The sequence below is a fragment of the Bos indicus x Bos taurus genome, chromosome 16, assembly GCF_003369695.1.
Source record: "Bos indicus x Bos taurus breed Angus x Brahman F1 hybrid chromosome 16, Bos_hybrid_MaternalHap_v2.0, whole genome shotgun sequence".
In the NCBI taxonomy this organism is placed as follows: domain Eukaryota; kingdom Metazoa; phylum Chordata; class Mammalia; order Artiodactyla; family Bovidae; genus Bos; species Bos indicus x Bos taurus.
This window is the reverse complement of record NC_040091.1, coordinates 47382345-47670702: the sequence shown is the minus strand read 5'-3', so window position 1 is coordinate 47670702 and position 288358 is coordinate 47382345.

Sequence of the window (288358 nt, the reverse complement as noted above, 5' to 3'; positions counted from 1 at the left end):
AGGAGCTTTTGTTGTTCAGTCATTAAGTCATGTCCAACTCTGCGTGACTTCATGGACTGCAGCACACTGGGCTATTTTATCCTCCACTATCTCCTGGAGTTTGTTCAAATTCATGTCCATTGAGTAGGTGATGCTATGTAACCATCTTATCCTTTGCCATCTCCTTCACATTTTGCCTTCAATCTTTCCCATCATCAGGATCTTTTCCAATGAATTGGTTTTTCAAATCAGGTGGCCAAAGTATTGGAGCTTCAGCTTCAGCATCAGTCCTTCCAGTGAATGTTCAGGGTTGATTTCTTTTAGAATTGACTGGTTTAGTCTCCTTGCAGTAAAAGTGACTCTCAAGAGCCTTCTCCAGCACCACAATCTGAAAACATCACTTCTTCCTTGCCTTCCAATCCCAAAGAAGGGCAATGCCAAAGAATGTTCATTTGCACTCATTTCAAATGCCAGGAAGGTTATGTTCAAAATCCTACAAGCTAGGCTTCAGCAGTACATGAACCAAGAACTTCCAGATGTACAAGCTGGATTTAGAAAAGGCAAAGGAGCCAGAAATCTAATTGCTCACATTGACTGGATCATGGAAGAGGCAAGAGAATTCCAGAAAAACATCTAATTCTGTTTCATTGACTATGCTAAAGCCTTCGATTGCATGGATCACAACAAACTGTGGGAAATTATTAAATAGGTAGGAATACCAGACAAAGGAAATATAATAGTTAACATAATGTTGAAAATGAATAATAAAAAGGAAAGATTGTCTATTCAATGTCAAGACTTATTATATAGCTATAGTTATCTAGAGTAGGTGGTATTGTCAAGGTAGACACATAGAGCAATGGAACAGAACAGAAAACTGGAAGTACGTCCAGAAAAATATTCCAAATTGACTTTTGAAAAGGGTGCAAAAGTGATTCAATGAAGGAAAGACAAACTCTTCATCAAATGGCATTTTCAAGCATTGAATTGCATCTCCCCAGTAAAGGTTTGTGGCAATCTTCAAACTCAGCACCTCTGACTGTGACCTTATCTGGGGAAAAGGTCTGTATATAAGTAATCCAACTAAAATTAGGTTACTAGGGTGATTTCTAATTCAATATGACTGGTGTTATTATAGTAAGGGACATCTGAACACAGAGACAGCCAGACACAGAGAGACAAGGAAGTCAAGAAACAGAGAGAGGCCATTTCTCTGAAGATAAAGGCAGAGGTCAGGATGATGCTTTTATAATCTAAGGAACATAAGATCACCAGCAACCCCCAGAGTCTGGGAGAGAAGCCTGGATAAGAGTCTCTCTCCTTGACTCAGAAGGTGCCAACCTGGCTGCAACCTTACTCTTGGACTTCTGACTTCCAGAGCTGTGAGAGAACAAATGTCCACCGTTTAAGTCACCCAGGGTGGGGTGCTTTGTTAACAACAGACCCCTCACCTCCCAGAAACTAATACAGTAGTGGAACAAGTAGACATCCACAGTAGAAAAAAAAAAACAAAGCTTAACCCAAGTTTCACACCTTATACAAAATTAACTCAAAATGGATCATGGAATCAAATGTAAAACTATAAACCTTTTAGAGAAAAGCACAGGGAAACACTTCAGTGTCTAGGACAGCCAGAGAGTTCTTAGATTTGACACCAAAAGCATGATCCATAAAAGGAAAATTGGATAAATTAGACTTAATCAAAATTAAAATCTTATGCTCTGTGAAATTCCCTGTTAAGAGGATGAAAAGGCAAGTTACAAACTGGTAGAAAATATTTGCAAACCACATATTTGACAAAGAACTAGTATCTAAAATACACAAAGTATTCTCCAAAGTCAATAGTGCTTGGGAAAAAAAAAAGCAATTCAATTAGAAAATGGGCACATGCCATGAAGAAAGATTTCACCAAGGAAGTTACACAGATGTCAAATTACCACATGAGAAGATGTTCAACATCATTAGCCATGAAAGGAATGCAAATTAAAATCTCAAGTTGATAACACTACACACCTTTCAGAATGGCTAAAAGAAAAAAGAAAAAAAAATCCACAACTCCAAATGCTGGCGAGGATGCAGAGAAACTTGATCACTCACATTGTTAGTGAAAACTGAAAATGGGACACTCACTCTGAAAAAGCTTAGAATTTTCTTTACAAGCTAAACATGTAAATAGCATAAAATCTAGCAACTGCACTCTTGGGCATTTATCCCAAAGAAATAAAGACTATGTTCACATAAAAACATGGGCAGAAGTGTCTATTGCAGCTTTAATCCCCTAATAACCCCCAAACTGGAAGCAATCCAATGTCCAATCTCCTTCAATAGGTAAACGGCACAAAATCTGTAGTACAACCACATCAGGTAATACTACAAGCAGCGGAAATGAACAGACTATTGACACACTCAGCTGCCTGCCTGAATCTCCAATGAATTATGCTGAGTGAAGGAAGCCAGTCCCAAAGGTTACATATTTTATGGTTCCATGTATGTAATATTCTTGAAATGTCTGTGGTTGCCAGGGGTTGAGAAGGAGTTGGAGATCTGAGGGAGGTGGATGTGGTCATAAAAGGGCAACAGTGTTAATGTCCCTGTGGAGGTGGAATGTTCTGTATTTTATCAACATCAATATTCTGGTTGTGACACTGTCTGGTAACTTTGCAGGATGTTACCATTGTGGAAAACATGGGGTGTCTGTGTATTTGTTCTTACATTCACAGGTCAATTATAATTATGTCAAGATGAAAAGTTTAATTTTAAAAATGAGGATATTTATGACTCTCCATTGTGTAAAACCCTGTGTGAGCTTCCTACTTGCCTGGGCAAACATACTTGGCTATTATCATGACTCAAGATTCCTGTGATCTTGTCTCTACCCACCTTCACCCTCTCTCAGAATTTCTGGTTGCTGTCCATGCTCTAACCACACTGCCCTTCCTCTCCCTCCATCCTCAAATGTGCCGTGTCTTTCTTGCCTCAGAGTTTGCAATGCCCTCCCCTCTTCCTGAGAGCTTATGATGTGTTACACAGTGGATTATTCACTTTAGAGTGACAATTTTTGAACAGTGAGCATCCAGGAGCACCTGCAATGTACCAGGTCCTGTTCCACGAAAACAGGAAACAGCAGTGAGCAACATAGCTGAAATGCTTGTCACCACATAGCCCATCTTCTGAGTTGTCCATTGGTGTCTCTGAGGAGGGCAGAAGATGCAGGACAGCGCAGGATAAATATATTCCATGCAATATTGGAGATATACTAAAAGTTATTTGTTATTTATCTGAAATTCAAATTCAACTGGGTGTTCTGTACTTTATCTGGCAACTCTAAAAGGTAAGACCTTCTGAGAAACGTCATGAAATGTGTCTTTAACCCAACTGTTCAGGGGCTGAATGGAAGCATTCATCCATCTCTTCCTGTCCCCATTAGTGAAGATTGCCTTGTGGTATGTTAAGTCCTCCATACGTCTAGCTGTCTACAAGGTGCAAAATAATTATACCAAAAAAGTGTTTATTTCTTGTTCTATAACGAAAGTCTCTCATGCTCATCTGCACCTAGCAAGTCCATGGTCAGTACGTGTTCAGTGAACCAATAAATGAATCATTGAGACCTACACCTGCTCTCTATCCTTTCTAGGGATCTGTGTGCTTCAAACGTCTCTTAGATCCTATAACAGGCCCTCTTGGCTTCACTTTTCTTCCAGCTGCTGCAATGGGGACGAGTTTTGCCTTGTCTTGGCTGGCTTTATGAAAGTGCCAGCACCTTGACTGAGGCCCATGGCACACTTGCACTGCCATCCCCAAGGTTCTCTGATGCCCAGTGGGTGTGGGAACCCTGTGTAAACCTGATGCATTCTCTCACTTCAACAATCAGAAGTGTGGAAGAGATACCATGCAATATGGAACACTTGTCTGATGAGGACAGACACCCCTCCACTCAGCCCCTGACTAGGTGGTTCTAAGACCCAACTCATCAGTTCAGCTCAGTCACTCAGTTGTGTCTGACTCTTTGCAACCCCATTGACTGCAGCACAGCAGGCTTCCCTGTTCATCACCAACTCCTGGGGCCTACTCAAACTCATGTCCATTGAGTTGGTGATGCCATCCAACCATCTCATCCTCTGTTGATTCTTAGAAGATCCTATTTGTTGGGGTTGTCAAATAAAGTACAGCATACCTGGGTAAATTTGAATTTCAGTCAAAGAAATGGTGGAAGTGTAGCCTAAATATTGCATGGGATATACTTATGCTAAGAGATGTATCTGTCGTTCATTTGAAATTCAAACTTAGCTGGGCAGCCTGATTTTTTATTTGCTGAATTTCATAACTAGCATGTGTTTTGTGTTGGTTCTTCCTCCTTTCCTGGTCCTCTCTCCCTCTACCTGGAACCACAAATAAATTACTCCCACTGAAGATGGTCAATACCAAAATAAGATTGATTATATTCTTTGCAGACAAAGATGGAGAAGCTCTATACAGTCAGCAAAAATAAGACTGGGAGCTGACTGTAGCTCAGATCATGAACTCCTTATTGCAAAATTCAGACTTAAATTGAAGAAAGTAGGGAAAACCACTAGACCATTCAGGTATGACCTAAATCAAATCCCTTATGATTACACAGTGCTAGTGACAAATAGATTCAAGGCATTATATCTGATAGACAGAGTGCCTGAAGAACTATGGATAGAGGTTCATGACATTGTATAGGAGGCAGTGATCAAGACTATCCCCAAGAAAAAGAAATGCAAAAAGGCAAAATGGTTGACTGAGGAGGCCTTATAAATAGCTGAGAAAAGAAGAGAAGCTAAAGGCAAAGGAGAAAAGAAAATATATACCCATTTGAATGTACAGTTCCAAAGAATAGCAAGGAGAAATAAGAAAGCCTTCCTCCATGATCAGTGCAAATAGAGGTAAACAATAGAATGGGGAAGACTACAGATCACTTCAAGAAAATTAGAGATACCAAGGGAACATTTCATGTAAAGATGGACACACTAAAGGACAGAAATGGTATGAATTTAACAGAAGCAGAAGATATTAAGAAGAGGTGGCAAGAATACACAGAAGAACTGTACAAAAAAAAAAAAAATCTTCATGACCCAGATAACCATGATGGTGTGATCACCCACCTAGAACCATACATCCTGGATGTGAACTCAAGTGGGCCTTAGCAAACATCACTATGAACAAAGCTAGTGGAGGTGATGGAATTCCAGTTGAGCTATTTCAAATCCTAAAAGATAATGCTATTAAAGTGTTGCACTCAATATGCCAGCAAATTTGGAAAACTCAGCAGTGGCTACAGGACTGGAAAAGGCCAGTTTTCATTCCAATTCCAAAGAAAGACAATGCCAAAGAATGTTCAAACTAGTGCACAATTGCACTCATCTCACACTCTAGTAAAGCAGTGCTCAAAATTTTCCAAGCCAGGCTTCAATAGTACGTGAACCGTAAACTTCCAGATGTTCAAGACAGATTTAGAAAAGGCAGAGGAACCAGAGATCATATTGCCAACATCCATTAGATTATTAAAATAAAACAAGAGAGTTTCAAAAAAACATCTGCTTTGTTGACTATGCCAAATCCTTTGACTGTGTGGATTACAACAAACTGGAAAATTCTTCAAGAGATAGGAATAACAGTCCACCTTACCTGCCTTCTGAGAAATCTGTATGCAGGACAAGAAGCGACAATGAGAACTGGAAATGGAACAACAGACTGGCTCCAAATAGGAAAAGGAGTACTTCAAGGCTGTATATTGTCACCCTGCTTATCTAACTTATATGCAGAGTACATCATGAGAAATGCTGGACTGGATGAAGCACAAGCTGGAATCAAGATTGCTTGGAGAAATATCAATAACTTCAGATACTCAGATGACACTACCCGTATGGCAGAAAGAAAAGAAGAACTAAAGAGCCTCTTGATGAAAGTGAAAGAGGAGAGTGAAAAAGTTGGCTTAAAACTCAACATTCAGAAAACTAAGATCACAGTATCTGGTCCCATCACTTCATGGCAAATAAATGGGGAAATAATGGAAACAGTGAGACTTTATTTTCTTGGGCTCCAAAATCACTGCAGATGGTGACTGCAGCCATGAAATTAAAAGATGCTTGCACCTTTTAAAAAAGGTGCAAAAAATTTAGAAAAGCTATGACCAAACTGACCAGCATATTAAAAAGCAGAGAGATTACTTTGCCAACAAAGGTCCATCTAGTCAAAGCTATGGTTTTTCCAGTAGTCGTGTATGGATGTGAGAGCTGGACCATAAAGATAGCTGAGTACTGAAGAACTGATGCTTTTGAACTGTGGTGTTGGAAAAGACTCTTGGGAGTCCCTTGGAGTGCAAGGAGATCAAACCAGTCCATTCTAAAGGAAATAAGTCCTGAATATTCATTGGAAGGACTGATGCTGAAGCTGAAACTCCAATACTTTGGCTACCTGATGCGAAGAGCTGACTCATTGGAGAAGACCCTGATGCTGGGAAAGATTGAAGGCAGGAGGAGAAGGGAATGACAGAGAATGAGATGTTTGGATGGCATCTCGGGCTCGATGGAGATGAGTTTGAGCAAGCTTTGGCAGTTGGTGAAGGACAGGAAAGTCTGGTGTGCTGCAGTCCATGGGGTCACAAAGAGTTGGGCACGACTGAGAGACTGAATTGAACTGAACTAAAGCCTTTGTCTCAGGCTAAGACATTCTTTTTGTGTTTTCAAAGAAAGAATTTTTTTTTTTAAGTCAGCCAATCTAAAAATGAAGAAAACACTCTTTAATGATCTGGGTCACCATGGTCTAAGTTAAGGGAATGCTGCCCACCCCCAGTCCCCCCTGAGCTCCCCAAATTTCCTTCTGAATCTTTATATATATATATACTTTTTGAAGTCTGAGGGATATTAACTAAGAAGACTAGTACTTAAGTATAAGCCTTTAAAAAGTCATTTGACCTGGTTAAGTCACCTGTGCCCTACTTTGGCAAAATGTTTTTGAAGTCTTCAGCTCAATAGTAACAAATCTTCCCTTCAAAAAAAAAAAAAAAAAGCCCCATGAAGAAGGAGAGGGTAGAAAAGCATTATCCCCCTGGTGGGCTAGTTTCAGCTTCAACAACTTCCTTTATTAGTGATAGACTAGCCTGTGCTTACATAATACAGCAATTACTCAAAGGGCTTCATTCAGAGACAAATTCAGCTACAGACAATCTCCCAGGTGAGAGGCTAGTCTTCAAACATCTGCTTTCAGATAAGTGATCTGCAAAGCCTGTGTGTGTGTGTGTGTGTGTGTGTGTGTGTGTGTGTGTGTGTGTGTGTATGTGAAATCGAGTTTGCTGCAGGGGAGGGGGAACAGTAGTTATCAGGAGCGATTTCCTGAATTACAAGGTAAGTCAAGGACAGAGGAGTCAGATGTCTTAATAAGAAGCAGGATGGTTGAGGATGGTCAGTCTTTCCTGTGTGTGTATTTTTGTTACTGTCTATGTTAGTGCAATAAAGAAATAGAAAGCTTCTGTTAGACTCAGAGATAAAGCCTTTTCTACTCATCATCTTGGGTGAGAATGTTTTGTTTTTGACAGATTCATGATGTTGTACCCATTCTGCTGAAGTGCCAGGTGGGACTCACAAAATCATTTCCGTTTAATGGAAAGCCAGTTTTGAAGGGCTTCAGAATAAGGGGGCATCATCACCCACCCATGTAACAGGGACTGGTTCATATCCCAACCCTGCTAAATGTGGTCTATACTCCAAAGGCTTCCATGCATCACCGTGTAGACACAGGAAATAGGGAGGGGGGCAGGCTAGCTGCATGAGTCTCCAGGTGGTGACGAGGATGCACTCCCAGCCCTGAGACCCCTCCAAGCCCCTGGATCAGGCTCTCCCAGGGTGGTCCATGACTCAGCATCTAGATCAGCTCTTCGGAAGGACAGGGTGTGCTGCATAGTTTGCTAATCACCCACTTAAAGGCTAGAGACCTCCTCCTCATTTCTGTCTTTCCTCCCTTTGGAGTCACAGTGGCTAAAATGTCTTCTGTCCACATCTACCTTTATACCTGTTTCTCTTGGCTTCCAGTCTTTGTATGAAGAGGATGGAAACTATTTCAGGTGGCTGACTGCCCTCACAGTTCCATCCTCAAAGACCCTCTACGTCAGCCAAAGCCTCCTCAGTTCTATTAGAGACAAGACTGCTCCTGATTGGGTCCCTTCTGTTTTTGGTCCCTCTGTCTGCGGCTTTCTTGGGTCACCCACCAAGCCTGCCCACCAACCCAGTGCCTGGGGATGAAGCCCATCAGCAAGGTCTCAGTTCTGTGTCTATCTAAAGCCTTGCTATCACTGCAGCTGTTACTTTTTATAGCTTCTTTGCCCAAGTCTTTGGGTACCACTGAGAGAAGAGTCACCAGGTGTGCCTCTAACTAGCAAAATTAGGAATCATTCAGTGCTTTGATGGAGCCAATTAGCTTCCCAGTATGAGCGCCAAGATTTTTTTCTAATTAAGGCAGGAATGTTTCTCAGTCTATAATAATCTCATTTAAAGTGTGTCTAAAACACCTAACGTGCCTTTGTTTAGGAACATCATTCCTAGGCATTCTTTAACTGTGTGAAAAGAGGTGGATCACTGGGATGCTCACTGGTTGTTCTAGAGACATGTCTGCAACATTGATGTGGGGCTGTGGCTTTGTAAGAAAAATGATCTGTTCAAGTTGAGTCTGCATATTTGTACCCTAAAGTCCTGCTCATTCATAGAATGAGACTTGCACCTTTAATGTCAAAGGAACAAAGACATCCTTTGGACAAGTATAGTAGGTCTCTTTTTCTCAGACCTCTACCTCCCACACACTATGGAGGGATAGATTCAAATTTGACAAATTGCAAAATCTAGGCTGAAGGGTCTCCCAAAGCCCAGAAAATGGAAGATCAGTGACTAAATATATTCTTGAATCCCATTTCAGCAGAGCTCCGTGCAATCCAAGACTCTATGGACTGTAGGAGCCAACAGAGTGAGAACTTGGGTATGTTGTGACCGCTGCTGATCATCTCCAGCACCTGGGACAGCAGCCAGTGCTTGCTTGTTGGGGGCTGAATCATGTTGCTGTTTATAATAGATAACCAACAAGGACCTACTGTAGAGCACAGGGAGCTCTGCTCAATGTTATGTGTCAGCCTGGATGGGAAGGGATTTTGGGGGAAAATGGATGCATGTATATGTATGCCTGTATATACCCACTTCAGTATTCTTGGGCTTCCCCTGTGGCTCAGGTGGTAAAGAACCCACCTGCAATGCAGGAGACCTGGGTTCGATCCCTGAGTTGGGAAGATCCTCTGCAGAAGGCTACCCAATACAGTATTCTGGCCTAGAGAATTCCATGGACTGTATAACCCATGGTGTTGCAAAGAGTCAGACATGACTGAGTGACTTTCACTCACATATACATATACATATATATGAAGCTACCTGGAGCTTCCTTGGTAGCTCAGATGGTAAAGAATCTGCCTGTAGTGTGGGAGACCTGGGCTCAATCCCTGGGTAGGGAAGATCCCCTGGAGGAGGAAATGGCAAACCACTCCAGTATTTTTGCCCAGAGAATCCATAGACAGAGGAGCCTGGTAGGTTGCAGTGCACAGGGTTGCAAAGAGTTGGACATGATTGAGCAACTAACACACACACAAATATGTATGCCTGAGTCCCTCTGCTGTTCACCTAAAACTACCACAACATTGTTAATCACCTAAAACTACCCCAATACAAAATAAAGAGTTTAAATAAAAAAGACTTATTTGAATGAAATTTTGATCTTTCCAGCAAAACACAAGACTAGTTCTTGTACTGTATGAGTTACCTCTTCACAAAACCCTGTGACACATGTTTCTGATTTCTTACATGTTGTTCTTTAGTTGCTAAGTTGTGTCTGACTCTTGTGACCCCCTGTCCTTCACTATCTCTTGGCCTTTGCTCAAACTTATGTCCATTGAGTCAATGATGCCATCCAACCATCTCATCCTCTGTTGCCTCCTTCTCCTTCTGCTTTCAATCTTTCCCAACATCAGGGTCTTTTCCAATGAGTTGGCATTTCACATCAGCTGGCCAAAGTATTGGAGCTTAGCTTCAGCATCAGTCCTTCCAGTGAATATGCAGGGTTGATTTCCTTTAGAATTGACTGGTTTGATATCCTTGCAGTCCAAGGGACTCTCAAGAGTCTTCTCCAGCACCACAGTTTGAAAGCATCAATTCTTCAGCATTTGGCCTTCTTTACGGTCCAACTCTTACATCTATAACTACTGCAAAAAAACGTAGCTTTGACTATATGGACCTTTGTCCGCAAAGTGATATCTCTGCTTTTTAATATGCTGTCTAGGTTTGCCATCACTTTTCTTTGAAGGAGCAAGGACTTCTTACATAGAGCTTTCTAGCTCTAGAAAGCTAGAGCCCTTTGGAAGAGATGTAGCTTATCCTGTATGCAATAACCATTTTCAGTCTTTAAAACAATCTAATCTAACTCCTTATTTTTGTTCCCATCAATTCCATAGTTGTGAGAACACTCTTTATGCAAGCTACAAAACCCAGGAAAGTCATCTTCCTTCTGGTAAGGGATATCCTCTCCCCATCGTGAACCCTCTTACATAGTGGAACAATTGTATATTTAGAGACATTTCACATCTGCCTCTTTCCTGACCAAACTATCATTTTAAACAAGTTCTGTGGGCAAGTGGGGAGAGGAGCTGGCCTGACTTACTCATTTCCTGCCCACGTTTACTGAGGGAGGCAGGTGCTGATGAATGGTCAGCAGGAAGTAAACCAAAGGACCGGGGTTTGGCTCCCTGGTGTGAAGTCTCAGGTCGTTCAAGGTGTTGGAAGCAATTCTTTAGAAGATGATGCCATTGTCCATGCAGGGCTCATGTCTCACTTTTCTTTGCATCTCGGGGTCAAGGACTTTTTTGTTTTAGCAAATGTTGGTTGAATGAATGAGAAGGCTCCTCAGATGGTGTGTAATTAGAAAAGTCACCGTCATCTCTCCTGTTGTCTATAAATATTCCATCAGTGAGAAAAGACGTAGCCCCAGGGAACAACAAAATGAGCTGGCATGGAAACCAAGCAGCACTTTTCGGAATTCAGTAGAGAGAAGCCAGAAGCCACTTGCTCGGGCAGTCAACAGGGATACCTGAGAGCTTATGCCCTTTGCAACTTGGAAAACAAAACAGCAAACCTTGGAGATTACAGTAAGAATCCCTCTGCAAATAACCACTGAGAACACTAATGGGAGGGGAGTTTTGGCTCCTGGTCTTGGACAGGAGGAGCAGGATGGGGAAAAGAAAGAGAGAGCAAAACCCTCTTAGATCAGGAGGGTGTGTAGCCCAGAGGGCTGTCATTTATAAGGAAACATTATCTCCTGATCCATATGTTCTGTTTTCTATTTAGAGCTAATTTGCTGCAGTGTGTACCATGCAGCCCTGAGGGATGGGCTGCCTTTTGGGCACCTGCCAGTCAGCCCCTCACCGCCCAGTTTACTGAATTCAGATCCACTGGCACGGATCTGAAGCAGCACAGTTGGGGCTGGTGGAAGTTCTCTGCAGTCTCCCGAGTTGCAGGCTACACCATACACCACTATCAAGTGCTCTCTCCATGCCACAGGGCCGCCTGGCTCCAGAGTCCCTTCTGAAGAAAGGCCACAGGTCCCACTTGGAGGTCATATCTTGACCTCTCTATTTCTCTCTTGTGTTAGTTTTCTATTCCAACATAACACATGACTACAAAGATAGAAGCTTTCTCCAAAACCCAAGTGTTGTCTTGCAGTGTCCATGGGTGGGGAGTCCAGGCACAGCTTGACTGCATTCTCTGCCGGGGGAGACACAAAGTCTTAATGGAGGTGTCATCTTGGGCTGTGGTCCCATCTGAAGCTCAACTAGGGAAGGACCCATAAGCTCATGGTTGTTGCAGCTCCTTGAAGTTCATGTGACTAAGGGCTCTTTTTCTTGCTGGTTGTCAGCACCTCACCAGATGCGTGTATGCTCAGTCGCTCAGTCGTGTCTGACTCTGCAAACCCATGCACTGTAACCTACCAGGCTCTTCTGTCTGTGGGATTTCCCAGGTAAGAATACTGGAGTAGATTGCCATTTCCTCGTCCTGGGGATCTTCCTGACTGAGGGATCAAACCCACATATCCTGTACTGACAGGCAGATTCTTTATCACTGAGCCATTAGGGAAGCCCTCTCACCAAGTGGCTATCTCCAAATAGTAGCTCACTGGTGGTTTGTGTCTTCAAAGCCAGCATGTGGGAGTGTTCTCAAGACAGTGTTACAATGTAACAATTGTAAAAATTGTGGTAATGTAATCGCATGTCTCATCACCTTTGCATATTCTATTGGGTGGAGACAGGCCATAGATTCCACTTACATTCATTGGGGGTGTGGGTATCCCTCACAGACGTGATCATGAAAGGTGGATCATGAAATCCACCTTAGAATTTTCTTGCCGTCTGTCTAAATCCCATTCTTTGATTTTTTAAACCTTTTTTGGGATGTGAACCATTTTTAAGTCTTTATTGAATTTGTTATAATATTGCTTCAGTCTTTTCATGATTTGTTTTCTTTTTGTTTATTTGTTTGGCCCCAAGTACATGAGATCTCTCCCCAACCAGGAATCAAATCCACACCCTCTGCATTGAAAGGTGAAGTCTGAACCACTAGACTGCCAGGGAAGTCCCCATCCCTTGATTTTAAATTCTCCCAAAACCCCCACATTTAAACTCCAAAATTTCAGACTTGGATATTAGATGCCTGTTCCATATCTTCTTTAGCAATATAAAAGCAAGATTGAATTTAACACATTCATGACACAGTCCTGATTACTAAACCCTCAAAAACTGGTCCTCCTATGAATTCCCTCATCTCCGTTGATGGCAGCGCCATCTTTCTGGATTTTCAGGCAAAAACTAACTTTCATTCTTCTCCCTTACACCCCACAGTCCATCTGTTGGCAATCCCTGATGTATCTACCTTGAAATTGTGTCCAGACTCTGAACACATCTCATCCTCTGCCCTGTTGCTGTGCCAGGCCCTAATCAGTATCCCTAGGTTTCACCTAGACCAAGAACCTCCCAATTGGATTGTGTTTCTGTGTTTGACTGTCTTGTAAGTAGTTTAGTCAGAGCGATTCTTCTAAGGGATTATCCTCTACTCACCACCCCAATGGTTTGCATCTCAATTAGAGTTAAGCCCAAAGCTCCTACTATGATCCACAAGGCCCCAGATGATGGGCTCCTGGCTATGTCTGTGAATTTAATCAACACAACCTTTCCATTGTTTACTCCTCTCAAATCTCATTCACCTTCTGCTGTTCCTCAGACACATAAAGCATCCTTTAGCCTCAGGGCTTTGCACTGGCTCTCCCTCCACTGCAAAGTGTGTTTTTCACGTATTCCAAGAAATTCCCCAAGATAGTCCACATATCTCCTTTCTTCCTCAAACCTCTGCTCATCCCTGACATTCTGAGCAGCACCTCCCTGACTCTATCAGACACAGGAGCCACTCCCACGCCAGCCTGGTACCTCCTACCCCTCTTTCTCTTCTCAGTGATTCTCCATAGAAATGATGGAATACATGTTTATGCATTAATTTGTTGTCTGCTTCCCGCATTAGCATGTAAGTTCCACGTCTCTTTGAGCTCTCTCTTCAGTAGGCATAGCTCCCTCCCTACTCAATAAATGCTGATTGTATGAAAGAATGAATGAATGAATGGGTCCTCACTGTCACTAACTTTGCCATTGTGCCTTGGGACACAGGGAAATCCTTTTACCTACCCTCTCTGTGTGTATGGGGTCTCCACCTCAATTATTTCTGCCTTCAATGAGCCCTCATTTAGGCCTTTCCAAGACTGGGGTCCATGCTGTCTCTTTGAATTAACAGAGCTTTTCCTTTGGCTCTTGTTTTCCCCTCTACTTGTTTGGAAAGTTTCAGAGCACACAGCAACGTCAGGCCATTATGCTGGTATGACTAATATTTCATCCTGGCAAAGGCGTAATTTGCAGGAAGTGATGCTCCCTCCCCACGTTAGCCTCTAAGCAAAACAACAAAATGACAATGGTGAAGCCTGTGACAATGGTTATGGAGATGAGGAAGAGCCTGCCAGGAAACAGAGCCTTTCTGTAGATGCAAATTCCTGCTCCATTGCCTGCCAGCCATCTGACCTTGGCCGAGCTGCCTGCCCTCTCCAAATCTCATTGTCTTCATACACAAAACAGGAGAATCACACCACCCCTGCCAGACTATTATGAGCAGAACATAATTTAATGGATTCTTAAATGTCTACCACCGTGCCCAGCATGTAGTAGGAACTCAACAAATAGCTAAAATTAGCCTTCGTAGGAGGCTGACAAAGGCTTCCACGTTGCAACATGGTACAAAGGAACGGAATAACAACCACCCTTTTCCTTTTAAGAGCATTTTCGCTTTTAAAATCACTTTGGGCCACCGGGGCAACTCGTTAGTTGTAGTCTACTCTGTCACCAGGGAGCCAAGCATTGAGGTAATCTGATGGCCATCTTGGAATCTCAGAGAGTTTTCTCTGGAACATTCCGCCTCAACCAGGAGAGGGTACACTGTGCTGTTGCCTTTCAGGTGCTCGGTTGTGTCCAGCTCTTTGAGACTCCATGGACTGCACCGGGCCAGGCGTCCCTGTCCATCACCAACTCCTGGAGCTTGCTCAAAGTCATGTCCATTGAGTCAGTGATGCTATCCAACCTTCTAGTCCTCTGTCACCCCCTTCTTCTCCTGCCTTCAGTCTTTCCAATCATCAGGTCTTTTCCAATGAGTCAGCTCTTCACATTAGGTGGCCAAAGTATTAGAGCTTCAGCTTCAGCATCGGTCCTTCCAGTGAGTATTCAGGGTATGCTTTGTTAGGGTGTATTCAAGTTGGACTTTCAATTTAACTTATTTATTTTTCCAATGTGGACCATTTTCTAAAAATGAATTTGTTACAATATTACTTTTGTTTTATGTTTTGGTTTTTTGACTGTGAACCATATGGGATCTAGCTCCTGGAGCAGGGGTTGAACTTGTACCCCCTGCATTGAAAGGTGAATCTCCAACCACTGGACCACCAGGAAAGTCCCTCAAGTTGGACTTTTTATTTCTTCTAAATATTTACTGCGCTTTGAATAGCATGATTGAATTTAAGAACAAAGACAGGGAGTGAAGGGATTTTTTTCAACAAATCCTTTTTGCCTCAGCAAACTTAGCAGAGACATTTCTGAATCCTGACAACTCTCAAAATCTTAATTTGGGAGGCAAGCTTTCCAGCAAGGTTGATGTGGCCTCTTGTAGAAACAGTCAGAACGAGAAAAATCAGATACAAAACCTCCCTTTCCATCAACTCCCTCCTGTCCCCAACTCAAGGTCCCTGACAACCATTGTTCTAATTTATGAAAATATCACTTCCTGACAGAAAGAAGACTTTCAAAAGATTCAAGGAATTCATGATCTTCACTGGACCTTATATAACAACATTTTAATATTTGTTACCTCTACTATAGCAGCTTAAAGGGGTTAAACTCTATCAAAACTGTGTGAGGATTCAAAACTCTAAGCACAAGATGCCAGTGGGAGAATGTTGCTTCCTATAGAACCCAGAGTAGTTTATAGCTTTGTGGAGCTGAGGCACTGGGGTCCCCCTCTTTCTTAACCCAGAAGGATGCTTCGTTGTAACCACCCACTCCATTTTTCTTCATTTTCTCAAACCTGGCATAGGTCCACCTTAAATTAATGTTAAACAGCTTTATTAAGGCAAATTGACTTCAATTTCAAGGCTCTCCAGGAGCTGGCATGCATTAGTAGGCTCCAGTGGTTTCCAATAGGTTCCAAAAGCATTTTTTGTTGTTTTAAACATTGGGGAACATTGAGGCTAGGGATATTAATACACAGGATGATTAAGCTACTGTTTCCTTTGTCAGTGGTTTAATTGTTCACAGTAGGACTGCTGCTAACAGGTGTGTTTCAAGTCCCATCTCTTCCCTCACCACACTTTGCTGCTAGCTCATTCTGAGATGTAAAAATCATATCAGCACAGAACTTCTTGTTCTGCTCAAGAAGAAAGGAGTCTGTACTGCAGCAGGACGGTGGACCCCACAGCGTTCTAACAACTGCACATCCTCATTTTCTCTCCATGAACAGACGCAGGCCAAATTCTCTTTCCTTATTGAGTGATTAAGCCACACACAGGATGGCAGGATTGCAGAGGACCAGTGAGCAAGAATTTCAGGATCTCATGCTGCATTAGGAACAAAGCATCAAATCCAGCAGAGAGGCCTCATGGTCTAATCGAAGTCACTTTCCCAATCAGCTCAGAGTCCTGCTGGCCAACCACCATGCTGCATTAAGAGTTCATCAGTCTAGCTAGATGTCTTCAGTGAAAAGGGTGTGTGTGTGCATGAGTGTATGTGTGTGTGAATGTGTGTGTTTACATGGATGAATGGATGTATGTGAGTATGTGTAACTGTGCCTAGGTGGATAAATGGATGATGGATGGGTGGATGGATAGATGGTTCTATGTGTGTGTATGTGTCTTGATGACTAGATGGATGGATGAATATGTTAGTGTGTGTGTGTGTATCTATATACATGGAAGATGTATCTATGTAGATGGAAGACGGACTATATCTGTATAGACGGAAGATGGAAGATGGAAGGGTGAATGTGAGTGTGTGTATGTATATATGTGTACAAGAATGGATGAATGGATGGGTGAACATGATGGACATGTGTATGTGTGTGTCCATGTGTGTCTGTCTATCTGTCTGGGTGAATGGATGGATATGTGCACATGTGTTTGTGTCTAGATGGATGGACGGGCGGGTGTGTGTGTGTGTGTCTGTTGTGCGCATATAGAGGGGTGGATAGAGAGTTGCACATGTGTGCATGTGTGCTCAGTTGTATCCAAGTCTTTGTGACTCCATGGACTGTAGCCTCTCAGGCTTCTCTGTCCATGGGATTCTCCAGGCAAGAATACTGAAGTGGGTTGTCATTTCCTCCTCCAGGGGGTCTCACTGACCCAGGGATGAAATCTGTCTCCTGCATCTCCTACATTGGCAGGTGGATTCTTTACCGCTGAGCCACCTGGGAAGCCGAGATAGACAATCAAATACACACGAATGAATATGTATGTACCCCAAACACACACTAGCTTTCAACTTTATTAAAAAACCCATCACGTATGGGCCCCCACAACAAGATTTGCACACTAACAGTCCTCACAGAACTGAGAAAACTATCTGAGGACTGTGACACTCAAGGAAGCTACTGAGGTTGCCCCTTGCCTATGTACAGCCCCCTGGGTACCCGTTTCTAAGTAATACGCTTTCCAGAAGCTCACATCATGCTGGGGTCAACACAAGGCCCAACTTCCTTTCTTAATTAGCAAGTTGAATGTGTTCTGTGGTCATTCCCAAATTTCCCTAACTTGTTATCCTAATGAGATTTGGGCTATGAGATTATTGGAAGAGCTGGAAAAGCTTCAGAGGCACACCTCCCAACAGCAACAAGGGTTGCAGGTCTTCTGTCACTTGCTGCTGTGTCTTTGGCTGTAACCTGGTTCCCTCTGTATTCAGCCAACCAGTAGCTCAGGGTGATTGCTGGGCTCCAGCCACACATAAGCATCCCATCCACCTCACCCCCAAGGGACGGCACCACCATGAGGGCTCACACTTTCTCTGACAATGACCTGAGAGGGGAATCAACAAGCCTGGGCTGGCAGGGCTGGGGACTGCCCTCTGGCCAATCCCAGGGGCACTCCTGAAGGACACCCCCACTGAACTCTCTATCACACCTCAGGTAAGAGTCTAGAGGCATGGTCTGGATCAACTGTGGAACAGGTTCTTTCTGGAACCCAGCAAAATTGGAGGATCTACCATATACGCACTGGGTGAGCATCCTTAGAGCTCAGAGAAGTGTTACAAAACATGGTGAAGCAGCTTCTGGACCCAACATGCTTACAGTCCAAATGGAGGTGGAGGCACCATGTAACCACTCATGAAAACATTGCCTGAGGGTACAATCCTGAGGGTGCACTGTAACTTCAGTAAAGGAGGCAGAGGAGGCACAAAGAAGGCGGGGTCCTGCAGCAAGGGTTCATGGAGGATCTGGCATAAAGGAATTGGACACCTTTTGAGCAGGTGAACAGGTGATAGGAAGGCACTCAAGAGCAGGTGTAGGGAAGCCATCCCCACGACATCTTAGGGTAGCACCGAGGCTGTTTGCCTGAGCTCAGGGAACTGGAAAGGGAGGAGGAGGGAGAGGAAGAGGGAGAGGAGGGGAGGGGGAGGGAGAGGGAGAAGTGAGGGGGAGGAAGGGGAGGAGGGGATAGGTGGAGGCTGCAGAATGAATGGGAAATGAAGAAATAGAAAATGAGACTTTTCCATCAGCCTCATTTCAGACCTTTCTGCACATCAGCATGGCAGCACTGAAGATGGGAATCATTCACCATTCCTGGATGAGTCCAGCTTTCGCTCAAACATATTTCAGTCACCCTCACAGGTGAGCAGCAATAGACATAGGACTCTGAATTATTCTTTCATCATGCAAAGCTGCTTCCCTAAGGAGCCAAAGCTACACCCACAGATGCTTACAAGTGCCCTCTGTGTCTCCAAGGGCACAGCTTTGGGGGAAAAGACTTGGAAACAAATGAGCCCCAAGCAGACCACCCCCTGCTCCAGACCACTGGGCCCTCCTGCCAGCCTCCTGCCAGCTGTCCCCACCCTTGCCCACCATCAGTCCTCTCCCAACCCCTGTGTGTTTCTCTGCCCCTGCAGGTGTCTCTTTATAAGGAAACCAACCTGCTGACATTTCCCAGCTCACATTCACAGCTTCTGCTTCATCATGCATCCCCTCCTCAGGATCTGGGGGCCTGCAACTGTAGCTTTCCCACCCAGATTCCTCTCTCTCCTCCTTTCCCTGGCTGGCTTAGCAAGTTTTTGCACCTCTCCCCACCCATCATCCCTCCATCAACTTGGTTCACTGTCAACAACCCGGAAACTTCAGTCAGGAACTATAATCTGAACACACAGAGTGCAGAATGTTATCTTGCTCTCTGCTTTGAGGATGGATGACTGATGGAAGCCAAGGGCTGTTTCTTCCAGAATGCTCTGCACACAATCATAAAAATAGCCCAGCCCACTTTGAAACAGTATCAGCTCCCTTTCTTACAGATTTCAGGCACCACCTGGAAAGATGTGATGTTTCTCCTCAGAAAGCTGATAGGCATCTAGAACTGAGACCCATGATTGCCTGAGATGAAATCTGAGGGTGAGAAGGGGACAGGACAGGGCAGCAAGCTTTGGACAAGCTCCTCAAATGAGCCTTGCGCACCAGCTGTCAGATGTGGACTTTGGAAACAGCAACTCAGGGAAGTTCCCTGGATGTTCTGTCTTAATCCATCAGACAGTGGGTAGCTGGTGAAGGATTTGTACCATATAAATTAATTTCCATTTCCTTCTCCAGGGGATCTTCTCCAACCAGGGATCGAACCAGTGTCTCCTGTGTCTTGTGCATTGGCAGGCGGATTCTTTACCACTGAGCCACCTGAGAAACCCTATTTCTATTAAAAGGTTTGCTCAAAATCTCTAGTTAGGGGACTTCCCTGGTGGTTCAATGGCCAAGACTCTGCATTTCCAATACAAGGGTCCCAAGTTTGATCCTGGGTCAGGGAACTAGATCCCACATGCTGCAGCTAAAGATCTTGCAAGCCACAACAAAGATCAAAGATCCATCATGCCACAGCTAAGACCCAGAAGAGACAAATACATAAATAAATAGATATTTTTTTAAAAAACCACTATTTGTGCTGTATTTTTAAAGACTCATACCACACTTAGAACTGCAATGATTTTACTTCTTGAGTCTCTTTTATTTCTCAGAGAAACACACTCATCTTACAATGAAAATACACTCAAAGGTACAAAGTTGTACAAATAGAGTCAACTGCATGCTAAGTTGCTTCAGTCATGTCCACCTCCGTGCCACCCCATGGACTGTAGCCCGCAAGGCTCCTCTGTCCATTGGATTCTCCAGGCAAGACTACTGGAGTGGGTTGTCATGCCCTCCTCCAGGGGGAATCTTTCCAACCCAGGGATTGGACCCCTGTCTCTTGGGTCTTCTGTATTGGCAGGTGGGTTCTTTACCTGGGAAAAGAAAAGTGTCACTTGGGAAGCCCACGAACAATGTCGATGTGGAGGTCAATTTCTCAGATGTTTCTTCCACCTGCAGAGACGAGTCTACTTATTTACAGAACAAGGAGCCCAAAGGAAGGGACCATCACCTGATCTGTCCCTGGTGTCATCTTTTCTCCTGTACTCCAGCCTTCTTGTCTCCCAGCAGTTAAGACTGACAATTACCATTTAAGAATTTAACTAGTTCAGTGACTCCCTTGGTACTTAGCAACCTTCTCCTTCCCACTTTAGGCTTCACTTTCTCAAGACAAATACTCTGAGTTTATAAAATGGATTCTCAGGGGCTAGATTTTAATCTACATACTTGTGCTTTAAATCAATAGCCTATACCCAATTTAAGCTCATTGCTTTATTAGCTGCCATGTAATATTGGTCTGCAGCCCAGTGTCAGAGCTGACAGCTGATGTTAAAGAATGCTCAGAGGTTTTAGCTTTCTTTTTATTTTTTTAAAAGTTCTACAGCTGTCTGTCATGTGACTGGAGAGCTAATAACTTTGAGCCGCAGTATCATCCTCTCTAAGTTCATTTCAATACCGAAAACCAAAATGCACTATTAAAACTCATTACCATTTCTATCTCTAATGGTGCAGATTCCATTTCCTATGATTTTATTCTCATCTAAAAGCAAATCGTATTTGCATAAGGAAAAGGAAAACTCAGATTTTTTCTTTCTTTTAATTAAGAAAAAATATACATAATGGATTCTAGGGGGGAAAAAAGTGCCACCCAAACACATCCGTTGAGCAAATCAAAATCCCCCAAACCTGATGTTATGGACTGAATTATGTCTCCACCAAAATCATATGTTGGAGCCCTAAATACCTGTACTTTCAAATGTAACCATATTTGGAGATCAGCTCTTTATAGAGATAATCAAGTTAAAATGAAGTCATTAGGGTGGGTTCCAATTCAGTGCGACTGGTGTCCTTATGAGGAGATCAGGACACAGACACTCACAGAAGGATGGCCACGTGAGGATACAGGGAGAAGAAGGCGATCTGCCCACCGAGGAGAGAGGCCTCGGGAGGAACCAGCCCTGCCGACACCTGGATCCTGGACTTCCAGCCTCCAAGACTCTAGACAACACATTTCTGTTGTCTAAGCCACTCTGTGTTACTTGGTTACAGCAGAGGTTACTGAAATATCTGAGATTTCCTGATTGTGATAGTAAGAGTGAAAAGTGAAGTGAAAGTGTTAGTCACACAATTGTGTCCAACTCTTTGAGACCCCCATGGGCTGTAGCCCTCCAGGCTTCTCTGTTCATGGGATTCAAGAATACTGGAGTGGGTTGCCATTCCCTTCTTCATGGGATCTTCCCAACCCAGGAATTGAACTAGGGTCTCATGCATTGCAGGCAGATTCTTCACTGTTTGAGCCACCAGGGAAGCCCAATGGCAGCAGTAGGTAACATTCATTTATGAGAGTTGGACTGTGAAGAAGGCTGAGCACCGAAGAATTGATGCTTTTGAACTGTGGTGTTGGAGAAGACTCTTGAGAGTCCCTTGGACTGCAAGGAGATCCAACCAGTCCATTCTGAAGGAGATCAGCCCTGGGATTTCTTTGGAAGGAATGATGCTAAAGCTGAAACTCCAGTACTTTGGCCACCTCATGCGAAGAGTTGACTCATTGGAAAAGACTCTGATGCTGGGAGGGATTGGGGGTAGGAGGAGAAGGGGATGACAGAGGATGAGATGGCTGGATGGCATCACTGACTCGATGGACGTGAGTCTGAGTGAACTCTGGGAGTCAGTGATGGACAGGGAGGCCTGGCGTGCTGCGATACATGGGGTCACAAAGAGTCGGACACGACTGAGCGACTGATCTGATCTGATCTGATCTGATCTGCCAGAAAATATCCTAAGTGTTTTCATGTGTCATCTCATTTAATCCTAACCCCATGAAGTAAGTGTCACTATTTTCCTCAGTCTTGCAGATGAGGAAACTCATCCCAGGGATGCTGAGTCATTGGCCATCCCATTACTGGACAGAACCAGGTGGCTGATCCAGAACCCTTAACCAGGAAGCACTAGCAGGTCACTCTGGAATCTTGAATCTTGCTGGATATGAAATAAAATCATGAAGCCAAGAGCCTGGTTCCATTAAAGCTCCATATCTGAGCACAGTGCTTTTGTTAATGACTAGCCACCCCAATACATACACACACACGCGCGTGCACGCATGCACACACACATTTCCTCCAGAACAGAGATGAGCTGATAGATAAGCTGGCAGAAGAGGGAGGGGCACCTTGCATTGCCATCAGCTGCCCCAGGGCTGGCCTGCCTATTTTTCAGAAGAGCAGGAGAGCAAGGGGCTTGGACAGAGAGGTAAGGACCCAAGAGGAGTCAGGGCCTCCAGGAACCTCAGAGATGTGGCAAGGAGCAGATCACAAGACCTCAGATCACAACCTCAGAGATGCTGGCAAGGGCAGGATGCCCAAGGCAGCAAAAGATAGACAGAAACCTGGAGAGGGGCAAGTTCCAACTTCCTTGAAACTGAGTTTGGGGAGCCCTGTTGTTGTTGTTCAGTCCCTAAGTCATGTCTGACTCTTTATGATCCCATGGACTGCAGCATGTCAGGCTCCTCTGTCCTTCAGTATCTCTCAGAGTGTGCTCAAATTCATGCCCATTGACTCAGTGATGCTATCTAACCATCTCATCCTCTGCCACCACCCCCTTCTTTTGCCCTCAATATTTCCCAGTATCAAAGTGTTTTCCAGTGAATCAGCTCTTCGCATCAGGTGGCCAAAATATTGGAGCTTCAGCTTCAGTATCAGTCATTCTAATGAATATTCAGAGTTGATTTCTTTTAGAATTGACTGGTTTTATCTTCTTGCTGCCCAAATGAATATTCCTAAGAAAATTAAGAAGATAGAACAATAGAGAAACCCATTCAAAAAACAGACCACTTCTATGATGGAGAGTCAGTTGTTCCATTTAACGGATGAAGCAACTAAGGAGTCAAGGTTGGACCATCTGCCCAAAGCCTGTGTCTGGGAAGCAGCAGATCTTGGAAGTGAGACTATGTGTCTCCTCCTAGAGTCCACAGACAACAGGTCTGCTGTCTCCTTAACCAGACAGGGGACAAGCACAGAACCTGGATGGGTAGGAGATAAGGAACCCTTGAGTTCTCTGTCATGGCAGGTCTGCACTCCTCTCCCCTCATCCAGAATAATAGTGTGCACCCTGGAACATGGCCCCCTGGCTGGTTAGCTCTCCAGTCTCCTGTGCCTTTAGAAGCAGCCATGTATAGTATGATACATCCTGATTCCAAGTTGTGCCTTCAAGGAAGCTACCGCTCCTTGCTTCTCTCCCTGCCACCAATTGAGGACCAGAGGATCACAGTGACATTGGATGGATGCCCGGTAACAGAAGAGAGGTTTGAGTCCTGCACTTTGTGGGAAGGAAATGTATGAATTCTTATTTTGGCCAGTATTATTTGGCATCTCTTGTTTACAGCAGTCAAGTCAAGATCCAAATGCATCTATAAAGACGTCGGGGACACCCTCCATCACTTTTCCTTTTCCACTTTTGAAAGTTGTGAGGCTCTCCTGTGCACTTATAAAACAGCATGTCGCTTTCCAAAGCTAAAATGATTTGGAGCAGAAAATGCTTCCCCAGTTTGTCTCTCCAGCCAGTTAACAAATCTGGCAGATGTCCCTGAATTACAGTAAAAATGCTGGATCTACAGAGTAAAACCATCTTGGCATCATTCCTCGGAAGGAATGCATGTGTCTCCTGGAAACCCAGGACTCAAAGGATTTCTCTGCAGGTTCTCCATCACATGTCAGCTTCACTCTTTCTGCCATAAACTGCCGTGATAAGGCTGTAAAAGGAGAAGGTAAGAGGCGTTTTCTGAGAGCAAACAAGGATGAAGAGAACTTGACTGGAAAGAGGGAATGGCTCCCCAAAGAGGCAAACTCAGGGAGCGGAATTGATGGAGACAATTGAAGATGCCAGGGGGCAAGATAATTGCAAAATGCATTGTGGTTCTGATAACAAACAATTTTTAGCAGGGAGGGTTCAGGAGTCCTGAGCGGCTTGGGGAAATCAAACTTAAGAAAACCAAAGCCTTGGAAACCATCATCATGATGAACCCTGGAGTCTGCCCTCCTCTGAAGTTCGAAAAGCGGCTGAAGGACAATCGGGCCCAGGCAGCCCCAGGCCATGACTCTTGGCTTTTAAGGCTGGACTGGACTTTTTCAGAACAAAAAGATGCTCAGCAAGGTCAAGGGACAGCACCTAGAATTAATACCACAGCCCAGGCAAAAGTAAGGAAGATGAAGTCACCCAATACCTGCCAGACAATGAAGCTCAGCAGAAGCATGGATTAAAATAGACTCAGGGAGCAATGTCCTGGAGACTCTTGCATGTGTTCACTGGGAGAAACATACAAAACCATATTGGGCTATAATATACAACTATATTGGGAATATATATATTCTTGCTGCTGCTGCTGCTGCTAAGTCGCTTCAGTCGTGTCCAACTCTGTGCGACCCCAGAGACGGCAGCCCACCAGGCTCCCCCGTCCCTGGGATTCTCCAGGCAAGAACACTGGAGTGGGTTGCCATTTCCTTCCCCAATGCAGGAAAGTGAAAAGGAAAGTGAAATCGCTCAGTCGTGTCCGACCCTCAGCGACCCCATGGACTGCAGCCTTCCAGGCTCCTCTATCCATGATATTTTCCAGGCAAGAGTACTGGAGTGGGGTGCCATTGCCTTCTCCGATCCTGAAAGCTGGTGGAAATAAATACATACCACCATGTTCTGGACAAAATAAATACATACATGATTAAATATGTAGTTGTTAGATGGAGATGGTGCCATGAAGGCAGGAGGCAGGAAAGCAGACAGGGAAGGCCATCTCTTGAAGTTCAAGTTGAAAAGCCTCATGGAGAAGGCAAGATTGAACCAAGAAGATGCCAGCTTGGGTCCCATGATGTGGAGGAAAGATATGAAACAGCATGAGGAAAAGCCCTGAGATGGAGGTGTGCTGGGAACATTGGAGGAACAGCAAGAGGCCAGCAGGTGGGAGCAGAGTGAGCAATTTAGAAAGTAGCAGATGCCAAGGTCTATGGATGGAAACCCGGGAGCTTGGAAGGCAGAGGAAGCAGGTGGTGTTTGGAGAGCTACCACCTCAAGGAACTTGGCTTTAACTCTGTTGTAAAAGGATCTTTGGGCTTCCTAGGTGACTCAGGGGTAAAGAATCTGCCTGCCAATTCACGAGACACAGGTTTGATCCCTGATCACCTGGAGAAGAAAATGGTAACCCACTCCAGTATTGTTGTCTGGAGAATCCCATGGACCAAGAAGCTTGGCAGGCTACATACAGTCTAAGGGGTCGCAAAGAGTTGGAGATGACTTGGTGACTAAGCAACAGCAACAACAAACAAGGGTCTTCAGCAGAGAGAATGCATGAACAGAAGGAGAGAAACATAGGTGTTTATCATGAAGACCCAAGGGAGAAGTAATGCAGGAGCACCATATTGCAGAGGAAGGGTAACTGGCTCAAAATATTAAAACTGGACTTCCCTGGTGGTCAAGTGGTTAAGACTCTGAGCTTCCACTGCAGGGAGCACAGGTTCGATTCCTGGTCTGGGAACTAAGATCCCACATGCCATACAGCTTAGTCAAAGAAATAGATCCTTAAAAAATATGCAATACTAAGTGTATTATTTATGGACACGTGTATATTTAGTAATTCTCTAAAGAAAAGCAAGGGGCCAATAAACGTCATGGAAGAAATTCATCTGGGAGGTAAGGCTGGGGTAAAGGAAGGATCACCCATGCAGTGGGGGACTATTCATCCTGCTTTCGGGAAATTTCTTTCACTATTCTTAACATGTCAGGTATATTGCATACGGTACAGCATGTATGAGACAGTGTCATTGGTTGAAATCTCCAGGTACCTAATGTTTCTTTTAATGTAAGAACATAAAACTCAAAAAAGGAAACTAGAAAGTATATGAATTCATGCATACCTATGGACATAAAATCAGGGAGTCAGAAAATATAAAAATCATTCAGTTTGACTATATGAGCATTAAAAGCACATGCAAAGTCAAATGATGAGAATGAAACAAAAAAGACTGGAACTCCTGGGAGTGATGAACCCCTTTCTGTGGCAGACGAGTAGCCCCTCTTCACATCTCAGGAGCAGCTCACACGGCCGCCTTGTTTGCCCCTGTGCCGTGCTCAGCTGTTGAGTTGTGTCCAACTCTTTGAAACCCCGTAGACTGTAGTCCTCCAGGCTCCTCTGTCCACAGGACTGTTAGGGCAAAAATACTGGCATGGGTAGCCATTTCCTCCTCCAGGGGATCTTCCTGACTCAGGGGTCAAATCCACGCCTCCTTAATCTCTTGCCCTGCAGTCATCCTCAGGCATCTTTACCCACTGAGCCTCTGGGGAAGCCCTGTTTGCCCCCGGTATCTTGGCAAATCCTGGGATGAAATGTAGTCATTGCTACTCAGGTTTTTGAAGGCATAGGAAGATGGGCTTGTCAAGAGATAGATCTTGCAAGGGACACTTAAAAATTACCAAGAATCAGCATTCAGCAAAATTCAAGTTCCATAGAATTCACTCTGGATTCAGCTCACCTTTTTATAACTATTTCAATGCCTTTTTGGAGACTAATATGAAGGACTGGAAGATGAGAAAATACATTAAGCTGATAGATACTGTCAACGCTTTATTGATACACAATGTTCACTTTAGAATGAAGCCTCTCCAGAGTAAAAATCTTTATTTCAGAGAACGTATATTTGGAATATTAGGACAGAGCGCCAGAGTGGAGTGGACATTCACAGGGTTTGAAATTCTTCCAGCTCATGTTGTTCCAAGATATGGGTATACTCCTGGCTCTTCTGTAACTTAAGCCAATAAGAGATGATTTCTCCCAAGTCCAGACTCCTCTTTAACTGGAGAAGGGGGTTGCTATAAATATTATTTGATAAATGATGTCAAGTTTTAATAAAAACAGATGTCACAAACTTTTAAGTGCTTTCATGTCTGGGTCCCTGGGATTTGCTCCAGTTTCATATTGCCAACTCCAGAATGCAATTACCTTATATGATAAAGTGAGGTCCCAGCTGAAGAAAGGTCCTGATTGGGGATTGTACCCCACAGCAGAGAACTGCCTGCTCAGGGAAATTTTGCAAGATGTGGTTGTGGTCCACAAAATCTTTTCAGAAAAAAAAAAAAGATTCAATTCAGGAGCATCTTTGCCTTTGTTCTGGGTTTCCCTGTTGCCTCAGATGGTAAAGAACCTGCCTACAATGCGGGAGACCTGAGGTTGATCCCTGGATCAGGAAGATCTCCTGAAGAATGGAATGGCTACCCACTGTAGTACTCTTGCCTGGAGAATTCCATGGGCAGAGGAGCCTGGCAGGCTATAGTCCATGGGGTCGCAAAGAGGGGCACAACTGAGCAATTAACACCTGCCTTTGTTTTGCAATATTAGCAAAGCTTTTCTGGCCAAACACTCCTGAAATATTTATTCATAAAACATCATGAGTTTCATAAATAACTTTGTTTTCACTGGTTCTATTTTGTAAGATGCTAAAGATAATCTTGGTAAGTAAATAAAACACAGTTTGGAAATTTTTGCCTCTTTCAAACCAGATGGATTAAGCCTATTCAAGAGGCTGAAGAGAGAAACATTTGGTGTGCATCTTGGCTTATATTCATGTGGTTTCACACTCACAGCGTAAGCTCCACATCCGGTCATGGTGGCCTCGGGCCAGCTACGTAACCTGTCTGAGCCTTCATTTCCTCATCTATAAGTAGCTGTGTAATAGTGGTGCCTCCCTATAAGATGATGGAAATGCCAGATGATCCGAGGGGGCTTATGAAGTGCCTGCCATGGGGTCTGTTGACGATAGCACTTGACTCAGTGAGCAAGTACTGGGTCTGAGGACTATTTAGGTTGGCTGCCAGGTGAGCACTGCCAGCCTCATCAGACAGGCTTAGTGGGGCTGGGAACAAAGCAGAACTTGCAAAACCACAAGCTTATGTGACATTTTGTTACTAAACAGCTCCCCTCCCTTCTCCTCCACATGTTTAGTTATTGTTTTCATAAGAGGGAGATGTTTGTCAATCTTTCTTTCACTCAAGAAAATGCAATCAACAGGCCTTCTGGCATCCTGCCTTGGATATTCTCAATCTACTGGCAGTTATTGTTCCTATTTTTCCTTTAAAAAAAATTGAATGAAAGAGACTCCTCTACATGATCTCTTTGCATTATTTCATTTTACAGAATTGTCTTGAGGTTCCCAGTTTTTAATATGCGTGATGACAATTCTTTGTGCATTTCTACACACACATACACACACATATATGTTTCAACATAACTGCAAGCTTAACTTTCACTTTTTTATCTAGAGTCTTTTCATTTTTCAATTTTTCTGCATATCAACCTCACTTCCCCATAGGTAACTTGGTGTACATCCATTCACACTTTTTTTGTGTGTTAAGGTGACCATATCTGTGTTTATGTTTATACTAATACATGCAAAACAATAGTGAACTCTCACAGCGTATGTACTATGCTCTTGACACTACTTTCTCTCCACTCCCACTTAATCCTCAGAGCTCTTAGAAGTAGCTGCCACATTATTCCCATTTTTACATGTGGGGAATCAGAGGTACAGAGAGGTTAAGAAAGTGACCAACTTCACAGAAGATTTAAATACAGGCTGGCAATGTGACTACAGGTCCTTGATCTAGAGGAGTTCTAGGTAATTGCTTGTTTTGCAAGTTGAGGTGATGCTATGTAAACTCTTCGGAATCTTGCTCTTAACATGCCACAAAACATTGCAAAAATCTGTCTAATTGAACTCATTATTTTTGATGGCTGCATGATATTCCACATTATTCTCATTTCATAATAAAGCCTCTGAGCATTTCCTTTGTTTAAAGCTTTTTTGCCCCTGTATACAACACTGCAAGTGAAAAGTGAAAGTGAAAATCACTCAGTTGTATCTGACTCTTTGCAACCCCATGGACTATACAGTCCATGGAATTCTCCAGGCCAGAATACTGGAGTGGTTAGCCTTTCACTTCTCCAGAGGATCTTCCAAACCCAGGGATCAAACCCAGGTCTCCTGCATTGCAGGTGGATTATTTACCAGCTGAGCCACAAGGGAAGCCCATATACAACACTGCTGAAAAATAAATATCTGGAACATTGCCTTAGGTAATGGTGCTTCTGTTTCTCTGAGACAATTTTTTAAGAAATATGAATGACACCAAAACTGACCCCAGAAGAAATAGAAAAGCTGAATTGTCTAATTGACAAAGAAAAGATTGTAAAGGCAATTGAAAATGTACTGTTTGTAAAGAAATGAGTTCACAGTATAAGTCTAACTAATATGTAAAGAACAGATAATTTTGGTATAATTTACACTTTTAAATGTATATGGAAACAAGAGAAATGATCAATTATAACATCCTGGTTACCTCCAGCCTCTGTGGTGCCTTCATGCAAATTAGAAACGTCTACCCAACCTGCTCCTCGCCAGGCACCTTTGTGTACTTCATAAAGCACACAGCTCCTCCAGATAGTGCAAAATGCAATGCAAAGAAAGACAATTACAGGCCAGCTCCATTTATCAGTGTAAATTGACTGCTCCAAATGGTGTTTTGAGAAATTCATATAGCTGGTGATATATCAAAAGAATAAAACTCAAATTTGTGTGGCAAAAAAAATACATGCATAATGACTAGGAAAAAAAAGAATAGAACTCTATAATCAAGCAGGGTATGTTCTTAAAATGGAAACATGCTTTATATTTTGAAATTTGCTACCATGATTTTTTTTAACTTATTAAGGGAAAAAAAAAATGTGAAAAGATCCTAAGAAGACATTTGATGAAATTTTAGTGATCACTAGCAATAAAAATCCCAAGTAAAATATAAATAAAAGAAACAATATGACAAAGTTTATTTGTTCAAGACAAGCATCAGAAATCATTTTGAATGGTGAATAACTGAAATGGTATGTATTAAAATCAGGAAAAAGACAAGATAGTTGTTATCATCTTTGTTATTGATCATTCTTCAAAGTTTCAGAGAATGTGAAGATAAAAGAAAAAGGTAAAAATCAGGATAAAGAAGAAATTGCACTCTCCTTCCCTATGTTATAATTGCATATCTATAAAACACAAGAGATTTGGGGGGAAAAAAGTTAGTGTTAGTAAGGAGTTTTTATTAGATGCACAAATAAAAGACAAATAAAGGAAAAAATTAGTTTTTCCTGGTCTTATAAATAATTTTAGCAATAGAAAATTACTGTTGTTGTTCAGTGGCTAAGATGTGTCCAGCTCTTTGCAACCTCATGGACTTTGGCACGCCAGGCCTCCCTGTCCCTTGCCATCTCCCGGAGTTCACCCAAGTTCACGTCCATTGAGTCGGTGATGCCATCCAACCATCTCATCCTCTGCTGCCCTCTTCTCCTCCTGCCCTCAATGTTTCCCAGCATCAGGGTCTTTTCCAGTGAGTCAGCTTATCACTTCAAGTGGCCAAAGTATTGGAGCTTCAGCTTCAGCATCAGTCCTTCCAATAAGTATTCAGGGTTGATTTCCCTTACGACTGAAAACAGAAAATAGAACTTGCTATATACTAGGCATGCTCTGAGTGCTTAAATGAGTTGATTCTCACCACAAAGCTAAGTGGACACAATTATTATTCCCATTTTCAAGATAAGGAAAGAAAGCACAGGGAGGTGAAACAGTGTGGTCCAAACCAGACAGTCATGGAGGAGTCAGATAGGAATCTAAACAGTTTAACTCCAAATGTGCCTTTAGCCAAATCCTTTTGCTGCTTCTCACAGCAGAACAGAAATGGGTTAATTCAATTCAAACAGAAAGAATCTGCATGCACATTGCTAAAAAGTTTTGTGGTCATATTTATCTTCATTATAAACATACACACACATATTCTTTAACATAAATCATAAATGAATAACAGAATCATGTTATGCATGCTGAAGTTTTAAAATTCTCTGTCTTTCTCTCGATCCCTGTCTCTTCCCATCTCCTTTCTCTCTTTCCCTGTCACTCTCTCTCTCTCTCTCTCCCTGCCTGCCCTCCCACCATGCTACTGCCTCTACTTCCATTCTCCTTCTCCATCTACCATAATTACACCACTTCCAAATTATGTTAACCTATGTTTGTAGATTAACGTCCATTCATAGTTCACCACTGACATACAGTTACAAAAAAGCACACATATTTTCATACATACTAAAATTTTGTATGTTTTCTAAAATGATGACTTTATAACTAGTTTATTCTTTTAACCTCTGAATAACATTTCTTATTTTGTTAATGTAATGGTTACCATTTTTCATCCATTCATTCCTTTCTTTGGAGGCATTAAACTGTTTATTTTTTTCCTGGTTTTTAACCACAGGAATAAATCTACAGAATCTGCCTATTTTCTGTCTACATATACATATCTATTTGTATCTATCATCTATAATAATTACATATTATATAATTATGAATATATAACTTTAGGTACCAGCTTTTGTAGTTTTAGGTGATAGGATGGAATCTATATGCTTAATTTTAATTAGTTTTGTCAAATGCTTTCCAAATAGCTGTTAAAATGTACATGTCTATTAGAAACTGTTAGGAATATGTTCTCTGAAGTATCTTGCCAACAGTAAGTGTTTAAGTTCTCATTAATTTTTACAGTCAGATTGTTGTAAAGATATACCTCCTTTTGACTTTAAATTGTCCAACTGCTGATGAGTAAGAGAGTCTTTCCCTATTTATTAATTATTTGCATTTGCTCATCATTGCATTGCCTACTAATATACTTGGCCCATTTTTGGTTGTCTTCCTGTTATTTGTCAGATATTAGAGACTTTTATATTATACTTATTAACACTTTGTCTGTCATAGACACAGTTAGTATTTTAGAAATCTGTTTTTATTTTTAATTTCTTGCCAGCAGAAGCTTTTTAAAATTTTAATAAAATCTATATTTTATCTTATAGCTGCTGGGTTTCTGGTTCTGCTTAATAAATTCTTTCTTTCCTCTAGAAGTTTTACAGATTTGCAGTGGTCATTAGTGCGTTCGTAGTTCATATATTTTTGTGGTATAAAGAAGGAGCTGAGCTTTATTTTCTTCCAGAAAGATGGCAAGTTGCACTAGCACCATTTATTAATCCATCCTCTTCCCAGGAAAGCAAAATGTTCCCTACACTGAGATTTGCTTTTGGATTTTCTATGCAATCTCTCCACCAGAGTAAACTGTGTGCAGTCTGTTTTGGTATTTGAAAAGGAGAGGTAAGCGCTGTTGGTTTTTCTCAGTACCAGTTCCTTCACATGAATTTGAAGGATATTTTTCTTCTAACTTCCAAAAAAGCTCCCACGACCAACCAACCAAACAACACAGAGCACAGTCTGTCTCTCTGTTTCCCCACCGGCCTCTCTCTCTCCCTCCCTCCCTACTCCTCCTCCTCCCCCTCCTCCTCCTCCATTTTCTTTCCCTCTTTTTCTTTCTCTCTCTGTCTCTTCTCTATAAAAGTCCTGTCTTTTTTTTATTGTTTATTTCCTTCAGGTGTTTTCACTATAATAAAGAAAAATTATTGTTTTCTATAATTCTCTTTTAGCAACCCATTTTATCAAATTTCTTTCTTAATTCAAGTACTTTGTTTACTTAACTATTAGTATCTTCAATATTTTTTTTACTATGCAGCCACATCTGCAAAATAAACAAAAAGGGATAGGTTTATCTCTTTTCTAATGTGTGTGCTGATTTTTTTCATTTTCTTATATCATCACTGCCTTTCCTACAATGACAAAGCAATGTCGAATAATAACCGTGCTAGTGAAAATTTCTTAGTTACCAATTTTAAGATAAACAGATGTAGTGTATGTCCATTAAGGGCAATATTTGTTGTTGGGTTTGAGCTTCCCTGGTGGCTCAGATGGTGAAGAGACTGCCTACAGTGTGGGAGACCTGGGTTTGATCCCTGGGTTGGGAAGATCCCCCTGAAGGAGGGCATGGAAGCTCAGTCAAGTATTCTTGCCTGAAAAATCCCATGGACTGAGCAGCCTGGCAGGCTACAGTGACAAAGAGTCAGACACGACTGAGCAGGTACACTTTCTTTTTTTGGTAAATACTTTTGTCATATTTAAATAGTATTTGTTTAGTTCTTCTACTAAGAGATTTTCATTATCAATGGTATCTAAATTTTAATAATTGCCTTTTTAGTATCATTGATTTGATTATAATTCTTTCCCTCCTTTATTTTCTAATAGAATTGATTTTGTTGAATTGAGTTTGTAACATCCCGTCAGACTTTCATTGCTGGAACAAATCTCATCTAAATTATTTAAAGTAAAGTAAAATAAAATACTTATCTACTTGTTGATTTATTTTTATAGTATCTAATTGTTTATAATTTATATTTCTGTAACTTCTAATGGTGAATAAAATTGGACTAGATTCTTCTCTTTAGAGCTTATCTTCATCATATTCAGCATAATAAGTGCATAATAAGGTCACTTGGCTTTACTCTGTCCATCTTGCTTTATTTCTTTTACTTTATTTCCTTCTTACATTTACATTTTATGGTGTTATCAAATCACTGTTGACTTCTCTTTCCCCTCGTTCACTTGGGAGTTGTATTTGTTTTTTCTAATTTAATTTTTTTGAAGTATGATTGATGTACAATGTTATATCAATCTCTGCCTTACAGCAAAGTGACTCAGTTATATGTGGAATCTAAAATATCACACAAATGAATTTATCTACAAAACAGAAATAGACTCACAGACACAGACAACAGACTTGTGGTTGCTAATGGAAGCTGTATTTGGATATCATATTTGGTCCTTTTAATATTAATAAAAGCCCACTTATTAATAAAAGTGAATAAAATCTCACTTCCCTGTAGCCATATCCAATAGCACTTCCATTAAGAAATGTGTAACACAGCAGGGTCCTATGGGGCCTTTATGGGACAGACCCCTCCCCCATGTCCTCTGCCTGCCTATAAAAAACCTTTAGCCAAATAATAAATTTAATCAGAGAAATGAGAATATGTATAAATGAAGGAAAACAGTCAAATAAAACAAATTAATAATAATTTAGCCATTAAACAAAGTCAAGAACATTTAATTCCTCCTCAAGGGCTTTAGATTGTATTCTGAGCCATATCCTTCAAGATGCTTTACAGATACTAAAACTCTAACTAGGTGCAAGAAGTTAATTATGTGATGACCAACTTGTGGGTATGTCGTAAATTGCTACAGTTCTGAGAACTGGCCCCAGAGAAATGGGAAAAAACTGACTCTGGAACTGAAGGTGAACTGCACTTAAAACAATCAAGATGACACTGATCAGACCACCATATGACTAATTTCAATATGACCATCAGAGCTAACTTTGGTATTCTACATTTAAACCCCAACCCCTGCCTGTGCACTCTTGAAATTTCCCTTTAAAAACTCTTCCTCCTGGTGGTCAAGAGGGAGTTGGTTCTTTGGGACATGAGTCCACCTTCTCCCCAGGATTGCTGGCTTCCTCAATAAAGGTATCTTTCCTCTTACCCAACACTTGTCTCTTGGTATTGGGTTCTTGAGCAATGAAGAGCTGAACCTGAGTTCAGTAACAGATGGAGTCAGTGTTCACATCCTCTTCCATCTGAATTGGACTCATGACTTCATTCAACCAAGACAGTAGGGCAGCCGATGTGCCAATTATAGAGTTGAGGACTTAATAATCTTCGGGGCTTCTGCCCCTGCAATTTTGTCCCTGCCTCTGTGTGTAGAAGCTTCAGCAATGCTCTTTAAGAATGAGACACCCTGTGAGAACCTTCATGCACACGGAAAGGGAGAGATACAGGGATCCCCGGTTCCTATGTAGCCACACCAGTGACCCCAGTCAACCTAAACAAGTCATGAGAAATGATCATTGTTTTAAGCCATTACATTTGGGGCTGCTTGCAGCAAGAGGTAACCAGTTCCACAGTATTTTTCCATCTGCTATATTCATAATCAAACAAGCATTTCCTCATTATTGTATGAAAACAAGGTACCAGCTATTTTCTTCCACCAAAGTAGTATTACCCCATCTGACGAGGCAGATGTGAAATTCAAACACATTGATTTCCACCTTCTCCCTTCCCCTCGGATCTGCCGAGAGAGCTCCGTGGCAGTCTGTAAGTATGTTCACTCCAGTCAGCAAGCATGTCTTTTCTATTTCAGGATTCATATTTGGCAGTTATTTTACTTGCTTTACACATTTCCAGTCGCTTATCATTGTAGATTTACATTTAACTCTGTGTGTGTGTGTGTGTGTGTGTGTGTGTGTGTACTTTCAAGGTTTTTGTCAGATTTAATATTAAAAACCTCAGATAGAGTCTCTGAGTCCCAGCATGCTGGAGCTCTCTCTCACCTGTCAGATGAAGGGTTTCAGGTTTCCTTGGGGCAGTCCTTCTTCCTCCATATTTCATCCATGTTATTCTACCCTTTAGTTTCCTCAGAAGCAAAAGAAGAGCCTGATACTAACCATCTGTCTTCCTCTTTATTTTGTGAGTGTTTAATTGGAGTACTTCTACTCTACCTAGGCAGGTAACAAATGCAGAACTATATAATCTCAAGGGCTTGATTAAATGCAGAAAAGGACATCTCAGACTGTCTTGGGGCTACCCGAGAAGGGACTGTCATGGCTAGCTTCTTCAGGCAGATTTCAAAGAATGAGCTGACTATGTTAACATTGCAGGTTGACTTTGTGACAGAATGAATTATAATATGGCTCAGAGGTCATCCTCATGCTACTGAGCCATGCATAAGTACATTTTTGTTGTTCAGTCACTAAGTCGTGTCAAACTCTTTGTGACCCCATGGGTTGCAGCACACCAGGCTCCTCTGTCCTCCACTATCTCCCAGAGTTTGCTCAAATTCATTTTCATTGAGTTGGTGATGCTATCTAACCATCCTAGGTAATTTATAATATACAAACAGAGAAGTGCAAAAATATCATTCTTTTAGAAGATGGTATAGAATATTCTCACACATAGAATGAGTCAAAGCTTCTGTAATTTCTAGAAGGTTTATTGATGTACCTTTGGTATCAAGCTCTTTGATTACCTGGAATTGATTTGGGGGTATGGTGTGAAGTGAAAGGGAGTCAGTTCAGTTCAGTCATTCTGTCGTGTCCAACTCCTTCTGACCCCATATACTGCAGCATGCCTTGTTTCCCTGTCCATCACCAACTCCCAGACATTGCTCAAACACATGTCCATCAAGTAGATGATGCCATTCAACCATCTGATCCTCTGTCATCCCCCTCTCCTTCTGCTCTCAATATTTCCCAGCTTCAGGGTCTTTTCCAATGAGTCAGTTCTTTGCATCAGGTGGCCAATGCATTGCAATTTCAGTTTCAGCATCAGTCCTTCCAAAGACTATTCAGGACTGATTTCCTTTAGGATGGACTGGCTGGATCTCTGCAGTCCAAGGGATTCTCAAGAGTCTTCTTCCACACCACAGTGCAAAAGTATCAATTATTTAGTACTCAGCTTTCTTTATGGTCCAACTCTCACATCCACACATGACTACTGGACAAACGACAGCTTTGGCTAGATGGACTTTGTGGACAAAGTAATGTATCTGCTTTTTAATACGCTGTATAAGTTTGTCATAGATTTTCTTTCAAGGAGCAAGCAACATTTAGTTTCATGGCTGAAGTCACCATCTGCAGTGATTTTGGAGCCCAACAAAATAAAATCTCTCACTTTTTCCATTGTTTCCCCATCTATTTGCCATGAAGTGATGGGACCAGATGCCATGACCTTAGTTTTTTTCCATGTTAAGCTTTAAGCCAGCTTTTTCATTCTCCTCTTTCACTTTCATCAAGAGGCTGTTAGTTCCTCTTCTCTTTTTCTGTAAAAGTGGTATTATCAGATATCTGAGGTTATTGATATTTCTAACAGCAATCTTGATTCCAGCTTGTGCTTCATCCATCCTGGCATTTTGCATGATGTACTCTGCATATAAGTGAAATAAGCAAGGTGACAATATACAGTCTTGACAGACTCCTTTTCCAATTTGGAACCAGCCCGTTGTTTCATGTCTGGTTCTAACCTTGCACAGGTTAGAAAAAAAAATGCAAAAAACAAAGTGATTGTCTACGGAGGCCTTACAAATAGCTGAGAAAAAAAAAGAGAAAAATGTGAAAGGCAAAGGAGAAGTATACAGTTTCTTGACCTGCATACAGATTTCTCAGGAGGCAGGTGAGATGGGCTGATATTCCCATCTTTTTAAGAGTTTTCCACAGTTTGTTGTGATCCACACAATCAAAAGCCTTAGCGTGATCAATGAAGCAGAAGTAGATGTTTTTCTGGAACTCCCTTGCTTTTTCGATGATCCAACAGATGTTGACAATTTGATCTCTGGTTCCTCTGCCCTTTCTAAATTCAGCTTGAACATCTGAAAGTTCTCAGTTCATATGTTGCTGAACCCTAGCTTGGAGAATTTTGAGCATTACTTTGCTGGTATGTGAGATGAGTGCAATAGCACAATAGTTTGAGCATTCTTTGGCACTTCCTTTCTTTGGGATTGGAATGAAAACTGACTTTTTCTAGTCCTGTGGCCACTGCTGAGTTTTCTAAATTTGCTGGCATATTTAGTGCAGCACTCTCACGGCATCATCTTTCAGGATTTGAAATAGCTCAACCGGAATTCCACCACCTCCACTAGCTTTGTTCATAGTGATGCTTCCTAAGACCCACTTGACTTTGCATTCCAGGATGTCTAGATCTAGGTGAGTGATCACACCACCGTGGCTATCTGGGTCATGAAGGCCTTTTTTGTATAGTTCTGTGTATTCTTGCCACCTCTTCTTAATCTTTTGCTTCTGTTAGGTTCGTACCATTTCTGTCCTTTATTGTGCCCATCTTTGCATGAAATATTCCCTTGGTATCTCTAGTTTTCTTGAAGAGATCTCTGAATCGATCACTGAGGAGGGCTTTCTTATCTCTCCTTGCTATTCTTAGGAACTCTGCATTCATCTGGATGTATCTTTCTTTTTCTCCTTTGCCTTTCACATCTCTTCTCTTCTTTTCTCAGCTATTTGTAAGGCCTCCTTAGACAACCATTTCGCTTTTTGCATTTCTTTTTCTTGGGGATGGTTTTGATCACGGCCTTCATTGTTTTCCTTCACACACGGTTATTCAGTTTATCAGTCCAATTGTTTATTTAATGGATCCAGGCCACTAATTGATAACCTAATTTTTCCAGTCCATTAATTGAAGGGCTGTGATTCTGGACTCTTTTCTGTTCTATTACTGTATACTTGTCCAGGAATACTATACAGATTTAATTACTATAACTGTTAATAAGAATCATTGAGTTTATTCTTCAAGGTAGTTTTGGCTATCATTAGGCCTTTGTGTTTTCATATAAAATTTAGAATCTGATTATTCATTTTCCCTTTCTCCTTGATATGTTTGGTTTTAAATCAGCCATGTTGCTACTTATTTCCTATCTGTCCTATTCTTTGTTTTATTTTCTTTCAGATTATTTGAGTATTTTTGTGTTCTCATTGTATCTCCTCTATTAACTTGTTTCTATACTTCATTTTATTAATTTTTGTTGCTTTTGTTGTGGGATTTGCATATTTAAGTCTTCATAGTGAATCTTCAAACAATAGTATGCCACGTCACATGCACTGTAAAATCTTTACAAGAATATATTTCTCTTTCTCTTTATACTTTGTGTTGTTGTATATTTAAATATATGTATGTTATAAATACATTTTTTATTATTCTTAAACAACTTTTCTTTAATGATATTTAAAAATGAGGAAAATGTCTTATATTTACTCACATATTTACCATTTCTGGTACTCTACTGAATTTCTTTGTGCAGAGCTAAATTTCCTTCTGGTACCATTTCATTTTCTCCAAAGAACTTCCTATAACATTTCTTGTATAGTGATGAATTCTCGCAGCTTTTGTTTGTCTAAAAATGTCTTTATTCCTGCCTAGACATTTGAAAGACACTTTCATTAGGCATAGAGTTCTAGGTTGACAGACTTTTTTTTCTTTTAGTATTTCAAACAAGTGGCCTTGTCTTCTAGCTTGCACAACTTCTGACAGAAGTTTGCTTACATACTTATTTTTATTCCTCTTTACCTAACATATTTTACATAACATTACATATTTACCTCTTTACATAACATTACATATTCCTCTTTACGTAACACCAGCCTTCCCTGGTGGCTTAGCTGGAAAAAAAACCTGCCTTCAGTGTGGGAGACCTGGGTTTGATCCCTGGGTTGGGAAGGTCCCCTGGAGAAGGGAAAGGCTACCCACTCCAGTATTCTGGCCTGGAGAATTCCATGAACTGTATACTCTGTAGGGTTACAAAGAGTCAGCCATGACTGAGAGACTTTCACTTATGTAACATATATCTTTACTCCAACTGCTTTTAAAATTTTCTCTTCATGGCTGTTCTTCAACAATTTGATTATAATGTACTTTAGTATGGTTTTTCCCTGGGGTTCATTGGGACTCAGAATTGTGGAATTTTGGTTTTATCATATTTGGAAAACTTTCACTATTTTGTTTTCAGATATATTCTCTCCTTCTTTATCATATATCTACAATTATATTAGATAATTTGGTATTGTCCATAGCACGGTTGCTTTGTTAATTTTTACCTTTTTCCCCCCTTTCCTTTACTTGTGCTAGTTTCTATTGCTATGTCTGATTTTTTAAATCTAATTTGCTATTTATCCAACCTAGTATATCTTTCATGGAAGTTATTGTGTTTTTCATCTCTATAGCTTAAATTAGATTTCTTTAAAAACTTTCATGCTTCCCCTCATTGTAACTCCTTCATTCTTGAGCATCTGTAGCATACTTAAGTAGTCATTTTTAGTCATTTTAATGTCTTTATCTCCTAATTTCAACATCTCTGTCACTTCTGCCTTTGGACTCTGTCAGGGTGTCTAGAACAGAATGCAGTCGAACTTTATTTCATTTGTGTTCTGAAACAATCATGTCTGAGAACGCTACCTAATGCTGTATATGTGACAGTGTCTCTTCACTCTGGTTGGAAGAAACACAAACTATTTCCAGCCTTGTGTGTGTTGCAAGAAGGTTTTAGCTTATTACTTTTTAGTTTCATTTTTTTCTTTCCCTCTTTCTCTCAGCCTTATGGGGTTCCATTCCACACGTATGCCAGTCTGCACTCAGATGCATATCTATGGGACCTTCTGCAGATCTCTGGGTCTCTCTATCTCTCTCTCTGCAGCTACCTCCTCTCTGTTGTCCTGCCTTACTATTTCTAGCTGTCTCAGCTTCTGTTAACTCCAATTTCTTTATCCTCAATTCAATGAGCATGTTGTGTTCTATTTGGATTGACCCTTCCTGTACTATTGACTGGAAAATGCCTCAGACTGTGCTGAGACCATGCTGGCACAATCCCATGGCTTACTTTGTTTCCATTCTCTCAGGGATCTCAGCCATGTGCTTCCTGTGTCCAATATCTAAAAATTGTTCTTTCATTTATTTTGTCTTTTATGACAAGAGGGAAAATTCTTGTAGTAGTTAATTAATCACTGTCAGCAATGGAAAACCCATCTTATAATTTTCCTGTCTTGTAAAGTTCCTCTATGGTTTTGGCATCAAAGTTATGCAGATCTGATAACCAATTTTGATGGTGTTCTGTTTTCTCGGTAAAAGTTTGCACAATATTGCAGTATTGGAGCTATTTCTTTCTTAAATATTTGGAAGCATTTACTGTTATAGCCATCTGGTCCTGGACTTTTCTTTGCAAGAAAGTTTGAATTACTGATTGAATTTTTTTCTCAGTTATACATCTATTAATATTTTATTTTTATCCTTGTGCTATGCTATGCTATGCTATGCTAAGTCACTTCAGTCGTGTCTGACTGTGTGTGACCCCATAGATGGTAGCCTACCAGGCTCCCCCGTCCCTGGGATTCTCCAGGCAAGAACACTGGAGCGGGTTGCCATTTCCTTCTCCAATGCATAAAAGTGAAAAGTGAAAGTGAAGTCGCTCAGTCATGTCCGACTCTTAGCGACCCCATGGACTGCAGCCTACCAGGCTCCTCCGTCCATGGGATTTTCCAGGCAAGAGTACTGGAGTGGGGTGCCATTGCCTTCTCTTATGATTTTCTTGTCTTGTAAATTTCCTCTATGGTTTTGGCATAAAGGTTTCTCCTTTGGCACAAGATTTCTCCTTGTAAATATAGTAAATTTTGCTTCTAAAGAAATTCTTCCATTTAATCTACATTTTCTTATTTATTGGCATAAAGTGGCTCAAAATATTTTATTTTTATTTTTTGTAAGATGATCTTTTCTTTCAATCTGATAATGGTGATTTGTGCTTTCTTTATTCTTCTCAATTAATCTTGCTAGAGATTTATTCATTTTATTAGTCTTTTCCAGTAACTAATTTTTGTCATTGTTGATTTTCTTTCTCTATATGTATACATGCACATGATGCATGTATTTTTATTTTTATAATTTTTTCTATTTCCTTCCATTTTCTAACTTCTTGATATTGATACTTAAATCACTGATTTTCAATATTTATGGTCCATCTAGTCAAGGCTATGGTTTTTCCAGTGGTCATGTTTGGATGTGAGAGTTGGACTATAAAGAAAGCCGAGCACAGGAGAATTGATGCTTTTGAAACTGTGGTGTTGGATAAGACTATTGAGAGTCCCTTGGACTGCAAGGAGATCCAATCAGTCCATTCTAAAGGAGATCAGTCCTGGGTGTTCATTGGAAGGACTGACATAGAAGCTGAAACTCCAATACTTTGGCCACCTCATGCGAAGAGCTGACTCATTTGAAAAGACCCTGATGCTGGGAGAGATTGAAGGTGGGAGGAGAAGGGGACGACAGAGGATGAGATGGTTGGATGGCATCACCGACTGGATGGACATGAGTTTGAGTAAGCTCTGGGAGCTGGTGATGGACAGGGAAGCCTGGTGTGCTGCAGTCTATGGGGTTGCAAAGAGTCGGACACGACTGAGCGACTGAACTGAACTGAACACCTTAAACCAACTGGTGGCCATGCTTATTCTGAACTGGGGTCAGTTTGATAAATGCTGGTCAATTTCTGTTTTATTCTTAGTTTTATTGACTAGATTGCAGAAGTCCTAGTGAAAATTTGGTATGCTTACTACAAACACCCTGTCAAGTCTTGAAATTTACCTTTATCTCCTCACCAACAAGAGAATGTCAAAAGATCTGATCAGTTGCTTATCCTCTGGCTATTTTCTGTTAGATTCTCATCTTCTGGGCCACTGCTTACAAGTTGGTAAAGATCTCAAGGTGAAAAGTAAAAGCAAATACTCAGCCCCTTCCCACTACGTTTCCCTCTTTGCCATTATTTTTGCTCCTCAAGTCCTGGTTCCCTTGGTAGCTCTGCAAGAACTTCCCTAAATATATTTATTAATTTTATTAATTCAGCTTTTGTAGTTCTCTGTGGGAGCTTTGTCTAATTCAAGCTTGTGCATTAGAGCCAGAAGGCAAATCTCTTTTTTCTTTTTTGTCTATTTTATTTTTCCTCATTGAAAACATGTGATTTTTTTTTTCTTATCCTTGGAACTAGGAATTTTACAAAGAGTATTTTCTTTCCATTAATCCTACTTAGAACTTATTAACTTTTAAAATTTGATCTCCTTAAATCTTTCTTTAGCACATTCATTCATTTAATAAATAGATCAAAAATGTCCAGCAATCTTACTTCTGGGAATATGCCCCAAAGAATTGGAAGTAAGGACCCAGATATTTGTATACCCACGTTCATAGCAGCATTATTTATAATAGCCAAAAGATAGAAACAATGAGATATTATTCGGCTTTAAAAAGAAAGGAAATTCTGACACATGATACAACATAGGTGAACCTTGAAGACATTATGTTAAGTGAAATAAGAGACACACAACAGAACAAATGTGTGATGATTCCCCTACATTAGTACCTATGGTAGTCAAAATTCAGACTGAGAGAAGAATGCAGGCTGCCAAGGACTGGGAGAGGTGGGACGAGGAGTTCATGTTTAAAGCAGACTGTTGCAGCTTGGCAACCCACTCCAGTGTTCTTGCCTGGAGAATCCCAGGGATGGGGGAGCCTGGTGGGCTGCCGTCTATGGGGTCGCACAGAGTCGGACACGACTGAAGCGACTTAGCAGCAGCAGCAGCAGCAGTTTCAGCTTGGGAAGGTGAAAAAGATCTGGAGATGGATCTTTTTGGTGAAGATTGTACAACACCATGAATGTACCTAATGCTGCTGAATTGTATACTTGAAATGGCTGGTATAATCAATCTTATGCTATGGATATTTCACCACAATAAACAATTGTGTATGTCAGGATCTCACCAGTAAATAGATGTCAAACTTGAGCTGGGGGTCAGGGAGATTAAGGGAGCATGTACAAAGGTGAGGCAAGATAACAGGAACATGGGTTGTGGAGTATGGGGATTTTGTTAGCACCACACAGCTGGAGAGGTGAATTACAGGAACCTGAAAAGAGCTGTATGGAGAAGACGCCCTGGCAGTAGCTACTGTCTCTTTGGCCAACTTCCCTCTGACCTGCTGCTGCCCTCCCCACTCCTTGGCAGAATCTAACAGGAATAAGAGAAGCAAAAAAAAGAGAGAGAGAGAGAGAGAGAAAGAAGGATAGAAAAGATCTAAGGATCATGTATTCGTTTCCTCCAGGTCAGTTTCCTGGAAAAGAGAAAAGTTGGGCAAAGGTGGAGGGCATATTGGGGAAAGAATGAGAAGAAATCCCGCAGAATAGATAGTTTCTGGACACCATTGCCTCAGGCACTTAGGTCAGAGCTATGAATGAAGCAAAGATTCCTCATGATAAACACCTTCCACCTGTCACCTGGAAACTGACTTCTATGACTTACATAAGAATTATTTTATTATCTTCTTTTGCCTGATTTTGTTCTTTTTCTGGAACTCTCAGTATTCTTATATTACTGTTTTGGATGGATATTCCACATCTCCTGCTGTTTTTGTTAGTATTTCCATTTCTGGCTTTTTGTTGGGTCTTGAGAAATTCCTTTCATCTTATAGCCCAAGGGTCGGGAAACTTTCCTGAAAAAAGTCAGGTGGTAAATATTCTAGGCTTTGTGGGCCATGCAGTCTGTCCCAACCACTCAAATTTGCTGTTACAATGCAAAGGCAGACACAAACGCATGTCCATAAGTTGATGGACATGATGATGTTCCCATAAAACTTTATTTACAAAAACAGATAATGGGCCATATTTGGCCTGTGACCCCTACTATGTGACCTCTCCTTTAGGCCACTAAGTTGGGTTCTAAATTTCATCTACAGAGTCATCTAATTAAAGAAACATATTATGTTAATTTGTTGTTTTCCAGAAGGTCTGCTTATGGTGTAATTTAATCTTATTGCCCTTTGTTGTTTTATGCAGCTTGCTCTCCTGTGTCTCAGCTCCCTAGACGCCACCAATCTGGGGTGCTCTGTTTCTTCCTCACACTGGGTGCAGATCTTTCGGATGCATTATTATTTTTCTTTAACAGCTCATGGCTGCAACTGCTGGGCAGCAGGTGGCAAGGCATCAGCTCCCTATCTGGGAACTAAGCACAAAGGCAGGGCTCTTTCATCCCAGCCTACTTGGGCTCCAAGGTTGGAGTTTCTGGGGCTGCAGTCCCTCTGCCCTTCGTTTACCTGTTCCCCAGCCCTTTGTGGATCTGGGTGCCAGCACACCCAAGGGATGACACACCAGGCTGTAGCTCCTCCTTCCTCTAAGGAAAATGTGCTGATCAGTCCTCATCCCAGGGTCCCTCTGATGGGCTCTTGTCAGCCTAGAAAGCACCATATTCTGCACAACTTATCACAACCAAGAGCCCCAAGGCATCCACCTTGGTTTCCCACTCCAGGCTCCACATACCTGCCAGTTGGGAGGCTTCAGAAGTGGCCTTCTGCAGCTGGATATCAGCTGGGATGGAGAAATGGCAGCAGGAGAGATTCCTACATGGCAGATGTAGAAATTATGTAGATGGCCATCATTTAATGCCAACATTAACACCAAGGTGTTCAATCCGTCTAAACATTGTGACTTTTCAACTGGCAGAGGCCAAAGTTATTCAGAGCCAGAGTTTTTGGTCATCAGCATGAAGAAACAAGGACACTGAGTGAATGTGGTAATGAGGTTCACACAGAAGAAGCCAGGTCCAGACAGTGAATGTGTATCCTCTCCAGTCAGCCTGAGGGATGTACAGAGAATGATCCTGGAGAAAGAACATTCCTGAGCAGAGCTGCATCTCAGATAGGTAGTTTGCCCACCATGCCACTGATGGATATCAGGCCATGTGGCTGTCATGCTCTTTCCGTGACATGAGCATGACCCTGGCTATGGTAGTATTAGGGCTAAAAGTGACCTTGGAGATCATCAGCCACATCTCTCCCAGTCCTCTGGTACTTTTCTCTTCCATCTTCTTCTCCCTCTACACACACAATTCTCTAGAGCTTCTCAACACCGTGGGGTGGCCAGTATGGACTCTTAGCTTCTACCCATTTAGAAATAAGTCATGCACACAGGAGCAATGCTGCTGCTGAAATAACAAAGGACATGGCAGCAAAATGATTTCTGGTTCACATTATCTTTAGAGAGTGACAGATGCCCAGGTTTCTGACGTGGGTGTTTATCCAAGAAGACATTAAAAGACTAAATATGACTTTATTTTTGACAACAGACTCAATTCCCCATTCAATATCAATATGCTGGCATTATTATTATTTTATGAAAACAATAATTCACAGTTTGCTGAGAGAGAATAACAGTATTGATCTTCTGAACAGTGCATTTTATTTTCCATAAAATTTTTATGGAGCATGACAAGTCGTGTGCTGGCTCTGATCTCTTCTGCACATTAGCGTACAAAGCTTTTGCAGATGAGGGCTGTGTTAATAAAACCAGCTATGATGGTTTAAGAACAAAAAGTAAACATTTCCCCACTGGAGTTTTGCTCCAAGCTTATTAGTTTTTTGAGGTTTGTGAACTGACCTACAAAGAAAACCGTAATCTCTCCTTAGTGAGCAGAGAGAAAGCAGTGTGTTAGCAATCACCAGTAACTCTTTCTCAGAGGCTTCTTAATAGTATTACAGATAAACATTTCAGAAGCAGTTGAGCAGAGCAAAGATGTGGGGTGATTCAGACACACCACAGCATGTCTCCCTACTCTGAGATAATATCTGTATTCATATAAGAGTATTTCTAACACTGCTCAGAGAGTGATGTACTTAGAAATACTTCTCCAAAGATCTTAAAATCATTGCAATTCTCTCATTTCATTAATTTCAGCTTAGAAATTGTTATTCTGACTGGTCCATTGGCCATCAGAGGATGGGGCTTTTTGGACGATCTTTCTTAAGTCTCCATGCTCTATATTGTAAACTTCAAGGATTCACTGCTGTCATTAGACATGATGTGTTTTCATAGCTCTCTTTCTCAAGAACAAAACAACAACAACAAAAGGGTTACCATGTCAAAGTCTTTGTCTGACTGTATATAGATATGTCCCCAAACAAAAGCATTTATGACTAACATCTGGAGAAGGATCATGAGTTTAATGGCCTCTTTAGCTGGTCTCCTGCACCCTGTCACAAATATAAATGGCGTGTGTGTGTTTTCCAAAAACAGTCAATTCTCTGACACCAGCTGTGTTTCCAATAATTCAATTCACTTCTGTAACTAACTACCTGGAATTACTCAGACCCTACAGGTTTGTTGTTGTTCAGTTGCTCAGCCGTGTCTGACTCTTTGCGACTTCACGGACTGCAGCATGCCAGGCTTCCCTGTCCTTCACCACCTCCTGGAGCTTGCTCAAACTCATGTCCACTGAGTCAGTGATGCCATCCAACCATCTCATCTTGTCATTCCCTTTTCCTCCTGCCTTCAGTCTTTTTCAGAATCAGGGCCTTTTCCAATGAGCTGGCTCTTCACATCACGTCAACAAAGTATTGTCTTAGGGACATACCGTACAGGTTAAGGACTTAATTCCACAAGACCTCCCCTCACTTCAGATCTCAACTGCAAATGGAGTCCTCAGGTGACATGAACTTCTCCTGAGCAGAATACAAATTTGGGGATTACTACAATGCCCTCTCAAACTCAACAACTTGCTAGAACGACTCCAGAACCCAGAAAAGCACTATACTTGCTCCTACAGCTTTATTATAAAGGATACAACTCACGAACAGTTCAATGGGAGAGATATAAGATATAAGAGCAGGTGGCCATGGAGCTTCCATGCCCTCTCTGGGCAAGTCACCAACACTTTAATGTGTTCATTGATCAGAAGGTCTCTGAACTTCACTTCCAATTTTTAAATTGAGGTTTCATTAGATAAACATGATTGATTAAGTTATTGGCCATTGGTCACTGAACTCAATCTCTAGCCCTCTACCCATGGGGTTGGACTGAAAATTGTAACCACTAATAACTTGGCTGATTTTCCTGGTGACCAGTCCTCATCTATGCTGTCTAGGGGCTCATCATGAGCCATCTCTTTAGCAAACAAAAGATACTCTTATTAATCAAGAGTTTTAAGATCTCTGTATCAGAAACTGGATAAAAAGGCCAAATATATATATATTTTCTATACCACAGTCTTCCAACATGTCAGGAGGAGGAACAGGAAAAGGCAGTATCCATCTCAGCCTCAGAAGCATGTTATCTCCCTGAGTATAGTATTATAAAACATACACACACACCCAGGCATTAGCACTCTGCTGGACACAGAAACTGTCTTCATGTCATCAGATGAAATCAGGGTAAGAGAGATCCTTATGGGTTCTTGAGCTGAGCCTACTTCTGTCAAGGAAGCCATCAGTCTTCCAGTATCTTTCATTCTCTCTCCCCTATAGGAGTTGTAATTAATACAAAATGAACTCTAACCTGACTCCATTTTTTTCCCACAAAACTCCCAGAATAACAAATTCACTCATCTTTTTCTGATTATTAAATTATGTCATTCAAGAGATTAGCCTCAAGCATCTGTAGAGCAAGTTATTCTGGACTGTGTGGAAAAATCCACAAGTCACTTCCAAAGCTGTAACCTACTCATAGTGAGACATGGAAAGGCTTTTATGAGATGGACAAAAGGTTCTCACCAGGTTGCTGTTATTATTCAGTTAGTCATGTATGACTCTGTGATCCTGGGACTGCAGCGTGCCAGGCCTCCCTGTCCCTTATTATCCTTGGAGTTCACTCAAGTTCATTTCCATTGAATTTGTGATGCCATACAACCATTTCATCCTCTGTCACCCTCTTCTTCTACCATCAATCTTTCCCAGTATCAGAGTCTTTTCCAGTGAATTGGCTCTTCACATCAGTGGTCCAAGTATTAGAGCTTCAACATCAGTCCTTCCAATGAGTATTCAGGGTTGATTTCCTTTGGGATTGACTGGTTTGATCTCCTTGTTGTCCAGGGGATTCTCAAGAATAGGCAGAAAGTGAAAAATCCCATAGCACCTTGAATTTTTAGTCTCAATCCTCCAGAGACTTGACACAACCCAAGTTGGCAATCAGGAGACCTCCCCAACTGGAAGTCAACTGCTATGCACACTCTAAAATCCACTTCCAAGGACTCCTCCACTGTGAAGCTTGTCCTGAATCCCCTGGCTGAAGCTGGATGTCTACCCTCCCCTTTGTCCTTCTCACTGTCTTCCTCTTTATAATGGCCAGATATGTGTAGGTACTCACATATCTGGCCATTATAAAGTACTCACATTACAGATATGTGAGTACATTACATAGTACTCACATATCTGGCCATTATTTACATTATTTACTCACTCTCTCTGGACTGTGAGCTGCTTAGGCACAGGACTTATCACATTTGCTCTGCCCCTTGAATGCTGGTAGTGAAACTGAGGATCTGGAAGAACAGAGGGACATGTGGAAACAGGTGAAACCCTTTTCATCACCATTCTTGACCATCTCTTGTGATTGCTGGCACTGATGAGTCTGCTCTGCAATACAGATTGACTCATGAAACAGGTTGAGGATATTAACATTCTGTTGGAAATTTGCAAGTGTGTACAAAATACTGAAAATAATCAGTTTGGGGAAAACATGGGTTTGAAAAACAAAGCTAATCTAAACATCAAAACAATGTTGACTCAGAAGAATGAATTTATTCTGGAAGCCAGCTATTTCAGATTTAATTGTGTTGATTTGTCACTTTTCACCCTCATTTCCTTTTCCATGGTGCTTTGCTGAAAAAAAAAAAAAAAAAGGCTCAGTGATGCCTAGGTTTTGATTTATCTTGTATGGCAGAAGACCCCCATGCTTCCAAACAAGAGACTCACAGATAACTCTTACTTCAAGTGCAATTAGAAGGACCTGAACATCCCGTTGAAATTTCATCCTCATACTTCAAAGAAATTAGTTTGATGAATGATAGCGATGGAGTGAAGCTAATAACAAAAATAATTAATGCTGGAAAATACTTCATAGGCACAGAAATTGCTCATGTGCCTTCTTTATATTGAAAGAAAGTCAGAAAGGGAATAAACCAGGAAGCCAAATTGTACATCTCAGCTCCCAGCAGTTTTCCCACAGCAGCATAATTAAGAGATGCCTCCTGACACCTCTCTGCTTGGACCAGCATTTGTAAACAGTGAGGCCATTTAACTAATTCACATAATTGCTACAGAAAACATGGCCCAGACTTCTAAATATCACCAGCACTCAGGAGGGAATAACAATCAAGAATGATGAAGGTTGGGTGACGTATGTGGGGAGAAAGAGGTTCTTCATCTCCATATGTCATTCTTAAACTTACTCCACCAAACTCGGCAAGGTTTTCAAGGGGGAATTTCAGATCATGTTGACGAGGAAGATGTGAATTACTTCTGTTCTACCAACTTAAGCTGCATGGCTCCAATAGAGTGGGGGCAGCTGAGCACATAAGCACTTGCAACACAAATTCCCACTGTATTCTCAGAACAATCTGAGGGGCAATTTACTCTCATGCCCTAAAGAAGTCTCAGGACCTCTTCTTCAGCCTTCATTACAGACTTCAGGTATCTCCAATCTCTTGTAAAATGTTCTAGTTTCCTGAATCCCTGATACTTTGTTAAACTGTTCTCCACCTTCAAAGCCCTAGTCACTCACTCTGATTGACCCAAGTCTTCGTCTCCTGGCCCACTTTTTGTATTTATCCTTCATCACAAATCCCATCCAATCCACTTACCTCTGTATCCCTTGCCTTCTGTTACGGACAGCATTGTGTCCCCAGCACCCTCTAACTCTTAGGATGAAGCTCTTACCCTCCCCTCATCCCCTGCAATGGTTCTGTATGTTGAGAGAAGACCTTTAGGGAGGTTAAATGAGGACATAAAGGTAGGGCCCTAATCTGAAAGAATGTGTGAAAGTGTTAGTCACTAAATCATGTCAAACTTTTCTGCCACCACATGGACTGTAGCCTGCCAAGTTCCTCTGTGTATGGAATTCTCCATGTAAGAACAGTGGAGTAGGTAGCCATTTCCTTCTCCAGGGGATATCTTCACTACTCAGGGACCAAACTGGGTCTCCTGCATTGCAGGAAGGTTCTTTACCATCTTAGCCACAAGGGAAGCCCATCCTGAAAGAATGGATGTTCTTATAAAAAGAGAGAGAGAGAGAGAGAAAATACTCCAGTGTTCTCTCTTTTACCTCTCACGCACAGAGAAGAGGCCACGTGAGGACACACCAAATAGGTGGCCATCTGCAAGCCAGGAAGAGAGTCTTCACAGGAAACCAGCCCTAACAGCACTTGATCTGGACTCTGACCACCAGAGTTCTGAGAAAACAAATGTCTGCTTTTAGAATCCTCATCCTGTGATCTTGCCATAGCAGCCAAGCTGATCAGGTCTCTTTACTTATATTCTCCAACCATTCTTGGCTTGTACCTGATTTTATCCTTTAGGCATTGTCATCATTGGATTTATTTGGACCCAATCACTCCTCAAAACTCTCTCTATAGTCAAAGCCTTTTCTATCTTCCACCTCCTGTATTCAATGTGCCTCAAGTTCTCAACAGAACCTCTGGTCTACTTACCATTCCCAATTCCTCTCAACTCACTTTCCTCTCCCTTCTTACTTTTCTCTCTCTTTACAGATTCCTCAGCACACTATTTTATTAACAATCTTACCAATGCCCTGAACTGTCTCATCGTTGGCCAGAGAGCCCCTTCTTTTGATGCCTATGTCCTTTTGGAATGAACCATGGGTCTTTGAAATCTTTCTTGCTTTCAAGAATAAGGTGTCCCAGACATGTACAAATGTTTTCTACTTCATACCTGGAAATAGTCATTTCTGTAAGACTATCTGGTTCCTTTTAGGGGGAAACGTTAGCTAGCAACCACAATCTGTGTGGCAGAATGTTTCTTACTTTTGGGTCATCATTGCTCCAAAGCTCTTTCAGTGGACAAGGTCAGAAAATGCATGTTTTTGGAAAGAAGAAAAAAAAAAGAAAAAACATACTTTACACTGATCCGTTCAGTTCAGTCACTCAGTCATGTCCAACACTTTGTGACCCCATGGACTGCAGTACACCAGGCTTCACTGTCCATCACTAACTCCCAGAGCTTGCTCAAGCTCATGTCCATCCAGTCAGTGATGCCATTCAACCACCTTATCCTCTGTTGTCCCCTTCTCCTCCTGCCCTCAATCTTTCCCAGAGTCAGAGTCTTTTCCAATGAGTCAGTTCTTTGCAAGAGATGGCCAAAGTATTGGAGTTTCAGCTTCAACATCAATCCTTCCAATGAATATTCAGACTGATTTCCTTTAGAATGAACTGGTTGGACCTCCCTGAAGTCCAAGGGACTCTCAAGAGTCTTCAACACCACAATTCAAAAGCATCAATTCTTCAGTGCTCAGCTTTCTTTATAGTCCAAGTCTCACATCCATACATGACTATAGGAAAAACCATAGCTTTGACTAGACAGACTTTTGTTGGCAAAGTAATGTCTCTGCTTTTTAATATGCTGTCCAGTTTGGTCATAGCTTATCTTCCAAGGAGTGTCTTTTAATTTCATGGCTACAGTCACCAACTGCAGTGATTTTGGAGCTCCCCTCCCCCAAATAGAGTCTCTCACTGTTTCCAGTGTTTCCCCATCTATTTGCCATGAAGTGATGGGACTGGATGCCATTATCTTCATTTTCTGAATGTTGAGTTTTAAGCCAACTTTTTCACTCTCCTCTTTCACTTTCATCAAGAGGCTCTTTAGTTCTTCTTTGATTTCTGCCATGAGGGTGGTATCATCTGCATATCTGAGGTTATTGATATTTCTCCCAGCAATCTTGATTGCAGCTTGTGCTTCATCCAGCCTGGCGTTTGTCATGATGTACTCTGCATGTAAGTTAAATAAGTATAGTGACAATATACAGCCTTGACGTACTCTTTTCCCGATTTGGAACCAGCCAGTTGTTCCATGTCCAGTTCTAACTGTTGTTTTTTGACCTACATACAGATTTCTCAGGAAGTAAGTGAGGTGGTCTGGTATTCCCATCTCTTTCAGAATTTTCCACAGTTTGCTGTGATACACAGAGTCAAAGGCGTTGGCATAGTCAATAAAGCAGAAATAGATGTTTTTCTGGTACTCTCTTGCTTTTTTGATGATCCAATGAATGTTGGCAACTTGAGGTTCTTACACCTTTAAAAAATCCTTCTTGAACATCAGGAAGTTCATGGTTCACATATTGCTGAAGCCTGGCTTGGAGAATTTTGAGCATTACTTTACTAGCGTGTGAGATGAGTGCTATTGTGCAGTAGTTTGAACATTCTTTCACGTTGCCTTTCTTTGGGATTGGAATGAAAACTGACCTTTTCCAGTCCTGTGGAAACTGCTGAGTTTTCCAAATTTGCTGGCATATTGAGTGCAGCACTTTAACAGCATCATCTTTTAGGATTCAAAATAGCTCAATTGGAATTCTATCACCTCCACTAGCTTTGTTCATAGTTATGCTTCCTAAGGCCCACTTGACTTCACATTCCAGTGTTGGTGATCACACCATCATGGTTACTTGGGTCATGATGATCTTTTTTGTATAGTTCTGTGTATTCTTGCCACATCTTCTTAATATTTTCTGCTTCTGTTAGGTTCATACCATTTCTGTCCTTTACTGTGCGCATCTTTGCATGAAATGTTCCCTTGGTATCCCTAGTTGTCTTGAAGAACTCTCAAGTCTCTTCCATTCTATTATTTCCCTCTATTTCTTTGCACTGACCACTGAGGAAAGCTTTCTTATTTCTCCTCACTATTCTTTGGAACTCTGCATTCAGATGGGTATATCTTTACTTTTCTCCTTTGCATTTTACTTCTCATCTTTTCTCAGCTATTTGCAAGGCCTCCTCAGGCAACCATTTTGCCTTTTTGCATCTTTTTCTTGGGGATGGTCTTGATCACTGCCTCCTGTACAATGTCACGAACCTCCTCTGTAGATTAGATCTGTCTATCAGATGTAATCCCTTGAATCTCTTTCTCACTTCCACTGTAGAATCATAAGGGATTTGATTTAGGTCGTACCTGAATGGTCTAGTGGTTTTTCCTACTTTCTTCAATTTAAGTCTGAATTTTGCGATAAGGAGTTCTTGATATAAGCCACAGTCAGCTCCTGGTCTTGTTTTTGCTGATTGTATGGAGTTTCTCCATCTTTGGCTGCAAAGAATATAATCAATATGATTTCAGTATTGACCATCTGGTGATGTCCATGTGTAGAGTCTTCTATTGTGTTGTTGGAAGAGTGTGTTTGCTATGACCAGTGGGTTCTCTTGGCAAAACTCTGTTGGCCTTTGTCCTGCTTAATTTTGTACTCCAAGGCCAAATTTACCTGTTACTCCAGGTGTTTCTTGACTTTCTACTTTTGCATTCCAGTCCCCTATAATGAAAAGGACATCTTTTTTGGGTGTTAGTTTTAAAAGGTCTTGTAGGTCTTCATAGAACCGTTTCAACTTCAGCTTCTTCAGCATTACTGGTTGGGGCATAGACTTGGATTTCCATGATATTGAATGGTTTGCCCTGGAAATGAACAGAGATCATTCTGTCATTTTTGAGATTGCACCCAAACACTGCATTTCGTATTCTTTTGTTGACTGTGAAGGCTACTCCATTTCTTCTCAGGGATTCTTGTCCACAGTAGTAGATATAATGGTCATCTAAGTTAAATTCACCCATTCCAGTTCATTTTAACTCACTAATTCCTAAAGTGTCATTTTCACTCTTGCCATCTCCCATTTGACCACTTCTAATTTACCTTGATTCATGGACTTAATATTCCATGTTCCTACACAATATTGCTCTTTACAGCATTGGACTTTATTTCCATCATCAGTCACATCCACTACTGGGCATTGTTTTTGCTTTGGCTCCGTTTCTTCACTCTTTCTGGTGTTATTTTTCCATTCCTCTCCAGTAACATATAGGGCACCTACTGACCTGGGAAGTTCATCTTTCAGTGTCATAACTTTTTGCCTTTTCATACTGTTCACATACAGTGTTTTACACTGGTACTTCGTATTCAAATTGAATCCACTGGTTTCTAACATGTTAAATGTTACCCCTTTCCATCTCCACCCAGTTTCATTGGTAAACCCTATTTTGTTTCTGCACACCTTCTGAAAAGTCTGTTTTTACTTACTAAGTCAATTTATTTACACACATGCATATTTACTCCTCCATCCATTTTGATCTAGTTTACCTTCCACCACTCAGAAAGCTAGTTTTTATTATTTTAACCATGCTCCTCAAGCCAATGGACCACTTCTAATTTTCATCTCGTTGGAGTATTTAGTGCTACAGACCCTCCCTTCTTTCTGAAACATCCTCTGTTAATTAGATTTTTCTTTCTTTCTTTTTCTGTCCTTGTAAAATTCTTCTTTTTCTCCTCAATTTGCCATGAAATGTTGGAAGTACCCAAGATTTGTTACCAATTGCCTTGCTCTCTCTCACCAGTTCCTCTCTCCAGAAGAGCTCAGGCATGCCCACAGCTTCAATGCCTCCAAATTTGTTTCCCAGATCTCTTTTTTTTCACTCCATACACATAGATCTTTCTTCTCATGATGCACAAAGACATTTCAAACCTACCATGTCCAAGAGTAGCTTGATTCTCTGCTCTACCACCAAGAGCCAATAGCACTGTTCATTTTCCAAATAAATGGTATCATCTCTCCTGATGCTTAAACTAGCTTCAGCTTGGTGACTTCAAAGGATCCTGGCTTTGGATTCATCTTCATGCTTTTGAATCCGAGCTCTATCACTTATTCACTGTGTCTCATGGTTTTTATTTCTAAAATGTGGGTAACAATTGATCTTACCTCATAGGGATCTTGTGAATATTAAATGATACAACACACTACATGTTACATGCTCACCATAAATCTGGCACATGCTAACCTGTGGCTCAATGGTAAGTAATCCACCTGTGATGCAGGAGATGCAGGTTCAATCCTTAGGTGGGGAAGAGACCCTGGAGAAGAAAATGATAATCTACCCCAGTATTCTTGCCTGGAGAATCCCAGGGATAGAGAAACCTGGCTGGCTATAGTCCATGGTGTTGCAAAGAATCAGACACAACTGAGCAACTAAACAACAACAACAAAACACTCAATACATAACATATGTTGGTACCTTGGCCACCTCTCTCTCCTTTACCCTTTAGCTACCACACCTAACTATCTATCAAAACAAGTATTTCTTACACGATAGACTGGGCATCTCATTTGTGTCTGTGCAGGATTCTTTCCAATATCTCCTCCTACTCTTTCTCATGGGGTACTTATTACAAGAGTCTCCTATACTAAAGACCATGTCAAAGATATGGGAAGATGACCTACGAACTCATCAGAGGCTGCTGAGGAATGTGCTAGAACTATCAGGAAAGAGATGATTTTCATTAGTTTTATTGTGGCTCTGAGTTCAAAAACTGTAAGTCTGATATGGATTCAGATAAGCAGTCAGTTGTCATTGAATGCCATGAAAATGGAATGATTCTAAAAAGAATAAAGCCAACACTGAAGAAAACTGAGAGATAAAAATAGAGAACTGAAAATAAATATTAACTACATTTAATATAAATCAGTTCAGTTCAGTTCAGATGCTCAGTCGTGATCTACTCTTTGAAACCCCATGAATCGCAGCATGCCAGGCATCACTGTCCATCACCAACCCCCGGAGTTCACTCAAACCCATGTACATCAAGGCAGTGGTGCCATCCAGCCATCTCATCCTCTGTCGTCCCCTTCTCCTCCTGCCTCCAATACCTCCCAGCATCAGGGTCTTTTCCAATGAGTCAACTCTTCGCATGAGGTGGCCAAAGTACTGGAGTTTCAGCTTTAGCATCAGTCCTTCCAATGAACACCCAGGACTGATCTCCTTTAGGATAGACTGGTTGGACCTCCTTGCAGTCCAAGGGACTCTCAAGAGTCTTCTCCCACACCACAGTTAAAAAGCATCAATTCTTTGGCGCTCAGCCTTTTTCACAGTCTAACCCTCACATCCATACATGACCACTGGAAAAACCATAGCCTTGACTAGACGGACCTTTGTTGGCAAAGTAATGTCTCTGCTTTGAATATGCTATCCAGGTTGGTCAGAACTTTTTTCCAAGGAGTAAGCATCTTTTAATTTCAGGGCTGCAATCACCATCTGCAGTGATTTTGGAGCCCAAAAAAATAAAATCTGACACTGTTTCCACTGTTTCCCCATCTATTTCCCATGAAGTGATGGGACCAGATGCTATTATCTTTGTTTTCTGAATGTTGAGCTCTAAGCCAACTTTTTCACTCTCCTCTTTCAACTTCATCAAGAGGCTTTTTAGTTCCTCTTCACTTTCTGCCATAAGGGTGGTATCATTTGCATATATGAGGTTATTGAGATTTCTTCCGGCAATCTTGATTCCAGCTTGTGCTTCTTCCAGCCCAGCATTTCTCATGATGTACTCTGCATATAAGTTAAATAAACAGGGTGACAATATACAGCCTTGACGAACTCCTTTTCCTATTTGGAACCAGTCTGTTGTTTCATGTCCAGTTCTAACTGTTGCTTCCTGGCCTGCATACAAATTTCTCAAGAGGCAGATCAGGTGGTCTGGTATTCCCATCTCTTTCAGAATTTTCCACAGTTTATTGTGATCTGCACAGTCAAAGGCTTTGGCATAGTCAATAAAGCAGAAACAGATGCTTTTCTGGAACTCTTTTGCTTTTTCCATGATCCAGCGGATGTTGGCAATTTGATCTCTGGTTCCCCTGCCTTTTCTAAAACCAGCTTGAACATCAGGAAGTTCACAGTTCACATATTGCTGAAGCCTGGCTTGGAAAATTTTGAGCATTACTTTACTAGCATGTGAGATGAGTGCAATTGTGCAGTAGTTTGAGCATTCTTTGGCATTGCCTTTCTTTGGGATTGGAATGAAAACTGACCTTTTCCAGTCCTGTGGCCACTGCTGAGTTTTCCAAATTTGCTGGCCTATTGAGTGCAGCACTTTCACAGCATCATCTTTCCGGATTTGGAATAGCTCAACTGGAATTCCATCATCTCCACTAGCTTTGTTTGTAGTGATGCTTTCTAAGGTCCACTCGACTTCACATTCCAGGATGTCTGGCTCTAGGTGAGTGATCACACCATCGTGATTATCTGGGTCGTGAAGATCTTTTTTGTACAGCTCTTCTGTGTATTCTTGCCATCTCTTCTTAATATCTTCTGCTTCTGTTAGGTCCATACCATTTCTGTCCTTTATCGAGCCCATCTTTGCATGAAATGTTCCCTTGGGATCTCTAATTTTCTTGAAGAGATCCCTAGTCTTTCCCATTCTGTTGTTTTCCTCTATTTCTTTGCATTGATCACTGAAGAAGGCTTTCTTATCTCTTCTTGCTATTTTTTGGAACTCTGCATTCAGATGTTTATATCTTTCCTTTTCTCCTTTGCTTTTCACTTCTCTTCTTTTCACAGCTATTTGTAAGGCCTCCCCAGACAGCCATTTAACTTTTTTGCATTTCTTTTCCATGGGTATGCTCTTGATCCCTGTCTCCTGTACAATGTCACAAACCTCATTCCATAGTTCATCAGGCACTCTATCTATCAGATCTAGCCCCTTAAATCTATTTCTCACTTTCACTGTAGAATCATAAGGGATTTGATTTAGGTCATACCTGAATGGTCTAGTGGTTTTCCCTACTTTCTTCAATTTAAGTCTGAATTTGGCAATAAGGAGTTCATGGTCTGAGCCACAGTCAGCTCCTGGTCTTGTTTTTGTTGACTGTATAGAGCTTCTCCATCTGTGGCTGCAAAGAGTATAATCAATCTGATTTCGGTGTTGACCATCTGGTGATGTCCAGTATAGAGTCTTCTCTTGTGTTGTTGGAAGAGGGTGTTTGCTATGACCAGTGCATTTTCTTGGCAAAACTCTATTAGTCTTTGCCCTGCTTCATTCCGTATTCCAAGGCCAAATTTGCCTGTCACTCCAGATGTTTCTTGACTTCCTACTTTTGCATTCCAGTCTCCTATAATGAAAAGGACATCTTTTTTGGGTGTTAGTTCTAAAAGGTCTCGTAGGTCTTCATAGAACCGTTCAACTTCAGCTTCTTCAGCATTACTGGTTGGGGGCATAGAGTTGGATTACTGTGATATTGAATGGTTTGCCTTGGAAACGAACAGAGATCATTCCGTCGTTTTTGAGATTGCATCCAAGTACTGCATTTCGGACTCTTTTGTTGACCATGATGGCTACTCCATTTCTTCTGGGGATTCCTGCCCACAGTAGTAGATATAATGGTCATCTGAGTTAAATTCACCCATTCCAGTCTATTTCAGTTCGCTGATTCCTAGAATGTCGACATTCACTCTTGCCATCTCTTGTTTGACTACTTCCAATTTGCCTTGATTCATGGACCTGACATTCCAGGTTCCTATGCAATATTGCTCTTTACAGCATCGGACCTTGCTTCTATCACCAGTCACATCCACAGCTAGGTATTCTTTTTGCTTTGGCTCCATCCCTTCATTCTTTCTGGAGTTATTTCTCCACTGATCTCCAGTAGCATATTGGGCACCTACTGACCTGGGGAGTTTCCTTTTCAGTATCCTCTCATTTTGCCTTTTCATACTGTTCATGGGGTTCTCAAGGCAAGAATACTGAAGTGGTTTTCCATTCCCTTCTCCAGTGGACCACATTCTGTCAGATCTCTCCACCACATCCCGCCCATCTTGGGTTGCCCCACGGGCATGGCTTAGTTTCATTGAGTTAGACAAGGCTGTGGTCCTAGTGTGATTAGATTGACTAGTTTTCTGTGAGTATGGTTTCAGTGTGTTTGCCTCTGATGCCCTCTTGCAATACCTACCATCTTACTTGAGTTTCTTTTACCTTGGGAGAAACCAAGGTAAGAGACCCCCCCCTTCCCGCCACACCCCCCTCCAGGGTCTTCTAATTTTGAGACCAAAACAACTTGCCTGGAAGCACATTTTCACAAACAAATCAATCAGTCCAAAGCCCTCCTCTCCATCAACCTCCTTTATCTAACTTTTATATGCCAAGCCCCTACACTAAATCCGTTCAGGGCGTTATCAGATAACCAGAAACCACCTCGATAGCCCAGAACCCTTGAGATAATTCAAACTATCCAATCCTAAAATTGTAGGCCATTCTTCATCCATTTCTTGTGTAAATTGCAATTAGGGCTCTAAACTATGCATTGCCCTTGCCCCTCCTGCCTCCTGACCAACTCTGGTGCCCATGTGGCCCTACATGGCATGGGGTGTGTCAAATACCTGCTGGCATTTGCCAAGAGCAATTGCCAGTGACTGATAAACAGCAACTAAAGCATTTGCTCTCTGCCTCTGCTGAGATTGAACCCTGTGACCTTCAACACCCCCTGAAGGGAACTCAGGGTAGAGAGTGAGGCTCTCTGTCCTCCAGAGAAACTGGTAGAACAGGTCTTTAGACAATTAGATATTTTCAGGAACTGATTTCATAATCCCAATCCTTGCATCTCTTCATATCTAGAAAAACACTGAATCCCTTCACAGTGACATCTGCTCTTTGTGACTAGCAGAATATCTTTTGTAAAGTAAGTGCTTGATTTCACTGAACTTCCTTTCACTGAAGTCTTATATGTTGACCTTCTCCCACTACCTCTTTGAAGCAGTTCATCAGAGCTATCTGAGGTGCTGTCTCTGAGGCTGCAGTCCTTATTTCACCCCAAATAAACTTAACTCGCAACTCTCATGTTGTGCATTTTTTTAGTCGACATGTGGCCCCTCCTCTTGGGAATAGTGAGTAATAAACTCTTCTTTCAAAAACAGCTGTCTCTGTCTGTGTCTGTCATCTCACAATTGATGAAAACAAGTTCTAGGGATTTCCCTAGCAGTCCAGTGGTTAAGACTTCACCTTCCCTAAGATGTGTGAGTTTGATCCCTAGTTGGGGAGCTAAGATCCCACATGCCTCTTGGCTAAAAAACCAAAACATAAAGCAGAAGAATTATTGTAACAAACTCAGTAAAGACATTAATAAAGGTCCACATTAATAAAATAAAGGTCAAGGTACCATCAAAACAGCCGCATCTTCCTGCCTTTCCTTAAACCCAAAGCTCACTGATACCCGTGCCCTCTGCACCCCAGTAAGGCACCAAACATTAGCAAGACATGCAGTGAGTTCATGCTTCTGAGCCTGGGCTTCCTTATTTACAAAGAGTTGTCAAAGGATCTAAGGGAGGACAGGAGAGAATGCCTGGGACAGAGGAGGCCGAGGTTTAGGTGGCCTTGTGGTAGTTATTCTGTTCAGTCACCAAATCGTTGTCAAACTTTGTGACTCCACGGACTGCAGCGCACCAGGCTTCCTGTCCTTCACTATCTCCTGGAGTCTGCTGAAATTCACGTCCATTGAGTCAATAATGCCAGCCAATAGTCTCATCTTCTGTTGCCCCTTCTCCTCCTGTCCTCAATCTTTCCCAGCATCACAGTCTTTTTCAATGAGTCAGCTCTTCATATCAGGTGGCCAAAGTATTAGAGCTTCAGCTTCAGCATCAGTCCTTCCAATGAATATTCCAAGTTGATTTCCTTTAGGATTGACTGGTTTGATCTCCTTGCAGTCCAAGGGACTCTCCAGAGTTTTCTCCAATACCACAGTTCAAAAACATCAATTCTCCAGCGCTCAACCTTCTTTATGGTCCAGCTCTTACATCCATACATGACTACTGTTGGCAAAGTGATGTCTCTGATTTTTAATACACTATCTAGGTTTGTCATAGCTTTTATCGCCAAGGGGAAAGTGTTTTCTTAATTTTGGGTCTGCAGTCACCATCCACAGTGATTTTGGAGCCCAAGAAAATAAAGTTTGTCACTGTTTCCATTGTTTCCCCATCTATTTCCCAGGAAGTGATGGGACAGGGTGCCATGATCTTCATTTTTTGAATGTTGAGATTTAAGCCAACCTTTTCACTCTCCCCTTTCACTTTCATCAAGAGGCTCTTTATTTCCTCATCACTTTCTGCCATAAGAATGGTATCATCTGCATATCTGAGGTTGTTGATATTTCTCCTAGCACCAGGGGAAAGGCCTTGTGGTAGAGTCAAAGAAAATCATGAACTCCATGTGTAAATCAGTAATTTGATGGGTCTTGAATTTATGAATGAATGAATGAGTCTGTTGTTTTCCTGGTTCCTGTGAAAAAATACCTTCCAGTTAAGTTTTTTCTTCTGCTTCAGTTTTTGAATTCTAGTTTCATGCATTCAATTCAAAGGACTAAGATAATAAGTACACCGCCAATTATTCAATTCATCCAACAGCTTATATGGTAATGATTCATTATTTCATTCAGCTGAAATGGTGCAGAAGTATACAAAATTGACCAGCAGGTGAAAGGGTAGAAGGAATTACTAGTAAAGCTTGCCACTTAAGACATACACCACCACCTCTCTCCTGTCTTTCTTTCCTATGGTGTTACTCTTACATAAGTGGTTATTACCACATGAAACACATTGAGATTATTTCAATTAATTGTGTTTGCTATATTGTTTCAAAAGATTATTCTACCACTTGCTAGCAATTAAACAGGCTTTTATGTTAAGTATGCCGCTTGAGGGTATTTTGAATAGGACTGCAGATACAGTAACTGAAATTAAACTTCCACTTGGAAGAAGTCTGTCCTTTGAAAGTCAAGTATCTTTGAGGTGGTGATTTAAAAGAGTTTGAAAAGCATGAATAATAACATGAATTAGTTACTAGGGTGACCAGAGACTTCTAAAGCTTCAAATTCTTCTCCTTCTTAGAATAAAAGAACATTTTCCACCTTGCAAGCATAGTCTTACCAAGGAGAATCAGAGGGGTTAATGATAGGTATTTTCTGCCAACAAAGACTTACTGAGGGCAAACACTGGTTTGTGGTATTGTGTTGGTTCTATAGAAGATACACAGTGGTGTCTCCAGTGAGGAGGAGATATTTTGACACTGGTTCAGTTCAGTTCAGTTGCTCAGTCGTGTCCGACTCTTTGTGACCCCATGAATTGCAGCACGCCAGGCCTCCCTGTCCATCACCAACTCCCGGAGTTCACTGAGACTCATGTCCATCGAGTCAGTGATGCCATGCAGCCATCTCATCCTCTGTCGTCCCCTTCTCCTCCTGCCTCCCATCCCTCCCAGCATCAGAGTCTTTTCCAATGAGTCAACTCTTCTCATGAGGTGGCCAAAGTACTGGAATTTCAGCTTTAGCATCATTCCTCCCAAAGAAATCCCAGGGCTGATCTCCTTCAGAATGGACTGGTTGGATCTCCTTGCAGTCCAAGGGACACTCAAGAGTCTTCTCCAACACCACAGTTCAAAAGCATCAATTCTTCAGCGCTCAGCCTTCTTCACAGTCCAACTCTCACATTCATACATGACCACAGGAAAAACCATAGCCTGACTAGACGGACCTTTGTTGGCAAAGTAATGTCTCTGCTTTTCAATATGCTATCTAGGTTGGTCATAACTTTCCTTCCAAGGAGTAAGCGTTTTTTAATTTCATGGCTGCAGTCACCATCTGCAGTGATTTTGGAGCCCCAAAAAATAAAGTCTGACATTGTTTCCACTGTTTCCCCATATATTTCCCATGAAGTGATGGGACCGGATGCCATGATCTTTGTTTTCTGAATGCTGAGCTTTAAGCCAACTTTTTCACTCTCCTCTTTCAACTTCATCAAGAGGCTTTTTAGTTCCTCTTCACTTTCTGCCATAAGGGTGGTGTCATCTGCATATCTGAGGTTATTGACCTTTCTCCCGGCAATCTTGATTCCAGCTTGTGCTTTTTTCCAGCCCAGCGTTTCTCATGATGTACTCTGCATAGAACTTAAATAAGCAGGGTGACAATATACAGCCTTGACGAACTCCTTTTCCTATTTGGAACCAATCTGTTGTTTCATTTCCAGTTCTAACTGTTGCTTCCTGACCTGCATACAGATTTCTCAAGAGGCAGGTCAGGTGGTCTGGTATTCCCATCTCTTTCAGAATTTTCCACAGTTTATTGTGATCCACACAGTCAAAGGCTTTGGCATAGTCAATAAAGCAGAAATAGATGCTTTTCTGGAACTCTCTTGCTTTTCTATGATCCAGCAAATGTTGGCAATTTGATCTCTGGTTCCTCTGCCTTTTCTAAAACCAGGTTGAACATCTGGAAGTTCACGGTTCACGTATTGCTGAAGCCTGGCTTGGAGAATTTTGAGCATTACTTTACTAGCATGTGAGATGAGTGCAGTTGTGAGGTAGTTTGAGCATTCTTTGGCATTGCCTTTCTTTGGGATCGGAATGAAAACTGACCTTTTCCAGTCCTGTGGCCACTGCTGAGTTTTCCAAATTTGCTGGCATATTGAGTGCAGCACTTTCACAGCATCATCTTTCAGGATTTGGAATAGCTCAACTGGAATTCCATCATCTCCACTAGCTTTGTTCGTAGTGATGCTTTCTAAGGTCCACTTGACTTCACATTCCAGGATGTCTGGCTCTAGGTCAGTGATCACACCATCATGATTATCTGGGTCGTGAAGATCTCTTTTGTACAGTTCTGTGTATTTTTGCCACCTCTTCTTAATATCTTCTACTTCTGTTAGGTCCATACCATTTCTGTCCTTTATCGAGCCCATCTTTGCATGAAATGTTCCTTTGGTATCTCTGATTTTCTTGAAGAGATCCCTAGTCTTTCCCATTCTGTTGTTTTCCTCTATTTCTTTGCATTGATTGCTGAGGAAGGCTTTCTTATCTCTTCTTGCTATTCTTTGGAACTCTGCATTCAGATGCTTATATCTTTCCTTTTCTCCTTTGCTTTTGCTTCTCTTCTTTTCACAGCTATTTGTAAGTCTCCCCAGACAATCATTTTGCTTTTTTGCATTTCTTTTCCATGTGGATGGTCTTGATCCCTGTCTCCTGTACAATGTCACAAACCTCATTCCATAATTCATCAGGCACTCTATCTATCAGATCTAGGCCCTCAAATCTATTTCTCACTCCCACTGTAGAATCATAAGGGATTTGATTTAGGTCATACCTGAATGGTCTAGTGGTTTTCCCTACTTTCTTCAATTTAAGTCTGAATTTGGTAATAAGGAGTTCATGATCTGAGCCACAGTCAGCTCCTGGTCTTGTTTTTGTTGACTGTATAGAGCTTCTCATCTTTGGCTGCAAAGAACATAATCAATCTGATTTCAGTGTTGACCATCTGGTGATGTCCATGTGTAGAGTCTTCTCTTGTGTTGTTGGAAGAGGGTGTTTGCTATGACCAGTGCATTTTCTTGGCAAAACTCTTTTAGTCTTTGCCCTGCTTCATTCCATATTCCAAGGCCAAATTTGCCTGTTATTCGAGGTGTTTCTTGACTTCCTACTTTTGCATTCCAGTCCCCTATAATGAAAAGGACATCTTTTTTGGGTGTTAGTTCTAAAAGCTCTTGTAGGTCTTCATAGAACCATTCAACTTCAGCTTCTTCAGCATTACTGGTTGGGGGCATAGACTTGGATTACTGTGATATTGAATAGTTTGTCTTGGAAACGAACAGAGATCATTCCGTCATTTTTGAGATTGCATCCAAGTACTGCACTACGGCCTCTTTTGTTGACCATGATGGCTACTCCATTTCTTCTGAGAGACTCCTGTCCTCAGTAGTAGATATAATGGTCATCTGAGTTAAATTCACCCATTCCAGTCTATTTCAGTTTGCTGATTCCTATAATGTTGACATTCACTCTTGCCATCTCCTGTTTGACCACTTCCAATTTGCCTTGATTCATGGACCTGACATTCCAGGTTCCTATGCTATATTGCTCTTTACAGCATTGGACCTTGCTTCTATCACCAGTCAAATCCACAGCTGGGTATTCTTTTTGCTTTGGCTCCATCCCTTCATTCTTTCTGGAGTTATTTCTCCACTGATCTCAGTTGCATATTGGGCACCTACTGACCTGGGGAGTTTCTCTTTCAGTATCCTATCATTTTGCCTTTTCATACTGTTCATGGGGTTCTCAAGGCAAGAATACTGAAGTGGTTTGCCATTCCCTTCTCCAGTGGACCACATTGTGTCAGATCTCTCCACCACATCCTGCCCGTCTTGGGTTGCCCCACGGGCATGGCTTAGTTTCATTGAGTTAGACAAGGCTGTGGTCCTAGTGTGATTAGATTGACTAGTTTTCTGTGAGTATGGTTTCAGTGTGTCTGTGCTCTGATGCCCTCTTGCAACACCTACCATCTTACTTGGGTTTCTCTTACCTTGGACGTGCTGTATCTCTTTACAGCTGCTCCAGCAAAGTGCAGCCGCTGCTCCTTACCTTGGAGGAGGGGTATCTCCTCACCGCTGCCCTTCCTGACCTTCAACGTGGGATAGCTCCTCTTGGCCCTCCTGCGCATGTGCAGCCACCGCTCCTTGGACATGGGGTTGATCCTCCTGGCTGCTGCCCCTGGCCTCGGGCATGGGGGCCTGGGGTAGCTCCTCCCGGCCGCTGACCTCGGACTTGGGTAGCTCCTCTCGGTAGTCACCCCTGACCTCGGACGCGGGGTAGCTCCTCTCGGCTGCTCCCTGACTTCGGACTTGGGGTAACTCCTCTTGGCCGCGGCCCTTCGGGCATGTTAGCATGTATCAAAACAGGGACATGGGCCAATCGGAACACACACACAGGCCTTATCACTGAAGCAGGTTTCTAGAGATATACCTCTGGGCAAGGATTAAGTCTGGGTTAGCTGGATGCTGGGGAGACCCACACATGGCATATCTCCGTTATCATTCAATTCAAAATATAATTTTAAGAGTAATTTCCTCTTGACCTATGAATTATTTAGAGATGAGTTGTTTAATTTCTAGGCAGTAGGGGATTTTCTACTGACTCTTAGCTTAATTCCATTGTGGTCAGATAATGTACTCTGAATTATTTTAATAATTTTAATCTTATGAGATTTCCTGAGGCTTCTTTATGGGGCACCATATGGTTAATCTTGGTAAGTGACCCCATGCACTTGAAAAAGAAATGTGAATTCTGTTGTTGGGTTCAATGTTTTCTATATATCCATTGGATCTTGTATTGGTTGTTCCATATAGACATATTTTCTTCCCAGGTTTTATCTTCTCATGTTATTCATTACTGAGTTTGTCAAATTGTCCACATTGGTTATGTGTTGATCTTCTTTCTTCTCGTTCCAGCTATTGTGGATTCATATATTCTGAGATTATTGGGTACCTGTGTATTTAGGTTTCTGATAACTTTAAGTTTGATTAATCCCTTTAACATGATGAAATGTCTTGATTTTTAGTGGTGCTGTTGCCTGAGTTTACTTTGCATAATGTTAGGTGCAGCTCTATCAGCATTCTTTCACTGATATTTTCAAGGGTTAGTCTTTCCCTATTATGTTTACTTCAATCTCCATGAGTCCTCAAGTTTAAAGCATATTGCTCTTGTAAGTAGCATATAAACTTTTTTCTAGTTTGATGATCATTATCTTCACCTTGCTTGAGACATGGAGTCCATTTATATATGGCATAGTGACTAATACAATTGGATTATACCTGCCATCCTACAACTTACAATTGGACTTGTTAATATTCCTTGTTTCTGCTTTCTGTGTTACTCAGAATTAGTCAAATATTTTATTAGTTCTTCCTCTTTCCCCCTAAAATTTTGTTATCTCATAGATAGTGATACAGCAAATAAAGACTCTTGGAATAATACTTAGAGGGAAATTTCTGGCCTTAAATATATATACTGGAAGAAAAGAAAGGTTGAAATGCCAAAGATCTAAATTTCTGTCTGAAAAAGATTTAGAAAAGAAGATTAAGTCAAAGCCAAAAAGAAAGTAGAAGAAAGGAAGTTTTAAAAAATAAGTGCTGAAATCACTAACTGAAATCACTTATTTTTTATCACTAAGGAAAAAACAAAGTAGAAAAAAAATAATGCAGTCAAATCAAAAGATAGTTACAAGACGTCAGAGAAAATAAGAGTGATGCCATAAGTCCATTAGCCAAAACAAAGGAACAAATGCAAAAAAAAAGAAAGAAAAATCTGGAAAGAACTCAAAAAGTTAGAATCAATTTTTTGAAACTCTAAAAATGAAATGAAAGCCTCTGGAAACCATGGTAATGCTTCACTACAAAAAGCAAAACAACCTCTCCAAGAAACAAGCAAACAAAAACAACTGAATCTCAGCAAAAATAGCACACTTTGTGGTGTTTAGTTTACCCTGATGCCATCTCCTGCTCATTCAGTGGTAATTCTAAAGAAAACAGTTCACAATACTGGTACAGGTACCAGTCAGTACCAGAGGGAGTTGGAAAGACCTTATCCTCAAGGAATTGCAATTGTTTGTTTTGATCCCTCCGTTGGCTCCCTGGAAAACTGGCTCAAAGACTTGTCTTTGTTTGGAGCTTCTTCCAGTGCTGAGGTAGAAACTACAGGACTGCTGAAAACTTTTAGAGGCAGATGAATTAATTGCTGATTTCATTGCTGAGGCAATGAAAAGAGCCTACATGGGCACATGTGACAAAGAATACAGACTAGAAAATTGTTTCATTAAGATCACTAAACAAACAGATAATTAAAAGAAAGTACTACAAAAACACCAGTGCAAACCCTGGGGAGGGGACAGAGTCTGAATTAGAGACTTGTCATATTATAATATCCAAAACATCTGGTTTTCAACAACAACAAGTATAAGGGATCAATAGAAATTAAAAGAATAGTTCATACATTGGAAACAGCAATTAATAAACACTTGTCCCTGAGTAAAGACATTGAAACTATTAGAAAAATATTTAAATGAACCATTTAAAATATATTGAAAGAATTCAGGGAAATCATACATAAATAACCAATGAAATATATAAAAATAATGTTTCATCAAATAGAGAATATCAACAAAGAGACAAAAATTATAGAAAAAATCAAATGGAAATTCTGCAATTGAAAAAATAAAGAAGTGAACACAGCCTCAGAAAATGGGGACACCATCATATGTACTATTATTTACACACTAGGAGGTATAGAAAGAAGTAGAAAAAATGTGGGAAGAAGTAATGGCCCAGATTTCCAAAATTTGATGAAAAAAACGTTAATTTACACATATAAGAACCTCTAAGTCTGATAAACTCAAAGAGATTCACACCAAGGCACATTATAATTAAATCATCACATACAAATTATTCTCAATAAGATTACAACTGATTTCTCATCAGAAACCATGGAGGCCACAAGTCATTGGAATGACATATTCATATATTCCATATTCAAACTCAGAATTCTATATCCAGCAAAATTATCTGTGAAAAATGAAAGAGAAATGAAGACATTCCAGATACACAAAAGCTAAGAATTTGTTGCTAGCAGTCCCAACATACAAGAAATACTAAAGTTAGTTTTTCTTAGGCTGAGAACACACAGTGATTCAAATCAGGTAAGAAAAAACCCAACAACAGCAAAGAGCATTAGTAAAGTTATGTATGTAATTACAAAACAAAAACATGAAAGTAAATATTTCATCTCTTCTCATCCTTTAATAGTTTAAAACTGGTTGCTTGGGGCTGGTGCACTGGGATGACCCAGAGGGATGGTACGGGGAGGGAGGAGGGAAGGGGGTTTGGGATGGGGAACACGTGTATACCTGTGGCGGATTCATGTTGATGTATGGCAGAACCAATACAATATTGTAAAGTAATTAGCCTCCAATTAAGATAAATAAATTTATATTTAAAAAATAAAATTAAAATGTAAAACAAAGAAAAAAGCTCAAAAAAAATAAAATTTTAAGCAATTGTAAAAGTCATGTATATGTGTAAGACTATATGTTATATATATAATTGTATTACTAGATCTAAAAAATATATAAAGGTAATTCATTTAACAATAACTATACAAAATGATGTGGGTGAGAACAAAGATTCACTGAAGTAAGAAAATGATACCAGATGATAACTTGAGCTACAGGAAAATGAAAATAATCAGAATGGTAAATATGAAAACTCTATATTTATAGAGTTTTATAATTTAGAGTTATGTAATTTTATTTAGAGTTATATAATTTTATTTTTTAAATATAAATATTATTTTCCTTTTTTTCTCAGTTTCCATAATAGATATAAAATTATATAAAGTAACAACTATACAATGTATTGCTGAGTTTTTAAAATATATAGATGTAACATGTATTATAATGATTGCACAAAAAGGGACAAGTGAGAATATAGTTAAATAAGAATAAAATTTCTAAATATCACTGGAATTGTTAGCATAAATTTGAATCTGATTCTGATAAGTTATCATGAATATAATAAGCCCCAGAGTAACCACTAAAATAATTCTCAGAAACATAGTGAATCAAGCGCTAAATGAAGCAAAATTTTATACTAAAAATTATTCACTTAATACAAAAGAAAGTAGTACATAACGAATGAATGAATGAACTGTTTTAAATCCTAAAAGATAATGCTGTTAAATCACTACACTCAATATGCCAGCAAATTTGGAAAACTCAGTAATGGCCATTGGGTTGGAATAGGTCAGTTTTCATTTCAATCCCAAGGAAAGGTAATACTGAAGAATGTTCAAACTGCTGTACAATTGTGCTTATTTCCCATGCTAGCAAGGTAATGTTCAAAATCCTTCAAGCTAGGCTTCAACAGTAAGTGAACTGAGAACTTCCATATGTACAGGCTGGATTTAGAAAAGGCAGAGGAATCAGAGATTCAAATTGCCAACATTTCTCAGTTCATAGAAAAAGCAAGGGAATTCCAGAAAAACATCTACTTCTACTTCATTGACTATGCTAAAGCCTTTGACTATGTGAATCTCAACACACTGTGAAAAATTCTTAAAGAGATGGGAGTATCACATCCCTCAAATGCACAGTTAAGTATTAACTGTAGGCTTTTAATTTATTGTACCTGTCACTTCCAGAATGTTCCCTCTTCTTTGTTTATTTTGGCTTCCTCTGTTTGCAAGTCTCTTCAGTGTCTAATTTCTGCCCTGACACAGGAGGGCAAAGGTGGCCACTTATTTAGGCTCACTTGTTCAGTTGTGTTGTGTGTAGGGATGGACACTGGGCATACACACCAAGTTCCCAGAATTAAAAGAGACACATGTACCCCAATGTTCATTGCAGCACTGTTTACAATAGCTTGGACATGGAAGCAACCTAGATGTTCATCAGCAGACAAATGGATAAGGAAATGTGATACATATACAAAATGGAATATTACTCAGCTATAAAAAAGAACACATTTGAGTCAGTTCTAATGATATGGATGAAACTGGAGCCTATTATAAAGAGTGAAGTAAGTCAAAAAGAGAAACACCAATATAGTACATTAATGCATATATATGGAAAGAAGGTAATGATGACCCTATATGCAAGACAGCAAAAGAGACACAGATGTAAAGAACAGAGTTTTGGACTCTGGGAGAAGGCGAGGATGGGATGATTTGAGAGAATAGCATCGAAACATGTATATTACCATATGTAAAATAGATGACCAGTGCAAGTGTGACGCATGAAGCAGGGCATTCAAAGCCATTTCTCTGGGAAAACCCAGAGGGACGGAGTGGGGAGGAAGGAAGGAGGCAGATTCAGATTGGGGAGCCACATGTACATCTGTGGCTGATTCACATCAATGCATGGCAAAAACCAACACAGTGTTGTAAAGTATTAGCCTCCCATTAAAATAAATAAGTGAAAAAATAAAGTAAATTTTTTTTTAAAAAAGGAGATGAGAATATCAGACCACTTAAACTACCTCCTGAAAAACCTATATGTGGGTCAAGAAGTAACAGATAGAACCGGATATGAAACAGCAGACTGGTTTAAAATTGGGAAAGGAGTATATTAAGGCTGTATACTGTCACCCTGCTTATTTAAGGTACATGCAGAGTACATCATGAGAAATGGCAGACTGGATGACTCACAATCTGGAATCAAGATTGTCGGGAGAAATATCAACAACCTCAGATATGCAGAGGATACCTCTCTAAAGGCAGAAAGTGAAGTGAAACTGAAGAGTCTCTTGATGAAGGTGAAAGAAGAGAGTGAAAAATCTGGATTAAAACTCAACATTCAAAAAATCAAGATCATTGCATCTGGTCCCATCATTTCATGACAAATAGCTGAGGAAAAAGTGGAAGCAGTAACAGATTTTATTTTCTTGGGCTCCAAAATCACTGTGGATGGTGACCGTAGCCTTGAAATGAAGACACTTGCTCCTTAGAAGAAAAGCTATAACAAAACAGAGTATTAAAAAGCAGCATCACTTTGCCAACAAAGATCCATATAGTCCCAGATATGGTTTTTCCAATAGTCATGTATGGATGTAAAAGTTGGACCATAAAGAAAGCTGAGTGCCAAAGAATTGATGCTTTTGAACTGTGGTGTTGGAGAAGACTCTTGAGAGTCCCTTGCACTGCAAGGAGATCAAATCAGCCAATCCTAAAGGAAATTAAGCCTGAATATTCATTGGAGGGACTGATGCTAAAGCTGAAGCTCCAATACTTTGACCACCTGATGCGAAGAGCTGACTCATTGGCAAAGACTCTGATGCTGGTAGAGATTGAAGCAGGAGGAGAAGGGGACAACAGAATATGAGATTGTTGGGTGGCATCACCGACTCAATGGACATGAGTTTGAGCAAGCTCTGGGAGATGGTGAAGGTCAGGGAAGCCAGATGTGCGGCCGTCCATGGGGTCACAAAGAGTTAGACATGACTGAACAACTGAACTGAGCAACAACAAAAGACAAACATTAGAATCAATGTATAAATAGGTTAAGAGAAAAAGCCTAGAAAATTATATATGTGCAAATAGCAACAATAATAAAACTTGAATGACTATACTAATGTCAGCCAAAGTTGACTTTAAAATATAAAATTTTGCTAGATCTAAAAAGGAACATTTTATAATGATAAAAAGTGAATCTGTAATAATAGATAGAACAATTATAAATATATATGCACCTAAGAGTTGAGCCACAGTATACAAAAAGAAAACAGTGACAATATTGAAAGAAGAAATAGACAAACCAACAAAAATAGTTGAATATTGCTCTTCAAATAATGAATTGAGCCAGTAGTAGGTCAACAAGAAAATAGAAGACTTGAACAAGAATATATGCCCACTAGACCTAATGACATTGTAGAGAACTCCACCTTCAAAAAAACAGAATAAACATTCTTCTCAAGAGCATATAGAACATTCTTCAGAGTAGACCATGTGTTTGGCCATAAAACAAAAATCAATAAGTGGAAGAGGACTGAAATCATAGCAAATATGCCTGCCAATCATAATGGAGTATAATTAGAAATTAATAACAGAAAGAAAATTTGAGATTCACAAATATGTGAAAATTAAAGAGCACAAGAATAAAAAAGTTTAGTTTAATATCTAAGAATTAATTGTCATAATGTACCATATCAATAGACTAAACAATATAAATCACATGATCTCAATAGACACAGAAAGATTTAACAAAATTCAACACTCTTTCATGATAAAAACAAAACAAAATTCTGCACACTAGGAAGAGAAGAGAACTTCCTCAACGTGTTAAAAGTTATCATTAAAAAACTCTACATTAAAAGTATACTTACTGGTGAAAGACTGAATTATTTTCCCTAAGATCGGGAAGAAGACAAATTTTTACTCTTGTTATTTCTAGTCACATTTTTTATGGGGTGTTCTAACTGGGAAAATTAGTCAACAAACAGAAATAAAGGGCAATCAGATTGGAAAGGAAAATACAAAATTATCCCTATTTGCAAATGACATGACCTTGTATATAAAATACTAAGGCATACACTGAAAATTTATTAGAATTAATAAAGGAGTTCAGCAATACTTCAAGATGTAAGAAAATCAATATACAAAAATCAATTGTATTTTATGTGGTATCAATGAAAATACGAAAAAATTAATTAAGGAAACAATTTTATTTACAGTAGCATCAAAAAGAATAAAATTCTTTAGAATACATTTATGCAGTAAAGTGATAGGCTAATACTCTTAAAAGGTCAGTTTTCATTCCAATCCCAAAGAAAGGCAATGCCCAAAAATGCTTATACTACTGCACAATTGCATTCATCTCATATGCTAGCAAAGTACTGCTCAAAATTCTCCAAGCCAGTCTTCAACAGTACGTGAACCATGAACTTCCAGATGTTCAGGCTGGATTTAGAAAAGGCAGAGGAACCAGAGATCAAATTGCCAACATCCATTGGATCATCGAAAAAGCAAGAGAATTTCAGGAAAAAAAACATCTATTTCTGCTTTATTGACTACATCAAAGACTTTGACTGTGTGGGTCACAACAATCTATGGAAAACTCTTCAAGATATAGGAATACCGGACCACCTGACCTGCCTCCAGAAAAATCTGTTTGCAGGTCAATAAGCAATGATTAGAACTGGACGTGGAACAACAGACTGCTTCCAAATTGGGAAAGGAGTACATCAAGGTTATATATTGTCACCTGCTTATTTAACTTACATGCAGAGTACATCATGAGAAATGCTGGACTGGATGAAGCACAAGCTGGAATCAAGATTGCTGGGAGAAATATCAATAATCTCAGATATGCAGATGACCTCACCCTTATGAAAGAAAGTGAAGAGTAACTAAAGAGCCTCTTGATGAAAGTGAAAGAGGAGAGTAAAAAAGTTAAAATTAAAACTCAACATTCAGAAAACTAGGATCATGGCATCTGGTCCTATCACTTTATGGCAAATAGATGGGAAAACAATGGAAACAGTGACAGATTTTATTTAGGGGGACTCCAAAGTAACTGCAGATGGTGACTACAGCCATGAAATAAAAAGACACTTGCTCCTTGGAAGAAAAGTTATGACCAATCTAGACAGCTTATTAAAAAGCAGAGACATTACTTTGCCAACAAAGGTCCATCTAGTCAAAGCTATGGTTTTTCCAGTAGTCACGTATGGATATGAGAGTTGGACTATAAAGAAAGCTGAGCACCGAAGAACTGATGCTTTTGAACTATGGTGTTGGAGAAGACTCTTGAGTCCCTTGGACATCAAGGAGATCCAACCAGTCCATCCTAAAGGAAATGAGTCCTGAATATTCATTGGAAGGACTGAAGCTGAAACTCTAATACTTTGGCCACCTGATGTGAAGAACTGACTCATTGGGGAAGACCCTGATACTGGGGAAGATTGAATGTGGGAGGAGAAGGGGACGACAGAGGATGAGATGGTTGGATGGCATCACTGACTCTATGGACATGAGTTTGAGTAAACACCTGGAGTTGGTGAAGGACAGGGAAGCCTGGTGTGGTGCAGTCCCAGGGGTCACAAAAAGTTGGACATGACTGAGCAACTGAACTGAACTGAATACTCTTAAAACTTCAAAACATTGTTGAAAGAAAATAAAGATCTAAATAAATGGAAAGACATCCATGTCATGACTAAAAAGTCTCAATATTGTTTAGATGGCAATATTTTCCTAATAGATCTACAAATTTAATGTAATCCTCATCTAAATTCCAGCTGACTTCTTTGCAGAAATTGACAAGTTGATTCTAAGATTCATATGAAAATTCAAGGGCCCCAGAATAGCCAAAACATCCTGAAAAGTAGAATTGTGTTACGGGATTCACACTTCCTAAATTCAGAATTTACTACAAAACTATAGTAATTAATGCAATGTGGTACTGGCATAGAATGGGCACTTATTAATAATATAGAATTGTGAAAAACAAAAAGAGCCTTCACATTTTTAGTCAACTGACTTTTAACAGGAATAACAAGATTAAACAATGGGGAAATAATAGTCTTTTCAATAAATTGCACAGAGAAAACTGAATATACATATGTAAAAGAATGAACTTTCACCTCTACCTCACACCATACACAATAGTAAATTCAAATTGAGTCCTAAATATAAGAGCTGAAACTACAGACTCTAAGAATAAATCTTCATGACTGTGAATTGGACAATATTTCTTAGATGCATCACCAGAAGCACAACCAAGCAAAGAAAAACACAGGTAAAATAAACTTCATTAAATTAAGAATCATTTTCTTTTCTTCAAAGAACACCACCAATTAAGTAAAAAGACTACTCATAGGATGGCAAAAAAATTCAATTTAGACTTAAGATGAGGGATGAAAAACTTTGAGTTTACTTGAGACCTTTGAATTTTACCTGCTGCTGCTGCTGCTGCTGCTAAGTCACTTCAGTCGTGAGTTCCTACAAACACAACAATGGTTATGAAATCCCCCCACCGTTTTGTATTTCAGGAAATGGTTAGCTACAAATAACCACTCTTTTCCATATGACTTAGCTAATACTTGAAGAAAACCCTCTTGTTTATTAATGACAAGGCTAGACACAGCCCCTCAAAACTGTCATTTGTTTTCTTATAAATAATTGGTTAAACTGTTTGGCCACACTGATTAATCTGGGTTTAATGCTTGCTAACTTTACTTGATTAAATTTGAATTAGGCTTCTCTCCTCCTGACGACCCTGAGCCTTGACCCATCCGTGAGCTTAGACAAGCACTGGAACATGCACAAATCCTTTTTGAGAATTGACTGACCTCAGACACAAACATTTCAAGCTCAACTGTCCAGTCAAACCATCTGCTCATCTCAGTCTCCACAACTGGCTTTTTCTATCTTTGCCTACTCCTCCCTGTAAAGTAAATCCCTTTCTGCCTGAGATGCTTTAAGATTTATGGTCAGAGAATTTTTCCTATTATAATACCTCATTTGGGCTTCCCTCATAGCTCAGTTGGTAAAGAATTCGCCTGCAATTCAGGAGACCCCGGTTCGATTCCTGGGTCAGGAAGATCCACTGGAGAAGGGAAAGGCTACCCACTCTAGTATTCTGGCCTGGAGAATTCCATGGACTGTATAGTCCATGTGGTCACAGAGTTGGACACAACTGATTGACTTTCACTTTCTCCCATTACAAAATTAATAAAGTCATTCTACACTAATGTCAAATCTTTTATTTTCTTATTGACAAATGTTTATATTTAGAACTCATACAACTCAATAATAAAAAGATAAATAACCTAATCCAGAAAATGGGCAAGAAGCCTAATAAATATTTCTCCAAAGAAGGTATACAACTGGCCGGTAAACACATTTTGGACTTCCTTGGTTGACCAGACGGTAAAGGATTCACCTGCAATGCTGGAGACCTGGCTTCAATCCCTGGGCTGGGAAGATCTCCTGGAGGAGGGTATGGCAACCCACTCAAGTATTCTAGCCTAGAGAATCCCCATGGACAGAGGAAACTGGCGGGCTATAGTCCATGGGGTTACAAAGAGTCAGACATGACAGAGCAACTAAGCATTTATTTACTAAGCACATTAAAAAGATGCATGCCATCATTACTTATATGGGGAATACAAATCAAAATTATGAAAAACTATCATTTATACCCTTGAGATAGCTACAATCAAAAGCTAGATAATAATAAATGTTAGTGGCAATGTGAGGAAATCCAAAACCTTAGACACTGCTTATGGGAGTGTAAAATGGTGTAGCCACTTTAGAAAACAGCCTGATAGTTTCTCCAAAAGTTACACATGAAAATTGCCATATGGCCCAGCACTTGCACTCCTGACTATTAACCAAGAGAAATAAAAATGTGCATCCACACCATAACACAAGTGTGTTTATATCAATATTATCTATAACAGCTAAAATGTGGAGCCCACATAATGTTCATCTACAAATGAACGGAGAAGATTAAATATGCGATGTGCCTATGATGGGATATTGTTCAGCAATAAAAGGAAATGAAGTACTGGTACATGCTACAGTGCAGATCAACCTTGAAAAAATTACATGATATTAAGTAATTTCATGGAGATGGCTGGATGGCATCACCAACTTGATGGACATGAGTTTGGGTAAACTCCGGGAGTTGGTGATGGACAGGGAGGCCTGGTGTGCTGTGATTCATGGGGTTGCAAAGAGTCAGACACGACTGAGCGACTGAACTGAACTGAACTGAAGTGAAAGAAGTCAGTCACAAAGGAAAACACATTGTATAATTACATTTATATGAACAGTCCAAAACAGGTAAATCTATAGAGAAAGATTAGTGGTTGCGTGGCTGCTTAGGGCTCTGTGGTATAGGGGTGGGGTCTGGATGGAGAGTGGGAAAATGGGAAAGTGGAGAGTGACTGCTTGTTTGTACAGGATCTCTTTCCATGATGATGAAAATGTTCTAAAATTGATTATGGTGATGGTGGTACAACTCTGTGAATATAAAAAAATTGAGTTGTATAAACTGAAAGGTGGATTTTATAGCAACTGTATTGTATATCTATAAAGCTTTTATGAAAAGCAGAAAGTAAGGGAGGGAAGGAGGAAGGAACGAAGAAAAATGATAGAAAATGATGTACTATGAAGACAATAATCCAAAGAGAGCTGAAGTGGCTATTTTAATCTCAGACAAAGTAGGCTTCAAAAGAAGAACTAATACCAAATATAAATACAGACATTAAAAATGATTAAAGGGTCAATTTGCTAAGAATATTTGACAATCTTAAATATGCATGTACCTAACAACAAAGCTTGAAAACACCTAAAGAAAACTGGTAGAACTGAAATGAAAGTTAAGTAAATCTATAATTAATTCAGAGACTTCAGTCTTCTTTCCTAGAAACTGTATTGAATTGTTCATTTTTGTCTTATTCCTTCTACAAAGAGAAAGTTTTCACTAATTCACCACTAAGCATAATGTTCATAGTAAGCAGCATTCATCAGATAAAGGAAGTTCCATTCTTTTTATCATCTACTGAGAGTTCTTTACGAATGCGTGAGTATGTCAAGTGCTTTTCTTGTCACTATTGAAGTGAAGGCATAATTTTTCATCCTTTTATGTAAATGTAGCAATTTTTATTTATTGATTTTTTTCAATATTGCATTCATATACTAAAATCCAGTGGTTGGTGATGTATTATCCTTTAAAAAATGCATTTATAAAGTCAATCTGGTATTATTTTGTTTAAAGATTTTTTTTCATCTGTGGTCATGAGGGATAAGCCTATAATTTTTCTTTCTTACATCATTCTTGTCAGGTCTGTTGTCAAAGGCATGCTAGTCTTATAAAACGAAAGTGAAGTGTTCTTCCTTTTTCCATTGTTTGGAAGAGTTTGCATGAAATTAGTGTTATTTTTCCCTTAAATATTTGGACGAATTTACCAGTGAAGTCAGTTGTGGCTGAGACATTCTTTGTGGAAAGATACTGAATAATTAACTCAATTCATTTAATTGACATGGGAATGCAGTAAGAGAAGCATGGTCTTTTCAATAGCTGGGGCTCAGTCAAGTTGACATCATGTGGAACAAAATAGGCTTTCATCTCTAACTCACACCATGCTGAAAAATCAATCCCAGATGCATTAGAGTCCTAAATGTCCAAACACATCTCTGTAAACATGGAATACTCAAAGATCTTCTTACTATGAAATATAAAAAGCACTAAACATGTTGGGGAAATGTGATAAAATTATATAATATTAAGATTAAGGTCATATGTTCAACAATAGCACTGAAAGAATGAAAAAAGCAAACTACAAAATGAGAGAATATATTCTTAATACATATGTCTTTCAAGGGCCTCATGTCTAGAATAGATAACTAACTTCTAAATATCCACTGGACAGACAACCCAATAGAAAAATAGGAAATGCCATGAACAGACACTTCCAGAAGAGAATATCCACGTGGCTGACAAACATGCAAAGATGCTCAACTGTATTTGTTATCAGAAATGAAAACTCATACCACTATGTTATCAACTACACCTACAAGAAGGTCTCTAGGAGGAAGACAGGTAATATATAAAGATATTCAAACTAGTATATCTGAGTGAAGAGAATAGCTACACTTAAGAACATATTGGGGCAGTGCATTCAGGCAGAAGTCAAAGAAGGTGGCAGAGGCTCTGATGCAAAGTAAGCATACGTGTTCAAGGAGCCAACAAGTCCAGTGTGGCTACTGTGGTGAGACACCACCCACAATGAGAGGGGATGAAGTCAGAGGGGCAAGGAGAAACTTGATCACTAAAGGCCTCAACCAGGTTTGGATTTTATTCCAAATGAAATGGGAATTCATTGCAGAGTTTCAGGAAAGAGAGTGACATGGTATTTACATTTTAAAAGAGATCTCTGCTGAGTGAGGAGAATGGATTACTGGGGCGGAAGAGAATATGTGAGACCACTTAGGAGGCTATTGCAGTTTATAAAATTAAAAAAAAAAAAAAAAAGACCAGTGAGAATGTGGTGCAAACAACTCTTTCACCGATTAACAGTCATCAGTTCAGTTCAATCACTCAGTCGTGTCCGACTCTTGGTGACCCCATGGACTGCAGGACGCCAGGCTTCCCTGTCCATCACTATCTCCCGGAACTTGCTCAAGCTCATGTCCATGGAGTCGGTGATGCCATCCAACCATCTCATCCTCTGTCATCTCCTTCTTCTCTTGTCTTCAATATTTCCCAGCATCAGGGTCTTTTCTAATGAGTCAGTTCTTGGCATCAGGTGGCCAAAGTACTGGAGCTCCAGCTTCAGCATCAGTCCTTCCAATGAATATTCAGTACTGATTTCCTTTAAGATTGACTGGTTTGATATCCTTGCAGTTCAAAGGACTCTCAAGAGTATTCTCCAAAATCACAGTTCAAAAACATCAATTCTTTGTCACTCAGCCTTTTTTATGGTCCAACTTTTACATCCATACATGACTACTAGAAAAAGCATAGCTTTAACTCTATGGATCTTTGTTGGCAAAGTGATGTCTTTGCTTTTTAATACGCTGTCTAGGTTTCTCATAGCTTTTCTTCTAAGGAGCAAGTATCTTTTAATTTCATGGCTGCAGTCACCATCCAGTGATTTTGGAGCCAAGAAAATGAAGTCTCTCACTGCTTCCATTGTTTCCCCATTTATTTTCCCATGAAGTGATGGAACCAGATGCCATGATCTTCTTTTTGAGTTTTAAGCTAGCTTCTTTCTGCCTTAAGAGTGGTGCCATCTGCATATCTGAGGTTATTGATATTTCTCCCAGGAATCTTGGTTCCAGCTTGTGCTTCATCCACTCCAGCATTTTGCATGATGTATTCTCCATATAAGTTAAATAAGCAGAGTGACAATATACAGCCTTGATATACTCCTTTACCACTTTGGAACCAGTCTGTTGTTCCATGTCCAGTTCTAACTGTTGCTTCTTGACCTGCATACAGATTTCTCAAGAGATGGGTAAGATACTCTGGTATTCCCATCTCTTTAAGAATTTTTCACGATTTGTTGTGATCCACGTAGTCAAAGGCTTTAGCATAGTCAATGAAGCAGAAGCAAATGTTTTTCTGGAATTCTCTTGCATTCTTATGATCCAATAGATGTTGGCAATCTGTTCCCTGGTTTCTCTGCCCTTTCTAAATTCAGCTTGAACATCTGGAAGTTCTCAGTCCACATACTGTTGAAGCCTAGCTTGGTGAATTCTGAGCATTACTTTGCTGGCCTGTGAGGTGAGTGCAATAGTGCAGTAGTTTGAGCATTCTTTGGCATTGCCTTTCTTTGAGATTGGAATGAAAGCTGACCTTTTCCAGTCCTGTGGCCACTGCTGAGTTTTCCAAATTTGCTGGCATATTTAGTGCAGCACTTTCACTGCATCATATTTTAGGATTTGAAATAGCTCAGCTGGAATTTCATCATTTCCACTAGCTTTGTTCATAGTGATGCTTCCTAAGGCCCACTTGACTTAACAATCCAAGATGTCTGGCTCTAGGTGAGTGATCACACAATCATGGTTATCTGGGTCATGAAGATCTTTTTTTTTTGTATAGTTCTTCTGTGTATTCTTGCCATCTCTTCTTAATATCTTCTGCTTGTGCTAGATTCATATCATTTTTGTCCTTTATTGTGCCCATCTTTGCTTGAAATATTCCCTTGGCATCTCTAATTTTCTTGAAGAGATTTCTAGTCTTTTCTATTCTATTGTTTTCTTCTATTTTTTTGCATTGGTCATGGAGAAAGGCTTTCCTATCTCTCTTTCCTCTCTCTCCTATCTCTCCACTCTTTGGAACTCTGCATTCAGATGGAAATATCTTTCCTTTTCTCCTTTGCCTTTCACATTTCTTCTTTTCTCAGCTATTTGTAAGACAACCATTTTGCCTTTTTGCATTTCTTTTTCTTGGGGATAGTTTTGATCACCGCCATGTGCAACGTTGTGGCTTCCCTAACAGCTCAGTTTGCAAAAGAATCTGCCTGCAATGCAGGAGACCCCAGTTCAATTCCTGGGTTGGGAAGATCCCCTGGAGAAGTGAAAGGCTACCCACTCCAGTATACTGGCTTGAAGATTTCCATAGACTGTATAGTCCAGGGGGTCGCAGAGAGTCGGACACGACTGAGTGACTTTCACTTTCACTCACTTTCGTGTGCAGTGTTATGAATCTCCACCCACAGTTCTTCAGGCATGTTGTCTAGCAGATTTAATCCCTTGAATTAATTTGTCACCTCCACTGTATGATCATAAGGGATTTGATTTTGGTCATACATGAATCATCTAGTAGTTTTCTCTACTTTCTTCAATTTAAGTCTGAATTTTGCAATAAGGAGTTCAGCATCTGAGCCACAGTCAACTGCTTGTCTTATTTTTTCTCACTGTATAGAGCTTTGACTGCAAAGAATATAATCAGTTTGATTTCAGTATTGACCATCTGGTGATGTCCATGTGTAGAATTGTTTCTTGTGTTGTTGGAAGAGGGTGTTTGCTATCTCTTTGCAAAACTCTACTAGCCTTTGCCCTGCTTTATTTTGTACTTCAAGGCCAAACTTACCTATTACTCCAGGTACCTCTTGACTTTCTACTTTTGCACTCCAGTCCCTTATAATGAAAAGGATTTTTTTTTTTTCATGTTAGTTCTAGAAAGTCTAGTAGGTCATCATAGAACTGTTCAGCTTTAATTTCTTCAGCATTAGTGGTTGGGGGCATAGACTTGGATTACTGTGATATTAAATGGTTTGCCTTGGGAACGAATAGAGATCATTCTGTTGTTTTTGAGAATGCACCCAAGTACTGCATTTCAGACTCTTTTCTTGACTATGATGGCTACTCCATTTCTTCTAAGGGATTCTTGCCCACAGTAGTACATACAATAGTCATCTGAATTAAATTTGCCCATCCTGGTCTGTTTTAGTTCACTGATTCCTAAAACGTTGATGTTCACTCTTGCCATCTCCTGTTTGACCACTTCCAGTTTACCTTGATTCATGGACCTAACATTCCAGGTTCCTGTGCAGTATTGTTCTTTACAGCACTGGACTTTACTTCCACCACCAGTCAACCTTGTTTTCACTTTGGCTCCGTCTCTTCATTCTTTATGGAGCTATTTTTCCACTCTTCTCCAGTAGTATATTGGTCACCTACCAACCTTGGGAGTTATTTTTTCAGTGTCATATCTTTTTGCCTTTTCATACTGCTCATGGCTTTCTCAAGGCAAGAATACTGAAGTGGTTTGTCATTCCTTTCTCCAGTGAACCGCATTCTGTCAGAACTCTCCACCATGACCCATTCATCGTGGGTGGACCTACACGGCATGGCTCATAGTTTCATTGACTGACAAGGCTGTCATACTCACCTTTTAAAAAATGAAATTTAAAATGTTAGTTTCACCTACTCATTTCTCAAAAATTTAATTTGTACAGCCACTTTGGAAACACTGTGTCCATATCTACTAAAACTGAATATGCAGTTGATTCTTATTATTTGCAGGTTCTGTATTTGCATATTGATATACTCTCTAAAACTTATTTGTAACCCCAAAATCAATGCTTATGGCCTTCCACTGGCATTCATGGACATACACAGAGCAACTGAGGTAATTAAGACTATGGTCTGCCATCTTGCTTCAGCTCTCGTGCAGTAAACAGCTGTCCTTTTAATGGACTACTTAGTGTCATGTTTTTTCACATTTTGGTGCCCTTTGTTGGTGTTTTTGCTTTAAAAATGCTCCCAAGCATAGTGTTGAGCACTTTCCAGTGTTTCTAAGAAGGTTTGATGTGCCTTATGGAGAAACAGATGTGTTAGATAAGTTTCATTCAGGCACCAGTCATAGTGCAGTTGGCAGTGAGTTCAAGGTTAATGAGTTAGCAGTATAAATTAAATCAGGTGTCTTTAAACAGAAACACACATAAGACAAAGTTATGTGTTGATCAGGTGATGAAAATATTTTAACATGTGGCTCACAGGAACCTAACCCTGTGTCTCCCCTAGGAGCAATGTCTCAGTATTTGATAATTCAGTGTTTGCAGTTACTTTGTAGGACAGGTTCTGTGAATAATGAAAACCAACTGTCTATCCCAACAATTCCACTCTTAGTCTTGTACTCCAAATAGATATAGACATATGTTTTCCCCAAAAGACACACACAAGAATGTTCACAGCAGCATTATTTGCAATAGCCTCAGCCTGAAAATTTCCTCAGAGATCATAGCAATAACATAATTTTGGTTCATTCCCAGAGAATGAATAAACTCCAACATTCATAAGAAGGAAAAATCTTATAGATAAAATGTTTAGTGAAACAAGTCAGATCAAAAGAGTATATAGCATAAGGTTCCATTTATAGAAAGTTCAAAAAATAGGGCAAAGCTAATCAATAATGCTAGAAGTCAAGAGAGTGTTTCCTCATGAGTGGGTGGGTTGATTGTGGGGGTTAGTGACTAAAGGAGAATGAGGAGATTTCACAGACATCAACAAAGTTCTGGTTAATGACTGAATGCTGATTACACAGTATCTCAAATTTTTCACATCTATTAATGAGTAAATCAACAACTGCAATGGGTGTTTTTCTCCTTCCAAGATAAAGAGAATTATGAGCATTGAGCTACTTTCACTGTTTTGCTACCCTAAGCTGTTCACAACATTATTCAGCTCAGTCTGTATGTAGGTGGGCGTTACTATTCATCTCCCTCAAGGAAGGACATTCCTTGACTAGTTCATGCCTTTATAACGGAATACTTTTTGGTTTTCCCAGCTCAGGTGCCTCTTAAAAATGATTCAGTCTACACTGTAGATATTAATTACAACCACACACTTCTAGTGTAGATGGATTTATCACTCAGAAACATGAGCTGGCAGAGTGGAGCAAGTAATGTGTTTAATTTTGCATAGTACCTAACAGCTCTCTATGTTTAATTTCTCTTTGCTACTTCTCAGTAAATTTTATGAAATGATGCATTTGGCATCTTATTATAGAGACATCCCTAGTGTGTGATAAATAATATATTAGCAGGCACCCTTGGCCTCTTTGTAGATTGAATATGGAGGGGTAGAGGTAGCTGGGAGGTGGAAATAATTAGCCCCTTCCAAGTATCAGAGAATAAAAAGTCATAATATGTTCTTTAGTTTTCCCAGACAGTTCTAGAAACATCATGGAGTGTCCAGATGCATGAAGACAGATGTCTTTGTCATGTTGACGTCAGTTTCTTGTTCTTTAGACACTTTCAAGATCTATTTATGAATTTAGGCTCTCTTGGGACAGAAACTTTTCCTGTGTTGCTAATCAGTGTATCTCCAGAGCCTTGAACAGAATCTTGAATGTGGTAAAGGACCCATCAACTGTTACTAATTCTATCTAAAGAAGGGAAACAATAAAATAACCACCTTAACCTGAGAGGAATGCCAACATACTGCCAGGAAGGCAGACATGTAGAATGAAAAATAGGCAACCTGGCCAGTTATCCAATTCATTCCTGTTACTCCAGCTTACAAAACTGGATTTGATGAATCACAAAGGCAGAGTCCTCTTGTTCTTCCCAGGAAAGGGTCACTCATGCTCCATCAAAGTCAGAACCATGCATCTCAATGTTTTTTGTGACTCCTAATGTTTCTTTCTGTTTAGGCAGAGCTCACAAGTCCCTGTAAGTCTACCTATATTTAAGAAAGTCTCATGTGCTACCCAAAACAGAACTAGTGAAGATATCTACCCAGATCCAGAAGTTTGGAATAGAACTGCTAATGTGCATCAAAGTGCACATCAATGGGCTTGTTTATTCACCTGTCCTCCCTGCGACCTCTTCACCATCAAAGACCATCAAAGTTGATATGATGTAAATATAATGCTTGCCAGACTGTCCAATCTGTACTTTGATGAAATAATTGCCCCATCAAGTGAATTACCCTTACCTGGGAAGTGGTGGTTGACAAATACCAGGAGGGATTTTCAAAAAATAGAAAAAAACAAACACTTAAGTGACTCAGAACTGTTCTACACTTTACCATTTCTTCTTCTTCTTCTTCTTTTTTTAATTTCTCCCTGAGAAACCTGCCCTCATCTATTTGCCTACTTTGGCATCACCAACTCAATGGACATGAGTTTGAGCAATCTCCAGGAGCTGGTGATGGACAGGGAAGCCTAGCATGCTGCAGTCCATAGGTTTGCAAAGAGTCGGATACGACTGAGTGACTGAACTGAACTGAACTGAAAAAGAGTTAAATAGGTACTAGGAACATGAATTTCATTAAAAAAATAAAAAGCCTCCTTAAACCAAAATAGTTATATCTATGAAGGTTATATTAAGAAAAAGTAAAACTTGAAAATTGGTTACAAAGGTGGGGGCAGGTGACCCTTTTGTTAGGGGAAGGACTGACTGAAACTGCCCATCTTGGACAGGCAAGACAGCGACCCCTTGCATGAGTTTTCTTTAACAGAAAGTCCTGGTAAGGAATGTGGGAACAACAAGCTACTACCAACCAGAAGAAAGTGGGAAATGTCAAAAGGAAAGAGGAGACTCCAGTCCATGTGTCCTGTCAACCTCCCAGAATTCTTTTTGGAATTTACCTTGGTTGAGTGAGTGATGCACAACCAGGAAGCACCCTGAGTCAGAGCAGTTGACCAGAGACAGTTCAGAAACTAACTTAATTACCATAAAGCCTGAGACTGCGAGCCATGTGGCAGAGCAGTTCTCCTGAGTTTTCTTGTCCTGCTGTTCTCTGCCCTTGCACCCCTTTCCAATAAACTCTCTTACTTTGTCAGCTTATGTGTCTCCTCAGACAATTCATTTGTTAGACAAGAGCCCACTCTCTGGCCTTAGAAGTGAGTCAGGAAATAGATGGGTTCCAGGTCAGACATTTACAACTGGCCTGTTTGCATTTCATGGAGCACAAAGATGTGAGCATTTCTTAGAAGAAGGCAATGGCACCCCACTCCAGTACTCTTGCCTGGAAAATCCCGTGGACGGAGGAGCCTGGTGGGCTGCAGTCCATGGGGTCGCTAAGAGTCAGACACGACTGAGCGACTTCACTTTCACTTTTCACTTTCATGCATTGGAGAAGGAAATGGCAACCCACTCCAGTGGTTTTGCCTGGAGAATCCCAGAGACGGGGGAGCCTGGTGGGCTGCCGTCTATGGGGTCGTATAGAGTCAGACACGACTGAAGCGACATAGCAGTAGCAGCAGCAGCATTTCTTGAGACAAAAAAAAATAGGTGGGGTCCAGTTAAGGCATTTACAATCAGGCTCCTGTTTGCCCTTTGAAATAGAAGTCACAACAGAAACAGGGTAAATAGCTAGTCTTAAAATGGCAACTCACTCCAGTACCCTTGTCTGGAAATCCCATGGACGGAGAAGGGGGTCTGTCAATGGGGTCACAAAGAGTAGGACACGACTGAGTGACTTCACTCACTTGTCCCTTGTAAACACCTTAAGGTAAGAGTCATGGCAATAGTCAAGGTAATAGTCATGGCAAGGACAAAGATGGACAAAATCCTGTTAGAGTAAAAGATTAAGGGATCTCCACTCCCCTTTTTTTGGGATAAGAGAGACACTACACATGTGCAGAAAGGCTCCTTGTGGGTCAAAAGTCAGGGGATAAAGCCAGGCGTTAATGAGTCTTGCTCCTCCCAGAAGACTCCACTTTGAGATGCACACCCAGGGGAGGCTCCCATGGTAGGTCAGATGTGGAAAAAGAAACCAGATAATTGGCCTGAAAGAAGACAAAGACCCAGAAGAATTGACCTAATAAATGACTTGACTGCCCCCTTACTGTGCTCCTCACAAGGGGATGCCCACATCCTTTCTCTTCGGCAGTGAATCTCTGCCTTGTTTCTGTATCATCTAAACAAACTGCTTCTCTGTGTGCTCTCCCTCTTGTTGTGCTATGTTTCTGACAATAAACTTTGTACCTGCATTTACAGCTTCTGCCTCTGTGATAATTGCATTTTTCACTGAGAGCAAAGATCCATGGAAAATAGCTTCCAGCCTCTAGCCCTTGCTGGTCTGGTGGCTAGGAATACTGGCTTCCCAGTTTGAATTCCTGGGCAGGGAATTAAGATGTCCCTTTGCACCACCACTCACTCCTGGCTTGCTAAGATTAGAAGGGGTCCCCTTATCTGCAACACTTGCAGTGTCACTTTGGGGGATTATAGTAGGCTCAGTCAAAGATATTTAATTATAATTTGCCCTCCAGCTGTGGAGCCACCAGACACATGTGGCTATTTAAAATTAAACTTTAATCAAATTAACTTATTAATTTCATAATTGATAAAATTCAGAAAATTAAACTTCAATTTCCAAGTCACACTAGCCATATTTCAAATGCTCCCTAAACTCATGTGACTGTGGCTGGTGTCTTATACAATACATAGGTCTTTTCCAGTATCACAGAGGGTTGTATCAGATGGTATTGATTCTAGGGAAATATTTGTGTTTTAACCTTGCTCAGTTTCTGTGAAGTTACATTGTAATCCAGAGATTTGCATTGTATATTTCAGGCCTCAAAGGTGATGATTTTATTGTTCTATAGAGCATTAACTGCTTTTGTTTTGTAAACAAAGAATGTTGCCTGCACTTTCAGTACTGTAAGGATCAAGTCATTAGCCACTGGAGCTGCCAACTCACAGTGCACCCTGAGGAACATTCAAGATGGAGAAACACAGGAAGCATCCTGTGCTTTGAGTTGTAGTCTTAAGTCTTGTCCCACTCTTTGTGACCCCATGGACCACAGCACACCAGGCTCTCTGTCCTTCACTATGTCCTATCGTTTGCTCAAATTCATGTCCAATAAGTCAGTGATTGTTTCTAACCGTCTCATCCTCTGTCACCCCCATCTCCTTTTGCCCTCAATCTTTCCTAGCATTAAGGTTTTTTCCATGAATTGGCTCTTCGCATCAGGTGGCCAAAGTATTGGAGCTTCAGCTTCAGCATCACTCCTTCTAATGAATATTCAGGACTGATTTCCTTTAGGATTGACTTGTTTGATCTCCTTGCAGTCCAAGAGACTCTCAAGAGTCTTCTCCAGCCCACAGTTCAAAAACATCAATTCTTCAGCACTCAGCCTTCTTCATGGACCAAGTCTCACATCCATATATGACTACTGGAAAAACCATAGCTTTGACTAGACAGATATTTTTCAGCAAAATGATGTTTTTACTTTTTAAAATGCCATCTAGGTTTGTCATAGCTTTTCTTTCAAGGACCAAGTGTCTTTTAATTTCATGGCTGCAGTCACCATCTGCAGTGATTTTGGAGCCCAAGAAAATAAAGTCTGTTACTGTTTCTAGTTGTTTCCCCATCTATTTGCTATGAAGTGATGGGACTAGATGCCACAATCTTAGTTTTTTGAATGCTAAGTTTCAAGTCAACTTTTTCACTCTCCTCTTTCACCCTCATCAAGAGGCTCTTTAGTTCCTCTTCACTTTCTGCCGTTAGAGTGGTATCATCTGTTTACCTGAGGTTGCTGCTTTTTCTCCCATAAGTCTTGATTCCAGCTTGTGATTCATCCAACTGAGCATGTACTCTGCATATGTGGCTCAACTAATAAAGAATCCGCCTGCAATGCAGGATTGAAGCCAGCAATGGATTGCTCTGGGTTGGATCCCTGGGTTGGAAGATCCCCTGGAGAATGGAAAGGCTACCCACTCCAGTATTCTGGCCTAGAGTATTCCATGGACTATATAGTCCATGAGGGTCACAAAGAGTTGGAGACGACTGAGCAACTTCCACTTTCACTCTGCATATAAGTTAAAGAAGCACAATGACAATACACAGCCTTGTCATGTTGCTTTTCCAATTTTCAATCAGTCTGTTGTTCCATGTCTGGTTCTAACTGTTGCTTCTTGACCTACATACCAGGCTTCTCAGGAGACAGGTAAGGTAGTCTGGTATTTTCCATCTCTTCAAGAATTTTCCACAGTTGGTTATGATTCACACAGTCAAAGGCTTTAGCATAGTCAGTGAAGCAAAAATAGACATCTTTCTGGATTCCCCTTGCTTTTTCTATGATCCAGGGAATGTTGACAACTTGATCTCTGGTTCCTCTGCCTTTCCTAAACCCAGTTTGTGCATCTAGAAGTTTTTGGTTCATGTACTGCTGAAACCTAGCTTGAAGGATTTTGAGTATAACCTTACTAGAATGTGAAATGAGTGCAATTGTATGGTAGTTTGAACATGCTTTGAATACCTGTCCTAGATAGTTAAGATCCATATCTAAAGAATAACTTTAGTGAATTCAGATTCTTGCATCTTCCCATACATAGAAAAACACTAAAGTCATTCATTTGAAATGTCTGTTCTTTTTGATTAGCAGTAATCTTTTGATGTTCACTTCTTCACTACATGTTTACCACTCCTGCCCTCCCCAAGGCAAGGGGAAAAAAATCCTCATATACATCTTATCTCTTTAGAACAGTTCCTCAGAACTATGTGAAAGACTGCCATCCCAGGCTATAGTCCTCAGCAAGGTCCCCCCAAATAAAACTAAAATCCTAACTTCAGGTTGTGCACTTTTCTTCAGCAAATAGTCTCTAACTTTTCTTATTGTTTTATAAAATTCATGTGTGTTAAATGTCATATGAATCAGCTTTACCATTGTCTTGACTTCTTCAACAGGAAATGTGTTAAACAGTGGTCCTTTTCAAATTTTTTATTTTTTAATTTGTGGAATCTTGCTTTACAATTTTGTGTTGGTTTCTGCATGCAATAATGTGAATCAGTCATAACTAACAGTGGTCTTTAACATGTGTTCATTTTATGTTACTATAAGGCTCATGTTTTTAATATATTGAAAATTAAATATTGACAGTAGATTAACAACTTCATAGACCAGAGTGAGTGTCAATGCACAAGTGCACGCAATAATTCTAAGGGAGGGTGTTTCCAAATTTTCTGAGTCAAACCCTGGAAGTCAATGCCTTTCACTCACATTTTCCCAGTGAGTGAGGAGAGTGGAAATGCAAGCCTATGTCCTCCCTACCAGGGTCCCATTCATAAAGCAGCTCCACTCTCTGGCAATTCCAGGATTCATGGAACATCAATATTCCGGAAGCAATTTGTGCCTTAATTTACAATGACAGGGCATTAGCCATGCACATTCAAAGCATACGGCCATGTCTCTTTATTTACCAAGATGCCAATTAATTGCGAGCCTTCACCCCAGAGTACCTTGATTTACACTGAAATTCTGTGTGTACAGAAAGGTAATAGGCTTATTGGGGAAGTTGATTGGAGACCAGAAAACGCCACCTACTTTTAAGAATTCATAGACTTACAAGTAAACCTTGTGGGAGAACTCAATAAATGTGATTTGTTGCTGTGCTATTAGTATTTCCAGAATCTCAATTTAGAGCTTTTCCACCCAATTACTACAGAATGGTAAGGATCTTTTAGGTTCCCATGGACTTTGAACTGGCCCCAAAGGTTGTCATGCTCATCCTATAGTTTTCAAGATTTAGTTTATTGCCCAGAACAGACTACAGGGTCATCTAAGCAACAGTCTATAACAGGAACCATTTTGTTTGCCCATATGCCCTGTCTTTGTATCTCCCCATTTTTATTATCTTTAATTTCCATTCTCTGAAGCAAGTCTCAACATCTTCATTTAACAGAACAAGGGAAGGAGACATTTGTGCAAGGTCACGTCAGATGCAGGTCGCCCATGCCTTGTGAGTAAAAAACAAATGCAGACTTAAATTAGGGAGACTATTCTAAAAGGATCAGTGTGAGAAGGAGAAAGGTCTATTGCAGCGGGGGCAATACCCTCACTGTGAGCTCTGCAAGTATCTCAAAGGCCAGGCAGGATAGGTTTTCCTTTCATGAGGAAGTGTCAACAGGACAAGAAAGAAAGGGGTGTGGGAGGGAGGGATTAAAGGGTGGCTGGTGGGACAGTGGATCAGAGACTCTTATACACTGATGCCAGCTTGTTTCCAGGAAGGACTGTGGGCTGCCTCAGGCTGAGTCAGAGGTCAATGTCCACGGGTCCAGAGGAAGGAGACAACTTCAGTTAAAGTTTTACTAACAAGCATTTTATATTTTTTGATCAGTGGACACAGATAAGCAAGTCATTTGTGAGGCAAAGAGTGGGAATTTGGAGGGTCTACGTCAGGCCTCATTTTAGGTAAGCAAGGGGGTCATCAAAGTCACGTGGGAAGAGGGTCTTTGCAGCGAGCCACTTCTAAGAGCACAGAAGGCTCAGGTTGGGGCTTTCTGAAATAGTCACTGTTTACAAGAAACACAGTCTGGGATCAACTCTAAGGCTCTCACAACACAGCTACATTTCATTCTGATTCTCTAAGGCAGTTCTTAACCCTCCCATTTACAGAGAAGGAAGAGGAGCCTCAGACAGTCATGCAAAGATACACACCTGGCTCATATCTCATCTGGAATTCAGACCCTAAAGTCAGCACCCTCTGATGCGGTTCTAAGCTCCACATCCAGAGTTTTAGGAATCAGAGGAAGGGCAGCAGGGGCAGATGTTAGCAGTAGGGTGGGCCTTTGCTCCTTTCCATGCCCCCACCAGCTTTCTCCATCTCTGTCTCTATTTGTTCTCACCAAACCATCTCTCCCTGCAAAGCCATGATGGCACCTTTGAGCTGTCTGGTGTTTGCTCCACTGCACCCAATTTGCTGTATTCAATTGGGACAAAACATCATTATTCGTAAGCTACACCAAGAAAGATCCAGGCAATGTTCTCCAGAAATACATCAGTCACAGTCCATTTAATGCCAGGAAATCAAGTTTGAAGACACTATAATTATAATCATTGCTTTTGGATAGTTCTGTGCTACTATATGCAAAATCTATAATTCCCTTGGCAAGATGGCAGAACATGGTACAGAAACCTGAATCTGAACCTATGGCAGGAAAAGCTACCATGCTGGCCTCATGGGAGACACTGCATTGCTCACCTTCCAGAGCAGTTGTTTGTGGATGGATGAGAGGAGCCTATAGATACACAGGTCAAACCTGGTGGCCATCCACCCAAGAGCATCCATGAAGCACCCTGTTTCCATTTGGTGACTTCATGTAAAATGTGGTCATCCAGGCTTGAATCTTTTCTCTTATAATCTAGAAGAAATTGTTGGTGAGGAAAAATGTTTTTCTCCTCTACCCTTCTAGGCTTGTGGCTGGAGTTTTGTAAATGAGACTGGCCAAAGACAGATAAGCAAGAGAAAAATGGAAGTTTATTAACAAATGCATTGTGTGTGTACATGAAAGCACCTAGTGAGAACTAGCTCAAAAATGTTGTTAAAACTTGTGAAACCCTATTCTTTCTTGGATGGGACTTGAACCCATGGTCCCTGATTTAGGAGGGGACTCAAATCTACTGTCTTTTAATTGAAACTGTTAGATAGGTAGAATAGGGAAAAGGAGTCCAAAATGCCAGTGGCTAAAAGACAAGGAAGGGAAAAGCCCGCGAAAATAGAACAAAGGAAGGTCAAAGGAAGATCCGAGGACCAGAGTGAAGACTTCAGGTAGAACAAACAGCACTCCTGGCTAAGCCCAATGTGCATAGGGCAGGCTCAGGTGGAGGAAAAAAACATATAAAAGGAGGAGCCGAAGAGCTTCCTCCCTCTCTTTCTCTCTCGTGTGCGTGCGCTCTTTCTCTCTCCCTCTCTCACTCTCTCTCTCCCTCCCCCGCGTGCTCCTCCACTCTCTTCTCTTCTTCTTGAGTCTTTGGGTTGGCATGCCCTCATGCTTCGAGGATGGATTCTCCAGCTATCTACTAAATAAAGCCCTCTACGCCGAGGGCTTTAATGTCCATTGCTCCAAATCTTTGTTGTGACGAGACAAAGAACCGAGGAACATACACTCGCGTGACAAACCATTCACTTGATGTCAGGACTTACTGAAGTTCAGACTAAAAAAGATGCACAACAAGAGAGTTGTGAGTAAAGTTTTTTGGGGGGCAAAATGAAGACTGCAGCCTGGGAGAGGGCACCTCAAATAACTCTGAGGAACTGCTCCAAAGAGGCAGTGGGAGAAGGTCAATATATAAGCTTTTGGTGAAGGGGGAGTTCAATGCAAAAAAAAAAAACCAAAACCCACTTACTTTACAAAAGATTTTCTGCTAGTCACAAGGAACTGTGACCGTGAAGGGATTTAGTGCTTTTCTAGACAAGAGATGCAAGGATTGGGATCCTGAAATCAGTTACTGAATTCAGGATCTGTCTAAAGACAAATCTGTCTAAAGACCTGTTCAATCAGTTTCCCTGGAGCACAGAGTGCCTCACTCTCCACCCTGAATTCCCCTCAGGGAGTGTTGAAGGTTGGCAGCTGCAGCCAGGTTCAATTGAACAGGATTCAATCTACACAGAGGCAGATGGCAAATGCCCTTGTTGTATTCAGCCACTGGCAAATTCTCTTGGCAAGTGCCAATTTGTAGTGGACACCAGTATTCTTGCCTGGTAAATCCTATGGACAGCCTATGGATTGCAAAAGAGTCATACCCTGCTTAGCAACTAAACAGCAACAGTAAGCTCTTCCTTTAAGAAGGAGAGGTACACATCTCACAAATGTAAATTTCCTTTACAAATTCAAGTTTCCTTTAACATAGGAAAACTTTCCCCCAGTTTTTTATAGAGTTTTCTGCATGTTCCAGTTCTCAATAAACTTCAGCTCAAAATAATCTACATAGATACACTAAAAATAGATATATTTGTGGATGACACACTTTGGTATCCCTTCAAATTCAAACATTACAGAAATCTAATGCAACCCTATTATGGGTTGAATTTTATCCTCTGAGAAATTAAAATCCTCAGAATTTCAGAAGGTGAGTTTATTTAGATATTAGGTCTTTACAGATTAAATTAAAATGAGGTCATTAGGGTGGCCCTGACTTGTCCTTAAAAAGAGGACATGTGTACAGAGACAGACTCACATAGAGAGGGAGATGATGTAAAGAGATACAGGGAAATGATAACCATGGAAAATGAAAGAAGAGATTGTGAAACCATGGAACTCAGATGAGGACTTGAATTCATGGTCTTTTAACTGAGATCACACACCCCATTTCAGGACTTAATGAAGCTCAGGTTCTTGATGTCTCACTATAGAAAGAATTCAATGAGAGACAAAGTGATAAGTAATAATGGATTTATTTAGAGAGATACACACTCCACAGACAGACTGTGGGCCATCTCAGAAGCCATGAGTAGCCCTGATATATGGGGTGGTTAGTTTTGGGGACTATAATTTCATAGGCTAATGAGTAGGAGGAGTATTCCAGCTATTTTGGTGAAGTGGTGGGGATTTCCAAGAATTGGGCCACCGCTCACTTACTGACCTTTACAGTCAATTGTGGAACAGTCATGGCACCTGTATGTCATTTAGCATGCTGATGTATTAAAATGAGCTTACACTGTGGCCCAAGGCCTAGTGAAAGTCAACTTGGCTGCAGTCTTGGAACCATTTGGTTCTCATCACTTTATGTTGTTGCCTAGAGCTATGTCATTCTTTCAACGACTGTGTCCTGTCCTCTCCCCTCCTGTTTCAATGGGAGTTACCCTGCCATTAGCCAAGAAATGCCAAAGATCACCAGAAAACGACCGGGATCTGGGGGAGAGGCAAAGAAGAGACTCCACCCCCTTACCTCCACAGCTACAGAAGGAACCAAACCTGCTTACACCTCAGTCTGAGACTTCCAGCCTCCAGAACTGTGAGAGAATAGATTCCTGTTGTTTAAGCCATCTACGGTGGTATTTTTTTTATAGTAGCTGAGAAACTGATGAAAACCCCATCACAAAAGGGAGTGTAAAGAAAGAATGTTGGTGAATGTCTACATTATATTTTGATTATTTGAGCAAGTGTCTATGTTTGTCCAGAAAAGCCTTTCCCTGGCAATAGACATCACTGTTAAGAAAAAGATGTGCTAAAAGCCTGGGTGACAGTGTATCCAGGGGCCTCTGGGGCTCTAGTCACGTAGACCAGCTCACACTGGCCAACACAAGTCTTACCAGGATGTGGACAGCATCAATCAAACCTGCTCTCCAATGTTGCCCATAATCACAGCCACCAAAACAATCTCCTGAAATCCTAATTATCTTTCCTCATGTGCGAATTTTCCTTTCCAACAGTGGCTAAATAAATTGAACATGACGGACAATTTGGCTTACTTATTTTTAGAATAACCTGTTCTTTAACCTATCTTATGAGGCTTCATTTATATAATCACTCTGTGCTTCCCCCAATAGAGCACCTTCCGATCCTTAATTACACCCATAATGACAACCCATGGCACAGTGACAATTACTCTAGGGGCTGCTTCAACTGTGTTTCTGTCACAGTCCTTTATCTCTTCTGGATCCTGGGGGCAAAGTCCCTGGAGATACTCCCCAAAGGAGCTTTGAGCTTCCATCTTTGAGGGACAGAGATGTGTCTTGAGGATCACCCATTTATATCCCTGGGAAGTTTCACTAGAACCTTTGCCCATTGCAATTTAATCAGTAATTTCATGTCCCTTCTTACAGCTTCTCTGGATTATATTAATAACAGCATGTTATTAGAAATACAGGATTCCCTGGTGGCTCAAATGGTAAAGAATCTGCCTGTAATGCAGGAGGCCTGGGTTCAGTCCCTGGGTTGGGAAGATTCCCTGGAGAAGGAAATGGCAACCCACTCCAGTATTCTTGCCTGGAGAATCCCATGGACAGAGGACCCTGGTGGGCTACAGTCCATGGGATCTCAAGGGGTTGGACACAATTGAGTGACTAACTTTCACTTTCATTGTAAATACAGGTCCCATCTCAGCAACCTCATACAGGTCCTATAAGCTTTGTCTGTTTTACTGACTCATCAGTCTCCTGAAGGCTTTCCTTGTTCAGAGATTGGCATGCCCCAACTGTCCAACTCTTTTTCTTCTGTCTCTCAGAGGTTTGCAACACATCCTGCCAGTGAGCGCTTTTGTAGCTCTTTATGTGCATAGGGTGATGTCTTCCCAGATGTTTTTGGAATGCCTCCGTGGCTCGTTCTGCATCCACAAGCCCCAGATGGGCTCTGTCTATGCAAAGTCCTCAGTCCTGGGGGAGACCACTGTGTTCCCATTCAAATAGTCAGAATTTTAAGTGCAGTCTGTGCTTTACAGATTGTTTCTCTATCTGCCTTCCCTCACTAGCGTATCTTGTGGCTCCCAAGGATGGATGAATACAGACCAGCAACTGAAAGATTTAGTTCACTTACCAATGAGATGCTCTTCTTATGGCTAATAGGAAATGCTGTGAAAAGATTATTGCTAAAATAAGTGAATTTCTCAGTGAAAATTCAGAGAGACATGGAGGTCTTGAAATTATTCTGAATGGAAGGAAAAAGAAGTCATTATTATCTGGGAGAACTCAGGTGACCTACAGCTTCCCCATGTCAAGTGCCATGGCACAGAGTAGGGACTTTTCCCTCCCTCTGACCATCCTTTCTGCCTCCCATCCCTATGTTTAGCTTGGGAGCATTGTACTCAGCCCATCACAGCTTCTATTCACACACTCCCTTCTGTGCATCATTCCTCCATCTCACATTCTGCTGTGCTCACTGAATCAGCACACACTCACCCATGATCCCTCTGTTCTATATATGTACTCACCCTGAACATCCAACCTGCTTAAATAGCAAAACCTGGTCAATTTCTCCATATTTTTCCCCCCTTGAGATTTAAATTCTGCTTTCAATAAATCAAGTGGAAAAAGCAAATGTACTTTCTCTTCTGATCAATTCTGAAGCTGGTTTGGACTTCAGAGACAAAGTTCTGTTTCCCAGAGGATGAATTTGGTTGTCTCAGAGATTAACAGATACCACTCTAATGGCAGAAAGTGAAGAGGAACTAAAGAACCTTTTGATAAGGGGAAAAAGGAGAGTGAAAAAGCTGCCTTAAAACTCAACATTCAAAAAACTGAGATCATGGCATCTGGTTCCATCGCTTCATGGCAAATAGGTGGGGAAAAACTGGAAGCAGTGACAGATTTTATTTTCTAGGGCTTCAAAATCACTGTGGATGGTGATGGCAGTGATGGAATTAAAAGACACTAGCTCCTTGCAAGAAAAGCTATGACAAACCTAGACAGCATATTAAAAAGCAGAGACATCACTTTGCCAACAAAGGTCTGTATAGTCAGAGCTATGGTTTTCCTAGTAGTCATTTACAGATGTGAGAGTTGGGCCATAAAGAAGGCTGAGCGCCAAAGAATTGATACTTTCAAACTGGTGCTGGAGAAGACTCTTGAGAGTCTCTTGAACAACAAAGAGATCAAACCAGTCAATTCTAAAGGAAATCAACCCTGAATATTCACTGGAAGGACTGATGCTGAAGCTCTAATACATTGGCCACCTGATGCAGAGAACCAATTCACTAGAAAAGACCCTAATGTTGGAAAAGACTGAGGGCAGGAGGAGGAGGGGACGACAGGGAATGAGATGCTTAGATGGAATCACTGACTCAATGGACATGAGTTTGAGCAAACTCTGGGAGATAGTGAGGGACAGGAAAGCCTGGTGTGCTGCAGTCCATGGGGTTGCAAAGAGGTGGACATGACTTAGCAACTGAACACCACCAGAGATTAAGAGACATATCATCAGGTGTTTTTACTTTTGCTTTCTTTCTTCTTGTCTGCTCCTGTGCACCCCACTCCCAAATTCATCCACCTCCATGCCACTGTAATCGATTTCCCAGGGCCCATATCTGGTCCTGTTTCAACACCTGGATAGTTACCTGCTGCTCTCAGGATAAGGGCTCAACTTCCCAGCATGCACCCAAGACCCTTTAAACCTGTTGTCTTGCTCTTGAACCTCAATTGGGTTAATTCCTCAGTAAAATACTAGAATTATTGGAATGACTGTAACTTTCTGAAGAGTAAAGAATCTAATTTTGGTCTTTGTCCAAAGCTACTGTAAGGCATCTTTTATTGTTGTTTAGTCACTAACTTGTATCTGACTCTTTGCTACCCTATGGACTGTAGCCCACATGGTTTCTTTGTCCATGGGATTTCCCAGGCAAGAATACTGGAGTGGGTTGCCATTTCCTTCTCCAGGGGATCTTCCTGACCCAGGGAATGAGCTCATGTCTCTTGCATTGAAGGTGGATTCTTTACTACAGATCCACCAGGGAAGCCCAGAAGACATCTCTAAGTCTTTGAAATGTCCTCCCTAATGGGAGTATTTTTGTTCACCTGTGGGCCTTGGCCACTGGACAGTTAGCAGTATAATTTATGATGGGGGTTTGGATCTTGTAGTGTCCACTCTACTCCCAGAGGACCTGGAGGCTAAATGTCAACCATGTGTGCAGTTGACCATGGGGCCACCATAAAGACTCTGGATTCCGAGACTGAGTGAGCTTTCCAGGTTGGCCATACTCTGTATACTCTATACATGTTGTCATGTGTTGTTCCCATGAGGACCTTGTGTTCTCCATGACTCTACAGTGAAAGGATACATTTAGGACTCTGTTGGACTCTGCTTCGTGTGTCTCTTCTTGTTGATCTAATGGATGTCCTTTCTCTGTAAGAAAGGAAATCAAACCAGTCAATCCTAAAGGAAATCACCCCTGAATATTCAATGGAAAGACTGATGCTGAAGCTGAAGCTCCAATAGTTTGGCCACCTGATGCAAAGAACTGACGCACTGGAAAAGACCCTGATGCTGGGAAAGATTGAAGGCAGGAGGAGAAGGGGATGACAGAAGATGAGACAGTTGGGTGGCATCACTGACTGGATGGACATGAGTTTGAGCAAACTCCAGGAGTTGGTGAGGGACAGAGAAGCCTGGTGTGATGCAGCCCATGTGGTCGCAAAGAGTCAGACATGACTGAGCGACTGAACTGAACTTTCTCTGTAATAAACCATAACCATGTGTATTACAGCTTTCACTGTGTTATGTGAATTCTTCCAGGGAGTTTTGGGACTAAAAGTGGTTCTGAGAAATCCCTGAACTTGAAATTGGTGTCATAAGCGGAGGTGAATGCTGAGGACCCTGAAATCCACTCTATCTTAACATACACAACAGCTGTTTGACTGTCCCATTTCTGCTTTTGCTTTCTCTCCCTTTCTCTCTCTCTCTTTGTCTCTCTCCTTTTTATTCACTGATGGAATCCTTTTTAAATTTAAAGACATACTGCACTGGTGTAGTTATATATTGCTTTCATCTGGAAATGAGGGATAAATGAGGGACAGGTCAAGGCTAACTCATAAATGCTTTATGGCCTTGGTTTTCCCCTTAGTTTAAAAAGAAAGAAAAAAAGAAAGATTGGACCCAAGCAGTGATTCTCAATGGAAGACCCTGTGTCAGGATTCTGGGTGAGAGGAGCAGACAAGAAGTGAGGTGTCAAACTATCTTGTTTGATTCCACTTGGTTCTTTGAAGTTTTGGCCGAACTGGAGGCTGTGGGGAGTAACTATTCCCTCATGAGAGCAGAAAAGTTAATAATTTATCAACTTCCATGCACATTCTCATTAACTCCAGATTAATTTAGATTAAAAATATCTGCCTCATAATATGAGATAATTTAACTTCCTACTATTTCCTGCAAGTCATCTCTTTTGCATTTAAGAAAGTGTTGTTGTTGTTTTCTGAAATTCTACAAAAATACAAAACTGCCATGAAATTTGTCTGTTCTGCTGCCTCCTTTTGGCCAGATCAGACTATCTGTTGCTCATCTGGAAAGATAGTTTTAATAAATGCTTTCCAAAGAATGCTCAGAACAAAGCCAACTCTGAATGCTCACGCGAAGCACTGCTGTGTTTATGCAGAAACCCAGTCCATGGAACTAAACACATCAGCCCCTCCTCCCAAGAGGAGAACCCAACTGTCCATATGTTGGTGCCATCAGAAACGCAGATACCACCATATGTCACCAAAGATGGTACTGATACTGCCCTTGGCCACGTTCCTCATGCTTGCTGCTGATGTATTTCCCGAGCACAGGCATTTTCAAATCAACTACTGAGGAGCCGGATGACAGGCTCTGATGCCATCAGAAGATTCCAGCTCCAGTCAGGTGTTTGGAGCCAAAACTCAGTCCCTGGTAGCCCATGTGGCTGAGTCCACAAATTGGTTCCATCAGCAATTTAAGCTCTGGGAGAACATCTGAACCTACTTTCCTTTCAAAAACTGGTAGTCCTCTGATGCCTTGGCATACAAATGAGTCAGTGCCAAGGTTGGTAGTGAGTGCCAGTCCCCTTTTGACAGGTAAATTAATATTCATTATTCAACAGGGGAGAAAATGCTGAGTTGTTTACCACTGGTTCATTAGTTTTAGCCAAATAAAGGATAAACATAATTACTCTCATAAACTACTATGACAGAGCCTAAAAATTATAGGGGTAAAAATGGATGCCTTCAGGAAAACCTTTGAAAAATGAGTCCCTTGGGTCTTGGCAGGTGAGTAGGAATAATCGTTCTCATCTCTACCAGCACCTGCCAATTGCATCTTGCTTTGTACCCAGACAAAAAAGTTTGCCAAGAAAAGCTCTATTCTTACATTTTCTATGGCCTTTGTCTTCTCTGATGAGTATTGGAGACTTTATATTACTTGTTAACTTTTGCATGGTGTATGTGGAGGAGTTAACCCTGCTGTATGAGCAAGCTTTCTGATTAAGCAGAAGGTGACTCCTGATAGCATCTTCCTTGGAAGACTACATTCCCACCTCTGTGCTTCTGGTAAGGTTTTCTCTTCCAATTGTTTTTCTATCATCCCATTCTGTTCTCTTTCCCTGGCATCTACAATTTCACTAACTAAAGACTTGAGGTTCTGCTTTTGAATGAGTCTAAGTCAGTCTTCTGTGTTACAGACTCAATGTGTTCTCCCGAAATTCATATTTGAAATCCTAAGCTCAAGTATGGGTATAGTTGAAGGGATGCCTCTGAGAAAGTAATTAAGGTTAAATGGGGTTAGAAGGGTTGGGCTCTGATCTACTAGGAAAAATGACCTTGTAAGAAGAGACACCAGAGAGTTTTCCCCAAATCTATGAACTAAGAAAAGGTCATGTGAAGACCCTGAGAGAAGGCAGCTGTCCACGTCAGGAAGAGAGCCCTCACCAGAAACCAAATATGCTAGCCCCTTGATCTGGTACTTCCAGCCTCCAGAATTGTGAGAAAAGACATGTCTATGCAGTCTATGATATTTCATTAATGCAGTCTAAACAGGCTAATAACACACTATAGATCTGGGAATTATAACACACACATACACATACATGCACAAACATGCACATATGTGTGTACATACATCCTCTTTTATCATTTTTACCCCATTGCCCTGAAGTTGTTTTTTTAGGAAGTAGTTGATAAGGATACTAGTGACAATGACTATGTGAAACAAGAAAATGTATTAAGGTCAAGAGCTTTAAAATACTTACACTATTTATTATCTCGTTTAGAGATCCTGGATTCATACAGTCATGGTCTACATGAGAAAGTCAGGTTTTGAAAGATGAACTTCAGTGAGCAAAATATGTATATAATATATATATATTATATAATTCATTTATATTTATATATTTTATTCTTCAATTACCTATTTTCATTCAGCATTCTGTTTAAAAGATTTACCTGTGATTTACATACCAATCTATTTTAATTCATTTTTAATGATGTGAAAAATCTCATTTTTTCTATGCTAAGATTTATTTTGTTTCATCCCCAGTGGACATGAGAGCCTGTCCAGTTTTTACTCTTGCAAGCAAAGCTGCAGTGGACACTTACCCAGCTGTGTTTCTGATCTGAAGTTTTCTCTAGGGGATAGGTGAGATAGCACGCCTTTGTATTTCTGTATCACTAGCGCATTGTCCACATACAGTTAATCAGATCAGATCAGATCAGATCAGTCGCTCAGTCGTGTCCAACTCTTTGCGACCCCATGAATCACAGCAAGCCAGGCCTCCCTGTCCATCACCAACTCCCGGAGTTCACTGAGACTCACATCCATCGAGTCAGTGATGCCATCCAGCCATCTCATCCTCTGTCGTCCCCTTCTCCTCCTGCCCCCAATCCCTCCCAGCATCAGAGTCTTTTCCAATGAGTCAACTCTTCGCATGAGATGGCCAAAGTACTGGAGTTTCAGCTTTAGCATCATTTCTTCCAAAGAAATCTCAGGGCTGATCTTCAGATAATACTCAAGTGTAAAACACCAATGTGCAATTCCCAGAATGATGCTCCCCAAGTGCCTCCTACCCCATGTTCAAATTGCCAGTTCTTGGGAATCAGTACTTAAACATTAGAAAGCAGGTGGATTGCTGCTGTTAGCAGTGCCAAAGCCAGTGTTTCTATTGAACTGGATTGTGTTTGTAAACCTGTCTTCGGTCACAAGTGTTTGCTGTGGGATCTTGTCAAAATGGGGAGATTTCGTGAAGTATGTATGCAAATGTGGTAAACGAAATAAAGAACACATCTTTCAGTCTTTTGTTTTTTAATGTAATCAACATAACAATTGTTACACTAAAAAATGTGGAAGTAAGCAAAACGAAAACAAAGAATCGCCTTCTGAGCCGCGGAAGCAGGTGTTTAGGCAGCAAAAGTCTGTGTTTGCATCACAGGATGCACCTTCCACCCGCATCAGAACACGTTTACTCTCACTGTCTGTGGACAAAGCAGACACACGGGGTGTGTTTGTGTGTGTGTGTGTGTGTGTGTGTCCTCTCACTCAATCATGTCCGACTCTTTGCGACCCCATGGACTGTGTAGCCAGTGGGGCTCCTCTGTTCATGAAATTTTCCAGGCAAGAATACTGGAGTGGGTTGCTATTTCCTCCTCCAGTGGAACTCCCCAACCCGGGGATCGAATCTGCGACTCTTATTTCTCCTGCATTGGTAGGTGAATTCTTTACCACTAGTGACATCTGGGACTGTGTAAGCATGTGTAATTTAGAGATCCAATGATGGATACTCAAAATGAGAGGTGAGAAAATGAAAATTAGTCATTTGAAAAACACAAATGATGGGTTCTTTTGGCCCATTCATGCCAAGTAGTAAGTTTTTTTATGAATCCGCTGCTCTCCTCCCCCAGGTGTGTGACCTGGCGTGCTACCAGATCTTTCTGTACTCTATACCTTTTATCTGAAAATCAGGTGTAAAATTAGCACTTGTTGCATCTGCCCTTTGGGGAATGGAATGAGTAGAAGAAAACCCTTCAGATAATTCCTGGTACATATCAGGTGCTCAATAGTGAGGATGAATAAGCCATGGCAACCTCTGAAAAATTATCATATGAAAATTGTAATAACTAATGCTGATGATCATGACCTTGTTCCATTGAATAAAATACTCAGTATTTTATCTGAAGATAAATGGTGAATAAAATATAACTCAATAATTAGAGATGAAAATATAAATATAGATATATATCATTATTAAAATGTGAATAGCAGTATAAAAATAATTGTGACCTTGATTCATTAAGAGAACAATAAATCATGTTCATAATGCTCAATGATTTCTCTGAAAACATTGGTAAATGTGATATAGTAAATGTAAAATGGTAAATGTGATATTTTGGAATCATTTGTATACAAAAATACCATACAGGATATATACTAATGTGCTGGATTAATTATGTTATCATTTCCAAAATCTGTATTCACCAAGTGTCTTAAATTTTGCATGAAAAATTATGTTTGTGTTAAGTATGTTTGATCAATGTTGGCTTCAGTTCAGTTCAGATCTGTCGCTCAGTCGTATCTGACTCTTTGCGACCCCATAAATCACAGCACACCAGGCCTCCCTGTCCATCACCAACCCCCGGAGTTCACTCAAACTCATGTCCATTGAGTCAGTGATGCTATCCAGCCATCTCATCCTCTGTCGTCCCCTTCTCCTCCTACCACCAATCCCTCCCAGCATCAGGGTCTTTTCCAATAAGTCAACTCTTCACATGAGGTGGCCAAAGTATTGGAGTTTCAGCATCAGTCCTTCCAGTGAACACCCAGGATTGATCTCCTTTAGGATGGACTGGTTGGATCTCCTTGCAGTCCAAGGGACTCTCAAGAGTCTTCTCCAACACCACAGTTCAAAAGCATCAATTCTTCAGTGCTCAGCCTTCTTCACAGTCCAACTCTCACATCCATACATGACCACTGGAAAAACCATAGCCTTGACTAAACGGACCTTTGTTGGCAAAGTAATGTCTCTGCTTTTCAATATGCTATCTAGATTGGTCATAATTTTCCTTCCAAGGAGCAAGTATATTTTAATTTCATGAGTGCAATCACCATCTGCAGTGATTTTGGAGCCCAGAAAAATGAAGTCTGACACTGTTTCCACTGTTTCCCCATCTATTTCCCATGAAGTGATGGGACCAGATGCCATGATCTTAGTTTTCTGAATGTTGAGCTTTAAGCCAATATTTCCACTCTCCTCTTTCACTTTCATCAAGAGGCTTTTTAGTTCCTCTTCACTTTCTGCCATAAGGGTTAAAGAAAGTTAAATAGGGATTTCCTCTTTGTGTAATGAGTTTGGAAACTAGATCTAATTTTTCTTGCTAAAAACAAATAGAATTTCTGAGAAAATATGAACAGAAAATTTTAAGCTAACAATGCAGTAAGGAATTATGGAGCTAAAATCTAGAAGAGGAAAGAAACCCATAAAGGTAACCCTGGAATTTAGAATTCCTTTTCCCCAGGAGATGGCTACTGATTTGGAAAAAATAGCTGAGAAGCTAAGAAGCTGTACAACATTGTTAAGAGGCACAAAGAACTAGAGGGACAAATACTGCAGTTGAGAGTCCGATGTAGGGAGCCCTGGTAAATCCACGTACTTAGTGTTGAGCCTCTATAGAGACACAGAAAGAAAGATAGTGCTAAGTCGTGTCCAACTTGCAATCCCATGAACCGTAGCCTGCCAAGCTCCTCTGTCCGTGGAATTCTCCAGCCAAGAATACTGGAGTGGGTTGCCATTTCCTTCTCCAGTAGAGACACATGCTAGCAGTAAAGGGAGGAGGGGTGGTAAATACATTATTTCTCTCAAGGACCAAACCTTGCTTTCATAGTATCTTAAGTCTCTGAAATTAGACTGAGATAGGTCCTGATGGCCGGTGTCCTGAGCGGCTTATCAGAAGCAGTATGCATCTAGTACACTTGAAACTAACACAACATTGTAAATCAGCTGTCTGCCGATATAAAATAAAAACTAAATTTAAAAAAAGAAGCAATAGACCTCTCTGGAGAAAATGCAGAAAGGAGATCAAACCAGGCAATCCTAAAGGAAATTAATCCTGAATATTCATTGGAAGGACTGATGCTAAAGCTGGAGCTCCAATTCTTTGGCCACCTGATGTGAAAAGTAGACTCATTGGAAAAGACTCTGATGCTAGCAAAGATTGAGGGCAGGAGGAAAAGAGGGCGACAGAGAACAAGATGATTGGTTGGCATCACCGACTCAGTGGACATAAGTCTGAGCAAACTCTGGAAGATAGTGAAAGACAGGGAAGCCTAGCATGTTGCAGTCTATGGGGTCACAAAGAGTGGGACATGACTTAGCTGCTGAACAACAGCAATACATCTCTGTGGGTAAGTTAACATTGTTAAAGCCATAAGTTATGTCTATAATGTTTTTGGACACAACTTCCAACTCTTAGTTAAAAAATAACCAGATAGAGAAGTCCAGACAACACTAATGAAAACCAAGAGACATAACAGATATTAAAAAAATAGACCTATAGAGGGACCAGAAACTGGAAACATCAGATGCTAAGTTTAAAAGGACCATAATTATTATATTTAAAAATATAAAATGGCAAAATTGAAAATTTGGCAATGAAATAAAGATCATGAGAAAGTATAAAATAGAAACTGAAAAATACAATGATTGATAGTCAAAGCTCAATGGACAGATGGGCAGATATAACAATAGGTAAAAAACACTTGGAAAGAGAACTAGAACTTTGGACTATTCATCAGAAGAAAAACATCCTGGATGAAATATAAACAGTGACAATGTGCTTAGTCGCTCAGTTGTGTCCGACTGTCTGGGACCCTATGCATTGTAGCCCACCAGGTTCGTCTATCCACGGGGATTCTCCAGGCAAGAATACTGGAGTGGGTTGCCATGCCCTCCTCCAGGGGATCTTCTGAACCCAGGGATTGAAGCCAGGTTCCCATGTTGCAGGCATTCTTTACCGTCTGAGCCACCAGGAAAGCCCAATGCAAAAGAGACGCTAAGAAACATAAGAAAAGTCCAGAGAATTTATTTGAAATTACAGTCCCAGAAAAAGAAGAAAGAGAGCATACGGTAGAAAAGACAGTCTAGGAATTTTCTAGGACTAATAAAATACATAAAGCTATATTTCCAAGAGGGCTTCACTGGTGACTCAGTGGTAGAGTCCACCGCAGGAGATGTGGGTTTGGTCCCTGGGTTGGGAAGATCCCCTGGAGAAGGACATGGCAACCCACTCCAGTATTCTTGCTTGGGAAATCTCATGGACAGAGGAGCTTGGCGGGCTACAGCCCATGGTGTCACAAAAGAGCTGAACGTGACTTAGAGACTAAACAGCAACATTTATCCAAGAAGCCCATACACCTACAGAAGAATAAATAAAAATGAAACCACACACAGATGCAGCAAGATAAAGACTGCTATCATCTGCAGACAAAGAGTAAAATCTCAAAAACAGTCAGAAATAAGAAGCACATTCCATTCAAAAGAGCAAAATTAGACTTATAACTCATATCACAACAGAAACAATCATAAAGAGAAGACAATGCAATGACATATTCATTCAAAGTGCTGAAAGAAAATAACTGTCAATCTAATTCTATGTGCAACGCGAATATTTTCAAGAATGAAAGTGAACTATTTACAAACAAGTAAATATCAGGTAATCCATGTTTAGCACACTTTAATTAAAGGATAGAAATGTAGACATAAAATTAAAATACACAGAAACAATAGTATAAAAGTTAGGAAAAGGACAAATGTTAAAGTATTCTAAAATCCTTGCATTGTCCAAGAAGAGATTAAATTGCCAAGTGATATTACACTTTGATAAGTTAATAATGAAAAATGTAACCTCTAAGGTATCTATGAGAAGAATAGTAAAAGAGTTTTTGACAACTAAACAGAAAAGGAGAGGTGGAAAGAAATGAGATGAAACTGTTTCATAAGTCCAAAGAAAGACAAAAAGAGAGAACAAGAAACATAGTCAGGACAAGTAGAAAGTAATATTAATATGGTTCATTTAAAACCAAATGTCTAAATTACATTAAATGTAAATGGACTGTATGCTTTTATAAAAATAGCACCACAATGCCTATAAAAGTCATAAAAATAAATAAGAATACAGAAAGCTTGAAATAAAAACATTTAAGAACATATACCATGCAATATTAACAAAATAAATTTTGTGAAACTATATTACTATCAAGCAAAGTAAACTTTAAGGCAAAACACACTGCAAGAGACACACAGAGACATTTCATTAAGAGAAAAACACCAGCTTACAATCGGAGTATAAACACTCACTGATGTATATTTAAATATTTTTAAAGCAAGATGAACAGAATTACAAATAGAAATTCAAAAGTTTATAATCACCTTGACAGATTTTGAAAACTTTTTTAGTGGCAACCCACTCCAGTACTCTTGCCTGGAAAATCCCATGGGTGGAGGAGCCTGGTAGGCTGCAGCCCATGGGGGTCACGAAGGCTCAGACAACTGAGTGACTTCACTTTCACTTTTCACTTTCATGCATTGGAGGAGGAAATGGCAACCCACTCCAGTGTTCTTGCCTGGAGAATCCCAGGGATGGGGGAGCCTGCTGGGCTGCCCTCTTTGGGGTCACACAGAGTTGGACACGACTGAAGTGACTTAGCAGCAGCAATAAAGAATAAAAACAAAAATGAAGATAGTCAAGACATTCTTGAAGAATAAAAAATAGAGAAATTGTTTTACCAACAGTTAAATGACATTACATTTGTATAAATTATATAATTTAATTATGTACCACGACTTATTAAGTTACAGTTCTTAAGACAGTGTGGTACTTTGACTCAATGACGAAAAAATAACCCAGTTAAATAGAGTAGAGTCCAGAAACAGATTATAAATATATGAATACCTGATTTACAGAAAAGATGGTGGTGAAGTATAATGGGAGAAAACAAGTGTTTTCGTAAATGATGTTAGGCCAATTGGATTTATATATGGAAAAAATGCAAAGTCTTATGTCATGCCACACAAAAAAGTAAATTTCAGATGAATGATGGACCTAAATGTAAAAGGCGAAATAGTATAAATTTAGAAAACATTGTTAGGATATGTTAATGAATAGGATAGAGAATTTTTATTAATAAAACACAAATTCATTCAATATAAAAATAATGAATAAAAATGGACTATATCAAAATTAAGCTCTTCTTTTCATCAAAAGATAATGTTGAGACTGAAATAAGTCACAAAAAATACAAATAATGCTGACAAATCATACAAAAATAAAGATAAATAACCCAATAAAAAAGATACAAGTGACTTGACTAGATATTCCATTAAAAAATTCTAAAGATTCAATTTCAACAGTTAGCAGCTAAATGAAAATTAAAACCACAATGTGATATTACTTCTTACCCATCAGAAAAATGAAAATTAAAGTATCCAACAGTATCAACTCAAACTGTCATATAGTGCTGGTGAGAGTGAAAGCTAGTTTAGACACTTTGGAAAGCTCTTGGGATTATTAAGTTAGACATATCTGATAATCTGGTCTTCCCAGGTGGCACAGTGGTGAAGAATCCACCTGCCAATGCAGGAGGCATGGGTTTGAGTCCCGGGTTGGGAAGATGCCTGGAGTAGAAAATGACAACCTGATTCACTCTTCTTGCCTGGAAAATCCCATGGAGAGAGGAGTCTGGCAGGCTACAGTTCACAAAGAGTTGGACATGACTGAGTGATTGAGCACACACAAATCTGATAATCTAGCAATTCCTCTCCTAAGTATATGAACAACAGAAACACATTTGCATGCTTAGGAAGAGACAGCTACAAGAGTGTTCACAATAACATTTGTCACAATAATCCCTAAATGGAAATGATCCGAAAGTTTACTGATTTTAGAATGAACAAATAAATCAACAGTGGAATACTGTATAGCAGAGAACCTGAATAAACCAGGATCCATCCAACAAATGACAGACATGATGTTGAAAAACAGAAGCAAAACACAAAGGACTGCCTCATGCTTTTTATTTATATAAAGTTCAAAACTGAAAAAAATTCTCTATGGTGTTAGCAGTGATGACAGTAGTCATCTTGGGGAAGACTTAAAAGAAATGAGATGGCAATTGAGAGGGAGCATGAGGAAGCCTCTACATTGTCTGCAACATTATGTTTCTTACAACTTGTATGATGATAAATTAGACATTCACTCAGTGATCATTTGTATAGATATAACTCAAATTTTCTGTACTGTTTGATACAAGACTTATATTTAATTTTTCAAAAGTTCTATTTAAGGGAGAAAGTAGAGTTACATAAGATTTTTCAGTTTGGGAATTCTGAGATACTTTAACAGTACACAGCCTTGATTTACTCCTTTCCTAATTTTGAACCGGTCTGTTGTTCCATGGCCAGTTCTAACTGTTGCTTCTTGACCTGCATACAGGTTTTCACAAGGCAGGTAGGTGGTCTGTTATTCCCATCTCTTTAAGAATTTTCAACAGTTTGTTGTGATCCACAAAGTCAAAGGCTTTAGTGTAGTCAGTGAAGCAGAAGTAGATTTTTTTTTCTGGAATTCTCTTGATTTTTCTATGATCCAAGGGATGTTGGCAACTTGATCTCTGGTTCCTCTGCCTTTTCTAAATCCAGCTTGAATATCTGGAAGTTCTTGGATCATGTACTGTTGGAGCCTGGCTTGGAGGATTTTGAGCATTACTTCGCTAGTATATGAGATAAGTACAATTGTGCAGTAGTTTGAACATTCTTTGTCATTGCCCTTCTTTGGGATTGGAATGAAAACTGACCTTTTCCAGTCCTGTGGCCCCCGCTGAGTTTTACATATTTGCTGGCATATTGAGTGCCTCACTTTAATAGCATCATCTTTTAGATTTGAAATAGCTCAGCTGGAATTCCATTGCCTCCACTAGCTTTGTTCACAGTGATGCTTTCTAAAGTGCACTTGACTTCACATTTCCAGGATGTCTGGCTCTAGGTGAGTGATCACACCATCATGGTTATCTGGGTCCTTAAGATCTGTTTTGTATAGTTCTTCTGTGTATTTGTGGCACCTCTTCTTAATATCTCTGCTTCTGTTAGGTCTCTACCACTTCTGTCCTTTATTGTGCCCATCACTGCATGAAATGTTCCCTTGATAGCTCTAATTTTCTTGACGAGATCTCTAGTCTCACCCATTCTTTGTTTACCTCTCTTTCCATTGATCACTTAGGAAGACCTTGCCTCTCCTTGCTATTCTTTAGAATTCTGCATTCAGGTGGGTGCATCTTTCCTCTTTTCCTTTGCTTTCACTTCTCTTGTTTTTTTCAGCTCTTTGTAAGGCCTCCTCAGACAACCATTTCGCCTTTTTGCATTTCTTTCTCTTGGGGATGGTTTTGATCACCACCTACTATACAGTGTCATGAACTTCTGTCCATCATTCTTCAAGCCCTCTGTCTTCAGATCTAATCCCTTGAATTAATTTGTCACTTCCACTGTATAATTGTAAGGGATTTGATTTAGGTCATACATTAATGGCCTAGTGGCTTTCCCTGCTTTCTTCAATTTAAGTCTGAATTTTGCAATAAGGAGTTCATGATCTGAGGCACAGTCAGATCCCACTTTTGGGTTTGCTGACTATATAGAACTTCTTCATCTTCGACTGCAAAGAACATAATCAATCTGATTTCTGTATTGGCTATCTGGTGATGTCCATGTGTAGAGTTATCTCTTGTGTTGTTGGAAGAGGATATTTGCTATGGCCAATGTGTACTCTTGGTGAAATTCTGTTAGCTTTTGCCCTGCTTCATTTTGTATTCCAAGGCCAAACTTGCCTGTTATTCCAGGTATCTCTTGACTTCCTACTTTTGCATTCCAGTCCCCTGTGATGAAAAGGACATCTTTTTTTTGGTCAATTTCTGTTAGTTCATAATTGCCCATAGCAATCCTTATGCTGTTATGGCTATTTCTAGGAATCAACAGGAATAAACATTATTTGACAAATGTATGGAAACCATGCTAAAATGTTGTTCTTGAGGTTGACAACTATAGCATTTAATAGCCAGAATGCAGCCTTTGTTCTTATAACAAAATGACCCAAAATAAGAGTGGTGTGCTTACATAAGATAGTTCACAATTCTCAAAAGTTCTAATGGCAGTTCAAAGCTGATATGGTGGTTTCTCTACTCATCAAAAACAAAGGTTTATTCTGTCATATTGTCCCACCATCCTTTCTATATGAAGCTTCTTACTCACGGACTATGAGGGCTATTGGAGCTCCTCCCATTACACATCCACCTTCTTGTAGTGTGATGAGGAAAATGGGAAAAGACAGGAGTGCATATCCCTCATTTTTAGGGCATAGCCTAGAATTAGCATATATTATTTCCACTTTCTCACCATTAGTTAGAATTCAGTCACAGGGTAACACTTAGCTGCTTATTGTTCCAGGGAGGCTGGAAGCAGCGTCACTGACAAATGAATATAGATTTCTTTTACTAAAGGGAGACAGGATAGGTATTAGGGGAAAGGTCCTTGATCCTTTCCTAACTAAATGCCTCTAGAGGAGGTTTTAAGACACTCCCTTTTACTGATAGATCCTATGAACAGTGTCAGTGATGAAGTACAGAGAAATCAGAACATTTTGTTGCTGTTGTTCTGTCCCCACATCATGTCCGATTCTTTGTGACCCCACAGACTGTTGCATGCCAAGCCTCTCTGTCCTCTGCTATCTCCCGGAATTTGCTCAAATTCATGTCCATTGAGTCAGTGATGCTATCTAATCATCTCATCCTCTACCACTCCCTTTTCCTGTTGCCTTCAATATTTCCCAGCATCAGGGTCTTTTTCAATGAGTCAGCTCTTCACATCAGGTGGCCAACGTATGGACGCTTCAGCTGCAGCATCAGTCCTTCCAATGAATATTCAGAGTTGACTTCATTTAAGATTGACTGGTTTGACCTGCTTATAGTCCAAGGGACTCTCAAGAGTCTTCTCCAACACCACAACTTGAAAGAAATTCTTCAGTGCTCAGCCTTCTTCATGGACCAACTTTAACATCCTTACATGACTACTGGAAAAGTCATAGCCCTGACAATATAACTTTTGTTGGCAAAGTGATATCTCTGCTTTTTAACACACTGCCTCAATTAGTCATAGTCATAGCTTTTCTTGCAAGGAGCAAGCATCTTTTAATTTCATGGCTGCAGTCACAGTCTGCAGTGATTTTGGAGCCCAAGAAAAGAAAACCTGTCACAACTTCCAAATTTTTACCTTCTATTTGCCATGAGGTGATGGGACTGGATGCCATGATCTTAGTTTTTTGAACATTAAGTTTTAAGCCAGCTTTTTCTGCTCGTTAACCTTCATCAAGACATTCTTTAGTTCCCCTTCACATTCATCCATTAGAATGGTATCATCTGCATATCTGAGGTTGTTGATATTTCTCCCGGCAATCTTAACTCCAGTTTGGGATTCATCCAGCTCAGCATTTCACATGATATACTCTGCATATAAGTTAAATAAGCAAGGTGACAGTATGCAGCCTTAATGTACTCCTTTCCCCTATTTTGAACCAGTCTGTTGTTCCATGTCTGGTTCTAACTATTGTTTCTTGACCCTCACACAGGTTTTTCAGGAGATAGGTAAGGTGATCTGGTGTTCCCAACTATTTAAGAATTTTCCCTAGTTTGTTCTGAGTCACACAGGCAAAGGCTTTAGCATAGTCAATGGAGCAGAATTAGATGTTCTTCTGAAACTCCCTTGCTTTCTCTATGATCCAACAAATGTTAGCAATTTGATCTCTGTTTCATCTACCTCTTCAAAACCCAATTTGTACACCTGGAAGTTCTTGATTCACATACTGCTGAAGCCTAACTTGAAGGATTTTTATCATAACCTTGCTAGCATGTGAAATGAATGCAATGGAAGTTAGTTTGAACATTCTTTGGCATTGCCTTCTTTGGGATTGGAATGAAAATTTTTTCCAGTCCTGTGGCCACTGCTAAGTTTTCCAAATCTGCTGACATGCTGCATGCAGCACTTTAACAGCATCATCTTTTAGGATTCCAGCTCTGCTGGAATTCCATCACATCCACTAGCTTTGTTCATAGTAATGCTTCCTAAGTCCCATTTTACTTCACACTCAGGATGTCCAGCTCTGGGTGAGCTAACAGGAACAATCATGGTTATCTGGATCATTAAGACTTGCAGAAATGAATAATGATGGCCAGTTTCACTGGCATTATATCAATAGGACTTTAATTATTTCTTATTTTTAGAAGAAGGAGGGAATCTGGAGAATCTTCCACCTTTGACACAACACCTAAGTAGCTGATTGACCAAGAAAGGGCTGCAGATAATGTTTGACCCCATGGCCAATAGGTGTTGAACATCTGTGTGAAGTCATGTAGCATGTTGCAAAAACAGGAGCTTTGAGATCAAAAAGACCTGGATGCAAACTTTGCTTTGCCACTGCCTGCAACATGACAGGGCATAATCTTTTGAACAAAAGCAAACCAAACTCCACCAATGTCTGAATTTTCATTTTAGTGACCTTTCATTGATACCAGTTGCCTCTTCCTATGAATCTGATATCAATGTGTAAATCTTGCTTCTCAGGAAACTTCACTGCCTGCAAGACACCTAATTAGCAGGTGCACTTTGAAAGACCTCTAACAAAAGCCTGTGTATGTATCTGAGCACAAGTACTCTCATTAGTGAAGCTGGGATGGGTGATTATTTATATCATTTCTATAATTTAAAATTCTGAAAGCTAATTACAATTATCCCTCAGTATTTCAACATGTCGGAACTGAAGATCTTAGCCTTCTTCACAGCACTGTTCTTTCCTCTCTTCCCATTCTGATCTCCTGAAGGACCCCACTGCTTTCCTTTTGAAAACTCTACAGTAGCTCTCTAGTCCCAGAATATAGTTGTTTCTTTTCCATATATTTCCTTGAGTTCCCAGCTGTCAGAAGCCTATTTGTTTGTCATCTCTGAAATGGGAAGGGGAGAGATAACGACTGCTTTATCCCAATACCTTTGTTATCCTAATAGATATTTGAAAGATGGAAGACTTGGGTTGCAACTGGTGTGCTTGTGTCCTGATTCATCCCTCAACTTGTTCTTATCCTTTGCAAGAAGACCTCGTCAGTGCCACCATCAGGGCCTATAGGTGTGTCTTGTAAACTCTGCATGTAATTCATAGCCATTAGTTCCAGCAGTGGATCAAACAGGGAGTAAAACCAAAATATCAGAAGTTCCATTTAATTAAAGTAACCACATTGAGAAGACTCATCAGAGTCTCTCTTGCAAGTAATTACCAAACCCTAGATGAAGCAACAGAGAAAGTTCCATCTGGAAGAGGCTTATTGATTACATCATCATCATCATCATGCCACCGCCATCATTATAATTATCTCAACACATTGGCATTGGAGTCTCAGCACAACACCTCACCCTAGGCATGGGAGTTCATGCTCACATGGAAACCATCCAGGCCTGCTTCAAGCACCGGCCATATGCCATTTCACAGAATGGGAAGCCTTCTGGAAATTGTTCTGTAGATTGAATCTCAAAGGCTCCAAGGAAGCTGACTTTTCCATCCATTGTGCCTGCAGGGGCTCATGGTTTAAAATGACATCTGGTGAGGAGTTTTTCACTAAAAGACTTTGGATAGTGCTAAGAAGGAAAAAAATTAGGCCACTACCAAGAACTCGCTTTGATTATCAAAATTTTTCTAGAATCAGAGAAAAAGTTCTCCACTCTCAAAGCTGAAGATAGTAAATTGGAAACCATCATCTCTGGATGAACTTCATAGGTTCACTAAAATTTAATAAGCTTGGCCAGAATCACTAGCAACATTTGACTATCTGCTTCCTTGCATTATCAACTAGAAAACTGGACAGCCATCTCTTTAACATGGGGGCACCTTTTGTCAGGAAGAGACATGTCCTACTCTCCCGAGCAAGAACTGCAGTTCCCCTAAAGTAAAAGGACAGAACTGGGGAAGATCGAGGTTGCTCTGTCAGTGACATATACTCTGGCAGGTGTTGACCACAGGTAGCAGGCTCAAGAGATAATTTCATCTCAGCTAGCAGAGCTGCTTTACAAGAAAGACACTGAGAATTTGACTATAATCCACATTCATTTTCCTATCTTCCGTCTGTACTTTAGAGGATGCATTCCAAATTGCACTCAAGTAGAGAGAAAATGGGACCCAAGGCAATATAACATGCTTCTATGCAAATACCAGTCCAGTAAACATCTCACCAGGTATTAGCACAGATATGGGAAAAAAAAAAAAAAAAAGATTTTTATTACAGTTTACAAGTGTTCTGTGCCTCCCCTTGATAGCTTACGGTGAACAGATTTGGATTTGTCATCTCCAAAGAAGAAAATTTAGCTTCAAGATCAAGGATCAGGCTTGATCACTCAGGGCTCTTGAGTGGCAGAAGTTTTATTACAGTGAGAAAGGACAGAGAAAGCTTCTGACATACACATTAGAAGGGGGTGGAGAATGCCCCACCTCCTAGTGTTATCAAGGGAGCTATATACTTTCTCAATTGGTTATTGCAGTAAATCAAAAGGATGTCTCAAGATTATAAAGGTCTTACCAGACCCACACAAGAGAAGACTCTACACATGGACATCACCAGATGGTCAACACCAAAATCAGATTGATTAGATTCTTTGCAGCCAAAGATGGAGAAGCTCTATACAGTTAGCAAAAACAACACCAGGAGCTGACTATGGCTCAGACCATGAACTCCTTATTGTCAAATTCAGACTGAAATTGAAGAAAGTAGGGAAAACCACTAGACCATTCAGGTATGACCTAAATCAAATCCCTTATGATTATACAGTGGAAGTGAGACATAGATATAAGGGCCTAGATCTGATAGATAGAGTGTCTGATGAACTATGGACAGAGGTTCGTGACATTGTACAGGAGACAGGGATCAAGAGCATACCCATGGAAAAGAAATGCAAAAAGGCAAAATGGCTTTTGGGGAGGCCTTACAAATAGCTGTGAAAATAAGAGAAGCAAAAAGCAAAGGAGAAAAGGAAAGATATAAGCATCTGAATGCAGAGTTCCAAAGAATAGCAAGAGAGATAAGAAAGCCTTCCTCAGTGACCAATGCAAAGAAATAGAGGAAAACAACAGAATGGGAAAAACTAGAGATCTCAAGAAAATTAGAGATACCAAAGGAACATTTCATGCAAAGATGGGCTCAATAAAGGACAGAAATGGTATGGACCTAACAGAAGCAGAAGATATTAAGAAGAAGTGGCAAGAATACATAAAAGAACTGTACAAAAAAGATCTTCATGACCAAGATAATCACAATGGTGTGATCACTCACCTAGAGTCAGACATCCTGGAATGTGAAGTCAAGTGGGCCTTAGAAAGCATCACTACGAACAGAGCTAGTGGAGGTGATGGAATTCCAGTTGAGCTATTCCAAATCCTGAAAGATGATGCTGTGAAAGTGCTGCACTCAATGTGCCAGCAAATTTGGAAAACTCAGCAGTGGCCACAGGACTGGAAAAGGTCAGTTTTCATTCCAATCCCAAGGAAAGGCAATGCCAAAGAATGCTCAAACTACCGCACAATTGCACTCATCTCACATGCTAGTAAAGTAATGCTCAAAATTTTCCAAGCCAGGCTTCAGCAATATGTGAACCGTGAACTTCCTGATGTTCAAGCTGGTTTTAGAAAAGGCAGAGGAACCAGAGATCAAATTGCCAATATCCACTGGATCATCAAAAAAGCAAGAGAGTTCCAGAAAAACATCTATTTCTGCTTTATTGACTATGCCAAAGCCTTTGACTGTGTGGATCACAAGAAACTGTGGGAAATTCTTCAAGAAATGGGAATACCAGACCACCTGACTTGCCTCTTGAGAAACCTATATGCAGGTCAGGAAGCAACAGTTAGAACTGGACATGAAACAACAGACTGGTTCCAAATAGGAAAAGGAGTACGTCAAGGCTGTATATTGTCACCCTGCTTATTTAACTTATATGCAGAGTACATCATGAGAAACGCTGGGCTGGAAGAAACACAAGCTGGAATCAAGATTGCCGGGAGAAATCTCAATAACCTCAGATATGCAGATGACACCACCCTTATGGCAGAAAGTGAAGAGGAACTCAAAAGCCCTTTGATGAAAGTGAAAGAGGAGAGTGAAAATATTGGCTTAAAGCTCAACATTCAGAAAACTAAGATCATGGCATCTGGTCCCATCACTTCATGGCACATAGACGGGGAAACAGTGGAAACAGTGTCAGACTTTATTTTGGGGGGTTCCAAAATCACTGCAGATGGTGATTGCAGCCCTGAAATTAAAAGACGCCTACTCCTTGGAGGAAACATTATGACCAACCTAGATAGCATATTCAAAAGCAGAGACATTACTTTGCCAACAAAGGTCCGTCTAGTCAAGACTATGGTTTTTCCAATGGTCATGTATGGATGTGAGAGTTGGACTGTGAAGAAAGCTGAGTGCCAAAAAATTGATGCTTTTGAACTGTGGTATTGGAGAAGACTCTTTAGAGTCCCTTGGACTGCAAGGAGATCCAACCAGTCCATCCTAAAGTAAATCAGTCCTGGATATTCATTGGAAGGACTGATGTTGAATCGGTTATAGCATCCAACCACCTCATCCTCTGTCGTCACCTTCTCCTACTGCCTTCAATCTTTCCCAGCTTCAGAGTTTTTTCTAATGACTTGGCTTTTTGCATCAGATAGCCAAAGTATTGGAGCTTCAGCTTCAGCATCAGTCCTGCCAATGAAAATTCAGGATTGATTTCAGGACTGACTTGTTTGGTCTCATACTGGTTGGATGTATGCTATTATAATTTCTGCAATAACCACAATAATGTGACTTCCAAAGCATGAGGGTGGAAGAAAAGAATGAGAAAACAAATCAAGTCAAAATATGCTTTAAAAAAAGAAACTGAAAAGGAAAATAGGAATATGAGAAAAATATGAAGAATAAAATCATATAATGTGAAATTAAAATATATCATCTTTTACAATCCCCATTAAAACTATTGTCATATTTGCTGTTCATGTGACATATCTAAAATATAATATTATAGTAAATTTAAAAGCAAAAGGGTAAAAAAAAAAAAGCATACTTGACAAACACTAACAAATGAAAGCTAATATCTTTTTTTTTTTCTTGGCCACACTGCTCAGTGTGTGGAACTTCCCCATTCAGGGATCCAACCCATGCCCCCTGCCATGGAAGAGTGGAGTCTTAATCACTGGGCCATCAGGGAAGCCCCTAGCATCACTGTTTTAATATCAGACAAACTGGACTTGAAGGCAAAAGCTAATACCTGAGAGTAAGTTACTCATAGTGACATGTGATTTGATTGACCAGGAAAGCATGAAGATTCTAAGTAGATACACAGCATATACACACAGGTCACAATACACAAAGCCAAAAATAGAAAGAAAGAAAAGAAGTAAGGAAGAAAGAGGAAAAGAGAAGCACGTAGATACAAAATCACACTAGGAGACTTTTAACACTTCATTTAGGAATTGATAGAATAATCTGACAAACAAAATATGTGTATAGTAGATTTGAATTGGCTGATATTAAACACCTGACCTAATTGTCATATAAAATACTGCACTTAAAAAAATACATAGTCTTATCAAACACACTAAGTAGTAAACCCAATCCCAACAAATGGCAAAGAATTAACATCATATGAACCACATATGTAAATAAAAATAACAGGAATTGATTCTTAAAGATAGTTATGAGAAATCCTATGTGTCTGGATATTTTAAAACTCCATTCTAAATAACTATTTAGTTATACACTAAGTCATAATAGAAAGTAGAAGAAATGCTGACTAGGAAAATAAAAATGGTACATATTGGTACTAGAGCCAAAATAAGTAGATGTAAGATGATAATAAAGATAAAAGAAAAACTGAAAACTAGAAAATAAAATATGGTGACAACAGTGTTAACAACTGGTTCTTTCATGAATCTAATAAAGTTGATAAATTTTTGACAAGATTTATCTTAAAAAGGGAAAATGCACAGATAAAAGATATTAAGGATGATGTTGCAACATAAAGACTAATAAGAAGACACTGTGAATAAATTCATGTGCACCACATTAATAGATTAAAAGAGAATAATCATAAGATTGTCTCAATAGATGCAGAAGAAAGGTTTTCAATACTTTTAAACATCAATTCATGGCAAAACTTCATTAGAAACTAAGGAAAGGGAACCTCTTTAATTTGGTAGAATATAAGCAGAAGATATTAAGAAGAGGTGGCAAGAAAACACAGAAGAACTATACTAAAAAGATTTTCATGACCCAGAAAATCATGATGGTGTGATCATTCACCTGGAGCCAGACATCCTGGAATGCAAAGTAGAGTAAGCCTTAGGAAGTATCACTATGAACAAAGCTAGTGGAGATGATGTGATGGAATATCAGTTGAACTATTTCAAATCCAAAAAGATGACGCTGTGAAAGTGCTGCACTCAATATGCCAGCAAATTTGGAAAACTCAGCAGTGGCCACAGACTGGAAAAGGTCAGTTTTCATTCCAATCCCAAAGAAAGGCAATTCCAAAGAATGCTCAAACTACCACACAATTGCACTCATCTCACAAGCTAGCAAAGTAATGCTCAAAATTCTCCAAGCCAGGCTTCAACAGTATGTGAACTGAGAACTTCCAGATATTCAAGCTGGATTTAGAAAAGACAGAGGAACCGGAGATCACATTGCCAACATCCATTGGATCATTGAAAAAGTAAGAGAGTTCCAGAAAAACATCTACTTCTGCTTTATTAACTATGCCAAAGTATTTGACTGTGTGGATCACAACAAATTGTGGAAAATTCTTCAAGAAATGGGAATACCCGACCACCTGACCTGCCTCCTGATAAATCTGCATGCAGGTTAAAAAGCAACAATTAGAATTGGACATGGAACAACAGACTGGTTTCAAATCAGGAAAGGAGTACCTCAAGGCCATATATCGTCACTATGCATATTTAACTTATATATGCAGAGTACATCATGAGAAATGCTGGAATGGATGAAGCGTGAGCTGGAATCAAGATTGCTGAGAGAAATATCAATAACCTCAGATATGCAGATGACACCACCCTTATAGCAGAAAGTTAAGAAGAACTAAAGAGCCTCTTGATGAAAGTGAAAGCTGCTGCTGCTGCTAAGTCGATTCAGTCGTGTCCCACTCTGTGCGACCCCATAGACGGCAGCCCACCAGGCTCCCCCGTCCCTGGGATTCTCCAGGCAAAAACACTGGAGTGGGTTGCCATTTCCTTCTCCAAAGCATGAAAGTGAAAAGTGAAAGTGAATTCGCTCAGTCTTGTCCAACTCTTCTCGACAACATGGACTGCAGCCCACCAGGCTTCTCCGCCTGTGGGATTTTCCAGGCAACAGTACTGGAGTGGGTTGCCATTGCCTTCTCTGAAAGAGAAAGAGGAGAGTGGAAAAGTTGGCTTAAACTCAGCATTCAGAAAACTAAGATCATAGCATCTGGTCCCATCACTTCATGGCAAATAGATGGGGAAACAATGGACACAGTGACAGACTTTATTTTTTGGGGCTCCAAAATCACTGCATATGGTGACTGTAGCCATGAAATTAAAAGGCACTTGCTCCTTGGAAGAAAAGTTATGATCAACCTAGACAGCATATTAAAAAGCAGAGATTGCTTTGCCAACAAAGGTCCATCTAGTCAAAGCTTTGGTTTTCCAGTAGTCATGTATGGATATGAGAGTTGGACTATAAAGAAAGCTAAGCACTGAAGATTGATGCTTTTGAACTGTGATGTTGGAGAAGACTCTTGCGAGTCCCTTGGACTGCAAGGAGATCCAACCAGTCCATCCTAAAGGAGATCAGTCCTGGGTGTTCATTGGAAGGACTGATGCTGAAGCTGAAACTCCAATACTTTGCCCACCTGATGAGAAGAACTGACTCACTGGAGAAGACCCCAGTGCTGGGAAAGATTGAAGGCGGGAGGAGAAGGGGACAACAGAGGATGAGATGGTTGGATGGCATCACTGACTCAATGGGCATGAGTTTGAGTGAACTCCAGGAGTTGGTGATAGACAGGGAGGTCTGGCGTGCTGCGGTCCACAGGGTCTCAAAGAGTCAGGCATGACTGAGTGACTGAACTGAACTGACTGACATTTAGAAACATAGTTCATCAAATTTCATTCTTAATAATGAAACATTAAAATCAGTTTCTTGGAAGTACACCAGAAGATTCACTATTGTGTTTAACATTGTCTAAAAGGTTTTAGCCAGTTCAGTAAGGCAAGAAATTACAACATAAAAAGTGGAATGAAAGAAACAAAGCTTATTTTCTACTACAGTTGCCCTGTAGGAATGGAATAAACTCTGGCCAGCTAAAGAACGTCCACTCACCATTCAGCTCTACAAGGGCTGAGTCATTAGCCACTGCAGTTGCTGCCCTTCAACACACCCTGAAAGGAATCTAGGGTAGAGGTCAGGAAGGAGGCTTGCTGTGTTCTGGGAAAACCAGAAGAATAAGCCTTTACATAGTTAGATATTTTTAGGAGAAAGTTTTATGAATCCAATTTCTTTCATTTTCCCATACTTTGAAAAGCACTAAAATCATTTACTAGAACTGATCCATAGCTCAGATGGTAAAGAATCTGCCCACAGTGAGGGAGACCTGAGTTCAATCCCTGGATCAGGAAGATCCCCTGGAAAAGATAATGGCTACCCACTCCAGTATTCTTGCCTGGAGAATCCCATGGACAGAGCAGCCTTGTAAGCTACAGTTCTTGGGGACAACACAACTGAATGACTAACACTTCACTTTCAAGGTATCCTTGGGCTTCTCAGGTGGCACTAATGGTAAAGAACCCTCCTGCAATGCAGGAGATATAATGTGATGTGAGTTCCATCTGTGGGTCAGGAAGATCCCCTGGAAGAGGGCCTGGGAACCCTCTACAGTCTTATTCTTGCCTGCAGAATCCCGTGAATAGAGGAGCCTAGTGGGCTACAGTCTATGGAGTCACAAAGAGTTGTATGCAACTGAAGTAACTTAGCAAGCAAGGTATCTGTACCTTGTGACTAGCATTAATCTCCAGCCAAGATGTGTGCTTGGTTCCATGTACCCCTTCTCAAAAGTCAGATGTATATTGATTTCACTTTTCCCCTCTTCAGAGCAATTTTTCAAAGCTATCTCGAGGCTATAGTCCTCAGCATGTGTGTCCTTGAGTGTTCAGTTGCTCAGTCAGGTCTAATTCTTTGTGACACCATGGACTGTAGCCCACCAGGCTCCTCTGTCCATGGAATTTTCCAGGCAACAATGCTGAAGTGTATTGTCATTTCCTACTCCAGGGGATCCTCCTGACCCAGTGACTGAACCTGATTCTCTTGAGTCTCCTGCACTGGCGGGCAGATTCTTTACTACTAGGAAGGAAGATTCTTTACTAGTACTGGGAAGCCCATAGCCTCAGTAAGTCCCTCAATAAAACTGGAACTCACAGCTCTCATGTTGTGGGTTTGTATTCAAAATTTGTGTTATGGAGACAGATGACACCACACATATGCAAAAAGGGAATGAAAAAGATTATTATTCACATAACAAGACTTGCTGGTGAGAACAGAAAGGAGTTTTGGGGGTTTTCATGGTGTTTAGGTGGTGGGGCCAATCTGAAAGTTTCCATGTGCATGGCCTGGGGCTTGAATGGTTCAAATGTCATGCTTGACCACACAGGCTTTCTCATTAGCTTGCTCAAATGTGGGGCAGAAAGAAAATAGAAGGAGACTACAGAGCTGACGGCAGTCAAACATCAAAAACAAAGACAGACTCTTTATTATGCTATCTAGAGATAATATTACTGAAATGAAAATGAAAACATTGCAGATTAAATGTCAAAATTATCAGAAAAAGAGTAAAATTACTAGGTAGACAATCTATAGACAAATTCAATTGTATTTCTATAAACTAACAGCAACAGGTAGACCTTTAGCTAGAAGATTTACAACAGTATCAAAAACTATCTAGAGATGAATCTAACAAAAATATAGAAATTTTCAGAGAGAAATTTACAGAATATTAATAACACTTATTTTTACAAATTTCAATAACAGAAAACTCTCAATTCTGCCCAAAATTAAATGAAATTCTATTCAAAAGAGTGAAAGCCTATTTTGAAACTTTATTTACAAGAGCAGTGGCTGTTTCATTCTTTGGTTAGCTGACACATGTTCATTTTATAGAACCATTGGTTTCAGTTGAAATTTGTTGCATGGCTCCACCAAACTGTGAAAATGAAAGTCACTCAGTCGTCTCCGACTCTTTGCGACTCCATGCACTATACAGTCCATGGAATTCTCCAGGCCACAATACTGAAGTGGGTAGCCTTTCCCTTCTCCAGGGGATATTCCCAACCCAGGGATCACATCCCGGTCTCCCGCATTGCAGGTGGATTCTTTACCAGTTGAGCCACAAGGGAAGACCAAGAATACTGGAGTGGGTAGCCTATCCCTTCTCCAGGGGATCTTCCCAATACAGGGATCGAACCAGGGTCTCCTGCACTGCAGGTGGATTAAACAGACAGAAGTCCTGATAAGCATCATCAGATCAGATCAGATCAAATCAGTCGCTCAGTCGTGTCCTACTCTTTGCGACCCCATGAATCGCAGCACGCCAGGCCTCCCTGTCCATCACCAACTCCCGGAGTTCACTCAGACTCACGTCCATTGAGTCAGTGATGCTATCCAGCCATCTCATCCTCTGTCGTCCCCTTCTCCTCCTGCCCCCAATCCCTCCCAGCATCAGAGTCTTTTCCAATGAGTCAACTCTTCGCATGAGGTGGCCAAAGTATTGGAGTTTCAGCTTTAGCATCATTCCTTCCAAAGAAATCCCAGGGCTGATCTCCTTCAGAATGGACTGGTTGGATCTCCTTGCAGTCCAAGGGACTCTCAAGAGTCTTCTCCAACACCACAGTTCAAAAGCATCAATTCTTCAGTGCTCAGCCATAGTTCCTACAAAATGTTCAGGAAAACTGAGCATGCACAAATCTTCTGACAAAGTTTAGATCACAAACTCTTGCACATGTGCAACAGAAGATATTGACCTAAAGGAAAATGCACAATAGGAAAATTGTGACTTTAAGTTTATTTCAGGGTCTAACTGAGGACCATAGTCTGGGAAACAGCCTTTCAGATAATTCTGAGGAAATGCTCTGAAGATGCAGGGAAGAAAGCAGTATATATGAAATTCTTGGCTATGAAATACATGCAGTCAAACATACATCTTGGTAAAAGATTACTGCTCATCAAAAAGAACAGATACCTTGAGTTAATGATTTTAGTGCTTTTCTGTGTAATAGAAGATATAAGAATTTGCGGTCATTGAAATTTTTCTTGAGCTATGCATCTTAACCATCTAGGGACTATTTATGCAAAGCACAGACTGCCTCATCATATTTTTCTCATCCTGAACTCCCTTCAGCAAATACTAACAGTGGGCAACTGTAGTGGGCTGCAGTTTTCTTTTTTAATTTTTATTGTGTAGTTGCTTTACAGTGTTGTAGTAGTGTCTGCTATACAGCAAAGTGAATCAGCTATACACACACACACACACATATATATATCCTCTCTCTTTTGGATTTCCTTCCCATTTATGTCACCACAGAGGACTGAGTAGAGTTCCCTGTGCTATAAGTAGGTTCTCATTAGTTATCCATTTTATAATTAACTCTTTGTATAACTGGTTGATGAGTGACATTCTTTGTTCCTTTATTTTTTTTCTTTCCACCAAAGCATATCCAAACCAGTCTTTAACACCATTGTCCATAATAGTGAAAAAGTTGAAATGATCCAAAGTCCATCAACTGTAGAACAGATAATTAAATTGTGTATTCTCATAGTGAAATATTCTTGGTGAGCACTAGAGTCAGCTATGCTGCCTTGTAAGAGATCATTGTACACTTTTCTTCCCCAAATCTGCTTGGAAGAGCTTTACATTACACCGCAGAAATGGGAAAATCATATTAATCTTTGTTCTTTAGAGAGCCTGTTGTTAAACATTCACCAGCACACCACTGACTGTACAGTAAGGGTGACAGAGTGTGCACCAGCATCGTTAAATCTCTGTATTATGTAAAAAAAGAACAGAGTTATAGAACAATGAGCAGTGTTATCCTACTTATCTAGTTACAAAGTTGACGAAAGTAAGTATAAGAATACCAGTAAATTAAGGGGGAAATATCAAGGGAATGATTCATAGTAAATTTTGAATGTGATAATTCAAGGAGGTGGATCCACGGGATTGAGAAGAAAGCACACACAGGGAGGAAGTTTGGTTCGTGATTCTGATCTGTTTCTTGACCTCAGTCATGGGTCAATGAATAGACATTTTATAATAGATCTTTTAATTGTTCATACATATTTTCATCTGTTCTTTGATGGGTAGGTATGGAACTTTTATTCATTCACTTATTTCATAAGTTTTATGTGAAAAAGTAAAGTTAAAATCAGCACAGGGGAGGGACTTTCCTGGTGGTTCAATAGTGAAGACCCTGAGCTCCCAATGCCGGGGGCACTGATTCAATCTCTGGTCGAAGAACTAAGACCCTGCATGCCACAAGGTGCCGCCAAAATAAATAAGCCAAAAGGTATGTCAGAAAATGGAAATAAAATGAAATGGTTAACTTAAAAATAAAATCAGCACTGGGGAGAAAAAAGAGCAAAAATGACACATGGGAAGTCAAGTGAATGAAAAGGAGGGAACACTGGATTTAGTTTCCCAGAATGCAGAGAAAGAAGACAGATGGAATGAGGAAGAATATGATGATGGACACGCCACCCAGATAACAGATGTTGTGGTTGTTCCCTGTGAGTGCAGGGCGGGAGGGGGAGAGAAGACAAGACTCACTGGTGGGAAGAAATATTTAAAATGGAAAATTTCTATGTTAAAACCAACCATCTGATCAAGCAGCTCAAAGGACTGTTTCAGACAAAATTAATGAAAAGTTATTTATATCTAGATGTACCTAGGGAAAAATTATTGTTTTTAAGTGGGTCAAGGATAAAAGAAGAAGAAAAAGTCACATTGGGTGCAATCTCTTCTCTGTTCCGTTTCTTCTGGCACTAGTTCTGCGGTGTCCACAGGGTTTTGAAGGTGAACGTTTGTCCCTCTGATTTGTGTCTAATGGAGCTGTCTTACATGCATTAAAGCAATCGAAAGATACCTCGAGATCGATAAATGCTCAGGAAATATATTATTCTCATATAATGTATTCAATCAGACAACCAGGTAATAATCATACTGCAAAACTCAAGAAAGAGGAAGCACTAGCTTTAAAGAAATCTGTTTTCTTAACAGCAAACTCAGAAGGCAAAGTGAGATTATGCTATCTTATTCTTCATCTTCTTCTACAAGGCATCAAAATATCTAACCTGTAGGATATGCTTTATTCCACAGGACAGATGGATGCTTGTGAAATTTAAAAAGCAAATAAATAAATAAAAACATTTGTTTTTAATGATACAAATGAACTTGTTCATAAAACAGAAACAGACTCACAGATTTAGGAAACAAATTTATGGTTACCAAAGAGAAAGATGGGAGGGGGGATTAGGAGTTTGGGATTAACAGATAAGCATTACTATAAATAAAACAGGCAAACAAGAAAGATCTACTGTATAACACAGGGATTTCTATTCAATATTCTGTAATAACCTATATGGGAAAAAACAATCTGAATATATATAACATAACTGTATATATGTGTGTGTGTGTGTATGTGAATTACTTTGCTGTATACCTGAAACTAACACATTTTAAATCAACTATACTCCAATAGAAAATAAAAAATTTAAAAACCACCTGTTTTGTTCTGTTCTCACATTTACTAAACACTATATAAATTTATTCCCTTGTTTTTATTTTCCAGCTCTGTTCTGTGATTACCAGGGTGGCACACAGACGTCTCAGAGGTGCTGCAGGTTTAAAACTTGATAAAAGCAAATTGTGCATTCAGATGCATTCTGTGCCAAAATTTATCTTAACGGTGACATGCCCAACGCATTACCTTGGATAATGACCTCAGAACAAGCTGAGAATTGATCTGCTCTCCACATCCTCATGCATTTAAACTTCTAAGTGCGTCACTGACCTGGCAGGTTGTACCGTGCAAGCGTCCATTTACAATTTGGGAAATCTCATGTTCACTCTCACAACACCATAGCACATGTGTGTTTTGAGTGATGGAAGACTCATGCTTGACTGGGTCTATTTCTGACTCTGTGTTACCACAGGCCACTTGGGAAATACCAAGTGTAGCTCATTACATCAGAATTATATCATATTATAGATATTTTATCTTTTTAGCACTTACTGTAAATCTTAGGTGCTCCTCTGTTGCTTTTTATATTCTCTTGAAGGAATATAAGAAGAGACAGGATTTGTGGATTCGGCTCTGAAACAAAAACTGTCTGACAACTCCTCTTTTTAAACAGCCAACAGATGTGCTGGGGAAATGCATGTGAATTTGTTATTTGCAGTGCTCCTTGCCTCTGAGGCAGATGAGTCTTCAACAGATTTAATGTTTGCTCAGTGTAAATAGTCATGCTCTGGTGGTAGCCTTTAGTAGTAGATGAGTTTGGGATGCAAAAGCAGAGAATCAGAGTTTTGACGATCCTATGGATGGGTTTGGCTCTGGGGAGATGGTGGAGGTGTCTGCTAGGTGGCGGTGGGGTGGGAAGAAGTGAGAGTAGGGAGGACTTTTTATATTTATAAAGGGCAGAATTATGGATGCCTTTTTTCTTTTTTCTTTTTCATGCTTCTCTGGACTTCCCAAAGTTTCTATAATGAGCATGCACTGCTTTCCTCAATCATCAGATATACTTTGCAAGCAGTATACAAAATTATGTATAGCCTGTGTGACCCCAAGAACAAAGAGTATGGCTTGAATCAGCCATGGAAAACATTGACTCAGAACAAAGTCTGGCTGGCATTGGCTAACCCAGCTTCAGCTCTCAGGAAGTCAGCTCAAAATTGAATGGGGCCCAGTAGGGCTCTCAGGCATGGAGGCCTTTCTGTCCTCCATTTCTTACAGACAGGACTCCAGCCTCCACGATCTTCCTTGAATTCCAAAGGGCAGAACAGTTGCTAATCAAGGGAAGAGCAGCCACAAAACCTCCTGAGGCGAGAAAAAAGTGACCAGAGAAGCTCATCCAGATTGGAAGACACAGCTACCTGAAACCCTGTTGTTGTTTACTCGCTAAGTTGTGTCCGACTCTTGTGGCCCTATGGATGGCAGCCTGCTAGGCTCCTTTGTCCATGGGATTTCTCAGGCAAGAATACTGGAGTGGTATCCATTTCCTTTTCCAGGGGACCATTCTGACCCAGGGATCCAACCTGGGTCTCTGCATGGAAGACAAATTCTTTACCACTGAGCCACCTGGGAAGGGTACCTGATACCCTGCACACACCCTAATCTTGTCAGCAACCCCACCCTTTTGAAACTTTGCAGAAAAAAGATGAATGTAAGAGGGTTAGTGCCTTGATCCTTATCACATACTCCTGCTGTATTATATAATCTCTCCCAACAACAACAAAGCTTACCATGTTCCCTCTTTGACTGGCAAAGACATAAAGCCACTCTTTCTTTACCCTCTACAAGTCTGTTTCCATACTTCTGTCTGGCATCAGCACACAGAGACCCAAGATTTCATCATCAGACTCAGAGGCGTGTGGGCTCCAGAGGTTTGTGAAAGAAGTAGCTGTGTCCTCCTAGTCTTCTGTACCATAGATGGCCAATGCCGTTACCTTCTGAGCAGGCACTGCCTTATTCACCAGTGTACAGGTCTTCCACTACTTATGATGGGATTGTGTGTGCATGTTTAGTCGTGTCTGACTCTTTGTGACCCCATGGACTGTAGCCCTCCAGGCTCCTCTGTCCATGGGTTCTCCAGACAAGAATATTGGAGTGGGTAGCCATGCTCTCCTCCAGGAGATCTTCATTTCATCCCAGTGAACCTCTTGTAAGTTGAAAATATCATAAGGAAAAAAATGTATTGAATACACCTAATCTATTGAACATCATGGCTTATCCTAGACCACCTTACATGTTCTCAGAGCATTTACATTAGCCCTATAAGGGCTTCCCTGGTGGCTCAGACAGTAAAGAGAGACTGAAACGTGGAAGACCCAGGTTCAATCCCTAAGTCAGGAAGATTCCATGGAGAAGAAAATGGCAATCCATTCCAGTATTCTTGCCTGGAGAATCCCATGGATGGAGGAGTCTGGTGGGCTACAGTCCATGGGGTCGAAAAGAGTTGGACACGACTGAGAAACTAACACTTTCACTTTCATAGTTGAGCAACATCACATAACAAAACGCCTATTTCATAATAGAATGTTGACAATGTCCTATAATTGAGTACTCTACTGAAATTGAAAAACAGAATGGTTGTCTGGGGATAGAGTGATTCTAAGTATATCAGATTTTTACCCTCAGGATCTCGAGGCTGACTGGGAGATGAGACTGCCTCTGCCCAGGACCACAAAAGAGCATTGTGTCGTGTATGGCTAGCCTGGGAAAATATCTACATTAGAAGTTTGAAGTACCGTTTCTACTGAATGTGGATTGCTTTCACCTCATCGTAAAGTGAAAAGAAAAAACTAAATCGAACCGTTGTTATGTCAGGAATGGTCTATATTCCTAGGGCCTAGCAGAGTCCTTCCTGCATAGCTGCTCTTCAGTAAACATTTTTTGTAAGTTAAAGGTAATTTTCAGAAAGATAAAATCATGACCCACCTACAGGTATAAAAATGAACGCTTGGTAACAATTCTGCTTTACTCATAATGCAAAACTAGGTGGATGTTATAACCAGTTGAAAGGGAAAGTCAAAACAGCACAAATTTATATCTAACAAGGGAATGTTGAAGTGAGTTGTAAAGAGAGACAAAACTGTTTTTCAAAGAAGGAAGAAGTCATTTTAAACCACTATCAGGAAGAATAGCATTTATATATCTATCACTTTCTCACAACTTACAAATGGTTGCCAGATAGTTCAGAGATAATGGGCAGGGCTAGAATCTGATAACCCAGAAGGGCATGATACAGACCATGCAACTTTCCACTGAAACACATTTTTACCCCTACAAATGAATGAATCACTGATGTCATCTTGACAAGTAGAAAAGATAGAACATTAATCAGTAGAAATATCTTTAAGTCAGTGCCGGGAGCCGGCATATTGCATATTGAGTGCATATTGAGTGCAGCACTTTTCAGGATCTGGAATAGCTCAACTGGAATTCTATCACTGCCGGTAGCCAGCGTGAGGAGCTCCGCCCATGACAAAGGTCATGAGGAAGGAGGCTCGGCACACGCAAAGGCAGGATCGAGCTTCAGGAGTCCCCCTGGAAATTCTCGAGCATATACCCCCAAAACCAGAGTCTGCCTACTTTCTGCTTTGAGCTTTCACCTACACCTCTGACTTTACTGGGGGCTGTCCCCCACTACCTCTCTCTGAAAAAAGAGTTAGCTTACAGTTCCAGTTAATAATTCCTGGGTGTGACAGTGTTTAACCTACAAACTCCTTTGGAAATCCTCTAGCCTCCCTGAATAGGTTTTTCCGGCCACATGTGATTGTTCAGAGCCTCCCAACTGTGAGAGGCAGGAGATGTTCTAAACTGTCTAAACACAGATTCTTTTGAGATTGATTAGAAATTGTATTGGTGAAGGGATTTTCGCTTGTTGGGCCAAGGTTTGCTGCTAAGTTTCCATATCCCTTACCTGCTGTGTCCCTGGCAGTGTATTGATTTATATAATTGGTGTAAGTAGTAGCTTTAATGTTTGTAACGTGGGACCCTTGAGTTAATTCTTTTTCTTGTTATAGCCCACCACATTTTTGCACTGTAGGAATGCAACTTTATCTAATGCTTTGGAGGGTGGCTCCTGACCAATCACCTTTAGAGAAAAATAAGTTTTCTGAAGAAAGGGTCTTAAAATGTTAACAGGCCTCCGGGCCAGAAGATGATGCAAATCACCTAAGCTTTTGCATATGATATGTTTGCAGGAAGAAAGCCTGGCTTGCTGCCTGACTCTACCCCTTCCCCCATTATCCTCTATGCATAACTTAAGGTATAAAAACTACTTTGGAAAATAAAGTGCGGGCCTTGTTCGCACCATGTCGTTCTTTCTCTTACCTTCTGGCTGAATTATTCAGCCTCTTTTCTCCACTGAATTTCCTCACTGAGCTATCCTTATTTCAGCCTCTTTTCTCCACTGAATTTCCTCACTGAGCTATCCTCATTCTATTATTCTTTATATCCTTAATTAACGTTTAATTAAGCAATTGTTTCCTGATCTTCGCCTACGCCATCTCTCCTTCGAATACCCTGGATCAGCCGGGGCTGGTCCCCGGCAAGTCAGGTTCCTGAGTACAGATATCAGTGATCACTTGCATGACAAAGCAATGTGTTCCCAAGTTATGTGTCTGTACATCTGCTTTGTGAAGGCAGAGGCGCTGGGTTCTGCCCTTGTTTGGTATCCCTGTGCCATAGGGAACCATGGCCGGGCAAACTCTGCCCTGAGGATTTTGATTACATGCTGTGAGCGTTTCTGTTTAAAGAGGGCTTATCTGTAGCAACCTGCTACTCCAGAATTGTACCTTATATTTGTTAAATTTCACAGGCAACCATGGCTTCTACTCCCAATGTGCTCACTTTACAAGGTAGAACGGGTCCTGATGCTCTTATTCGTAACTGCTGGAGCAGGAACTGGCAGGGAGCCCGACCCTGACTGTGATATTTTCACCACCTGACTGATTACCTGGCATGCTGTTCCCACATTTAGGCTGCAGTTAGCAACTGTGCATTGTCTGTGTGGCTGATCCGGAAGTGAGAGGAACTCAGCCCCACTCAGCACCTGTGTGTTCTGCTGGGAGTGAAGGCTCTTTGCAGGCAAGGAGGGGAGTGGTTCCAAGCAGAGTTTGTTGGGGAATAATTTGAATGACATCCTTCGTAATGAGTAGAATTCAGTAGCAACTTTATTTAAAATAATAAAACATGAAAAGCTTCTGTTCACTCATTAAATGGTTAAGAAGTACCAAGCAGTGTGCTAATGGTATCATATATTAATACAATATGTCATGTATAACAAAGCTGGGAGTTTTGTATTCACCCATCCATCCATTCATCTAAATATCCACCTGTTCACCCATCCATCCATGCATCCATTATTTATCAAACACCAGTCTATGGACCAAGAGTTGTACTAGCCACACATTAAGGTGAACAAGACAAACAGATTCTGCCCTCAGGGAACTAACTCAATCCATCAGCAAATCTGATTAGCTCCATGTTCAAAATATGTTTAAAATCCTACCACTTCTTGCTATCCCATTGCAGCCCCCTTCCTCGGACATTCACAATCCTTACACAGACCTGCGGGATCTCCCAATTTTACCCTGCCTTGTTCTCCCTCACTTTGTTTGTTAAAGTCTCTCTCTTTCCTCAGTCTGCTCCAGAAATGCTGGACTCCTTGTTGAGTTACTTTCAACATATGAGATATGGACTGCCCTACAGATTTTGCATGGACTCCTTGTCCTCTCTTCTTGGACCATTTTTATCCTAGATAACAACATTGCATACATGATCACCTCCAAAGGCGTGAATCTTTTCTAAATTGTCACTTTTCAATACCTTAACAAGGGCAACCTGAGTCCCATCTTCAGCACTCCTAAACCCCCTTACTCAGCTTGACTTTGCCTTTTATCCATTTGAGACACACATTTATTTAAATTGTGCTTCTCTAGGTCTATTGAGATGCAAACTCCATGAAGACAGTGACATTTGCTTCTTTTGTTTTTGATGTGCCTCAGATGCTCCTAACAATGCAAACATAGGATAAAAATTAACAAGTCTGCTGAATGGATGGATGGATGAGTTAGTGGATTAATGGATGGATGGATGAGTTTGTGGATGGATAGATGGATGGATCGATGAACAGATAACAGGTGGATGGATGAACAGTCTAAGCAAGGAGAGTTAAGCTAGCACAGTAGTTTTCAACCAGGAGCAAATTTTGCCTTGGGGGGAGACGAAGGATATCAAAATACTCTGTCCCAAAATATGCCACTTTGGTATAAAGATTACTCTAAGCTAAATTCATTTGAAATTAAACAAATAAAGAATTCTCCTTGGCCTGTGCTCTTATCTGACTAAAAGCAACTTTGGGGAAATAAGGCTGCTATAAATTCTTCTTAAGGGTGGATTACTCCCAAAGGGAGAACATAAATAAAACTTATCAAAATCTCTTTTACAGGAGATTTTTATGACCCTGAAGAATATGGAAAAACCACTCATACTTGTATAGATAAACATATCTTAAATTTCCTTATTTGCTATTAGTTCTCTTGAAATTCCATCTATTTTCCCCCCAAAAAGTATTTTTTTTCTTGTAAGTGCCATTCACTGCTCCCTTCAATTAGGATAGTATACAAGCCCCAAGTTCAATAACTCCTTTGAGTTTCTCATCACTAAATTCTCAGTGTGTATGCACTTTGCATGTATAAACTTCTTCCCCATATATCTATCTTTTGTCAATTTAATTCAAACACTTCGGTAATGAATCTAAAAGAGTAGTGGAAAGGTTTTTCTCTTCCCTAACAGTGATATTTGACAATTGATGGAGACATTTATTGTCTCTTGTGACAACTACAGGTGGAGTGGGAGCTGGATGGTGAAGTTTAGTGGCTTTGAGCAGGGAAGGCTGCTAAATGTCCCACAATGAGGAAGACTGCTGCTGCTGCTGCTGCTAAGTCGCTTCAGTCTTGTCCGACTCTGTGCAACCCCATAGATGGCAGCCCACCAGGCTCCCCCGTCCCTGGGATTCTCCAGGCAAGAACACTGGAGTGGGTTGCCATTTCCTTCTCCAATGCATGAAAGTGAAAAGTGAAAGTGAAGTCACTCAGTTGTGTCTGACTCCTAGCGACCTCATGGACTGCAGCCCACCAGGCTCCTCCATCCATGGGATTCTCCAGGCAAGAGTACTGGAGTGGGGTGCCATTGCCTTTTCCTATGAGGAAGACAGGCTTGCACAAAACAAAGAATGATGCAGAACAAAATGCCAAGAGCGCCAAGGTTGAGGAACCCTGAGCTAGTTGTTATAAAAGATGCTTTAATATTAACTTTATTGTGGTAATGATTACATAATGTTAATTGCATCCATTTTAAAACTTTCAGTTTGAAGGGTTTTGACCAATGAGTTGTTGCTCAGTTCCTAAGTCGTGTCCAACTCTTTGCAACTTTATGGACTGTAGAACATCAGACTCCTCTGTCCTTCACCATCTCCTGGAGCTTTCTCAAATTCATGTCCATTGAGTCGGTGATGCCATCCAACCATCTCATCCTCTGCTGCCCTCTCTTCCTCTTGTCTTCAATCTTTCCCAGCATTAGGGTCTTTTCCAATGATTTGGTTCTTCCTACCAGGTGGTCAAAGTATTGGAGCTTCAGCTTCAGCATCAGTCCTTCCAATGAATATTCAGGATTGATTTCTTTTAGGATTGACTGATTTGATCTCCTTACAGTCCAGGGGACTCTCAAGAGTCTTCTCCAGAACCACAATTTGAAAGCATCAATTCTTCAGCCCCCAGCCTTCCTTATGATCCAACTATCACATCTGTATATGACTACTGGCAAAATCATAGCTTTGATTATATAGACCTCTGACTCTGCTTTTAATATACTGTCTAGTTTTGTCATAAGTTTCTTCCCAAGGATCAAGTGGCTTTTAATTTCATGGCTACAGAGATTTTGGAGCCCCTCAAAATAAAATGTATCACTGTTTCTGCTTTTTCTCCTTCTATTTGCCATGAAGGTATGGGAATGGGTGCTATGATCTTAGTTTTTTTGGTTATGTTTCAAGCCAGCTTTCTCACTCTCCTCTTTCACCCTCATCAAGAAGCTCTTTAGTTCCTCTTCACTTCTGCCAGTAGAGTGGTATCATTTGCATATCTGAGGGTGTTGATAATTCATCCGGCAATCTTGATTCCAGCTTGTGATTCACCCAGCCTGGTATTTTGCATGATGTACTCTGCATATAAGTTAAATAAGCAGGATGACAATATACAGGCTTGTCATACTCCTTTCCCAATTTTGATCCAGTCTGTTGTTCCATGTCCAGTTCTAACTGTTGCTTCTTGGTTTCTCAGTAGACAGGTAAGGTTTCTGACAGTCTCATCTCTTTAAGAATTTTCCAGTTTGGTGTGATCCACACAGTCAAAGCCTTTAGTGTAATCAATAAATAAACACGGCTCTAGTTCAGATTTAGAATATTTTCATTTCCCTAAATGCAAACTTGTCAATACCTCCCCCTCCCCAGGCAACCCTGATCTGATAACTATCATAGCAGAGTTCTCCTATTCTGAAACTTCTTATAAATGCAATCATCTCTGACATCTCTTGTTCAAAATCATATATTTGAGATTTGTCAATATAGTGACATGTGTCAGTAGTTTTTTAATATTGCTGAGCAGTATTTCACTGTATGAATATATCACATTGCCCCACTCCCTGCTAATGGATTCTGGAATTATTTTCAGTTTTTGGCTATTTGAAAATAAAGCCACTTTGGGCATTTGTAGAAGTCAATATTGTGGAAATTCATTTTTATTCTCCTGAATCAGTAGCTTTAACCACATATGAAACTGCTAATGGTTTTATAGTGTGGTAGTACTACTGTATATTCCCACCAGCAATCCATGAGCATTCTTGAATTGTGTATTGTGTTAATATCAGTCTTTCATTTGAGTAGGTTGTGGTATTAACAGGAGTTGAATTGGGGCATTTACCAAAGTTTTGGTTACATCAAGTGGATTCAGATCTGTCTCCCCAGCAGACCTTCATGACCAAATGCTGAGATGCCCTTACATCTCAGAACTATAACATCTTGGGCCTGCTAGACCTTAAGGCTTCCCTCAGCTCTTCAGTAGTTTTCAAGAAAAGTCTGAAATTGGAAATTTCTTAAAGTCATTTCACTTCCTTCCTTATTTAAATGAAAATGGAATCACAGTTAGAGCAAACTTTAGCACATTTAATGAGAATAGAGGTGCAGAATGTTCCACACACTCAGAGAAAGGCAATTAACCAACTTGGGGGTGGCAGGGGCAGAGAAGTTCCCTCCTTTCTGGAGAAAGATAGGATCAAAATCATTAGTAGAAAGTATTCAAAGAAGGAGAGAGGGAGCAGAGTGCTTCACACCAAGGAATCAAGAGCAGGGGACAGTAAAGAACAATGGGGACAATGAAAGAATGCAGTCTTTTTAGAGAGTATGCTTCAAAGATGGGAATGGCCAAAAATGATGCTGTTTCTACAGTAATGGGTGTCTTCAAGTCATGCATGCAGCTGTCAAGCATTTGAAATGTGACTGGTCCAGAGTGAGATTTGCTGTAGGTATATAGACACACTGAATTTCAAAGTATTACTAGAAGATAAAAGGATACAAAATATCTTATTAATAATTTCTACATTGGTAAATATGTTGAAATGATAATATTTTAGATATATTAGGCTAAACAGAATATATTACTAAAATTAATTTCTCCTCCTTCTATATACTTTTTTTCCATGCAACTATCAGAATATTTTAAATTGTATTTTTGGTTACATTCTATTTTTATTACATCCTGCTGGGCTAGAGAGTGATGCAGTGCTAGATATGATGGGCCCTAAAAGTCATCCTAAGAGGTTTGAATGATGTTCAGCGTAAATGGAATGATATGACCAGATTGATGTGTTGGGATTTCAGAGGATTAATAAATATCTCCTGTTTTCCTGAATTCTGAATCAATTTGAAAGTCAGTGGCAAAAGTCAGACAGAAGGAAATAAATATCTTAGTTTTATTACTAGTAAATAGCTGGACCTGAGAAATAAAACTTTAGATCTATAGCACAATGGATTTGCTAACCATACATCAAAGGATTACATTCTCCAGCTAGAGCCTGACAGTGGCAGGATCCCTCTATATGCTATGAGAATAGTTGTTTTCTGTGAGCAGAAAGATCCCAAAGAGTAGAGAGAGGGGATCAGGCCCTGTTCCTCCTTCTAAACTCACCAGTCGCCTGTGGATGAGGAAGAAAGGGACCAGGAGAAGCCTGGGATTGGGAAGTGCCTGCGCCTGTATGTGTGGTCAGTTGCTTCAGTTGTGTCCGACTCTGTGTGACCTCATGGACTGTATCCTGCCAATCTCTTCTGTCCATGGCATTCTCCAGTTACGAATACTGGAGTGGGTTGCCATACTCTTTTTCAGGGATCTTCTCAACCCAAGGATGGAACCTGTGTCTCTTACATCTCCTGCATTGGCAGGTAGATTCTTTACCACTAGCATCACCTGGGAAGTGCCCAGTGGTCCAATTTTTCTCTAGATCTTGTCCAGTGACATTGTATTAGTTGCATACTGCTGCTTTAAACAAATAGTTACTCACTCAGTGGCTTAGAACAATACACAGCTGTTATCTCATAGCTCTGTAGGCCAGGGCCAGACTTGGATAGACTGCTTTCTCTACTCTGAGTTTCAAAAGGCTGGAATCCAGAAGACTGAGAAGGATCCATGTCCAAGTTGAGTCAGTTGTGGGCATAATCCAGTTCCTTGCTGTTGTAGGACTGAGATGCCTGTTTTCTGGATGCTGTCACTGCCACCACCAGCTTCTAGAAGTCTCTCTAGAGTCTTCGCATGTGGCCCCTCTATCTGGCAGCCAGCCTCAATGCATTAGCCTTTCTCTGCTGGGGAATCCTCTGAGTGAATCCCCTTCTACTGAATTGCTCCTGAATTCCTTTTCTTTCCTCCTTTTGTGGGCTCCAGTGATTAGCTTGATCCCATTCAAATAATCCAAGGTAATCTCCCCCTTATAAGGTCCATAACCACAATCACATCTGCAAGTCCATTCTGCATATCAGTTCAGTTCAGTTCATTCCAGTGCTCAGTCATGTCTGACTCTTTGCGACCCCACGGATTGCAGCATGCCAGGCCTCCCTGTCCATCACCAACTCCCGGAGATTACTCAGACTCATGTCCATTGAGTTGGTGATGCCATCCAACCATCGTTCTGCATGCAAAGTGACATATTAAAGAATTGGGGTATTTGGGGGAGGTGTGGATATCTGCTGGTGTAGAGGGGTTGTTATTACCCTGCTGCTGCAGATATTAAATAAAACATAGAGGTATCCCACTTTTAAACACACAATTCCTCTATTATTAATTTCCAGAGTAGTAATTATAATTCCATAGAGTTGAGTGGAATTATAATTCCTTCAAGTCACTCTGGCCACCTGATGAGAAGAACTGACTCATTGGAAAAGACTCTGATGCTGGGAAAGATTGAAGGCAAAAGGAGAAGGGGACAACAGAGGATGAGATGGCTGGATGGCATCACTGACTCAATGGACGTGAGTTTGAGCAAGCTCCGGTAGTTGGTAATGGACAGGGAAGACTGGCATGATACAGTCCATGGGGTTGCAAAGAGTCAGACATGACTGAGAGACTGAACTGAATTATAATTCAAAGTTATTTTCCTTGCTTCAACATCCTACTATATAAAATGGGAAAAATACTAAAGTTGTTATAATATGTGTCTGGTGGTTGCAGTAATGCCAGGCACATGTTAAGTGCTCAATAAATGTATAAACCATTATATTATAAAGAATGGTAAGTTGCCTAGATGATAGGTTACCAATGTCTGCACCAGCAGGTAACCTTAAAATTCTTCATAGTTCAGACTAACACATAAGACCTCAGAGTCTCAAATCAAGTCCCTACAGGAAATGCCAGTCTCCAACCGCTATCTTGATTCCCAAGTGCCTAACATTGCCTGGCTTTCAAGCTTTCCAGGCAATGTGCCATATTTTGACATTTTTGGGAACCAACTGAATCACACCAGTACCATGTTTGGGGAGAGTATCAGTCTATACATTTGTAGATCAGATCATAGTGAAAAGTTAAAGTGAAAGTCAATCAGTGGCGTCCGACTCTTTGTGACCCCATGGACTATACAGTCCATGGAATTCTCCAGGCCAGAATACTGGAGTGGGTAACTTTTCCCTTTTCCAGGGGATCTTTCCAACCCAGGGATCGAACCCAGATCTCCCATATTGCAGGTAGATTCTTTACCAGCTGAACCATTAGGGAAGCCCAAGAATACTGAAGTGGATAGTCTATCCCTTCTCCAGGGATATCTTCCCAACCGAGGAATTGAATGGGGATCTCCTGCATAGTTGATTGCTAAATAGAGGGATGAAGTTAGAATACTATGTAAAACAGTTTCCTATCACATCAAATTTTCAGCACTATCCAGCAATAACAACAGCTAAATGCACACCTGCCTGCTAAGAAAAGTCCCCATGAGATAATGCTCTGTGGAACATGATGTGTATTTACACTGGCCTGTCCTTTGGTCCAGGTTGGCCATAGGACCTGCCCACTTGGAAGCTCTTCTTGCTAGGTTCTCCCTAATGTGTGTAAAGCAGCATAGGACCAGGAAACCCTCTCAAAGGTGGGACCTTTTTCTGCACCTGCCTCTTCTGAGCTAACGTTCTCAGCAGCTTTGGCCCCATCACCTCCATCTATCAAACTACCTTGATCTTTTTCATTAAAGACTATATTTTCTTGAGCACTTCTTTACTTATTAGGCACTCACATATCATATCAGCTATGCAAGGGGCTTTTAAGGACTTGTATTGTTTTTTACTGATGCTCTGCTTATAAGATAGCATAGGTTTTGGATAGCTTTCCCTGGATCCTAATGTTGCCATTAGTGTGTTCCCACCAACCCACAAGTTTTTAGAACGTTAGTTCCCAGGGAGATATATATATATATATATGGTGTTTTGGTAGATTGAGTTCTTTATTAAAAGTACTTGCTGCCCTCCCTATTGCAGCTGTTGCTTAGGAACACGCTCTCTGATGTCCCTTCCTGTGAGATGAAGCAAGGATATCCCTATTGCTGCTAGACTTGGTCATGTGACTTGTTTTGATCAATAAAATGTGACAAAAAGTGATGTACCCATAAATCAGATCTGGATAAAAACTTTAAGAACTATTTAGGAGTGGTATTGCCATTCCTCCTTTTACTTTGCTCTAAGCCTGAGAAGTGGAATCTAAACCAGGAAAGTTGCCTGAAAACACACAGATGATCTAAAGCCAACCTACAGAAAGCCATGAAGGTGAGTGGGAAGAACTTCTGTATCCATAACCACTGAGATATGGGGACTGTTTGTTACTACAGCAAAACTGATTAAAGCTGATAGATGCACACTTCATCAGGAATACCTGTAATTACTTAGTTCCAGGGTAACTAATGGTAGGCATCCCCATGCATGGGGTGAGACTTCCACCACCTGGCAGGAGCAGACATAGGAACATTCTCTTCAAACAGTGCTAGGAGCTGAATTGTGTGACCCCAAATTTTTATGTTGAAGCCTTAACACCCAATGTGACTACATTTGGACATATGATTTTCAAGAGGTAATTAAAGTTGAATGACATCATCAGGGCAGTGTGTTTTTATAAGAAGAGGGAGAGATAGAGGCCTTCTCTTGTCTTACACCCACAGAGGTAAGACCATGTGAGACACAGGCAGAGTCAGCCATCCACAAGCATCACCAGGAACCAGTTCTGTGACACCTTGAACTTGGACTTCCAGCCTCCACAACTGTGAGAAGACAAATGTCTATTTTTTTAAAACCCCCAACCTCCCTGGCCCTCAGTCTGTTATGCTCTACTGTAGAGCCCAAGCTGACTAATCCAGGCAGATCTCCAAAACAGAAGTGAGGAGAAGATGAGGTGATGGTTCTCGGCACCTTACCCAAACTCACTAATAGGGGAAGCTCCTCACCCCCCACCACTAATACCAAAGAAGCTGAAGTTGAATGGCTCTATGAAGACCTACAAGACCTTCTAGAGTTAACACCAAAAAAAAAGATGTCCTTTTCATCATAGGGGACTGGAATGCAAAAGTAGGAAATCAAGAGATACCTGGAGTAACAGGTAAACTTGGCCTTGGAGTACAAAATGAGGCAGGGCAAAGCCTAACAGAATTTGCCAAGAGAATGCACTGGTCATAACAAACACCCTCTTCCAAAAACACAAGAGATGACTCTACAAATGGATATCACCAGATGGTCAATACCAAAATCAGATAGAGTATTCTTTGCAGCCAAGATGGGAGAAGCTCTATAGAGTCAGCAAAAACAAGACTGGGAGTTGACTGTGGCTCAGATCATGAACTCCTTATTGCCAAATTCAGACTTAAATTGAAAAAGTAGGGGAAATCACTAGGCCATTCAGGTATGACCAAAAATCAAATACCTTATGATTATACAGTGGAAGTGAAAAATAGATTCAAGGGATTATCTGATAGACAGAGTGCCTGAAGAACTATGGATGGAGATTTGCTACATTGTACAGGAGGCAGTGATCAAAAAAATCCCCAGGAAAAAGAAATGCAAAAAAGCAAAATGATTGTCTGAGGAGGCCTTACAAATAGCTGAAAAAAGAAGTGAATAGCATAGGAGAAAAGGAAAGATATACACATCTAAATGCAGAATTCCAAAGAATAGCAAGGAGAGATATGAAAGCCTTCCTAAGTGAACAATGAGAAGAAATAGAGGAAAACAATAGAATGGGAAAGACTAGAGATCACTTCAAGAAAATTAGAGATACCAAGGGAATATTTCATGCAATGATGGGCATAATAAAAGACAGAAATGGTATAGACCTAACAGAAGCAGAAGATATTAAGAAGAGGTGGCAAGAATACACAGAAGAACTATACAAAAAAAGATCTCAATGAACCAAATACCATGCTGGTGTGATCACTCACCTAGAGCCAGACATCCTGCAATGTGAAGTCAAGTGGGCTTAGGAGGCATCACTATGAACAATGCTAGTGGAGGTGATGGAGCTCCAGTTGAGCTATTTCAAATCCTAAAACATGATGCTGTGAAAGTGCTGCACTCAATATGCAGGAAATACGGAAAACTCAGTAGTGGCCACAGGATTGGAAAAAGTCAGTTTTCATTCCAATTCCAAAGAAGGGCAATGACAAAGAATGTTCCAATTAGTGCACAATTACACTCATCTCACATACCAGCAAAATCATGCTCAAAATCTCCAAGTTAGACTTCAACAGTATGTGAATGGAGAACTTCCAGATGTTCAAGCAGGATTCAGAAAAGGTAGAGGAGCCAGAGATCAAATTGCCAGCATCTGTTGGATCATTGAAAAAGCAAAAGAATTCCAGAAAAGAGTCTACTTCTACTTCATTGATTACGCTAAGGCCTTTAATTATGTGGTCACAACAAACTGTGGAAAATTATTAAAGAGATGGGAATACCAGACCACCTTATCTGCCTCCTGTGAAACTTGTATGCAGGTCAAGAAGCAGCAGGTAGAGATAGAACTGTAACAACAGACTGGTTCCAAATTGGGAAAGGAGTACGTCAAGGCTGTATATTGTCACCCTTATTTAACTTATATGCAGAGTCCATCATGAGAAACGCTGGCTGGAAGAAGCACAAGCTGGAATCCAGATTTCTGGAAGAAATATCAATAACCTCAGATATGCAGATGATACCACCCTTATGGCAGAAAGTGAAGAGGAACTAAAAAAGCCTCTTGATGAAAGTGAAAGAGGAGAATGAAAAGTTGGCTTAAAGCTCAACATTCAGAAAACGAAGATCACGCCATCTGGTCTATCACTTCATGGCAAATAGATGGGGAAACATGCAAACAGTGTCAGACTTTATTTTTAGTGGGCTCCAAAATCACTGCAGATGGTGACTACAGCCATAAAATTAAAAGACACTTGCTCCTTGGGAGAAAAGCTATGATGAATCACCTAGACCATGTATTAAAAAGTAGAGACATTACTTTGCCAACAAAGGTCCATCTAGTCAAAGCTATGGTTTTCCAGTAGTCATGTATAGATGTGAGAGTTGGACAATAAAGAAGGCTGAGCACTGAAGAATTGATGCTTTTGAACTGTGGTGTTGGAGAAGACTCTTGCGAGTCCCTTGGACTGTAAGGAGATCAAATCAATCAATCCTAAAAGAAATCAGTCCTGAATATTTTAGAAAGACTGATGCTGAAGCTGAAACTCTAATACTTTGGCCATTTGATGCAAAGAACTGACTCATTAGAAAAGACCCTGATACTGGAAATATTGAAGGCAGGAAGAGAGGGGATGACAGAGGCTGAGATGGTTGGATGACAGCACCAACTCAACGGACATGAGTTTGAGCAAGCTCTGGGAAATGGTGAAACACAGGCAAGCCTGGCGTGCTGCAGTCCATGGGTTCACAAAGAGCCAGACACAACTGAGCAACTGAACAACAATCTTTCCCATCTGGTGAATGTGTAGACATTGAGGGATCTGGGATATTAATTTAAGGAAGTTCCCCATGAAATCATGAGGAATGGGCAACAAATGGGGCCACACCATCAGGGTAAGGCAGGAGGGATGTGACGGCAAATGATAAACATTCAGCAAACATTTATTAAATACCTACTGTGTGCTAGGCTTTGGACTATACCAAACAAAGACATTGGCCCTGCCCTTACAAGCTCGCAGTCTAGCTGAAGCAGATGAACAATCATAAATACAATGGCAAAGCACCAGGGAGGCATTATGGAAGAAAGGACTTTTGTAAGAATCAAAGCACATCTAACTAATCCTTATGTTGATGAATGCCAGTGAAAATGTAGTTCATAGATGGACTGAGAGGTTGAGGGGTGATGCATCACAATGCGGACAGGTTGGACTGGGAAGAAGCAATGCACGGCCCCAGGTGGCAGACAGATGGGTGTGATGGACACCACGAGAGGGACACAAGAGGAGGGATGGGCTCTTGGAAAAAGACATCTTCTCTTGGACTCACAACCCCCAAAACCTGTGGCACTGACCACTAGCAATGCTCTTAGTTTGGCAGGTTTGGTGGCGAAGACAATGCTGTTGTTCTCACCAGCTGATACTTCTTCCTGGCCTCCAGGGAGGAAGTACTCCCGTTGCCTTAGTTGTGGGATGCATCCACATGTCTGAGTTCTGGCCCGAAGCTATGAGTTGCCCTGATGGCAGCCTCTGCAGTCAACTGCTTGAGCTGCCATAACAAAGTAGCATATACTGGGCAGTTTAAACTACAGAATTCAATTCTCTCCTCTTCCTGGAGGCTGGAAGTCCAAGATCAAGGTGTGGCCAAGGTTGGTGCCCTGTGGCCTGTCTCCTTGTCTTGCCAATGGCCTCTCTCCTTGTCTTGCCAAACTTGCCAATGCCCATCTTTATGTCCTCACATGGTCATGCCTCAGCGTGTGTCTGTGTCCTTATCTCCTCTTCTTATTAGGACACCACTGTTTTGAATTAAGGCCTACTTGCACATCTTCAGGCTTCCCTGGTGGCTCAGAAGGTAAAGAATCTGCCTGAAATGCAGCAGACCAGGGTTCGATCCCTGAGTCAAGAAGATCCCCTGGAAAAGGGAATGCCTACCCACTCCAATATTCTTGCCTGGAGAATTTTATGGACAGAGGAGCCTGGTGGGCTACAGTTCATGGGGTCACATAGAGTCAGACACTACTGAGGGACTAAACATATAATGACTTCATTTTAGGTTAATTGCTCTCCCTCTGTCTTTCTACTGTAAGTCCTTGTTGGTTATCTTTTTAAAATATAGCAGTCTATACATGTTATTCTCAAATTCCCAATCTATCCACCCCCTGCCCTTTCTCCCTAGTAACCATAAGTTCATTCTCTAGGTGAGTTAGACAGAAAAGACAACATACCATGATATCACTTATATTCAGTATCTAAATATAACACAAGTGAACTTATTTAAAAAACAGAGTAAAACTAAATGCCTCTTTAAAAGCCCTACTTCCAAATACAGCCATATTCTGAAATAGTGGGGTTAGAACTTCAGCATATTAAAATTTGTCATTTGTGGAAAATACAGTTCAGCACATAACAACCATTTCTGGATTGACTTAAAATATCTTGCTTGATCATCTTAGCCCTGTCATCCACTGCTGTGGTGAATTTGAAGAATAATGTTACAAATGACACATCTAAAGATGAAAAAAGGTTTGTACCAGGCATGCACAGTTTCATATATATCAGTCTTTATTGGGTTAACTGACAGTGATGTTTTTGTCTGTTTTTTTTTTTTTTTTTTTTCTTACTGCAGACTAGCTTAGCCTGCCTGACTTACGGAGATGTACACGTCTATAACTCAGAAGCTGTCTGGGTTGAATTACAGATCTGGGTGTCCTTCAATAAACAAATAAAAATTAAAGCCATTGGAGTAGATGGAATTAGCCATCCAATGATCATTGCAACAGAATAAGGAGAAGAGAGTTATTTTGAAAAGAGAGGGAATGTTCCAGAGTGCCAGGGTTCACGCTTGAGCAAGACTGAGAATTGAAACTGCAGCTTTCACGAAATTCGTATTTTGGCAAGTGCAGCTTCAGCGAGGAGACAAGAGTGGCAGCCAGATTTCTGACCTAAGCTTGGATTGGAAGGTTGAGAGGAAGGCAGAAGAAAGGAAGCAACTCATGGAAAAGAGTGATAGCAGAGGGCATATACTTATGAAATGACGGAGAAAAAATGTGAGAGTCCAGGGGATTTTATTTAAGGTAAACTTTCTCAACTTGTGCTGAAATGTTGATGAGAAGAGGCTTGGGTTAAAAACATAGAAGGGTGGGATTAATTAGAGATTAAAACTCCTTGAGAAGTGGAAGTAGATAGAGAAAATAAAAGCCAGAGGAAGAGCGGAAGGGATATAATTTTGAACCTGTAAACAGCCACTTCTTCAATGACTTAAGAGCAGGAACAAAGGAGAAGAGAGGTGTGGGTGGGGGAACCAGGGCTTGCAGAGTATTGTAATAGGAGAGGGAGTTCCCATCCCCTGATCTATTCACATATTGTCATCAGCATCTATCCAGTCCCAGGGAACTTGGCGTAATGGACGATGAGGTGAGAGAGAGGGAGCTGAAAATGGAGGGGGCAGGCAGGAATGCAGGTCAGGTAATGAGTCTCAAGATGCCAAGATTTGCGTTTATCTCCCTGATGTAGGATTATCTACTCTGGGTCCAGACGAGGAAGTTAAAGAACTGACACACAAACAAGTCGCCAGCTTGTTTGTGGAGTCAGGAGTCAGGAGTCAGGAGTATCCTTGTCTTCCAAACCGGGCTCTGTGTCTCTAAAATCCTATATGGTATTCCAGACACTCAGAGGGCAGGACAGAAGCCCAAGTGTGAGGACCACCCTTAGACAAATGGCTCCTCTTGCTTCTTCAACCATCACTCATCCCAGACTAGGACCTTTCTTGGTTCTCCTGTCCCTCCCTCATCTTTTCCCCATTGACCACCACCTGGTCTTATCCACTAGGCTTCCTGCACTTTAGCACTGCTCTGAGCAAGGATGAGGGAGGTCTCTGCTGGGAGCGGATGAAGGAGGACAGGAATTTTTTTTTTTGTGATCCAGGTGAAAGGGTCAGGTTCGGGTCAGTTCCAGTTTCATCCGCTCAGTTCGTGTCCGACTCTTTGCAACCCCATAGATTGCAACCACGCCAGCCCTTCCCTGTCCATCAGCTTCCATTTAATTGCCCGGAGTTCACTCAGACTCAGTTCCAAGCTGAAGGTCAGTTTGATCGCCAGCCAGCCATCTCATCCTCTGTCGTCCCCTTCTCCCTCTGCCATCCAATCCCTCCCAGCATCAGAGTCTTTTCCAATGAGTCAACTCTCGCATGAGGTAGCCAAAGTACTGGAGTTTCAGCTTTTAGCACTCGGTCTCTCCAAAGAACACCCGGACTGATCTCCTTTAGGATGGACTGGTTGGATCTCCTTGCAGTCCAAGGGACTCTCAGGAGTCTTCTCCAACACTTAACAGTTCAAAAGCATCAATTCTTCGGCACTCAGCCTTTTTCACAGTCCAACTCTTCACATCCATAACATGACCACTGGAAAAACCATAGCCTGAAGACGGACCTTTGTTGTCAAAGTAATGTCTCTAACTTTTGAATATGCTATCTAAGTTGCTCATAACTTTTCTTCCAAGGGAGTAAGTGTCCTTTTAATTTCATGAGTGCAATCACCATCTGCAGTGTAATTTTGGAGCCCAAAAAATAAAGTCTGACACTGTTTCCACTGTTTCCCCATCTATTTGCCACGAAGTGATGGGACCAGATGGCATGATCTTCATTTTCTGAATGTTGAGCTTTAAGCCAAACTTTTTCACTCTCCTCTTTCACTTTCATCAAGGGGCTTTGAGTTCCTCTTCACTTTCTGCCATAAAGGGTGGTGTTATCTGCATATCTGAGGTTATTGATATTTCTCCCGGCAATCTTGATTCCAGCTTGTGATTCTTCCAACCCAGTGTTTCTCATGATGTACTCTGAATATAAGTTAAATAAGCAGGGTGACAATATACAGCCTTGACGTACTCCTTTTCCTATTTGGAACCAGTCTGTTGTTCCCATGTCCAGTTCTAACTGTTGCTTCCTGACCTGCATATAGGTTTCTCAAGAGGCAGGTGGACGGGTACTGGCACTGAAGGTAAAGGGGCTGTGGTGTGCCTGTGGACTCCAAGACTGTCCCCCCAGTCCTGCTCCCTTTTCACTTTCCTCCCAACCCTTCCAGCTTGACAGAGGTGGTCTCAGTATTTATGTGCCACAAATGCACCTTAGAAGCAGATATCTACCTGGCTTTGTTCAAGATGGCTGTTATGGACTGAAATATTTGTGTCACAACAAATTAATATGCTGATGTCCTAACCCCGAGATAGTGGAATTTGCAGAGTGTAATCTTTTAGGAGGTATTGATGCAAAACTAATCAGTCGATCTAAGAAAGAATTGGAAATTTTTATTCGAGACAAATTTAAGGATTATAATCCAGGAACAGCATCTCAGAAAGCTCTCAGGACCATTAGAAAGTCAGGAAACAGTTATACATGTTTTTTGAGACAGAGAGCTGAGCATTAAATCACATATTATTGACAGTTTGCAACAATCTAGATCTAAGACTCATTGTGGCTTTCCTTACAAGATCAAGAAGGAATGTTACATTTAAGGCATTATCCTTTTTTAAATCTTTTATTTTGTATTGTGGTATAACTGATTAACAGTGTTGTGATAGTTTCAGATGAGAGGCAATGGGAGTGTGGGGGAGGAATGGATGCATGCATATGTATAGCTGAGTCCTTTTGTGTTCACCTGAAAATGTATTATCTTTTTGGTGCTGGGAGAAACATTGCTCTTTATGGAAGAGCAGGTATTTTCTGCCAATGTGGGGAGGTTGGTCAAGTCTAATGCAGATACCTGATGCATAGTAGAGAGGAAGGAAAAAAGGGCTGAAGGGCAGAGGAAATGTTTTAGGTTTAAATTTTTTCTTGTTTTGCCATAAAATATGAATTTTTATTTCATAGAAATGATGATGTTTAGATGAGATCATGACCGTGGGGTCCCCGTGATGTGAATAGTGCTCTTATTTTTAAAAAAAAGACACCAGAGACAAGGAGACACAGCTGGAAGGCAGGCCATCTGCAACCAGGAAAAGAAACATCACCAGGACCAGACCAAGTGGACCCTCGTCATGGCCACCCAGCCTCCGGAACTCTGAGAAATAAAGGGCTGATGTTTGGGCCGCCACTCTGTGGTATTTTGTTATTCTGTTATGGAAGTTTGAGATGACTACTACTATAGTTGAAAATTTTAAAATTACAAATCTAAAGCCAGAGAACTCCAAGTGTTTGATTATGTCTTTATTATCTCTCTTATCAGTGGTGGGATTTCAATGCTTGAGGTATTACTTTTTCTTTCACTTTATTCTTTTTTTTTGCACCCTGCAAATAACCTATCACAAGCATGCATTTTAAATACAAAAAAAATCAATATTTTCATATACTGTTTAATAACTTAGCAAACAGGGAAAGATTTACCTATACTGAGCACTGAGAGTGGTATTGCGTCTGAAATTGAGCACTAATTTTAGAGCTAAATATGTTGGTGGTTAAGCTGAAAAATGAAGATTTTTATATATCATAGAATTTGTCTGATAAAGGGATGCATAAGCATGCTGCTGGAGCGAAACTTGACAGCACCTTCCAGAGGAATGACATAAATCCTGATAAGACAGAAGGGTTAACATAACAAGTGATGTCTGACTATTGCTGTGGGGAAGAAATAAAAATATTTTTCAAATGGACATTGCTTCTATTTCCCTTCAGTGAAAGCTGAAGAGGTAGTGTTATATCAGGACATTTCACACAAATTATAAATGTGTTATAAGCTCCAAGTAAAATGTTTTCTAAAGGTCTAACATTACCCATGGACGAGCCATGAGAACCTAGAAGAATGAACACTTAACACTGATGATCTCTCTGAAAACATCAAAAGCCCCAGGTGAGTAATTTTTAGAGAGAGCCTATATATATATCGTAGGAAGAAAGTTCTGGAAATTGGCCAAACAGGAAGCAAGCTTCCTCCTCTAGACTCCACATGAATAAAGCCAGACAATCAGAGCACTCAAGTCCTCTCAATTTATTCCCCAAGGTGTGCTGAAAGAATTCCAGGGCAGAAAGCTGTGATTTGGCTTCATCCCTGGGGGCAGGTACACTGGTCAGGGATACAGGTCTCTGTGCCCAGGCGGAGCTCTTGGGACCTGCTTCCAGAGCAGCATGTTCTTTGTCCTGTATTGATGAGATTGCTCAGAAGAGCACCATCCAGAAAGAAGTGGATGTGTGTGTCTGATCCAACCCAACCGATGCCCCCCTTTTGGGACTGAAAAAAGACATGCCTTCTGGGCTTGAATAAATGCAGTTTTCCAGAAGGACTTGAATATTTGTGGATCCCTGAGGAGAAGCCTCCCTTCTCCCTTGACCAGAGAGAGGAACTCTGGAGCCTGGCGTGCTGCGATTCATGGGGTCGCAAAGAGTCCGACAGGACTGAGCGGACTGAACTGAACTGAGGAGAAGACTCCCTTCTCCCTTGACCAGAGGGAGGAACTCTGTGAAGAAGTGCAGCAAGAGCTTTGGGGCTCGTCAGAACTGAGTCATTGTTCCAACCCTTCTCTGTTAGCTGTGTGGCTTTGGGCAAGCTTCTTCACTGTTCTTTCCTTCAGTTTTCTCAAAAGTGAAATAGGAGGATGGAACGCTCTGAAGCAAAGGAAAAGATGTAAAGTTGCCAGCACAGTGCCTGTGCATAGAGACTCAATTGTTACATGTTTTTACTTTTGCATGAGAAAGTAGAATCCCAGCAGTGGAAACCTGGGGCAGTCATGTTCACCAGCTCAAAATGGCCTCAGTAGAGGGTCTCTTGAAAATGTCCAGAGAAGCAGAAGAAGCTGGAAAAACATAGGTTCAAAAACGGTTTCTAGAAATCAACCACTATTTGGTTTATTAGTGAGAGGTTTGGACTATGGAATGATGAGGCTATCCTTTGAGTCTGTCTGTGTTGGTTGGGCATTAGGGGTCAATCAAGTAGGGTGATGATGGGATTGAAAAGGCTCATAGATAATTATCTGGAGCTGTGAGAAATTTTCTTTTCATCTGGGATTCACAGCAAACAATCTCCTCAGAGGCCAGAGACTCGATACCCACCCTCTCAGATCTGAGGGACACAGGACATCTGGAGACAGATAAAACCCCAGGAAAATCTAGGCTTCCCCTCCAAAACTATAAACCCTGGTTGGAATGGCTGAAGCCAGCAGCTGAACGTTTATTTTTCATTCACTTCTAGCCAAGGAGGTTAGGAGTAGGCGGCAAACTTGAGGAAAATGAAAGGAGAAAGTGAATTCTCTTCTGACAGGATGGAGAAGAAAGATGTGCCCAGGAAAAGATTTATTTCCTCAAGTAAACATAACCCAGAGTATTTTTCTTATAGGTCATATTCATTTACCAGGGCTGAGAAAACCATTCCCTGTCATTGTCCTCACAACATAAGTCACTCTCAGAACTTCTTTATCAAGAGCAGATAAGGATCAGGAAAATGTGCTGGAAAGAATACAAGATCTTTCGCCTCCAAGTCCGGGAAGTTGTCATCTTCATATGAAAGGCGTAAATCGCCTGGCTAATGAGCTTGTTCTTAATTTCCTACAACAATGGCAGTTTCCACCAGATTTTATCAACCCAGAGATGGGACTCATAACAAGATTGTGAATGATCTCTAGTCCATTATTTCTATCAGCACCACTGATTTATTTATTACTCTTGAAGGCATCACTGTTTCTCTAATTTCTCTGGGAGTGGAGAGGATGAGGGTGGGAAAAAATTCCACCAGTGGATTCCATGTCGACCGAGATTTCTTACAGGGTGTCTTTTCTTCATTTCAGCTGATGCCTTCTTAAGCTATAGCAGCAGCGCCAGTCTCCCCATTGACACCCACATCCACAATGGCAAAACTCTGAGCCTCTCCTTGAAACATTCTTGATCAAAAAATGATTTTGACCATCTTTCTTGTTTTTTAAAAGTATCTTTATTTTTAAACTTTCTTTCTTTTTTTTTTGCCACATTGCATGGCATGTGGGATCTTAGCTCCCCAACCAGAAATCAAACCCAAACACCCTGCATTGGAAATATGGAGTCTTAACTAGTGGACCTCCAGGGAAGTCCCTTTCCTTGGGTTTTACATTAAAGTTGTCTTATAAAAGGCTTCCCAGGTAGCTCAGTGGTAAAGAATTTGCCTGCCAATGAAGAAGACTTGGTTCAATCCCTGGAGAAGGAAATGGCAACCCATGGACAGAGGAGTCTGGCAGGCTATAGTCCATGGGGTTGCAAAGAATCAGATATGACTGAGCACGGACACACTACTACTGTTTTATAAAAAATGATGATGATAATAGTAGCTGTAGAGAAAAGATGACACCAGTGGAAATTAACTCTTGAACTTCCTCAAATCTACACACTTTCTCCATCCTTAGTTACAGACTTGAATCAGCTTGGAAAAGGGGTTTGCTGTTCACTAACCTATGATTTCTTAAAATTCCAAATATCAAGGTGGTAAAAGCTGGCCAAAGTGGCATCTAGTATTAGTTGTACTCAGACATTAAAAGTAAAATTCATGGTTTTCACTCTGGATGAGTTCCTACCTGTACAGCTGTTGTTTTTGTTGTTCAGTTGCTAAGTCATGTTCGACCCTTTGAGACTCCATGGACTGCAGCACACCAGGCTCCTCTGTCCTTCACTATCTCCCAGAGTTTGCTTAAATTCATGTCCACTGAGTCAGTGATGATGCTATCTAACCATCTCATCCTCTGCTGCCTCTTTCTCCTTTTACCTTCAATCTTTTCTAGAATCAGGGTCTTTTCCAGTTAGTCGATTCTTTGCATCAGGTGACTAAAGTATTGGAGCTTTAGCATCAGACCTTTCAATGAAAGTTCAGGATTGATTTCCTTTTGCCTATATACTGAGACCCCTATGACCCCTGGAGATTCTTTCTGAGACTTCTCATTCAAAGATGTGGGGACCTGGTCTAGCTAGATATTTGGATGAAAAAGTATACCTTTTGAGTGTACCCTATTCCTTCAAGACTGATCTGACCTCAGCACTCAGGAAGACTCCTTGATTAATCCCACATGGCTTCACCTCTGACCACCCTCGTATACACCCCCACCCCATCCAACATTTAATTTGCTAGCCCAGTATGTTACAATTTGGATACTCCTCAGCATCCAGGCACACAAAGTCTGGGTATGGAGTCACCTGAATCCAAGTCCAGGGATTTGGATTGATGTGGGCATGGATGTGGCCCAGACATCTGCATTTTTAATACTTTTCATGGGATTCCACCATTGAGCAAGGACAAGACCCCCACAGCTGTGTGTGCTGCACACTAGGATCACTACTACCTCCAGAAATTCGGATTCACATCATCTAGGTGGAGCTTGCAGGGGGACTTCTAATATCTTCCCAGCTGATTCTGTTACAGAGGTTGTTGGAGCGTCCCCAACTTGGACTTTACCAGTTTTGCAGTTGGGTGTTCACAGAACATGTTATGTCATGAGCAAGCTTGCTTCCTTCTTCCTAGGAAGAGGAAAGCAAGGACTGAAAACTGCAAGGGAAGAGAAAACTCTTCCTCTCTGCCTTTCTAGGTTCTCCAACTGTAAAACAGACCAACACAAGGCAGAGCAACAAAAGAAAAGCAAGCAGATGTTTAACAACACATCTACACCTGTACTCACAGGGGCACCCAGTGATGAGTAACCCAAATGTGCTTAGAACTTGGGTTTATCTAAAATCTTAGCAGTGAAATAGTGAATTTAGAGAAAAGTGACAAGACAACGGAAAAGGACTCTGAGTTTCTAAGGTGGCAAGTTGTGGGAAACTAAATATATGGGGAATTAATGGAAGTCAAGAGCCAGTGAATAAAGTGTGTTTTGAGGATCCCTCTGGTGCTGTCTCTGCTGCTGATTGGGGTCACGAATTGACTCTAGTGATTAAGGCCTTGTCCTTTCTTGTAGAGAGAGGAGAAGAACACCTTCACAAATCTAAGTCTTGCTTTTAGGAAAATACAAGAAGGACAGAGAGCTTTCCTTATATTTGTTCCCTCTCTATTGGCTCAAAACAATCCTTCTGCCAAATTAGTGCTTGTGGAGCTGGCATATTTTGCTTCCCTTCAATATGTTCAATGGTTCATCCTTCTTTTCCCAAGATCCCAATGCAGTGGAACGTCCATACCTAGGATATTAATCTCCCCTAGGCCAGATCCAGGTTTCAGAGGACCTCATGCTTATTCAAATTGAGGACGGGTCCTCTTTAAGAAAGAATCCCACATTATAGATAGGAATATAGACTTAACGGCTATCATGCAGCTGTGAGATGCTCTCAGGTTCATGGTAAATGAAGATCTGCTGCCCCCCAGACGGGGTGCTGGTATTTCTAACAGTCTTTGGCTACCTCTGCAGATGGACCTTCTTATTTTGATATGTCTACTGTGTGAGGAACAAGGCTGTTTTCTCCATGTTTAGGGGCTGTTCTCAACCCTGGCATTACACAAGGAGATATTTCTTCTCAAGTCACAAGCAGAGGAGAGCTTGGGAGAAAAGGTCATTTGTTCCCCCAGAGCATGAACCCAGCTCAGGGAAAGGCATCAGCATTAATATATGGAATGCATTTTGCCAAGACCGTGACAGTCATTAGAAATGGGCCTTTGGTGTCATTACCCCAGAGTCATCCTGGTGAAGTATGTGTCCTCCAAGTAGACAGAAAACATTAGAGCGCCCTGAGCTGAATTGGTCAGCCGAAAACACTGGAGTGCTTTATCCTTGGAAGGAAATGAAGCCATTTATTGGAGGACAGAAGTTCAGTGTAATAGTTAAAGCAATCTGACTTTCCATAAATTAATAAAATGTGTATGGTTGGCATAATTCAATGTGTAGAAACATCAATCTCTCTCCACTCTGAAGTCCAGAAGGAGAATTCCGGGCAGTGGGAAAAGACAGACCCTCGGGGACAATAACATCAGACCTGTGTCGAGGGCTGGGCAATGAGCTTGCCTAGGTAGGAACCCAACACACGTGCACACACTCACTCACAGTCACTCAAACTCACATAAACATACATACATGCATTTTCAGGACTCAACTCAGATCTGGGCTATCATCCTTGCTTAGCTGTGAGCTCCCAAGAACAGGTACATTTATGTGAATCCTTTAATTCCCAGCACTTCCCTGGTGGCTCAGAGGTTAAAGCGACTGCCTGCAATGTGGGAGACCCAGGTTTGATCCCTGGGTTGGGAAGATCCCCTGGAGAAGAAAATGGCAACCCACTCCAGTATTCTTGCCTAGAGAATCCCATGGAGAGAGGAGCCTAGTAGGCTACAGTCCATGGGGTCGCAAAGAGTCAGATACAACTGAGCTATTTCACTTTACTTCATTTCACTTAACAAAGAGCCTGGGGACAGAATCAGCACTCCAGGTACCCTATGCATGAGTGAATGGACAATAATGGAACCAACTTTATAAGGGTTACATAAAATTATTTATTTATTTATTTTTGTTGTTGTTGTTGAATCACTAAGTCATGTCTGGCTGACTGTCCTTCACCATCTCCTGGAGTTTGCCCAAGTTCATGTTCATGAATTGGTGATGCCATCCAATCACCTCATCTTCTGTCACCCTCTTCTTCTTCTGCCTTCAATCTTTTTAATATTTATTCATTTATTTAGGATTTCCCAGGTAGCACTAGTGGTAAAGAACCTGACTGACAATGCAGGAGACATAAGAGACGTGGGTTCAATCCCTGGGTTGGGAGATACCCTGGAGAAGGAAATGGCAGCCCACCCCAGTACTCTTGCTGAGAGAATCTCATGGACAGAGGAGCTGGTTGGGCCAAGGCCCACAGGATCGCAAAGAGTCAGACACAACTGAAGTGACTTAGCACACATTCATTTATTTGGCTGCATCAGATCTTAGTTGTGGCACGGGGCATTTTGTTGAGGCTTGTAGGATCTTTCGTTACTGTGAGCAGGTTTCTCTAGCTGTGGTGCGGGGGATTCTCTAGAGCTGCAGCACTGGGGCTCCAGAGCACATGGGTTCAGAAATTGTGGTGTGTGGACTTTGATGCCCTGTAGGATGTGGGATCTTAATTCCCTGACCAGGGATTGAAACCTGCCTCTCTTGCACTGAAAGGAGGATACTTAATCACTGGACTGCCAGGGAAATCCTGAAATAATTTCCTTAAAATACTTGGTGTGGTGCCTTCCCACAATAAGCATTCTATAAAGGCCAGTTGTCACTGTTTATGCAATGGTTAGCTCTTATGAAAAAGAAATGAGGTCAAGCTACTCCATTCATTTAAAAGATTTTGCTTTGTCTTCATCCTTGTCCCACATGTTCACAGGCAACATTTTTGCAGTGAAGATATTGGTTTGGGTCAGCGTCATCATACTCTCAACTCCCCTGGAAGAAGTCCAGAGCAACAGGTAAACTTAGGACTCCCCAGGGAGAGGTTAGGATGATGATCAAAGGGAAAATGCTGCATCCAAGCCCAGCCAGAGTGAAATAGATTACAGTGATGTCCTAAACTATCCCACAAGCAAATTATAAGCAGATTCTGCTCCACAGTTTAATTAGGGTAGGGCGGCTAGCACAGCCTAGTACAAACAAACCATTTTAATGAGCAATCACCACGAAATTAATGATGCTGACAGGTAGCAAGTGTCTTCATTTGTTTTTCTCAGGTGTATGCACAATTAGATGTTGAATTAGGTCAGGGGCCTGAGCTGGCAGGGGCAGAAAGCGCCAGGCCAGTTCTGGACACCAACTAGCCTAGGCTTCTCATGTTAGTTGCTCAGTTATGTCCAAGTCTTAGCAACCCCTAGCAAGCCTGCCAGGCTCCTCCGTCCAGGGACTTTTCCAGGCAAGGATACTGGAGTGGCTAGCCATTCTGTTCTCCAAGGGGTCTTCCCCACCCAGGGACACTTCATGTCCTGCATGGTAGGCAGGTTCTTTGCCATCTGAGCCACCAGGGAAGCCGCTTTAAAGCCACAATGATGTTGTCAGCTGCATGTCAGGCCAGGTGGGTGGTTAGAACCTCAGCCTGGCGTGCGTTTACCCAGGATGAGGCTTTTTTCTATTCCGCAACCCCGGATGTTTTCCTGCTGCCAAAAACACTGGAAAGGACCTCAAGCATTCTGCAGATGCTGAAGCAGGTGACTTCTAAGAGAGGATGACCTACAAGAGTGTGTCTTCCATCATGTGGAGAAACCCATTCTCTTGGTAGTGAAAAGAAAGCTTCCCGGTGAGTTGAGGCTGAATAGGATGGGCCAAACGACCCACTAACAATTTGGCTTAATGGACAGAACATGACTCCTGTTTTTTTGTAATATTTATGGTGGCTCATATGGTAAAGAATTCACCTACATTGAAAAGCTATCCTGGTTCAATTCCTGGGTAGGGAAGACCCTCTGGAGAAGGGAATGGCTACCTACTTAGTATTCTTGCCTTGGAAATCCCGAGGAGCCTGGCAGGCTATGGTCTGTGGGGTCACAAAGAGTCAGATACTTCTGAGCGACTAACACTTTCATTTATTTATTTGGCTGTGCCAGGTCCTAGTCGTGGCACTCGGAATCTTTAGTTGCAGCATGCAAACTCTTTAGTTATAGTGTATAGGATCCAGTTCCCTGACCAAGGATTGAACCTGGGCCCCCGCATTGGGAGTTCTGAGTCTTAGCCACTGTACCATCAGGGCAGTCCCAGAAAGTGACTTCTGTTAGCCAGATTGTTCATAGAATGTTAGAAGACCCTGGCTTTTTACTTTATCCTCTGATCTTTCCCCCCAAACCAGCAGTTTTCTCAGTTAGAGTTAAAGTTAGAATTTTGATTCCCAAAACAGGAGGACAATGTTTTGGAAACAGGAGGTGGGTGGGCAGCCAGTGTATATGAGAGCACAGCAGCGTCTCATGAGGGAATTCTCTCCTTTTCCCTCAACCCCACATGACACCAGGTGGGACTGTCCATCTGATGCTGGTTTGGCTTCACCACCTTTACATCCCACATCCCACCTGAACAGAGAGGCCTGGCCTAATGCTTGGCACCTTCAGAAGACAGAAGAACTGAAAACACAATACCTTTTCTCTTTTCATTTTGTATTGACTTTCAGAGTTCACTTTGCTTAATTCCATTTAAGCTTGAAATATTACTTGGTGTTCAAAGGAGTTCATTTAGTTGGAGAATGTGACTTGATCTGAACACAACATAAATGGCCTCATAGCACAAGCAGACTGGGAGTCACAGTCCTGCAGTGGGTTTGGCCCCTGGCTCAGCATGGCTGTGGACAGGGAGAGGGTGAATAGGGCCTAGACCCCGACTCCCGTCTCCCGCACATCAGCTGCTGCTTAAACCTCCTGGGAAGAAAAAGTGTCTGTGCCAGCACAGAGTTTGGATAGCTGTTCTGCTTGTTTGCAGGACAGGATGAGCTATCAAGCCTGGGTCCCCACAGGACGCTGCTCTCTGCACATGAGGATGCCCGTCCACTGAGGGAGCCTGGATCTGAGGAGCTTCTCTGGAAGATGAAGGGCTCAGCCCTAATGATGCCTGAAAGCTAGGCAGACACCTCCTGGGAGCTGGGTGGCATGGATGTTCCAAGGGGAACAATGTGAGGGAACTGGAATCAGAATATCCTGGGCTCTGATGTTCAAGGCCAATCACCATGTAATCTTGGACTCAGGGACAGTCACCACTTTGGCATAACTTTCGTTGTCTGCAAAACAGAATGAAAACTGCTCAACAGCAATCTCACTTAAGGAATAGGAGTTAATGCCAATGGACATCAGTTCCACTGGGGAGTCCAATAACAGGTATAGGCATTTCTACAGACTGCAGAAGGCATCCATCTCTTTGGTCCTACTCTTTCTCAACGGATATCAGTGTCAAGGGCATCCATTGCTGGGCACGATTTCCAACAGGGAGATGAGACCTGTACTCTTCCAATAGAAGTGAAGCCAAGGAGCAAATGCAGCAGCTCTTCAGAGTCTCATTCTTAGATTCCATTGTAAATCCCTGTCACAGCATTTTCTCTCATTGTGTGCATTAAGCAGAATCTGTGTTCATTAAGCATGTTGTCATCACCTGCCATCTGAAGCTGATTCAGCCATTAGCAGCTTCTCTGCATTTCTATAAATATTTAAACCACGGATACCTGGTAATCACCTTATTGTAAAATTAGGAAAGATCAGAGGACATTGATTCACTCTGGTTATTAAAAAACCAGCTTGATCTTTAGTGCTGAAGTGCTTCTTGCTACCAGGAGATGAAATGCAAGTAAGCAGATTCGAAAGAGCATGGGAGTTTTTTTCTTTCGTTTTATCTTAAGCCAAATAAATCATTTGAATGCTTGCAACTCTCACATGGACTGTCCTGTGTCTTCCTGGCTGTGCTTGTAGTTGTTGTTGTTCTTCCGTCACTAAGTCATATCTGACTCTTTGAGACCCTTTGGAATACAGCACTCCCTTCTGTCCTCCACTATCTTCTGAAGTTTGTTCAAATTCATATCCAGTGAGTTGGTGATACTATCTAACCATTTCATCCTCTGCTGCCCTCTTCTCCTTTTGCCTTCAATCTTTCGCAGTATCAGGGTCTTTTCTAATAAGTGCTATTCCTGGCCAAACTTGGGGACAATTCCAAGTTGCCTCCTTGGATATATCTCAACTCTCGAACTCAGCTATGAAGCCTCCGAGGAGGGAACACCCCACTGGATCATGCTGACCACAGTCTCGTATCCTTAGATTTGCTGATTGAGCCTTCTGGGAGATAACAGCCTTCTTGGAAAAGATAGTGATCTTTTGCTAGGCAGACTAAGTATGTTTCTGGCTAAGCAAAAATACAGAGGATTTTTTTTTTTTACAAGAATCCAGCTGAGACCAATGGGTTGGATGTGGCCAATCACCATCAACATCTTCCCATGAAAAACATCAACAACTGATTCCACCTCTGTTTCTGGGATCAAGAATTAGCCTCATGATTGTTCCCGGCACCACATCCCTGGGAGTCACCACCAGGTAATGGGATGCATGATGAAGTCTGTTTGTGATCCTGGATCTTAACTATGCTTCTTTTAATTAGAAGGGGATATCTTTTTCCTGTACAGAAATCCTTCTACATCTGATTGGGGGATTCTCATACATTTGTAATCCCTGTTTTCATGAACTCAGCAAATGCTTTGCTACCTTCTGAAATCCCCCTGGTGATCATGGCTGGTATTTGGACTGACATCTCCCTGAGCCTGCTTGCCCATGACCAAGCTTCCACGTGAAGGTGAGGACTTGATCCAGGTCACGCGGACGTAGAGACAAGCTGGGTGAGAACCACACCTTCTATATCTGGACCTGCTGCTCCATCAGCCTCAGGCCCTTCACACATCCAAATACACACACACCATCCTTACTGGTCTGAGACACCCCCTTCCAGCTCAGAGAAGATAGTGGGCAGGAGGTGTTTATGAGAGTCCAGGATCACCTGTGCATCTCCCCTCCCTGAATTTTACACCCAATGCAGCACCTTGCACGTGGCAGTCTGGCTATGAGTCATGAGTGTTTATTGTCTCTGCCCTTACAAAAGGATTTGTCTTTAACCTCATTTCCCCAAAGTAGGATTTACACAAATAGCACTGGTCCTTCTGGTCTGATGCACAAACCATGGAGGTCTTGTGGGGTGCCTCGCTCTGCCTGTCCTGCTGGCTTCTGCCTTCTGACTCTGGCAGGGATGGAAGCCTCAGGAGGCATCTGAGATGCTCTATCCATCTACACCTGGGCTCTGGACACACTGCCAGGCTCTGAGGGGCACAATCCATTCTCGGAGTGAGGGGTGACAATGCTATGGATGTGAAAGAACATTCCAAGACACAACCAGCTTTTTCAGAAGGATTTGTACACAGAATCCTTCATTGTGGGCTTGTCTTAGTCACTTCAGGCACAAAGACACAGATTGGGTGGCTTAAATCTCAGACATGTATTTCTTACAGCTGTGGAAGCTGGAAGTCCCAGGTCAAGGGGCTGGCAGGCAGGTTTGGTTCCTGGTGAGGACTCCTCCTGCCTTGTTGATGCTGCCTTCTCATCGTGCACTTGTAGCCTGGAGACAGAGCCAGCTCTGGTCCCTTCCTCTTGTAAGGACACGGTCCCACCACGAGAGCCTCATTCTCATGACCTGCTCTAAACCTTGCTGTTGTTGTTTAATCGCTAAGTCATGTTCACCTCTTTTGCAACCCCATGGGCTGCAGCCGGCCAGGCTTCTCTGTCCATGGGATTTCCCAGGCAAGAATACCAGAGTGGGTTACCATTTCCTTCTCCAGGGGATCTTCCCAACCCAGCGATTGAACCTGTATCTCTTGTACTGGGAGGTGGGTTCTTTACCACTGAGCTGCCTGGGAAACCCCTGCTCTAAACTCAGTCACTTCTTAAAGGCCCTTTTCCAAAGACCATTTTCCTGGGGCTTAGGGCTTCACTATATAGATTTGGAAAGGACCCATTCAGTCTATTAATGGTCCCTCAACACCCTCTAGGAATTACTAGGCTTTATGCAGCAGAGGTGAGAAAGACTGTTTTCATTAAATCAATCCTTCTGAATTGGGGCAGCTCAGAGGAAATTCTGATTTAATTGAGTGTGGTCCAGGCATGGCCCAGGAGTTAGGAGTTTAAAAACCATTCTAGGTGTTTCCAAAGTGCAGCAAAAGTTGCTAGACTCATGGTAACGCACCTGTCCCACATCTGACTCATCACCCCCGCTCGGCCCAGGGATGGCTCCAGGTATGTCTGACATTTTGGGGCAGCCTCTGCACAAGGTGCAGCACCCACCACTTCCATGGGGTGACAATGTCTATCCAGGGATGATGCTGCACAGGAGGCGTCCATGTTCCTGATTCTCAAGAGGAGGCGAGCAGGTTGGGGTGCTCCCTCTGACCCCCAACCTCACTTCATTCCTGAGGTCATGTATTTAGCTCACACCACACTCTGCTTCTTTCAGGACTTTTGAACAAGTGCAGAATCACAAACACTTCACCTTGAGCAAAAAGGAGAGGACAAAGAGCTTCCCTAAGGGACCCCAGAAGTTCAGGGAGCTGGTTAGTGCTCTGCTATTTGGAGAGTGGCACCATTCTGGGCAGCCTCCCAGGTGGCTTAGTGGTAAAGAATCTGCCTGTCCATGCAGGACATGCGGTTTTCATCCATGGCTCAGGAAGCTCCCCTGGAGAAGAAAATGGCAACCCAGTCTAGTATTCTTGCCTGGAAAATCCCATGGACAGAGGAGCCTGGAGGGCTACAGTCCCTGGGTCACAAAAGAGTTGGACACGACTGAGAGACCAAACTGACAACACATTCTAGGGACTTTCAGCACAGCCTCTGGGGAGCAGCGATAGGTGAGGGGTGGTGTTGAGTGGCTCACACGGTGCTAGCACCAGCTTCCCTCCTGGGCCTGAGCTGCGGGTGGGGGCAGTAGGGATGGGTCTGTGTTTCACACCCCAGGGGCTCAGAAGGTGCAACTTTCAGAGACTGTAGACCCACCAACTCCAGCAGTGGCTGTTGGCACCTGCCGGCCTGAGAGTCACTTGGCCCATGATGGGAAGCCACTTCAGGTATGTAGCCGCACCCCCAGCTCTGCGCACCACTTTCTCAGTGAAGCAGAGCATGCGTCCCAGCAAACCCATGGCCAAGCTGGGAGGCAGGGAGTTTCCATCTCATTTCCCTGCATTATCCTGGATCTGTGGATAAACAAAAAACAATAATAGCTCTTGCTCTGTTTTAATTGGCATTGGCTGTGTTTTAATTAGTGAAAGAAAGAGGAGGAGGGAGGTCAGAGAGGACTTTTCTCTAACTGCCACCTTCTCCCAAATGTTTACAAGCCTCTCTGCGAAGGGGTGGCAACTTTCTATTAAACATAATTCCATCACAATCAGTGTCTTTCTGGAACATAAGTCAGGGCACCAGGTTAACCTCTTGGGTCTAGAAAAGTAGCATTTGTTCACTAAATGAACTCCCAGGCTCTGTTGCTTAGCACTGTCTGAGAGTCTAGAGAAAGGTAATTTTCATATTTAAAAGCAGGTTCTAGTGGCAGGCCCAGGGTAGGGGGTGGAAGGGCAGCTTTCCAGAGGGTACAGAGCCTTTGGAATCCCAAACCCACCGCCAAGCAGCTATGGGATCCAGGACAAATAGTCCTCCCTCTGATAAATTTCCTGAGATCATTAGATAGATTCCTGGGAGCATCTCAGGGGTGAGGGTGGGCTCATTCTTGGAATCTGGGGAGACCAGATGTTTATGTTTACCAAACAATCACAGGGGGTTAAAGAAATGCTGAAACCCTGGGTGCTCCCAGCTCTCCGATTCCATGATTTTATTTAACAGAGGAAACTCATTAAGATAAAAACCAAACAGGCGTATAACTTGTAATAACATTTGAATCACTGGCAGAATTTTCAAGCTACATCCATTTATCTCAGTGTTTATCAAGCGCCTTCTCCAGGCAAGCCTGATGCCCAGAATCCTAGCCCACAGATGAACAGGCAGGAATGTGACAAAGCAGACCCACCCCAGCTGTTTTCTCCACTGGAGATGTTGTATCTCCAGCCTGCTGTGGACAGCCCTCCTGTCCAGCTCCTCCACCCACAATCTCCCTCCCTGTCAACTTTCTCACAGCATACATGCTTTTCTATTTATCCAACATAAATCGGGCCACCTCATTCCCCACCTGGAACCCTGTGCTGGCCTCAAACAGCTCAGGTTCCTCACCTAAGCACCCCAGAAACTCCCATCTTCGTCACATCACTCAGGACCCCTGGTTCAATTGTCTGGAGTGGGACCCCACTGTTATGCCAAGAGCTACTCTTCCAAGATTGCAGTGTCCAGGCGGAGGGGCTCCTTCTATCAAGGGGGGAGGAAGTCAGTTGAGTTTGGTTGGAACTGAGGGTGCCTGAGCTTGGGGCTTCCCGTTGGGTTAAAAGTGGACAGCGGGGCTTCCTTGGGGATTCAATGGTAAAGAATCCACCTGCTAATGCAGGAGACACAGTTTTAATCCCTGGTCTGGGAAGATCCCACATGGCATGGAGCAACTAAGCCTGTGCACCACAACTATTGATCCTCGACTACTGAAGTCTGAGCACCCGAGAGTCAGGTTTCACAAGAGAAGCCACGGCAATGAGAAGCCTGCCCGCCACGACTAGAGAGTAGCCCCCAGGCTTCGCAACGAGAGAAAAACCTGTGCAGCAACAAAGACCCTGAACAGCCATGAATAAACAAATGAATAAAATGATACATTAAAAAAAAAGTGGACAACATACAGGGCAGTAGAGCGAGGAAGGGCGACCAGACAGAAAACAGCAGGAACAAAGCGCAGAGGTAGGAGGGAGGCTCTGAGTGTGGGCAGAGCGAGGGGTCTCAGCCAGGGGAGTGGACACAGCCTGGGGGACTGAGGACCCCAGGCCACCACACCGAAGGCCTGAGCTGCCAGTACCCCATGGCCACCACAACGAAGGCCTGAGCTGCCAGTACCACGTGGACACTAAAGATACTGAGAGCGACAGTCACACATGCCATTTCTCCATCACAAGTACCTGGAATAAGCCCCACCATATTATGCAAACACTGTGTGTGTGTGTGTGTTTGTGTGTGTGTAAGGAGGAGGGGAGAGGCAAGCAGGAGATAGAAGGAGAAGACCCTGAACACTTGTGAGGAGACCCTGTGAACCCCCTGACTCATCTGAGATCAAAACACATCTGCTGGTGACTTGGCCCCACCCCACCCATCCTTCTCCCCTTCCGAAAGCTGGCTTCGTTTCTCTTTTGACAGTGCTCCGGTTGGTCAAATTTCCTTTAATGTGGCTCCTGGAACAGGGCCAACCCTGGGCAGGGCAGTGGTGGCCAAGAACTGCTGCTGTGTCTAGATGGTTTGGCATCTTTGCTCTGGGTGCCAGTAAACTGAGTCTTGAGATTGTCACCACATGAGTCACCACTCAGGAGCTGAGGCAGAATTTAATTGACACCAAATGGTTCCTACTTTTAAAATAATTCAATTTTAAGAATGCTCCCTGCCTCCCACCCTCCCTCCCTCCTTCTTTCCCTCCTTTATTCGCTTCTTCTCCCCATTCTCCCTTCCTTCCTTCTGCAGACAGCAGGCAGTGGGGCGTTCTTGCAGCCTGGGAGGACAAAACAGGGAGTTGGAAGGGATGAACTCCTGATGGGGGGTAGGTGTGGATCCAGAGGAGGGGATTTTGGATCTTAATTCTGCCTCTGAACTGATCCGCCCACCCCCTTCCCTAGCAAAGTCTCCTGTCTCCAGGAAATGTGATGGAAAGGGCTCCATTGCCTCACTGAAAGCCATCAAGACAAAGTTAACCAGAACTAGAAAACTGACAGTTTCCTCCAACAAAGTCAGAGAGCTGTCCCACTGGATGGAGCCATCCTGCACCTCACGCCTGTGCTGTCTTTCCTCTCAACTCGCCCCTCCCCGCCCCACGTCTGCTATGCTCTGCAGAGTCCCAGGCTCTTGCTGTTGTTTTTCAGTCACTAAGTCATATCCAACTCTTTGCGAGCCCTTGGACTGTAAAACATCAGGCTCCCCTGTCCTTCACTATCTCCCACAGTTTGCTCAAATATAAGCCCATTGAGTCAATGATGCCATCCAACCATTTCATCCTCTGTTGCCCCCTTCTCCTCCTGTGCTCAGTTTTCCCCAGCATCAGTGTCTTTTCCAATGAGTCAGCTCTTTGCATCAGGGGACCAAGGTATTGGAGCTTCTGCTTTAGCATCAGTCCTTCCAATGAATATTTAGGGTTGGTTTCCTTTAGGATTGACTGGTTTGATCTCCTTACTGTCCAAGGGTCTCTCAAGAGTTTTCTCCAGCACTACAGTTCGAAAGCATCAATTCTTCAGCACTCAGTCTTCCTTATGGTCCAACTCTCATATCTGTACATGACTACTGGAAAAACCATAGCTTTGACTATATGGACCTTTGTCAGGAAAATGATGTCTCTGCTTTTTAATATGCTGTCTAGATTTGTTGTAGCTCTTATCTCATCCTCTTTTTCCTTCTCCCAACAGACTAAGAATAAATAGCAGAAGCTTCTTAGGAAACCCATTTTCACCAGTGAGAAGAATATGGGAGTATCTGAGGTACACTGCCCATCTGTTCCCATTAGTTGAGTGACCAGGGACCAGCGCCATGGGTCTCCACTCCTCAGTGGCTCACTTGGAAAGTCAGAGGAGTCTTCTTCTTGTAATGGTGGTGAAGGTGGTTCCTTGAAATTCAATGCGTGTTTCCTGGAACATTGTTCTAGTGGATGCCCAGCCACTTGATCCAATGATCTCATTATGTAGTACTTGCCTTATAGCCTGTATCCATCTGCTTGGACCATAAAGAAGACTGAAAGCCAAAGAATTGATGCTTTTGAATTGTGGTGCTGGAAAAGACTCTTGAGAGTCCCTTGGACAGCAAGGAGAACAAATTAGTCAATCCTAAAGGAAACAAACCGTGAGTATTCTTCAGAAGCACTGATACTGAAGCTGAAGCTCCAATACTTTGGCCACCTGATGCAAAGAGTTGACTCACTGAAAAAGACCCTGATGCTAGGAAAGATTGAAGGCAAAAGGAGAAGAGGGCAGCAGAAGATGAGATGGTTAGGTAGCATCATTGACTTGATGGACATGAAATTGAGCAAACTGTGGGAGATAATGAAGGACAGTGGAGCCTGGCATGCTGCAGTCCATGAGGTCGCAAAGAGTTGGACATGGCTTAGCAACTGAACAGCAACAATAAATCTGCATTTCCATTGATGCTTCTCTAACTAGACCATTAAGTATAAGAATGCAAGGTCCACATTTGTATCCTGATCACCCAACACAGCATCCAGTGCTTCATGAACACAAAGTAACTGTTGGTGAAGGAATCACAAAATGCATGGCTTCTGTTGCATCCAGGAGGCGACCTATCATGGTAAGTCTCACAAGACTTGGCAGTCATAACACACAATGATGCAAAGACTTGACTGTGTGGCCTGAGCTTTGATACCTTCTTTGAAATGCCTGGAAATAGTTACCTCTAGCGAGTTGGACACATTGTCCACTGTTCAAAACAAGTTTCTATATTCTTCCTCTGTAACCTTGTGGTTGATTGAAAAAGAAAGATCTTTGAGTTTCTGGAAACCTCCATTGACTGCTACTGCAGCCATTTCTACTGCACTATCATCCTCCAAAGTCAAAGTGGGCAGTGAAGAAGGCTGAACTTGGACATGAAGGAATAGCGTCATAAGTGGTACAAATACCACTCATTACATTTCATAGGTCAGGCCTAAAGAAAAAAGAACCTAGTTAAATTTAAGATTGACTCAGAGCATATATCTGCACATCAGACTGTCACAGAAAACTTCCTAAATACCCAGGAAAACTGGTAATGATGATGGATTCCAGAGAGGGGAACAGGTTAGCTAGTGGACAGGGAGGGTAGGGTTTACCTTGTGTGTGTGTGCTCAGTCACGTCCAACTTTCTGACACCCCATGGACTGAAGCCCCCCAGGCTCCTCTGTCCATGGAATTTCCCAGGCAAGAATAATGGTGTTGGTTGCCATTTCCTGCTCCAGGGGATCTTCCCAACCTGGGAATCAAACCTAAGTCCCTGTGTCTCCTGCATTGGCAGGTGGATTCTTTACCACTGCACCTGGGAAGCCCAGTGAGGGAGGTTTACTTTATCCTGCAGATAATCATCTGAATTATGTACCATGTACATGTACTATTGAAAATGAAGCTTTAAAAAAATAAAAAGGAAAAAAAAGAAAGAAATGCATGGCTTCATTAATGGATGTGGCCCATAGATGGTTTGTGTGTTCATTTCTACATAACGTTAGAAAATAAGATTCTGACTCAGAAACGCAAGACAACCGTCAGACTTGGCTCCTGCACAGAGTGGCTCTGCCAGCCTCACAACCCACTGAAAGTGTGAGAGCGACACATCAGGCTGGGCTGAGGCAGCTAGACAGACTCACACTGAGACCGGTGGTGGGACAGCAGCTGAGAAATAACAGTGCGTTCCATGCAGTGTTAGGATTAAATGCACGTGAAACGCACGCCTTGCCTTCTACCTTCAATGAAACTGTGCAGCTGTGGCCAGGAACCGGGAAACTTTCCGACTCCAGGTGTGATAAGAAGGCCATGAGTGATGCTTGTTCAGGGGATTTCAAATCAGTGAGCCCAAGCCCAAGCTTTTCTGATGCCCGCACCCCCACCCGCCTAGTGCGAGAAGAGTTCCAAGAAAATGCTTTCTGTCCTCTGAGTGCCTTTCTTACGGGCGACAGAATGCTTGATTTTCTTCTAATAGATTTGTCATTTTACTTCAAGTATCCAGTCCTATTGACCCAAGGAACCTCAATTTCAAAGCCATTAAAACCTAATTTTCCACACCGTGCCCCCAAGAGATTGACTAACTTTCAAAGAATGATTCATTTTCTTTTCAAAAAAAAAACCCTGCATATCTCTCTATATATTTTATTTTTATTCTTTAAAATAAGTCAGGGGACACCGCTGTCAGCTTCTCCATTATTACTCTCCGCAGCGTCTTTCTTGCAAAGGAACATAAATGCTCTTCTGACAAAGTAAGATTCGGTCACCGTGGAGGGAAGGTTGTATTTATGTGGGGGAACCACCATTTACTGATATATTATAAAAGACTTACTGTCATGTTTTCCATCGGAAAAGCAGGACAGAAGCTCAAGGTTATTTGTTTTTGAAAATAACAGATGTGTCAAAAACTAAGCAGAAAAACGCTTCTGAGGAGAGAGTGTCTTCTTGCAAATTTCAGGGAGTCTGAGAACTCTGCATGTGTGCTAAATAGCTTCAGAAGTGTTCAACTCTTTGGCTCCTCTGTCCATGGGATTCTCCAGGTAAGAATACTGGAGTGGGTTGCCCTTTCCTTCTCCAGGGAATCTTCCCAACCCAGGGACTGAACCCTGGAAACTTATGTGTCCTGCTTTGGCAGGCAGATTCTTTACCACTAGCACCACTTGGGAAGCCCCACGTGTTAGGCTCTCAGTTTTGTCTGACTCTTTGTGACCCCATGGACTGTGGCCAGCTGGGTTCTTCTGTCCATGAAATTTCCCAGACAAGAATACTAGAGTGGGTTGCCTTTCCCTTCTCCGGGGGATCTTCCTGACCCAAGGATTGAACCTGGGTCTCCAGCATTATAGGCAGATTCTTTACCATCTGAGCTACCAGGGAGTCCCCCCAAGAACTCTACAGGCTAACCTTTTTTCCCCAGTGGCAAACTAAACACTCAATTTGAAATTCTGAGATCAGAGCACCTAATGAGAGGTCATGTGGGCAGTTGTCCATAGATGCCTATACAGACGTCTAAGTTGATTGACATGTGAGTGTGTTACTTATATAGCTTCCCTAGTGGCTCAGGTGGTAAAAAGTCTTCCTACAATGCAGGAGACCCGGGTTTGATCCCTGAGTTGGGAAGATCCCCTGGAGAAGGGAATGGCAACCCACTCCAGTATTCTTGCCTGGAAAATCCCATGGATGGAGGAGCACATTAAATTTGCTCCTTCACACCTGAAGGCAATGTGGGATCTTGGAACCATTAAGTGACATTTAAGGACAAACTGGGACACTTTAAATAAGGTCTGGAACTGAGATGCTGTCATCATCTTGAGGTTAATTTCCTGGTTTGGGTAATTAAACCAGCTGGGTGAAGGGTTTTAGCGGATGCTCTGTAATATTGATGCAACTTTTTTTGTAAAGAGAAAATCACTTCAAAATAAACATTCAAAAAGGTGTACTGTGTGTATTCAGAAAGGTTGGCAAGCAAGAGAGCAAAGCACCATTAAGATTAGTGCAAAATAACATTCTACAACTTCTTTATCCTCTCATCTGTTGATGGACACTTAGGTTGCTTCCACATCTTGGCTACTGTAAACAGCACTGCTATGAACACTGGGGTACACATATCTTTTCAAAGTATGGTTTTTCTTGGATATATGCCCAGGAGTGGTATTACTAGATCATATGGTAGCTCTATTTTTAGTTTTTTTAAGAACTAAATAATGCCTTTTGCAACAACATGGATGGACCCAGAGATTATTATACTAAAGAAGTAAGTCAGACAGAAAAAGACAAATATCATATGATATCACTTATTTGTGGAATCTAATTAAAAATGATACAAATGAACATATTTATACAACAGAAACAGATTCACTAATCTCAAAATTAAACATATGGTTACCAAAGTGGAAACGTGGAAGGAAGTGATAGAAGTTTGGGATTAACATTTTATATATACACACTAGTATATATAAAATAAAAGACCTACTGTACAGCACAGGGAGCTCTATTTAGTATTCCTTAAGGTGGCTCAGATGGTAAAGTGTCTGCCTACAATGCGGGAGACCCGGGGTTCAATCCCTGGGTTGGGAAGATCTTCTGGAGAAGGAAATGGCAACCCACTCCAGTATTCTTGTCTGGAAAATCCCATGAATGGAGGAGCCTGTTAGACTACAGTCTATGGGGTCGCAAAGAATTGGACATGACTGAGCAACTTCACTTCAATAACCTATTTGAGTCTGAGAAAGAATGTGCATGCTAAACCATTTCAGTCATGTCCGACTCTGTGACCCTATGGACGATAGCTCATCAGGCTCCTCTGTCCATGGGAGATTCTCCAGGCCAGAACACTGGAGTGGGTTGCATGCCCTCCTCCAGGGGAATCTTCTTGACTCAGGGATGGAACTCTTACTCCTGCACTGGCAGGCAGCTTCTTTACCACTAGCGCCACCTGGGAAGCCCACTGATAAAGAATGAACACATGTATGTGTATAACTGATTCACTTGATGTACATCCGAAACTAATGCAGCATGGTAAATCATCTATATTCCAATAAATTAAAAAAAAAATAGTACAGGATACAAGAGCCAGGGAACACCTTGTTCTAAGGCTACTTTTGTAGGATATTCTCAAGCCAGTGGGGGCAATGCTAGAGTGATGCCAGGAAAACAATGTCAGCTGAAGGCATGGTCTCTGTCTATGACCAGCTGTGGCTCTGGTGTGCACCCTGACTTGGGGGCAAAGTGTGAACCTGCTGTGGAAGTCAGGCAGGAAGACTCGTTCTCCATCAGTGGGGCGGGGGCCGGGGTGCGTGGAAGTCACGGCAGCACATGGAGGCACTGATTGCTCAGTAAGTCCTCATTTGGTTGATGCCTGCAGGTCAAGTCATGGCCAATGAGTCCACTAGCCACATGACTTCCAGAAGCTTAATTCCCAAGGATAAAACTCCAAACTAAGGAGGGGGTTTGTGTTGGTCCTAAAGCACTGATGTCATAGCCAAGGGCAGTTTTCCATGATCACAAAGATGATACGAAGGGAAGCACTGATTCAGAATCTGTGCCTGGGCTCTGCAGGGAGGTGAAGTTAGCAGCAAGAATACTGGAGTGGGTTGCCATGCCCTCCTCCAGGAGATCTTCCCCATCCAGGGGTCAAACCCGAGTCCATAGGGAAGTGAAGTTAGCAGCAAGAATTTGAGATAAGAGCCATCATTTTCAAAGGGCACATTTCACAAAAGCCCAGGTGGGTTTGAAACGGGGATGACCATCAACTTCTCCCATCTCCCAAGAGATGAGTTTTTTCCTCTGCTCCTTCATTTTATGTAAAACTAGATAAGCCTGAATTCTCCCTGAGTTCCGAATGCCAATGCTTTGAGGAGTCCTTAAAGCAGCCCCCAGCTCAGGATAATAGCCACGAGGGGGCCAAGGAGGGGCCACCACACAGTGGGAGGTGGATGCGGAGGGGGTCATCCCCATCCTGCTCTGCCCAGTCCTCACTGTGCAGCTGGGCAAGTGATCCCCCACCTCACCCCCAGTGTGTGTCCCCAGGAGTCATCCTGGATCAGAACAACTCTGCTGTGCTGGGTGATGAAAGCAAACACCCACACACACTTGGGGTGATATGGGGGCCTCTGTAGATGTTGGGGTCCTTATTACTCTTTGTGATCCTGGTACCACTATAGCAGGGGCACAGATTTGCAGCATAGCCAGCTCTGGGGGGGTGGGGGGTGATCCCAGAATAGGAGGAAAACAAACAAAACCAAGATGACCCACCTGTCTTGCTTTTCTGCACCAACAGAGCACAGAGTAGATGAGGATTCTGTAGGACCAAGGCGCCAAGAGGAACCCAAGAGGCTGGGTTTGGGAAGAGAAAACTCTGCAGGAAGGGGCAGAACTTATTTCAGCCATAAGCCAGGGATTCAGGCGAGTTCCATTCAGGGAGGCCACCTGTCCAGGCCCACCAGCGGGATCCTGCTTCTCTTCTGCCCACCCAGTTCCTCTCCTCTGCCCATCTCAGAGCACCCTCGGCATCGATTCTGTAAACACAAGGACAGAGTGTTGTTTGTGATGCATAAACCTCCTTCTCAAAATGATTTTGGTAGGCTAGAACTAATGCAACATAAAAATAAGCCACCTAGGAACAAAGATGTGGAAAAGTCCTTTGAAATTGCTTATGTTGTTGCTGTTCAGTCACTAAATTGTGTCTGACTCTTTGTGACCCCATGGACTGTAGCACGCCAGGCTTCCCTGTCCTCCATTATCTCCCGGAGTTTGCTCAAATTCATGTGCATTGAGTTGGTGATGCTATCTAACCATCTCATCCTCTGCCGCTCCCTTCTCCTGACCTCATTCTTTCCCAGCATCAGGGTCTTTTCCAGTGAGTCAGCTCTTTGCATCAGGAGGCCAAAGTACTGGAGCTTCAGCTTCAGCATCATTCCTTCCAATAAATAATTGCTTATGAATGCTTCTAAAAAGTAATTCCAGAAAATAATAAATGACGTCACCCTGAAAGCATCGTTTTCGTTTTGGGTGTGTGAGCACACTTCTTCAAATCATGTTAGTTGGGTGTTTACTGTGTGTCTGGCATGGGACTGAATGCTTTCCGTACATCACCCAGTGAGTCCTCACAAGAACTCAAGAGACAGATATGTGGTCCCATTTCACAGACGTGAGCATGGAGACTCCATGGGGTTCAGTCACCTGCTCCAGGTCACAGGGCTCAGCAGTGGCAGAAGCGAGTCCAAGACCATGCCCCAGGTTCTGTGCTCTCCCGTGAGTCAAGACAACAGAGTCTTGCTTCTCCAGGGATAGGTCGTCCTTCTCACACTCAGAAGACTTTCAATAAACACTCTTGGACTCAGGGAAGCCAGTTGGACTCTGAGTCAGAAGGTTCTTATTGTTATAAAGATGCCCATATCAATGTCCCAGTTGAGTTCTGCACTGTTTGGGTCTGGTTTGGGACTCAGGAGGGAGGGGAGAGCTGGGCACTGGGCAGCCTCTTCTCACTCTGAATATTAGCAATGTACATCACGCCCATCCCCATGCCTCTAACAAAGTTAGAAATTTAAATTCTCATTAGGCAGAAGCGTCTGTTTCATACTTACTTCATCTGGGTAAGAAGGTCTGGAGTGAGTGCAATCAGACAGAATTTGCTCAAGTGTCTTTGGAGGTGCATGCCAGGGGACACCGCTGCAGCTGGAAGGTTTCCTGGGTTCAACCCTGTTTCCCAAGGCCATCTGTTTCTCCATAAAGACATTTCCCCACATTGTGCTGTTCATACCTTCCCTCTGTCTCACATATGTGCACATACAGTGACATGGCAACCCACTCCCATATTCTTGACTGGAGAATCCCATGGACAGAGAAGCCTGGTGGGCTACAGTCCTTGGGGTCGTACAGAGTCAGACACGACTGAGGGGCTGAGCACACGGTGACACATGCTCACACATACAAACACGGTGCACATAATCAATGTTACCATATGGCCAGGTTCATCTGAATATAATCTGAGCTAAAAATCTGAGCTCGGTCCAAAGAAACCCCAGGTAGAGTAATGAGACAATTCAGGTGTGTGAGCACACACATACACACATCCCCCCACCTCTGCCACAGACCTCAGGGTCCTCAATGGATGCACAGAATACCATCTCACACTCAGACTCATTGATCAAGCCAGACAACCCCTTTCTGCCAAAGCAGAAGGAAGAGCTGCCATATCCCCTTCTACTCAAAGGCAAAAATTCAAGTACACATCCAGTAATCTCAAAAGCAAAAGGGCTTAAATCAAGCCCAAGCCCACCAGCCAGCAGCCTCGTCTCCCACACTCTCAGGTCCCCGCATGCCCCTGGAATCCTGGGTGCCCTCGGGGTCTCTCCTCCTGACTCCTGCCCAGCTAAACCGTGAGCCGCACGCCCAGAGTCTCACACCTACCCTGTTGTGTCTATTCCTGCCCGTCCACCCTGTGGCTCAGGATTCCAGGGCACGGACCACCCCTGCACTGCCATCCTGTACCTGCATCCTGCATTCCGCATCCAGCGTCTCCAGTCGACTCACTTTCTTTGACCACCGCTTTGAAACTGTCTCTCACTCAAAACCTTCAACAACTTCTTACTGCCTCCTCCTACTACCTGTGGGATGAAGTCACTGGAGCCAGGCGACTCTTTGCTGCAGGAGACCTTCTCTAACTTTCACAGCAGAGAGAGGCACGTGGTCCTTTTCCAGCGATGGGAAGCTTTTCCAATAGAGGTACACAGCCCTTTTCCAGTGGTGGGAATCCCCTCACACAGAGGCAGAGTGGATGTGGCTCTAGACCTCTTAAAACCAGAGTTCAGGGACTTCCCTGATGGTCTAGTGGTTAAGACTTTGGTTTCTAATGAGGAGGTGAGGGTTCAGTCCCTATCAGGGAACTAAGATCCCACATGCCTCCTGGCTAAAAAAAAAAACCCACAAAACTTAAAACAGAAGCAATGCTGTATCAAAAACTTAAAAAACAAAACAAAACAAAACAGAGTTCAAGTTCAAGGTTCAGTAGATTGCTGCTGCTGTTGTTCAGTTGCCAAGTTGTATCTGACTCTTTACGACCCCATGGACGGCAGCACACCAGGCCTTCTTGTCCCTCACTGTCTCCTGGAGTCTGCCCAAGTAGGTTGACTCTTCCTTAAACATCTCCTGGTTAATGTGAGGGTTTCCAGCAAGCAGTGCCCACCCAGACGCCCCTCTAGAGGAGACAGTGATAGGGATCAAAGAAAAGTGTGTTTTCATGCCTGAGTTCTGGAAGTGTTTTAAGGGCAATAGTTGATTATATTCAAGCATTAGGGATAAATCAGAGGACACATAAAACAAAGGTGACCTACAACGGCCACCCTCGGAGCTCAAACTGTTCACATGGAGCTCACCTCGCCCTCAGCTGACATAAAGGCAGGCTGGGGCTGAACACTGATAAAGGTGCAAATTCCCTTGAAAGATGCGTGTCTGTTCACCTTAGCTGCCTGAAGTTTGCCATCCCTACACAGAGGCATCCAGAGGCCCTGACACCACTGACCAGCAAGTGCCTTCTACACGACCAGGAAACAGTGCCAGTCTCCTGCACTGGGACCCAAGCTCTTCCCGATGCCTGAGTCCCCATCATAGACATTAGCTGTCACAGGATTCCAGAAAGTGCCCAGGAGATGCCCAAGGACACAGTGCAGGAGTGGCATGAACACCTGGGGGGCAAGGCAGAGCACCCCCATCCCCGGTCCATCCCCTCCTCCTGTGAGCCACCCTCACGCCCAGAGGAGATGCCAGCTGCTCCCCCTCGGGGGTGGTGGGTGATCTATATTCCAGCCAAATTACCCGGTGACTCTGAGTAGATGAAGATTCTGCTTAATATTTTTACCAATGATAATACTTTGCAGGACAAGTGCTTTCTACAACTCAGAGATGGGAGACCTGGAGTGGCATTTAAAAATGGAGCTGTTAGACAAGATTTCACCGAGGCCCTGCTAAATGTCAAACATCTTATTGACTGGGGAAGCGGCATGCAGGCTTGTTTCCCCAAACCTGATTAAAAACAGAAAGTGCTTTTTGAATATTCGTTTCTGTTTTGCATTATGGTAGGCTGGTAGGAGAGAAACAAAGGAAAAGGGGGAGTGGAGAGAGGGAGGGAGCCCCAGTGGACTGGAGCATCAGTTTAGGTGTGTGTGCACGCAGAGGAGGGGAGGAGGGAGAAACAGCCCTGGAAGCCCGGAGGGGACAACGGCTTTTTTGAGCAGAGTAAATACTTCGAAGGACTAAGGCTGGAGAAATCTGCTCTGCTTATCAACCTGAGTCGGGTGTCTGCTGCTGATTGGCAGACGGGTTCTCTCTGGAGTAATTAGGGCCTCATGGGGAAGCATATTTATGTTGGAAGACAAATTCTCTTGCATAGGAAAAGCGTGTGGTCTCCAATGGCATCCAGGTGGCTTTTGCTTCAGTCCAGCAGCTGATTCTCATGCTGAGCTGAGTTCTGAACACCCCAGAAACAAATGAGCACAGAGGCCCTGTGGAAGTCCCAGGTAGGGGTCGTGAGAAGGAGGCAGCAGTGGAGGTCCTGGACCTTTGGGCTCTTGGGAGTCCTCAGACAGTGAGCTGGCATGCTTCTCCAACAGCGAATGGACCAGAAATCAATCCTGCAATCAGATGTGTTTGTCACTTGCTTCGGTACACAGAAAATAAAAGAATGTTGGTGTGCAGCCAGAATTAATTGGGCCTTCAGGATTGCAAGTCCTGGTAGCCTGGTCAAGCTAGCCTGAACAGCCAGAGCCACAGAAACAGAGGGGCAGGGGTGGATGTTTATTAAAAAGCTGCGGGATGTCTCCCAGAGCTGGTGTGCAAGGGAGCTTCTGGGAGAAGCTTTGGGAAACTGGGCATGATGTCCCCATGGCTCTGTTTCTGTTTCTGAGTATACCCCCTGCTCCTCGCTCTAAAGACATCTGGTCCACCTCAGAACCTACATGGGACAGGTCTCCTGATCTGAAAAACAAAGTTATAGTCACCAATTCCAAACCCTCATGGGAGAGGCGTGAGTGGCTCCAGGGGAGCCTGGGTCACCCAGGGTCCTCCCATGGTCCCATCAAGGGTGGTCAGAGAAGGGATGAGGCATGTGAGGGCTATGAATTTACCCTGGGGCAGGCAGGTACAAGGATATCTCCTTTCTGTGTAGGTGGACTAGAAATAAGATCAGCTGCAGCCCATGGCCTCAGGGACCCTGAAATGACACAGAGAGACCTGATGCTCACCCAGGGTCAGGCAGGAGCAGGAGGGTACTCTCCTGGAGATCTTCTATGGGGTCAGAGTCTCTCTGCTTCTTCTGCCCCCATGGCCCTCTCCTGGACAAGTCACAAGTCCATACCCTGGGAAGCTGGGAAGGACTGAAATCTCCATACCATCCCCTCCCCTCTTCCTCACCACTCACCCTGTCCCTCTCGGGTTGTCTTTTCCACCATTGGCCTCACCACCAACGGGGAACTTTGCCTGAGCACTTACTTGGGTCAGTCTGCTCGGGCTATGGTCACCTAGCACCACAGATGGGGCAATGTAAACAGCTCAATAAGGGCCACTGATCTCTCTCAGTCCTAGAGCCTGGGCCTCCAAGATCAAAGTGTCAGAAGGGATGTTTCCACACCTCTCTTGGGTGTGTAGATGGCCGAATTCTCCCCATGCCCTTACGTGTTTCTGTGTTCTGATCTGCTCTTCTATCAGATGAGATCAGATCAGATCAGTCACTCAGTTGCGTCCAACTCTTTGGGACCCCATGAACCACAGCACGCCAGGCCTCCCTGTCCATCACCAACTCCCGGAGTTCACTCAGATTCATGTCCATCGAGTCAGTGATGCCATCCAGCCATCTCATCCTCTGTCGTCCCCTTCTCCTCTTGACCCCAATCCCTCCCAGCATCAGAGTCTTTTCCAATGAGTCAACTCTTCACATGAGGTGGCCAAAGTACTGGAGTTTCAGCTTTAGCATCATTCCTTCCAAAGAAATCCCAGGGCTGATCTCCTTCTGAATGGACTGGTTGGATCTCCTTGCAGTCCAACGGACTCTCAAGAGTCTTCTCCAACACCACAGTTCAAAAGCATCAATTCTTCGGCACTCAGCCTTCTTTACAGTTCAACTCTCACATTCATACATCACCACTGGAAAAACCATAGCCTTGACTAGACAGACCTTTGTTGGCAAAGTAATGTCTCTGCTTTTCAATATGCTATCTAGGTTTGTCATAATTTTCCTTCTGAGGAGTAAGCGTCTTTTAATTTCATGGCTGCAGTCACCATCTGTAGTGATTTTGGAGCCCAGAAAAATAAAGTCTGACACTGTTTCCACTGTTTCCACTGTTTCCCCATCTATTTCCCATGAAGTGATGGGACCGGATGCCATGATCTTCGTTTTCGGAATGTTGAGCTTTAAGCCAACTTTTTCACTCTCCACTTTCACTTTCATCAAGAGGCTTTTTAGATTATATGGGATTAGGGCCTCACCCCATGACCCTCTTACCTTCACGACCTCTGTAAGCACCCGACTCCAAATATAGTCACATTATGAGTCCCTAGAGTGAGGAGGTTGATGTATACCCACGGTTGGGACACAAGTCAGCCCACACAGCTTAGTTAAGAGACACTAAGAACTGAAGCCTCTGTTTTTGTCTCAGACCCACTTGCCATCAAGCTGAAATGCAGGCAGTGCAGTAGGAGCTCACGCACTCAAAGCCCAGCTGTTTACCTGGGGCAGGGGTTCTGCACCTGCTCCCCAAACAGTCTTCTCTCTGATGCTACTCTGGTGCCCTGATCTGACCCCCAGGGGGTTAAATGATGCCAGGACAGTGGGGTGTGTGATCAGATGACCCTTCCTTACAGTGTCTACTATGGTAAATTGTGACTCACACCCACATCAAATTCTAAATCCATGTTGACACCATACACACTTATTACAGACATATTTGAGAATGTCTTCGGTGATGACATTGTGATATTTTGTCAACTCAGATGAACATTATCTGGTCACACAGAGCAGTTACCCCCATAAAGGGCCTTCCAGCAGGGACCCTGTGGACTGACTAAAGGCTTGCTCACTCTGGGAGAATTCCTGGTTGTAGATGAAGCTGATGTGTTTCCACCCACAAAGACCTTGCCCTGCGGTGAAATTGTCCTGGGTCCTGCATCAAACCAGTCAATCCTAAAAGAAATCAACCTGAATATTCACTGGAAGGACTGATGCTGAAGATGAAGCTCTAATACTTTGGCCACCTGATGTGAGGAGCCAGCTCGTTGGAAAAGACCCTGATGCTGGGAAAGAATGAGGGCAGGAGGAGAAGGGGGCAACAGAGGATGAGATGATTGGATGGCATCATTGACTCAGTGGACACGAATTTGAGAAAATTCCAGGAGATGGTGAAGGACAGGGAAGCCTGGCATGCTGCAGTCCATGGCGTTGCAAAGAGTCGGACACAACTGAGCGACTGAACAACAACTGCACATGAGCTCAGACAATTCAATAACACACAGTGCCAGAAAAGCAGCAGTTGTCAATACAATTCTCTTAACTGGCCACACAGAGGGCAAGGGGACAAGGCGCCAGACAGACTTAAGCCATCCGTCCAGAGCCCTGGAGCTCAGCATTGCTGGGTGTCCAGAGCTGTTTGTGACACTGTTAATGCACTACTTGAGCTTCCTCTGGGGAAATTGAGTGTCTTTCTGCTCTGCGGTTTCTGATGTGGAAATTGCCCATGTTCTTAATGTCACATTAAGTGATAAAATGACATGCAGGGTTACAATCGGATGTGATCCAGCTGATGTACGGCAGCTAGTGAGAATTCTTTTCAAATTTGAGAACCGCAGCTCTGGCTTTACAGCACAGAGTGGTATTTTTTAAATGGGCTTTTGAACTTCACTTAAAAACAAGTCTTCTCACAGACAATCTGAATACATTAGGAGAGACTGAACACGAGGCTGCCGCTGTCATATCGTTTTTCTCCTTGCTTCTGACTCAGTCCCTGTGGCAAAGTCATTGGCCGGATTGCTTTTTCCCCCTCTGGCTTTATCAGCCTCTGATTTCTCTTTCAGAGATAATTTGATTTTTTTTTTTGAAGCAATGGCTATTTAAAGAGTTAGGTGAAATATGAATCCCGCTTTTCTTTGACAGCTGTACCAGCCTATCCCAAAGGATGAATGGAGTGATGTTCTAAAGTTTCTTCTTATGGTTTGTATATTTCTTGCCATAATTAATTATTGAGAGTTTAGAAACACATCCACGTTGTTCAATCACAGAGAAAATAAACTTAGACAATATCAAAAGAAGGTGGCACTTAAAGAATGCAGAGCAGTAGGGCCATCCATCTGTAGATAAGAAGAGGAGTTCCCTGCCTCTGGGTGGGGGTACTGATGGAACTTTTGTGGCAGTCATTTTTCCTGCCAGGTATCAGAGCTGTTACAAGGGAGAAGGGGGACTAGACACACCCCTGCCCTTGCAGGGGAGGAGGGGAGCTGAGCCCCAAACCTGCAACACCCAGAGGGAGAAAATGATGAGCATTCTGAAAGGGGCCTCACAAAGAACCTGGAGCTCAGAAAAGGAGTCCAGAGTCTGAGCCATTACTGAAAGGAAAGTGAGGGGAAAAAAACTACATTTAACATTTTTGGATAATTCCTGATATATGTAGAATTGGGTGTCAAACAGATTTTCCAGGGAGCTAGATGCTTCCTGGCTTCTGAAATGTGTGTGTATGTGTTACCTGCAGCCACACCCACTGGGCAGCTCCATTCTGCAATCTTCTGGGGTAACCTGATCACCTGATCATCTATTTGTAGTGATCCAGTCCTGGGAGACATGCCTCCCCTCTGGGTGGTGACCCCTTGGCATGAGGAAGGAGGTAACTTCTGAAACTTGGGCAGCAGTTGGGAGTGGATTTGGGGGGACCAGTTAGGAATAGATAGAAGGTAAATTTCTTTTTTAAACCAGTGACAGGTGTCAGTATCAGTTTCCAAAAGGAAACAGATGGCACATTCAAAATGGGTATTCGAGGAGAATTTAGGAAACAGACTTTTCACAAAGGTGTGGGCAGTGTCCTGGGCTAGTAACAGCTAGGCTTTTACTTCAGCCCTTCTGGGCTGAAGGGAGGGAACACACAGCTCCTGGGACCCAGAGAGACAGAGACAGGTCAGGAGAGGCACCTGGTGGAAGCTGTGTCTTCAACCCAGGTCCCCACCAGCACACAGTGACCATGAGTGGGGGCTAGTGGAGTAAATACTGCAGCCTCCCCTTCTGCCCCATCTCCTACAACTGTTCCCTGATGGCCAAGCTCATCTGGACCGACAAGGGCCCGGGGTTCACACACACAGGGCAGCCTCCCTGGGGAAGAACAGAGGAGGAGGCATCACCAGGGTCAAGGAAAGTGTCTGCCTGCGGTGATACTCGGGCGGTCCTCCCACTCCTTGGATCTCTTCCCCCTGTTTTCTTCTTGCAGCCTTTCTCTTCCCTTCCCTCAAGTGCGATAGTTCTCAGGACCCCAACCTCAGCTCTGTTTTCGCTCTGCGTATTCTCCTGTCATCCTGTGCTTCTAATTGCCACAAACACCAGGTGACTCTGAAGTCTGCACCTCCAACTTTAGCTCCTCTCCTGAGCCAAAGCGCCACATGCCTGATTGCCAATCAGAACACCACCTGGATGTCCCCAGGCCACCACATCCATGAGCAGCATGTCTGAAACCTGCCACGTTCAGCTCTCAGCCAGATGAGAAGCTTAAGTCACCTTTGTTCCTTAATTTTGCTATAATTCACATCTAATGAGCTATTTCCTTCTGTCTCCATGGCTTGTGTACAGTCAGGGACTTGCTCCCCTCCAATCCCACTCCCACAGGCTCGGGTCAGTCTCTGGGCAGTTCATAAGCTGATGAACATGGTCATGGTCACATCTCTCAGATCACATTTCTGCTTAACATGAAATAGTTTTCACAATATATGATAAATTAGGCAACTCCCCCCTCAAAAAATGACTTGTATGAATGGAAGATAAGAATAAAATTCTGCAAGTCATTCATTTTGTGAGGTTTTTTTAGCACAAGCGGACTTTTGGGAAGATGGGCAGGTTGTAACATCTTGATGGTGGTGGTGGATGCCTGGGTAAATATACTTGTCAAAAGTCGAGTACTGTGCCTTTAAAATGTGTTTGTGATACTGCATGCCTCAATACACTTCAATAATGTTGATTTTTTTTTTAAGTTCACTAGATCAGGTTCAAGATCAGACTTGATTCTAACTTTACATTGTTTACTGAGTCCAAGCTCACTCTGCTTGCCAGAAAACAGGCCAATAAATTGGAGATGAGGTACTGAGGAAAAGGATATGACTTTATTTGGAAAGCCAGTTAACTGAGAGGGATGGCAGACTAATGTTTCAAAATAATCATCTTGACAGGGTCTTGATGCTAGCTTTTTTTATAGAACAGAGATGGTGGAAGGTGAGGAGGTAAAGTGAAAATGACACTAATCTTGCAAATAATTCCCGGAATGGCCAGCCTCTGGGAGGGAATGTGTTCATTTCTTCCATCCTGTAGCCATTCACAGATGGACAGGGTCTTGAACAAAGACATTTTGGTTTTTTTGTATTCAGGCAGAGGAGCAGGGTTTCCCAAGACAGGTCATTATGTATGGATGGTATCTATCATTTTAGTGAACAAAAGCAATGGGAGGCAAATGTTAACGTAAATGAAACAGGTCTAGCATGGAGTCAGGTTTTGTTCTTCCCTGTAACACAGTCGCATTCACTTGCATTCTTAACCTCATGGACTAGTTAGAGGGATTACTTCTTGCTTCCATGACAAAAAGTCCCCAGATGTCAGTCGCCTTGCACAAGAGCTTTGCATTTTCCTCATGTCCTTCTTGCTGGGTTCAGACAGCCTTCCAAGTAATAAGTCAGGGAGCCACGCTCCTCTCATCCTTCCTGTGGTTCTTTTTTCTGTGAGACCTCAGAATCATCCCCAAGATTCTTTGCATCTGTCCAACAGCAAGAGAATCCCCAGACATTTTAGAAGGCCACCTTGAAACCGTGGACATCCCTTCCATCCTCATCTCAGTGGACAACATGAGTCAGAGGGTCCCACCCAGATGTTGGGGGCTGCAGGTATCCATGTGTCAGCAGGAAAGGAGATGTGGTGAACTAGTCCTCTGCCTCCACTGCAGCCTTCTGGATGGGGACATAGCAGATGGAGTCAGAAACATGTCCTCTGTCCTGGGAACCATACAGAAGCTACAGAATAATGCATCTAAAACACGCCCCAAAGCTGTACATGCCCTTCAAATACAGGAGTTTGTGACTGATTCGAGGGCTGCTGCAAAGGGGTGCATATGCCCAGGGGCACAGATCATACATGTGAGGAGCATCTGCCACGTGTCACAGAGATGGGCTAAGAGTGTCCAGCTGCAGCTCCAAGCTTCTGCCAGGCCCACTTTCTGCTGAAAATGGGACTAAACAATCTGGCTGTCCCAGAAGTGGGGTCAGAGAAGCCAAGAGCAGAAGCAGATCAGCTTGGGAAGCAGGAGCTGCTGAGTACCACCAGAGTCCATGCTGTAGATGTAATAAAAGCATCTCAAGGATACACCCTGAACACTGGCATTTGATAGGAGAGGGATAAGACCACCAGTATCCAATGGTACCTCCTTTTTCACCAGGCTCCATCACCCACCATGAATTAAACAGCCCCAAAGATAGGAAGTTCTCCTTCAAGGATGACACATGGGGAAGAGGAGTTTCAGGAGGCGGATGTGGGCTCCCTCATTTCCCCTAGCTTAATATCATCAATAGAAGGCTGAGTTAATCCTATTTTTAATTTTCTGTGTCTTATGATGTTTTGACATCTTAAAAATCCTCTTTTGTTATTTTGTAAATAAGTTCATTTATATCACCTAGATTCCACATATAAGTGATATCGTGTGATAGTTGTCTCTCTCTGTCTTACTTCACTCAGTATGACACTCTCAGGTCCATGCATGTTGCTGCAGATGGTATTATTTCATTCTTTTTTATGGCTGAATAGTATTCCCTTGTATATATGTATCACATCTTCTTTGTCTATTCATCAATCCATAGATATTTAGGCTTCTTCTATGTCTTTACTATTGTTAATTTTGTTGCTATGAACACTGGTGTGTGTGTGTGTATGTGTGTGTATCTTTTCAAATTACGGTTTCTCTGGACATGTGCCCAGGAATGGAATTGCAGGATCATATGGTAGCTCTATTTTCAGTTTTTTAAGGAACATCCATACTGTTTTCCATAGTAGCTGCACAAATTTACATTCCTACCAACAGTGTAGGAGGGTTCCCTTTTCTTCACTCTCTCCAGCATTTTTTGTTTGACATCTTTACCATCTTCCTGGCTGGGGAGAGACTGCGCCCAGGACAGCCAAATCTTCGAAGATAGCAAAGGGCTTGGAGCACACCTTTCAGATGCAAACCCACCAAACTCTGATCTATGCTCCCGATCACCCCCCTTTCTCTAACGTTCACCCACAAGCCAGTACTTCCCCTTCCCCAAATCACCCCAGACCAGGTACCAGGCAACGAGAGGACACCCCTCGAGCCCAAAGCTCACTGGAATTATTCAAACTGGACAGTTCCACTGTTGACCCTGCCCTGTCTTTCCCATGGAGACACCAAGAAACCATGGCCTAGGTCTCCTCACTCACTCCTGCTTCTGGCTCTGGACCAAAACCTGGGGCCCTCCATGTGGCACCATAGGGTATGATGTCATGTTCTTTCAACAACACTGGCCCCTCCATGTGGTGTCACTCAGTCACACCCATAAATAAAAATCCTAAAGGTGTGGACTCCCTGGTGGTCCAGTGGCTAAGACTCCGTGCTCCCAATGCAGGGGGCCAGGGTTTGATCACTGGTCAGGGAGCTAGATCTTGCATGCCACAACTAAGACCCAGCACATCCAAATAAATAAATGGTGCTGCTGTTCCGTCGCTCTGTCGTGTCTGACTCTTTGCAACCTCTTGGACTGCAGCATGCAGAGCTTCCCCATCCTTCACTATCTCTCCCAGAGTTTGCTCAAGTTCATGTCCATTAAGTTGATGATGCCATCCAACCATCTCATCCTTTTACCCCTTCTCCTCCTGCACTCAATCTTTCATAGCATCAGGGTCTTTTCCAATGAGTTGGCTCTTCACATCAGGTGGCCAAAGTATTTGGTTTTAGCTTCAGCATCAGGCCTTTCAATGAATATTCAGGGTTGATTTCCTTTAGGATTGATTGCCTCTGTTTCAAGTTTTGTTTATTTTTGGCCTTGAGACATGTGGGATCTTAACTTCTCCACCAGGAATTGAACTCACACCCTCTGCATTGGAAGGCAAAGTCTTAACCACTAGACCCCCAGGGACATCACCACCATCTCTATTACAGGGGAGGTAGTGCTGAGAGCCCTTCTTCCCTCCTTCTAAAGCCTAACTAAGTGTCACTTTCCACCTGGGAGACTTACACATATTCGATTCACTCTCATCCTAAAATCCAATTGTCCGGCTCTATCTTTTCTCCAAACCCTGATTAAGTGCAGGGTCAAGGTGGCCTGGTACCCCACTCCCTGACTGCCTTGCCCACATGCATATCTTCTGTGGCTTTGTATCCATGAACCACAAACTAGAAAAGTGTGTTGTATATTTAATGAATTTGTCGACCACTGCACATCTGCAGAGCTCTCAGTCCTTTCCAGAGCAATTTTGCAGTGTCCCTGTGATCCTAAGAATACCCCTGAGGGTCCACAGGACAGGCACTGTTATTTCTCTCTGACTTATGGGGCAGTAAGGACCAGCGTGTGAATTGCCTGGCCCAGGGACACACAGCTGGTCAGTAACCATGGCAGGAGTGCACCTGCATCTCCTTACCTCTCTCTGGAGTTTGGTGTTTGTTTTTATCCACATGTACATCCACACACCCATGAAAGAAGGGTGATAAAAGAGAGCTGAAAAGCCACCCTTCACTCTCCTGCTGGAAGGAATGACAGCTTTGCGTCTGATGTGTTCAATTGCAGGGACTCGCCCCGGGCTTGCCAAGGGACAAGCAGGGTGCTGGCATCATGACTGAAAACATACAGAGAAGAGCGTGATGGGCACACACAGGCTTCACCATCTCATGAGGAAGAAAGGTCACAGTGACATAACCATACACACACACACACAACTGCAGCTGGGACAGGTGGTCATGGGTGACCCAGGCCTCACCTGTGCAGGTATGGAGGGAGGTGTCCCCGGGGAAGTCATATGTCAGTAGAAGCCTGATGGCTGGGGAGTGAGTGGCTAGGAAAAGGGAAATGAGCAAGGTGGGCCAAAGGAAGGAGTGTCCCAGGCAGGAAGGGAGAGTTCAGAAGCCCTCATGACAAGAGAAAACATGAGGCCCCAGAAGCATTAAGGGCTTCCCTGGTGGCTCAGTAATAAAGAATCTACCTGCCAATGTAGGAGACGCAGGACATGCTGGGTCCATCCCTCAGTTAGGAAGATCCCCTGGAGGAGGAAGTGGCAACCCAGCATTCTTGCCTGGAGAATCCCATGGACAGAAGAGCCTGGTGGGCTACAGTCCATGGGGTTAAAAAGACTCAAACACAACTGAGCACGCATGGACCAGAGGCCCTAAAGAATATCCAGCAGGACCGCAAGAGAGAACAAGGGAGCAATGGAGGCATGTGGCGGGATGGGCTGGGCAGGGCCATCAAGCAAGATGCTGGAGGCAATGGCCTCAATTTGATCTCTACTTTAAGACAAGTTGGGTGTCTGGGAAGGTTTCAAACAAATATGATGGTCTGATCATGTGAATTTGGGGAGCTTCTTGCTATCTGCTCTGCGGGATAGATGCCGAGGAGACATCAGAGAAAAGGCTGATGCCAGCATCTGGGTGGAAATGCAGTCTAGAGAGACTAGGGAGACTGGAGAAGAGCACCAAGAACCCTGACTCCAAGCTGGCCGTGCCTTCCCAGGAGCCTCCTCCAAGTGTACAGCACCGCACAAGATTAGCATTCCGGGGTGCAGTCCCTCCAGCTGCACTGCACATCTGTGGGGACCTCCGGCAGCTCACCCATTCTGGGGGTGATTGATGGCTCTGGGAGGAAGCTGATGTCCCAGATGGAGACGGCCAGTTTAATTTGCAGCTTCTAAATCTGTTCAGATACAGTGTTCTGCCATTAAAGATTCATTTAGACTTATCTTAATAGGAAACAATATAACTCAGCCAGACCCATAAATGACAAATTGCCCTTCATCGGGAGAAATCTTAAAGCAAAAGATGTGACTTTCCATCATTCGATCCTGTGGTTAATTTCCGCGGAGCTGACGGTGCTTTGCTGCGTTCAGAATGATGAGTGCTCTCGTGCTGTCTTTGTGTCCACTGTTTTACAGCCAACAACGTGAGTTTTAGGTTCTCGGGCAAAGAGGGGGACTGTTGGTACCAGCTTCAGGAACTGGTCAGGATGTCCCCGGTTGTTCAGTGGTTAGGACTTCACCTCCCAATGCAGGAAGTGCAGGTTTGATCCCTGATTAGGAAGCTAAGATCCCACAAGCCTTGAGGCCAAAAAAACAAAACATAAAACAGAAGCGATATTGTAATAAATTCAATAAAGACTTTGAAAATGGTCCACATCCAAAAAAATATTTTAAAAAATAAGAAAGAATCGGTCAGACAGCAAGTCACGGAACCAATGGAGTTTACAACTTTGTTGTTCTGTTGCTAAGTCGTGTCTGACTCTTTGTGACCCCATGGACCAGAGCAAGCCAGATTTCTCTGTCCTTCCCTGAATCTGAGACGTTGCTCAGATTCATGAATTACCATCCCTGGATTGTGAGAATGCATAAAGCAACAAAGCGAAAGGGGAAAATGACAGAAATGAGTTTCCCAAGTTGCATAGCTGCAAATATGCCCTAAGGAAATTCCAGCTGTGAAGTAAATGGTGGCTTCCAGGGCCTTAGGCATCCAGCGCACTGTTTCCTTTGTAAATTCCCTCAAGCAGAGGCAGCATAATTTAGGATAAAGTGGAGTCATACAGCTCTGACTCTGGTTTCTAGCTCTGCCACTTTCTAAAGAGTTAATACATGGAGACGGTCAAGGAATGTGCGTGTACCAGGAGGCCAGTCAGTGTCTGAGCATCAACACCCTCAGGCAAATGATTGGACTTCTAAGGCCCAATTTCACTTTCTCTAAAAAAGCAAGAAGGAAAATCATTGATTCTACCTCCTATGCCTGTTGTTAGATTTAAATGAAATAATGCATATAAAGCATCTAGTACAGCGAGCAGCAGCTGAAACCCACAGCAGCACTGATGGGCATTTACTGTTCCCGGCTGTTGGATGGCACATGAATCTTCATCATATCTCTTAGTCTATCTGAGGCCAAATTTAATGCAAGTGCGTGCAGAACGCCTAGTTCAGCACCTGGCACACTGTGACATCTGCAGCGTGAGTTTTATTCCTCATTCTATGTTTGAAAGCTGGTTGTATATCTGCCTCATCCTATAATCAAATAACCCCATGATTGAGACACCTTTTCAACTGTGTAGCAAAGGAACATACTTTATTTATCAGCTAAAATCCTAGGATGCTGGCACTCAGACCATGCAGTGTCATAAACACCTCACCTTCAAGGACAAAACTGAAATTTAGAATTTGGCAACTTGAGCTCTACAAGGATAGAAAGAATTGGGTGCCATATTGTTTCTCTTTGCCACCATTCTTGCATTCAGGAGGTCACTCGTATTCCTGACACAGAGAGCTTCACCTAAGGACATAGCTTGAATTCAAACCGTCTTGGGCCCTAAGTGCGTGTGTGTGGAGGGTGGCCAAGGTATTCTCGTGAGCCATACTGGAGTACTTTGGTCAAATTGCACAACAGTGCCTGAGAAGTCTAAAGGGAATCAGGTAAATGAAAGTGCCTAAGAACTGATGCTTTTGAACTGTGGTGCTGGAGAAGACCCTTGAGTGTCCCTTGGACTGCAAGGACAACAAACCAGTCAATCCTAAAGGAAATCAACCCTGAATATTCATTGGAAGGACTGCTCCTGAAGCTCCAAAACTTTGGCCACCTGATGTGAAGAGCCGACTCATTGGAAAAGACCGCGATGCTGGGAAAGATTGAAAGCAAAAGGGGGAGGGGAACAGCAGAAGATGATGTGGTTAAATAGCATCACAGACTCAATGAACATGAATTTGAACAAACTCTGGGAGATAGTGGGGGACAGGCAAGGCCACAGGGTCCTAAAGAGTTGGATATGGCCTAGCAACCGAACAACAACAAAGTGAAAGCTCTTAGGAAGAGAAACACTTGTGAAGAGAAGACATCTTAGTTATCTATCTCCGCATAACAATATTGTAATAAATTCAGTGGCTTTGAACAACACATGTTTATCATCTGGCAGTTTCTGAGGGTCAGAAGTCAAGGCATAGCTTAGCTGGTCACTAGCAAGGCTGTGATCAAGCTGTCCGCTGGGGCTGAGTCCTCATTCGAGGCTGGACTGGGGAAGGTCTGCCCCAAGCACTGTGCTCACTGGCACAATTCTGTTCTTTCCAGGCTGCCTGACCAAGGGCCTCCATTTCCCACTAGCTGGAGGCAGGAAGCTGCTCTTCCCCTAGAAAGGGAGTGAGTCACCTGGAAAGACAGACCTTACCATCTTATATAACAGGATTACATACAAGGAATCCCATACGTCCTGTTATAGTGGCTGCATTCTTTTTTTAAATTATTTTTTACTGCAGTATAGTTGCTTAACAATGTTGTGTAAGTTCCTGCTGTAGAGAAAAGTGAATCATCCGTACCTATACATATATCTTCTCCCTTTTGTATTTCCTTCCCATTCAGGTCACCACGCTGCATTAGCACAGTTCTCTGTGCTACACAGTAAGTTCTCCTTAGTTATCTGATGCAAAGAGCCAACTCATTGGAAAAGACCCTGATGCTGGGAAAGATTGAGGGCAGGAGGAAAAGGGGGGAAAGAGGATGAGATGGTTGGGTGACATCAGCAACTCAATGGACATGAGTTTGAGCAAACTCTGGGAGATAGTGAAGGACAGGGTAACCTGGCGTGCTGCAGTCCACGGGGTCACAAAGAGTTGGACATGACTTAGCGGCTGAACAATAAATCAGTAGTGCATATGCGTCAACCCCATCTTCTAATTCCACTCCTCCCTTTCTACCTTGTTATCCATATATTTGTTCATGCCTGTGTCTCTACAGTGGTTGCATTCTATTGGCTAAGTTCAAGTCCCTGGTTGCATGCATTGCACTCAGGAGAGACGGTGTAAACACCAGAAGCTGGGGCCTGGGAACCACATCAGAGCCAGTCTACAATGGCTTCACTGTCTGGGTGCAATGGCAGCTCACCTGCAACTGCTGCCCTCACCTGGTCTGTGAGCCAGTGAGGGGAGGGGAGGGGAGGGGAGGGGAGAATTCTGCATACATTTATGTTCATTTGGGAGAAAAGGAGTATCTGAGGAGGAGGACCAGGACAAACATACTGAAGAAGGATAAATCAGGGTCTCTAGCTGGGAAAATAGATGACTCTTTAAAAGAGGGATATATCTCTTCTGAAAATGGATGTCAGGGCTCCTGCAATGATAAATGCCCTTGAACCTGTCCACTGGGGAGAAGCAGCTCTGGACACCAGGCCAAAGGGACCGTCTCTGCCCAGTTAGGGCACTGTTAACCACAGGACCCTCAGTGAATCCAGTTCCTTCAAAGACTGCTGGCTCCAAAATGTGATCCCGTGACTCAGAGTGATGGTCATCTGATGAGCTGCTTTCTGCCTGGGTCATCAGAAAGGAAGAGAAACCTAGGGGGATGGCCAGGAAGGCCCTGAGTCTCCCTCACGGGTCTGATAAGCACCACAGTGAAACTCAAGTTCTTCATTGAACCAAGTCCAAGAACCCAGGCGGATGGCCTGGAGACCCTAAGACACAGCTGAAAAGGCAGCCCCAACGTCCCCCAATCTCTCTCCACAGGGGCGGGTGCTCAGGAAGAACTCAGAGGTCATCTCAAAATGTGTTCCTCAATGCACCCATCCCACAGGAGGCTCATGAGCTGGTATATTAGTGACTGTACCCAGGGCTTTTGTTGTTTATTGATAAGAGTTCATTATTTCACCAAGCCTGTGTGATAGAGAACAGTGACATGCTGATACACCCCCTGATCCATTCAGCCACAGCTACCAAGCACCATATGACATGTGCAAGGAACACAATCACAGAAGAGCATCCCTGCTTCACTCCAGCGATGGAACAATGACAGTTCAGGTGGATAAGGAAGACTGGAGGATGTCAGAGGTAAGTCACCAGAAGGAAAACAAAGCAAAGGAGATGGACAGGGAGAAGGATGTTGAGATTTGAAACAAAATAGCTGGGAAAGCCTCACTGAGAAGGACATTTCCATCAATACTTGAAGGAACTGAGCAAGTGCAGGTCTGGGGAAAGAGCATTGCAGCTAACACAAGGAGCAAGTGCAAAAGTCCTGAGGTAGGAGCAGCCTGATGCTCTGGAGATGCTGCGAAGAGGGCAATGGGTTTGAACAGAGGATACAAGGTGATAGAGACAAAATCCTATGGGGTCTGATAGGCAGCAGCAGGTCAATATTTTGTACGTTTGTTAAGTACCAAGGGCCAAATTGTGAAGGACTTAATGGGTGAGAGGATGTAACCCCCCAGGTCTGATAAGTGGGGCAGGATATCTCAGTTCAGTTTAGTCACTCAGTCATGTCCGACTCATCACAACCCCATGGGCTGCAGCATGCCAGGCTTGCCTGTCCATCACCAACTCCTGGAGCTTACTCAAACTCATGTCTATTGAGTCAGTGATGCCATCCAACCATTTCATCCTCTGTCATCCCCTTCTCCTTCTGCCTTCAATCTTGCCCAGCATCAGGGTTTTTTCCAGTGAGTCAGTTCTTCGTATCAGGTGGCCAAAGTGTTGGAGTTTCAGCTTCAGTATCAGTCCTTCCAATGAATATTCAGTGTTGATTTCCTTTAAGATGGACTGGTTGGATCTTCTTGCTGTCTAAAGGACTCTCAAGAGTCTTCTCCAACAACACAGTTCAAAAATATCAATTCTCTGGCACTCAGCTTTCTATATAGTCCAACTCTCACATCCATACATGACTTCTGGAAAAACCATAGTTTTGACTAGATGGACCTTTGTTGGCAAAGTAATGTCTCTGTTTTTTAATATGCTGCCCAGTTTGGTCATAGCTTTTCTTCCAAAGAGCTGCTGCTACTGCTAAGTCGCTTCAGTTGTGTCCGACTCTGTACGACCCCATAGATTGCAGCCCACCAAGCTCCCCCGTCCCTGGGATTCTCCAGGAAAGAACACTGGAGTGGGTTGCCATTTCCTTCTCCAATGCATGAAAGTGAAGAGTGAAAGTGAAGTTGCTCAGTTGTGTCCGACTCTTCACGACCCCATGGACTGCAGCCCACCAGGCTCCTCCGTCCATGGGGTTTTCCAGGCAAGAGTACTGGAGTGGGGTGCCATCACCTTCTCCGTCCAAGGAGCAAATGTCTTTCAATTTAATGGTTGCAGTCACCATCTGCAGTGGTTTTGGAGCCCAAGAAAATAAAGTCTCTCACTGTTTTCATTGTTTCCCCATCTATTTGCCATGAAGTGATGGGACTGGATGTTATGATCTTAGTTTTCTGAATGTTGAGTTTTAAGCCAGCTTTTTCACTCTCCTCTTTCATTTTTATCAAGAGTCTCTTTAGTTCCTCTTCACTTTCTGCCATAAGGGTGGTGTCATCTGCATATCTGAGGTTATTGATATTTCTCCTGGCAATCTTGATTCCAGCTTGTGCTTCAGCCAGCCTGGCATTTCACATGATGTACTCTGCATAAAAGTTAAACAAGCAGGGTGACAATATATAGCCTTGACATATTCCTTTCCCAATTTGTAACCGTTCCATGTCCAGTTCTAAATGTTGCTTCTTGACCTGCATACAGATTTCTCAGGAGGCAGGTCAGGTGGTCTGGTATTCCCATCTCTTTAAGAAATTTCATTTGTTGTGACCCACAGAGTCAAAGGCTTTGGCGTAGTCAATAAAGCAGAAATAGATGTTTTTCTGGAATTCTCTTGCTTTTTCAATGGTCCAACAGATGTTGGTAATTTGATCTCTGGTTCCTCTGCCTTTTCTAAATCCAACTTGAACATCTGGAAGTTCACGGTTCATGTACTGCTGAAGCCCGGCTTGAAGAATTTTGAGCATTACTTTGCTAGCATGTGAGATGAGTGCAATTGTGTGGTAGTTTGAACATTTTTTGGCAGGATATCTATTAGGGCCTAATAGGCAAGAAAGGGAAGGGGAAAATCCAGCCAGGAGGTTGTCCCCAACATTTTTGGCATCAGAGACTGTTTTTGTGGAAGACAATTTTCCCACATACTGTGGATGGGGGGTTGATTCAAGTGTATTACAATTCCTATGCATTTTATTTTTATTATTATTACATCAGCTCCACCTCAGATCATCATGGATTCCCAGGTGGTGCTAGTAATAAAGAATCCTCCTGCAGATGTAGGAGATGCAAGAGATGCAGGTTCAATCCCTGGGTTAGGAAGATCCTCTGGAGGAGGAAAAGGCAACCCACTGAGGTATTCTTGCCTGGAAAATTTCATGGACAGAGGAACCTGGTGGCTACAGTCTGTGGGGTCACAAAAGAGTCGGACACATCTGAGCACAAGCACATACCTCAAATCATCAGGTATTATATCTCTGAGGATGGGGATCCTGGCTGTAAGTTCATATGGTTAAGGGCAGTAGAGAAAGTCCTCTACAGTTGCATAAGTAATGGAGGATGTATCCTGCAGGGTCTGAGAGTCCACGTTGAGAGGTGTGTGCTTAGGCGCTCAGTCGTGTCTGATTCTTTGCGACCCCATGGACTGTAGCCTGCCAGGCATCTCTGTCCATGGGATTTCCCAGGCAAGAATACTGCAGTGGATGGCCAGTCTCTTCTCCAGGGAATCTTCCCAACCCAGGGATCAAACCCAGGTCTCCCACTTTGCATGCAGATTCTTTACCGTCTGAGCTACCAGACTCTGACTATGAGAGACACTGTTGGAAGGGCACTGTTGGCAGACTCTGAGCAAAGAAGCCATCTGGCCATGATCTCACGAAGGGTCCCTCCATATAGGAACTGAGACAGGAATGAGGGAGGTGGTTGGAGGGAAGCTGGCAGGCTCATTTCATGGGTCACTGCTGTAATCCGTGAGAGCCGATGGTGACTGGAGCCAGGGTGATAAGAGCACTGTAATGCTGTTACTCACCAGGAAGAATCATCCTCTATTTCTCCTCTAAGCTCCATCCCAGATTGCCTCTCCATAAACTGCAGTCCTTAAATCTCACACTCTGCACAAATCCGGAGCAATCCACAGTTAGACGTTGTTATGTTTTTTCCACCTAATTGAGCGAGTGGTTCAGAATTTAAGACATTTTACAGCACTTATTAATCTATTGTCAGTGTTTAATTTTATAGACAGGAACAAGTTAAAAGCCAAGCTGTAAAAGTTCACTGTGGCTTCCAGGCCCTTGGTGTAGATCACAAGATTCAGAGCAGGGGAGGGATGGGGTCGAGGGAGACAGATGGCATCCTCAAAGGCTGGGAGGTGTCAAAGGCTTCTTGAACAAGTAAACCTAATCTATTTGGGGGGAAGCATTTACAAAACTCTAAGGATGGAGTAAGAGTTAATTCACAGAATATCCTGTGAATATCCCACAAGACAGTGGAGTCCTAGAAAGATTCTTCCATCCTGGAGATGGAAGCTGAGTAACTCCTACCTTGAAAACTCTCAAGGCCTGGTCATCTCATCTAGTCAGTCCATAGATGTTCCTTGGGAAAGGTCTTGAACTTCGCACACTATCCCAGAAGTGAGCTAGCTGTCCATTACCAAGGATACCAGGTCTGACTTTGAGTTTCCATCCCAAATACCAACTGTGTTTCCTTTACACCCCAAACAATCTAAACAGATTACCATCTTCTATCCAAAAATGTTACTTCATTGGCATCAGGAGTTCAGAGATCAGAAGAAAATGAAGCACATGGAGATGAGCCAGGATCACTAGGGATCCCCAGGTGCTGTAGGAGGCAGAGGTGTAGTGGGTTCTGTTTTGCAGGAGCAGAAGCAGCCTTGGGAGCAGGTAAGGTTCTCCTGAGCTAGGAATTTGGGACTGGATCTGTAGGATGTGACAACAGGCCAAGGGAAGGACCGACAACCCCACAGCACCCTGCAGATATTCCATTCTGAAGGTGTATTCTATTGTTCAGTAGCTAAGTCATATCCGACTCTTCGCGACCCCATGAACTGCAGCATGCCAGGCTTCCCTGTCCTTCATTATCTCCTGGAGTTTGCTCAAAGTCATGTCCATTGAGTCAGTGATGCCAACCAACCATGTCCCCTTCTGTCGCCCTCTTCTCCTCCTGCCTTCAGTCTTTCCCAGCATCGGGGCTTTTCCAATGAGCTGGCTCTTTGCATCAGGTACATTCTATCCCACATCCATCCAGGCCTCTGCTGACATAATTGAGAACCAATTATGTCATCCCAGGGCTGCTAGTTAAGAGTTCCAGCCTCACCCATGAAAGGGGCAAGCCTCATTTGAAGCTACCCACTTCTGCTTCAGTCCTGATTATTCCCTTAAATGACAATGTATAGCTTGCCCTTGATGGGCCTCAAGTTCAGAATAATAAAAATATGGGTCATTGCAGTGTTAAAGTAATGTGTGATGACCCACAGGACAAATCCCTGTTAGAAGGAGTGCTGGGCTTCTCTGTTTGAGATGCCAAGGCCATGAACCTCTTCACACACCCGTTTTCCTTCCTGCCACGACGTTCAGAACAAAGCTTCATACTCTGCCGTCACAGCACGTCCTCTCTTGAGAACTTTTCAAGCTACAATTAACTTTCCTCCTCTTTTTCCTGCCCCCGAATCATTCACACAGATTTCATCACTTCGTTACTGTCCTTTTGCTCGTTTAATTCACCCTCTAATCTTTTCTAGAAGCGAGTGGGGATTTAGGGAATTAATTCAACTGTGTCTTATCTATGAACTCACGGTGACCACTGCCCCATGGTGGAAAATCACTCTCGGTGCAGACACAGTTCAATTGAGACGTGAAAACTTCCAAGCGTGGAGTCTCTCCAGCCGCCATTGAAAAGCCTGCCTTTGCAGAATATTAAGAGCTTGGGGAAAGGCATGTGCTATGGATTTATTTCTGAATTTAAAAAATATATAAATTTATATACAATGCAATGTGTATGTAAAGATACATACACAGTCTGTAAAAATAAATATGAAGCCTATATATACATATAAAAGTGGGAAGACAGTATTACTGAAAGATTAATATAATTGTATCGGGACATGAGACTAATGATCTTTCAATCCCTCCTTTACGCTTTTCAGTTTGGTCCTTATTTTTCTTTTCTGTGAGCATCGTTTGTTGCTCTTTCTCTGACCATTGTTTCTACGTTTGCCTGTGCAGGTACATACATATCTGGATGATTCCCATGCCACTGTACGAGCATATTAAAATCTAAGGGCTCCCCTGGTGGCTCAGATGGTTTATTAAAATCTATTTATCCATTTTCATATTGGTGGACATTCAAATAGTTTCCAGTCACTTAGAGTTACCATCACTTGGCTGTGACTTCTCAATGCACAGATCCTAATGCCCCCTGAGGATGCCTGCTGAGTGGTGAAATTGCTGTATCTTAGGATATGTGTCAGAGAAGGCAATGGCACCCCACTCCAGTACTCTTGCCTGGAAAATCCCATGGGTGGAGGAGCCTGGTAGGCTGCAGTCCACGGGCTCACTAAGAATGGGACACGACTGAGCGACTTCACTTTCACTTTTCACTTTCATTCATTGGAGAAGGAAATGGCAACCCACTCCAGTGTTCTTGCCTGGAGAATCCCAGGGATGGGGGAGCCTGGTGGGCTGCCATCTATGGGGTCGCACAGAGTCGGACAAGACTGAAGCGACTTAGCAGCAGCAGCAGGATATGTGTATCCTCCAATGTGATCACCAACACACCTAAAAATGGATGCTTCCTATCAGTTGATGGAATGAGACAGCTTTGTGTTTGTTTTTTTCCAATATGATTGGTGTAAGGTGGTGTCTCAGTACTGTTTGAATAAACAGTTCCTTGATTGCAAATGAAGTTAAATATCTTTTCCTGCATTTTGGCTGTTCAGGTTTCCTCTGATGAATTGTCTGTTATATTCTTTGCCCATCAGCCTATTGAGTGACTTGCATTGTTCATATGTATTTTTAGGAATCATTTCTTTAAAATGATGATTTATTTATAAGGCATTTATCTGTCTTCTCTAAGCATGCGTTTTTAAAAACTTCTATTTGACTACGTTGGGTTTTAACTGCGGCATGTGGGATCTTCACTGCATCACGCAGAGTCTTCCACTGTGGCACACGGACTCTCTAGTTGTGGTTCCTGGGCTTTGTTGCTCTGCAACGTGTGGGATCTTAGTTCCCCGACTAGGGACCAAACCCAGCCCCTGCCTTCCAAGGCAGATTCTTCTAAGAAATCCTTCTAATCATGTTTGATGTGTTAATGAACATGGTTTGCTAACAATAAATTGTTTCATGAGATCTTAAACCTGATAAGGTTACAAACCTGATAAGGTCAGAGCTAGACCCTGTCCATTCCAACCTGAATTGAACTAATGGTAGAATGTGGCTGTTTTTCCCCAGCCCCAACACACACACACACACACATACACACGAGAGTCATCAGGGAAGAAAGAATTTTTGAGCAGCGCTTTGGCACTCAAGTCACAGAGAAGTAAATTCCACAGAGAAAGATTGGGCCAGGAACTTGACTCTGGCCGGGACATCAGAAAGACATTCATTATAAGTCATTGTATTTCTCTTCTCTCTTAAGAGCTCTGATTTGAACGAAATGACTGCTGCCCTTCCCATTGTACTGATGGAGGAAAACATACTCCTTGCATGAAGAACTTTCTTTCTTGACTGTTTCAAGACAATAACTGCCAAGCTGCTACTGAACCAAAGTCTTTGGAGAGCATATTCATTGAATGCTGGACCCTTTAATGAATATTGCATCTTCTAGCTCATGGAATGATTGGCTTCTGGGATGACCCTACAAAGACCAGTCTTTCAACACAACTCACAGTTTGTAATATTGTCAACCAGAAGTATAGTTTCCTGACATCTGAAGACAGGATCCCAGATGAAACTTGGGTTTTATTTACTCTCCTTGCTACTCCTACTTCCTGGTAAGCTGTCAGTGAAGATGGTGGCTGAGTTGAAAAGTCATCATGCTCTGAGATTGTCTGTCTTGGGGTACATTAGTGAGTATGCAGGATTTCTGTAACATGAAGAACTTCTCATGCCAACGCGCTCTCATTACCATACATCTTGAGCCAAGTTTAGTCAACATTCTTAATTGAGGGTATTCTCTATATCAGACCCTGTGCAAAGCATTGAAAACTAAGCTGTCTTTGTAGAGACAGAAAATACTTGATCTACCAAAATCGTGAGATAGGGTAACAAGAATGCAAAGGGAGTCCCGAATGCCCCCAAGTTGTTGCCATAAGAGGACTGGGAGGCAGCGTTGGCAGGAAGAGGGATTGAAGAGCCCACTGAGTATAGAACCAGGAGTGAGGCTGGTGTCACGGAGAAGAAGAAAGGAGATGGGAAGAATAGAGGGGAGGATGGTAGGAGGCATTCAGGGAAAATAAAGTCATGGCTGAGGGCCACAGAGTCTGCTGGCCACAGGAAGGCATTGGATCTTATTCAAAGTATAGTGAAGTTGACAGGAAATGGTTAAGACCACCAGAGCAGTGTGAAGAATGCATGGAAAGGGAGGCCCAAGAGAAGTCAGTTGTCTGACACAGCAGTGTAAAGAGAGATGATGGTGGGTGTGGATCACTTCCTTCAACCCAAGAGAGCATCTTGGGTACCAGAGCAGGTACGTCTGGGGGCTGGGGAGCCCCACAAGGGGACCAGGCAAGATCCAGACTCTGCACCAGCTGCAGACATTCCCCTCATGTGGAAAATAAGAAATTACAAAGACCATTTTCTCAAAGAATCAGTAGCTTCCGTTTTAATGAAGGCTGAAGTTTGAATGATGTTATTCTAGCTGGGGACTTTGTTTGTCAGTAGTTTTTAACTAATTACCATAAGTACCATCCATTTAGAATTTCACTGTAATTCCAGTCCTTATTAGTGTGTAAGCAATGCCTTATCTTTGCTGAAAGCTACTGTTTATTCATAGAAGGAGACAGTGCATCACAGACATTGTCATATCAAATAGATGTTTTTTGTATTACATTGTGTGTGGTATGAATGAGCCAGAAGTGATTTGCTAAGTAGGAAGTGCATTTTAAAAGAATTTTGAATTTAAAAAGAAACCCACTTGCTATTGGCTTGAGTGTCGGGAGTGGTTGTCTCATGTTCCAACTTCTCTTTCTTCTTCGAGTTTTTGCCTTAGGGAAGTATGAGCTGGCAGGTGGACTGGAGGCACTGGAGAAGGGCTCTTTTACAATGTCCCTGGGCCACCAGAGGGTAATGCTGTCCACTGTCATTATGAGTGAAAGTGGGCATCTCACTGGTTACAAGGACCACACTACCTCCATTTCTCTACCTTTCATCAAGGAAGATGTCAGCTATCTGGCATGTCAGTTTGGAGCCATAAGGAAATCAAGCTGGCACATCCTGTAAAGCTTAAATGCTTGATTGTCATTAGGATTCAGAGCTGCACTTTCAGGAGCCACCGAATGGAACCGCGCATCTGCAGGGACCCAGGGAAAGATCACCTCTCTCCATCTATCACAGCACATATGGAGGCAGACAGATGTTCCTGATGGAGATGGCCAGCCTAATTTGCAGCTTCTAAATCTGCAGAGACACCATGTTCTGTCATTAAACATTCATTTAGGACCATTTTAATTGGAAACAATATAACAGAGCAATGTACCTAGATGGCAATCGGGTCTTTTTTGTGCATGAAATATTAAAGTGACAGCTACTAACTTTTCTCCATCTGACCCTTCTACTAAGTACGTGTTGGGGTAGAAAAGTTCAGTGTTTTCTCAAAGCTCAGTGAGGCAGACACTTGCTGTGTGCTCACTGGCATTGGACAGTGTGCTGAAGGCAAAGTAGAACAGGCAATGGGGGAGATGCAGTATGGCCACTGGAGAATCTTCGTGGATGGTATTCTGTGCATTTAAGAGTAAATGGAATAGAGTCAGGGTATGTCTCAGTGAATTATTGCTCTTCTACTTTGGATTCCCTTTAAAATGAGTTACATTTTTAAAGTTCTCTAGTCTTTGACATTTCTCTGGGTGTTATCAGTGCCATTTCGAGAGCTTTCCACGTGCACAACACTTCATAAAACGTCTTTCTTATTCAAAGACATATTTAATTAAAACTCAGTTTTATGGTGCATGCACTAATTATTACTCTTGGCTTGAAGACTCCGTCTGAACCTGCTTTTAATTCTGCGACTCAAATCCTTTGCACTCATTTTAGGAGCCTGGGTGTTTTCAGAATTAGTCAACAGTTCCTATATAAATTGCTCATTGATTGTTTTAATGTAAAAATGCAAACAAACAGAATATCCAAAACCTGGCTATAATACAGCTACATGGAGCAAGCATTTTCAGTTTGCTTAAAATGCCATGTGCAGGTGGACGCTGTAAAATGCCATATGTAGACAGATGCTGTGCGTGAATGCCTGCTTAGTCACTCAATAGTGTCTGACTCTATGTGACCCCATGGATTGTAACCCGACAGGCTCCTCAGACCTTGGGATTTTTCAGGCAAGAATACTGGAGCAAGTTGTCATTTCCTTCTCCAGGGGATTTTCCCGACCCAGGGATCATCGAACCCACTTCTCCATTGGCAGGCAGATTCTTTCCCACTGTGCCACCTGGAAAGTCCCAAAGATATTTCGGAGGGTATGAAATTTCAATGGTAGAAAGTTATGCATCTTATCTGGCCAAGTCTTATTACAACTTTTGCTATCTAAAGTGGAGTATACACAAAGTATTTGTTCAATTGAATGGTGGCAAAATTCTATTTTGATAAATAACCTGTTTGATTGCTGTGCAAAAAGATCTAGGTGTAAGATACATGTGGCCACAGAAAGAGAAGTGCAAGCCCAAAGGCAGTTAACAAAGTCCTGACATCAGCGTCAGATCATCAAGGAGCCCAAACAGCACAGTCCAGCTGAGTCTGCAATGGACAAGGAGGCAACCTGGCCTAATACCACGTGGCATGGGTACAGTATTCATGAGAAGCTCCTGGGAGCTTTAGAAAACACCACTGCCTAGAAGCCCCCTGTACCTGTCTGCTACAACCGCCGCAACAGAACACCACAAACTACTGATTTAAACAACAGAAATATGTCTGCTTCCACTCCTGGAAGTGGAAGTCTGAGATCAAGGTGGGGGCAGTGTTGGTTTCTCCTGAGGTCTCTCTCCTTGGCCTGTAGACAACAGCCCTCTCCCATGGTGCGCCCTCTCGGTGCGCATCCCTGGTGTCTCTTCCTCTTCTCTAAGGACCCCAGTTGCATGGGAGAAGGAACCCACCCCACTGGCCCCATTTCACCTTAGTTTTCTCTAGGTACGGTCACACTGGCAACCATGATCTGTGACTGTTAGTTTGTATTTATAGAGTTTTATGCAATAGGAATTTTACATAGTATATACTATATACTATATACTATATATATATATATATATATATATATATATATATATATATATACTATATACTATTTTTTTCCCGTCTGGATCCTCTCACTTTTATTATTATTTTGGGACTCACCCATGTTTCCTCAGTAGTTGAGGAGCATGGGCTTAGTTGCTCCAAGGCATGTGGGATCTTCCCAGACCAGGGATCAAAGGTGTCCCTTGTATTGCAAGGTAGATTCTAAACCACTAGACCACCAGGGTAGCCCTAGGCCACTTACTTTTATTTTAACTATCAATAAAGCTTAGATCTGAGTCTATTGTCTTCTTTGTTTTCTGTTTGTGCTGTTATTCTCTTTTTCTTCTTTTTCTACTTTATTTTTGATTTCTCTTTCATCTCCTTTGTTGGCTTTTAACCATAACTCTTCACTTTTTAATTTCAGTGGTCACTTTTGGGTTTACTATCTACATCTTTAACATATGATAGTATACCTTCAAATGCTTCTATATTACTCATATATAGTATAAGAACTTAAAAAAGGTATACTTACCTTTCTCTCCTCCTAGCTTTTTGCTATTATTGTTTACATTTTTATATGTTGTAAATCCCAAATTCAATTTTTATTATTTCTAAGTGATTTTCTTTTAAAGAGATTTAAATAGTGAAAAAAAGAGTACATATTTATATTTATTCATGTAATTACCAATTATGATGTTATTGATTCTTTATGTAGATCTATATTTTTATCTGATATCAGTTTCCTTCTGTTCCACTTACAAGTTTTAAAGAGTTTTAAAGACTCTTATTTACATTTTAAAAAGTTCTTTATTGAAGTATAGTTGATTTATAATGTGTTAGTTTCAGGTATACAGAAGAGTGATTCAGTTGTATGTATAAAATTGAACTATATTCAATATCCTGCAATAAACCATAATGGAAAATAATATGAAAAAAGATGTATGTATGAAATAAATATGCATATATTAAATATACATATATACAGATTGAATATAGTTCCCTGATATATGGTAGGACATTTTTGTTTATCTACATTTCTTTTAGCATGAATCTTAATGATAAATTCTTCCAGCTTTTTTTATGTCTCAAAAAGTCTTTTTATGCCTTTATTTTGGAAGCGTATTTTCACTGGGAATGTAATTCTAGCTTGACAACATTTTCTTCATTGCATTAAGGATGTTTCTCCACTGTTTTTGTGCTTGACAAGGTTCAAGAATAAATGTTCTGTCATCTGCATCTTTGTTCCTCTGAACCTATGCCCTTTTCCTCTACTTTTAAGACTTTTCTCTTTATCACTGATTCTAAACAACTTGATTATAATATGCCTTAATACAATTTTTTTAATTAAAGCATGTTTCTTTTATTTTGACTTTCTCTGAGTTTGTTGAGTTTTTGAATATAGTGTTGAGAATTTTCATCAACTCTGGAAGAATTTGGGCCATTATTTCTTTAAATATTTTTATTGCCCCTCCTTCTTCCTCCTCTTCCTCAAGGATTCCAGTTATGCATATATTAGACTAAGTTAAGTTTCCTACAGCTAACAGATGTTCTTTTCTTCTTGATCCTCTTTTCTCTGTGCGGTTCACTTTAGGTAGTTAGTATTAATATCTTCAGACACACTAATTTGCTTTATTTTGCAACATCTATTGGCCATTTATCCCATCCAGTACATTTTTCATCTCAGACACTATAGTTTTCATCTCTTGGAATTTGATTTCAATCTTTTTAATATGTTCAGTGTCTTTACTCAACTTTTTGAGCATAGAATGGAGTTCCAATAATTGCTTTCATATCCTCATCTGCTAATTCTGTAATTTGTATCAGTTCTGTATCAATGTCAATTGAATTTGTTTCCTCCTCATATTTCATGTTTTCTGCTTTTTTGCATGCCTGGTAACTCATGATTGGATTTTAGATATTGTAAATTTTACCCTTTAAAGTGATGGACATTTATTCAGAAACAGTTCAGTCCTTTACAGTCTTGCTTGTAAGATTTGTTAGATTAGATCAGAGCAGCATTTAGTCTAGGGCTAATTAACTTCCACTGCTGCAGAAAGACTCTTCTGAATGATTTACCCAGTGTCCTCTAAATAATGTGGTTTTCCAATCTGACCAGTGGCCGGAGGCATTAATGTGAGGGCTGGATACTCTTGTCATTCTTAGGAGTTCTCTAAGTGTTTCTCAAGCACAGCCAGAGTGGCCTAGTTGACAGTAAAGGAGATTGTCCATCGAGTGTTCACTTTTAGGGTGGAGAGCATCTTCCTGGGGGCTCTCAGTCTCCCACCATGATCTACTCTTTTGGTTCCCAGGAAGCTTGACTGCACTCTGTTAGATCTTGGTTTCCAAAGCTTTGAGAAAGCACTTAAGCCAGATGAAAGCAAAGAGGTAGGCTGTTTATTATGTAAGATAATTATTTTTCCATTTGTCCCAATCACATGATACAGAAAAAAAGTTCTCTGAATAACATGCAAATTCTTAGGGAAAGACACACACATGTTAAACATCCTGGATAAAACCAGGGCCTCTCTGTGTCCTTCATGAGTTGTTAAGATCAGCAACCTGAGACTTCCAAAGTGGATATGGGGTCACAAAGAGTTGGACATGATTTAGCAACTGAACACACCCAAAGCAGAGTTGAGATCCTACTTAGAAGGACATGAAATGAAAGGTAATTTATTGATGGGCACCTGATACATCCAAAATTCTGCTGGACATCTATGGAGTCAGAAGCACCTTTATATTAGAATAACCTTTAGCTACATAAAGTTCTACTCTCTCAAGATGCTCCAGATGATTTCATTTGGTTAATGGAAATACGGAAGCGCTTGTCATTTTATCAACAGAACACTCACTTCTTTGAGCCTAATCATAGGGACGATTTCCAAGTCACCTTCCTGAAGGACATATGCATCAACTTCTCTATCCAACAAAAATTCATCAAGCTCTGTTAGTGTTTGAATCTTTTGCCAGTCCAAGGTTAAAATAAAAACACAATCTTTGCTTTACAAACAATCCCCTCTTGCTCAGAAGGGCATCCTTCTATTAGGATGAGCTTGAGGGAAAAGTTGGGTGCAGGCTGAGAGACTATGTAGGGTCCTTTATTAATTCAGCAAATACTGAACATGTGCATATGTCAGTGGCCAGTCTCTGTCTCCAAATATGTGGTGTCTGGTCGTTCCCTGACCTTCATTCCCATGACTCTAGTGTATTCTGTCCTTTGCTCAGGAGTTGGCAATCCTTTTCAGTTCTTGGGATTTTTGCCCTCATAATTCACCCAGTGGAGCTAATTTGACAAGGATTTCTCACTGACATGGGCACACAGACACAGCACTGACAGTGAGCACCGTGTGTTGGCTATAGCTTGAAACTAAAACAGCAGGACTGAAGTCCTAGTAGCTTTGTATAAAATATTCTAATCTACTCCATTTACAGTCTCTCACAGGACTGGACCAGAATATTTAATGCCTATCAGTATTGGAAAGATTGCTAGTCAAGTCAGATAGTGAATGAAGATAACTGGAAATACTAGAATAGCTGGCTGATTATCACCAAGAGTAAATTACTGAGCAAGAATGAACTGGTGATATCCAGTATTGTGAATGTGGCCCCTATGATAATTTCGATTTGGGGACATGATGAAAGCTAATTCAATTGATGGATTTTCCTGATTTAATTGACCTCAGAGTTCACTTTACCTAATTTAAAACAATAAATCGTCTACTACATTCACAGGGAGTAGGAGTAACACCCACACACTGAGTCCATACAGAGCTTGTAACCAAGAGGCTATAAGGTCAACAAGCTAAAATCAAATTGCAAATCATTCATTCATTCATTCATGAAATATTTGTTAAATATTTTAATCATTCTGCAAAGTACCACAGAAATTCTGAACAGTCTATCCAGGTGAAGCACCCGATACATGGAAGGTGTACTATAAATATTTATTATAGGAATGAATAAGTGAGTGAACACACTTGGGATCAAAAGAGGCTTTCATTGAGAAAGGATAATTGCTCTGAGGAGAGGTGTTTTCAAGAGAAAAGAAATAGAGTTGGAAAAGCAAAAGTTGGATTTGAGGAAGAGGAAGGTGTTCATTTTACCTGGAGCCTGAGAATGTGCAGGAAAATATGGAAATAGTCTGAATTAAAAGGCAGGGACCTCTCCTAGCAGGCCATGGTCTCTCGCTGGCAACTTAGGCTCTCTCTTTAAGCAAAGGGAAACCAATAACTTAGTGAGCGTGAGCAGCCAAGGCAGCACTATGAGGGCTCTGCTTCTCCTGAACATGCTTCCTGATACCAGAGCAATCGGTCCATGTATTACCCAGGGTTCTCCAGAGAAACAGAACCAACAGGATATATCTGTAGGGAGAGATTTACCATGAGGAATCGGCTTGCTATAGAGGCTGAGAAGTTTCATCATCTGCCCTCCGCAAGCTGGAGACCCAGGGGAGCTGGTGATACAATTTCAGTTCATTTCCAAAGGCTGGAACCAGAAGTGTCCAGGGAAGAAGATAGAACACCCAGCTCAAGCAATCAGGTGGAAAGAAATGAATTCTTCCTTTCTCTTCTTCTTCTGCATATGCTCTCCATAGCTTTAATGACACCCACTCATATGGAGGAGGGCAAAGAGCTTTACTGAGTCCACTGACTCAAACACTAATTTCACCTGGAATTTCACCCTCTCAGACACATGCAGAAGTAATATTCAGCCAAATATCTGGACACCCTGTGATCCAGTTACGTCGGCATATAAAATTAGTCATTGCAGTTCATTTAGAGAAAACCAACTAATTTCACAAAGCAGTTCTGCTCTCCGGAATTGAGGATTTTATCTGAGAAAGAACCTGATGTTCCAAAAAATAGAGCCACACATCACAGCCTTGATCCCAACTAAGGCACGCGAGGTCGAAACCACTGTTTATTACATCTGACTCAAGGGGAAATCGGCTTAAGGGGCTGTGAGATCCGTTAGTAGAAGACCTGTCTAATAAATCCACTTTCTCTTTAATTCAGAAGGAAACTATTGGCCCTTATTCAGCCAAAACTAAATTTTGCAAATAACAGGTTTCTCTCCACAGTGTCAACTGCTCATCACTGGCAAAGAAAATCACTTTAACCAAAATAACCTGGTCTAGACCATTCTGATACGCGGTAAAGATAAACAGTCAACATATTGACTAAATAAGCAAGTGACAAGCTATGTCCACAGGGTTCTGGGCAGTTATGAGGGCATTTATAGTGCCTCTGTTCCCATTATGAAGTCAATTTTATCTTCTGCCAGTAACTTTCACCATTCTCTCTCCTATGCCTATTGCCTTTATAGATCATGTTTTTACTGTTATAGATTGATCTTTACAAGGCCACTCCAGCGTGGCTGAGGACACCGTATTTTCTGGAATTTTTTGCTCTCTGAGACATCAATAACCCTCTAGAGAAAATGTTGGAAAAGGAGAGAAACGTTTGTCATTTAGTAATCATGTGGAGGTAAGACTGTTCTCAGGCAGCTGATAAAATCTGCAGCAGCAATAAAGATGATTTGAAATTCTGACTGCTGCACTGGTTACATTAGATAGAGACCACAGGAAATAGCCACCAGAGCCAGGAGAGCGGAAGCATCTCAGGTGCTGCTGATTTCCCAGGTGTGGGGAGGAACGGTATAACATTGGACTGTAGACTCATCCAATGGAAAAGCCATGGATGGTTGCTGATGAAGGTTCAAGACAGTTTTCTGTGGCCCTGAGGTCCCCAGGTCAATGCAAGAGCAGAGGGACTTAGAAGTAGCAATTTCAGTAGAAGTGAAATGAGACTGAGGACTTGTCCTGCAGTTGTATTTGCATGGCAAGCACTGTATTTTCACTCTGAGTGCATGCTGATTGGGGGTGTTCTCAAGGAGCTGATGAGGATTACAGAAGGACTGAACTTTTAGGCTCTCAAGGCCCCTCTCCAGCCTTAGTCTCTGAATGTCTTGTTCCAGGACTTTCTATAAATAGTCCCTTAATCCTGAGAGGTCTCCAATGAATTGGTCTCATCCTTCTGCCCATTCCAACTTGGATTTCAGGACCGTCATAATAAGACCCTTTGTAAATGATTTCAACTTCCTTGGTCATCCTCCCTTGATTCTTGGAACTAAGTCCTACCATCTACCCAAGAGGCAAAAATCTTCTGGGGGTTAAAAAATAAAGACTAGCTGATTGGCTTAATTTTTTTCACTTTTTATTTGGTATTGGGATATAGCTGATTATCAATGTTGTGGTAGTTTCAAGTCAGCAGCAAAGGGACTCAGCCATATATGTATATCTGTATCCATTCTCCCCCAAACCCCACTCCCATCCAGACTGCCTCATAACTTTGAGCAGAGTTTCATGTGCTATACAATAGATCCTTGTTAGTTATCCATTTGAAATATAGCTGTGTGTACATGACCATCTCAAACTCCCTAAGTCTCCCTCTTACCCACCCTCCCACCCCAGCAACCACAAGTTCATTTTCTAAGTCTGTGAGTCTATTTTTAAGTAAGCTCATTTGTATTATTTCCTTTTAAATTCTTCATACAAGGGATGTCATATGATATTTCTCCTTCTCTGTCTGACTTACTTCACTTATTATGACATTTTCTAGGTCCATCCCTGACTGGCTTACTTTAAATCTGTGATAGGAAACCTTGGCTTGAGCACTGGATTGGTCCTTGGGCAAGTCCAATTGCTCATGTAGCTCCTGACACAACCATTTCCTCCTCTTGCTTCTCTTCTTCAGCCACATTCTCACTGCTCTGATGACCTCACCTTGCAGAAGCCTCCAGCAATACTTGCATCTTTCTCGGCCAAATTTAAACCCTGCCCACATACCTCCTACTTTCCTCCTCTTACAAAGTAAGAAGTGGCCCATCACTTTCTTAATTGAAGTATAGTTGATTTAAAATGTTAGTTTCAAGTGCATGGCAAAGCAATTCAGATAAAGATATTTAGATAGGTTCAGTTATATTTTATATATATATATATATATATATTAATTTTCAGTTTCTTTTCCACTTTAGGTTATTGCAAGATATCAAATATATTTCCCTGTGCCATAGAGCAGGACCTTGTTGTTTATATATTTTATATATATATACATATATATATATGTATATATATTTGGGCTTGCCTTACGGCTCAGATGGTAAAGAATCTGTGTGCAATGCAGAAGACGTGGGTTCAATCCCTGGGTTGGGAAGACCCCACGGAGAATGGAATGGTTATCCACTCCAGTATTCTTGCCTGAAGAATTTCGTGGACAGAGGAGCTTGGTGGGCTACAGTCCACAGGGTCACAAAGAGTCGAACACAACTGAGCAACTAATGCTTTCACTTTTTTTCAGTGTGTATATTTTAATTGAAAACTCTTAATTTATCCCACCTACAGCCCTGGGATTTCTTTGGAAGGAATGATGCTAAAGCTGAAACTCCAGTACTTTGGCCACCTCATGCGAAGAGTTGACTCATTGGAAAAGACTCTGATGCTGGGAGGGATTGGGGGCAGGAGGAGAGGGGGACGACAGAGGATGAGATGGCTGGATGGCATCACTGACTCGATGGATGTGAGTCTGAGTGAGCTCCGGGAGTTGGTGATGGACAGGGAGGCCTGGTGTGCTGCGATTCATGGGGGTCGCAAAGAGTCGGACACGACTGAGTGACAGATCTGATCTGATCTGACTTTCCCCTTTGGCAACCATAAATTTGTTTTTGATGTCTGTGAGTCTATTTCTGCATTGCAAATAAGTTCATTTGTATCATTTTTTAAGATTCCACATGTAAGTGATATATGATGTTTGCCTTTTTCCGACTTACTTCAATTCATTATGATAAACTCTAGGTCCACCCACGTGGCTGCAAATGGCACTATTCCATTCTTTTTTATGGCTCAGTAATATTCTGCTGTATGTATACAGCCACATCTTCTTTTATCCTCCATTTTTTAAGGATTTCACTTCTTAGGGCAGAGGTCCCCAACCTCCAGTATCTAACACCTAATGATCTGAGGTGGAGCTGATGTAATAATAATAGAAATGAAGTGCACAATGTAATGTAATGTAAATGTAAATGCAAATGTAATGCGTGTGAATCATCCCCAAACCATCCCCACACTCACCCCCAGGTCCGTGAAACCATTGTCTTCCACAGAACTGCTTCCTGATACCAAAATAGTTGAGGAGCTCTACCTTAGGTCATTCCCTTTGTGCTACATTAGTAATTTCTGTTTGATCATTTATCCATTAGCATAGAATAAGCTCTAGTAAGCTTCTTAAAAAGTAAAGAACGTTTGTCCCATTGCCCTCTCAGACATGTGAATGGATCATCTCTCCCCTACTTCCCACATGCAGTCTCTGTTCAGGACTTTCTCATGAACATGAGTTTGAACAAACTCACCCAGGAGATAATGAAGGACAGAGGAGCCTGGCGTGCTGCAGTTCATGGGGTCACAATCATTCAGACATGACTTAGCGATAGAACAACAAGAAAGGATGTCATCCAACCATCTCATCCTCTGTTGCCCCCTTTTCCTCCTGCCTTCAATCTTTCCCAGCTTCATTGCCTTTTCCAATATCAGCACTTCATATCAGGTGGCCAAAGTACTGGAGCTTCAGCTTCAGCATCATTCCTTCCAATGAATATCCAGGCTTGGGTTAAAGTTACAAAGCACACAGGAAAAATTTCCTGTCCCCTGATGTGTTCTCGCAGCAGAATATAACCCAGATGCCCCCTTCCTTCCTCCTCTGAACTCTGTCTCTCAGTCTGCAAACACTGCTGTCTTGGTTTTCCACTTACTGTCTGGTTTCCCTTTCGCTTTCATTGTCAGGGATTCCTCCTACTCTGGTTTCTGAGTGATGGCCTCTTGCAAGGTCTGTCCTTTTCCTCTTTATCTTTGCATCTCCCCAGTCATCTCATCCTGTGGCCTTAAGTAGCATTCCTACAATAAACCCGTATTTTTATCCCCACCGAAGCGCCCTCTCCCCTGAGCCACTCCAGCTGTGCTTCTTAACTTTGCTGTCTCTAGAATTTCACATTCAAAGCTGAGATCTCGATCTTCATTCACCCTCTCACCTGCACCTCCCACACCCTATCATTTACATTTTAATAAGCGACATAATCATATGCCAAATTCTCAAGCCAGAAACTCAGAGTCATCCTAAACTGTGCCCTCTTCCTCCCAGTGCATCCCAACCCAACCCTCTAGCAAATCTCATCAATTCTGCCTTCCAAATGCTCTAAGTCACATCACCTTACCTACAACCATCACCTTAGTCCAAGCCACCTCCATCTCTCACCCAGATCCCTGAAAAATCTTTCTCAGAGTTCTCTCTGCTTTTTGACAATGTCCCACCTGAAAGACCAAGTGAAAAAATGAATTTTATTCCTTTGCTTACACCCTGCAGCGACACCTCACTGCACTCCAAACAAAATACAGGCTTCTCCCATGACCAACAAGGTCATGGTTGGCTCATGTACCCTGTCCAGCTCCATCCTGGGGCATACTTCCTCCTGACCACTAAGATTCTGTGATACTGGACTCATTGATTCCATAGATGCACAGACTCATTCCTATCTCATGGGATCCCCTCTGCCTGGGGTCCTTTCTTCTTACCCTTTCCCTGGATGGCCTCTTGTCCTGCCTTTCTGTTCTCAGCTCTCTCCTCAGGGTTGCCAAGTCTAAGTGGTCACCTTCTGATATGTTCTTTTTTCATGTTCTTTAGAGTATAATTGCTTTACAGTGCTGTGTTAGTTTCTGCTATACAACAATGTGAATCAGCGATATGTATACATATAGCCCCTTCCTCTTGACTTCACTACCCAACCCCAGCCCACCCCCTAGGTCACCACAGGACTCCCTGCATTATACAGTAACTTCCCACCACTAGCTCTCTATTTTACACATGGTAGTGTATACATGGGGTTTTCCAGAGAGCACTAGTGGTAAAGAACCTGTCTGCCAATGTAGGAGATGCAAGAGATTTGGATTTGATCTGATCCCTGGGTCAGTAAGAACCCTTGGAGGAGGAAATGGCAGCCCACTCCGGTATTCTCACCTGGATGGACAGAGGAGCCTGGCGGGCTGCAGTCTGTGGGGTCGCAAAGAGTTGGACATGACTGAAGTGACTTAGTACACATGCACAATGTATGCATGTTAATTCCAATCTCTCAGTTCACCCCACCCTCCCCTTCCCACTCCCACCCATGTCTATGCATCCGTTCTCTACATCTGCATCTCTATCCCTGCCCTGAAAATAGGTTCATGTGTACATTTTTTTAATTCCACGTATATGTGTTAATGTGCATTATTTGTTTTTCTCTGACTTATGTCACTCTGTAAGACAGACTCCTAGTGTTTCTAGTCACTGTACCCTTTTTACATTTTCATTTAGAGTCCCACACAATTTGTAATTGTGCATTTAATCATGTGTTTTTCACTTATTGTCTGACCCTCCAGCTCAACAGAAAGCATCATAACGGGAAATACCATATCTGCTCATCAGTCTTTGCATTTCTGATCCTTTCTTCAGAGTCAGCACCAAGTGTGCAGTCTGGGGTCCCTGGGCACATGAGTCAGACTCTCTGTTTCCTCCATCTGCCCAAGCTGTGCTATCATCTAACTGCTTGTGTGCTTTATTTGGTGACCTCTTGACTTTATGCTCTGGATTCCATGGCTCCTCCTATCTAGAATGCCCTTCTGAACTCCCCCAAATGTTCAAATGACACCCTATTTGAGGCTCAGTTGAAAAAATCACCTCCTCCAAGAGGTGTTCTTATATTCTCACAGTCACATTGCTCAGTTTCTCTGTGTTCTCCCAGTCAAGCTTTGCCATCCCTTCTGTTGGGGTCATCTACAGTACAGTGTGAGCTGAGGTAAAGGGAGGGGTGGCACATCTCCCTTAAAGGGCCAAGGCTCCTGCAGGCAGGAACATGGTCATGTCTTCTTCCATACCCAGAATTCCCTGCCTCTCTTAATTACTCAAAAGTCTGTTGAGAGACATTCTTATTCCCTGTTTCTCTTTCCTGTTAGTAGAACATGACAGAACAGATACTATTTCAAATGAGATAACCCCCATGGTCTCCCAGATAAACACTCTGTCTTATCTTCTTCAACTTAAATTAATATTGGGTTCTGTGGGTCACAAACTTGGTCTGTATCTTATCTTGCATCGTCCATGTAATTCCCTGTTTACAAAGGTCCCAGAGTAGACAGAGTGGGCACAGGAGTTGCAACCTCTGTACTCTCTTATTGAATGGTAGACTAGCATCTTCCATCAATAAGCCAGGCACTGAGCTGAACAAAGATGAACAAGACATGGTCCCTAATCTTGAAGGGCTTAATCTGCCAAAGCATCCAAGTAAGATGCCAGAGCTTCCAGGCAGGTGTTATTCTATTTGGAAAAGACTCACTTCTGCCCAGGTGCATCAGTGCCTGTGTCTTCAGAGTTGCTGTGAACAGACAATGTGATGTTAGTGCCAGAAACATTTCACCTTCCACCCTCTACTTACTGTGTTAGATTAGATGTCATGAACATGTATCTTTTTAAGCTAAATAATCAGGCTATCCCTCTTCAAAGGACAATATTTAGAGAACAAAGAGACTACAGAGACATAACTTATATGCAGAGCACATCATGTGAAATGCCAGGCTGGATGAAGCACAAGCTGGAATCAAGATTGCTGGGAGAAATATCAAAAACCTCAGATATGCAGATGACACCACCCTTATGGCAAGAAGCAAAGAGGAACTAAAGAGCCTCTTGATAAAAGTAAAAGAGGAGAATGAAAAAGTTGGCTTAAAACTCAACATTCAAAAAACTAGGATCATGGCATCCAGTCCCATCACTTAATGGCAAGTAGATGGGAAAACAGTGGAAACAGTGACAGACTTTATTTGGGGGGGGGCCTCCAAAATCACTGCAGATGGTGACTGCAGCCATGAAAATAAAGGATGCTTGCTCCTTGGAAGAAAAGCTATGACAAACCTAGACAGCATATTAAAAAGCAGAGACATTACTTTGCCAACAAAGGTCCATCTAGTCAAAGCTATCGTTTCTCCAGTAGTCGTGTATAGATGTGAGAGTTGGACCATAACTAATGTTGAAGAACTGATGCTTTTGATCCATGATGTTGGAGAAGACTCTTGGGAGTCCCTTGGACTGCAAGGAGATCCAACCAGCCAATCCTAAAGGAAATCAGTCTTGAATATTCATTGGAAGGACTGATGCTGAAGCTCCAATACTTTGGCCACCTGATATGAAGAACTGACTCACTGATGCTGGGCAAGATTGAAGGCAGGAAGAGAAGGACATGACAGAGGATGAGATGGTTGGATGGCATCACCGACTCAATGGACATGGGTTTGAGTTAGCTCCAGGAGTTGGTGATGGACAGGAAAGCCTGGTTTGCTGCAGTCCATGGTGTCGCAAAGAGTCAGACAACTGAGCAACTGAACTGAACCGACACTGAGTTAAAGATGAACCACTCAGGTATTCTGGGTTCCTATCTCATCACCCCTGGGTAGCCTTGGGATGAACATTCTATAACTGTCATGACCCAGTTTTGACTGGTAAAGTAAAATAAGAGGATGGTGTCCTGTTAGGACAGGTGAAGGTGAGACGGTCTGAGCCTTCATATTTTCAGGATGACTAAAAGGTTCTGTTTGGATTTATTCAAATAACATGTCAACCCATTTCTTATTCTTCTCAACATTGTGCAAAAGCCATAGTCAGATGCTTGGGGGAAAATATGGTTAAATCTAATTTGGAAAAGAATATGAATGTATGCATAAATGTATATGTATCTATATATCTATAGATTTTATTCTGGAATATACCCCCAGGAACGTGCAAATATTTATTTCCAATGCAAGTGAAATCCAAAACTGCAGAAGCCCATTAATCCTCTTTGATTGCTCATAGGATCCAGTCTGAGATTGCCCTGCCAGCCCATGGCTTACTGTCACTCATTGTCAATACAGAAGATGGAAGGTGTGTGTTGTTAACTTGACCTTGAATGTAGGCTCACCAGGGCCTCTGAGAGCAGGCTGCAGCCATTCATGGCTAGAGTGGTCACATTGCCATAGTGTCAGTGAGTTCGTCTGCTTCCAGCTGGGCTGCTTCTGTTTAAGCTTCAAGCCTTTTGTTTCTCCTGTTTGAAAACAGTTACCAGGGGGCAAAATGATTCAAAGTGACATCTGGGTCCCTCTTGGCTTGTACATGGTAACTCTCTCCCTTCCAACCTGTAATTAAGTCAATTAGATTCCTAAGTCTTCTATGAGGGGGTTTCCAGAAATCCTTCTCCTGGATGCACAAGTGAAAAAGTGAAAGTTAATTGCTTGGTCATGTCCGACTTCTTGGGACCCCATGGACTGTAGCCCACCAGGCTCCTCTGTCCATGGAACTCTCCAGGAAACAATACTAGAGTGAGTAGCCATTGCCTTCTCCAGAGGATCTTCCCAACACAGGGATCGAACCTAGGTCCCCTACATTGCAGGCAGATTCTTTACTGTCTGAGCCACCAGGGAAGCCCTATTAGAATTAGTTCCCTCAAACACCACCTCCTTGTACCTGCTTTTTCACTCCAGTTCCTCAGCAGGGAAAGACACAAAATGAAGCACAGCAATCAAAATTTCCTCCAAATATGGGCGAGTCATATATGGAAGAGAAACCAATGCGCAGTCAGGTCCCATCCCTAGACAGGCATCCCTGGCCTGACTATGGCAGATGGTTCCTCCAGGTCTGGTCAATCTAGGAAGGCTATTTCCTGCATGACATTTATTAACTGAAATACTGACAGAGGTAACATAATGCTCTAGACAGGCAGCTGAGTTTGGGGTTTTAGACCATCCAAATATCAGAGATTTAGAGGTTTTAGTGGATGTACTTCTTGGCACATATACGTACTGTCTTAATCACTTCAGCTTGCTATAACAAAAACTCTATAACCTAAGTGGCTTAAACAGTAAACATTTGTTGCTTACAGTTCTGGAGGCTGGGAGTCTAAGATCAAGGCATCTGATGAGACCTGACTTCCTGGTTCACATTGTTGTTGCTGTTCAGTTACTAAGTCCTGTCTGACTCTTTGCAACCCCATGGACTGCAGCATTCCAGGCTCCTCTGTCCTCCACTATCTCCCAGACTTTGCTCAAATTCATATTCATTGAATTGGTGATGCTATCTAACATCTCATCCTCTGCTGCTTCCTTCTCATTTTGCCTTCAAACTTTCCCAATATCAAGGTCTTTTCCAATGAGTCAGCTCTTCACATCAGGTGGCCAAAGTATTGGAGCTTCAGCACCAATCTTTCCAATGAATAGTCAGGGTTGATTTCTTTTAGGATTGACTAGTTTGATCTCCTTGCTGCCCAAGGGACTCTCGAGTTTTCTCCAGCACCACAATTTGAAAGCATCAATTCTTCACCACTCAGCCTTCTTTATGATCCAACTCTCACTTTCATACATGAATACTGGAAAAACCTGGTTCATAGATGGCTGTGGTGGAAGGGTAAAGGGAGCTCTCTGGGGTCTTTTCTAAGAGTGCACTAACCCCGTTCATAAGGCTCCACCATCATGACCTAATCACCACCCAAAGGCCCCATCTCCTACCATCGTCACATTAGGATTTAGGATTTCAACAAATGGATTTGGCTAGGGGTGGAGGACACACATGTTTAGTCCATAACACACTCTACAAGGCAAACAGATAAGTCAGTTTTTTCTTGTTTACATTTTCTTGATGAAAATGGAAATTGCCCCTGTTTCATCCAAAAGGCTCAGACATGTTTGATAGGCTTCATATCTGGTTTGGGAAGTTTCCAAATACACAGAAAACCTGCTTTAATGTCTTAAATTCTATTTCCCTAAGCACCCATTTTCTGAAATCCTAAAGAGAGTTATTCAAGGAAATGATCCATAACGTCCTATTAGGATACACCTGTATCATTTCCAATAAAAGAATCTGTCCCAGCAAATAGCACCAGCAAGACCCATCCATCATCTGGGACATGCACTTACAGGAGGTGTCCTCAGTGGCATTCTCCTCGGGCTTATTCAGAAATCCAAGCTCTTAAACCAAGAAAATCTGGACACACACACACTTGCACACACATTATGTTGCTATTTACAGTTACCTAATTCAGATTGATTTATTATCCACCTACATAACCAATTCCAAGCCAAACTGCCAATGTGAATGTTCATTCGTGTCCAACTCTTGTCCTACCAGGCTCCTCTGTCCATGGGATTTTTCAGGCAAGAATACTAGACTGGGTTGCCATTTCCTCCTCTGGGGAATCTTCCTAACCCAGGGATTAAACCCACAAATTCCTCTCAAATTTAGGTCGTTAGGACAACTGAGTCAAGCTTGGTAATATCAGTGAAAATCAGTAAAGAAAACTCTTATTTTGAATAGTCAAACCTCTGTTTTGTTTAGTACAAGCAAACCCAGATGGGAGAAGACAAAAATGAGAGAAAACCAAACTTCATTTTCTTTCATCAGAGTACCTTCAACTGGGGATTCTGATGAACATGAGTGGTAGGCAGATTTAGGGATCTCATTGGCTGGTTTGCTTGGAGGATCGAAGTTTTAGCTGGTAATGATATTTGCTGAGATAATCAGCACTAACAGTACCACACTAATTCAGCCCTTTCAGAGTCATCCTGAGATCAGTGTTAAGTGCTTAGACTAATCCAGAAAATACAGGTAGGACCTAGAAAACATGCTACATGCTTAGTAGGGATTCTGGAGATATCTATTTAACTTAATGGACTACTTCAACAATACTTATGAGACCTGGTATCTGCAATACTATAATAAGCTTTGGATTCATTCATCCATGAATCCATTTATTTAAACAGTAAAAATAGAGTACTTACTGTATGTCAGGTACTATTCCAGGTACTTCAGATGCGTCTGTGTACAGGAGATTCAAGGAGTCCAACAGAGGACCATTTGCCATCTGACCAGGTTGGGAGCTATAAAGGTATAGAAACAGGATTACAAAGATGATCAGAACGTCGGCATCAATGCCGAAAGAGGCTGGCTTGGGGCAGTGCAGCAATAAAGGACTTGTAACACCAAAGCCAGAATTGGGCAAATCAAGCATCCAGTTTCAAGTATGGATGGAATGCAAGCAACCCAGCCCCCTGCAGGGCAGAGACCTTGCAGCTGAGTCTGTCTAGGCAGGTAGACCCTGTCGGGGGAGCTTCGCAGCACCCATTCTGGCTCCAAATTCCCAACTACAGAAGTCACCCAAGAAGTAAGTGAGGGAGAGAGGCCAGTGTGTCAGCCCATTGGGTTTCCCACCACATATAAATACAAAGACAGACAAAGGAGATTTATTTGCCCTCTGTCTATACCATAAACAAAATAAGCCATGGGTATTCACTGAGTTTGCAGGGGATTCAGGTTCTGTTGGCCAAGGGGCACAGACAATGAACAGTCAGTTCAGTTGTTCAGTTACGTCCAACTCTTTACGACCCCATGGACTGCAGCACACCATTCTTCCTTGTTCATCACCAACTTTCGGAGTTTGTTCAAACTCATGTCGATCAAGTTGGTGATGCCTTCCACTCATCTCATCCTCTGTTATCCCCTTCTCCTCCTGCTTTCAATATTTCCCAGCATCAGGGTCTTTTCTAAGGAGTCAGTTCTTTGCATCAGGTGGCCAAAATATTGGAGCTTCAGCATCAGTCCTTCCAATGAATATTCAGGATTGATTTCCTTTAGGATTGACTTGTTTGATCTCCTTGAAGTCCAAGGGACTCTCAAGAGTCTTCTCCAACACCACGGTTCAAAAGCATCAACTCTTTCTTTATGGTCCAACTCTGACATCCATACATGACTACTAGAAAAATCATAGCTTTGACTGTACAGAACTTGTCAGCAATGTGATGTCTCTGCTTTTTAATACACTACCTAGGTTGGTCATAACTTTTCTTCCAAGGAGCAAGTGTCTTTGAATTTCATAGCTGCAGTCACCATTTGCAGTGATGTTGGAGCCCCCAAAATTAAGTCTGTTACTGTTTCCATTGTTTCCCCATCTATTTGTCATGAAGTGATGGGACCAGATGCCATGATCTTAGTTTTCTGAATGTTGAGTTTTAAGCCAGCTTTTTCACTCTCTTCCTTCACCTTCATCACAAAACTTTTTAGTTCCTCTTCACTTTCTGCCATAAGGGTGGTGTCATCTGCATATCTGAAGTTATTGATTTTTCTCCCAGCAATCTTGATTCCAGCTTGTGCTTCATCCAGCCTGGCATTTCACATAATGTACTCTGCATATAACTTAAATAAGCAGGGTGACAATATACAGCCTTGATGTACTTCTTTCCCAATTTGCAACCAGTCCATTGTTCCATGTCCAGTTCTAACTGTTGCCTCTTGACCTGCATACAGAGGCAGATCAGATGGTCTGGTATTCCCATCTCTTTCAGAATTTTCCACAGTTTATTGTGATCCACACAGTCAAAGGCTTTGGCAAACAGACAATGAGCAAACAAACAAATAAATAAGCATGGATATTCCAAAAAGGAAAAGGGGCTGGCAAGGAATGAGATAGTTAGATAGCATCACAAACTCAATGGACATGAATTTGAGCAAACTCTGGGAGATAGTGGAGAACAGAAGAGCCTGGCATGCTACAGTTCCTGGGTCACAAAGAGTTGTACATGACTGAAGTGACTGAGCGCAGCACACATAGCACATAAGAATGCACGGATAACAAACGTCCTCCCTAAATCCAGTGAACACACACACATTTTCACACACACTCAAAAAAGTATCATCTCAAAAAAGCAAAATACTGTGAACCTTAAATCAGCACAAATAAATATATTTTAACAGCTGTGCAGTAGTTCTTTGCAGGGACTTAACCTACTATTGGCAGCCCACTCCAGTGTTCTTTCCTGGAGAATCCCAGGGATGGGGGAGCCTGGTGGGCTGCCGTCTATGGGGTCACACAGAGTCAGACACGACTGAAGCGACTTAGCAGCAGCAGCAACCTACTATTGGAAAAAAAAAACCCTGATGCTGGAAAAGATTGAAGGCAAAAGAAAAAGGGGCTGGCAGAGGAAGAGATGTTCAGATAGCATCACCAATTCAATGGACATGAGTTTGAGCAAACTCCGGGAGATAGTGGAGGACAGAGGAGACTGGGATGCTGCAGTCCACGAGGTGGCAAAGCATCAGAGATGACTTAGCGACTGAACAACAGCTAAATGGACCGCCCTTCTAATCCAGTGCTGGTAGAGCTAACTGCCTCCTCATAGCTGAGATAGTTGGTTTAATGTATAGTTTCAGCCAAGCCTCTAACACAGTGGGGACAGCCGTGAGGTCAGACAGTCCAGGGAACCAGAGCTCCCAAGACCTTCTCTTCTAGACCCTGGACTTGACTATTTCCTGCAAAAACACGGGTCACCCAAATGGAACCGCCATTTTTTAAGAAGCTTTTTAAAGAGCTCACAGTCTATACAGTGGGAGAAACAGTAATACATTTTGATTTTTGAAACCAATACACATGAAGCTGAAAATGGAGCCATTTCTGCTGGCCCCCATCCCTACTTACACACCCTATAATTCAGAACAAACCATGAATCCCACTATTTTCCCCACACCACCTGAAGCAGTGAGAACACGACAGGATAGAGGGGAGAGGGAGCCCTGTGGCAGAGAACAGAGCTTTAAACCCCGAGGAGCCCAATGAGAGGAACTTTTCTCCCCAGTGGAGGCTCACGAAGAGGCCCAGCCATTGGCAAGAGACCAGAAACAGGGTGTGCTGAATTTTCCAGCTGATATAAGAGCTACTTCCTCAACAATTCCTCTCTAAACACTGCTGTTTCCTTCAGATATCTTAAGCCCCTGAGCATGAGTTGTTTTTCAATCATGGGCCTGCGAATGGCTTCTTGCTTTCAAACAATTCTCCTTTCTCTGACTTCTCCGGGAGAGGTTTGGAAAGATCTTTCTCTCTTTTACTGTTGACACTCCAAGGCCACAGAGCATGAGAGAAGGATGATTTTTCAGACTGCTCTCTCCAGCAGGAGTAACTGAAGGCCCAGACTTTGCTGTTCTCAGCTACTGTGTGCCTTCAAATCGCTGGAAAAACTCTCCCTTGCTTTTAGTTCAGTCCACACATATTTACTTGATGTAAATATTTGCTGCTGTAACAAATGATCACAAACTGGGTGGCTTTTATTTAGTCTCTTTATTGATATACATTTATTCTCTTACAGTTCTGGAGCCCATAAGTTAAAAATAAGTCTGCTGGGGCTAAAATCAAAGCTCTTTCTGGAGGCTCTCAGTGATAATCTTCTCCCTTGACGTTTCTGTCAATAGCTTCTGGAAGTCGCCTGCATTGCTGGGCTTATATGGCCCCTTCCTCATATACCTCCAACCTCTTTCTTTGGTGGTTACACCCCCGTCTGCCTCCTTCTTATAAGGAACCTGGTGATTACATTAGGATTCACCCAGATAATCCAGGGCAATTCCCCCATAAATATCTAATTCCATCTACAAAGTTCCTTTGACATACCAAGCAACATAGTCACAGATTCCAGGGACTAAGATCTGATATTCTTGGGGGCCATCTTTCAGCTAATCACCCTGGGTGGGTGGATCCTGCACAACTTTTGATCACACAGAATCTGAAGCTTCTCTCTGTGCTCATGGAAACAGCACTTGGGATGCAGAGGCAGCCTCCCACCAGAAGGTGCAGGTTCACCATCTTTGCCCTCCCTCCTCCTCTGATGCCAGGACCCAGGCTCCAGCAGCCAGATACACACACCCAGGTTTTGATTCAGCAACTGATGGTGCATAAAAGCAGGCATGGTCAGAATGGCCATCATCAAACCGTCTACAACCAATACATGCTGGAGAGGATGTGGAGAAAAGGGACCCTCTTTGCACTGTTGCTGAGGATGTAAATTGGCACAGCCACTATGGAGAACAGTATGGGAGATTCCTTCAAAGACTAGGAATAAAACTACCATATGATCCAAGAATCCAACTACTGGGTATAAACCCTGTGAAAGAAAAGTGAAAGTGAAAGTCATTCAGCCATGTCCAACTCTTTGTGACCCCATGGACTATACATTCCATGGAATTCTCTAGGCCAGAATACTGGAGTGGGTAGCTGTTCCCTTCTCCAGGGGATCTTCCAAACCCAGGGATTGAACCCAGGTCTCCAGTTTGCAGGCAGATTCTTTACCAGTTGAGCCATCAGGGAAGCCCATAAACCCTGAGAAAACCGTAATTCATAAAGATACATGGTCCCCAATGTAGCACTATTTATAATAGTCGGGACATAGAATCAATCTAGATGTCCATTGATAGATGAATGGACAAAGAAGTTGAGAGGCATATATACAATAGATTATTACTAGCCATAAAAAGGAATGAAGTTGAGTCAATTGTAGTGAGTTAGATGAATCTAGAGCCTGCCATACAGAGTGAAGTAAGTCAGAAAGAGAGAAATAAATATCATATATTAATGTGCATATATGGAATCTAGAAAAATAGTACTGATGAACCTATTTTCAGGGCAAAACTAGAGACACAGATGTAGAGAATGGGTTTGTGGACCCATCACAGGGAGGAGAGGGTGGGACGAATTGAGAGAGTAGTGTTGACATGTATACACAATACCATGTGCAAAATAGATAGCCAGGGGAAGCTGCTCTCTAACACAAGGGAGCTCAGCTTGGTGCTCTCTGAAGACCTAGAGTGGTAGATTAGGGGGGTGAGGAAGTCAAGAGGGAGGGGATGTATGTATACATATGACTGATTTGCATTGTCATACAGCAGAAATTAACACAACATTGTAAAGAAATTATCCTCCAATTATTATTTTAAAGCAGGGATGTGGGGAACGGATTCCAGCAAGAGGGGAGGAGCAGTATGTGTGTCACGTTTTGAGCAGCTTCAGTGGCAGAGGTTTTAACAACAAAGCCATGGAGGAGGATCAGTGGGTTAGTGCTGCAGGACCAGGTCTGGGATGTGATTTCAACATGCAGCTCACAGCCTGGTTCTCTGGCCCTCCCAGAGGGCTCAGTAGGCAATGTCCTTGGATAAATTCATTTTCTACTTAAATTGGCCAAAGGCTTTCTCCTGTTGCTTGCTAGTGAGAAAGATGGTCAGTACGTGCCAAGCGGGACTGCTCCTGTGGTCTCAAAGTTGCTGCTGTGGCCTCAAAGCCAAGTAAAGGAGACTCCAGCACAGTTAAGGAGAGCTGGGAAGACATAAAGGCACCTCATCTGAGCTTACTCAAGCAATACAGCCATTTCCCATCCGCAGTCACACCAACTTGTTGCCTTGAGCATAAATAAAGGAAACAGAGCCAGAGTCATCAAGATGGTCAGGCTGGAGTTGAGGAGCAGGAACATGGGACTATGGGAAGAGGTCCCTTCCTCCCCTTACAATAGGGGATGAGAGCTTCACCCTACTCTCCCTAAAACCAAATAGAGAGTGGAGTGCTATAGAAAAATTGCTTATAGATAATAAATAGGTCAGTAGTGCAACCTGGTTTGCTTGGAACAGATTCAACTATTGTTGCAGGGCTAAGTCGCTTCAGTCGTATCCAACTCTTTGTGACCCCGTGGACTGCAGCCTGCCAGGCTCCTCTGTCCATGGAATTCTCCAGGCAAGAAAACTGGAGGGGGTTGCAATGCCCTCCTCCAGGAGATCTCCCAACTCAGGGATCGAACCTGCGTCTCTATGTCTCCTGCATTAGCAGGCTGATTCTTTACCACTAGTGCCACCATAGCGTCCCTCTCACTCTCACCAAGTGTCTAGGTTTGGACAATTGGTTCTGTGGTCACTTATGACTAAACAGCTGCTCATTCCCGGTTAGACCTTGTTGAGCTGCAAGACCTGCAGTCCCACTCTGGTCCTGGGGGATCGTAAGAGGGTCCTAGTGAGAACACAGCATGAGTCCTCTGAGTTTTGGAGGTGAGCACATGTGGACATAGATTCATGCCCTTAAAAAAAAAAATTATTTGAAAGGAGAAAGCTGGATGAGATATCAGCTCCAGCAGGGCAAGATGGAAGGGATGTACAACAATTCTGTGAAGGGAGTAAGAGCAACTCCCCCTTTGTCCTGACCACACCCACCCCCACAGCCTTCAGGGTGCACAGAGAAACCTCCTGGGGTTCTAGTGGTTTTATGTAAAGAACTAGAAGGTTTGGGGGAGATGCAGAAGTTGTGGGGATGCTGAAGCTAGGGAAGGTGGGGCATGGAGACCTGGACACTTTTCTGAGCCATCCTCAGTGACGTTGGCTCTTCCAGAAACATGAACACAACACCCCAAGGAAACTACACTCAGCCTCTACACAGAAAGTGAAAGTGAAAGTTGCTCAGTCAAGCCTGACTCTTAGCGAACCCATGGACAATACAGTCCGTGGAATTCTCCAGTCCAGAATACTAGAGTGGGTAGCCGTTTCCTTCTCCAGGGCATCTTCCCAACCCAGGGATCGAACCCAGGTCTCCCGCATTGCAGGCAGAATTTTTTACCTGCTGAGCCATCAGGGAGGCCATCAGCAATTGACAAAATCCAAGGGAAGAATTTCAAGACCAGGGACAGCTCACCCACAACCAATAGCTGCTCCCTGCATTAAATGACCACTGTGTCGCTATCTCTTTTCCCCTGGATCCTCCACTTCAGAAGTGTTAGCAGATAGAAAAGCACAAAGCCGCAGGAGTGAGCACCCCTACATGCCACCCCCTACATGCATACCCATTTTCTAAGCCCCTTATGTGAGGGTCTGGCCCACACGGGATTAGAAAGTGTTTTGAAACATTTACCAAAAGAGAGTTTTAAACTGAACTGGATTGATTTTCATAAACAATAGTGACTAGAAATTAGATCTGTCAATTAAATCTACAAAGACATCATTAAGTAAAGAAAGAAGGGTTTGACAGAGCATGGTTATTGAAGGAGGTTGGGAAGAAAAAAAACCATGGAGTTGAGATGTCTCAGTACACAGCTCAGTTCATGGCCTAACTTTGTGCCCAGCATTCTCCTCTCAGTGGGAAGTCTACTTCCCCCATTCTCATTGCATGTGATGGGGAAGGGATGTCCACTGTTCACTTTCCTCCCACCTCTTCTCCCCCTCCCACCTCCACTTGAGTAGTAGAATATACGAGCAAGGCTTCACCAGAGTGAACCTCAAAAATCTACTGGAACTCTGGGAGAAGGAACAGATATTTTTGCAGTGTGATTGCTTAGCTGGTGGAGTCATCAGCCTGAAAACCATTGAGCCCCATCTTTCCACTACAAGAGAAGAACTTAACTAAGGGTGATGCCAGCACGGTAAAAAGAAGAGCCAAGAAACGCAGGCCACCTGGATCCAACTGTGCCTGGAGCTAGATGCAAACCTTGAGCTCTTTGGCTTCATAAGGCCACACATTTGTTTTACTTGATAAGATATTTAAAAACAGTTTCTGTTATTATACAGAAAAATATTTGTCTGATACAGGTGCTCAATAGGTGGGAAAGGAATTTGTATCAGTCAGTCCTTAGAAGGAAACAAAAAACAGAGACAGATTAAGGCAAAGGAACTAGCTGGGACCAGCAGGAGTAGAAGGCTTTACTAGCCACAGCCTCGTGTCATCAGAGCCCATGAGAGGAGGAACTTAGGAAAAGGGATCAGCTGGAGGAAGTTGTAGCCATTTTCACAACTGCTATGATGCTAAAGCAGGGGGTGAGAGGCGGGAAGCATACTCGATATTTCTCACCTTTGCCCTTCTCCTTAAACCACTGGCCAAATCCAGAGGGAAGGAATCCTGGGTGATGCAACGGGAGGGATGCATATGTGAGTGCTTAGTCGCTCAGTTGTGTCCAACTCTTTTCAACCCATAGGATGTAGCCCACTAGGCTCCTCCTCTGTCCATGGGATTCTCCAGGCAAGAGTATTGGAGTGGGTTTCCATGCCCTCCTCCAAGGGATCTTCCCAACCCAGGGATTGAACCCATGTCTCCTGCATTGCAGGCAGATTCTTTACCATCTGAGCCACTGGGGAAGCCCTCAGAAGGAGTGCAGGATGCTTCTAATCTCCTAGCAATGCCCTCGTTCAAACAAATAGCAGGTTTGGAAGAGGCTTTCCTGTATCCAAGACTTTGAACCTAAATCGAATCCCCCACAGGACAGCACACCAGCAAGCATCATAAAGGATAACACTGGGGCTGCCAATCTTGGATAATTTCACCCTTATTTCAAGGCTGGTTCGCTCCATACTTTTACACACATTATCCCCCTGCTGGTGTTTCCTCCCATGCTTCTCAATTCCATTCTTTGTTCAAGACCTGAAGCTTCATCTTGCCTGGAAATCTGGTCCATACCCCTCCTCCCAACCATAGCCTGCAGTACACCTCCCCATCCCTATCATAACTTTACCACCTTTAACTCCATGCACCTGACTGAGCCATGTATTTGGAATCAACCATGGCATGAGCAGGTTAGTGCCGATGCCTCAGGTTCACTCATGTAACTGTCTTTGTCTCATTTCCCTAGCCAGAGCTTGCAGCAAACAACCACCCCCCTAGAGGGGCTGGGTCTTATACTCCCTATATTTGGAGGTCTCACCCTACCCTATCTCCATCACAAACACACATCTGCTACTTGGCCCTCTTTCCTGCCCACGTGCCATACAGTGCAAATAGTAGACACCTACTGAATATTTATGGGCTGAAGTGGGTTTTAGGGGGGAATGGGGCTAAATAAATTCAGAGTCCTAGAACCACAATGTCTGTAAGATAGATTTATGCAGAGAACAGAGCAACTTCAAATAAGGGAAGTGTATGAACCAACACAGGAAGGATGAGTCCAAGGTAGACCCATGTTCTAAGCAAGGATGGGGTGCTGAGCTTATAATGGGGCACCAGGAGACCTCAAGGCTTTGAGAACACTCACCCACTCAATGTCTCATTTCCCCTGAAAATTTTACTTAAGCTATTTTGTCTGCACTTCTGCCTATGCTATGTAAATAGCTAGTCAAACTTTCAGCCTTTCCAATAAAAAATTCCATGGAGCATCTTACCCACTGTGAGAAGCGCTGCTTCCTCTTGTGTTACTTGATGGTGCCTCCTGTCTTCATCCCCACCCCACGGCCCATGGCAGAGCAAAGCAGCCCCTGATAGGACCAGCTGCTGCCTTCTCTATGTGGGGAGAGTCCACTGTGGACCAACCAGAGCCCAAACTCCACACGTGGGAGCCCAGTGGTCTGGACTTAGAGCTAAGACGTTGACATACCTGGAGAGAGCACCTGGCCACCTTCACTCTGCAGAAAGGTCCTGACCTCCCCTAGCACAGGCACAGACAATAGATGTTTCTCCTGAGTGCACAGGACAAAGCTCTGCTAAATTCTCAAAAGAGCTCTTATTTCTTATCCACTAATTTCAGCATTATTTTCTCCTGGAATTGCAAGACACAGCTCTTGGAGACCACTGGCATTTAAATAGACTGGCTGTATGGAAACGGGGCAGCATTCTGCATTCCTGCTACTGTGCTTACTGGGAGTCTTTGGTTAGGAACCAAATGCATCACCTTCAAATGCCACAGGCTTCCTTCACCTGCAACTCAATCTGATGTCATCCTCTTGTTTCCAGAAATGTCATAAATAACAACACGACTCTCAAACAAGTATACTTCTAGTAAGTTCATACGAAATATTTTTAAATGTAACAAGGCATTATAGAATTATGAAAATTTTCCTAGAAAAAAATGAGTCTTAAATAAAACTAATAATAAATGGGAAATTTTCTGCACAAAACTCAACATAATTTCCATTCCAGTTCACCTGGGGAAGAAAGGATTGATTTCCGATTGATGGAGGACAATGCTCATTAACAAAGGTGGCACCAAAGCAAGTATGTCATACCAGAGAAGATATTGATGGGGAACTTAAAAACATATCTCAGAGGAGGACCAGAGCCGCTCTGAGTGGACAGAACCGCAGATGAAATCTCTGCAAAAGCCTTAGCCCCACCTGTTTAGCTGCGGGCAGCTCACCAGATTCACTGAGTTGAAAGGCCAAGAAGTTGTTAGGATGATGAAATGAACTTATCTGATGAATCCCCTTTGCATATGAGTTTGGACTACAGAGAAGAAGAGATCATGGTTGACAGTGCAAGCAAATTTCCAAAAGAGAGTGTTCTCTCTACTTCAGAGTCAGCAAGGGACAGACTTCCTCTGGGCCACATGCACACAGCACTTGGGAAGACATCACCTCCATGCTGGGTTAATTTCTTGAGCTCCATAGGGGCAATTCATCTGGCTCCAGCCTCCCTGGCTTGTCTTAATTTTGTTTGTTTCTCCCTCAAGAAGAATTTTCCTGTTTATTCACTTCCAAATCAGATATTATCAAGTCTTCCATGAAAAGGTGGTTGGGCAAAATGTTCTTTGATTGCAAGATGTCAGAGCCAGATACATGCGCCCCTGAGTCCACTCCAAACGCACTCCCCCCACAATGTGAAAATGCAAAACAAAGAGCAAGGACCCAGTGCTCCAGAACTTGCCAACCCCAAGTCTCTACTCATGTCTGCACTAATAAACCCAGGGACCCTGAACTGCAGGGGCCTGAGATGAGAGTCAACACTGCTTAGGTCAATAAGAATCACAATGCCCGGGAAAATTCTGTCCTTGCTGTCCCAGACAGGGAACTGCAGATCTAAATGCTCATGCTGAGTAGGGCATCATCAAAACCCAATTACACACTGCAGTTGGAGCTCAGCATAGCATGAGCTAAGGAGCAACTTCAAACAATTTAAAAGTTTTATTTCAAGCAGCTTCCTCAGTTCACTTCCCCGAACTTAATTCAATCCATGAAGACTGAATGCCTACTGGGTGCCAAGATGGAGTTTGTGACATAAAGGGTGAGGCCAGGGTATCTGTAACTATGCTGCTTGCCATGCGGTCAATAAGAAATCCCATTACCAAGCTGGAGTTCCACCTACTTTCATCCAACTGTCTTCTCTAAGTTAAAGGAGCCAGGAAGCAGAAGCAGACCTGAAGATGGGTAACAAGAGAAACAGAGTCAGACTGGTGCCTGGATAGTGTGCTTATTACACAGCTGATATCATATGCTTGTAATTCATCCATCCATAGATCCAAGAGATGATGGTCTCAATCCTATGAGATGTGGTGAGCCTCAGATGGGTAAGATCTATAAAGGGTCTAGCCTGCCACCCACATTACTTTTTGACTGTTGTATAATAGATCACCACAAATTTGGAGGCTTAAAATAATACTCTTGGGGACTTTCCTGGTGGTGCAGTGGTTAAGACTTTGCCTTCCAATGCAGCGGGTGTAGGTTCCATCCCTGCCCAGGGAGCTAAGAATCCCACATACCTCTCAGCCAAAAGCTGAAAACATAAAACAGAAGCAGTATTGTAACAAGTTCAATAAAGACTTTAAAAATGTCCCACACAAAAAAAAATTCTTTAAAAAAAAAAATCAAGGTATTGATGGGCTGGGTTCTCATCTGAAGGCTCAACCAGGGCAGGACCCACTATCAAGCTCCCTCAGATGGGTGGCAGAATGTATTTCTGGGAGGTTCATGACAAAGCCAGCAAAAGAAAGAGTCTTTGATTTTTGGAGCTTCTGACTTCAAGGAAGGTCCTATTTGAAAGAACTCACCTGATTGGGTCAGATTCATCTGGTGACTCAGATGGTAGAGTCTGCCTGCAATTTAGGAGACTTAGTTCCTATCCCTGTGTCAGGAATATCCTCTGGAAAAGGAAATAGTATCTCACTCCAGTATTCTTGCCTGGAGAATTCCATGGACTGAGAAGCCTGGCAGATTACAGTCCATGGTGTCACAAAGAGTCAAATACAACTGAATGACCACTTTTTTTAACCTAGAATAATCACTTCATGGGAAATAGATGGGGAAACAATGGAAACAGTGTCAGACGTTATCTTTTTGGGCTCCAAAATCACTGCAGATGGTGACTGCAGCCATGAAATTAAAAGACACTTACTCCTTGGAAGGAAAGTTATGACCAACCTAGATAACATATTGAAAAACAGAAACATTATTTTGCCAACAAAGGTCCATCTAGTCAAGGCTGTGGTTTTTCCAGTGGTCATATATGGATGTGAGAGTTGGACTGTGAAGAAAGCTGAGCGCCAACGAATTGATGCTTTTGAACTGTGGTGTTGGAGAAGACTCTTGAGAGTCCCTTGGACTGCAAGGAGATCCAACCAGTCCATTCTGAAGGAGATCAGTCCTGGGTGTTCTTTGGAAGGAATGATGCTGAAGCTGAAACTCCAGTACTTCGGCCACCTCATGCAAAGAGTTGACTCATTGGAAAAGACCCTGATGCTGGGAGGGATTGGGGGCAGGAGGGAAAAGGGGACAATAGAGGATGAGATGGCTGGATGGCATCACTGACTCGATGGACGTGAGTTTGAGTGAACTCTGGGAGATGGTGATGGACAGGGAGGCCTGGCATGCTACAATTCATGGGGTCGCAAAGAGTAGGACATGACTGAGCAACTGAAATGAACTGAACTGAACTGGATCTCCTTTTTGGTTAACTCAAAGTCAACTGATTAGGTGCCTTAAGTAAATCTTTTTTCCTTTGCAACATAATATCATTTAGAAGTGACATCCTGCTGGAACTCTAGAGGAGGGCCTTGTACAGATTGCAATTCACACAGGAGGTGAGAATTTAGGGGGTGCATTTTAAAATTCTGCCTCTCACAGTGCCTGGAACACACAGTTCAGTTCAGTCGCTCAGTCGTGTCTGACTCATTGCGACCCCATGAATCACAGCTTGCCAGGCCTCCCTGTCCATCACCATCTCCCAGATTTCACTCAAACTCTTCTCCATTGAGTTGGTGATGCCATCCAGCCATCTCATCCTCTGTCATGCCCCTCTCCTCCTGCCCCCAATCCCTCCCAGCATGAGTTTTTTCAATGAGTCAACTCTTCGCATGAGGTGGCCAAAGTACTGGAGTTTCAGCTTCAGCATCAGTCCTTCCAATGAACACCCAGGGCTGATCTCCTTTAGAATGGACTGGTTGGATCTCCTTGCAGTCCAAGGGACTCTCAAGAGTCTTCTCCAACACCACAGTTCAAAAGTATCAATTCTTTGGTGCTCAGCTTTCTTCACAGTCCAACTCTCACATCCATACATGACCACTGGAAAAACCATAGCCTTGACTAGGTGGACCTTTATTGGCAAAGTAATGTCTCTGCTTTTGAATGTGCTCTCCAGGTTGGTCATAACTTTCCTTCCAAGGAGTAGGTGTCTTTTAATTCCATGGCTGCAATCACCATTTGCAGTGATTTTGGAGCCCCCCCAAATAAAGTTTGACACTGTTTCCCCATCTATTTCCCATGAAGTGATGGGACCAGATGCCATGATCTTAGTTTTCTGAATGTTGAGCTTTAAGCCAACTTTTTCACTCTCCTCTTTCACTTTCATCAAGAGGCTTTTTAGTTCCTCTTCACTTTCTGCCATAAGGGTGGTGTCATCTGCATATCTGAGGTTACTGATATTCTCCTGGCAATCTTGATTCCAGCTTGTGCTTCTTCCAGCCCAGTGTTTCTCATGATGTACTCTGCATAGAAGTTAAATAAGCAGGGTGACAATATACAGCCTTGACATACTCCTTTTCCTATTTGGAACCAGTCTGTTGTTCCATGTCCAGTTCTAACTGTTGCTTCCTGACCTGCATACAGGTTTCTCAAGAGGCAGGTCAGGTATTCTCATCTCTTTCAGAATTTTCTACATTTTATTGTGATCCACACAGTCAAAGGCTTTGGCATAGTCAATAAAGCAGAAATAGATGTTTTTCTGGAACTCTCTTGCTTTTTCGATGATCCAGCGGATGTTGGCAATTTGATCTCTGGTTCCTCTGCCTTTTCTAAAACCAGCTTGAACATCTAGAATGTCATGGTTCATATATTGCTGAATCCTGGCTTGGAGAATTTTGAGCATTACTTTACTAGTGTGTGAGATGAGTGCAATTGTATGGTAGTTTGAGCATTCTTTGGCATTGCCTTTCTTTGGGACTGGAATAAAACTGACCTTTTCCAGTCCTGTGGCCACTGCTGAGTTTTCCTGGAACACACACACAAGCCCTTAACAAGTAGTACCCATGCTTGTTTGCATCCTCATCAAGGACAACATTATCTCTACTTCATATTGGGAATCTGAGGCCAGGGTGAGTTCAGTAACCAGCTCAAGATCTTATAGCTAATTGGTAGCAAAGCCAGGATTTGAGGCAGAAACTTCTCATTCCACACTGCATGCTCTCTTTCACACAATAACCTGCTATCATGAGCCCTCTTTAAACCAAGTAGAGTTGTCAACTGTGTTAAGGCTGATTCTCGACCTTCTTTGAAGTATGAAGGAGAAAAGATATGAAGTATTAACCTCTCCCCTGGGTCATTCTCTATCTATTTTGTTCTATTATAGCTCCAGTGTTTTTAGGTTAGGGTACATATATTTATGCGCTCATGAGACAGGGGTCCTTTCCCCAGGCCTAAAGATGCATCATTCTCGCTCTAAGACAACCCTGGGACTCCAGCTCCTCTTTGCCAACTGTTTCCGGTGATTTAGGAGATCTATTTGGTATTAATCTTCCCAGGTGGCTCAGTGGTAAAGAATCTATCTGCTGATGCAGGAGATGCAGGTTCAATCCCTGGGTCTGGAAGATCCCCTGGAGAAGGAAATGGCAACCCACTCCAGTATTCTTGCCTGGGAAATCTCATGGACAGAGGAGCCTGGTGAGCTACAGTCCACGGGGTCAAAAAAGAGATACAGTATGGCAACTAAACAACAACAACAACAACTTTTTGAGATTACCAGGAAAGGTCTCCTTCCCAATAAAGGAGAGAGAAATAAGGGGGAATGTTTTTTTATTCCTTTCCTTTCTACCCTCTTCTCCCTGATGAACACAGTTGGGTGAGATTGCAACACTTGGAACTTGGCTGCCACCTTTTTTTTTTAAATTGGAGAATAATTGCTTTACAATGTTGTGTTAGCTTCTGCTGTACAACAGTGTGAATTGGCTGTAGGTATGCATACATCCCCTGCTTGAGCCTCCTTCCCACCCCCATCCCATCCCCCAACTCCTACCTCTCTACGTCATTACAGAGCACCAATTTGAGCTCCCTGTGCTATACAGCAGGTTCCCAATAGCTATCTGTTTCCTACATGGTAGTGTATATATGACAATCTTCAAACCATAAGATAAAGTTCAAAAGTTAACCGAGACCACTGGCTCAGAGTCCTGACATTGCCAAGAGGTGACCTAACCCTGGCACTGACTTATTCCAGGCTCCTTGTGAGCTGGGACAGATGGGCACATGGATTAAGTCTCATATTCAGGCTTACAGCTTCAAGTATTCTCAACTGAGAAAGAATGAGAATGAAGGGATGCAGGAAGACAAGGAAAGAGAGAGGGAGGGAATGATTGGTTTTAAACATGCTGCAGGAAACCCAAATACCTGTCAGAACATGAGGAAACACATCTCCCCGCTCACCACGAGGACCACCAGTACACCTGCAGCCCAGGTCATGGGTTTCAGAGCCGGAGGGAATGGGACAGGCAGGCCCACCTTGGGTCCATTCCCACATTCTGTTAATCTCTCCTACATTTGCATGATGTCTTTAAAGTTTCAAAAAAATATTCTTTGATCAGCTGAGCAAAGCCTTCAGGGATCTGGGAAACATTTTCAGGACTTACATTTACCACTAACCATTCTGAGATGGCTATAAAAGAATCCATAGCTAAAACAAATGGTCATGATTCGAGTTAGAGATTTTTTCCATCAGCTGTTGAAACTTTCAGATACCACCAGACCTCTTCCCTGCCCTCTGAAATCTCTACCCCAGCCCAGATTCAAAGAACAGATTCCTTCCCTCTCCCCACTTGTCTCTCCCCAAGTCACCTTTTACACCTGCACCATCACTGGGGAACCCTAGCCCTAAGAGACTGATAGAAAGAAGGAGGCAGAGAAGCAGGTATTTCCTGTCTGCTTACGTAGCTCAGAAACTCCACCACTAAGGGAGAAAAGTGAAGAAGGGATCCAGGACCAGCTCAGATAGTGTGTGGTACTCTCTAACGTCCTGGGATAAGAGTCCAGAAAGTCAAAGCTTCCTCTGTCTGAATGTAAGCCTCAAGAGGAGAGGTGATAAACAAGCCTCCTTCTTAATCCAAAGGGACAAGTAATTTGGGTCTACACATGCACTGCTGCTGCTGCTAAGCCACTTCAGTCGTGTCCGACTCTGTGCGACCCCATAGACCGGCAGCCCAACAGGCTCCACCGTCCCTGGGATTCTCCAGGCAAGAACACTGGAGTGGGTTGCCATTTCCTTCTCCAACGCATGAAAGTGAAAAGTGAAAGTGAAGTCACTCAGTCATGTCTGACTCTTAGCGACCCCATGGACTGCAGCCTACCAGGCTCCTCCATCCATGGGATTTTCCAGGCAAGAGTACTGGAGTGGGGTGCCATTGCCTTCTCCGACACATGCACTAGGTCTGTTAAATTAGTGCATTAGCATCCAATTTGGCTCTTCTGTAAATGTAATTTCCTGTGTCCCAGAACAAGTTAACATTCTCATTAGCAAGCATGTGACCATGATCAATATATAGATATATTCTTTGACCCACAACATCCCTATGTTAGGCGGGGTACTGGTTGTAGCGTTATGGGCCCTGCCATCAAGAAGCTTACCTTGTAATGGTGTAGTAAGATATTTCTGTGAACACTTATATAATAAGAGATTCAAATGTCAGTTCTAGACAATGAGAAAAGAAATAACCTAAGGCAAGATATGATTAATTGCCAAGTGAATTGTTCAGACAGTAATGACAGGAGGTCAGAGTGGAGAATGATTGCTTCAGTCGAGGGTAGTCAAGGATGCTTGTATCATCCTACAATTAGAAATGTGGAGACAAGGCAGAGACATTGAGTGAATGAGTTTAATATCTGTTTCCCAAATGTAGATATTGAAATAAGGCTTGGAAGGGAGATGGGAACCAGAGGTTGATGGACTTCTTGTTTGAGAGGTCAAATTCTGAGAGACTCTCCATCTAAATGGCCGATGATATCTTTGGGAAAATGAGGAAGGGAAATCTGTGGAGCTGATTTCCAAAGGACACAACTGACAGTCTTATACAATGTCTTAATTTCGTGACCAAGTACCTGCCTGGATAAGACTCATTATTGGGCCATGATTAGAGAGAGTTTGTCTGTGTTCATTTTAGGAATGTTCTTCTGCTTCTGGCAAGAGCAAGTGGCACTGAACTTTCTCTCCTGCTGTCAACATCTATAAACTCAAACAAATCAAAACATATGAGACAAATGTTTTCAGGCATTGGAAAGAAGTGAAGAAACAAAATCTCTTGAGAGAAGAAAACATATGAGGTGAATCTGACTTTCAGCCCAGCTCTCTTCCTGGGGACAGGGAAGAGCCCAGTGGTCCCACTGAGCTGAAGACATAGAGATTGGAGTTTGGTGCTGCTGGAGCAGATGGAATTTGTGAGGCAGGACCCTGGAGAGCAAGGAGGTGCAACAGAGGCACAGAGGGGATTCCCCATGAGTAGCTGGCCAGGATGAGACTCCTCCAACCCTAGCAGAGGTTAGTTTCTGTGGGGTTGAGAGAAAAATAATATCAGAAGCCTCACAGTGCTTGAAAGAGTTCTCATTAATTCACTGACTTTAGGTTGAGAAACCAACATCCTGCAGGTCTGAAAAGCCAAGGGAAGAATTTGGGGCAATAGCAAAAACTAGAAAAATGATGGGAGGGGGTGGTCATAGAAGGAAGAGAGCCTCAAAGAGGGAGCAAGATATTCTTCATATAAATGCTGCCAAAATCTCTGGATGACCCCTGAATTGTGAATGTGCATGGCAGCCAGCCAAGTCCAAGGAGACTAAGCACAGATTGGCCTTCTCCCCACCATGCTGAGAAGGAAACTGCGTGATCACTAAAATACACTGTGACAAAATTTATGCGATTCTGCAAAAGCAGTAATACAAGGAAATATATAGTTTTAAATGTTTATGCTGGAAAGAAACGAAAGTCTAATATCAGTGGTCTATGATTCAATCTAAAAATGCTTGAACAAGAGTAATAAAAAGAAAGAAATAAAAAATGTAAAAGCAGAAATCAAAATAGAAAACAAAATGCAGAAAAGAATTATGAAACCAAATGTTTATATTTTGAAAAAAATCAAGAAAATAATACAGCTGAAGCTAACTGAGAAATAAGTGAGATATAACAGAAATTAATATCAGGATCAGAGGTGAGTACATTACTACAAATCCTACAAACATTACAGAAATGGTAATAGAATACTAAAAGTATTTCTTTTTTTGCTGATAAATCAAAAAACTTGGGTGAAATAGACACATTTCTTGAAAAATACCACTTAACAAAACTCTCATAAGATGAAATAGAAAACTCAAATAGCCCAGTATCTGTTAAGCAAAATGATTCCATTTTTTATAATATAAAAGGTAAAACTTAATGCTCAGATGGTTACACATGGCCAATTCCATCCAGCATTCAAGGTAAAAATTACATTAATCCTCCATAAACTCTCTCAGAAACTACAGAAGCAGGAAATACATGCAAATTTGTTTTATGAGGGTAGCATAACTGAGATACTAAAATATGAAAATCTATTAAAAAGAAAAAAAATCCATGAAGTTCTGCAAGTCAAAGTCAGCAATATATAAAAAGATAATACATTATGTTAGCTTATACTATGAATTCAATATGTGAAAAATCAACAGAATTTACCATATTAGCACAATTAAAGGTAAAATCAAGTGTGTAATTAAACATCTGATAATATTCAATACCAGTTCATGCTAAAACCCATCAAATGAGGATATAAAGATTTTTTGATCTGTAAAGGGACTTGTAAAAAAAAATCTATAGCTATCTTCACACAAAATACTATATTACTGACTGCTTTCCTCTTAAAATAAGGACAGAGAGTGCTATTTACTCTCATCATTTTCATTTGGCATTAGTAGGTATTCTATCCATTGTAATGAGTCAAGAAAAACAAAGGCAAAAACATTAGAAAGAAAAAAGAACTCTCTCTGCTCACAGTGTTATGACTATCTTAATAAGAAATAATGAGTAATCTATAGGCAACTACCATAACCAATAATTAAATATATCAATGTCACAGGAGACAAGCTGTGGAGATACTCACAAATCAATTGTAGTTTTATAAATTAGAAATGGACAATTGAAAATTTAATTAAAAAAATCAATCTCATTCATAAAAGCTTTGGAATTACAAAATAGTCCAGTATAAATTTAATATAAGATGTGCAGGAGCAGTACACTGAAAACTATAAAATATTACTAAAAGTAATGGAAGAGGATCTAAGTAAATAGAGATGTCTGTGGGATAGAACACTTAATATCATTAAGATATTAATTCTGTCAAAATCGATCTATAGATTCAATTTAATTATCTAAATTCCAGCAAGTATTAAGGTAAGATATGTAGAGCTGAATCTAAAATTTGTATGAAGATGCAAAGAACCTTTCTAAAGGAATTTGAAAAAAAAAAAAAATAGAGAACTTACAGTACCTAATTCCAAGTCAGTGTAGTGTTGACGTATGGATAGACATAAGATTGATTGGATAGAATGTAAAGTCTAGACGAGACCCACACATATATGGTTAGCTGATATTCAAGAGTGCCAAGGTAATTCAATGGAGAAATAATATCCTTTTGTGACCAATGGTTCTGAAACAGATATCCATACTATAAAATATGAATCTTCATCTCTACCTCATACCTTGAAAAAGTGAAAATGAAAGCATTATTTAGTTGCTCAGTCATGTCTGACTCTTTCTGACTCCATGGACTGTAGCCCACCAGGCTCCTCTGTCCATGGACTTCTCCAGGCAAGAATACTGGAGCGAGTTGCCATTCCCCTCTACAGGGGATCTTCCCAACCCAGGGACTGAACCTGAGTCTTTTGCATCGCAGGCAGATTCTTTACCATCTGAACCACCAGAGAAGCCCACTTTATACTTTACACAAACTTTAAGTTTGAAATAGACTTAAACATAAAACTATAAAGAAAAAAATTGTAGAAGGAAAAAATTACAGGAAAATATTTTGTGAAATGAGGGTAAAGCAACATTTTCTTAAGTAGGACGTAGACAGCAATAACCATAAAAGAAAAAAAAGCTAGATTTCATCAATATTTAAAATTCCTGCTTATAAAAAGACTCAGTTAATAAAATGAATGGACAAGTAATAAAATAGAAAATGCATTATAGACTATAGAACTCCTATAATTTAAAAGTAAAAGAAAAAAATAAAGTAACCTAATTAAAAAGAAAGAAATATTTGAACAAATACTTTACATATGAAGATATATGTATGGTCACTAAACACATAAAAAAATGCCCAACATCATTGGTCGTCATAGCAGTATCAATCAATATCCTATCAATGCAAATTAAAATCACAATGTGCTAGCACACCCATCAGAGTGGCTGAAATTAAGACTAACAACACAATATGTTGGTAAGGAAGGGGGACAACTAGAATGCTCACACATCATTGATGGGAGTGTGGAATGGCACAACTGCTTAGGAAAATGGTCTGGCATTTTCTCATAAAATCTAGAAAACCACCAACCTTCCAATCCTGGGTTTATTGACATGATAAATACAAACATATGACCATAAAAAAATTGTGTGTGAATGTTCATAGTAGTTGAGTCATCATAGTCAAAAACTAGAAATAGCCCCATCACAAGGAAAAGAGCTAATCAGACTTTACTACATTCACACAATGGTGGAGAAGGCTTTATATTAGTTGCAGTCCAACAGATGCAAAGTTTCAGTTATGCAAGATAAATAAGTTATAGAGATCTACTGTACTGCCTTTAGGAGAAGGCAATGGCACCCCACTCCAGTACTCTTGCCTGGAAAATCCCATGGACGGAGGAGCCTGGTAGGCTGCAGTCCATGGGTCGCTAAGAGTCGGACACGACTGAGCGACTTCACTTTCACTTTTCACTTTCATGCATTGGAGAAGGAAATGGCAACCCACTCCAGTGTTCTTGCCTGGAGAATCCCAGGGACGGGGGAGCCTGGTGGGCTGCCGTCTATGGGGTCGCACAGAGTCGGACACGACTGAAGTGGCTTAGCAGCAGCAGCACTGCCTTTGGTTAATCATTTATATGCACTTAAAAACTTGTTAAGAGGACAGGTCCCATGATAAATGTTCTTACCACAGTAAAATAGAAAAGGAGAGAAAAGGAAATTCTCCAAAAGAAATATGATTATAAACATTTAGAAAATCTGTGTGTTCTACTTTAAGTAAATTTCATCTTGTGTGTGTATTAAGTCATGTCCAAGTCTTTGCAACCCTGTGGACTACAGCCCACCAGGATCCTCTTTCCACAGGATTCTCCAGGCAACAATACTGGAGTGGGTTGCATGTCCTCCTCCAGGGGATCTTCCCAACCCAGGGATCGAACCCACATCTCTTATGTCTCCTGCACTGGTGGGAGGATTCCCAGCACCACCTGGGAATACCCATCTTAAAGTGATTCATAAATAAATATTCAACTCTAGTTAATATCATTAACTATTTTCGCTGAAATATGTAGGAGAAAGTACACTGATGTCTGGATTCCCAGGTGTTATAGTGGTAAAGAATTGACCTGCCAATGCAAGAGAGGCAAGAGACATGGGTTTGATCCCTGGGTCAAGAAGATCCTCTGGAGGAGGAAATGGCACCCCACCCCAGTATTCTTGCCTGGAAAATTCCTTGGACAGAGGAGATTGGTGACCTACAGTCCACAGGGTAACAAAGAGTCAGACATGACTAAGTCTACAACTTACTTTGAAATGCACAAAAGGTAAGATGGATTTTAGATAGATAAATAAATAGATATATTGATGATAAAGCAAAAATAGCAAAATTTTAATTGTAGAATTAAGATGATGAGTACATGGGTGTTCACAGAATGTTCAGTCACTAAATCATGTCCGACTTCTTGCAATCCCTTGAACTGCAGGCTGCCAGGCTCCTCTGTCCATAGGGATTTCCAGGTAAGAATACTGGAGTGGGTTGCCATTTCCTTCTCCAGGGGATCTTCCCAGATCAAGGATTGAACCTCATCTGCTGCATTGGCAGGTAGATTCTTTACCACTTGGCCACCAGAATAGCCTGTTCACAGGATAATTCTTTCAAATTTCCATGTTTGAAAATTTTAATCATCAAATGTAGGGAAAATAAATGCACCTAACCAGAAAATCTAAGACTCTTCAGGGCAGGACTCCACACAGAACTGGGTTTTTTGTCTTGCTGTCACTTTATAAATTTAGTCAAATGAAGAAATGAATTCTTACCTTTTTTTTCTTTTTTTTTTTAACCTCTGTACGTCTAACAGCATCAACCTCCTGGAAAGGCAGCGCTCCCTTGTGTTTCTTGTCTGGGCTCTGTCCAGCTTCTCCTAGACCTGACTTCTAATTCTTCAGAGCCTGCACTGGATTAGGTCTCTAAGGGCCTCTTCTGAGGACTCTCACATTTTTAATCCTCTCAGTTTTGTTCACATAACTTTCAGCTTCATGTTGGCCACACTCACTAAACCATCTTCACCTCCCAAGCTCTTCTGGCCTCAATCATTTCACTCCCAGGCAGTTGCCTCATGTGATAGACCCTTCCAAGTAGGAGGTTAAGCCACATTCCATTTAATCTTCCTGTCACCAACTGGTTAGAATCACTTTAAGATCACCCCTTTCCCTTCAACCCCCAACCTGTCTCTAACTCACGGTTTCCCTTCTGTGGAACTTCAGTGGCTCTGGAAACCTACAGAAGAGCCACCAGCTTCAAAGCCAATGCCCGAAGCTCTTTGTCATCAGGTCTCACCTGGCCTATCAGGTTCCCAGGTGCTCTCTTGAAGGGTTGCTGCACCTGCCTCCCACCTGTGACCTGTCCTGTGCTCCACCAATGTTCTACCATGAGAAGTTCACCCTCATTCATGGTTCACCTCCAAAGACCACATATTTCCTTTGTCCTTCCAGCTCCAACATCACCCCAAGGTCTGGATTTGGTGTCCCTCTACCTTTAAACATTTCTATGTGGATGTCTTCGAGGCTTCTCAGTCAGCATCCCCAAAAGAAAGGCATTGACATCTCCCTAAATTTGCTTCTTCTCAGTGTCCCTGCACTAACAAACAGGGTTCCCACTGATTCACTTTGACCAGACACATTTTCATGCACTCTGTCCCCAGACCTCAGAAGCTGCAGTTTACTCTATCTGCCAAATAGATCCTTGCAACTTGCCCCCAGCCACCTGCGCCTCTGCTCTGAGGGGTTGCCGTGGACCTCAAACCAGTTTTCTGTTTCCCTTATAACTCCCCCTTCTCCCATCATGCACAGCTTTCTTCTCAGCCAGACATCAGAGAGAATCTTCTAAAACTACCAAGATCATGTCTTCATTATGCTCTTCCGGGCTTCCCAAGCAGCTCAGTGGTACCAAATCCACCTGCCAATGCAGGAGACACAGGAGACTTGGGTTCAATCCCTGAGTCAGGATGATCCCTGGAAGGAGAAATAGCAACCCACTTCAGCATTCTTGCCTGGAAAATTCCATGGACAGAGGAGCCTGGAGGGCTACAGTCCATGGGATTGCAAAGATTTGGACATGACTCACACACACACAAAAGCACTTCAGCTTCCAATGGCTGTTTTTTCATTCAGATGGTATCCAGAATCCTTGCCACAATTGGTCTAAAAGACTTAAGGGTAGGGAATTCCCTGGTGGTTCATCAGTAAGACTCCAGGAATCCAATGCAGGAGGCCTGGGTTCCATCCCTGGTCAGAGAACTAGATCCTACATGTCACAACTAAGAGTTCACATGCTGTAACTAAAATCCTGTGTACCACAACTACGACCTGGTGATTAAATAAACAGTAAATCAATAAATCACTTATTAGTGCTTAAAAAAAAAGAACAGGGCTGGTCAGTCCCTTCCCTGACCCTCCCTCTCATTCACTCTGCTCCAGCCACACTGGGCTTCTCCCTTAGCCACATAGACGCCAGTTATGACTATCTCTCAGGAGCACTGCCTTGACATTCTCTCTGCTAGGGGCTCTCCTGCTTCCAATATTCAAATGGCCAGTTCCCAGAGCTCCTCACATGCTATTCCTCTCTTCCTCCTTTCCCTGCTTTATTCTACAAAACATCTGCAGTAATCTGGGTACTAGCAGAAGTGGAGGTGATTAAGCATGCAGCATTTTATTAGGAGAAATGCCAGTCAAAGAAACTGGGAGGGAGGTGGAAAAGGCTGGGAGCGTGGCTGGGGCCAGTTCAGGTCTGACCCAGGTGAGTGGGAACAGTGAGAAGGCAGGTGAGAGCCTAGAACTCTGGGTGGTCTCTGGAGGGGGTTTCAGCCAAGCCACTGGAGAGTCCTTGAGCCCAAGTGTTCAATGGGGTCCTCAGCTCTCAGCACCCGGTCTGCATTAGGAGCCCAGCATTCAGATCCGAGGAGCAGCCCACAGGAAGAGTGACCTGGGCACAAATTCAGTGACAGATTCAGAACCCTGAAGCATGGGTGCTGGTCACTCACGATCCCCTTGGTGGAGGAAGCTTTCTCAGGCAACCACATACCTGAACTTCATGCTTCTATTTCCTGTCTATCCTCTTTTGAGAAGGAAATCAACATAAGGGAGCTGATCTGTTTCCTCCTTTAATTCCAGAACCTAGAATAATGCCTGTTGCTGCTGCTGTTCAGTCTCCAAGTCATGTCCAACTTTTTGTGACTCCGTGGACTGCAACTCGCCAGGCTCCTCTGTTCACAATCTCCCATAGTTTGCTCAGGCTCATGTATTTTGAGTTGATGATGCTATCCAACCATCTCATTCTCTGTTGCCCCCTTTTCCTTTTGCCTTCAATCTTTCCCAGGCTCAGGGTCTTTTCCAATGAGTTGGTTCTTCGCATTAGGTGACCAAACTCCTGGAGCTTCAGCTTCAACATCAGTCCTTCTAGTGAATATTCAGGGTTGGTTTTCTTTAGGATTGACTGGTTTGATATCCTTGCTGTCCAAGGGGACTCTCAAGAGTCTTCTCCAGCTCCACAATTCAAAAGCCTCAATTCTTCGGCACTCAGCCTTCTTTAATGATCTAGGTGCATAGTAGGTGCTCAGTTAAATTTCTTGCATGAACAAATGAGTAAATGATTGAATGAATGAATCAGAATGCTAGCTTTCTGCCCACTCTGAGTCTGTGGAATCCCTGGTAACCCCTCCCTTATGGTACAGAGTGTTACAGTATTTTTCCTCTATTGCCAACATGGGCATGAGTTTCAAGGGCTCGGCTCCTGGCTGTAGGTACTTGGCTCCATCCTGGTACCAAAGACCTTTTGGAAACCAGGTTAATGTCTGTTCAATAAATCTCTGCTGGTCCTCATTTGGCCCTCGGGATACTCATGTGAGAAAGGGCAAGACTAGACTTCCCATTTTGCAAATAGAAGGTGTGGAATGCAGAGTTATCGATCACTTTCTAAATGCTGTGGCTTGCACACCTTATGTACTGCAACCGGTAAAGCCTCAAGGTCTTAATCTCGCCCCATCACTCACCTCCATTTAATAGATGGGTCAGCTGAGACTTAGGAAGTGACAGGGCCAGTGCTAAAAGCCAGAGACTGTGACCCTTTTGCACAGAGCCCCAGCACCCCTTACTGGGTGGAAAATAACCCAACCAAGAGGCATCTCAAGAGACCTTAGATTGGAGATCTCACATTCACCTGTGAGCCATCTTCCCCCCTCCATGAGGCTCACGACTGACGTGTGTCGCTCTTTTACCTTGGACTTCAAAATTGCAAAGGTATGTGAGTGAACAGGTTAATGCTGGGACAGCGCCTTGGAGTTCCAGAGCAAAAGCTGCTCCTAAAGCCCCGCTATGATTATTCAGTATTATTAATAATCGAGTCAGAGGAAGCTGAGGTGCCCAGTGCCTTGTGGATTGATGGATCACCACATCCCTTAGCTATTTGCTAATGCCATTATTTTTACAGCTTAATCTTCTGTAACCATTTTTCGATAATCAGGGAAGCTAAATTAAATGAAATGCAACTCCTTGTGATTAAGCCCAGCATCTTGCTTACCAAAGGATATCCACTCAGGTGGGCAAGTTCTAAGCTGCCTTTTCAATGGTCTGGTTGTATCTTTCTTTTTATGACCATGTTTTAATTTATATTTAAATATGTTTATTTTTACATTTAATTTATATTTAAATACATATACATATTTATTTAAATAATTGTGCTGTTGGAGAAGACTCTTGAGAGTCCCTTGGACTGCAAGGAGATCAAATCCATCAATCCCAAAGAAAACCAACACTGAATATTCATTGGGGGGACTGATGCTGAGGTTGAAGCTTCAATACTTGGCCACCTGATATGAAGAGCCAACTCATTGGAAAAGACCTTGATTCTGGAAAAGATTGAAGGCAGGAGAAGGGGATGACAGAGGATGAGATGGTTGGATGATATCACCGACTTGATGGACATGAGTTGGAGCAAACTCCAGGAGATGGTGAAGGACAGGGAAGTTGGGCATGCTACAGTCCATGGGGTCGCAGAGTCAGACATGATTGAGCAACAGAACAACAGGAAATATTTAAATTAACTTTCATTGGAGTATAGTTGTTTTATAATGTTGTATTGGTTTCTGCTATACAGCAAAGCGAATCAGCTATGTGTACATATATATCCCCTCTTTTTTGGATTTCTTCCCCATTTAGATCAACACAGAGCATTAAGTAGAGTTCCCTGTGCTACACAGTAGGTTCTCATTAGTTATCTATTTTATGTTGTTGTTGTTTAATTGCTAAATCATGTTCAACTTTTTGTGAACCCATGGACTGTATAGCCCTGCCAGACTCCTCTGTCCATAGGATTTCCAGACAAGAATACTGGAGTGAATTGCCATTTCCTTCTCTGGGGGGTCTTCCTGACCAAGGAATAGAACCCACATCTCCTGCGCCTCCTCCATTGGCGGGCGGATTCTTTATCACTGAGCCACCAGGGAAGCCCTATCTATCTTACACATAGTATCAATAGTGTGTGTATGTCAGTCTCAATCTCCCAATTCTTCCCACCATGCCCCGCCCCCAGGCTGCAATTCTTTATGTTGCCACCACCTCTGTGTTCCTCCCAATACACAAATTTTGACCACATTGGAGAAAACTCATGGATTCTGAGACTTAGGCACAGCTAATACCACCAAGCTCATGCCTCTCATTGGAATTCTCACCTTCACTCAATGCTGCAAAGCCTGGAATGACAAAGGTCTTAAGTCACCACCAACTTTCCAACAAAGTTTCAGAATAATCAGAAGTTTTTCCAGATAGAATCATGTCTGTTCCTTCCCAGCACTGGGTGGTGTGACATGCCAGCACATCACAATCTCCAAGGAGATTCTTGAGCGTTTGTTGTGATGGCCATATAACAGAGAGCACACTTTAAATCAAGGAATACTCACACTGGAACTGATTTGGGATTAATTTATTTCTGTGCAGACCTTCTGGAGTAGGAAATGGAAACCCACTCCAGTATTCTTACCTGGTAAATCCCATGGACAGAGGAGACTGATGGGCTACAGTTCATGGGGTTGCAAAGAGTGGCACATGACCCAGCAACTAAGCACAGCACAGTACAGACCTTCAGTAGGAAAAAAAAAGGGTTGGGGGAAAGATGGTCAAAAATTCACACACATCTGTGGCTGCCGTAAGGAATGTTTTAAAGATAGCACCATACCAAGAATGTAGAAATAAATTAAGGAGGCTTACGAGCTGTGCACCAGAGACAGTAGCACCATCTGCTTTAAGTAACAATTATTTTCCAGAAAAAAATACACTCTGAGACTGAGTAAATGTCCCCGTAGTCTAAATATTTGCTTTCCACAAGCATCCTGGGAATGATATGCAAATGTCCCAAGAACTCAGAAGGCATTACAAAATATTGAAATGGAAAGGAACAAAGTCATTCTACTATGCGGTGTGTTCAATTGCTATGTAAATGTGGAAACATTATTATTTATTGCTTTTTCAGCTCTGACAGTTGGAAATATTGCAGAATCACGAGACATCTGTTGAGTGGGGCGTGCAGAGATCTGCAAAACCGCGATCGAGACTGAACTGTGTTATGTCTGGGCTCCTGGGTGCAGGTGTGAAGTCACAGTGAGAAACAAATTGCTCCAAGCTCTTCGAAGCCACTTACTTGGCAAAAGTTAAGCACTCCAAGAGTGCATTCTGGGACGTGCCATGCTAACTCTGGCGAACACACGGGTGGTTTCTGTTTCCCACAATCTGTTACAGAAGGCCTAACGCTGCCCGGGAACTAAGCCATCCCATGAAGTCCTTCAGAGGATGGTAAGCAGCACAGGCTTTGGGGATGAAACTTGGCAAGGTCCTGGGCCTTTTCCAATCAATAGAAATTGATTAGATGTCAGTCAAGAAATTCAGACAAGGCTTTTTATGGGCTCCTGAGGCCACAGGAGGGAGTGAGAACAAGTAACAGTTTCCCTTGCTGGCTCCTCATGGTGGGGGGGCAAGCTTGTTCCTTAAATGGGGTGAAGGTAGGTATCTGTCCAGGGCTTGGGCCAGAGCAGCAGCACCAGCAGCAGCAGCCGGTGGTATTGAGTGCAGGGGGCGTGTACAGTACCCTGCTTTTGCTCCTGACACCCTGTTTCTGCTCTGAGCTCTTAAGAAGTGGTAGTTGCCTTTTTGGGGGGTGGGGATCTTTTTGTATCTTGTCCTGAATTGGTCCCAGCTGCGCATGCACATGGTTATTTTTAGTCCCTTAGAGTTTGTATTTTGGGCTTCCCAGGTGGCCTTAGTGGTAAAGAACCCGCCTGCCAGTGCAGGTAGGCATAAGAGACACAGGTTCCATCCCTGGGTGGGGAAGATCCCCTGCAGGAAGGCATGGCAACCCACTCCAGCATTCTTGCCTAGAGAATTCCATGGACAAAGGAGCCTGGCAGGCTACATAGGGTCACGAAGAGTCAGACACGACTGGAGCGACTTAGCATGCACTCATGCCGATTGTATTTTGTTGCTTGAGGAGACATACGTCTAGGAGCAGCACTGCAGCAAAGTGTCCCAGGTCCTAGCCCGTCTCCGAGTGGACAGACATGTGCTCCAGTCCCAGCTCTGCAACTTGCTGGCTGCAGGGCTCTGGACAAGTTGTGGGACTTCAGTAGGTCTCAGTTTCTTCATCCGTAAAATTGGGATGCCCTAGGGTTGTTATGAGAGCAGAATTATCTAATATATATCAAGGGCTTAGTGTCCTTATTTCCAGAACTCCTCTCTGTCCCTCCTCTGCTTCCCCAACTAAAGGGAGTTTCCATTAAAAATACATCTGACATCTTCGCCAGCACTTTGAAAATTTTATTGACACGCGGTGGGGGGCCTTCAGTCATGAGATAGGATTCATTAACTTGTGTCTGCGACTTTTGAATTGTCTCCTGCAGGGTCTCTGTTTGATAATCCAGGGCCTTGTTCTAGCCTTTGATATTTCAAATCTGCCAGGAGCAGCGGCACACAGCCCCAAACACTAGATCTTAAATATTCCTAAAAACACCTTCCCTTCCTGCTGTCCCAGGCTCACCCGGAAGACCTGACAGTGGTACTGGGCGAACTTTAGTGAGCAACCGAAGAGCATCGTTATGCCGCGCCTGACCACCCCAAATCACTCCTGCCATCTTTCTCAGAAAAGCAAGAAAGCTCTCTGCTTGTCAAGGGTTCACTGCAGACGCTCTTTTAACATCTATTAGATTTCTAATAGATATCTACTGTTCCTCCACACTTAGATAATATTTATTTAGGGGATGCTTGCTTAGGAGAGGCTTACCATGTGTCCAGCCTGGGGTTATCATTATTTTCATTATTCTTGTTATTGTTGAAAAAGTGAAAGTTGTGTCCAACTCTTTGCAACCCAAGGACTGCAGCCCACCAGGCTCCTCTGTGCATGGAACTCCCCAGGCAAGACTACTGGAATGGATAGACATTCCCTTCTCCAGGGGGTCTTCAGGATCCAGAGTCTCCTTTACTGCAGGCAGATTCTTTACCATCTGAACCACCAGAGAAGCCCTCTTGTTATTGTTAAACCTGCTCTGTCAATGATGTGGTGGTGGTTGAGCTGCTAAGTCATGTCCGGCTCTTCTGAACCCCTGGGAAGTAGCTGACTAGGCTCCTTTGTCCATGGGATTCTCCAGACAAAAATACTGGAGTGGGTTGCCATTTCCTTCTCCAGGGGATCTTCCTAACCCAGGATTTGAACCCGGGTTTCCTGCATTGCAGGCAGATTCTGTGATGTGCCAAGTTACTTCAGTCATGTTCAACTCTTCTGCAACCCCATGGACTATAGCCCACCAGGCTCCTCTGTCCTTGGGATTCTCCAGGCCAGAATACTGCAGTGGTTGCCATGGCCTTCTGCAGGGAATCTTCTTGACCCAGGGATTGAACTCATGTCTCTTAAATCTCCTGCATTGGCAGGCGGGTTGTTTACCATTAGTGCCACGGCCAGATCCCTACCAATGGTATCCTTATCAATGATACCTGAAAATATTACCAGTTAGCACACTGGTTTTCTAACTGGTAAGTAAAATTCATGGGTTCTTAAAGTTCTAGTTCCTAGGAATAGCTTCTTTATTCCCCTGGTTTCTTAACTGAAAATAAGAAAAGGATCGCCTAAGGATGAGATGCTTGATACTATGTTCAACTCCTTGAGAAAGCAACACAGGCATTAGAAAAGCACTGTGCTGCATAAACCTGTTCCTGCTTTTGCCCTTCCCCCCAAATTAAAGGATGCTCGTCATCCATCATTTATAGGCAACCTCCCTGGGTATCAGGGAGAATGTCAGCATGACATTCGCCAGAGAAGCAAGGACAAGGTGCCATAAAAAGCACATGGAGAGGTCCAGAAACTGGGGAGACCCCTATTCCATGCAGTGCACAACCCACCGACTGGGTGGAGGGATGCTCTGGAGGGAGTATCCCGGTGTCTCTGGAGCTACAGGGAGACACAAGGCTGACAACAAAGAACATGGAGGGAGATCTGCTGTTGCAGAAGGACACACACCCAGAGCATCCTCAGGGATGCAGAAAAGGAGGGACCTGCCCACAGCTGCACAGAGACGGGTCTAGAGAACAGTAAGTTTTTATGCATGGGGTGAGCCTTGTTCATCCTCACAGGATGAAAAATAACCCACTGGGGTAATGTGAAACATCTCCAGAAAGCAACAAATGAGAAGAGAGATGGACTGAAAACAGACCAACAAAAAAAAATAAAACAGAGCAGAGGGTGAGGGGGGAGCACACAGGACACAGGTGGATTCGGATGAGAAAAGATGATTGACAGGCAGCAGGCAAGCAGAGGGAGCGGGGGGCCCATGAGGCTGCCCAGCTGCAGAGGATGGGCGGAGGAGGCCCACACAGAGCCCTGACAGGCAGCTGGAGGAACGCTATCGCTCAGGGGCAGCCCCACAGAGCCCCGCACAGCATTTACCCATCCTGACACTTGAACGTACTCTCTGAAGATCCACTGTGTATTGAGAACTTAGTGTCGGTCAGGCTCAAGCATGGACTTGTGCACACTTTATCAAAAGTGATCTCTGCCAACCTCCATGGTTCCTTAAGCAGCAAGTGATGGAAAAGGTTTTTTTAGCAGGGTCCACTCCCTGTCAGCAAAGACCAACACGCAAACCCTGTTCCCATACAAAAATTCTCACTTTTGCTCCACATGGTGGAAAATCCAAACCTGCATAGACCTTATATTTCCAGAAACAATGCTACTGCTATGTCATTTAGGGTCTTTTGGAGAATGTGTGATTGCAATGCATATTTTAACACATTCTTGGTTAGGCATTCTATTTGTTCTTCTCCCCCAAAGCTTATCGATTTCATTTCCTTGAGGACATGTCATGGGCCAGAATCCTTGCAAAGAGAAATTAAACCATGAGAAAGAGGGAGCATTTGATCTGGGCTCTGAAAGTTGGCTATAAGCATATTGTGTATATTTTCGAATTACAGTTTTCTCTGGATATATGCCCAAGTGTGAGATAGCTGGATCATATGGTAGCTCTATTTTTAGTTTTTTTAAGAAACTTCCATACTATTCTCTGTAGTGGCTATGCCAATTGACATTTTCACCAACGGTGTAGGAGGGTTCCCTTTTCTCCACACCCTCTCTAGCATTTACTATTTGTATACTTTTTGATGATGGTCATTCTGAGTGGGTGAGGTGATACCTCATTTCAGTTTTGATTTGCATTTTTCTAATAATTAGCGATGTTGTCTTTTCATGTGCCTATTGACCATCTGTATATATTCTTTGGAGAAATGCCTATTATGTAATGCTTTGCAGTCTCCTAGGCTGACTGGGCGGAAAGGGCAATGGCACCCCACTCCAGTACTCTTGCCTGGAAAATCCCATGGACAGAGGATCCTGGTGGGCTGCAGTCCATGAGGTCTCGAAGAGTCGGACACGACTCAGTGACTTCACTTTCACTTTTCACTTTTATGCATTGGAGAAGGAAATGGCAACCCACTCCAGTGTTCTTGCCTGGAGAATCCCAGGGACAGCAGAGCCTGGTGGGTTGCCATCTGTGGGGCCGCAGAATCGGACATGACTGAAGCGACTTAGCAGCAGCAGCAGGCTGACTGGGTGCAATTAGATGAACAGGTTGCTGTAACCTTGGGGAGTGGGCAATGTGGGGACTCCACATGGGGAGGAGTAGGAGCAGTTTGTATCCAGCTCCACACTGTCAATGCTGATCTCTCCTGCAACAATCAAGGAACCTGAAACTCCTTCTCTGGGACAAACCAGAGAAAACGGAAGCACACAGTCCTCCCACCCTTAACCCCAGGATCTCAGAGAAACTGGGGATGCCACTGGGCCACTCAGAGAAGGCACTTTAGCCAAAGTAAATTAAAACTCACTGTAGAGAGAGATGATGAAGTTTGGACTCTAGCTGTAACTTCAAACAGCTGCAAATTCAGAGATCAAGAATGTTCCATGTGGCATGAAGCACCCCAAGGTAAAATGTGAAGCAGAGGTGTGAGGCAGGGAGGACCTAGAGAAGAAATATCCCGGTGTCAACTACAAGTTGGCACTCACCGAGAGCATCTGCCAGTGACTGAACAACAGCAAGGGTGTTTGCCATCTGCCTCTGTGGAGACTGAACTCTGTGCCGCTGCAGCTGCCACACTTCAACACCCCCTGAGGGAAATTCAGGGTGGACAGTGAGGCACTCTGTGCTCCTGGTGGAAAGGTCTTTAGACAGTTAGATATTTTCAGGAACTGGTTTCCTGATCCCAACCCTTGCACCTCTTCATATCTAGAAAAGCACTAAATCCCTTCATGGTGACATCAGCTCCTTGTGACTAGCAGAAAACCTTTTGTAAAGTACGGGCTGGATACGTTGAACACCCCCTTCACCAAAATCTTATGTATTGACCTTTCCCCACTGCCTCTCTGGAGCAGTCTCTCAGAGCTATTGGAGGTGCTGTCTCCTGGGCTGCAGTCCTCATTTTGCCCCAAATAAAATTTAACGTGCAACCCTCACATTGTGTATCTGTTTAGTCGACATGGCTAAGTCCAAAACAAAGATGCTCTCTTGAGCAGCACCTGGCTGAGAGTTCCTCCAGTTTCCAATTGGGAGGAGTCAGACGTCAGTGGCAGAGCTCTTCCACAGAACTGCCTTTATCTGTGTCCTTCCGTCACATGGACTCCATCTCGGGCTTCACTTGATGGCCATCAGAGCATGAGTGCTGTGATAAGATCACACCCCGGCTCCACGACTGACCAGCAGTGTGATGCCAAGCAGCTGCCGACCTTGTCTTATCCTAACAAGAACCATCTCACAGGTGGCTTTGACACCCCAAATTGGCATCTGTACACTGGCACCTAACTTAATCTTGGAGACAGAATTTGGGGGAACTAGAAAAGAATAGATTTATTGATTTGCCAGCCAAAGGGGACCACAGCAGGTTAATGTCCTCAATACTGTATGTCCCAACCCGGGGCAGGTGGTGGTGGTGGCAGGTGGGGTCAGTGGGATTTGATCAGGGTGCCTGCAGGGTCTGCATTCCTTCGATCCAGAGATAATCCAGTATCAGGTGGCCTCCTGATGGACTTCTGTGGTTCTTGAGGTTATTGAACTGTGACCTTCTCCTAGAAATGAAAAGTGCTTCATTAAGTAGTTAACATTTTCCATTTGGTGGGGGTTTTATTTCTGCTGAACAACTCAAAGATATTGTTCTGTGCTTCCCTTGAGGGGGAACCAGGTTCTGCCCCAAGGCTGCCCTGTGGTTTCTTTTCTGCTCTTCCTGTCTTCACATCCCCTCCCTTTCCTGATTAGCAACTGTTTGAACCTGCCCTTTGGAATTCAGGCAAGGTCAAGGAGGGTGAATGAAGCCCTGTGGAAAGGCTTTTGTGTCCAGGAGCCCCACAGGGTCCTGCTAGTGTTTCAGCTTGAGGATTAAGTGAATTAATATTTACTCTATAACAGGCATGCTGCCAGTTGGCTAAAATGATGGATTTTACTTCTTTTTCTCTCTCTTCTCACCATCTTTGTTATGTTTGACACAAAGAACCCTTTCAAGAACTGTTAAGTGTCTGGAGCAGGTAAACCCTCCCCACAACTTCAGGGAAGGTCCAGGTGCCCAGGGTGGATATGCCAGGGAGGCAGCCTTTGGTTCAGCGATGATGCACATTGAGATCCCAACATAACAGTTTCATGCACATTATCTCATGTGAAGCGGCTTCAGGGCCTTTCTCATGCAGCCACACCTGGTCCCACATTCAAAAGGCCCCAGCACTAAGCTTAAGGCTTTCTCATTGTTGTCTTGATACTCTGAGTAATTTTCTCACAAGGGATGCTACATTTTCATTTTGCAATGGGCCCCAGAAAAAGATGTGATACCCATGAGGCATTGTACCCTCCAGGTTCCAGGGCAGCTAAGGAAGGACCCAACCTGAATGAGTAAAACCACGTGCCTTGAACTCAGACTTGCAGGATTTTCCTGAACATTTTAAAAATTATGGTAAAATACACCCAACATAAATTGACAATTTTAGCTGTCTTAACATGAGAGATTCAGTGAGCAATTTCATTTGGTAAATTTATCATATGGTGCAACCATCAACACCTTCAAGTTCTGGACCATTTTCCCCACCCCGACAGAGAGCCCTGCTCACTAAGTGGTCATTCCCCATCCTCCCTCCCTCAGCCCCTGCAAGAGAGAGTGAAAGTCGCTCAGTCGCATCTGGGTCTTTGCGACCCCATGGACTACACAGTCCATGGAATTCTCCAGGCCAGAATACTGGAGTGGGTTGCCTTTCCCTTCTCCAGGGGATCTTCCCAACCAAGGGATCAAACCCAGGTCTCCCGCATTGCAGGTAAATTCTTTATCAGCTGACCCACAAGGGAAGCCCAATACTAATCTGCTTTCTGTCTCGATGGATTTACCAATTCTTGAAGTTTCACGCAAATGGAATCATACAATATGAGGTCTTCCTTGAACTTTTGGACACACATTTAACTCACTTGTGAAACAGAGATAATATACCTAATCTCAGCATTGAGGTGAATGCTTAGTGACAAACTACCCAGGCACAGAATAAATGGTGGTTATGGTTCTTGTAGGGCTTCCCAGGTGGTGCTAGTGGTAAAGAACCCACCTGCCAGTGCTGAAAACATAAAGGAGCAGGGGTTCGATCCCCGAGTCAGGAAGATTCCCTGGAGGAGGGCATGGCAACCCACTATAGTATTCTTGCCTGGAGAACTCAATGGATGGAGGAGCCTGGAGGGCTACTATCCACAGGGTTTCAAAGGGTCGGACATGACTGAAGTGACTGCACTGAACTGAACTGTGGCCATACAACCCAGCCAATGCTGAGTTTGAATCCTGCTCTTTGATTCTAATCCTAACTTCTATACTCTGAATCTCCTTGCTGCCTGGGTTGGATTTCCAAAGGGACAAGGATGAGGAGCAGGTTAAGCCCATGTAGACAGAGAAAAAAAAGATGAGAGAAAGTCTGGAGGAAGAAAGCACAGGCAGAAGGTTGTGGGTGGAGAAGTGAGGTGATGAGCTGGGCTCCCCAGTTGAGGCCGCCACCTGGGACCCTTGGTGCCCATCCCATGAGTCCGGTCTGCCTATCACGGTTGCCTTACAGTACCTGAAGGACCCTGGCTAAGTTTTCATCGGATCTAGACTCTGCTCTGTGGGAATTGTGGTTGAAAAGAAGGATTGTGCAGGATAAGAGAAGGCAAGCCAGCCAGTGCTGCATCCTGGGGACATTCTTTCTCTATCACAGAATCAGTGATTTGTTTCGTCTTAAAATAACTACAATGCTGTGTTGGAGCTGAGCTGCGGGACCCTCCTGGCATTCAGAAACAACAGCTCACGATGCTTCACCGTGTGTCTACCTGCCTGTAGTTAAATTGAACAGGCATGGCTTGATACCTGGGATTCTTTCTTTCCTGTTTGAGCAGGGCATTGTTTCCGCCTCCCAGTGGGCACAGATCAGCAGCACAGGAGCACAGGAACAACACCAGCCTTTGGATACAAGGGACAGAGGCCTGGACAATGGACCACACTGTGGCTAAAAGGCCCTAGCAAAGCAAGCAGTAGCTCCAGATATCTTTGGAAACAAAGTTTCTGCTCTCATGCAATCTTCTTTTTTTGTATGAAAGTCCAGTTGGACACCAGTTGGAGCCTTCACTATCCCTTGAACTTGACAAGAGGACTTTTCTCTCTGAAATAGTCAGATTGTCATGGGGTGGTCCATGGAGGACCAGGAGAGACTCTGGTTTCAGAACATTGCCAAACAAAAAGGGAGAGATGGATAAGGGGACACGGAAAAGTGATTCTCCCAGGAGCTCTGATTCATGGGGTAGAGGACATTTACAGGGTAGAGAACATTTTTTTGGCTTTAACCTGCATTTTCACTCTTTAACAATTATTGAAATCACATCTTCTTTCATTCCTATCATCTTGGTATTTCTGTCTCAATTCTTCCTCCCTCTTGAAATTTGCTTTATTAATTATTATTATTAAATATTATTATTGTGCACATGTGCTCAGTCGCTTCAGTCATGTCCGACTCTTTGTAACTCTATGGACTGTAGCCCGCCAGGCTCCGCTGTCCCTGGGATTCTCCAGGCAAGAATATCGGAGTGGGTTGCCATGCCGTCCTCCAGGGGGTCTTCCCCAACCAGGGATCAAACCCAGGTCTCCTGCATTGCAGGTAGACTCTACTGCTGAGCCACCAGGTAAGCCAAAATATTATTATCATATATTATTTATTGCTTTATTCTATTATTTATTAACTTTGTTTTATTTCATTTCCCCTCCAGAGGTTTGGAATATCTGTACCCTATTTCTGGTAAACTAGTAATTACCTGTAAAATTTTTGCCAAATGAACCTATATATTTTTTTTCTTGTAAATTTCTAAAATTAATCAGATTCTATAACCTCTTTATAAGACAGCTTAAATCTTTCTATATTCCATCTCTTTGTAAACTCGATATTATTCAAAGTTTTGTCAAATTTTAGTTTCAAACGATTTTCACATAAAAATTAAACTTTTAAACTCAAACCTTTTATGTTTAAAAATTGATTTTAACTTTTTGACTCTTTTTAACCTTGCATAATAATTTTATTCAAAATTAGACATTATTAACACTATTTTGAAAGTTTTGACTAATATTGGATCTTATTTCTCTCTTCTTCATTTCACTTTTTTCCTTATAGCTGTACTTTTCCTGTGCAATATGCCTGCTTCTTCTTGGATCCAACTTTTATTCTGCTGGTGTAAATGCTGGACAATTTCCTTTCAGGAATATTTTGTAGGTGATACAATTTTTTAAAATCTGCATGTTTGGGAGACAGTTTTGTCCTCTTTTTTTGACTCACTCCAGCTTACTATAGAATTCTCAGTTCAGACCCTTTGCCCTTGGAACTTCAGAGATATAGGCCCACTGTTTTTAGAATTTCATGCCAGAAAATGATAACTGATGCCATTCTAATTATTGATATTTGGAAAATAGTCTGCTTCTCTTCTATACATTTTTAGATTAGTTTTTTTTTTTTTTTTTTTAACTTGAATTTCAAAATAGTTTAGCTGTATTTAGGGCTACGTACAGTTGCGTGTTTTACTTAGCATTCAATGGGTCCTTTTGATTCAAATCTTTCTTACTACTACGGTGTTTCTTCTGTTGTTTTGTTATTAATTTTTTGCTCTTTTCTCTTTTGAATCATCCATTATTGGATGATAAATTGGATGTATTACTCATGTTTCTTAATTTTTTCTTCCTTGTTTCTCTCTTTGCCTCATTTCATCTCCCAACTCGTTGATGGTTCTGAGCCATTTTCACTCTGCTCTCTAGCTGTCTATAGAATATTCCTTTTAGAAACCTTGTTTAGAAGTCTTTGTTACTTTCCACTCTTATTTCTTAATAGCTTCTTTTTAGAGAGTGCAATCTGCCCATGTTCCTAGTAAGGAAATTCAACATCAAAAAGACATCAATCCTCCCTAAATTGATGTATGGGTGCAATATATTGCCAATTCAGATTCTAATATGAATTCTATGGAACTTGACAAATTGACTATAAAATATACATGGAAGTGTGGGAAACCAAAAATGACAGTAAAAACAATGACAAGAACTTAGGGTTTCCACCACCTGTCAGCACTCACCATTAAGCAGCCCCAAGTAGGGCAAGGTTGTGTTGCCAAGGAAGGTGATAAATTGGCTGGACATAAAGTATAGAGAGTCTAGAATTAGACCCATGCATGATAAAAAGTTATGACAGTGCAGACTAATGGGGGAGGAGGAACTTGCACTAGTTCCATTGGTTATCCATATTTTAAAAAAGTGAACTAGGTTATCGACCTCAAGTTATACAAAATTAAAAGTAAAAATCAGAACTATAAAATGTTAGATTTTCTAAAATTTATTGATCTTAAAATGAATTTAAAAATCAATAAAATTTATTGATTATAGAATTTATTAATATATAGTTGATTTACCGTGTTGTGTTAATTTCTGCTGTACATCAAAGTGACTCAGTATACATGCATACATTCTTTTTCTATATTCGTTTCCATTATGGTTTATCACAGAATATTGAATGTAGTTCCCTGTGTTATACAGGAGAACCCTGTTGTCTATCCATCCTATGTAATAGTTTGCATCTACTAATCCAAACTCCCAATCCATCCCTCTCCTACCCCTCTCCCCCTGGGCAAACACAAGTCGGTTCTCTATGACTGTGAATCTGTTTCTGCTTTGTAGATAACTTTATTTGTGTCATATTTTAGATGCCACATATAGGTGATATCATATGGTATTTGTCTCTCTCTGTTAACTGGCTCACTTCACTTAGCATGATAATCTCTAGGTTCCATCCATGTAGCTGCAAACCACATTATTTCATTCTTGCTTTATGACTGAGTGCTATGTATATATGCATCTTCTTTATCCATTCATCTCTTGATGGACATCATTTAGGTGGCTTCCCTGTCTTGGCTGTTGTGAATAGTGCTGCTATAAACATAGAGGTGCATGTATCTTTTTGAATTAGAGTTTTGTCTGGATATATGCCCAAGAGTGGGATTGCTGGATCATATAGTAGCTCTATTTTTAGTTTTTTGAGGAATCTCCATACCATTTTCCACAGTGGCTGCACCAACTTACATTCCAACTAACAGGGTAAGAGAGTTCCCTTTTCTCCACACTCTCTCCAGCATTTGTTAATTGGAGATTTTTTTAATGATGTAAACTCTTAAGTGTTTAAAACAAAATACAGAATAACATCTTTCTGACCTTGGAAAAGGGGAAGAGCACTTAAATAGAACCAAAAATATTAAATAGCTTTAAAAGATAGATACTTCTGTCTAAATTGCCATTTAAAATGTATTAAAACTACTGTAAAGAAAGTTAAAACTGGAAAGAAGATATTTTCAACACATATAACTGAAAACAAAAAGGTTTTATTATTTAGAATCTATGAGAAAGTCCTTTAAATCAACAAGAAGAAAAGAAAAGTGAAAGTGAAGTAGCTCAGTCGTGTCTGATTCTTTGCGATCCAGTGGACTGTAGCCCACCATGCTCCTCTGTCCATGGAATTTTCCAGGCAAGAGTACTGGAGTGGGTTGCCATTTCCTTCTCCAGAGGGTCTTCCCAACCCAGGGATCAAACCCAGGTCTCCCGCATTATAAGCAAGACGCTTTACCGTCTGAGCCACCCAGGGAAGTCCTAGAAGAAAAGAAACCAGGAGAGAAATGTGTAATGGACTTGAACTGTCATTTTGCAGAGGTAGAAACACATATGTCTAATAAAAAAACAATGAGGATAATTCGTTAGAAACCAGGCAAAGGCAAATTCAGATACCATGATAGGCCGTTTTACCCTCATGGGTATACTACTACTACTACTACTACTAAGTCGCTTCAGTCGTGTACGACTCTGTGCGACCCCATAGATGGCAGCCCACCAGGCTCCCCCATCCCTGGGATTATCCAGGCAAGAATACTGGAGTGGATTGCCATTTCCTTCTCCAATGCACGAAAGTAAAAGTGGAAGTGAAGTCGCTCATTCATGTCCGACTCTTAGCGACCCCATGGACTGCAGCCCACCAGGCTCCTCCGCCCATGGAATCCAGGCAAGAGTACTGGAGTGGGGTGCCATTGCCTTCTCCACTCATGGGTGTGGCAGCAGCTAATAAGCTTATGATGGGTTTCCCAGGTGGCGCTAGAGTTAAAGAACCCATCTACCAGTTCATGAAACGTGTGAAGCACAGGTTCAATTCCTGGGTCACGAAGATTCCTGGGAGAAGGAAATGGCAACCCACTCCAGTATTCTTGCTTGGAGAATCCCATGGACAGAGGAGCCTGGCAGGCCACAGTCCACAGGGTCACCAAGATTAGGATTTGACTGAAGCAACTTAGCACGCATACATGCAATAAACTTATGAAACAGTGATCAGTACAAATTTGTACAGCCACTGTGGAAACAATTTGGCATGTCTTGTAAAGTTGAGCATACACATATATGAGGACTTAGTGATAAATTTTTCTAGCACCCTAGGAAATTCCTGGGACTTCCCTGGTGGTCCAGACATAAAGAACCCACCTTCCAATGCAGGAGACAAAGGTTAAATCCCTGGTTGGGGAACTAAGATCCCACATGCCATAGGGCAACTAAGCCCCTGAGCTACAACTAGAGAAGTCTGCACAGCGCAACAAAGAGCTTGTGTTTGCAACATAGACCCAGCACAGCCAAGGTAAATAAATAAAATTAATGAATTAAAAGAAAAAAAGAAATTCTTGCCCAGGGGCACCAGGACCCAGCACAGTTCAGATTAGCAAAAAAAAAAAAAAAACACCTGGGAACAACCCAAAGGTTCATTAATAGGACAGTGGTAAAGAATGTAGTATACCCACACAGTAGGATATTAAATACCATTAAACATGAATGAACTATAGTTAACACAGCAACATGGGTGATGCTGATAGTATAATATTGTGAGAAAACAAGCCTCTGTGATGTACCATTAAAAAGGAATGAGCTATAGATTCATACTGTATATGAGCTATAGATCCATAGATCTTATGGGATCTGTATTTTCATGCAACTTTATGTTTCTAAGATTTATCTTGTTGTATGTATCTATGTGGGCTTCCCTGGTGGTGCTAATGGTAAAGAACCTGCCTGCCAATTCAGGAGACAAAAGAGGTATGGGTTCCATCCCTGGGTCAGGAAAATCCCCTGGAATAGGAAATGGTAATCCATTCAAGTATTTTGCCTGGAGAATTCCAAGGACACAGGAGCCTGGCAGGCTACAGTCCATGGGGCCATAAAGAGCCAGACATGACTGAGCACATACACATACATAGATACGTGTGTGTGCATGCATGCAAAGACGCTTCAGTCAATTCCACTCTTTGCAGCTTCATGGACTGTAGCCTGCTAGTCTCCTCTGTCCATGGGATTCTCCAGGGAAGAATACTGGGGTGGATTGCCATGCCCTCCTCCAGGGCATCTTCCCGACCTAGGGATTGAACCTGCATCTCTTGCATCTCCTGCATTGGCAGGCAGGTTCTTTACCACTAGACCCACCTGGGAAGCCCACATAGATACATACAACAAGATAAATCTTAGAAACATAAAGTTGCATGAAAATACAGATCCCAGAAGACCACATCCAATAGGTTACCATTTTTATATAAATCAGAAACTCTCAAGACTCAGCAATATACAGGTTAGAGACCCACATGTAGAATTATCTTCTTTTCCTTCCAGTCTCTAAAGAAAGTCAGTGAAACAGTGAGGCAAAACCAGATAAGCTCAGAATGACTTTTGAACATCTTTTTCTTAAGAGCCTCGGTGAGTGAATATTTCTGTGTTACTGTGTTACCTAGTAATGATAAATCATTTGGAAAACACAAGAGCTAAAAAGGAAGAAATAGCATTGCCAATCATCTGACATATTTTTAAAGCCTCTCTGATGGGAGACTGTCTTCTGTTTTGAAGACTGAAAAATGTCAGTCTGCATCCCCTTGATGTCTTCCAGCTGTTGTGAGGGCAGAGCTAAGGCAAGAGATGTCTACACAGGAACTGCATTGCAAAAGGACTTTTGTCAGTTTGAGCTGCAAGGTCCCTGGCTCCAGAGAGTCAATTTCTTCTCATCAGTGATCTTACACTCCTAGGTCAAATGACCATTCACTTGTGCCCAAGTGACAGACATTGTGCCACTGACATCCAAGTCAGACCAGCTTCGTTGCTTACCATTTATGTGAAAGGTGTGCCATAGTGCAGTCTTTAGAAAACCAGATTTTTGAGAATAGAATTTCCACTTAAAATAAAATTTAACAAGCTCTCTAGAGAAATTAGCTGAGGCCAGAGATCTAAACTTGCCAAATAAACATACTGTCAGATTCTAAGATGGACAAGTTTCTCCCTCCTGCACCCTGCTTTTTCAACATTAAGGATCTGAATAATCCTAGTTTTCCTCTTGCTTCCAATAGAATAAATGTTCATAAATATTCATTTTTTTTCCAACTGGAAGCATTAGGCCTTGTTACTTCGAGTGGAACTAACTGAAAATTAATGATGGTTTCAGAAAATGCAAGATTATATACACAGAAGCAATTAAACACAAACCTATTAATTATTTAGCAACTTGTTAATGAGTAGAATTCCAGCATCAGAGTTTTAGCTACTCTAGATTGCCCCTGCCAAGTCACTCATATACCACCCTTTCAAAGTTTGGCTTTGAGAGGGGAAAAATTGGGGGGAATTTCACATAGATCTGCACCTTGCAAAATGGAATCTGGGATGCCAATTACAGAGAGATGGCAAAGAACTGAGTTGGAAATGGAGCAAAGAAATCATCTCAAGATTTTGATCCAAAACCCAAGAGGTGGTGAAGTTTAATTTCAGATTCAGAATATTTGTTGTGAGAAAACAAATGTTAGTGCTATTTCTATTCTGTGCATGTGGATACATATATACTGAGGATTTTAATACGAAATTGACTCATTTGAAAGTAATTGTGTGTTTCTTCATGTTTGTGTTATTTTAAGTAAACTCAACATACAAAATCCAAAATTTACAAAAACACTGAAGTAGGATCTTCATGGATATTACAGAACCTCAAGCTCTAAGTCTAAAATTGATGCCTAGGGATATGCACCAGGGATTTTCCTGGTGGTTCAGTGGTTAAGAAAAGTCCTTGCAATGCAGGGACACTGGTTCGATGCCTGGATGGCAACTAAGACTCCGCATGCATGTGTGCTACGTCACTTCAGTCGTGTCCGACTCTTTGTGACCCCATGGACTGTATCCCACCAGGCTCCTCTGCCAATGGGATTCTCCAGGCAAGAATACTGGGGTGGGTCACCATGCCCTCCTCCAGGGGATTTTCCAACCCGGGGATTGAACCCAGGTGTCTTACGTCTTCTGCATTAGCAGGTGGGTTCTTTGCCACTACTGCCGCCTGGGAGGATGCCACAAACCCCAGGGGCGACTACACCCACCTGCCACAACTGCTGAGCCTGAGCCCTCTGAAGCCTTCGCACCACAGATACTGAGGGTGCCACGAAAGATCCTGTGTGACTCGAGGGAGACCCTGCACGCCGCAACTAAGACCTGTCAGCGCCAAATAAATCGTTTGGTCGCTAAGTCGTGTCCGACTCTTTTGAGACCCCATGGAGTGTAGCCCGCCAGGCTTCTCTGTCCATGGGATTTCCCAGGCAAGAATACTGGAGTGGGTTGCCATTTTTTTCTCCAGGGGATCTTCCTGACCCAGGGATGGAACCCATGTCTCCTGCATTGGAAGGCATATTCTTTACCACTGAGCCACCAGGGAAGCTCAGCCAAGTGAATAAATAAATATTTTAATTTAAAAATTAAAATCCATGCCTAGTGTATATTTCACTTGTAAAATTGCCCTTATGTCTTCCATCCCTTCCCTAGGCTGGTAACTCTCCATTCCCTGGACCTCCATGCTGAATTCCAGACGTGCTGCTCAAGCTTCCTACTAACACGCCCATGTGCATATCTAACAGACTTCTCAACCTTAAGCCTCTTATTCCAACATCTCAGTCCCTAGAAATGCTAGTCTTCTCCTTTCTTGACCCAATGTCTTGGAGTGATCCTTGATACCCCTCGTCTTTTCTTTCACATCCCACATTCAATCCACTGGAATCCATCTCCTCAGACACACATTCCACCCTCTTATTACCACCCACACAACTGTCATGTCCTTTGAGCAGCATTAATGACCTAACTGGTCTACAAGCTTCTACTCTTCTTCCTTCTCCTGCCTCCAGACTATGCACAGAGAAGCTTGGATGATCTCTTTAAAATGTAAATAACATCACGTCAAGGAACTCCTTTGCCCAAGGCCATTCAATTGTGCCCCATTTCTCAGAGTAAAAGCCCAAGTTCTTTCATGTCCATCAGGGCTGCGCATCACCTGCCTTCAGTACTGATCTGACCACATCTCCAGAAACTTTCCCCTTTGCTGCTATGCTCCAGCTACATATGGGCTCCTGTTGTGGCCAGAATATGCCCAGAGCCCTTGGCCAGGACCTCAGTGCCTGGGTCTCCTGTTCAATGTCAGCTTCACAGGGCAGACCCAGCCTTAGTGCTGCCCTCCAACCAGCACTGCCACACCCTCCAACCACTCACCTAGCAGTTTTTTTAAGTCTGTGCATTTCCTTTGTGTGTTTCCTACATACTTCTCATGTGCTTCTTATGTGTGCATTCACTCATTCCTATATCTAATCATTTATCATTCACCCATTGTCTTTTCCTCCTACAAAAATATAGGGGCGGGTGCCATCTGTTTTGTTTACTGCTGTATTCTCTGCACTAGACCAATGCCTAACATAGAGTAGGCACTGAATACATGTTTACCAGATAAAGTAATGAATAATGATTGATTCATTAATGAAATTATGAAGGAATTAATTATTAATGGATGAATTATCAATAAATGAATAAAGATTGATTGCATTGTGAAGTGAATGGAAGGTGGCCTAAAACCACAGAGAAAACTTACAGAATAAAAAAAAAGGTTTTTTTTCCAAGTCATATTTAATTGTGAATTAAAAAGCCAAATGACCAAATCAGAGATAAAAATTGCTACGTGTTGAAATTCCTCCCCCACCATCTTGCAGACATAACCATGTGACCCAGTCTTCCTGCTGGACCCCATGGAGGCCTCGTCAACCATATGGACATAGGGTTTGGGAAGCTTGCTACTCAAAGTGTGGTCCATGGGCATTGACCAGTAGTGTAGTCATCACATAGGAGCTAGTTGGAAATGCAGAAACTCAACTCCATCAGGACCTACTGAGTCAAAGTCTGCATTCTGGCCACATCTTCCAGTGATTCATTTGGAAGAAAAGAGCTGCCACTCCCACTTCATCTCTGCTGGTACAGAGATTCAAACCTACTTGTCCTCCTTTGGCTAAAGGAGTGTCACAACTTTTCTGCTTTACCCAAATGACATCCATTCCATTTATTCACTCTCATCAGAACACAGGTCCCAGTTCCTGCACCATCCCCTGTAATAATGGTGAGCAGCCACAATGCCCAGGAGATTAGGAAGCTGCTGACCATCTTTAAACCCAACACCATGGCCCACCCTGGGGAAAGCAGCAGTGGCCTCTCCACTCCAGCCATCTCACAAGGAAGACATAGCATCCCCAGGGCAATTCTGCAGCTGAACTGGAAGGGGTGCCCACTGGGTGGGCTTCTTGGGCCTTTGTGTTTCTTCTGCTCCATTTCCATGCTCTAAGCTGGGAAGCTGAAAACCTTGGGATTACTTCCCAACCAAAACAGTGTCGTGGCTTAGGACCGAAATATTTGCAGACAAGCCTTGTGGAGTGGGAAAGAAAAGAGGGATGGATGAGCCCAGAGTGCAACCCTGGAGGGTCTCTCTTTCTAACTACCTTTACCTCCACTGGAAAAAGGAAAAAAAAAAACAAGCCCACCCTCTGAGCAGAGCTCAAATGAGGGCTGAAGATTCCACCCGTCTGTCACACGCACCTATCAGCCAAAGCTGCTGAGAGTTCTAAAGGAAAAGTGGGGAGATGTTTGAGATGCATACATGCTATTTAATGAAAGACAGCTTGTGCCAGACGAAACAGAATTAATGGATCAGATGGAACAAGAATATAAAAATAAAAATTTTAAAAATGTCCTCAGAGTAGTTACTGAAGATAAAAACATGAAGCAGGTTCAAGCATTTCTGAAGAAGCATCAGAGAAAGTGTTATCTAAAATGATTATATTTTTTGCATTTATTTACTTTTTTAATTGAAGGATAATTGCTTCACAGAATTCTGTGGCTTTCTGTCATACATCAACAAGAATCAGCCATAGGTGCCCACATCTACCCTCCCTCCCAAGCCTGCCTCCCATCTCCCTCCCCATCCCACCCTTCCAGATTGTCACAGAGCCCCTGTTTGAGTTCCCTGAGTTACAGGGAACTCAGTAGATGGATGGCATACCAGAACACCAGAGGGAACAAAAGGAGGTGGGAGGTCAAGTGAGATGCTCACCTGGAAGGATGAGGAGGGTAAAAGGGCTAGAAGACAGCGGATGTGGCAGAAGGAGTTCTAGACATCCACATAATAGAAGCCCCACTGGGAGAGAGAAGGGCAAATGGAAAGAAACTTTTTTGAAAAGTAAGAAAAAAATCAAGAATTTCACAGACTTAGGAAAAGATGTTCTCGGCTGAAAAGGGCTCACAGAGGGCCCAGTTGGATAGATGAAAACTACAGAACAAAATAAAAAAAAGAATAAACTTTACCCAGACACATTAGGGTAAAATTTAAGATCATCAAAGAAAAAAGAAGATTCTAAAAACTTTCAAAGGGGTAGAGCAGATAACCTGCCATGGTAAGTAAGGTTGAAGATATTGCTTATGTGACTCCAATCTGCTGTTGAGAAATGTGAAGTCCAAAGGTAGAAGGAAAAGAATTACAACCCTGGGATTCTGCACATGGACAAGCTGTTGTGTAAGTGTAGGCAGAATACAAAACTTCAGAACATTTACCACACAGTAACCATTAAGAATCCAGGCTCAGAATTCCCTGGTGGTCCAGTGGTTAAAAATCTGCTTCGCAATGCAGGGGGTAAGGGTTTGATCCCTGGCCAGGAACCTAAAATCCCCTATGCCTGCCGAGCAACTAATCCAGTATGCCACAACTAGAGAGTCTGGGCACCACAATGACACAACAAAGATCCCACGTGTTGCAACTAAGACCCAATGCAGCCAAATAAACAAACAAATACATATCTGTAAAAGAGCTCACACTCAGCAATCAAAGCCACAGACCTTCAGATTTTAATGTATGAATGGTGGTGTGTTGGCTTAGTCACTAAGTCATGTCTGCCTCTTGCAACCCCATGGACTGTAGCCCACCAAGCTCCTCTGTGCATGGGATTTCCTAGGCAAGAATACTGGAGTGGGTATTCATTTCCTTCTCCACCATTGTTTAATACCACGATGCTATTCTGTTATAGCAGCCCAAAGGCACTCAGATACAAGGCAAGAACTTCTCTCAGCCTTAGGCGAGAATTGATGACCATGGCCCCATGGGGGTTTGCAGTTTGAATCCACACCCTCTGTAGAGGAAATACGCATCATAGCAAAGTGGTTGAAAGCATAGTTATTAGCACCAAGGTGCCTGAGTTCAAACCCAGCTCTGCCTAGACATTCTATGTGACTCGGCTCAAATTGCACAATCTCTTTTTATCTCCATTTCCCCATCTTTAAAGTGAAGTCGCTCAGTCATGTCCGACTCTTTGGGACCTCATGAACTGGAGCCTACCAGGGTCCTCCATCAGTGGGATTTTCCAGGCAAGAGTACTGGAGTGGGTTGCCATTTCTGTCTCCAAGGGAGGATGTAAATAATACAGTGTCTCGCAGGCAGGAAGCTCTATACGGAATTTTTGTTGAGGGAAAACACTGAACAAGGTCCTGGATTTTAGTGCCTCCAGGTGCAAGGCAGAAGTAAACACAGATCCTCTCTGGAGGAAAGCATCCCAGCCCAGGATCCTAAGGGTTCCTCAGTTAAACATGAGCTCACAATTGGAAATCACAAAACACACACAGGAACAAGCCACCAAGCAGCAGAGTCACAGGAACAGTATTCAGCATGATTGCAATAGCACCCCACTCCAGTACTCTTGCCTGGAAAATCCCATAGATGGAGGAGCCTGGTAGGCTGCAGTCCATGGGGTCGTGAAGAGTCAGACATGACTGAGCGACTTCACTTTCACTTTCCACTTACCACTTTCATGCATTGGAGAAGGAAATGGCAACCCACTCCAGTACTATTGCCTGGAAAATCCCATGGACGGAGGAGCCTGGTAGGCTGCAGTCCATGGGGTCACACAGAGTTGGATACAACTGAAATGACTTAGCATCAGCAGACCTATAATGGTTTCACATATTAGGATGGCCATGTATAGAACAGGAAGCAAACATGTATAAAATGAAATAAAGTGTTTGAAGACATGAATAAATAAAAGAAATGATCAACATGTTTACATAAAATTGAAGAAAGACCAAATAGATGGAAATTCAAATTAAAATGCCTGAAATTAAAAATTCAATAGATTGGTTTTTAAAATTGTCACAGCTAAAGACACTTGTTGCTGCTGTTTAGTCATTAAGTTGTGTCCAACTCTTTTACTGTAACTCGCCAGGCTCCTCTGTCCATGGGATTTCCCAGGCAAGAATACTGGAGTGGGTTGCCTTTACCCCACTAGGTGATCTTCTCAACTCAGGGATCGAACCCGAGTCTCCTGCATTGGCAGGTAGGTTCTTTACCACTGAGCCACCAGGAAGTAAACTGGAAAATAGACTTGAAGTAATTATTCAGAATACAGTATAGAGTGAAAGACACAAAAAATGTGAATGAGAGACTCAATAATCAAAACAAAGAATGCAGAATGAAAGGTCTAGTGAAAATTCTAATAGGAGTTTCAGAAGGAGAAAAACATTTTTTCGAGTAACGATAGAGATGTTCAAAATGAAAGTAGGTAGAAATTTTGCAGAATAAATTTGAACATTCAAGTCTCAGTCTCAGAAAGTGCAGTGAATCCCAAGCAGTATTAGATGAAATCCACACCTAAACACTATGTTGAAATCAAAGAACATGAAAATCTTAAAATCAGCTAGAGATAAGGAGATTATCCAAAAAAAATCACATAAATTGTAGGTTTTATAATAGAAAAAAAAAGAAGCAGCTAGATAATAGCAGAATAAAGTCTTCAAACGATTCTCACCTTGATATTGTCATTCAAAACTGCAGGATGCTTATATGTGTGTGTGACATAAAGATATTTTCTGACAAACAATAGGAGATGTTATTGGATGCTTTTATGCTCATGGAAATGACCTAGAAGAGAGGCGAAATGTGGCCATTATTGGATAATGTCCTGGAGTGGGTGAGAGGGTCCAGGAGTTGGCAGAGGGTAAGGAAGAACTCTCATCCTAACAGAAGGAGAGGCAGAATCGATGCAGGTAAACCAACAATCCTTGAAGGTGGGGACATGTGGAATTTGCTTCTGGATGTTTCTGGCTTCTCCATGAACTGGGAACAAGGTCATTGCTATCAAGGGAGAATTTCAAAGGAAGGTGTGAAATAATCCTTCCTGGAACCAGGGAATAGATGGACTAGATATTTGTATCACTGAGTCCAAGCTTGTACTGCTCACCACACCACAGGCCAATAAATCAAGTTGCTGGGGCAAGGAGTAGCAACTTTATTCAGCAAGCCAGCAAACTAAGAAGATGGTGGACTAGTACCCTGAAAAACCATCTTGCCTGAGTTAGAATTCAGGCTTCTTTTATACTAAAAGGGGAGGGGTTGTGGCTGGCTGTTGCGGACATCTTAGTGCTTGAGTCCTTTGTTCTTGCAGCTGTCCAAGTAGGTCAGGTCAAGATGTTCCTCCAACAAGATAAATTCTTGTTTTCTACTCTGCAACTTTTTACCTTTCTATAAATGGGAAAGAGTTATATTTTTTAAAGGTCAAAGCCTTGAGAATGGGCTATCCTATATATTTCATGCTATAGGCAACATTCTATAGCTGCCAGGCTCCTCCATCCATGGAATTCTCCAGGCAAGAATACTGGAATGGGTTGTCATTCCCTTCTCCAGGGGATCTTCCCAATCCAGGGATCGAATCCAGGTCTCCTGCATTGCAGGTGGATTCTTTACCATCTGAGCCACCAGGGAAACCACTTGGGGATCATTCTTAACTTGTAGCAAAAGCAACAGAATACAAAGTTTAAAGTAAAGAAACAGATCCACAATGGAGTCAGATTTGTTCTTCTGTGGGGCTTCCCTGGTGGCTCAGATGGTAAGGAATCTGCCTGTAATGAGGGAGACCTGGGTTCAACCCCTGAGTTGGGAAGATTGCCCCTGGAGGAGGGCATGGCAACCCACTGCAGTATTCTTGCCTGAGAATCCCCATGGACAGAGGAGCCTGGTGGGCTACAGTCCATGGGGTAGCAAAGAGTTGCACACGACTGAGTAACTAAGCACAGAGTTACATTTACGGTCCCCACCAAAGACCCCTTCAGGATGGTGGTTGCCTCTGTACAGCCCAACCAGGAATGAGGTTTTGCTTCTCCTCCCTCCTCCGTGTTCTGAGCCCAGGTACAGATGTGCAGTAGTTGGCAATTAGTCAGGTGAGGTTTGGCAAAGTGAGTGCCCAAGGAACACTGTGGTATTTCCGAGGACAGACATGAAATCCATTAAAGTTACTGCCTACAAGGGTGGGTGTGGAAGTGAAGGGGAAGAGGAAACATTAAAATAAAATGACATAAAGTAAACCAAGAGAGGTGCCTTGCCAGGACAATAATGGCAGCCTGAGGTGAACTGAAGCATGTAATTACCCAACTGTGTGCACCTGAGGTCTAAAACCAGGGAAGGAAAGGGGGGAAAGAGTGTCCGTTTATTTGTCTTTTGAATAAACTGGAAAAGAAAAACCCCGACACTTTTTATTCACCAGTGCATCATTGTTCACAGATACATCAACAAGAAAAGGCAGATAGATCCCCGACATGGGTGATCAAGGAGAAAAGTCCAAATGTGGACATTCGCGGGCCAACCACTGGCCCTGCCTGGGTGTCCGCAGTCACGTGGGGTCCACTTTGGGTTCAGCCTGACTGCATCTATTTGTGGTTACTCATCTGCCGCACAGCCGTTGATTTTATTTTATTTTTTCCTTGCCTGTGTTAGCAGCTGATTGAGAAATAATCATCTGGAATCTGGATCCACTGCAGAGCTATGCAAACTAGCTGTGAAAATGCCATAAATAACTCAATTGGCCACTTCGCACGAGGGTTATTTCTGTTCTATACAAAAAGGCTTATGTAACACCCATACAACTCGCTGTTTTGAGTTGTTAGCGGGTAGAGAAAAGAAGGGAACTCGATACTTCTCTCAGGGAGAGAAAACCCTATATATAGCAGCTCTCTGTGATCTGAAAGCAGTTCCGGCGGACTTCAGTGTCAGATCACAGCTCCTTCCACGTTCTTCCCTCCTGCCTTTGGCCAGCAGCTCCTCCACCCAGGTGTGTGCATCAACCCTGGCTGCATAACAACCAGCCCCAAACAGAGAGGTTTAAGCAGCAACCATGTGTTTTTTCTCATGTCCTGTTGGCTGACTGGGCATGGCTGGATATCCTTATCCCTCCTCCACCACCCATGTACCATTGAGGGTGACTCATGTGTCCAATTTCAATTGGGAGCTCAGTCAGGGTTGGGACTTCCACACTCTGTGTGCACCTGAGGAAGGAGCTCAGAGTAGAGCATGCAGGTGTGAAGGTGACCCTGATGGGAAAGACCAGAGAGTCTGAAGCAGTGCTGGGCAGCCGCGTATGCCCTTCCATCCAATCAGCTCTGCCTGGGGCTCTCTGCTCTCGGCTGTCCCCTCGGCCACTGGAATGTGCTTCCTCCTTCCACTGCCTTGCCACTGTCCAAGGCTGAGTGCAAATGTCATCCCTCCTGTGGACTGAGAAGCCTCCCAACTTCCTGCATGGGTCACTCGTGTGACTGGTTCCTGCTTGGGCTCTGAGCTTTGCTGGTCTGTGATGTGAAGAACTGGGAGAATGCCAGGCATCACCCTCTAGAATGTTCTGCCAGGCCATCCAGGAGCTGGCAGCTGCCATTTAGTAGAGCTGAGTGCCTTCTCTGTGTGGCAACTTTCTAAAAAAAGTGCCCTAGGTCAGTGGAGCAGAGAGACCAGGAGATCAAATGCAACCAAGCAGAGTGCACGCATGGTCAGGTACCTAGTAGCAGCAGCAATGGAGAGATGCCAAAGGGAGCTGGTTCCCTCCCCAGGGCAGGAGAGACCCCGGGCTGGGCACTGTAAAAGCAGGAATGATCACCCCCAGATCATTGCTCTTGTAATGTGGGGCTCCCTGGTCAGGGTACCGTGAGGGATGAATGAATTAAGGAGCAGAGTGATTAGAACCAGGCCTGGCAGAGAGGAAGTACTGGCTAAGAATGAGCTGCCAGGACAGAAGCAGCCTCAGGCCATCACCCTGGGTCCTGGCCGTGGCCGTGGCTGACATCCACTGCACCCTGGGCCAACAGAAAGGAGTTCAGGTGCATCAAGGAGTTGGTTCCACAAAGGAGAAGGGAAGCACAGTAACGCCATCAGTTCCATGATGCTTCTGTGCAAGGGAGCTCGGGTCTTGATGACACCAGCTGCCTGCCCTGGGCTATGCTTTTGCTGTTTAAGAACCAGGTTATTAACCCTCCTTCTCATGGTTGGGCCCATGCAGGGCCGTGCTGCTTTCAGCCTCCCTGTTGCAATCCCTGACTTGCTTGCTTTTCCTACACCAAGTTGTTAATTCTCTTGCTCAAGGTTGGCGCACATGCGGAGCAGCTCTTATCATTCCCGTTATGATGTTGTTGGACTTCCCTTTTAGCTCAGTCGGTAAAGAATCTGCCTGCGGTGCAGGAGACCCAGGTTCAATACCTGGGTTGGGAAGATCCCCTGGAGAAGGAAATGGCAAACCACTCCAGTATTGTTGCCTAGAAAATCCCATGGACAGAGGAGCCCAGCAGGCTACCATCCATGGAATCCCAAGAGTTAGCGACTAAACCACCATGATGTTGTAATCCCTGACATGCTTTCTCTCTTACTCCACTGATTTCTCTCTCCACCCAACTGTGGGCCCAGCAGCTACAGCTCCCAGGGGTACCCTGGACCATCTGCCCTCCCTGGATATCTCTACCCTGCCCATACTGGTGGCCTCTAGCCCTCCCCATGTGCCAGGATGCAGAGATTTACCTCTCTACCTGGGATGTAATTGTGTGGATTATGCTTTCATATGCCAATTCATCATTCCCGCTTTAAGTACTATTTATATAAAGATTGTCTTTGTCACTCATTCTCCCTTATTTGCCTTTGGGCCTGAAGTTATTACCCCAGTTTCAAAGGGCTGTCACACATCTTCCTTTCAAAGATGGCCTCGTCAGGCCCGAGCTGCCATTTTTCATTAGTTTTACAAGACCTGGGGAATGTCTGAATTGAGATAACTCTGAATTGGTGGCCTGTAACCTCCTGCTGGCCTTCCAAATGACTGCAAACCCCCTCCCTGTTTCTGTCACATCCCCAGGAGACAACGAAGGGTACTTTTCTGAGGGTGAAGTACAGCCAAGCTGAAAGCCTGGTGTTCGGGGCAAAGTCACATCCTTGGGCCACCTGAGTGAACCTCTTCTGTAGCAGACCCTGGATTCCCCGAGGCCCTTCCCAGTGAGGAAGACCCAGCCTCGATGTAGGAGCTGGGAGGAGGGAGCACTTGGGTTCACTAGTGAGAACAGGAGCTGGGCTCGGAATCAGGAGGCTTTTAAGAGCTGGATGTGAATGCATCAAAACACTCATGCCCAATAGACCCATCTCACTTCTCTGTCTATAAATAACATCGGATGCCACTCTTTTTTACACGCTCTGAAAAACCCTGCTCCTGCCTGGATGGACTCTTGTGCAAAATGAAGTCCTGTTTGGGAGCCCTGAACAAGCTATTCATTTTTCTTTTCCATCGATTTGTTTCTTTCTGAACACAGATGTTTATGGAGCACTCATGGTGTGCTGGGCTCTGGGACAAACCCCAGTTTTGGGACCTTCTACGTGAGTGAGTGTCCATTTGTCCATCCGTTGAGCTGTGGTGTTCACTGGGGACCAACTTTCTGGCTCATTGCCCTGCTGCCCTGTAATCCACATGATACCATAATAGGGAAGAACCTTTTTATTCTATACAAGTTAATCACTAAAGGGATGCTTCAGTTATATGAAATGGGCCATCTACCAGATCCCTGCCTCCCGGGAAACAAACCTTAAGCTAAAATATCTTTGTTTGGCTCATGGGAAGTATCTTGACCAGGCCCACCTGTGAATGGCTACAAGAAGGAAAAAATTAATGCGTCCCTTTCGGAGGCTAATGGAAACTGGAAAGTGTTTGATTATTTGTTTGTTTGTTTGTTTGTTTGTTTTGGCAGCTCTGGGTCTTCATCGCTTGGCTTGGGCTTTTGTCTAGTTGTGGTGCATGGGCTTCCTATTGTGGCAGCTGCTCTTGCTGTGGGGCACAGGCCTGTGGGCTTCTGTAGTTGCGGCTCCTGGGCTCTAGAGCACAGTCTCAGTAGTTGTGCTTAGGTGCTCTGCGGCACGTGGAATCTTCCTGGACCAGGGAGTGAACCTGCGGCTCTTACATTGGCAGGTGGACTCTCGACCACTGGAGCACCAGGGAAGCCCAGGAAGTGTCTGACTTTATTCTCTTCCTTTTAGTATAAAAGAAGCCTGAATTATAACTTAGACAACATGGTTCTTCTCCATCTGCTGGATTTCTGAATAAACTATTTCTTGTCCCAACAGCTCATCTTTTGATTGGTTGGCCCGTTGTGCGATGAGCAGTGCGAGCTTGAACTCCGTAGAAGTATGGCACTGGGAGAAGGGCTGGGGAGTTTGGTAGAATGCAGATTCCATTCTGAGGGCCTGGGGGCCCTGAGGCTCTGCATTTCTGCTGAGCTCCCAGGAGATGCAAGGCTTCCATCTGAGGGCCCCTCTGAGAACTGCACTGTGTGAGGTTGTCCCCTCCATGCTATCAGCCCATCCTGACGCTTCTCAGCCTGGCTACAGCCCCCATCGACTCTCCTGCCCCATCACCAACTCTTGTTTCTGGCCCCTGCCTGCCTTTGTCCCTGCCCACGGCAAGGTGTTCCAGATACACCACTCAGTTCCAGAATCATCGTCCTCCACCTCCCACCACCTGCACCTCCTGGACATCCTCCAAATCTTCCTCAAAGGGCTCTGCATCCAGGAAACCCTCAGGGTCTGCCCCTCCATGCAAAGCTTTATGTAGCAAGAAATCAACCCTGAATACTCATTGGAAGGACTGATGCTGAAGCTGAAACCCCAGTACTTTGGCCACCTGATGTAAAGGGTCAACTCATTGGAAAAGACCCTGCTGCTCGGAAAGACTGAGGGCAGGAGGAAAAGAGGGCAGCAGAGGATGAGATGGTTGGATGGCATCACCGATTCAGTGGACATGAACCTGAGTAAACTCCAGGAGTTGGAGATGGACAAGGAAGCCTGACATGTTGCAGTCCACGGGGTCTCAAAGAGTCAGACATGACTGAGCAGCTGAACAACAACAAATAGAGCAAGAGGTTGTGCAGAACAACTGACGGACATGGAGGTCTGTCATGCTCCCAGATTAAAGGTGACCGTTTCTGCCTGTGAGTGTATCAGCAAAGAAGGGAGCTGTTTTCTTTCCAGAGGACAGTGAGTCTTGGAATGAGAGCCCAGTAGTTGCCCCCAAAGAGAGTCTTGATGCCTTTGTTCTAGACAGTGTTGAGGTCCAGAGTTGAGCTGTCAGGGGGGCATGAGGGCTGTGGGGAGGGAGGTGGTGATGGGAAGGGAGAGACCCAGAACCTGGATTCTTAGAGGCTGAGGGGTGGCAGGTGGATGCTCACTTGGGTCAGCCCAGGGCTGTGGGCTCCTGAGTGGGGGCAATGACCTGGAGGCCTGGGCAAGACCTCTGAACCAAGGCAGTGATGGAGGATGGGACCCGAGAGCCCTGGTCTGTCATCTGCTTTTGGGTGAGGCCTAGCAGTTACCGTAATTTCATTTCCTTCTGATTCTGGAGGAAGAAACTAAAGCGAGTTTTGTTTGATTTAGAAAATCATGAACCAAGCTGTTCCTTATTCCTCGAGCATCCTAGAATATCCTCACCCATAAATTGCTCCATGCACAAAGACCTGTTCATTTTGGTTTCCTGCAGCAGTTGTGGATTCTGGGCTCCTGAATGCAGGGTGGGGCCGGGGGCATGTGTCTGGGGTGCCAGGGGTCACCTGGGGTGATGGGTTCTCTCCCAGCTGCGGGTCAGTGAGCAGGAGCCCCTGCCCAGTCAATGCTCCAGTCATTCCCATTCTTCATCAGAGTCTTGGGGCCCAGCCACCCAGAAGAAGTATGTGGAGTAGGCATCTCAGTCAGTAATAGCTGCTGTAACAAACACCAGGGATGGGGCGGCTTAAACAGCAGATGTTTATTTCTCACAGCCCTGGAGGCTGGACTCTGAGATCAGGTTGCCAGCATGGGGGGTTCTGGCCTGGACAGCCTTCCTGGCCTGCCGGTATCCGCTCTCTCACTACATCCTCACGTGTCAGGTGTCTCTTTACGAAAGGAGACCAATCCCATCATGGGGCTCCACTCTCACAGCCTCATCTAATCTGAATTCTCTCCAAGGCCCCACCTCCTAACTCCACCACATCAGGGGGTTAGGGCTTCCAAGTATGGATTTGAGGGGACCAAGCACATTCAGTCCACATCTCTGAATGAGTATGGCAGGTCCCCTGCCCTGCATCTCCTCTTGCTGAATGACCAAGGGCACAGGTGAAGAAGCTTCAAGGTGGCAGGAAGCCATGGGCTCCTTGGGGCACCGGCATCCCTCAGCCACCAGAGCCCTCAATGGAACACCTGTCTCCTATGGAGAGGCCCCCTCTGGCCCTCAAGCTCCCGGTCTCTGATGTGTTGTCCGAGGGTCTGTCCTGTGCTCCTACTGGCTGGGATTCCCTCCTGGAACCCCCAGCCCCTCAGCTGTGGTGGGGCTGGTACTAGGTGCATGGGTGAAGCCAGGCTTGATGTGCATAAGCTGGCAGAGAACAGCCCCTCTCTCAGCTCAGCTCATGAACTTTAGGTTCAGTGGTGAAGATTTCAATTGATCTGAGTCATTGATCTCTGCAGAGCACAGATCTGAGCCTCAGTTACTTAATGGCCACAGAAACCCACATGCGACATAAAATCCCTAGAAGTAGGCATAGTGGTTCTGGTGGGACTTGATGGGTCCTTGGTATTCCTGCAGGTATGGGGGGAGTTGGGGCCTCGCCGAGCTTACCTGGCTACAGGAAGGCCCAGAGGGCCAGGCCTGTTCTGTGTTTGAGGCTCTGCTGGTGACTCCATGTCTGAGAGCTCTGCTGGTTACTGAGTTAGACCCCGTGGAGTAGCTGCGGGATGCTAGTCCGAGGTCCTCCTAGCACAGGGCCAACAGGGACAGTGGACGGATGGATGTTCACATCAGAGCCTCCAGGGCTGTGGATGCCAGAGCCCCTCTGCCTTGTTTGCTCCGCCCTGTCGCTGGGAGCATGTCAAGAAGCAGGACACAGGATGGGTCACTGGAAGCAGTGCCTGCTAGTCATCCTTGATGGTTACCCCTTAAGGAGAAGCTGCCTCTGAAATCCCACCATGCTGCATCCCAGGTGGGCTAATCAGAACTACTGAGGCAGAGCCAGAGCCTGTTGGTGTGGCCTCCCAGCAGGGTGGGGAGGGTGGTACCTGCCGGGGTCCAGCCCCGGTGGATCCAGGGAATTCGAAGGGGAGACAGCGTCGGCAATCAGGAGACAATAGCTTAATTAAGTGTTAATTAGAGATATAAAGAGTGGTTAAATAGGGATAGCTCAGTGAAAAAATTCAGTGGAGAAAAGAGGCTGAATAACTTGGTTTACATGGAAAACCAATAAAACTCCAAGACAAGGAGTTTGCACCACCCACGTAGGCCACAGGCGTCCTCCCGTTCTCCCAAAGGAGAGGAGACACTAAGGCCTCCCTGGTCAGATCTTAGAAGCCCAGGCAAAATCAGTAGGCTTGATGGTCCTCCAGCTCCAGATGGGAATTCAGCCAGAAGGTGAGAGAAAGAACAACACAGGGAGACCAAGCTTCGGTGAGCAAGGCCCACACTTTATTTTCCAAAGTAGTGTTTATACCTTAAGTTGTGCATAGAGGGTAATGGGGGAAGGGGTAGAGTCATGCAAGGTCAGCAGTCCTTGATCCTTATCGAAGCCAGCCTTTCTTCCTGCAAACTTATCATATGCAAAAGTTTAGGTGATTTACATCATCTTCTGGCCAGGAGGCCTGTTAACATTTTATGACCCTTTCTTCAGAAAACTTATTTTTCTCTAAAGGTGATTATTCTAAAGTCAGGCGCCACCCTCCGAAAGCATTAGATAAAGTTGCATTCCTATAGGGCAAAAGTGTGGTGGGCTATGACAAGAAAAGAATTAACTTAAGGGTCTAAGGTAACAAACATTAAAGCTACTACTTACATCCCTATACACCAATTATATTAATCAATACACTCCCAGGGACACAGTAGGTAAGGGATATGGAAACTTAGCAGCAAACATTGGCCCAATAAATGAAAACCCTTCACCAATATAATTTCTAATCAACCCACTATACTATACTAATAATCTTCTAACTGCTCAAAGGAATCTGTATTTAGAAAGTTTAGAACATCTCGTGCCTCTCACAGTTGGGAGGCTGTGAACAATCACATGTGGCCAGAAGAATCTGTTCAGGCAGGCTAGAGAACTTCCAAAGGAGTTTGTGAACTAAAACAGTCTTGTCATGCCCAGGAACTTTATTAACTGGAGCTGTAAGTTAACTCTTTTTCAGAGAGAGAGATGGTGGTGGGGGACAGCCCCTTGTAAAGTCAGAGGTGTAGGTGAGAGCCCAAAGCAATAAATAGGCAGACTCTGGTTTGGGGGGTAGATGCTTGAGAATTTCCAGGAGGACTCCTGAGGCTCGATCCCGCCTTTGCGTATGCCGAGCCTCCTTCCTCATGACCTTTGCCACGGGCAGAGTTCCTCACGCTGGCACCAGGCAGGTACCCAGGAGATCTTTTTTTGAGATCTATTTGCTTTTTCCTTTAGATCCTCTGAATTTCTGAACGAATGGTCACTTCTCTGTGGATTCATGAAGGCAAATGATTACAAGAAGACAGGAAGCTGGTGTTCTCCCAAGAACAGGACTGAGGGTGACTGCTGGAGGGCAGAGTGGACCCAGGCCAGGAATGTGCTGGCTCTGATGGGGAAACTCCCACCGAGACGAAAGTGCATTGGCTGCAGTGAGATGATCAAGAAGCCAGCAGCAGGTTCCCGATGGCGGTGAGTGTGGCATCCACCACTCATGGCGAGAGGTGCTCCCATGAGCTGACTCCACCTGGGTCTGGATCCACAACACATGGTGAGGAGGAAACCAGTGATGTGAACTCACCCTGTGAGACTGAAAAGCTGACAAAGAAAATGTTTTGCTCAGTTGATTGAGGTAGAAAACCGGGAACCTTGAGACTCTGAAGATGGGGAGACAGAAATGGACTTTAGGAGGCAGGAGCCAGAAGGCTGTCCAAGGTAAGAAAAAGGAAACCTTGAAACTAAGTTGTTTTTTGTTTTGTTTTGTTTTGTTCTGTTTTTTTTTCTGAGTTTGGACAGGGCTATCCTTGCTAAAGGGACAATGCACAGGGACTTAAACCTAAGCCAGGAACCTGGGTCTCTCCCTGCTCAGGACAGCTGAGTGTCTCTGCTGCCCCCCAACTCCACGCCAAGCTCCATCCTTCCTCATGTACAGGATGGTTTCAAGGAGCCTGACAACTGAAGGGAAAGACTGTGACCTTAAGACTCCCTGCTTAGTCTAGGAGGAAAGGTGACAGAGCTGACACATTCAGCTGGTTCCCTGCTTCCCTCCCACCTTTCCTGTCTCTTCTTCCTTTTATCTTGGTGCTTAGTATATTTTTGTTACTGAGACAACAATCACATAACTCAAATTAACCAATCTAGTACATCCTCAAGGTTGTGCAAACATCACCTCTATCTAGTTTCAAAACATTTCGCCAACCCAAATAAAAACCCCCATCCTCCATTTAGTCTCTTCATTCTCCTCCCTGTTTGGATCTCCAATTTCTTTCAGCAGCTTTTCGCAGTTTTCCATATAGAAGCATTTCACCTCCATGGCTAAATTTATTCCTAGGTATTTTATTCTTTTGGATGTCATCAAAAACACAATTGTTTTCTCAATTTCCTTTCAGTATTGTTCATTGGTGGTGGATGGAAACACAACTGATTTATGTGTTGGTCTGATGTCCTGCAACTTCTCTGAGTTTACTAACTCTAGTAGAAGTGTGTGTGTGTGTGTGTGTGTGTGTGTGTTTGAGATTTTCAATGTATAGAATCATGTTTCCTGTGGTTGGAGATAATTTTATTTCTTCTTTTCCAGTTTTTCCAAACAACACTGGATGTTGGTCTTCCTTTCTCAGTTTACCTTCCAGCCTCTTGCCCAGGAGACCCCTGACCCCCTTGCCCAGCCTGGGTTAGCTATCCCCGCTATGTGCCCCATTCCCTGCTTGTCCCTGTCATCACGCCCCACCTGCGTTGTCATCGCTGGTCTGCCTGTCTTCATGTCCTGTGCGGGTATGGATGGTACCCATGGAGACCACACAGCCAGTGTGGGACTGGCATGCAGTAGGTCCACGTGCACTCGGGTGACAGTGGCAGTTTTGTGGGGTGGCTCCATCACTGCACCTTGAACACCTCCTACATTCCCCTACTCCTGGAATATCTCAACATACCACCACCTCCCTTCCTGAAAAGACACCTCAAATTCACAGAGTGTCGCGGTCCTGCCTTCCAGACCTATACAGAGTGAGGATCACGCCTGGGGTCAGGAGGGGACGATGAGGACATTGAAGGTCACTCTGGCCACAATAAGCTAAGTATAAACACTACTCTGATAAAACAACAGTGGTGTCTTCCCAATTTGCAGAAGGAAAGCTGTGTTAATGGTAACAGTTTCTCAATCTTCCTTTCTATCCCAGAATCTTTTTTTAAACCTTGAGTGGCAGTGGTCACTTGCACCTAGATGGGCACAGACACACAGCAATGGACACGTGGGAACAAGGAGTAGGGGGACCACCTGGCAGAAGGTGAAACCTCGGCAGTATCTGTCCTGAGGGTGCCGAACACAGAGGCGATGTAGCCACTGCCAGAGATGCTGCACAAGGCAGAGAGCGTGGGCAAGAAACACCCCACCTTCTCCCCACCTTCCTGAGCCCTGATGGACCACATCCATCTAGAAGCCAAGGACTTAGGAGCCCAGGAAACACAACATATAGAGGCCAAGTCCACAGACAAGCATCACGTGGTTCCAAGTGAAATATCACAAGTGACTCAGTCCAGTCATTTGATGAAGTGGAAACTATCATTATAATCTCATCCCTTAGGTGGTGGTGGTTATTGTTCAGTCATGAAGTCATGTCTGACTCTCTGTGACCCCCTGGACTACAGCATGCTGGGCTCCTCTGTCCTCCACTATCTCCCGGAGTTTGCTCCAATTCACGTCCATTGAGTTGGTGATGCCATCTAACCATCTCATCCTCTGCGGCTCCCTTTTCTCCTTTTGCCTTCAGTCTTTCCAGCATCAGGTAACAGATGAGAAAATTGCCCAAAGAAGAGTGCAACTCGCTGGTTGATGAGCAGCAGGAGCTGGACCATGATCTACATCTTCTCACATCCAGAATGTCCATCTCCTACCACACCGCATCACTTCACACATTTAAAACAATCTCCTAGAGATAGAACATCTGTAACACGCAATTCCTGGAATGGGGTGGTGGGGGGAGTTTACCCAGATGCATGAGTCATAGTCTCCCACCTTTAGAAGAACCTGCAGCCTGACTGCCTTGCTTTTTTTCTAGGCACATCCCCTCCCAACAGGCCCACATGCTCGTCATTATCTTGTAAAAGACAAATATGGTTTATGCTAACTCTCCTGGTATGTTTCTGGCTTGTCTCTTTTGAAATGATTTCCCCTGAAAAGTACATCTGGCTATTACCATTTTGCACACAATAGCAAAAACACAAGCCCTCTTGAATTTATTAGAGGATTGTGATTTTAATCATCTTTTATGACCCACCTTAATTGTATATCATTTTTAATGACAGTTGAAAAAAATAAGTTATTCTTGCTGACATTTTTATGACCTATTTAATATCACAGATCAGGAGTTTTATTGGATTGCATTCTGGGTATGACATACAAACTCAGAAACCAGAGGGGAGAAAAGTAGCCTGGCCGAGTTATAGATTGCAGGGAGGAAAAAATGCTGATAATGGTCTTACAGGAGAACTGTTTCAGATTACACAGGTTACCCTGGGCTTTTATTTCTGTGTCTGTATAATAATTGTAATTTTACTGCAAAAGCTGAGTGTTGGATAAAGACTTCCCTTAAGGGGTAATTTGATTTAATAAAAAAGCTCTGCCCAGGGTCAGTATTACAGAAAACCAGGGGATGTTTCAAGAGCCTGCTTCCCATCTCAGACAGCAGCTACTTTCCCACAGGGCTGTTTTGCTGGCTTCTGGTCTGGTAGAGAATTTGATTTCTTAATACAGTTCTGTAGTACAGCGGCAAAAAAAATTTAAAGACTTGCTAATTGTTAAATCAATGATGCCTTAACCTCTTTTCAAGGTTTCAAGTGTGGAAAACCCTAAACCAACCCAGGAAAAGGCTCTGTTTGGGGTCTCCACCTAAGGCCTGCTCAGAATTCTATCCCATTAGGACCAGCTCCTATTAGGGACACCTCGGACTGTCTTAGGTCTTCTCTCATGGGGAAGGGGTTAAAGTGCCTGGCAGGTTCTCTCTGTGCATCTCGAAGGGCCAACTCCTGACTTGTGAGCGCTCATGGCCTCTCCCTTCCTGAATCTGGCCTCGCACAACTATGGAGTTGATGTAGCACAGATGGTCAGCATTAACTTAATGCTGCTTTGAAGCCAAGACTCCAAATGCTCTCCATCTAGCCAAGATGGTTGCCTACATTATCTCCCGAAGATTCTTTCATCTTCCCAGATAGGAATACCTAATGGGGACAGGATGTTGGTACCCCTGATAGGGCTGCAATTGGCCCACCAGGCAAAGTCCTAATGAGACCTTTAACTGCACATGAGACCCAGGAGAGATAGAGGGTCTTGTCTGTGAGAATCTGGATAGATGCGAGGGGGCAGAGCAAAGAGCAGTAGGCTCAGAAGCTTCCAGGAGCCCCTAGCAAGTGTGACCTAAATGATCATGTGGACGGCTGTTGATAATTTATTCAGTGGTGTCACATTCTGCTGAGCAGAGATGCACACGTGTGGCCTGTCACTCTTCACCGGGGGTTTAAGAAGTTGGTGCTGCCAGGAAATCTTTTTCTCCAGAATAAACACACGTTCCTCCTAGAGAATTCCTTCTTCCGCATGTCAGATCTGATGGAATTCACGCGAACCCCAGTGAACCGCAGCCAATTAGACACCAAGCGACACCGAGCTGGCTGGCTCCCTCTGACACTGCTCATCAGAAGCCCTGCTTTCCACGGGCACTTCCGTTTAGTGCTATTCCAATTCCAGTCCTGACAACAGAAGAAACGCTGCAGCCAAAATGTTGTTTGCATTTGTGTTTTTCTCTCTGCGGTTTACCCACTTAGCACCTGTTAGGATATCTTGAACTGCACAGGAGGAGCAGGTGGGAGTCTGCCCTAACCTACAGAAATCCACTTCTGGAGAGGCAGAGGGCATCATCCGCCCACCCTTGGTCTCCACACTTCCTGCCTGGTGTGTGTTCTTGTGCATGCTCAGTTGCTCAGTCGTATCTGACTCTTTTGCACCCCCATGGACTGTAGCCCCTCAGGCTCCTCTGTCTATGGAATTTTCCAGACAAGAATACTGAAGTGGGTTGTCATTTTCTACTCCAGGGGACCTTCCTGAACCAGGGACAGAACCCATGTCTCTTATGTCTCCCACATTGGCAGGCAGATTCTTTACCACTAGTGCCACCTGGGGCCCCTTCCAATATTCCAGAGGCGGTCAGTGATGCAAACCCTGTCACTTCATCTGCTCGCTCTGAGTGTCTGCTTCCGGTTTCCCTTGTGAGCTAGGACACCCACTGTCCACTGCTGGCCAGTTCTGCAGGACTATCCACTTGGGACGCTCCTCTTTGTTTGCAGTGACAGCAACCACTTCTGAGCAACTGATACACATGCCTTCATTCCTCGAGATGCTACAGATGGCATCTACCAAGTACCAGTTCTATTATAGGCCAGGTACATGGCTGAACCACATGGACCTCCACCCATCCTCTCATGGGGTAAATCTATTGAGGGGAGGCAATGAAGGAACAGGTAAGCAAATTATATTAACAAGTGAGGTGATGAAAAAAGCTGTGCAGAGACACAGATGAAGGAGGGAAGTCAGTGATGGTCAGGAAGAGGGCAGAGCGGGGTGGGGAGGATGGAAAAGATATAGGGGAGACAGGGAAGGATGGAAGGAAGGATGGAGGAGAAGATGGAGGGGGATGCAGGGGAAGACGGAGGGGAGGCTGGAGGGGAGGCTGGAGGGGAAGATATAGAGGAGGATGGAGGGGAGGATGAAGAAAGATGGAGGGGAGGATGGAAGGGAGGATGGAGGAGAGGCTGGAGGGAAAGCTGGAGGGCAGGATATAGAGGAGAATGGAGGGGCAGGATGGAAGAGAGGATGAAGGAAGGATGAAGAAAGATGATGGGAAGGATGGAGGAGAAGATGGAGGGGAGGCTGGAGGGGAAGATATAGAGGAGGATGGAGGGGAGGATGAAGAAAGATGGAGGGGAGGATGGAGGGGAGGATGTAGGGGAGGCTGGAGGGGAAGCTGGAAGGCAGGATATAGAGGAGAATGGAGGGGGCAGGATGGAAGGGAGGATGAAGGGAGGATGAAGAAAGATGGAAGGGAGGATGGAGGAGAAGATGGAGGGGAGGCTGGAGGGGAAGATGTAGAGAAGGATGGAGGGAAAGGATGAAGAAAGATGGAGGGGGGGATGCAGAGGAAGACAGAAGGGAGGATGGAGGGGAGGCTGGAGGGGAAGATATAGAGGAGGATGGAAGGGGAGGATGGAAGGGAGGATGAAGGGAAGATGAAGAAGATGGAGGGAAGGATGCAGGGGAAGATGGAGGGGAGGATGGATGGGAAGCTGGAAGGGAGGCTGGAGGGGAAGATATAGAGGAGGATTGATGGGGAGGATGAAGAAAGATGGAGGGAAGGGTGCAGGGGAAGATGGACGGGAGGATGGTGGGAAGCTGGAAGGGAGGCTGGAGGGGAAGATATAGAGGAGGATGGAGGGGAGGAGGGAAGGGAGGATGCAGGGAGGATCGAAAGAAAGATGGAGGAGAGGATGGAGGAGAAGATGGAGGGAAGGATGTAGGGGAAGATAGAGGGAAGGCTGAAGGAGAGGATGGAAGTATGATTCTAGAGATGAGATGAGACATGACCTGAGAAGGACCAGTGTGGTCCTGAGGTTGTCCAGCAAAAGAACAGGAAGCACACCTGCGGGCATGAGGAGGCATGAGGAGGGGCGGCTGCAGGCTCCCAGTGATCTTGTGGAGTAGGGGGTAGGCAGGAGCAGAGCGTGAAGGGCCCAAAGGGACAGCAAAGAAGTGACTCTGATGTGGAGAAGCTGCAGGTTTTGAGAGAGGGGTGGAGAATCTGGTTTGTGGTTTAGGACCCCAGGGCTGTAGTGAGACTGTAGGGGTCGAGGACAGAGGCAGAAAGAGCAGAGAAGGCCATCAGGATTAGGCAGGTAGGAGGTGATGGGCCAGGGCAGTGATGGGGAAGGAGTCCTGGGTCCTGGGTATATCATGACAGTGGAACCAACAGAACGTGGTGATGACTTGGATGAGGGAAAGAGGAGTCAGGCAGGACCCCTGGGGAAATGGAGATGACCACATAGCAGGCAGTCTAGAAAATCTAAGCTTGAAGCACAAGTAAACAAGTAGAAGTGTCCAGGCATCCAGTGTTCAGAGGAACAGCTCTGGGCAGGGAGACGTATTTTTGTGTCATTACCCAATAAGTGGGAGTTTTAAAAATCTCCAAAAGGCATAAGAGCACCCAGCAAAGTGTGCAGCATAGATAAAGTGACCAAGAAGCCCAGCCCCGAGCCCAGGGCTCTCCTGCGAGACAAGGGCAGTGGGGAGACCAGTGAGAGAGACTCGGCAAATGGTAGAATGCTTCAGGTGATGCTGACAGGTTAGGCAAGATGAGCCCTGGGAATTCAACCACTGGATCCTCCAACCAGGGTTAGATCCTCCAACTGGGTTATGTCCCTCATAACCTTGACAGGCATCACTGCAATGCAGCCAGAGTGGACAGTCCTGAATGGAGAGAGGCTTGCTTCATTTCCAGTATATGCTTTTTAAAACTGTATTAGTGTATAATTGGCATAAAATAAAATGTATGTGTTTAAAGTGTACAATTTGATAAGTTTTGACATAGAGGTGTGTCTATGAGCTTATGTGTACAAAGATGTACCAGCACGTATGCTAAGTAGCTTCAGTCATGTTTGGCTCTTTGAAACCCTATGGACTGTAGACTGCCAGGCTTCTCTGTCCATGGGATTCTCCAGGAAAGAATGCTAGAGTGGGCTGCCATTTTCTCTTCCAAAGGATCTTCCTGACCCAGGGATTGAACCCACATCTCTTATGTCTCCTGCACTGGCAGGTGGGTTCTTTACCACCAGGCCACCTGGGAAGCCCCACATAGATGTGCATATGTATGTACATATGTCTGTAAAATCAATAAAGATCAGGAACACATCTCCGACCCTCAGAAATCTGTGATCCTTCTTTCTTGCCCCTCCCAGCTGACGATCTGCTTGCAGATGTAGGTCAATAGGTCAAACTGCATTTTCTAGAATCTCAGTCACAAGTTAATGGAATCATACAGTATGTATTGTTTTCTGTCCAGCTTTTTCCCCCTTGACCTGGTCTGTTTTGAGATTGATCCTATTCCTTGCTGAATAGTGTTCCATCATATGGACAAACCAGTTTGTTTATGCATTTATCTCCTGATGGATATTTGGGTCATTTCTAGTTTTTATTAGATATTTATAATCAGTTCAGTTCACTCACTCAGTAAGGTCCGACTCTTTGCGACGCCATGGACTGCAGCACACCAGGCTCCCCTGTCCATCACTAACTTCCAGAGCTTGCTCAAACTCATATCCATCGAGTCAGAGATGCCATCCAACCATCTCATCCTCTGTCATCCCCTTCTCCACCTGCCTTCAATCTTTCCCAGTGTCAGGGTCAAAGCTATTTATAACTGCCACAAATAAAGCTACAATGAACATTTGTGAACAAGCCTTTGTATGAATGTTCAAGTACATTCACTTTTCTTGAGTAAATGCCTAGGAGGGCATTTCATTGGCTGGATCATATGACAGGTACATGCTTAACCGTTTAGGAAACTGTGAAACTGTTTTCCAAAGGGGCGCTACCACTAATCTTTCTCATGAGCACCCTACGCAGAGACAGAAAGAGTTCCACAGGTGTCTGCAGCTCCCAGGGTTCAATGCTGTGAAGCTGGCCGCACCTGGCCTTCAGCAGTTCATTAACATCCAGCTGACCTCTTCCTGTTTTCTTCCTCCTATCTTCTACCATGGATGTTGTTGTTGTACAGTCACTCAGTCGCGTCTGACTCCTTGTGATCCCACAGCCTGCAGCATGCCAGGCTTCCCTGTGCTTCACCATCCCCCGGAGTTTGCTCAAACTCAAGTCCATTGAGTCAGTGGTGCCATCCAACCATCTCATCCTCTGCTGCTCCCTTCTCCTCCTGCCTTCCATTTTTCCTAGCACCAGGGTGTTTTCCAATGAGTCAGCTCTTTACATCAAGTGGTCAAAACATTGGAGCTTCAGATTCAGCATCAGCCTTTCTAATGAAAATTTGGGGTTGATTTTCTTTATGATTGACTGGTTTGATCTCCTTGTAGTCCAAGGGACTCTCAAGAGTCTTCTTCAGCACCACAGTTTGAAAAGCATCAATTCTTTGGTGCTCAGCCTTCTTTATGGTCCAACTCTCACATCAGCACATGACTACTGGAAAAACCATAGCTTTGAGTAGAGGGACCTTTGTCAGCAAAGTGACGGCTCTAATTTTTAATATGCTGTCTAGGTTGATCATAGCTTTTTTTCCAAGGAGCAAGCGTCTTTTAATTGCATGACTGAAGTCACCATTTACAGTGATTGTGGAGCCCAAGAAGATAAAGTCTGTCACTGTTTCCATTTTGTTCCCCATCTATTTGCTGTGATGAGATGTGTCCATATGTCCCAGACCCCCTGGGGGACCTGCTCGCCCTGGGATTTCAGGCTAGTTGGTTCCCCTGTGACTTCAGCTTTCTGATGGGTTCAAGAAGAGTGGAGTATGGTAGATTTTCTGATTTTGTCTTATTATCGTAGAAGTGACATTTTCTGCTTTCTACACCTGATATGGAAACGGAGCTAGTATTCAGTGTGCATGCATGCATGCTAAGTTGCTTTAATCGTGTCAGACTCTTTGTGACCCTATGGAATGTGGTGTGCCAGGCTCCTCTGTCCATGGGATTCTCTTAATCCTCTTCGAGGCACTTCAACTTCTATTATCAACTCAGTTCACAAGTGAAGAAATGAAGGCAGAGTGAGAGTTTGTGTGCCACCCAACGTCAAAGAGCTATGAAGCCACACAGCCACTATGGAAATCTTATGGTAGGTAAGATCCTCAAAAAAGTAAAAAACAGAGCTGCCCTGTGATCCAGCAATGCCACATCTGAGTACAGATCTGGAGGAAACTGTCACTCTCTGGAAAAGATATCTGCACCCCCATGTCCACAGCAGCATTATTCACAACCACAAAGGCATGGAAGCAACCCAAGTATTCACTGACTGACACATGGGCAGAGAAATGTGGCGTGTATATGGGATTAAAGTGGAATACTGCTCACCATGAGAAAGAAGGAAATCCTGCCATTGGCAAGAACACAAATGAACCTTGTGGACGTTATGATAAGTGAGATAAGCCAGAGAAAGACAGATACTTTATGCTCTCACTTATATATGAAATCTAAAAAAGTTGAACTTCAAAACAAAGTATTTTGTTTTGTGGCTGGTTCTCAGGGGCTTGGAGTTGGAGGAAAAGAAAAGCATTGGCTAAAGAGTCTAAGTTTCCAGTTATATAGTGAATACCTTGTGGGGATATAGTAAGCAACATGGCGACTACAGTTAATAATGCTGCACTATTCACCTAAAAAGTGCTGAGAAAGTAGATCTTAAATCATTGCCACACACACATACACACACTCCTACATGCACATACACACAAGGATAGCCAAGTGAGGTGATGGATATGCTAGCTAACCTTTTTGTAAAAATCATTTCATAATATATAGTATATAAATCGTCACATTATAGACCTTACACTTGTACAATGTTACATGTCATTTATATCTCAATAAAACTGTAAATAAAAAAGAGCTAAGTGGCAGGGCTGAGATTTGAACACAGGCAGCTTGGCTCCAGAACTTGCCTTATTAATCATTAAACCCTACCACCTGCCAAGCCCTGGAGAAGGAAATGGCAACCCACTCCAATATTTT